Here is a 236,923-nt window from a genome sequence, read left to right as displayed (position 1 = left end):
GAAGAGTTTTCAACCCCTTTTGCTATGACGAGTATGACTGGGAAGATGCGTCAGGTTTCGCGACTGTAGGGGTGTTCCAAAACATTCGAAAATAAGCGTAAGAAAACTAGGACATTCAAACTACGAGAATCAAACTTGATTTGTTTAAAAAGCAGCGAAGAAGACTGGATTCAGTGTTGCAGCTGTGAAAAATGGGATAACTATGTTTACGATCGTTGTAAATTACATTGAAACTGTTTCGAGTTACTATATTCATTTTTCTTATTGCAATATCGCAAAATTGTCTTGGATTATCATTTTTCAAAGAATTCTACGTCGATTTGCTTCTTCAAAATAGAAGATTACCGAGAAACTATCAAGTACAAGGATTTCAAATATACTTATATACTTTTCTGATAATCGAGTACCTATAGGCAAGCATAGACTACTAACCTCAAGAATACAATTATACAATAGAATATTTTCTAAGAACAAAGAACACATAACATAAAATTATTCCACCAATAGAAGACACATCCTCCCAACCTTTCTTTCATATTGAATAACAATGAAACTCCATAAACAAAAACAATAGAAATCCTACAACCTCATGCATGATCCAGATTCTCAAGAATCGTAACTGCTTTCAACCCCATCGAGATTTTCCAAGATCTCTCAGACTTTGAATTCGATTTCTCTGGCATTTTATAGATTGTAAGTCCTCTCAATGACTGGTTGTTCTGATATAAAAAATGTATTCAACGCGTTAGTTTCTACGTGGTCTGTCATCGGACGCAAAGCTCGCGAGGCGGAGGAACCGCCTCCGATTACGTGGCACGGAATGAGAGTGCACGTCGACACCCCACGCGAATCGACCGAACCCGTAGACGCAAGCTCGTTCTGACGTAACACTTGTTGAGTCGATTCGACCCCCTTCCAACCCACCCTCTCGCGGCCGACCGTGTCCCTCGGTGGACATTTCGCAAACGACCAAGGGATGCGCGAAGGAATTTCTGTTATCAGCTTCGTACGGGTTCATACGCGGGCCAACTTTCCAACCGCGTACGATTCTTGTCCATCTTATCGTGTTTCTTGACGCCCGGGATCTACCCTGGATATCGGGTGTCCAGAAGACGCCATAACACTGAGAAATTCGACGTACGCTACGATCTATACGTGTGGACATTGGCCTGTGCAATGTTAAACCCTCGCACTATTATTTAAATCACAATTATTATCGGTAACATACAAAATCTGTAAGATTTGCTTAGTCCAATATAGTTACGTGCATTGATTTCAACAATAATTTTGCAAGCATTTTTACACAATTATTTTGTAAACATTTTTGATATGTAATCTAACACAATCATACAACGATCATTGCAAACTTACTACTTCAAACCAATTCTGATTAGGATCTGATTGACCCAGTATGGTTACGTGTACAGTTTCACATAATAATTTTGTAAGCATTTTTGAGACTTAATCAAACACAATAACCATTACAAATTTACTAGTTCAAACTAAATATTATGAATGAGACACGATATTTTAACTACCCCACAAGATGAAAATCAAAGAATAAAATAACTTCAACCCGAACAGAATGGACTTCCACGTATAATACGTATGAAGCACGTATAACTACAAATCCGATTTGAGTATCTCTAAAACACAGGTGCTTTCTGTTCGAAACTTCTCGCTTGCCCGACAGCCAAGAAGCGATTTCTCCTGAAAATTATCGCGTTTCGTGCGTTCATATTTTACGAGCCAGTTCTCTGCAAGTCCCAACGCTCGTGTCTCTGTTTTTCACGACCGTTTCCGCGATAGGGATTCGCGGGAGGCCGAATTATTACTTCTAATCAGAGATTCAGGTACGCGAATGGAAAATAAAAACGTAGGCCTGGCGGGAGGGTTAAATCACCCCCGCGCCTGGTTGTAACCGGGCTGCTACAATAAAAAATTTAATCAAAATGCCCTCTTGGTAATTTACAGCTCGCCCGGTCTCAACCCTTTTGGGTGGTCGAGGGTGCGAAAGGAGGAAGACAGAGGATGACGTGGGGGGGTGGTTTCAGGCGATCCTGCTTACTTAAACGGAGGGTCTGCGGGACGATAGAGAGGAAAAGAACCCCGTAGGAGTCATAGAGGAGCGGCGACACAGGCCATTTGCTCGCTCGGGGGGGTCGTCCCCCGTAAAAAATAATACTTCTTGTCTTCGCTCATTTGCCGCTGTTAAGCCAGCGTCCCTGGCGGTCTTGTCACTCGAGCTCCTACCTTCTTCCTCTTCTCCTCGTAAATTACAAATTAGAGCCGTCCACTTGACTGTTTAACTGTTTCAGGAGGGTTGGGGTTTCAGCACGCTGCAGCCAAAATATATTCTGAATTATTTAATTATGTCTTCGAACGGAGATGCGACTGTGTGAAACTTACTCGACGACTAAACTGCAATTTCTCTCTATTCCTGTTTTAAACAAAATCTGATAATATTAGTCCCTGAAAAGTTATAGTAGTCACAATTATTCTATGTATTTCGTCAGAGAATTTCAATTGAAAATCACTCGAAGGCAATTGAATAAACATATTACTGTTTTTCTACAAAATAAGATCGATACCCATATCAAATTTTGTAAGAATCTATAACAAAATATACCAGACTGCAAATTCATGTTTTTATTAATAGAATTAATGAAGTAGGACTCAATCCCTAATGTATTTCTTATATTTTTGCATATTAAGTGCATTTTGTAGCTGCATCCGTAGTCTAGTTATTGCAATAATTGGTCGTGCATTTTCGCGTCGTTTATAGAATTGTGTCGCAGACTTCTACACACATCTAATACAAAATTTCGTATTCGTACGTACAACAGAGTTGATATAGTTCTAAAATAGAATTATCAATAAAAGACACAATTATAAACGACAAATAGATCCTAGATAGAAAGATGGCTAATAAACAGATTCTTCTCAACGCTCGTTCAGCGAAAAGAAGCTCTCTGTCAGAACCGTAATAACTAAAATCTAATCTTTGTACTCAAATCTCATATGCTCGAAAATACCCGCGATTCGTCCGTGCAGGAACGTTGCACGAAACGTAATCGAATCGTTCAAACGGTAAATTGCCAGAGGCGCCAATTATGGGCAACGGTGTTCCCTCCAGATGGCAATTAAGAAAAAAGTAACCCGCCTGAAAAGTATCATTCGCGACGATTACGCGAGAATCTATGCAATCGGTTGGCGCGCGAAACTATATTAGAATCTTCACGGGTGAACGTAATATGCTGGAACGTACGTACGTAATCCCGTTTCGAAATTGCAACGTGTTACACGTCGCATGATTAAAGGGCAAATCTATGCACGAGAGCGGATTAAAGACCGCAGTCGCAGTAATAATTTATTTACAGCTCCGACTTACGATATCCTGGAACCATTAAAGTAGACTTCTCGGAGAAAAGTTTTGGCCGCGTCTGATCTACCTGTGGTACAGGTGTGAGTCGTAATAACATGGCGGTTGCGCCCTTTAACCTCTAATATCCTCTACCTCGGCGCTGACTTCACTAAGGCCGCCACAATCGGGCTCAGGTACACCGCAATCATCCTACCTCTGTATCAATCGCCCCGGACGATTATTATTGCGGATACGCTTAGCATTGCGCGCGTTCTCCACCCCCTCTCCGCGACTTTTGGGCAACGTGAACTATATAATACGAGACAGATGCTAGTAAATTCGATTCCACGAACCCATTTCCATCGTTTACTACGAATTATTAAATTAATTTCATATAACGGGCTCCCAGGTCTATTTAGACCCACAGAACGTATTTATTCCGGAGCCGTATAGCTTTGATCTTTTATAAGTAATACTAAAACTTTTACAAAAGCATATGAACCACATAATGTGTTTGCTTATTTTGAATTACTGAACTGAATCGAGAATCACTTTATTAAATTAAGTCCATCGGACTCTCGGGTTCATTTAGACCCACAGAAACTATTTATTTCAGAGTCGTATCTCTGGAGTCAGAGTTTTGGTATTTTTGTAAGTAATAGTGATACTTTTTTACAAAAGCATACGAACTATACAGGGTGTTCGACCAACCCTGGGAAAAACTTTAATAGGAGATTCTAGAGGCTTGATTGAAGCTTTGTTAAAAAGTTATAGACATTTCCGGCCACACACTATATTTTCAGTAATGAATTTTTTTCTCGAAACTGCGTAGGATTTCGGGGATATGTGTATTGACCAAAAATGATTGTAATTGACCCTTGCAACCAGAAATAATTTTTTTAGGCCGATTTGAAATGTTTTAATTTTGTCGAAAAATTTATCCACTTATTGAATTTGTTTCTCCAAACTGGTTGGGATTTCGAGGGTATGTCCATTAACCAAAAATGTTTGTAATTGAGCCCTGCAACTAACAATAATTTTTTCAGAACGATTTGAAAATTTTTTTTTTCAGGGTAACCAGACAGTTATGGTCAGACATTATATTTTCAGTAATGAATTTTTTTCTCGAGAATGGGTAGGATTTCGGGGGTATGTCTGTTGACCAAAAATGATTGTAATGGACCCCCGGAACTAAAAATAATTTTTCTAGAACGATTTGAAATTTTTTAATTTTGTCGAAAAATTTCACACATTTTCGAATGTTTTTCTCGAAAGTGGGTAGGATTTCGGGGGTATGTCTAATGACCAAAAATGATTGTAATTGACCCCTGCAACCGAAAATAATTTTTCCGTGGATGATTTTTAATAACTTTTTATCGAAGCTTCAATCAACAAATTGATGTTCTTGATTTTCGTCTTATTATGGCCTCTAGAATTTCCTATTAAAATTTTTTCCAGCACGGGCCAAGCATCCTATATATTTAATTAATTGAAACGACCAGCTGGGTAAAAATTTATAATCTCTAATTATTGTCAAATATTAGAGTTTTCTTACGAACAGCAGGTGTCGAAATCGGCGCAGAGTCTGTGAAACGAAGAAAATTGGGATCACGGTCGAATGATAGCAGACAGAGCGTTGTCCAAAACTGTAATTTATTTTTCCATAGTGCCAAAATACACTAGAATACTCCGTAATCGTAGAAAATATTATCGGTACTGTTCGGATATAAGTATACAATATTATAGACGCAATGATACGTGAATGGATGATTCGATGACATGAAATTTTATGCGAATGGGAGCGTAAATCCGAAATGGGGCGCATCGTGAAATGGCAAAATCGCACGAGTCTGAGCAAATAAAATTAACGATAAGTATATTAAAAGGGATGAAAAGCTGAACCGTATGGAAACACGTTCGAAATTAAACTAAACGTAATAGTGATCTTTTTAAAAAATCGTTAAAAATATTATAAGAAACTAAAAAAAAAAAAAAACTAATGGAACTTAAACGAACGCGTTTCTTCGCGGTAAAACAATCCATTCGGCGCGGTAATTGACGCAAAATTTACAAAATTAAACGGCAGAACAAACCACTGGGAAAATCCATCAGTTTTAAAAGTAATATTGAACAAAAAAAAAAAAAAAAAAATTAATACGAGTTGGATCAATCGTCATGCAATAAAATTTACGTCCTATATTACGGCGCCTAATTGTAAAATAAAACGTAAAGCATACTCGCTACTCAAACCTCAATCGCGTCTTCAAGGAGTTCGAACAAAAACCTTACCGATACAATCAAGTTCAAACCTCTGCGAACCGACTCGTTTTCTCGCGATAATAATACGAAACTCACGAAAAATCGTGAAGCAACAAAAAAAAAAGAAATACTTGGATCGATGTAAACAGAAAAAGAAAAAATATATACTGATTTGTAATACTAAAAGTGGCTCGCAGAGGGTTAATTTCGCTTGCACTTTTTAAGCATACTAATACAAACAGGCATCGTACTCTCGAGGAAATACGTTCCGATAGCTTTGTCGCAAAATGGCCCACGATTTCTTTAAAAAGTCTGCACACCAACGTGCAGAAGAACCGACCATCCATAATCGCGTACGAATTACGCGAGATCCATCGTGAAATTCACTGGAAACCGTGGGCCTGCCGTAAAAATATCTGCAAACCTAAATGTACCTTTCTTTTTCTTTTTTTCTTTTTTCCCCCAATACATAGCAAATACGTTTACATACCGCCTTACATGATAATTTTCGTTAAAAATAAAAACCGCATGCAACGTATATCTAAGTAGCTGCTAAATAGCAACGCACGTGAATACATTTCGCGACAAATCAAAAGCTTGGTACAAGCACGACACGATCGTTACGATTACAGGGCGTGATCAAACGCTACGGATTAAAACACGGGCGGAACGGAGACAAAAGAATCCTTCTCGTTACTGTATATAAGTAATATTTTGATTTCTCAGGTACTTTATACACATTATCATAGGTAAATGAAGCAGGCGAGGCAAAGGCCTCGTGTTCGTCGATTCCAAGTTTTCCCATTCAAACGTTTCTCACCGCCCAACGGGATGAGCTACGGTCATACCGATTGCAAAACGTAAACTCGATGAACCGAGGACTTAAAACCGTGGAACGTGACGCGCAACGTCCTATCGAAACGATTCTTTCGCATAACGCGTTGCGCGACAGATCCTGCAAGGTGCATGATAATGCTCTAGCACTATGACGGCGAAAACGGAGCGCTTTTTCTCAACCAACTATTGCAATAACTTTACTCCGAATCTAGAATCTCGTGCAAGCAATTCTTAGTGTCTCGAGATTTTTAGATTTAAAATTATTTTATTCAAGATAATTTCAGAAACGTCAGATACATAATATCGTTAACTTTCGTAGGTAATTTTGTGAGAAATTAATTCAGGAACTAAATTAAAGGAATGCTAGACGCACGTGGTTTAAGGCAAATGATACAAAATTCAAACTGATATTTTAAAACCCATTCTATTGATAGGAAAGTTGTGAAATTAATTCAAGAACTAAACTGAAAAAATACCAGAGGCACACAGTGGTCAAAAGACATGTCTTTTTTTTTTAAACAGGCCCAGAGTCTAGAATATTCAACATTTCGAAACAGAGAAAGAATTAAAAAATTCTATTTCACACGTGGTTCATTTTCCACCAAAAAAAAGCGCTCCCTTTCGCCCTTTTTAAGTTCTCTCTTTAACGCGATCGACTCTGAAACTGAGTCATCGTTTTGTAGATCTCAATGAAGTCCGTTCGATCCTATCGATCTGTGTGATAAAAAAAACCATTATGCAGGCAATATAGTCGATTCTTAAGTTTTATAATCTGTCAGTTGCATGTGTGTGTCTGTGTGTGTGTGCATGTGTACGTGTAATGTATCGTCACCACTTGTCGCGATCAAAAACACGTAAGTACAGTGTCGAAGGGTCAACAGGAAGCCAACCCTTTACGATTCGTATCGATCCGCGGATCGACGCGATCTCTCCTTCACCCCACATTCATATCTTTTTTTTTCAATCGCCTTTTTCCTTTTTCTCTCACAAAGATATCGGTTCGACGTCGATATCGCGAACACTCTTCGAATTCGATTCGCTCGATGTTTGTTCGAAGCGCCTCGAAACACGTACAGTGTCTCCGGGAATATAAAACGCAACTCTGCGAGACGCGTTGTGCATTCTACGAGTGGCGTGAGGCGTCTCGACGCGTGGTTTGTCGACGCTAAGCACAATAACACGCTCCTAAAACGCGTACGCTTACACAGTAAGCATCGTGCAAATGTCTAAGCCCTCTAAACTCCGGCGAAACGTTCGTCCGTTTCTCCAAATAAAGTTTTGTCGACGCGTCGGGATCGACTGGCCGCTCGAGGCCGTCTCCCCCCCCCCACTATTAACAACGACACCACAGACAGCGTGGGTGGGAGGATTTACTGGGTGACCTTCGACGGCCAATCGAATTCGACGCAACCGACTGTGACGTCGCTTGTTCCCCGATAAGCAAAGAAGATCGAAACTTTCATCGAAATATTTCCGTCCTATCGAAAAATCCAGCGGCCATCGCGTTTCACAAAATGATTGTGTTAGCTCTATGATTAAAATTGAACGAATATGCTTCCTATCGCCTACGATCCCCTTCCCTTACAAAATACCTCACAAAATAGACTTCTTTAATTTCGTTCGTCCACTACGAAAATTAACAAAGTTCTGTTTCTCTTTTTTTTTCCTTTTTTTACTTAGAAAAAATACTATTCGAACTTACAGTGCGATTCGCTAACTTTCTCAAACGCGTTTATTTACATTTCTGATCATCGCCTCGCGTTTACTCTAGTTCTTTTCAAGTATAGAGACACGCAGTTAAACTTTTACAAATATTAAATAACGTATCGCTGTGCATTCTGTAAAAACTGTTGAATCGTTAAAAACGTGATAGAAAAAGATAAAATCGTTTTGAATTCGATGTAGATTCTCGGTTATTCTCGTCGTTGTAAACGCTTCTTTAACAACTATAATACAAAGCAATAAATCTATATTCGTACAAATCTTTTTTCTAGATTTCTTTTTTTTTTCTTTACTATTCCTATCTTATAGGCAGTGAAACGAAATACTATTAATATGCAAAAATAATGTTCTCTACGATATAGAAAAATAAACTTCGATACCCAGTATTCGTTCTCCTTATCACCGATAACTGTTCACTGCCCGAATCTTTAAATCAAGCAAACATTAATTCACTCAATAAACGAATTGGAAGTCTATGAAAACTGTATAATCGAACACGTGCACAACCTTACTATTATCGATGATTCCTCGTTTGGAAAACCACCATCGTGGTCGTCACCGTGTCTAAAATTTACCTAGCATCGTCGATAATCGTACAAAAATCCTCAGTGTGTTTTATACAAGCCTATACACGTTACACAACACGTGGGTGTTTGCAGGTATTTGACACTTTTTATTATAAAATTTCTGAAGCTCGATCAAACGTTCACACAGGACTGTAACAGTAAATATGATCACACAAAGTTGTTTCTTCAAAATATAGATTAAATCTAAACTAGTAATATGTCGAAAAAAGATTTTCAAGATTGCAAATTGTTGTTGAAATTGTCAAATATCCGCGCACCCCCGACTAAACGATATTAAGCAACGCTGAAAAAGTGATTCGAGAAAAATACGAAATTCACAATTATTCACAACTCTGATAGAAATATTGCATTATACTATTGGATCTTACGTCTCACAAAAACGACTATACAAGTAAAAATTCTTCAAGCACTAACTAGAAGCAATATGTATAAAAATCATTCCTTAGCGTTTCGTTGTTTCGTTAGGACACGATTTATCAAATTCTAACTGTTCCGGTTGCTCGAATGGCAGGTACCAGAGAACATTTTTTCGTTCGTATCGTTCAGCTTCGAACGTTCGTTATAAAACCACCCTCTAAGCGAAGATCATTCGCTTCACGTGCAATGTACATTTTTACTTTCATTTTCTCTTTCATTCTGAGCAGTACACTTTGCTCGCACGATCTCTTCGTACTGTTCATCGAACTTCCGATTCTTTCGTCGACGTTGTCAAATAGAATGGGATAAATTGAATGTTCGTAGTTTCCATCAAGCTCATGAGGAATAAATATTATGCACGCTCGACGCTCGAGTCGTTCGACGCGTTAGTAAAACGGATGAAGTTGTGAAATTCGATAGGAACTTCAAACAGATATCGCGGTACTTCGCGTATGTGTCGTTTCGAACACCATTTTCTGGCATTTCGACGAAACGATTCTACAAATTCGTATTCGTCGGATGGAATTCAAGTTTCCTTTTGATTTTCCCTCGTGCAAAATCAAAGCAAGGGCCAAAAAGAAAACTCGAAGATCTTTCTCACGACGGAACTCCATTTTCCGCGTGAGACTTTAATTGAGCATCAAGTACTATTTTTATTTTTTCGAGCTTACAGGTACGAGGCTGTAAGTACCTTGTCGAAGTATGAGACCAACTGTATTATTTAATAATAATAAGCTCGTTGCAGAATTTTATCAAATAAAGTTCCATCGTACTTGACGCAACTCAACCATTGCAAACTGCAATCTTTAAAAAAAAAAAAAACAAACAAAATCACTGAAAACAACAAAATGATGGTATTAAAATGTCATTTGACATCGCATGCATATATATATATATATATAGTTTTTCGAACGAAAAAACTTTGAAGTTATCTATCTGGTCCGTTTCTCTTGGAGAGAAAATATAAATGTCTCCTCTCGACGTTAAATTACGAACAATAATACAGATATGTATATAATATTTAACTTGCAACATATATAAATAAATATTTATACTATATAACAAAAAGTGCCGTCGCGTTCGCTGCTTCGAACACCGGTATACCTCGTGAACATCGCGAAAATAAATTATATTCGTAGTCGTGCGTCTCGTTTGAAAAAATTCACGGTGAAAAATAAAAGATAAAGTTTCCTCTTTATAAATACTTTGTTAACCTTATCTCTTGATATTCTCCTATTGTTCCTAGCGAGGAACGGAGTTTCCAAGTTAAATCGAGGTACCCGGTATCGTTTCGTTCGAAGATCGAATTATATTCGCGCGTGGCTTCGTCTTCGTTCGCTCGTTCGCGAACACACGTGATACAGCAGGTAATGCAAGTACGAACTATACTTACCGCTCGTCGCTTCTACGATTCTGCGCTCATAAATATTATCTCGTAAAAACGTATATATATATAAAAAAGAAACAACGCATTTTTGCGTTTACTTCTGCGTCGTTTACACGTTTTTCTTTTTTTCTTTTTTGACGTAGTGCTCATTGTCCTCAGTCACTGGGGCGATTTCTCACTTTCAATTTTTGTTTTTTTTTTGCTACTTTTACAAGCGAGCGCACGTTCAACATTTTGGCAGGAAAAAAGAAAACCCGGAAATTTCGTCGCTACTTTTGAGCATGTGCGATCGACGAATTCTCGAAAATTCTACTGGCAGTGTACCACCGGGTTACGATCGCGCCAACGGTGCTATAAAAGTTCAAAGGAAAGTCACGGAAATGTAGTGTAAAAATATAGGAGTAAATGTAACGAAATGTATAGAAATAGTTTGTGCTTTGAAACGCGAAGAAACACATGTGAGAAATATTAATATTTTAAATGTTCTTCGGAAACGTGGTCAGAATTATGTTAATTCCGTTGTGTAGAATTATGCAGACAGTGGACGCCTTACGAAACCCTGAAATACGAGAACAGAGTGTCAGATATTATGAGAATAATAGAACAAAGTGAATAGAAGTGTTAGTTCTGGAGTGCTGCATCTATTTTTGATATTATGATCCCCGGTTCCAAATAGTTCAAGATTATTATTTTTCCTTGGAAAATAGCAAAACCAACACGACTGTTACAATACACTGTCGATGTATATGTCGTGGTACTGTACGATTAATTCAATTTCAAGCTTAACCCTTTGCCTTCTTGATGTCAAGTTTCACAATCACGAGGCAACTCGCTCGTTACCAAAGTTTTATTAAAATCAACACATTTTTATATTCACGAGGTATTCGTAAAATAAATTCCTTTTCGTGGCCATGTACGAACAAATTTAAACAAAATTAAACAGTATAAGTTTGAAAAATTATCTGAAATTAAATCGTACGTCAAGGGGTTAATAGTTCGTCGAGAATTTCAGTCATACGTATAAAAATATAAAATTAAAAATTCTAGTTTTCGTAATATAATTCTGTGCAATGTACCAAACTTGAATAAAAAAAAAATTGACCGACGAAAGTCTCACTTATAAACGAGAGAACCTGAAATTTGATCTTTACTAGTAGCTCAAACCGAAACTATGAGACCAAATAAGAAAAATTCTTTTCTTTTCAGCTATTAGCTAGTCAGAGACACGAAAGAGAAATGTTGGGATAAGGGTATAATTTACGCGCCACTCGTGGACGATTTCCTATATATTTTGCTACCCCCAAACGTTGCAAAACCACTCCATCGATCGTTTCGCGCTAAATCGCGTATCAGCGGTTCGTAAGGCGTTCGAAGCGAGAAATCGGTACGAAAAATACAACAAAACTCTGTCGTTCGAGTACTGAATAAAACGATCGTGCTTTCGTTGGCGATTGCGAGCACGTTGGCGGCGTTTCGTGGCTCCATTCGGCAATTTTTTCTTTTTTTTTTGAAAATCGTGCACTCTCCTCGTGGCCTACGAGCGTTCGGTGACTGAGGGATCGATCTGTTCACTTGAACGTTCGCTCCTCTCGTGTTTCGGCGCGCAGGATGCTGCCCGCCAAAGATTTACCAAATTTCGCGACGCGTCGCGACGTTTTCACACCGGCGGCGGTCCCCTAACGTAGCGCAGCTGAGGGGTGAGAGACAGATTCAGAGTGTTGGTGGCCTCGCAGCAATGAGGCTCGAGGAGATAGGCGGCATAGAGCAGGGCGACCAGGGCCAGCTGAAAGGACAATGCTGTCCTCAGGATGCGCCAGACCCAACTGTGAGACAACCCTGGCTCGTTGTCCGGGTCCCCGCCGTCGGTCGCGCCGCCCTTCGTCGCGATCGCCACGATCTGCTCCGACCCCTCTTTCCCCATCTCCGTGGAACTGGCCTTTTTGCGCTTGCTGCACACACGGGCAAAGAAAAATCCTGGTTAATAATCCAACGACTGATTTCTAGAAGGGATATCTAACTTATGCTTTCGAGAATATCGAGATCTCGACGTTTGAGACGCGACGAGTCCTCGATGGTATCTTGTTAATCGAGAATTTCGAAAATTTTCGGATTCTCGAAGGAAAGAATCTCAAACGTATCGAAAATCTCGAAAATTCGAAGAGTTTAAATGAATGATAACTGCATTTTGTAAGAAATAAATATCATATGTAATTTATTTAGAATTTACCATGAAAAGTGCTAATTTTTCTGTATTGAACATAAATCTTCCAATATTATACTGTATAACTTGGAAGAAACAAACCCTTCGACCTCTTCTTCGTAAACGAGTCATATGGATCTCGATTTTATAAAAGCTATTCTGGATACCATTAAGCCAACGTCTCGTCTCGATCTCGATACTTTCAAGATCTCGTACACCCCTAATTACCACATGACGAGAACCAACAGCTAAAATTGTCCACGAAATCGAAACTTTGTTCCTCGACAATTGAAAACCAGTGCACACATTGTCATTGAAATTATTTGTACAGTCTTGGTAAATTTCAGGGTTCTAGATTAATTCTGAGATTAAATTAATCCTGAAACAGACTAATCACAAAACTTCCCGTTGTTCTAAAACTTGAAGGCGTGTCTCCGTAACGAAGCAAATTAATTTATGGTATCCCACGGGTGAAGGACCAGGAAACGAGTAAAACGTAAGTTTTGTGGATAATCAAGGTTCGTCTTAGAACTTTCTGTTTACTATCTGTTGACATTTGTAACTATATTAATTTTAAGAAAAACCTAGTTCTACAAATTTCTGTCAACCCTTTGCACTCGGTTACCCCTTCGAAGGAACATCCAGCAAAGAATTTCGATGTACCCTCTGAGGAAACAACGATATTAGTGTTTTAAAGCAATTATATAATATTAATTTGTGTAAAAAGATTGTGTGCTCAGTGTGTTTTAAATTCGTTTGTATAATTATATTGTTCGTATATTTGTTTCAAGTACAATATTTACTATCTATTTCGTAAGAAAGTGTGCTTGAGTTAGTAGTAGGTGGTCGAAGAAAAGTCTCCGAGTGCAAAGGGTTAACTTACCCCGAGACACAAACGTATCTTTATTCGTTCGAATATGATGGATGTTCATTTCGAACGAAGCTAGATACGTTTCTAGGAGTGAAACGGAAGAGAAGAGAAATACACGGCACCGTGGGACGCGAAGAAAAAGGGTCGACGAGTTTTTACAGCTTCTTTTATGACGCAATATGGCTGACGGCGGTTCTATGCCCGCGAAAACTAAACCTATTACCGTCGACGACGAGCAGTGATTAAACGCGACTATAAAAAACATCCTTCAAACAAAGTTAAATAAGGTGGCCCCGGTGATAATGGGAATTCGGGAGCAATTGCGATTGAAAGAGCAGGTCACGAAACGAATCCGCTAGGGGAAGAAAGTAAAACAGGGAACGCACGTTTTAAGACCACATTCTGGCTTCTGATCTCAATTTTCTGCTCCTGTAAATATTAATCCGGCTACGAACGAATCTGATAGCTTGAATTAAAGTATTTCGAAGAGAAACGTAAATTCGCTAGGTCGGGAAAGGATTAATTTCGAACATTTAACGGGGAAGCTGCAGTACGGAGATCTTAACGCGGTTTTTTTCGGTGGATAGACACGACAGCGTCAAGGAGCATTCATTCACAAGCCAACTTCTTATATTCAAATGAGTGGACGCGTTATGGGAGTAGAACTATGAACGAACGAGCTCTTGTCCCCGCGTCTAAATAGACGCCTTCATTCTTTGCTTCTCATTTCGACGTTATGCAAATGGAATGCGAGCCGAGAAGGTCGTTCTTTATTCCCTCTCAAGTCCTGGCGTCTTCAGACGCCTGAATAAATTAAAAACTGCGCTTCCGTACGTTTACCCCGAAAGTATTTCTGCGCGCGTTACACGGTTTGCAATGCTTTTATTGGAAACGATCGAAAAATACCTAATTTTAACTGCGATAACTACGCCTTGATACGTTCACTGTCAAATCAAAACCATGTGATATTCTACAGGACTGAAATTTTGCTTTTGAAACATTGTAAAATTCACAAATCCTATCCAAATTTATTTTAATTAATATCTCGACTTGAGAATTAATTTTAAATGACAGTCAAAGTATTAAAGGGGTATTTTGTTTCCAAAACCCTTAAAAAAAATTAAATCTTTTCTTTCACATTTTCTCGAAGAAAAATTATATCCTCTACCTAAACTTATTTTTTTTAATTTAAAAAAGTCTTTGAATCTTCTTTTCTAATCAATCAAAACATTAAAATTTACGATAGTCGTTATAGTTCGTACCAAAATCAAGGTAACACATTTTTGACGAAACGTTGGAACGACTCAGCAAGAACACTCACAAATTCGAGTTTCTATTACTACTTTTTAAGACTAGAAAATACTCACTCGGCGAAATGGTGGACCTGGCTGCTCGTCCGTTTGGCAGCCCTCGCCTCGACGCTGGCGGCGGTGCGCACAATTAACTCTCGACACTGTTTCTGCAGATCGCGTAGCTCCGTTTCGGCGTCGTCGACTCTCTTCCAAAGTTCCGTGAGGGCCTCGCTTCCTGGGGCCAATTGGCTCTCCAAACTACGCGTCAGCCGTCGAAGGGCGGCCAGTCGTCGCTCCCGTGCGCTCAGTTCCTGCTCGCTTCCGCTGTCGGAGATCCCGCTGTCGGACAACGAACCACCTTCCTGCGTCAGACTGGTCGCCGAGGCGTCCACGAATTTCGTCGTCGCGACGCCGCTCACCTCCTCCGTGGTCGCGTCTTTCAGCACCGTCCCGTTCTGAAACAAGAACACCGAGTCTCGTGACTTTGACTGCTCCTCGATGGTGGGAGAACACTTTTTTGCTCTTCCCTTTTGGATACTTTCAGAAAGGTTATTCTACAACGTGTCCATCGGACTTTCTGCTCCAAGGTTCACGATATTAGTTTCGATCAACGCTAGAACTATCGAAATGGTCAAAATGATTTCTAATAAAAATTGTAAGAAATTTAGTTGATTGGATTTTTGAAAATTTACTGTACTTTACAGTACAATATACCATAAGTGTTATTAGTTCTAGTGTTAAATAGTCAGGAAGAAATTTTCTTCGGTTGTAATATAGTTATATGTCGATTATAAATATATAGAAAGATTATGTGAATCCCTGTTGTATAATATAGGAGATTTGTACTCTATATTTGTGCTACGATGTAACTTTATTTAATGTTAATTTATGTGCAAAAAGGGCGAATGTATATAACTGGATAACTGGAGACAGCAAAACAATTTTTATTGTCGATAAAAAATAAGTAATATTAACAATTTGTATCCAGTGTGATTTAAACTGTTCATTCTTGCAATTATATTATTTGTCCCAAATATAATTCTCTTCGTTAATCCTACAATAATATATTAATTACAAGATTGAATCAGAATAAAATTTTATATGACAAGCAATAAATGTTGCAGAATTATTCGTTTATTAATAAGAGAAAATCTCCTTTAATAAAAGCACCCATTAGTGTAAAAGAGAAAATATAACTTCTTATTATACATAAACATAATATAATATAGAAATATTCATAGAAAAAAATAAAATTGATACCGAGACTTAATATAATTTTCGTAAATATTGAAGCATGGTGAAGGAACCAATAGAATGGATTCGCGCGAAAAACAAAATGGTTCGGTTTAGAGCGCCTAAGATCTCGCGATCGATTATGTAGGAAATGAAAGGATGTACTTAAGCCGCGCTCCTGATTAGATCACGGGATGCTGATAGGTATAAATACATCCCGAGAGAATACGATATCGAATATTGCGTAATCCAGTGTTGGTTACTGCCGCCGGGCAACAGGAAGGCATATAAGACGATTATAGGGAGGAAGAAGGGGTGGATGGAGGAAAGTGAAAGAAAGGAGCATGATCCAGAAGCGTTCAGTGTCAAATAGTAGACATATACCATTTTATATCAGCCTATTTAAATGTTTTAGATAATCAATAAGACATTCGTTCATTTGATCGAATAGTTAAGTTTTCAATTTCATTTGACGTATACTTGTTTATCTTTTATTCGTCGTTAGAAATTTTCTTTGGACGAAAGTTTATCAGGGTCGAAATATATCATTTCTTTCCGCTCTAGAAACGATAAATCTTGGGAAGGATACAGGTCACGCTCCTTCTTTCAACGATTACTTTTAACCCTAGGACTGATAGGGCGAAGAAGCAACTCGCGTTCCGGAAGGACATAAATCGTTCGCGTTGCTTCGAAACGTAAAATACCCGTGTTCCGAAAATTAAAATGTTTATCTTGCTTCCTGGTGTCTTCGACGAAAAGAATATTGTTTTCGAAAAGAAATTCACAATTAACTTTTAGCTAAATTCTCGGGGATTAATTTCAACCCCTAATAAATTTGTGCACTCTAACAAGAAAATTGCATGTTATATTTACTTTGTATATTGATTCTGTAGAAAACGAACAAATTTGGTATAAAATCACCCCATTTTTAATTCCGTGACTTCCACAAAACACCAGTCGTCTACGACGTGTTCCCAAAAACAATCCCCGATGGCCAGCGTCACGTAACAGTTTCGGGGCTCGATATGAACTTTTGCCCCCCCTGTTAACAAAAGAAAGAAACGTGGAGACGACGGAAAAAGGGACACGAGGCCGCGACACGAAACGCTGATACCAGACAGCAGTGGTAATAGTAAAAAAGTGGTAGCAGGGTGCGGAGTATTGCGAGAAGAGGACGAAACCAGGAGGCGAGGGGTGGTAAGGAGGGGCAGAGGGTAGAAGGCGAACGAGAAACGGGGCGAGGAAGAAGGAGAGGGTTGGTTTAGGCTGTTGCAGCGGCGGAGACGGAGGGGGATGGAGAGCCTCCGGTAATGAAAAGCGCGATCCGCATACCAAGTAGCAACCTTCAACCTAACCTATATATATAAGTCGGTATACTCTTGTATAACGGATAGTAGGTACGAAGTGAGTCGAGTCAGAATCCACATTGCCCGAAGGACCAATCACGTAGAAGAAAACTGCGAGAATTCCTTATTTCCGGCCTGGCCGCCCTGTAACGCGAGATCCGGGGTAACCTTGAGAACGCAATAGTAATCGTGGCCACGCGGGGGACGATTTCGCGTATCAAAAATAAATCCAAATCGCACGGAATAGTCTTTCTCGCCTTGATCTTGGAGGAAATCAATTTTTGGAGGTCCACTAGGATTGACATTTTAATTTCCGTTCGTCTGGGACGGACAATTTTTAAGGAAAGAGGGTTACGAAGATTAACATTACTAACAGGTTGGAACATTCGAATTTTTGTGTTTGTTCTTTCAAGAAATGTCAAGTATTTTTTTTCTGTTTCCAGTCAAGTTCATTTCTGTGTCATCTTATACTAAAAATTGTAATTTTCATTATTGTTAGTATACTGTATTACTCTGGCAGAGATTTTATTTTATTTTCGAATATCACAATTATTAATAGTACTGCTATTTTTCTAATTTATTTCAATTTTAAGGTTAATGGACTTGCACTGATTGGTTTCTGAAACCCCCAATATAATGAACTGTCTCTTCCCTAAATTTCATCGAAATCAGAGGGTTCATTGAAATCGTATAAAAAAAATTATTAGTACAAAATTAGAAGCTTGGCACACAAATGGGATATTGAAAAATATCTGAGTATATTTTCAAGGGGTGTAAACTACCCTGGAGCTTCTAGACGAAATTTGAACCTATTGAAAATTCTCTCAAATTAAACGTAGCCACTGTAGTCAACTCAAATCGTGTTCTAAAATAAATATTTGATTGTTCCGTCTGTGCGTCAAGTTTTATAGAATTCTGTAACGATCTCGATGCGCAAAGGGGTAGCATCGATTCGCGAAAAATAAATGCGCGATCTGTATGTCAGCGGTGTGACAGTCTATCTACCTACGAATTATTTCTATCCTACCTTATACTTAGACAAGTCTAATTCGATCGCGACGTATAATTAGGACTTGGCGACGGGAATGAAACTAATGCAATAGCCTAAAGGGCAAGCAGATAGAGAACACGCGAACTGTGATACGATAACAGGTCAAGAATGAAATTGTATAATTTGTAACAAATATTACGAAACGACGGACAAAGGAGGAGCATAGGTATTTTGAAATTGAAATTCTCTATTTTGTATTTCAAAATACTAATTTGAACCTCGTAATTTCAACAGTGTTTTGAAAAGACTTGAGGGGGTCTTCTACTATAAACAGCCAAAAAATTCAATTTTTGTTTTGTATTTTCTTAAAGGATATAATCTTAGAAATATATTTCAACTTCAGAATGCTTTCAACTTTTTTATATCCTTTTAATACTAATTAAGAATCTTTTTCATTTTTCTGACTTGAACAAACAGAATAGCTGGAATCATGGACGCCATTAGAACACTTTTTCGAAACTCTGTATTGCCACTGATTTTGATTATTTTTCGTTGGAAAAATTTATGAATATTACCGAAAGAGTAACAAATATATACACGAAACATCGATGCAAGAAATTGCATAGTTTCTCCATAAAAAAAAATGCTAAAGAGAACATAAACAAAACGCATTTTACAGTAGAAGATCAGAGACTCATGTAAAATGTTAAAACGAGGTGATATTTGACAATTTTTTTATAACAGAAGACCTTGATGAACCTTTTCGCCACTTTCCACATATATTCTCTAACATTTCAAGACACAAATATATTTTTTTCATTACGTTTTATCGACCTTGGATGAAATAATAAATATGATAAATAGTACAACTCTCTCTCTCAAAAAAAAAAAAAAAAAAGAAAAATAATAAACACTTACTGTTTACTACAGGCAAATCAGTCGAATCCAATTAGAGTTCGATGGTACCGGAAACCATGACTAAGAGACCACGCAAAACACTGACAATTCGAGATTTCTCGAGCGATTCCTGCCCCGTATAAACAGAGGTGTCGCGGGCGAGCGATAACGAGCGAATGGTCCCGGACAACGTACGAGCAAACATCACGACGGACACGTCCGACTTTTTACGCGACTACCGGAAGCGCTAATCAACGGGGGCGACCGCAAGGCCGTGTCCCTTAAGCTTCTGGTCCACGTAGAAAGTTCGGCTCGTCGACAACGGTGTATCCTGAGGCCACGACTGGATCGCTCCACGGACGGTGATATTAAATTTGTATTTTTACGCTGATTCCACGGGCCATTCCCGTACGTGAGCCGAAAGGGAATCGTTCGGGCGATTAACGATCCATGCTCCCCAGGGAGTTGCTGGCCTCCGTGGTAGCCAACCCCTCCGCCCCCGCGACGGCGACTTTGACCCGTACGCGATCCTAAAACTCGTCTCTCGCCCTCCACGGTTCCTCCAGCCCGGACTGCTAATATTTTATTTAACGCCTATCAAAATTTATGGATTTCTCGCGGCCACGATCGCGGCTCGGAATTTAATGTTCGCCGGCGAAGAGGTTACTCTCGATCGCGTTCGCGGAACAATGCTGTCGATTAAATATGCAGACTGAACGTCGTTTGCCGCGAAACGAATGGCCATTCCGTGCTGGTATTGCTCGTTCGTTTAAAACGACCTACGAGGACGCGTCGAACCTTTCTACATTTCCAGCTAGTTATTAAAAATAAATGGGTCTAAACGCTCGTGAAATCAGATATTCGATGCACATCAAACTGGGCAATTTTATGTAACGATTCTGGAACTATGTATATGATTCCTAACATGAATTGGTGATTTGTAAGTTGAACATTTCTATTCCTCCCAAATTGGGGGGTTTCCCTTTGTAGTCAGTGAGACGTGAAAGACTATGTTTTGACCATTTGAAGATCACAGTTTATTAAGTCTAGAAAAATATTCTCGAAAATGTGGTTATAATTTGAATACGTGCATAAATAATAAATTACAAAAAATATAACACAACGTTGAAATTCTCTATTTCATATTTGAAAATATTAATTCGAAGCTCGTAATTTCAACAATGTTTCTATGCTTTGAGCATTTAAAGATCACAGCACATCTCTAGAGAGATATTCTTAAAAATATGGTCCTCACCACGTTGAATTATTTAACAATTTAATAATATAATAGCATACGATGAATGTGTATGTACCATCAGATGTATTAAATTCAAATTAAATTAAAATAAATAATTACAATGAAGTTGATTCGACATCTGTTGGTATCGCATTTCAAAATGTTCATTTTAAGAATCATTGCACAACAACTAAAATTTGCGAAAAATGTAATAATCCAAAGTTACGAGCCTTTAACCCTCTCCTTTTATACGTCGAACCAAACACAAAATGTCGACGGTGACTATTACCGTTCCATATCACCGCGAGCCACCCCCTACGCTGGTTTTATCGCTCCCAATCGGAATTCCTCCTCCCATTATCTATTTCTCTCGGTTTCGAGTCACGAAGGAGCAGAGCACGGAGAAAAAGGGAAGGTGGAAAGGTCGTAATGTCGAGCACTTTGTCGAAACGAAGAGGAGCCAGTTCCTTCGTTCGCTGCTCGGTTAAAGGGTCGCGGTATCGTAGGAGAGGAGAAAGAAAGATGTAATGCCGAGTGCATGAAATTATCCCCCCGAGTGTTGTAGATCGACGAAACCGAGAGCACCGCGGGATTGTTCCTTCTTGACGGGACTTTGAATACGGTTCGAGCCGAGTCGCGAAAGAAACTCGCGAGGAAACGCCTGGGCTGGGCTGAGGAAACGAACGGAGGGGTTGGTTCGCTGCTCCAGGCGCCGCTCTTACCTTTTGTTAGGGTAAAAATATCGTGTCGCGAGCCATACGTCTTCCCGACAGGCGAAATAAGCGCGGCTACAATTGGAAGTTGCGACGACGACGACTGTTTGCCTCGCGACAACGTTCTCCTCTTCCTCTCGCGAACGGTACCCGCGCTGCGTCGCAATCATCCGCTCGTTACACGCCAACTTAATCTTCCACGACTACCGAATTAATCCCTCAAGCGAGCCGGAGTATTTTTCCGAGTCGTTTTCACCGTTACTACCCCCTTTCGACGACGATTATCCGACACATGGGCATTTTTAATTTATTGAAAGTTGGGTTTGATGAATTTTATTTTATTTTTATTTGGAGACACTCGTCGTTGTTTTAAAACGATACTATGCAGAAGTGAGTCCTCTTTTATATGGGGAGAAAAATTATTAATTATAATAGTGACGTCAAATGTCATTTCAGTGTTTCGATCATTTCTACGATTACTATTTAGTCTTATTGATTTAAAAATTTATTAGAAATTAGGTTCAGTGAGTTTTATTTTATTTTTAGTTAATTTGAAGAACTTCAATTTAAAGCGGGGGAAAAAATTATTAATTATAATATTGACGTCAAATGTCATTTCAGTGTTTCGATAATTTCTACGATTACTATATACTCTTATCGATTTAAGAATTTTGTTTGGAATGTGATTGTGTAATTTTAAAATGGTATTTTAATCGATCTTGTTCATTGTTTCTGTAAAAATATCACCCTACAATTTTCCAAACCAAACTGATAGGTTCTGAATTTTTTTTTTAAATATTTACATTTATATAACGATGTATTTTCTTTAATTTCTAGTGGCTTTCAATAGAACAAATAATCATATTCATTAGTATGTCTAGGTTCGAACAATGTTTTCAATAATCTGCAATGTATTCTCGTTTTAATAAAATAAAATGAAATCGATTCAAAGAATAGTTATTCCCAAAAACCTTTTCCATTCGTCTAATATTGACACTTTCGAAGAGTTTGAAAATAAAAAAAACACGACGTTGGCGCGTAATCAGTGGTTATTCTAATCGCGTGGGAGGAAAAACGAGCAACGTCGACGTGAAAATATCGCGTCACGGGCGGGACACGTTTCCTTGACAAGCGGAATACGGGGCCAGACCAATCGGAAGTCCCGATAACAAACCTACCACCTGCTTCACCTCGAGCTACTTTTCTCCTTAAGTCCATAAAGCGGCGAGCCGACGCAAAGCAACCTTGCCAGGAGATTTACTTTATATGCAAATGCAAGACGGATATGCTGGAAATAGGGGGATGCGATGGCGTTTAACCGAAACACGATATCGACAAGTGTCATCTGTCAAACGTACCCTCTAATCTGACCCCTTCTTTCCCCTTCTGGCAGCTCCTTCCGGCGAGCTGTAGCACATTACTCGCGTACGACTTTATAAATTTTACTTGCCATTATAATCGACGAACGATTCTAAACAATTCAACCCTTTGCACTCGACTGACCCCTTTCAGGAAACATCGTAAATCTTGCAAACTCTATTCACAGAGACTCCTTCGTAACATCTATTAAATATGAATTTTTATTGTCAATTTTTCTGGAGGATCTTGTTTCTAATTTAGTCGAATTTATGTAATCTTTTCAAATAATTTCTAGCAGCTTTTATAAAGTAACGATATAATACAGTAACTCACGAGTTACTATTAGAAATTATTATGCAAAAGAAACATGGATGCCTTTCTTTTAAATTACACCTCTGGGCTAGAAAATATTTATATATTTTATTTTCTACTAAAAAATAATTCTTTTCCTATACTTTATCATTTCTCACATACAATTCTGACAAAATAACGATTTATTATCGTCGTTGAAGTCGCCTTAGAGGCCCAAGAATTGACAAACTAACACACATTTAATTAACGATTGATAAATAAGGATGCAATTTTGGACGTACGTTTCTCAAAATGTGGATTCGTTATGCGAGTCACAAAACGTGCTTGGTTCGATCCCTCTGGGAGGAATCCCTTGCCGTCAAGATGGCTCTTCGAACAAAACCGGGGCTCAGAAAAAAAAGTTTCTTTCGCGAAGCAGAAGACGAACCAATAAACATGATTCGCCTTATAATCTCGCCTTCCTTAGAACAGCTATATCCCCGGGAGTCCTTCCACTCGCCCAATCTAAGCGGGGAAATGGTTTTATGCACACAAGCGATACCCTCGGGGACCGTTATCCCATCCAAGGACGTTGAATAATTGCTGCCAGCTATCTAACCGATTGAAAATCAAGGATGTCGTGGGAATATCGGTTAAACAATTTAGCCAGTCGACACGATTAGTGTTACAATCTTCATTATACGATCAGCGTTCAAACGTTCTATCTGAGAAGTACAGCGTATAATCAACGAAATAAAAATTGCATGAAAGAGAATACATTTAAATATACATTTATTAATTAAATTGTGAATATACAGAGGAGGCGCGAATTAGTCCCCAAAAAATGTTTCCCATCGAAGTTAATCAGTATTTAATTGAAAAGAAATTGCAGTTGCTTAAATTTAAAAGCAAATTTACTTTCGATAAAAAGTTAATTGTCAAAAGTAGATATCAGTTTTGACATTGTTTGAACGTGTTTACGAAAACAATCGGTTATCGAAGCAGTTATTTAACATCTTTGCTGAAATATTTGATCCAATCTGGCACGGGGAAACGCAGAAACGATCGTTCCTTTGGCACATCTAACTACCAAATGGCTTTCGTGCGCGAGGAAGGTCCGAAGCAATCTCGTTCGTGGCTCGTGAAACGGAAGAAGAGCGAGAGCGAGAGTTCCGTGGACGGAGTAATAGGTATTATAGCAGCGAAATAAAGGAGAAAAGGCTCGATCGAAGCATGAAAGGGATGAAAAGGACCGACCGTGGAGTCGAGGATACCCATTATCCGCGCTGGGACGTGGATCTCGATGCAAAACACTTTGCAGACACGCGTTTAGCGACCCTTGATTCTCTCTAGCCATTTCTATACACCTAATCGCGCCATACAACAGTTGACAATTCACAGTGAACTGTATATCAATTTATTACTGAATTATTTTTAGGCGTGCATCATTTTTTTAATTCTCAGTTGCACCAAGAATCTTGGTACACTCAAATATTTACGTACAGGATAATAAAAAATTGTACCGAAATTTTTGGATCGTATTTTACTGTCAGAAATGTCCAAGTTTATTTTGTAGGAAGAAAATGGTCTTACCTGACAACTGATGTCTTGTTTCTCGGACAGTAGCCTGGCGACGTGACGAACGGACGAAGCTACTTCCGACGTAGCTCCTGCTTGAAGGGCTACGTCTAAAACTGCAAGAGTATCCTTGTCCCTTCGTAAGGCACACTGTAGCTCCGTCAAACGAATACTAAACTGCTGGACGGCTTGTAGAGCGCACAATTGTTGGCTGCCCCTGAAAAATAAACCACCATGGTTCAGTATTATGTCCCACGAAACTTACGAAAACGTTCAATTTTAATTCTGGGAAAATATCTTATTTTCAATCTTCTATGTAATTTATTGAACATTCAATTCTAATTCTGGGCAAATATCTTATTTTCTTCTATATAATTTAGAGTCAGAGAAATACTGATGAGGCTATTTTATACAATATTTAGTTCTAACAGTTTATTGTTAAGGTCGAAGGCTTAGAAATTTCACTTTTTCTCGAATCCTAATATAGTGCACCACTGGAAATGAAACACATAAATGTTTGGCGATTCGATGGATTCAGGACGCTCGATAAACATCGGTTCTTCCCGATTCTGGGAATCAGTGGACCAAATTGAATGGAAAAATCGCAGCAGGGTCAACGTAATAAAAAGTGGAAACGAAGGCAAAGCCTGTAGGCAAACAGCCAGGCGTCGAATTATTAGTGGATCTCCCCGATGGCGCTATCGGCAAATAAAAACAGTTTATCCGAGCTCGTTTCGAACGTCCCCAAGGCTCACACGCGGACTGATCATTGGCGTCCCACCGAAGAATCACTTTCATTCTACAATAACAAAATAAGCTAACTAAATAACACCAAATCATTATACAAATAATTTGTTTCGATAGACTCTCGAATATCTATTTCTTTCAATCTTTTTCAACGAGAAGAAAACATTATTCAGTCTCTTGGAACGCGGTTAATTAAATGAAAATCGAAATTGACGATTCTGTTCGATCCCTGGTTGCTTTCCCAAGGTCCAGAATGTCCAATCGAAGATGGAATCTGCGATACGTTCCTACAAGAAATGAAGTGTCTCGTGTCATCGGACGATTTGTACGTTATACGGAACAATCGCGCGCGCTCGTGCAAAGAATAGAAATATCTGGGTAACGCTGGAGAAGTTGACCCGACCTTTGCAAAAGCCCAGTGGGTCAATGGTAAACCCCTTTTGCATGGGACAAACCCCTATCAGACAAGGGGAATCAAGTGCTCATACAGCAATTAAAATGCGACCGCACCCGCACGCGACGTGCTTTTTGCTCGAAGCACGTATCAATTTCAAGCTACGCGATTTTCTTGACCCTTACACAGTCTTCTACACGCCTGCACTTTTTCCTTCCGAGTATTATTAAAGACGAACGTCTCATTAATCCTACAACTCGTGTAAAAATAAAACAAACTACTGTTACTGCAGATCGTTCAACAAGTATGCTATCAATTTCTTATTGCATTAGTTATTCGATGAATTTAAAAAATTTTAAACATTGTAATTATTTGCATTATCAATTCTATGAGAAAACAATTTTGAACAAATTTAGTTAAACTAGTCTCGGTTGCAGAATAATATAATCCACTTATTTGCAAGTTATTTACTGTCGAGACACGCTGACACTTTGGATTGAAATAGTCGTAAATTTCCTATGAGTAATTTGTTAAATTTAAAAATCATCGATGTAAATAAATGAACGTTCACCGTAGTAGGTAGTAAAGTTTCATACGGTAAGGATGGTGTAAAATCGTCCAAATGGACGTTTCTTTGGCGCAACGGACACTTTCGAAATATCCGAGATTAAACTTGCGATCCCAGCTAAAACTAGTAATCCCGTGACACGGGTCCAAATCCTGAAGATCTGAGCCCTCGCTGCCGGTACCTATGGTGTCCACGGGTTCCCGGTGTTTGCTTTGGAGGCTTCATTGCCTCTCATAATATTTGCCGAACGTCACACGCCGGCCAGCCAACGGTCAGTCAATGATCCTAAACCAGCTATTCCACGCGGCCCGAAACTCGATAACCCTCCACGGGAAAAGGAAACTCTCTCGACGTGGAGGACGAAGAATCGCCAACGTCATTAATCCCTAATCGCACGCTTCGCTCGTTGGCCATTCCGAAACCGTTACGTTTCTATTAGGTCACCGAGGGTAAGAAATTTATCAACTCGGATAACGCCAGATATTTTTAACGCGTTCACTTAACGCCAGAATAAAATTAAAACTACCTTGAACATATAGTGACAAAATAAATTGCAAAATAAACCTGGAAGGTAGCATAAATTATAGTAGTTGGTATAGTCATCGGATAGAGGATGAAAAGCCCTTTAAAATGAGCGTTTGTACGAGTCGATAGCGTAACTAGTTCCGGAGATATGATAATTTTTGTTTCAAGTCGAGCGTCAAAATAAATGTCAAAATAAACATAGAAGATAGCATAAATTATAGTAGTTGGTATAGTCATCGGATAGAGGATGAAAAGCCCTTTAAAATGAGCGTTTGTACGAGTCGATAGCGTAATTAGTTCCGGAGATATAGCATTTTTAGTTTCGCATCGATGCGGTGGCTAGTTTCGAAGATAGAGTTTGTTTACGTTTTGTTGCGCGCGCGCGAGTTCATTCATCTCGCGCGCGTAGATAGTAAAGAGTGCGTAGTAAATTCTTGGAAATACTACGCCGAACTAGGTCACGAGAGTCACGTACGCGGGGTAGGTCAGCACCACGCACGTGCGACAAGGAGGTCCGACTCCGCTAGACGAAGACAGAGATAGTCGAATTAGAAAAATTAACATTTACATAAATTGCGATATCTCCGAAACGGAAAGTCCGATCGACAAAATTCAAAAACCACTTTAAAGGGGAAGGTTTGCCGCCGCTAACAATGGCTTAATAATTAATAAAATACTAGTAGTTTCGGAACTGCACGCGTCTAAAGTTTTTAGTATTTTTAATGCGTGTGAATAGGCTTTCGTAAGGCGGAGAGTCAGACGTAGCGGAATTTTAAAAATTACGATTGTCTTTACACGATGATATCTCCAAAACGGAAAGTCGGATCGACATAAATAAAAAATCATTTTAAAGGGGAAGTCTTGCCGCTTCTAACAGTGGCTCAATTACGCATAAAAGTCTAGTATCTTCAAAATTGCACGTGTCTAAAGTTTTTAATACTTTTAATAGAATTTTTATTAAAATACTGCAATTAGTAAATAAATTATTCGAATAATTTCATTACTAATAATTCTATTATAATGTTTTTAATTCTGCTGGTAATGATTATGAAATTTCGTTTGTTATGGTTGCACATTAGCCTCTATTTATACAAGACTAACACAATTTTAATTAACCTGATTAATAAGCTGTAAAAATTTAAATACACAGTCCAATCTACTTCGTGGTAAAATACGATCAACAGAAAATCGAACACTGATTTTACATAACAACTTTCCCGAGCAACAATAAGTTACTTCTTCTTTTGATTACAGTGATTTCTATACTTTCTTATCGGTTTCTCTTAATTTTACATTTATTTCTTGTACTCCAAAGGGCATTTCTACGGACGAATATCGAATAAACAAATACTTACTTTTGGAAAGTCTCGTCCCAGACGCGGTACAAGTCCGTGACGCCGTCTTTCAGTTCTGTGAAGTTCAACGACGCGGCGTTACCGAGATCGGTGATCAGTCTGTGCGTGGAGACGTTCAGTGCCAGCATCGCCGCCTTGCGATCCCTCAACGCAGTCAGTTCGGCCTAGAACATTAAATATACATCTTTAGTGGTTGCCGTCTTCGGCTAACTCAAACAAATTGCTTCGTTCTTGCGGCAACGCCGGTGGAACCCGCTTTGGGGTGCGCCCAGTGATGTATAAACTGGTCACAGTGGTAGACCAAAGAAACCGAACTATGCGTCTTGCAACAGGGAATAAAAACATTTTATCTTTCGAGCGAACGATCGCGAGCAATCCATCCGCTTTACGAACGAACGCAATAAAACGATAATTACATGACCGTTCGTGCGAGGGAGAAATTGATTACGTTCGTCAGCGTTTGAAGGACTGCAGAGACGTTTCTCTTTCTTATCGAGAATTTTGCTGAGCAAGCTTCCCAATTTCTTTGCACAACTCGTGATGGCGACTTCTGGACACACATTTATTTTAGTCCAGAAACTCCCAGCAAAATCCTTCCTTGCAAATTAGCAAAAATTTTCGCAATGCCTATGTATCAACCCGTTAAATTAAAATAAAATTTACATAGTGAATGTCATTTTCAGGTACGCATTATTTTACTATCTATGTTTCAGGTTAATTTTACCCTTGAGTGGATTAATGGGTCCACAAGTTTAAACTAATAATTGTTTAATACGTGTCATTCGAAAATTTTTTTTAAAGGAAAGTTGATTTCCATTTACCAATTTGGTAAAAATCAACGTTAAGTAAAATAATTCAATTCAGATGAAGAGTGCACTTGAACTCTGCAAAATAATCTCGAAAGAAATAAAAAAGAAAAAATGAGACTCGATAATTTAAGTACATATCAGGCACGCTTAATTTTACCGTTCGTGGATCAATTTAAAAAAAAAAATACTGATTTTAATTTTCAGCTCTGTTTTAATCGACCATTTCGAAACTCGATCCGTGCCCCAAACTGACATACGGTAAAAAAGATTGAGGATTATTTTTCTGAAATTTTTAGGGGGTAAGTGTCCCATCAGTTTGAATGAAAAGAAAGAGCTAACGACTGTTAGCAGAGGAGTAACAGTTCCTCCAGCATCCACGTTCGGGGCAAACCGGAGTTCCGGTCTTGCGACCTACCGCGACATCGAGCATGTAAAGCCAGACAATCCGGGGGTCTCCAAGACCGAAACAAGCGTGCGTTTATCAGAAAAAGCATAACCGAACTATAAGGGTTGTAAGAGCGCGAGTCAGACGATGGAGTAACCACGTCACGTTGTCACGTCCCCGTCGTCCTACTACAGAAGGCAGCCGACGAGGGCCGCATAAATAAACCCGGGTTTACGACGACGACGCAGGGCGTAAGAGAACGAAAACGAGAGCCCCCCTTTGCTTCTGTTCCTCTCTTTCTATTCCCCGTTGCTTCGTACGCCCCCGCGTCATTTCTCTCGCTCGTCGCGTGACGAGAAGAAGAGTTCGAGCTGGAGCTCGTAAAGCTCGTCCTTGCGGTCATCGCGTCTCCCGACGTCTTTCGTGTGCTTCCAGGAGTAATTCCTCCAAACGAAACGACGGAATTTACTACTGTTTCCTTCTTGCATTTATATTGTACGCCGATCTCCTTCGAGTTCCCCGTCGACCATCGCGCGAATTGAAAGTTTCTGAAATCGAACATCGACTCGGTTCAGCGTTACGACAGATGGACTTGTACCTCGAGAATAGTTACTGGTTAAGTAGTCGAGCGAGATGTAAGTCAGACGGAGTCGTCACCGAGCGCCTGACTATGTTAGGGTTTGTACTACTTGTGTTTTTCGTGATGCTGGTTTTATGTAATACAGAATGGAGAATTATTAATTAAGGTAGGAGATTACAAACTCATAACAATATTTATAAATCTCTATACCGTTGACTCGATACGATTAGAATGAGAAAATTGATAATTGTATACAAATTATATTTTCGGTAATGAATTTTTTCCTCGAAAGGGCGTAGGATTTCGAGGGTATGTATATTCACCAAAAGTGATTGTAATTAACCCCTGTAATCAAAAATAATTTTTTCAGACAGATTTGAAACTTTTCAATTTCGTCGAAAAATTTAGACACCTACTCCCTATCGATTTTTCTTGAAAATATGTTTTTGATTTTTAATAATTTTGTATGATGTCCTACAGAAATGTTGTCTAATACTTTTTTGTAGGTACCCATGAGCTCTACTTCAGAAAAAAGTTTCATTGAAATATATTCACTATTGGAGGAGTTATGGTTGTTTGAAAATTGGACCATTTTTATGGGGTTTTTCTCATTTTGCGGGGTCAAGGGCCAATTTTTCGAATATTTTTGCGATTTGTACATATTCTCCATCAAAATACGCGTAGTTTACTTTTTTAAACGTTAAAATCGTCCAATCCGTTCAGGAGTTACAACGTTTTAAAGATTCGCATGAAATTTCAGTGGAATCAATCAACGGTATGGCCAGACATTGTATTTTCGGTAAAGAATTTTTTTCTCGAAACTGCGTAGGAATTCGGGGGTATGTCTATTCACCAAAAATAATTGTAATTGACCCCTGCAGCTAGAAATAATTTTTCCAGAATGATTTGAAATGTTTTAATTTCGTCGAAAAATTTCTCATTGCTGAAAAGCTCAATTACTCTATTATAAGTGCAATTCTAATTCTAGCGTCTGACTATATTTTGTTTGTACTACTTATGTTTCTCGTGATGCTGGTTTGATGTGATACAGTATGATTAATTATTACTTAAAGTGGGAGATTAAGAACTCCCAATAATATTTACAAATCTCTATACCGTTGATTCGATACAATTAGATGGAGAAAATTAATAATTATCGTTACTCGAGGTAGCATCAGATTCCATTATTAACCCTCTATAGGCTTGTGTAACTAATATATAGACATAACACCAAATAATTTTGATTTTTTCACAAGATGACGTCTTAATTATGTAATGTTTCTGAGATAACCAATAACAATATCAATAACAGTTAACAGCATCAACCTGAAATATCGAAGTAAATGCAAGTTTACATCTAAGAAAAAAATTATGCCCATAGAGGGTTAAATATGCAGAACGCGTAAATATTATTTGTCAGCATTCCAAGTTGAATTTGATTGATGCACTATCTAATTAAAAGAGAAACAGAATTTTGTATGTAACTGTCAACATACAAGGCAATTTTTAGATCTCCAAAACCTAGAATATCCAAGGTGCGATCTAACGAAACGAAGAGGCTAGCCTAACGCCTGAAGCTCCGATCCTGGTGTACCAGAGTGAGTTCTCGCCCGGGCAGCCTCCGTTCGCGCGTCACTCGCGAAGCCCCGAATCGATATTCTTCACGGTAGCCAATAATTTATGCAAATCCGAGCACGAGTAAACGACGGATACAGGCGTGATACCGGGCACGGTATCAAAGAGGTCAGACGCGTGAAAAGCGTCGGCGGGGAACGCACGCGGCCACGATGTGTGTACAGCGTACAGAGAAAAGAGCCCTCCTGACGCGGAGAAAGAACGACGCCGGTTTGCGCCGTTGTCCGACAGCGGTCGCAACGAAAAGTGGTTGGCATTGATATTCCAGGCACATTGCGGAGGCAGAAGCAGCCGCTCCGTGCCCGTTCCCCTCTTCCAACCACCCACCACATCGCCTCCTTCCCTTTGGGACCCCCCCGTCCATGCCTCCACAGCTCTAGAGCAAACCCTCTTTCTCTCTCTGGTTCTCTCCCTTCGATATCGGGCTGTCCCTCTTTCCCTGTTACGCCCCCTCGCGGCGGCAGACACGCACATTCCGATCTAATTCAATTTCCAATCAACAGCCAATCAATTGATTCGAATTCGGTATACAGAGCGAACCGTTCGGCCGCTGCATGACTACGAGGGTACCAGAACCGACATGGCCGCGCCGGATGCCTCCACTAGCCCAAAATCCATCCAAAAGATCGACTTCTCTATTGGGACTGACGAGAAGTTTCTACAGATTTTATTCGGAATATACTCCATCGAGTTTTTTGACACGTTCACTGTCTCGTATATGTAGAGGGGCTAAAAAAATTAATTATGAAGATAAATCTAAATGGGGGTTGAATTTTAACGAGACTGAAAATATAAATTCTATGGAGAACTCTGGGTATGCTAGTTTTCGATTGTTTTAGAACGAAGCTAAGAAACTTAATTCTGAAGATAAATCTAAATAGGGGTTGAATTTTAACGAGACTGTGAATATAAGTTTTATAAGAAATTGTGAATATGGTATTGTTTTCGTGGACAATTTCAATCAAAGTTTAAAAATAAGAAGAAATACACAACGCTGTTGAACTAAAAACATTTGGTGCAAAATAATAAACAGACCCCTGGTGAACACGTTAAAAAACGTAACATTACAAATCAGCTTCCTCCATTTCAAACTTGAGTTAACAATAAGAGCATCAAAACTTCTCAAACAATTTTAAACCCTGTATTAACAATTCTCTCTATTCTATATATTTTCAGAGTTTCTCACAAATATAATTGACCTCCCTCGATAACGTTCGCGTAGTGGCCCCCCTGTAGCGAACGTTAACGAGTGCTCCTAGCGACACGACGTATCGAACGGTTTTTCGTGACCAGTAAAAAAGTTATGCAAAAATGTTGCTGAAATCTCAGATCCTCGTCTCGCGCGATGCCTCTTTCGAACTGGGGGGAATTAGTTTTTTGCTCGCGGTGATTCTGAGGTTGCTTGCGTGCGGATCCCGCCGCTAGTATTTTAATTGCTCGGCCGTATCGCGAGCGCGGGCTTTTTAAAGGCCGCCGCGGGAGGCAAGAAAAACGGCGTAATGTCCGAACGATCGCACCGAATAAAGGCACGCGCGGCCACTCGAAATAGCTGGCCACCGGTGTACCGGATCGGCTAACGAGCTTCCGAGTCCGAAAGCCTTTCGCGATTAACCTCGCCGCGTGTTACAAGGTCCCTGCGCTTCGCGACGACCACCGGACGTCGTCGAATCTGTCTACGTGGATCGTTTACGATCTTAACACATCGACGACCGATCACGGAGATCTCTACCTTTTGTGACAATGCCGCGCTCTACCCTCACTAACACACCCAACAATCGTCTTTGCGTCAGCTCGACACATACACTCCTGTCAGTTTAGAATTTTATCGAATCATTTTTTTAAAACTTCGGTATTGATTTGAGTACTTTTTTTGCATATTGGGTAACTATATAATGAAGAACAATATATTTGTTTTTCTATGAGCAATTTTTGCTTACACATATACCTTGATATAATAGCTAAAAATCCACCAAAGCTTTTCAAAATCTCAGTGTTTCGAACTGGTACACCCCTGGGAAAAATTTTAATGGGAGATTCTAGAGGCCAAAATAAGACGAAAATCAAGGATACTAATTTGTTGATCGAGGCTTTGTTAAGAAGTTATAGAAACATTTCTGGCCGCACAGTATATTTTCGGTAAAGAATTTTTTTCTGGAAAGTACGTAGGGGTATGTATAATGACCAAAAATTATTGTAATTGATCCCCGTGACTGAAAATAATTTTTTTAGAACAATTTGAAACTTTTCATTTTCGTCGAAAAATTTAGGCACCTACCCCCTGTCGATTTTTCTTAAAAATTCCTTTTTCATTTTTAGTAATTTTGTTTGACGTCCTACAGAAAAGTTGTCTAATACTTTTTTGTAGGTACCCATGAGCTCTACTTCAGAAAAAAGTTTCATTGAAATATATTCACTATTGTAGGAGTTATGGCGGTTTGAAAATTATACCATTTTTATGGGGTTTTTCTCATTTTGCGGGGTCAAGGACCAACTTTTCGAATATTTTTGCGATTTGTACATATTCTCCATCAAAATACGCGTAGTTTGCTTTTTTAAACGTTAAAATCGTCCAATCTGTTCAGAAGTTATGACGTTTTAAAGAATTGGATGAAAATTCGGGCAGACATTTCTGGCCAGAAATTAGATTTTCGGTAAGGAATTTTTTTCTCGAAACTGCGTAGGATTTCGGGGGTATGTGTAATGACCAAAAATGATTGTAATTGATCCCTGCAACCAAAAATAATTTTTTTAGAATGATTTGAAATTTTTTTATTTTGCCGAAAAATTTCACACCTCGAATTTTTGTCTCGAAAGTGAGTAGGATTTCGAGGGTATGTCTAATGACAAAAAATGATTGTAATTGACCCCCGTAACCGAAAATAATTTTTCAGTGGATGATTTAAAATTTTAAAAATTAATTTTTTAATAACTTTTTATCGAAGCCTCAGTCAAGAAATTGATATTCTTAATTTTCGTCTTAAATTCTGGAATATTCTCACTAAACTAATATAAATATTTAATAATTTTGATAATTCAGACCTGTGTTATAAATTAAAATTCTGGTATATTCCCATAGTAGACCAACCCAATTTTTAAGAATTTTTAATTCCTCTCGAAATGTCAATTTTCTTTTGAAGAATATGATCCAGAATGTTATCTTAGTATCAATAGCAGTCATACAAAATTTTTAATTCAATCCTCCATAATACCAGTGGTAACGTGATTCTACGTCCACGCAGAAAATAGCACTTTTCGACGCCTAGAGGCCTAGAATGCGATCCTAGAAGGTCGACGCGTAAAAAATTTGAAAACCGCGTCGGCCTACCGCGTCGGATGCCAATGTCGCGCAAGCTCCTAGACGAAAATAGTTTTCTCACGGTTCTGCTCTGGTCACGCTTAATCCCGTAGTCGAATCACGCGACGTTTAAGTGCGAACGATCGCTAATGAGCGGAATATCAAAACGCGAGTCACCCGACGCGTTTCGTTTGGAATTACGCAATAACGTAATCGGCGGCGGGCGACGCGACGCGCCCCGTCGAGTCGCGACATGCGCCAGCCGTCGCACGGTAGTCCGCAACGGTGTGCAACTGGGCTCGATTGAAGCCTGTTTACGAATGCATAATACACGCGGAGCATTCCATTCTGATTCGCGCGCCGCGCTCTGCACTCGCTCATTCCGTCGCGCTTTTCGACCCGCGTCGTGCATCCCAAATACGCGACGTCGACGCCTCCAAACACGCCGGACACGGATCGTTCGACGAAATTTTACTCGTACAATTTTCCCTCTAATTTAACCCTTCGCGCGTGTCACCCTAATCTTGGCAAACATCGTTTCTTTTACGATAGAGGGCAAATGTCGATCAGACATTCCCTACGATTCTTTTTAAATTAATTATGGTCCATTTTTGTTGCAAGTTCTAAGTTACATATTCCAAATTTCTTTTATGATTGAGGGCAAATGACAATGACAGAATATCCCTACGATTCTTTTTGAAATAAATTAATAATGGTCCACCTTTGTTGCAAATTTTAAATTACATATTCCAAGTCTCTTCACATGGATTTTAAGTGACAGAGAAGTGGTTCTCTATTAATTTAGAAATCTAAAATAATTATAAATATTATTTACAAGGGATGAACCAGTACCAATAAGCAACCTCGACCATTTTATTTGCCTCATCTTTCTCGTTTAAGGAATATTGCTGCAATATAGGAGGAAAGCTCGTAAAGTTCTTGGTCGTATTATCCACGACTCGCGTCATTTCAGAAACACATCCACTATCAACTACTATATAACGGCCTAGTTTGCACCTTGATTACTCTTCAATTATCCAGTGTCCTCGCTTTGCTAGCATCTTCACTATAATTCAACGTGTCGAGCATAAATTCCATAGCCTTATCTCGTATAAACTGGGTGTTCTTACCGGTCTGTGATAGTTACGACTATAATCCTTTACTCGAACAGTTATTACACGTTTATGGAAGCAAATGCTGTCTTCAAAAATTTATTAAAGAAAAGGTACTCCACCAATACACGCAAAATTATTTATAAGTGAATATGCACGAGATGGACAAAATTTATCTTGTACAGGAAACATTTTTAAATTTTTATATTCGGTGAACAAATCCCTGTGTACCAAAGAACCAAATTTCAATTTCCTGAATTACCATTTTAATCCCGCGCCAGACACCTGCGATCTGCCAAAAAAAAGCACTCTTAATCCTCCCATTCGCGTGCTTGATTCGTAAAGCGAGTCCATAACACCCTCTCTCCGGTGTTCGACGCAACAATCCAAACTTAATAATCCCCTACACGCGTGCTACCGACACTCTCTGCGGAGCTTAGATCAACGAAACATCAACCCTTGCTTTTTAAATTTTCCACGTATTCAACCTCAGTACGATCCCTCGAGTCTTCAACATCGTCTCAACTTAAGACCAATTTAACATCAACTTAACGTCCATGAAATACCGAGCCTTCAACCTGACATTCGATGTAAATGTTTCAATGGAAAACAGAAAAATTCAGTATTAATGGACAACACTAGGACTTGCATTCAACCACAGCACCTGCAGGAAAATTACTCGTACCACCTAACATCCCCTGTATCTAACTATAGTGAAGATATTTTTGCTAATAATTTGCATGCCTCAGTTAATATGTAGCATCTTAAAATAAATTGATGAGAAGTTAAGTGTTTCCATATATTTATTTTTCAGATTTTACTAGAGACGCCTACACCTGTTCCAAACAACTTTTACAAAGACACTTTTATTAATAACTCTAATGCCTCAGTTTACATTAATCCTGGCTTAAAATAAATTGACAAAAAGCTAACTGTTTCCACATATCAATCTTCCATTTTTCAGATTCCATTACAACCACCTACGCCAATGTGTTAATCGCCAAACCTCAGCCCAACTTTGACGAGACATCAATCCTTGCTCCCTAACCCTACCAGCTACCTCCTGAGCCGCTGACGAACTTTCTGAAGTCTCCATCCAGGCCCGGAAAGTTCACCCTTGGTTCCCGAACTATCCAATGGCGGTCCCTTAACCGAGTCTTCGTTTCGAACGCATTCTGACGCATACGAGCCCCAAAAATCCGGCTTTGCGTACGTTTCTCGACCCGCTGCGCATTTCCTCGCGAGAGGTGCCGGTCTAAGGCACGCGAAAACATGTAAAACAAGAAGGCGGTGCTCCTCCATCGCGTATTGGGATGGGTTTCGGTGGCTAGACGGGCTCGCGCGCGCCTCCTGCATAATGCAGCACAGCGACGAGTTCACCCGGCAAATGTTGGACGCTAATACATCTTGATGATAGATAGGGAGCATGTGTTTGGTCTTCGCAATGAGGCCGAGAGGGATGTCGGGGATACTGCGGGGAACGAGAGACAGGGGAGAAGAAAAGCACGGAGGAAATGGGAGAGCGATAGCGAGCGATCGAGGAGGAAAAGAAGAGCGCGCCAGAAAAAGACGACCAAACGGATGCCGGAAGACGGTGGGCAGGGGGGGTGTACAGACGGGAGAAGACGGTCTAAAGGCGAAAATGAGAAGGAAAGCGTCCGTGGACGAAGAGAATCGGAGAAAATGACTGATAGACGAAGAGGCGACTAGGAAGTGCCCGGGGGGGATGGAGAACGCGGAGGAAGAGAAACAGGAAGGAGACTGAGGGTGTTCCAGAGGTTTCCAGGGAGAGGGTTGAGAGAGGGTCGGCAGGGGATGACTCTCGGGGGGTGGAAACTCGGAGGGGTTGGCTAGGTTGGCTAGGTTCGCCGGCGTTCGGTCGCGAGTTGCGATGCCAGGCACGTCGCCGTCAGACGAGCGTACGTGCGACACGACTACGCTTTTACGCCACTCTCTGCCTCTATCCTTGCCTCCTGACTGCCCCTCTCGCTCTCTTTATACTCCTCTTCCTCCGCGTCTTTCGCCGCCTCCACCTCTTCCGAGCTTCGACGCTCCCCTGCGCTGCCCCCGCGGCTCGGGGTTCCTTCTATTTCGCCTACTTTCCTCTCGCCCCTCCTTGGGCTCGATCTTCCCGCGACTTTCCAACTTTTACGTTGCCCCAGCTAGCAGTTAGGGGTGCTTTTCGACCGACCAGGCTGGGTCGACTATGACCCGTACTATTTCATGTCAGAAACCGTCGCTTTCGAACGCGTTCTTTTAACAAATGCTCGTACAAGTTGAAAACTTTACGCGTGATGTCTCATAAATAAAGAACTATCTAACACGGAAGACACAATTTTGGATTATTTCCAGAAAAGTAGGAACCCTGTGCAAACTCGAAAACAGGGTGCATGAATTTCTCTATCAATACCTCACGTTCTGGTAGGTCAAGTACAGTGAAAAATGATCAAATAAAGATTCTGAAATATTTAAAATATCTAAATCGAGTGTTGAAAACTGTTTGTATAAATTAGACTATATATCCTTCACCACAAGACTATAACAGCTGAACTTCTATATAAACGATACTAGTTGCACTATTTGTTAAAACAAAATTATTCTTCAGTTTTCTAAGAATTTATTCCAGAGAATGAAAATTAAAAGCAATAGTTAAACGATTTAATTGTTTATTTGCATCGCTCGTGTTCCGACACAAGCAATAGGATAACATCGTCGCCATCTACAGTGAAGGGGATCAGGAAAGCGATGCGCGGCGGCGATCGATGTAGTTAGAATTCGTATCGTCGAGGGATTCACTGTCTACAGTATCGACTGAGAACACGTTACCGACGCGATCGAGACTACACAACAGCTCAGACGAGATATACGAGTAGATCTTACATAAAAGATATTTTTTCGGTCCATTTTTCTGGGGCTCTTTGGATATGTGTATTCACCAAAAATAATTGTAATTGACACCCAAACCCAAAAATAATTTTTTCATAATGATTTGAAATTTTTTACTTTCCCTGAAAAATTTCAGCACTTACCTCTTATCGATTTTTCTTAATAATTCGTTTTCGATTTTTAGTAATTTTGTTTAACGCTCTACAGAAAAGTTGTCTAATACTTTTTTGTAGGTACCCATGAGCTCTACTTCAGAAAAAAGTTTCATTGAAATATATTCACTATTGTAGAAGTTATGGTTGTTTGAAAATTGGACCACTTTTATGGGGTTTTTCTAACTTTACGGGGTCAAGGGCCAACTTTTCGAATATTTTTGTGATTTGTACATATTCTCCCCCAAAATACGCATAGTTTGCTTTTTTAAACGTTAAAATCGTCCAATCCGTTCAGGAGTTACAACGTTTTAAAGATTCGCATGAAATTTCAGTGGAATCAATCAACGGTATGGTCAGACATTGTATTTTCGGTAAAGATTTTTTTTCTCGAAACTGCGTAGGAATTCGGGGGTATGTCTATTCACCAAAAATAATTGTAATTGACCCCTGCAACTAGAAATAATTTTTCCAGAATGATTTGAAATTTTTTAATTTCGTCGAAAAATTTCTCATTGCTGAAAAACTCAATTGCTCTATTATAAGTGAAATTCTGAACACTTTAAGATTCCTGGGAAGATTTAAAGTGAAGCAGCTTGTGGAGATCAACTTGCACGAATAAAGACCTCGATTATATTCGCGCTAAAGATACTGTAACAAAAGTTAGAGTGTCTTTTCAGTTATAAAATAATGAGTGTAAAGGTCGTAGCACTTTGTGTAGTCTATAACGCAGCCATAGAAATATGAGATTCTTACCGTAATTCGGTTAATCCGCTCGTCCAACACGTGAGGCTGCTCCAGAACGATCTCGTACGAAAAGAGTCTGTCGTGGGCCGCTTTAAATTCTGTACGCAGAGCGGTTAATTCGCGATGAAGCGCGTTGGCCATTTGAGTCTCCTCGACTCTAGCCGTCAGGGACTCCCATTTCTCCATCGTACCTGAAACACAGAAACGCTCAACGTCAGTGTTGATCGGACAAAACACGCGTCACGAGTCGTCCACTAGAAATTTCGAAACTACAAACTACTCTTCCCCATTAATTTCAGGGAAAGAAAACAGAAGCGCGCATAGAAAGTTAGACATTACGTTAAAAGCATACAAAGTGATTCCAATATCAAACTGCAGCTATGTTCTAGCAGATAATAACAAAGATTTTTGAAAGTATACAACATTTTTCTCTTCGTTTTTCTACTTTCACGAGAGAACTATAAGCCCAACTCGGTTACTAGAGTCACCATTTGTACTGGTTTAGATCATCGCTTTCGAATAAAGAACGCAGAATTCTGAGAAAGTAAAAGAAAATTAGAGCGTTAGACGTAACGGGGCAGTTTAATAAAAATAAATAACTCAACGTGCGTAGACACATTTAATTAAAGAGAAAAGATAGCAAACATGATAAGACAGAACAAAACGTTTTCAACCATATCTATGGTTTCTCTATGGTATAATTTTTTTAAACATCAGCAAGAAAATTTATAGTTTCAAATCCTCTTATTGTTTAGTTTGAGTACCAATTGATTCACGAACGTGTAAATAATCGAAGAATAATTTCTTTTTTAAAGAATGAAATAACGTTCGTGTAAAAGAGGGTTAACATCGAAGAATCGAAACATTTCACGAAGATTTTAATAATTTTCCGATTACATCTCTCTTTGTGCAATACAGCAGCGTCACAGGCGGAAGCGTTATGTGCAATTACACGAGTTTGCTTTAGCTCACGTATACTGATATCACTATTATTGCACATCGTTTGCGACGCTGGGTTTCCAGACAACTTGCACACGACAGTCATTATGTCAGCGAGAATAAGTGGTCAGACATTTAAGGTCAAGCAGCTTATATCTGTACGCATATATGCGCTTCGCATGGCTTCAATGACCTGCTTCTTGTTTCATACTTTCCTTCGGAACTTTCTTCTTCGAAACTATGTTGCCCTTAAAAAACACGCGCGTGTAATCCTGTCGAGCGATTTAAAAAGCAGACTGACACCGTTTCCAACTGTCAGTTCCAATTGAAAAGACTCTCGTTTCGTGAAATTTAATTTCATATTCGCGTGCAACGAGGTACGAAATTGAATTTCATTAGTATAATTTTAAACGTCGCGAACAAAACGTGGCAACAATTTTTGCTTGGACGATTTTATGTGAAATTGAAATCTTATATAAAGCTGTTGGGTTTAAACGATCCTACTTCAGTTGAAATATTTATTAATTAACGTGACCACTTTTGGTGTAACACGAAATCATTTTGATATGGAACACCATTAATATGCGATTTAATAAGTACGTGAAATGTGTAATATTGGTCAGATTGAAATGAAAATTATACGATGCAATGATAATTAATATTTAGAGAGTTAATATATATTTAATCGATATTTATTATCGTGATTTATAATTTGATCGAACAAATTGTACAACACGTGCGTACAAATTAATTTGGTAGAATTAAAAATAGAGAGATAAATCGATCAATGGATATACGAGTTCCAACGAATAGAAGTTTATCGATAATTCTACGCTAATTTTCTGCAGAAAGAGTTTGCCAGACCGGACGTAAAAATGTCACGGTATTTATGCTTTCCCCGGGATACCAGTTATTGCAATTTTTACACTCTCCACGGCATCCGGTGTGTTTTTCATACACGACACGAACGTTCTTAATGATTTTGAATTGAACGAGCATTAATGTCGATTATAGCAACGTTGATGTATTTTCTTACTCCCGATAGTAGTTAATATCGCCTAGCAATCAGGCGAAATTGGAGGAAACAATTTAATTTTGCATTTTTATTTTCGTTATTTTTAAAGAATAGCTTCTATTAAAATATGCAACTCGAAAAGATCGATACACTTAAATTATTTTGTAAAATGTCACCTAGTTAACGAAGAGTAAATAATTATTGTAGCTTTGTGGTTAAGAAATGTTTCAATGTATTTCTTTTTAATTCTTCACGAATAATTTGATATTTTCTCTAGGTGTATTAGATATTTCACAATTTTATAATTATTTGCATTTATTTCATGACCCCTTGGAAGAGATATTCAAGGGTTAATTAGTGTTATAAATTCTTTATTGAACTCTAAAGGTAGGTAAAAATGTACAGAATTTTATCGATTTAAAACACCTGAGCGTCGATGACCAGTTCAATAAATTATCTAGAAATTTCAGCTTTCGTTCAATTAAACGCGAGTACGTGCAATTCGTAAGACGTCTTCGCGCGAGCGAGATAAGTTAGTCGGTGAAAGCCGATCGAATTCTCCTTTCTGTCCTGCATGGTAGCCGTGACCAACGCGAGTACCGAGTAATTACTGTCCCGTAAACAGAAACAAGAATTCAAAGAAAGTGAATAGATACGGAGAAAGGAGTACCGGGGTCAGGATCGCGATTAATTAACTACACCGCGGACAGTAATTAATAACGACTGATCGCTCAATAACGACCGTAACGACCAACGATCATTGAATTCGTAACGATCTACGAAACGAGACAACAATAAGCGTTTCCAGCGATAAGAACTTTCAGTTAGTCGAGCAGATTTACGCGTGTTGCGTTCAACAGTAGATCGAGATTTAACCGGCTAGTGGAATTTACCGAAAAACGAGCAAAAAGCAGACGGAACATAGGTCGACGATGTAATAGGCTTTCTAGATAGTATATGACTTTCATTTTCTAAGCTTCTTTGTACTTCTTTTTGTTCCACGTCTTTATTGCACAACGTTTGTTATATTGCACGTGTAAAGTAAACATTCGTTTGAGAAATGTAATAGAAGCAGATAAAGCGTATGGATGAAAACAAAGTGCAGTTTCTAAATCTAATCTCAATTACACAATTCGATTTACAATGACTATTTGGACGCGTATTGCTCTTGTTTACCTTTTTAGTAATATCTTATATTCAGGTAAATAATAAAGTATATTTTACCGAGTATTAACGAGAGAAATTACATATATAATCGATTTGTTTAAAAAAGAAAATTTGATATTAAAATTTGTATATATTATACACTTTTATTTTACATTTTACATTTAACTGATTTTTCGGAATTTCCATTGGTCAGTCAGGGCTTTGTCTATAGTTCTGATGTATCAGAGATGCTAGAATTTTATTCGAAATTCGTCTTTGAAGTGAAATATAATTTTCTATAATTCAGACTACAATTTTCACTGAAATTCATCTGAGAAGGTTGACCATCTCAGGCACTCTAATAGTGCAACGAGACAAGAAATAATAAGACAAGCTTGGAGGAAATTGCGCTCGGTTCAAAGAATGTGGAAGTAACGGTTGAGAAGAGATAAAAAAGAAAAGGACAAAATGAGTAGCAAGTTGAACGAATCCAAAGTCAAACGTTTAAAGAAAGTAGGATAAGCCGTTTAATAGCAAGAAAGAATAAAGCAAGGATTTAATCCTATACGAAATGGAGGACACAAGTCCATTTTGTAGTTAGAAATTAAAAATTGAGAATCATTATCCACCTTCGAAATAAAGTTACTTTAATCTTCTCGTCTTTAAAAGAAGAACCTACTCTACGAATTCAAATGTTATAACGCAGTTACTGTCGCGTGAAGGTAACGAAGTCATGGCTCGGAGAATACTAACGCACTCATCGGCAAAGATCCAAAGAGAATCATCTAATCTCATTCGTTAACATCCGTGACGATAGCAACAAAAATAACTCGAAGGCCATCTGCGCTTTTCCATCCACGTTCGACATTGAAGTTTCGTCTGCGTTTTCTCTACCAGATCCCTCAATGTTTACCATGACATCTACCATACTTAAAAAATCGTTTATTTACTATATCGAATGCTGGAGGAAAACAAGACACTCTGTTCAAGTGGCATTCGATCGAAATGATCGTTCCGCGAATCGTTCGGCCATAAAATAGAAGCGTGAAAAGAATTTCTAGGTTGAAGAAAGAAACGGTACTTCGACTTTTTCACGGTTTTCTCAGAAAACAAAACTTTCACTTTGCAATGGGTGGGTCGTAAAAACCGCTGCGTGGCGAACTATAGTCGATGAGTGAAATCTTCAAGGGGGGGCAGAAAAATGGGTCGTGGTCTACCGTTCGACGGAAACAAAGAAACCTTCGTGAGCCTACTCGCCATTTTATGTGACCAAATATCTAATATAAAAAAATCCTCGCGTGTTTAAATAAATGGAAACTAAATTTTTAAATCGAGTAAAAAATTACTGTGCTTTTATTATTCTTTTCAACCATAATTTAATCCCTGAATTCTGGTATAACAAATTGACATGGACGTGCCTTCAAAATATTTTTAATTTGTTGTTTCTTCGAGTATATCACTTTTCACTGGATCGAAATAGTATTTAAATTTCCCATCGACCGTGATCGTCTGAATCATGCGTTCAGCAATGGATCGTAACAGCTACACGATCATCGACGGATGCTTCAAAGGAGAGGAACACGTTTTACACGAGCATAAAAGAAACGACGAGTCTCGAAAACCAGCATCGACGGAAAGCAATAAATTTCACGCTAATCCACAGGAAATTATGTTACTAACTTGCATACAGAAGATACGAATTAAACTAGTCATAGTAAGACTTTAGCTTTTCCATTTGTACGACAGCAATTACGCGTAAGGTTACACAAGACGTTGCACGCAATTGAAGCTGGTTGTCATATTCAGTTTCACCGGTGATCGTAGAAACAAATAACCCAATGGAATATTCATTTTTCGAACAACTTCTCCTAACACTTTTATCGTGACAAGCGCAACATACTCCGAGTAAATAGAAATCGAGATAATTTCATTTAAAATTTGCATACAGGATGTGAACAAAATATAGATTTATCACTGTTACTTAATAGAATTTACGGAAGAAATTAAAGATGTTTCGTTGGTTACGAGTATCTGAACTTGTTTTATCGATTCTGTTGTCGTTGGACAATTCGTCTGGTTAAAAATATAGCTCTCGTAAGCTTCTTGCGAACCGTGATCGCCTGAATTATACGTCTACCTAACGGATCATTACGACAGCATGGTCATTAATGGACGTTTCAAAGGACAGGAACACGAACATGGTTTACACGTGCACAAAAGAAACGAGACACGCTGGAAAACAGTGTCGACGGAAAGCAATGAATTTCACACTGACCTACAGGAAATGATGGAGAATGTGCAAAATAATTGCCACGGCTACGGCAAGACGTATCATGTATTATATGTAATATACGTTCTGCGTTATCACGGTCGAACGATTGCGTTCAGTAGAGCAGAAATTGGTAGCCAGTGCTGGCTCTTCCTGCAGCTATCCTTTTGTCTTCCCCGAGGACTACCGGGCAAACCTAACCGCCGTATCCTCGACAAAGCAACGACTGTTGAATACAGAATCCGTAATATAATTTTAAAGTAGAATTACATCGCACGAACGAGCGACTCCGTTACCGTATTATTTTATTGGGAACAGAAACTGAAACTGACCGTAGTTTTGTTACTTGAGAGTTTGATTACGAATTCAAGTATAAACATATTCAAAATAGCTTGGAAACTAAAACATCGTTCAAGTTGCAACCGACAGTCGATTCTGGGTTATCTACGCCTATTTTTATTCGAGTATCGATGATATATATAACGCAGAGGTCGTGTTATAGATCATCTTGATCTCAGCTATAAAGTGACGATAAAAATATTTCTATTTAAAAAGGCATCGACTATTCTGAAATTTCGAAAAACATGAGATCGCGAAAAGTGTCGAACCTAATAATAAAAATAATTTTTAAATAATAGAGATAATATTTCAGACGTGGAAATTTCTCGAGTTTGAGTAATAAAATTGAAATCAGTGTCCTGTGTATTTCATTGTTAGAAAATTGAACGTAAAACGAAGAAAGTCTCGCGACATATAATGCTCGCGAACGGTTCATAGTAATCGGTGCCAGGGGATACCGAGCTGGCCGTTAACGGAAACTGTAACTGAATTTATTGCCCTCTTCTCATCGATAGAATCACGATCGTTCGCACCAATATATTATTACTACTTTCTCCGAGCGTGTCTGTCATTTATCACGTTAGAAAATAAGTAACGAGAAACGAGGTATCGCGTTCCGTAGCATAGATACGCCGTCGTCTTAATGATTAATTAACGCCCACCTGAAAAACATTTCGAAATTCGTGTACGATACAACGGAGCACGTCTCAATCCCTGCACCGATACCACGAGTTCTCGTCAGAAAGTAATTTATTCGTTACCTTGTTATCCACCAACGTGTCAAATCTATCCTCCGTACTTTCGTTCCGATCTACGACGCGTTAGTGCCATAATTTACATAACTCGCGTGCTCATATACAGAACGTTCCGTTATTCGTTGTACAACCTAGCAAGAGGGTGATTCCTCGCAGTAAAATAAAAGTTTCTCTTCCGACACTTCGTTTCGAATAAAATTTATCGTAATTTTCACTCGAAAGATTAAGATTAATTTTTTATAAATTTTTTCAAGTAGTTTGATTTTATTTTCTGGCGAATAATCTTTTTATTCTAGTGTATAATTTTGTGTATTTTGTATAATATTCGTTTAAATCCTATTTCGAAGCTTTCTTCCTTAGCAATTTTCTTTTCATGTTTCTTGATAAAAGATTGCTGTTTACTACTATCTTCTTTCACCCTGAGACAAACAAATCGATTAATTTAGTCGCGTGAGAGATTAATAATGCAATTGAGTGCATGAATTTCAAAGACCTTCCTATTTTACAAGCGTTATGAGCGTCTAAACAGGTCAACGTTAACGCGAGAACGAATGCATGCCCATTAATCAATCGCATACCAAAGTTTCTATCGTACCAATCGCACAGACAACAGTGTAACAGTTTTCTTGGGATTTCTACTGAATTCTGCATTCGTAACGGAGCTCTGTTGCTTTTCCATCGGGTGAAAAAATGTAAATTTAACGGGACATTTATCCTGATATACCGTGACACGGAAGAAACAAAGAACATTAATAACAAGAAGAAACTTCTCAATCACCTTGTAATATTTGCAGAGAAATCGTTAACCTCTTCAGGAATGAATTATTTTACTTCGAGTAAACTATACTTAAAACAATTTTTAAAAAACTTACACCAACGTGTATCCACATTCCTGAAGAGATTAATGCATCGAGAAAATGTTTACGATTTTATTGCTTCTGTTCTTCCAATAGAGTGTATTGGCAGGTGCGTTACTATTAATAAATCTTGGCACGTTGATGAGTTTGAACTAGAAAGAAATTACTCGACCCACTTTACTTTTCATCAATTCTGTAGCCGTTAGCGGTTCTTTACTTTCATATTTTCCGGTTACAAGCAAGAAGTTGATAGTTTTGAAAACATATAGCACGATAAAAATACAAACTGACAGATTTTTATAATAAAATTGGAATACGCCAGAACGATACCAGCAACAAAATTAACCTCGAATTTATGCTCCACTGGCACACAATTCTGGCAGTTATAAACAGAAAATAAAGCGTACGGTGCCTCGAGAAATTGATATTCGCATCAACTGCATAAATTTCTCGATTAATAATTTGCATGAAATCAACGAAGTCGTAATATATAGACCGTCTATTAGCAAGCATAAATAACTATTTGAATCGTGATCATACGTTTCATTCGAAATGATAATATTCTTATCTGAATCTATAAATATTTATGCGTCTTATCGAGTTTTCTTTATTGTGCAACTTCAGCGAAAGGAAAGACAAAATAAACGCAAAATGCTCCCGGTACAGTGAACTATAGCTACGTTAATCTTGCTCGATTTTACTTGTTAAAGAAATATATGAATTACTGAAAATATTTGCAACTATTATTACTTCATTAATACTCGTAAGGTATTCGAATACACTGTTTGGTAATAGCAACAAACACTTTTGTTTTTAAAGATTCCAATCAGGTTTCAATACTTGACTAGTAAATACAGACGTGGATCATCGATACATGTTATTCGAAGTGATCGCGTCATGCAATTCTCATTCTGCGTGGTTTTAGTTTCGCCAACGCTCCACCTGCTTTTGTCACGTCCCTTGAAATATTTAACAGTTTCTTCAAACGTGCAAAAAGTCACAAAAATACTTTTGTAAATTAAATACCATAATAATTCTAAAACAGCTAATCAGATTTCTACCTTGATTTTGTCGAATTAAAGAAATGATTATACAAATTTGTGCGTCACGAATACTTCAAGATGAATATATTTACAAACGATTAAAACGTTTTGTCGAACACCTGTGAAATTGACGGATAAAATCAGGTATTTATCTAATTGTTTATTTTAGTATTAAATAACGAGGAAAAGTTTTCGTTTCAAAGGGAGTGGTCGCATTTGAAGCGATCCTATTATGGATGAAATGATCATTGATTTGACAGGTAACGGAACACAGTCGCAGAAGAATACCGGGTTATATCTTCCGGGATGATGTCAGACTCTGAGCAAACATTGCCGCTCCGAAACGCAAAATAGCGTTCCGTGCCAGTAAAAACAAAACTGCGCGAAATTGAACGATAAAAATCTGAACGAAAAATTCGCCAACGTAACTTCATAGAAATTGGTACACGGCGATTTACACGAATTACGAAAATATTGCAAACTATTCGTTGCCTCGTTCATTAATAGCTGTGATATTTTCGTGTTGATAATTTTTCGTATGAAAATTGGTCGATTAAAACGACTTCTGCCGCGCTGTAATAGGCAAGCTTGGCGATTTATACGCATTGCATAATTCAACACGATTCTAAAAGCATAACAATTACATAATATCACGGCCCACTGATGCAATTACCAAATATAGACACACTTATGCACGAGTTCCTAAAACCTGAGCGGAAATTCGTGACGCAAAAGTAACAAAACAACGGTCGAACAGGTAATTGTAAATAACAGAATTATTTCGATTCAGGTGTGGGTTAGGTCAACGATTTTAATTTAGGTCGAGCAATGCTAAGAACATTTCTATGAGAAACATATTCCAGAGAAACAATCGCCAGCATACTTTTAAATTCTCGAGTAATAAGCTGTGCTCGATTTCACGAGTACACGCCGTTTAATTACAAACTTCAAACTCTATATTTGAGTGTTTATTATATAGAACAAAATATTTTACAAACATAAATTTAACTATTCGACCAAATAAACGCTACCTTTGTTACACAATTTTTGATAATTCGCTAACTCAAAGCACGCGTAAAATAAAATACAATTATTTAAAATACAGTCAAGAGATAATTTTCTTAAATAAAAATTTTGAACAACGAATAAAATATAAGCAACTGTTCGTCCTGTTACTCGTAAGACAAAAATTGGAATCTGAACCGTGGAATAAAATAGGATAAAAATAAAACTGCTCGAATAAACGCGACGAATAAATTGCTGTAATTGGATTTATTCGTTGTCTTGACGTTCGAACAAAACGTTCTCCATTTCAGCGAAGGATTTACGGGCGGAGAGTTCAACGCATACGGAAGCTTACGTACAGGCATCATCCGGCAGATTCTTCGCGATAATCTCCTGGTACACGTAACAGGTATCCGGTGCGTCTTTCCCGACAGTGCTGTCCGGTTTTGCAAACATCATCGCGAACCACGATCAACAGTTCCTTAACTTCTTAATTTCCTCTCGAACCCGATAGTCCCGCTAACTGGCGATTCGATTTGCGTTCATACGAGCGCACGATCGTCTCAAACACGAAAAACAGTCACAGGACACTTCCAACTTCGAGTTGCAACAATCCTCCACGTTAAACTTGACCGACTGTTACCACGTTTATCGAAAGTCTGGCTTCGTTAGTCTGCTTTGGAATTAATTCAGATTTACTGAACAATTTTCGACGGGCAAGATTTCATTTCAGAAATGCACTTTATGGGCAAAGCAAACTTTATAGCTCCTGTGGATCTTAGAATTCGGGATCCAGTGATCAGAATTCTTGGAAAGGAACATACACAAGTTATGCATATATTTCATGGACAATACGAAGGAGTTCGTTTCACATTGTGAAGACACTCGAGGACAATCTCTACTGGTTTGTGCAATACATGCACTTGAAAGACGGATATAAAAGTGCTCAAAAAGGGATGATAGAAAGTAAGGGATCTATTTCGAGACACTTTCGTACAAACTATTGCTACCTATATCAACTAACGTTGGAACAATTGGAGGGGTCTGGGAGCTCTGGTAGTCTTTTCCTTTTGTATTGCTGATCACCGACGGTACACAAACACTTGGACCACTGAGCCCGTACGGTTTAACACGGTTAATCTCACTTTACTGACGTGTTGTTCGAACGTGGGCTCGTCTAAACGTCAACTGGCACGCGTGGCGGCTCGTGGGATCAGCTGTTGGGGGATTCGAACGTCGTCGGCTAGGCTCGCCGGGAGGGAAACTGGCTACTGAGCGAGAACACGCGTTCGTAGCGGACGATTCTGGTGCAAATCACGACGACGGAGACGGGAACGACCGAGTATCGGTTCGTGCGGCTCCGTCGACCGATGCTTCATATAAGGTGAGACTCCAAGGTGCACCTCGATGCACTCGCGAGGAGCGTGTCCACCCACGTGCGAGGCACCCACACAGCACGCGTTCGAGCAACGTCCGGATTACCGATCGCGATCGATGCGTTCGAAGAAACTGGGAGACCGTTCCCCGTGTTTCTCCACAAGAAGCGTTTGATTCACGCTGCGATAATGGTTCGTTGACTTCGACGGAAGTCCACGGAACATTTACCGGACGTTCGACGAATGGTCAAGCAAGAGAGCTCGAAAGCAGAAAAATTTCCAAAATATCACAGAAAACTATCACGTTTGCTTTTTTATATTTGCATCTTTTAATTTCATCAATTTTTCGATTATTTTTGTTCCGTTACGGTCTCCAATTATTGGTGTTAGATTTATGGAGAGGGCACGTATTTTTAACAGAGTCCTCTTTGTTGTTGAATGCATTAAAATTCGATTTTTCTATCAGTCTCAACGTGAATTGATTACAAACAGTATTTAGGAGTCTTAAAAATTTTCTAAGCAAACTTTCGTGCTTCAGAAATAATTATTTTTCGTGCTTATGATGCAGTATTTAGGTACGCGGTGCAAAAATGAAGAAAATAGCTAGCTTTAAAACAAATTTCATGCTGCAGGCAGATAAATGCTGTAAAAGAAAAAAGGCAACTATAGTTGTAATAGTATTCAAGCGTCTTATATTTAATATAACGATGCGCTCGATGCGGTTAAACTAATTGAACGCAGTCGACAGAGATTTCTGCGATGATTTTATTCGAAATTATTCGCAAATAATTAGCACCGATAATTACGTTCGCGACGAAAAGGATTATTGTACGATTTTAAATCAATTTTAAAAGAGGACAAATATAATAATCGAATAATGATACTACGCGAATATTTAAATACTACGGTTCGTCGACAAAATTATATTCTCTACGGGTGAAAAAATAAACACGAGAATAATTAATAAAAAGCCACAACACAGTAGTATTTATTACATAATAATTACAATGAACGTGTACAAAGGTAAACTAAAAATGAAAATACTCTAAAGGTTCGTTGCAATCGCGTTGCAACAAAATAAAGATAATAAGAAAGGCATTAATTAAAATACTGTAAACGTGTGATATTAAAAAAAATTGAATATCAAACTCGAACAAAGCGTATCGCGTCGAGATCGCGTTCCCCTTGCATTAATTAATATAATAATAGAATTAGCGCAAAGGCAACACATGAAATAATAAATTTCTTAAGAAAATCCGTTACTTAACATTTTATCGAACGGTTCCTTCTTCGATAAATAATTTAACGTTACGAAGTAAAATTGTCCTTTTAATTGATTCAAAAATAATGTTATATCACATACGATAAATGCATTTAAATTTTCATTGCTCGTCAAGGACATAATATTCGACGAAAATAGACATCGATGTGCAAAATTAATTAATTACCGAGCATGCAAATAATCAGTTCACGATTCAGGCAAATTTATACATGCACTTAATATTATATTTAATCTCTAAAAAGTATTGTATAATACACGTTCCTCTTGTGCTTAAGCCATTACTTTCGAATTTCTAATTGTCGAATTTGTAACATTCGATGTATGCATTAGAATTTGAACGTGCATACACTTGCAACTGCAAATGTGGCACGAATATATAAATCTTAATCAGAAAATTTTATTCACTTAACATTTACAATTTACATATTAAAGAACGATAGAAGATTTACTATACATTGTAAACGATTTCAAATGCATACATTTCTCAAGAGTACGGCTTATGAAGTACGTTGAAAGCAAAAATGCATATTCCATATGCTAATACTTGCATATCAGTCTTTATAAGTAACTTACACAAGTATTTACACGTCGGTGTCTGAAACGTCGTTTAACTTTATCGGGCTTAGAAATCTAAATACTAAACGAATAGGATTTTTGTTACCACTCTTAAGGTTACTATAAAGTGTCGCATAAGTTAACGGGGAAATACGATTTAATTAACATTCCTCAAATATCTTTCGTAGTTTCGAAAACTGACGCCACTTTTGATCGAATATTAATACTTTTCATTCGCAATTATCTACTGCAACGTCTCCTCGATATTTAAATAAAAAAAAAGAACCCAAACGACGTTTGCATCAGCGTAAAAGTAACGTTCGAAAACAAAGCTGGTTTTAGTGTTTAGATGAAAGCATCGTGAATTTGTTCGGTAAGGATTTCAACGAAAGCGTTGAAAAAATAATCGAAACATCGCACGATCGGGATGATAGAATACTTTCCCGCTCCGATTGCCTCCCTTTATGGGATATTAAATACGGAGTCGAAGAGTTTTGATTCCAAAAAAAATTAGGAGAGAAGCAGAAAGACAAGTCCGCTAAGAGCAGTAACTAATACGGCGGTTATGTACGACAGCGATATAGAAAGTGTTCGACGTTGTATTTGTTTGTTGTACTCACCACGAACTTGTTTCACATATTTTTCGCTTCGGAATGAATTGCTCACGGACTCCAATAGCGCGTGAAGACACCTCAGATTCTCTCTACACGCACACTCGACTTCGGTCTACAACAGAAAAAAGTAAGTCAGAGATGGGGAGTAGAACACACCAAGCTACATACGTGTTTTTTTCAGCAAGCATGCGGTACCAACAAAGCCCATAGAAATCTTTTTGTGTACAATCGAACAAGAAATTATTCAATTTCTATATTATCAAAGTAACTTTTCATATTTGAAATATCCAAATATCTCAAATGATAATTTCTTATTCTCAATTTAGAATACAATTTTTTCCAAAACATGCTACATTTACAAACCTGCTAAGTTATAGAAAATATGGGAATTTTGTTTCTTATTTATCGAAGTTAAAAGTATTCTTGGAAAATCATATTTATTAAGCTAGTTTACAAAGAATATACCTATCTTTACATTAATAATTTGTTGTTTTTAGACTGAAAATATAAATCACTCTATAACAGCATGTATTCATACTCTTAGTTTTTCATTGCATGCACATGCACACTTCTAAAAATAGACTGTATAGCAATATCCTTACCAAGTGTTAACGTTATATACAGCGTTATAAATTCAATTTTGATGTTTAAATATATTTCATGCAGTCTATTACTTCGAGAATTTAGGCCATCAAAAATTAATCATTCGCCAACTTCTCACTTTTTGAACTTTCATTTTTCACCATGCATTGAAAACGATAAAAATTATATTCATTTAGTACAAACCTGATTTCTATTATTTCAACACTCAAAACCAATGAAAATAAGAAAACATTTCAATTCACTGAACAAGATTCACAGCCTGGAGTACCATTATTGTATTTTATACATCGACTTCAACGTTGTTTCTGAGTCAACGTGCCAAGTCAGAGACATAAATACTAACTCCAATCAGTATTTATCTCGGTGATACGTTGATACAATCTGTGAAAGCGAGATTCAGACAAAGCAACGATAAACATGCAAGCAAACGTCATTGGGCACTAATTTATTATTTTCAATTAACCTACGCAATGTATATGTACAGCTATAGTAATATATCAGCAGTGTACGGGATCCCGAAGATATTCGGGAACCCCTAGAATGCTTGAAAATAATTATTATAAATTTTAAAAATTGTAAAAGGTGAAAATGGAGAAAAATTCCAGTTGTTTATATGAAATTTAGTTTAGTTTTCATTACGTACGCGTCAAAAAGAAGTTTCTCAGGAAACAATTTATAAATTACATAGACGATAAAATAATATGATTAGGCAATTACGTATTAACGTATAGTTATGCTAATCACAGGTACCAAATGATTGCACGACGATTCTGGTAAGGATGAATCAGGTGAACGAACACAAACACATAAAAAAAAAGCAACGTTTTACTCGTATTAAAATAAATGTGTTTAATATAAATAATTTTATTAATGTTCACTGTTTAAAACGTTCGAATATCGTTCATTAACACTAAACCTACTACGACTGGTCACAACGCGTATTAAAAATAGTTAAACTTTAGACGCGTGCAGTTTCGAAACTACTAGTATTTTATTAATTATTAAGCCATTGTTAGCGGTGGCAAACCTTCCCCTTTAAAGTGGTTTTTAAATTTTGTCGATCCGACTATCCGTTTTGGAGATATCATCGTGTAAAGACAATCGTAATTTTTAAAATTTCGCTACGCCTGACTCTCCCGCCTTACGAAAGCCTATTAAAAATACTAAAAACTTTAGATGCTTGCAGTTCCGAAACTACTAGTATTTTATTAATTATTAAGCCATTGTTAGCGGCGGCAAACCTTCCCCTTTAAAGTGGTTTTTGAATTTTGTCGATCGGACTTTCCGTTTCGGAGATATCGTAATTTATGTAAATGTTAATTTTTCTAATTCGACTATCTCTGTCTTCGTCTAGCGGAGTCGGACCTCCTTGTCGCACGTGCGTGGTGCTGACCTACCCCGCGTACGTGACTCTCGTGACCTAGTTCGGCGTAGTATTTCCAAGAATTTACTACGCACTCTTTACTATCTACGCGCGCGAGATGAATGAACTCGCGCGCGCGCAACAAAACGTAAACAAACTCTATCTCCGAAACTAGCCACCGCATCGATGCGAAACTAAAAATGCTATATCTCCGGAACTAATTACGCTATCGACTCGTACAAACGCTCATTTTAAAGGGCTTTTCATCCTCTAACCGATGACTATACCAACTACTATAATTTATGCTATCTTCTATGTTTATTTTGACATTTATTTTGACGCTCGACTTGAAACAAAAATTATCATATCTCCGGAACTAGTTACGCTATCGACTCGTACAAACGCTCATTTTAAAGGGCTTTTCATCCTCTATCCGATGACTATACCAACTACTATAATTTATGCTACCTTCTATGTTTATTTTGAAATATTTCGACTCTGTGCATCCAAATGGTACACAAATGAGTATACACGAAGTATCGATAGGTTTAGTGTTAAATAGAACAATATATCAGTATCCTATACACACTATACATAAACATAAATTCTGTTATAAAATATACATAAATTAAATATATTACAAAATAAAAGTAAAAGTCAACGTCAGTATCGTCAATGATAACGGTAAAAGAAAAGGAAACTAATATATTATTTTAATATACAAAATGATCGTCCAAGCTCGTAAAAACCTTGTAAAAATCGCTTTGAAGTTGACTTTATAATGGAAAGAAACGCAAAAGGATGCAAGTCTAATTAAACTTCCCGTAGTTGCGCGACATGAGTGCTGTCAAGTCCAGCAAAAAGGACTTCATGCGTTTCCACACACGCACGGCATTAGCAGCAGTGCAAACAGTTATGCGATAGAAATTAAAAGCAAACTTGGTAATATTTTTCAAGAAAGTCTGAAGCAACCTGTACAGCTTTTTCGCTATTAAGTACAGAAGCAGTAACTTTTTGGGGGAAATACGTACGCAATCCTCGGGCATTGTCCCGTCGTTCGACCTTAAAAACAGATTTTCAGCGAACACTAACTGCGACTGTGACTTTTCTACGACATTCCGAATGTCCTCCACGTCACTGTCGCTGTCTTCCGTGGTATCTGTGATTTCCTGTAACATATGGAAAACACACGATCGTAAAATCCGTTCGACGCTTTAATACGTTACTCGCTAAACGTTAAAAAACATTCTAGACACGATTATAAATACATGATTCGTTAAAAGTATTCATTGCATGCAACCTAAAGGAATTTATCACCACTATTTAGATATTCAGACGCAATTGTTCGTTAAAGTTAGACTCACTGTTGGCTCGATTGTTTAATTTTATTCAGAGTGGATACCGAAATTTCGACGTAGAATTAGAATTTTTGTTAAAGAACTTAAATTGAAATGAACTGGTATATTTCTGTCGAACAGTTGCGTACCACTGATCAAAAGATATTAAAACGAAGCAGAGAATTTAACGATGCTTTCGTTGCGCTGGTACCAGTGGCGCTCAGAACGTGTCTCGACCAAGGACGAAAATTTCTAAATCTAGTTATCATAGTTATCTGAAGCGTAGTTAAATCAAGATAACGAATTGATCGTTTTGCATACAGACTCGGTGTTGATGCACACGCAACGATAAGCGTTACACTGAATATCGTTTAGTATCACGATAAAATAAAATAATTCTAATTATGCTCGACACACTATAATTAGTAACGATATTATTCTCAATGTCTTATTATGATGCAAAGTTATCTATAAGAGTAGAATTCTAATTTAAAATGTTTTAAATAATAGGACGTGTATACTTTTTATTAAGCTTTAATATTTTATATTTTGGACATATATTATTGGTATGAATATGAAGTAAAAAAAAATTTGTCCAGCAAATTTTTCAATATGTAAACATTGTGTAAAATGAAAGAAGTTTATAGTAATTTCTGATTTGTATCTGCCGTGAAATCATACTTTGTCCACTCGACTGCAAAAGAGCTTTCGCAGCGTCTATGGCCGTAATTACACTCGTTTACCCTCGTTAAGATATCATCATTGCAGAGACGCATTCGTCTCAGAGGATCCTTGATAAGAGACTGAGAGATTCGACCAAGAAATATATTACGCGAGAAATTGAAGAATAACACTATGTCCAAATAAATGTCATTATTTAACGTGAAATTGCAGCGTTAATAAAAAATAGATAAATAATTTACGTTGTACTGAAAAAAAAGACACGTTCGAGCATCACTGGTACAAGTTAATAATTCGATGTAAGGTTGCAAGGTACAAGGTTAAAAAGGAAGTCTTTATAAAAGTTCAGATTTAATTCACTATTTAATTAAATTACGTCGAACAAAGTGAATCAATTGACGTATGGACTTTCGTTCTAACCTTCTAAAAATGAATTTATTATAATTATTAAAAATTGGTAATCCTTCGAGACCTTTATTTTCATAACTGAAATATACCATAACGTAAACAGAATATTAAGGCTAACGTAACTACAATACATCAACTTCGCTATAGTCATTATTCAAAATACCTCGACACATTAAATCCACAATGCATCGAGATTATAATATTGTAACGTATAACGAAATTTACATGAACACTCGTGGGGATAATATACACTACTGGTTTATTTCTAATATAATGCTATTTAAAATTTTTGCAATAATACTTTTAAGGAACCATCGAAACGATACAATGGAAATAAATATGTAACAATTCGGTGGTGTGTACGAAATGTTGAGAAATCGCATGCAAAAATATAATCTGTGGCGTTACAGAAAAAATACGGACATCTGATCGAAAAAGAAGAATAGAATGGAACGTACATGGTGCATACGACTTCTAGGCAGTGGAGAACTAGTGGGAACCGCGCTCATACTGGAGGCACAATCGGACTGACTATCGAGGAAGTTTCTGTAATCGTCTCCAAAGTCCAATAATCTTCGAGCCGTTTCTACGTCGGGCGCTTCGCTGTACGGCTCGCTCATATATTTTTCCTTGGGAAAACAGACCATTAAATAATCATAAATACAAAATAAAGGATAACAGCAGTGTTAATTCAAGCACTCAATCAAATATAAAACAAAGTGATTAAGGTGGTGCAGTTAATGTTAATAAACAAAGTAACGATATCCTTGATTTTGCAATTTTATAATTTAGAAAACCCAAATGGTAGTTTTTATTACTTCGATTACATTTATATTTCTTATTCTAGATTTTTTGTCTAGATGGAAAAAAAATTCACATTACTATTTGGGTTTTTTAATTTGAACGAGGTTTATCTCGTTTCAAAAATATTAGTAATTTATTGAAATAAAATAGTTTGATTAATGCAATTTTATTAAACTTTAGGTCGCGGGAAAGATACCAGAAGGAAAGGAATAAACAAAAATAATAAACTTCTTTTGAATGGTTTACTGGTAATGTTTTTTCACTTTCTCGTAGAAAAAAGAATAAAACGTCTCATTAGGCTCAGTCAAATAAACTATACGCTTCTCTCAACAAAAACAAATCGATCATCTCATACATTCTACAAAGTTTCTTCATCCTATCAGAGAAAGGTATTAACGCTCGCGTTAGTCTTATTCTCAATTATTCCAGTACTTTGCATAAAATGCATATTCAACGAACGAAACGAAAGCTTTGCTTCGTAAAATCGTTGAGATACAGTAGAACCTCCCGTTACCCAAACGTTCCACCATCGGAACACTCTGATATTCGAACGCTCTATTATACGAACATGTCCTATTTAAACGCGTATGTACTCCTATAACGGTTCAAACTAATTCCGATCGTCATAATTTACCCTCATCAATATAGAGCCAATAACAAACCATAAAATTAACGATGCAATAATTACTGATACCAGGAACATCTATATCATGATTTTTAAAAAAATGTTAACTCCCTTAAAAAAAAATCAAGTTCAAATTGCAGTGTAGTATTCTCGACTCTAAAATATTCAATTCTATTATTGATATTCGCCCGAAATATAAAACGATCGATCTTTAAGGAGATTCTATTAAGAAAATAAAAATATTTGGATCCTATTATATTTTCTCAGTAGAAGAGATGAAAAATGTGTTATATTAAGATATTTAGGTCCCATTATATTTTCTCAAATATTTCCTCGGTAGGAGTAATCGAGGTTCCACGTCGCCAATAGACGGAGAAAGTAACCAAAACGAGAAGGGATGAAAAATGTGTTAATCATACGTTCGTAACGCCTAGCGCGAGTCGGATGTCAAAGGCTAAACGTCGTTACCTGATAATTATCCCAGGCTTGCTCGGAGAACGAGTTGTTCCCGAGACTGTTCATCTCCACGTCGCTGTCGACGTTCAGCTGCTGATTGGAAAGCTCCTTGATGCTCAGTACGTTGTCCAGGAGGTTGTCGTCGTACGCGAAGCAGCCGCGCGTGCAGTTATTGCGTTGTTCCTCGCCCTCGGTTTCGGACGTGGAAGCCACCGATGTGCAACAGGGTAACCTGAACGGCGGTGTCGGGTCGCTGACTATCGTCCTCTCCGAAGAGAGCTGCTGGTGGGCTGTGCACCCCGAGAACGAGCCCGATTTCACCAACGTCGTCAAACGGCCGTGGCAATCCCTCGAGATCGTACGTATCGAACGACTTCCGCTCATCTTCCGCGTCGAACGTTGCTGATTCGACGAGCTACCGTCGCTTCCGGCGGACTGATTGGCGTTCACACCCTCCGAGCTCGATTCGCTCTTACGACCCTAAATTCCCAGAGAAGGGTTCCAATTATCCAAACATACTCGAGCAATTTTAAAATTTTATATTCGAAACGATCCTCGATGCAGTATAAAAGAAAGAGATTTTTAGTACTCATACTGATTTTAAATAGTCCAATATCCCTTTCGAGCAATTTTAGAATTTTAAAAAATTTTTAGCAGTCGTACTGATTTAGTCTATTTTCTTTTTTTTAAATTCTGATTTAAATTTTACTATTATTACCTACGAACTTTCTATTTATTTTTATTTTTATTTCAAGGCATTTCGAAGCTTCTTCCTCGCTATGTACTACGCGTTTTACTTTTGTAATTTAGATGGTTTTCTTTTGGTGGTGTTCGGAACGATCGCGAACCGGTGGTTGGAAACTAAACGGAAACGATAAATGTCATTTACGACTGCAACAAACGTTACCGATTCGATTACAAGATTTATTCCTAATAACTTCTTTCCGTTTGGTGGTTTTTTAGCACGGGAACGCGAACTTACCAGAGTCTTCTTGCGAAGTCTGCTCTTCTTTCTGCGCAACGAGCTGTTTCGAACCACGCGGCCGTCGTGACAGATGATCGACTCCTCCAACAGCGTAGACGTCGAGTTGTTGAACGATTTGCGTGATCCTCTGCAACACGGAATCGGAGAAATCGAAACGCGTTCGAGTCAATAATTCAACACGAGAGTTTGCGTTCACTGCATACATCGTGAACAGTTATTCGTGAACTAAAAATCTATTTTGAATATGCAGAAACACGTTCTACCGTAAATAGTCATCAGATTGAATGGATAAATGATTACAATAGACAGTAAAATACACATTAATGAAATTACTTTACAAGTTGCAACACGATAATAAATTTGCTTCACTTTCAATGAAGCAGATTGTTATTTATATTGTGAAATTGAGACATGTAACTTTATAAAATACACGTCAAGTTGCCAACAGAGTCAATGCCGTATTAAATATTGAGAACTCGCAGAATAATTTACTATTAACTATTGAGTTTCACTTAAGCAACCTTTTGCAATTCCATTTAATACCAGAGTGTATTGATCCTGTAAGTTATATTGATATTACGACACGCGTTGCTTTGATATGTAGAAATTAATGAATTATCGCTTTCTTGCTTGGAACGTAACTTTTAATTTCCACGAGATGAGTGCATAATAAGCGAACGATTCGTGCTCCTGGCTAGGGCAACGTAATAAATCATGCAAATATTGGCACACTCAAATTTCGACCTACACCAGAATTGGATAAATAACTTCGTCTATAAATTAGAATGTAATTTTGTTAACCCTTAATTGATACCATGGGTGAAAATTCACCCAAAGAGAAATTCTGATGTATCCTCTTACTAGCTAAATTTTAATTTAATTCTTCTACAAATAAGTGTTTTAAATAAAATATACAGTCTATGGGTGAAAGTTGACAGTAAAGTATGGTACCAGTTGAACCAATATTCACATGAATAAACCCTATACCAAAAACTAAACGAATCTGCGATTATTAGCGAATGAAATATGGTCGATTCTGTCCTGTTAAGAGTCTGTAAACGTTTTCTCTCAACACCCTGTACGTTAAAGGAGAAAAGCAAAAGATCGTGAACGTTTATGTATATATATACTCACGTAGCATCTAGGGACACGGACTTGGTCGGCGGTGTAGCAATTAGCTGATGGAGCGCCGTCTCGGAGATGGAGAACTGCGAAATCGGGTCGTTCGTTTGATTTAAACTGGAGTTGTTTCCGATCTGCGAGATACACGAGACGCTCCACGGTCTGGGACCGTTCGTTTTCTGCTTGGAGCGCATCACGACTTTCGGCGTGCTCGAGTCCAGCATCGGATGCGCCTCGTTGATCGGCGTCTTGTCGGCGTCATCGAATATTTCTTGCGACATCGACTGGGACGTGCAGCCAAGTGCACCTTCGAATCGACGGTAAGTTGCAACGCTGCTCTGCAGATCCTCCGATGAGACCGACTGTCTCTCCCCGTCGGATTCTTCTGTCGTGTACTCGCCGCTGGCATCGCAGCTATCCAACGGCTGTAATTCACGCTGATTACAATTGTTACGAAACGTTGTAATTCCCCTTAGCCCTCGTTAGAGCTGACGCGCGTCACGCCACCGAACATTTGCAAACCGTAAACGCCTGAACCCTTCTCTCATTCGCGTCTTTCAATTTTACTCGTTTCGGGAACATTTACTTTTCGTGAAAAAAGAATTACTTGATCGTCGATTTTCAAATATTGAAAACACTAAAGGAACAGTGGTATCGATGTTCGAATCGTTACTGATTAATTTTTTAAGAAAATAGACAATATTATTCTAAAATTTAATCTCTTGGTTGTTTCATTATATCAAATTTTATAAAAACCGTATAATTCTTCATTTTTAATTTTGCAAGATTAAAATTTGTTTCAATACTTAATTTTGTAAGCTTGTTAAAACTCACTGAAATCCTATCCAAATTTATTTCCTTCGACATCTCAACTTGAAAATCAATTTCTCTAGTTCCACAGTAGAAAATCTTGTGCAAAAAAAACACCGGCAGTCGAAGCTTCAGTAAACTTCAGCAATGATACAACAATGATAGCCAAACTATGACTCTCGTGGATTCGTACAAAAATGATTAAATCTAAGTATCGTTTAAAATTAAGCCCACAAGCAAGGAAATTAAATACACCACAAAATGTTACAAGAAAAATTACAAACATGAATTCACATAAAAATAAAAATTTCTTTGGAGAACCCTGCTGAACAAAAATTGACTACCAACGATATTTACTATATTTTAGCTTTTCAATCGTGACAAAGTTTGGCCACCACTGCGACCGAACAAAAGGCTGAAGGGGAAAATAGCATTCCTCCTGTGGCGAAATTATTCACAATCGAAACCGAAAGGCAATCGTATATCTCGGCGCAAGATCTAACGATTTATTAACACGTTAAATTCCATTCGCAGAAGGACGTCGGCTAAAGTTTCCCTCGATTCGAACGTTCGATATCGAACGAGCCATCGTCGCGTCGTATCCGTGCGCCTCGAAAGGCAATCGTCGGGTCAGCGGGTAAGCAACAATAGCGATAATTACAACTTACCTGTGACGTAGATCGTCCTTCGTGGCCGCGCGCGGAGTTCAACTTCAACCACTCCTTTATTCGAGCATACTTGGCTCGATGATTGTTCGTTATACCCTTATCGTCGAGAATGAGCTGGGGGAACGTCTTGGGCACTCCCGCGCGCCTCTCCTCGCTGACCAATTTCTCTACCTCCTTAATAAGCCTCTGGATGCTCGTCTTGTCGTTTCTCGTTTCGTCGTCACTGTCTTTCTCGTGCTGAGAAGACGCGTCGGTTTCGTTTGAAGTCTCGTCGACGCACTCCATCCCGACGCCTTTGACGGGCTCCACTTCGGTCGTTTTCGCGGTTCCCTCGCCGAGATGCCCGTTTCGCGGCGTCTCGCCGAAGTCGAGCCGCACCAGGACGTTCGTTTTACGATGCTCCTGGACGCTGTTCACGTTCGACGACGTGTACGTCCACTCCTCCTCCGACGAGTCGTCCGCGGCGATGGCCGCCTCCTCGTTCTGCTCGGAGTCGGTGTCCAGGTGTCTGAAGTAGAACGTCGCGCAGTTCTTCGACTTACGGTCAGACCTGCAGCAAAACCTCGAATCGATTAACCTTCAACGGTATAGAAGATACTTTTTGACTCATTTTTGCTTTTATAGCGATAAAAGTAGTCGAAAAATAAAATTTAATGCTTTTGAAGACCAACGATGAAGTGCATAAAAATAAATTTAAATACAATTTACTATTTCTCGAATAAAAAATATTCATATGAAACATTACATATAGTCATTATTATTATATTTTTTTACTATTGCAGAATTGATACAGTAATGAACTTCAGACTTGTTCATCTTACGAATCATTACTGTACAGCGTCAAACGATCGACAAATACTGAGTATATTAACGAATCTCAGATACAAATTTATCGAATAAGAGTCTAACAATTTTACGAATAATGTAATTGCAAAAATAAATTAAAAACGTGGAATAAATTTATTTCGTACAAGAGAAAATCGACTGGAAATTCGACGATTACGCATGGAATAAAGCATGACTTAGACGATGCTTTTCGAATTTTTGTTTGCATTCGCGATTACACGGCGTCGAACTCTGAAGAATTTCAATTCTCGCGCGCGGAACAAGCAACGCACGTCGAATCGCCTCGAGATAAAAGACTGATAAGGGATCTTACGTGTTGAAGGAGGCGACCTCCTCAGTCGTTCTACGACGTTTCACTGGCTCGTTGGTAGCAAGATTGCTATTCGATTGTTCGACGTTTCCGGGTTGTCCGTCGATTTGATCGCAAGATTCCTCCTCGATGGCCGTCGAATTTGTCAACGGCACGGTGTCGGGCGTTGGTGGCATTTCGTCCTCTTCGTAATCACTTACAGCGTTCTCTTCTATATCGCCCTCTTCGCCCTGATCTCCCGAAATGGATGCAATACGATTAACAGTTTCGTGCGAGTCCTCCACTCCCGCGGACTTTGCATCCATCACACACAACTGACATAGTTCATCCTGCAATCAAATGTTATAAAACGTTTAACAAGAATTAAAATCGCGAAGATACCCGGAAACGCTGCTTGAAACTCATCGATTCGAAGCAACTCACCAGTCCAAGTGCTATTTTTAGCAAATTCTTGGTCGCCGTTTTCGATAACGAAGCAAAACATCGAACCTCGCGTTTAGATCTATTCGTTACGACTGGCGACCTCGACGATCGAAACAGATCGCTACGATAATTTTCCACGATAAGAAGTTAATTATCGATCAAGCCGCTAACTGGAGCGCTAACTCAAACGCTGCTAGGATTCCGTCAAAATAGTAACAGCAGAATATTCCTCTCGATGGACGCGTAACATCGACGAACTCAAAAATATGCTTTTCTCCGTATAATTTTTAGAAGTAAATTATTTCATTTCATAAAATAATCGTCGAGGATCGAGGCGATAAGAAAACAAATCTAATCTCGATCTTTTTTCCATGTGAAAAAAGGAAAAAAACATATCGAACTTCGACCACAGTACTAAATTGTTGACGAGAAGTTAAAAGCGCTATCTCTTCCAACAAAAAAGCTTGTCCTCGAGAGCTATAATACACAAGTATTATAGCGTATTCGCGACGTGCGTGTCCGATTCGTTTTACGCGTGCTGCTGGATCTGGCTACGTGCTGTACGAGTTCGTTTCGCGGCAGATTTCTTTCCACTTAACACTTAAACGTCCGCTTGTTTTAGTCAACGTTTAATAGACGCGTTCGAACGCGTACGATCCAGCGCTGGGAGCAAAGAAATCCGACGTTAGAAATCGGTTGAGTGCCTGGCGATCTTAACTTTTCGACGAATGCTTAATGCGACTTAAATGAGGCGCGACGAATCCAATACGATTACAAAATTATAATATTCATATGAGATCTTGGCGGTCACATTTCTAATAACCATATTTCTAGTGTAAAAATTCCTCTGAACGTAAACTAACATACTTCAGCTACGACGTTTCTTAACGTCAAATTATTTGCTGATTACTATTTTTAGAAATGTAATTATTTCATTTTCTTTTTAATTTTGTTTGAAGATAAATAGAACCAATATATTACGATTTACCGTTTCTTAATGTTAAATTATTTTCTAATGTTTGTTATTTTTGTTTGATGTTAAATAGAACCAGTATATTACGATTTACCGTTTCTTAATGTCCAATTATTTGCTTTGTTATTTTTGTTTGAAGTTAAACAGAACCAATATATTACAATTTACCATTATGAAATGTTTTATTCCGTAACGCAAATTTTAATTGGTATTGTATAGATGTTTATGCTTAATTGTAAGAGATATTTTTGAGATAAGAATTTTGCCTTTCTCTGGAAGTTCCCGTACAGCGCGTAATACAAGAGGCCTGAAGAGGTTAACGGTTCCCAGGTTTTGGGAACGAAAAGACACGGGTGTAGTAGGACATCCGGTAGTAAAATATTAATGGTCTCGGTGGTAGCCTGCGAACGAACGCTGTTCGACCAGCATATTATTTGTTGCTCGACAAAACGGAGCTTCGTCGCCTATGAAATTGCTGGTGACGCAACCGTGACCGGCTTAAAATTTCACATTCTTTCATCGGGTGCGCATTCGAAGCACGGTTTCCCGGAGAATGCTTACGTTCGATGCATTCGCACAGGGGGAACGACGAAAACATTCTAATCGCTGCAAAGCAAGAAAGACTTCCACGATTTTCACTTTTGCGAATTTCTCGAGTTCGAGATAATCCAAAAGAAATTATCGTTCGTTCGCCATTACTCAAAGAAATTGGACAACCATCTTATCAAATATAATATACAATTTAAAAATTTTAATCAGAAGTTCTAGAGGCCAAAATAAGACGAAAATCAAGAATATTAATTTGTTGATTGAAACTTCGTTAAAAAGTTATTAACAAAATTGCTAAAAATTTGTCCACCTAGGTGAATTTTTTTCTCGAAAGGACGTAGGATTTTGGGGGTTTGTGTATTGACCAAAAATGATTGTAACTGACCCCTGCAACTGAAAATAATTTTTTTAGAACGATTTGAAATTTTTTTTTTCACCGAAAAATATTCTGGTCACTATGAAACGTTAAACGTTAATAACTTCTTGATTTTCGTTTTATTTTGGCTTCTAGAATCTCCTACTCAAATTTTCTTGAAAGGTGGCCGAACACCCTGTATAATAAAACTAACAATTTCACCAGTATTAAATCCACGCATCTACCAAAATAAAAATTGATCTCATCGAATACGATACATTCAATAGAAAATTACTCGAAGAATACCATTCGAAGATTTTATAAAAATCTCACCGATATTAAATTCAATTACGTATCATTGACGAGATTCTTTCTAGGCGCTATAGAATGGCAAGGTTAACGAAGCACATTTTCCAAGCATTCCGGCCGCAAAACTCGATTTCTGTCGGCATATCGGAGCGAGAGAAAATCATTTCTTGCGCGCGTGGTTTTCACTTTTACAAATTTGAAACTATCTGACCGTAATAAAAGGTGGAACCGGTTTCTTCCGCCAAACGGTGCGAGGCGATCCTCGAAATATTGCGCGCGCGTACTTAGAATCGATTTCTTTCGCGAAAATAACGAAACGTAATAACTTTCCGCGTCGCGTAAGAAACTGGTTTCCGAGCGTAGGGGATAAAACACTGGAAAAAATGACGCTTCCATCGTAAAGGAAGGGTCGCTGTGCGATGCAAAACCGCGTTTCTCAACGTCACGTACGCGTAATTACGCGTCAATTTCAATTTTTATTTTATTTCGTGCCCGGTGAGTATTTCAGAAGGTAAAAGGCCCCGCGGTACTTTCACCCGCGGAGTTCTCATTCCGCTCGAGCAGAGCAACGCGCGCGAACAAGAAAGATTTTCGAGCTTCCTCCGCGGTGGAAAAAAAAAAGTTGAAAAAAAATTACTCGAAGGAAGAAGTACCGGTTCGATCGCGCCATTCACGATTCGCCTCTTCCTGCGTATCATTCTTCCCGCCGTTTTAATAATTACTAAGCCGATCCCGTATCGGCGAGATTCTCTTTCCAAGCATTTAATACTCGCCAACGAGAAGCGCGTAAATACCGATTCGATGGCCTGGATTCGCGTCAGAAATTATTACCGTCTGGCTCGTACGTTGACTCAATATTCTCTCGCTGTTCGATAATAATGAAACAATTTTCTGCCACAAAGGAATTCCACTGGACGGTCAAACTGCGTTGCACGTGAAGCTCGTAAATACCAATTTGGTGTCCCCGTTTCGTCTTTAAATGATACAGGGTGCGGCGGGAGAATTATTTCGACGGATTATGAAATTCGATAACCTTGAACTTATGCACGCGTTCTCCCATAAACTGCAACGGTTCGTAAATTTTGGAAATTCTGTGTCGAAGAAATAAACTTGGAAATTTATAGATTATTGCGTTTATACTCGGAGAATAAAAAAGGGAATTCGATGATTTTAAGGTGTGCAATTGTTGAGGAATTAATGTAATTTTAACATCCGTATTTTCACACATTTTATGCAACAGATGTAAACATTTGTTTTTGATAAATATTAACAACAGAGTTATAGAGTTTGCAAAGATTTTCTTAACTTCGTACGCATTCTCGAGAAATATCCGATTTCTCATTTTTCAAGGAATAAGAATTACCGAGAAAACTTGGACGTTAATTCGAACATAATTTAAGGGGAATAAGAGTTGGCTGTTTTTTACGATCCCTGGATGAAACGAATCTACATCCTCGTAAATCAATTTCACCTGGCGGATAAAGAGTCGGAACGAAAGGAACGCTGTCGAACACGCGCGTTCTCCGTAATAAGATTGTCATTGCTCGCGAACGATAGATCATTCGCACGGGTAACGTGTGACGAGCAGCGTTACACAATGAGTGGTCGATCCACGCGCTCGATCGACGCGATAGACGTTCAAAAGAATTCATCCGCAACGGTTCACCGTTTCGTTACTTTCTCAGGCGAGAGACGAGAGAAAACGAAGATGCATTAAAAGCAGAAGCTGGCAATATTCTTATGCAGTTAACGATTTCGATTTACCCACAGAATACAAACAACTTTCATTATTCATTCAATGAAAAATACAATCTGAATTATAGTATCGGATTATGTTCCACGTTCGATGAATGAGAAACTGATCCAGGTGTAATTAGTTAATCAAGTAAATGTCTCTAAGGAAAAGTGGACAATTGCAGAAAATTAAAACTGAAAATTGTTGGAATAATCGAGGTAACAAAATTAATAAGAAGTCTTCGATCTTACTTGTCGATATAGCTTGTTATCGTACAATGAATAAGATTCTCATGCAATAATCGAGGTACTACTGTATGTACCACTAATATGAAAAGAAAATTGTCGTCCAAGTATTATTGGTGGAATTGTTAGTAAGGCAGTATTTTCAAGATAACAATTATCTGCTTTTATGCAACGGTGCAAGTGGAATATACTTGCGTTAGTTTTTTCTTTTATGAAACCATGCATTTCTTAACAGATATTTATTTTTCTCATCACATGCAGTACAATTCATGCATTTATGACACTTTTCAATTATACCCTATGCTCCATTCTTACGACACGTGATTCGCGCTTACGACATGTCAAACGAGAAATCAACCGAACTAGATATTACGAACGAATGAAAATGAAAAAAGAAAATACGATAATAAAGATCAGACACGATTTATTTACTATTTCGTAAATGTTCTTCTATGTTCTTTCATTTTTAAATGATACTTGGAATTATTCTATCCATCCACAACAAATAAGGAACGATGTGTCCATTGCTCGTTGAATAAAAATTAGAATTTGAAATACAGAATACTAATCGAATAAATGTCACGATAAATCACGATGTATTCTACTTTCATGAAACTGAAATATATTGTTTTCTACGTGAAATTAGAGGAAGTTATCCAGTATCCATTGCTTGTTGAATACAAATTAGAATTTGAAATACAGAATACTAATCGAATAAATGTCACAATAAATCACGATGTATTCTACTTTCATGAAACTGAAATATATTGTTTTCCACGTGAAATTAGAAAAAGTTATTTTCGAATTTCGATATATTTTCAATTTCAAAACGTTTGACCATGAAGTTAACTAGTTTAAAGTTTAAAGACCAAGGGATCCAAATTGAATGATCGAAAGCTATAAAAGAAATACAAAGAACTTTCTCATTACGATTGCAAATATATTAATCGAACACTTTGGCTATTTACTAATGTTCGTTGAACGTAGAAATGTTCGATCGAGCGGCTAAGTTCTATCGAAACGTACCACGAAAGTTACAAAGTGCTATTCGAGGCAGCCAGGTCGACGGATCAACGCGATCACTCTTATTCTTGGAACGAAACAATGGACCCTAATAAGGATCAAGCTCATTTCCATATCCAGGTATCCTTGGGTTCGGGGTCCATACCGTTAGTCCGTTTTGGCAGTGTTCTACACCTCCGAGAGAACGAATCGTGTACCACGCAGAAACGAAAACTGCACAGGAAAGGTGGATATTTTACACTCGCGAATGGCGAAAAGCTGTCGGGCATTTCGCGCCAATAAGAACGCTAATTGCACGTTCCGAGAAGCGACTACAGTTATTTCAATTTGGATTCTGAAATCACCCGGCGAGGGAGTTCAAATGGAAATTAAAATGTAAGCTGCGGTTTTCTCCTTTGAAATGCATTTCGCCTCTTCCGCGAAGCAAGTTCTTTCGAATCGATTAGTAAACTGAAGATAAGCGAACACTCGAACCTTGTTCGCGAATTATCGGTGCAACGCTTCCTATATGATAGATTTCAAACACTGGTAAAAGGAAACAGATTTTGAAGATGTAATTTTGATTGGTTATAATATTTCAATATTACGATAAATAAAACAGAATAGTTTGATGCAAGTTTCGTGCGAATCTGATAATAAATGGGAAGATAAATTGTGTCCGTTAATGTTAAAAATTATCTCCAGTTTACTAAGGACTGATAAAAATTGAGTTGCATCTTTCTTGCTACGAGTTCTTCGTTTCAACTTTCGATCGATGGCGGTACACGTGGGCACAACGCGTATACAAAGTATGCAAGAGGCTTCCTTCGCGCTCAAAATGAAACAATGGCTACATAATAAGGATCAACTTCATTGCCATGCTCAGATATCCATCCTCGTATTCGAACCGCCTCGCAACCGTCTCCCAAACTGATTTGGTAACAAAGTATTATTCACCCGACACGAAATTGTAGCGATTACGTTCCGTTGCACAAGAACTATCCAAGCCTTCGCTCCTTAAGTAGTCCCTGGTACGATCACTATAGAAATAAATCATTTTAAAATATTCGCATATCTCGACATCGTTTTAACACTGATCTATCGAATTTTGCAAGCCTCTTTGTTACTTTTTCTCATATTCCCAGTTAATATCATTCGTACATGGGCACGGAGATATTTCACAGAGATCTTTGACGCGTTCACTGACACGGTGGTCATCGGTGACCGGTGCTTCGAGCTTACAACTCTACTTTCGAACCAAACCTCACTCACTGCTTATACATTTTTAAATACCGAATATTCCTATTTTTCACACTAAAATTTCATATAAATGTCGAGGACGTGAACAGTCAAAACGTTAGATACGTAAAAACCATCGTAAATTAGACTCACATTCCAATTTTAAAACGAATCAAACATTTTTGTTCGTCGATAAAATTTATCCAACTTCGATCATTGCCATCATCGCGTACTTGGACGCACCAGCGAGAACTGATCGTCGAAAGCGATGGATTCGACGCGAAATTCCGTCGTCACCGGAAGGATTCGATGGGAAACCGTGGAAAGAAACCGGAAACGGTAAGCCAAACATCCAGCAAAGTTCACCAACCGACACTGGGAACGAAGCGAGCAAGGCACACCAAGAGCGTCGACCGAACCAGTCACTTTCAATTAACCGAAGTTCCTCCTCGTCGCAACGCGTGCTCGCACAAGAACACCATTGTTCCGCAGGGACAGAGTTCGAGACGCGTTGCCATACCGGTTTCACGGTTGTACCACGCTCGTTCCAGACACCCTCTCCCGCGGTTCTCGTCCACGGAGAAAATCGGTTCCAGCAACGGTGTTATATATGTATGTGTACGATACGCACCTCGAAGTAGGATCCATCGCTGATCGATCGATTCTCGGAAGACGCGTCGGTGTCGGAGAGATCCGCTCTGACCGTGGCTGGATCCTCGTAGTATCGCGATCTCGCGGCTCTGTGGTGTTTCGAGCGGCTCGAGCGCGTCGAACGTACCGACTGACTCGGGGATTCCCTTCCAGAACCCCGTGAGTGTCTGCGGCTGAGTCGAGGCTGCTTCGTGACTGGCTCCTCGTCGCTGTCGCTACTGCAGCGGTAAGGCACAACGTTCTGAAACACGAAATCGCCGAATCACTTTATCTGATAATCCTCTCCGTGCCTGCCAGCGGCGTAGACCCCATAGCTCGAGGGGGGAACCCACTGTTATGCTTTGAAAAGAAGTACAGACCTTTTTTGTACCTCTTTTTAACGTTTGGAGGCCTTACGAATGAATCTATAAAATATTCACGCGAGATTCGCGAAGGTGACAAAGTTATGAAAGTTTTGGTACACTGGGAATGATAGAATTTTAGTTTGATCTCTGGAAAAGAAATAGAAATTTTTTTTTTTAACTCTTTTTAAGGTTTAAAGACGTTCATCATGATAAAACTCTTGAGAGTTTTCAATGTGATATTTCGAGAATTAATTATGAAAATCTGATAAACCTACCAAGCTTTCACACAAAATTGAACGACTTACAAATGAACACCCAGAACGTGTCCAATTGGACGAATTAATTGTCGTCGTCCTAGTCATCCGAATTAAACGAACAATATTTCATTTTATTCTTTAGGAATATACTTATTGTCTGAATCACAATAATGTAAACAACGATTGGTAAAATGACTCTTCAAAGAAACTGCTGTAATCTTTTCTACTAAATTGCAAGTGGCTCAAGTTCAAAATTATTAACCGTTTGAGCGCCAGACGCGTTCATTCTATTCACTGCTTAAAAGTGCCAATTAGTCGGGCCTCTTAGCTATACTGAATCGAAATCATAAGCTCGGGAGTTGTTATTAAAAAAAATTTATCATCTTCCAGATGTATGAGCAAAAACCCTCTTGATTGATTATATTTTATTTGCAGCAATGGCAATTATTTTAACAAAATAATACAAATGATTAATTTTAAAAAGTTCCATTTTAAATTTTCATTTAATTTTTCTAAGAAGATTGACCCCCTGTTTTGTACTGGTTCTTGGTCTCGCATATTTTCTGCTATTTTAAGAACCTAAGTACAGTGTTACGTATATCAGAAATTTACATGAAGGTACGATGTATGGGAATAATGGAAAATGTGTACAAAGTTGTGGTGCACCTGTGCCAACATCTCTTCTAATTGGAAAATAAGCTTATAAATTTCAGTTTGTTTATTAGTCTTTACTCACTACTAACTTAACGTTTCGGACCTATAGATTTAAAAAAATAGAAAGTTTATCTAGAGTAACATGAAGGTTAAGAATATTATAAATGCAGTTATAAGGAATTATGGGATTTAGAAGCCTTTCAAGAGGGCTCCATATACAGGGCCGAAACGTCGTAATCAATAAAAAACGTTTGGATAATTACTCAGAAATATCAATGAACAAAACCTCATTCCTCACTTATGCAATTAAAGTAATCACTAAATTTCAATAGCAAACTTTATCACAGTACATACAATTTAAAAATTTTACTATTTTTCTTTGAAGTGTCTTTACAACAATTTTTAATATTTTTCTCCTATAATAATATTTTCTTGATGAAAATATTCCTTGAGATATCTACAAATAACTACACAAATTCGAGAAAGGTATTATCGATAATGTCATTTTTTAGAGTTCTTGAATAGAGGATCCCTTAAACCGATCCGGTTATACGCGCACGTGCTTTTCGAGTCTCTTTGTTTGAACCGGAGCAGGAGAATTCTTTGAGGAGGCCTTGAGGTATTGAATGGAGGGTTACCACCCCAACATCATAAGAAAATTATCACAAAAGACGTGCTATAAAACAGTGGTGCACAACCTTTTGGCTATCATGTCAAAGAAAATAAAATAAAATATACTGCGGACCAAGTTACAAGAATTTCTAAAAATATATATTCCTCTGATCATCGATCGTTAATTTCCTACAAATCCTACTTGTTTTCCGCCAACCTTCGTAAAACGAAACTGTACTGTAAGAAACTAGCTTCAGAGGAAAAAATTAGTGGAGCAACGCGTGTCCACAAAGAGCGAAACGATTTTTACGCGGCATCGTTCTTATTCTCGATTCAACTAATTTTACTCTGGCCTCGGTCCAACTAACATTTTTAGTGAATTCGTATAAAACCCGGCTTCCTTCTTCGCTCGAAACGCGCTGTCCACGGTTCAAAAATTCACGCAGCGTCCCCGACTCTCGCTCGAACGAACAAAAAAACTTCTGTCGGTCGCGCGTGTCAAATTAAGAAACGAAAGTGACGAACGAGAAAGCGAAATTCAATGTTTAAAGATACTTTGTACTCGAAATTAACACGGATTTCTACTTCGTCTTCGTTCTTTCCTTCGCATTTTCTGCAAACATATACATCTAAAAATATACAGTTTAAATTTTATTAGAAAATTCGTGAAATTGAAGTATTGACTTCAGCAGAAGAATAAATTATTTTTTCAACGTACACAGATTTATTGAAGAATTTAGATGTGCATAACGGCTGTTTGGGAGCTCTAAAATTAGTATCCAGTATTTCTTATTTTATGTGTACTTAACAAGAAATTACTGGACGAAACTTACGCAACAACCTAATACACTAAAAACGAAATACAATTCTATGCGTCACGATGCGCGTTTTTCCTTGCGTGTAAAATTAATTAAGAACTACGGTATTAATATTAGAATAGACAATAATAATTGCAACATTGAACGTTACGTAAATGCTTCATCAAAGTCTTTCACATCCGATAAACTTACACAACGCATATTATTTCAGGAAAAAGGAACTGCGCCCGATCATCAAAAGCAATCATTTATATTTTTTATAGTTCTTGTATTTCTTCATCCTTTATTACTGGATAAATAAAATTTATACAACAGAGTTACAGTTACGTCCGAAGTACGTTAAGCTACGATGGATTTAAGTAATGATAAATGGAAAAATGTTTTTCTTTGATATATATTTTCTTAATAATTTTCACCGGTTGCACTTTTAAATTAATTAAACAGGAAGATAGCAAGTATAACGAAGTTAAATTCATTGAAGTTTCTGCTTGTGTATATAAAAAATGAACGTGGCGAAAAAATCAGATAAAAATATCGTACGAATAATATTGGGAAACATCAGATAGCGTGCTCACGTGCCATGAAAGGAAATCCAACGAATAAGATAAATCAAGAGAAAAGGAAAGAATTTGTAACAAAAGATTTTAAATTATGGGAAAACGTATTGTTTTCTAATGAATGTAAATTTCAAATATTCAAATTACACGGTGGGACACTGATCTGGTGAAAACTTTACACCGACATGGATGCTCGTAACTTACGAAGTAAAGCGCACGATGGAATAATAATTTGGGCTTGTATGGTTGCTTCTGGATTCAGAGAACTCGCGCTTATCGGCGATAAAATCCATAAACATATGTATTTGAATATCCCAGAAGGAAATTTTAGAAAAGTTCGAAAAAACTAAACTTTATAAGATTTGTATTCATAAACAGAGTCCCAAAGCATGTAGCGTTTGTTAATGAACTGAGGTATAATACTGTTCATACTTTGTAAAACTTTGCCATAAACAATAATCAAAGTATTCTTAAAGAAAATATTATTAGACACTTGAATGTACCGATAACGTTTGTTTATTATTCTTTTATAAACCATTCCCGAAGCGTAAAGCAAACTAGGGATTATACAAACATAAATACACAAATCTATAGATATAGAATTTATAAAAAAAGAAAAGATATTAATGGCTACTACGTTCTATAATACTTTACGAAGTTACTATACTGAATTTTAGTATTTTTCTGAGAAATAAAGCAAACCAGAGAGCAGGTACAAACATGAACACACAAATCCACACATACGAAATTTATAAAAAAAAATGGATATCATCGACGTTCTATAATACTTTACGAAGTTACTATACCGAATTTCAGGATTTTCCTGAGAAATGAAGCAAACCAGATACCAACAAACATATATACACACACTCAACATGCATAAAAAATGTTTTAATTTGAATAAATTCCAATGGTGAGTAATATTTCCCCTTGTTTAATGACAATCAGAAAAGAAAGTCGATTCGGTATCGATGGTTTGGTTCGTCGGCGTAGAAGAGTAATCTTTGTACGGTTCTAAGTTGGCAATTAAATCTAAGTAAAAGCGAGTATCGTGAAGCACGGCGAGTCAATTTCCACGTGAGCGTACAAAGATTGAAGACAATTGCGAGCGCATGGAGTACGTTTAATTGAAGCTCGGTTCATCAGGCCCACGTTTAAATTGTCGATAAAACGGTACGACCGTCTGGTCGGAGATAACGTTAAGAGAGGCTACGCCATTGGACGCAGCGTGGGCAAACGACACAACGTGACTAACGAAAGATGTTCGATGGACGGGACTGATACAGTACAGAATACGCGAGTATATCGGGCGACGAATAAATGCAAGATTAATGGTCGATTTCACCGAGCGTCGACTAAATTTAGAAACCGCGATTTATAGGATTAACCGTATACTTTGAATAGGGAAATTATTGCCGCATCAATGAGACGCGTACGTTAATTAGATACACGCTTCCATGTCAATTTTCTGTTCCAACGTTCGCGAGGCCATTTAACTGCTCGAAATAATTACGATTTCCTTTCAAATTACCGTATCCGCAGATCATACGATGGATAATGCCAACATTCGCCGACGTCTTTCTTTTTTTTGCCCAGAAACCGTGCGTGCGAATTCGTTAAACAGCGAATCTAGCAAAAGGTCTTACGCGTAGGGTGTTTCGTTTATTATTAGAATCTGCTTTAATGACTATGAATTAGAATAAAAAAAAAGAAAAGAAAAGGCGTTTGTATGAGTCGTGTGACCTACTTTAATCTGGTCTTCTGAGTTATAGCTGCTTTTCTGGTCTAATGATTACCGTGATAAACTAACTGCATAGATTAATTGATTCCAGTAATGTATTCAAGGAAACGATACCACGAAGACACATCGTGTATTACGTATTTTAAAATGTCGACGGAAGAGCATTTATGTCGAACGATAAATTAGATACGTTATTTGTTTTTATCGTACGGACACGTATATTTGCAAATTATTTATTTTCATTGATTATACTCGATGCACGCGTAGTAAATCTTTGATGAAAACTCTATTTACATATTCGAGGAATATGGTTTCGAAAAATGTGTGTATAAAATCGATAATAAATAATTTTAAAATGCATGAGTTACAATACGGGACTGGAAGAAATATTTGTACGTCGATTTATGATCCGCAAACGTCAGGTTTATGGCGAAGCAAACCACATCGACCATCTTTTACAAACATTAAAATAAACTTTATCTCAAGCGTTTTCTACTGCGAAGCTTTATGCTCATAATTCATTTTCCATATGTCGTTGTTTGGAAACTTTATTTCCTACTTGCTCTGAAAATTGTGCAGCTGCTGCTATTTATCAACAGTTCACCATTGTGAATTAACGTTTAAAATCAAGTGTTTGTAAATCTCTAAATCCTTGGAATCGTATGCTCCATATGCAAGTAATAAATGTAAAACCGAACCGCTTAGAAGTATGTTAATGCTTGGCAGGTAATAGATAAGCCAAGCCATAAGATTGATAAAAGAAGACTGAACGCAGAAGCACGTCCAACACAATTAACGATAAGTTTCAACATAAGGATAATTGATTCGTGAACTTTGCTCGGGGTAGCTGGCATTCGAGAAATTTTCACGGAGCGTTAAAATTATCGTCGACCATTACGAACGAATTACTGGTTATTTTCCGTCCCCGAAGACATTAATTTTATAAACTAATTGACGCGAAGGTCTCTATTAAGACGCGTACACGCGATGCAACTTTATGTTCGTAAACGTGTTTAGAAGCGGCAAGACTTTGCAACACGCAAATGATCACGTTTTACGAGTTGATCTTCTTAAGGGGGTTAACTTAATTGCTGGTCAAAGCCGGGTGAAAGGCGTAACAGTGAAACATTCAGATAACAATCGCCCCGCGTACACTTAAGTCACTAAACCGACTGTTCTATCGCCTACAAAAGATCACAATCTGTATATAATTTATAAACTTTCTACGACATACAAATTCAGAAAATGTACACTTTGCCGCGCAACGAACTAGTCCGATTTATTTATCGCTGCATGCAATGTCTCGAAACAGAACCAGTTTGGGATAAAAACTGACTCGTTGTCAGTAAACATTATTACTCTTGACAGATATTAGCGAGAATTCTGAAAATAATTATACAAAATTTTAAATATTCTGGTGCATGGAATTATTAAATTTAATTTGTAAAAACAGACTGCATGGGAGTATCGATCCCTTCAGAGGAAATAATTAGAAGAAACATCGACATGGTGATTACCGAAAGACAATATGTTAGTTGTGAAACTGTATCGTTAATTGTAAATTAGATCAGATTTAAATTTCGAAATGTCGAAAGTAGACATTTTGTTTAAATTTCACGGTTAGGAAAGTGTCGATTCAACCCTGTTTGTTCCAACTTTAGGTCATCTCGCGGAACGAACAATCAACGAACGAGGAAACGTACTCACTCGCAACGAACGTAATGGAGTTCCTCGGTGGAATAATTACGAGTTTCGTCCTCGATTCCTTGAATTAAGCAATAACCTTAAAGCGAAATGTTGTACATCGTAGGAGAGCGTGGATACGCGCGAGGTTCACCGCAGATCCCGACGATTGCGGAAAACAAAACAGGAACGGCGAACAAAGAGCCGCGCGTTTTGTAATCGAAAACAAACGAGCTGATCGACACGTGGTAAAAACCCAAGGGGAATGCAAATTAACTTGGATATTTAACTGAGAAAGTCGCGCAGAGAAACCTCGTTGTTTTCTGTAAAATAAATAACAGCAGCACGTGTTTACTTTTTGTTATGTTTACGTTTTTCTATGCTACCGAATTCTTGAAACGCTTGGACGTACTATTATTATTCAAATTATGCTTGTAACGACCATTGTCTCGTTTTATCAACTTTCGATATTATAAGCAGTTCTTGCACGAATTCTAGCATTAATTGGAACCTAAATCTTTGAAGGAGAAAGCTAAAAGTGTCTCAGGTTCTGCGACGAAGATTAAAACTATTTACAATTCAAATCGAAACTTTTCACTGTTCGTGCTTTGTCAAAAGAAACAAGTCACAGAGAATTGACAGATATTAGTTAATGGCAGACAATTTTATAGGATAGCAAACAATGTTCACAAAATATTTTAAGAAAAAGATACGTGAAAACAAACAAAATGTATAACTGGACTTAAGATCCACGACCTTCCCTATTGAAAGTTCGTGTTGTCATGTACGATCTATTGAAAAGAAACAAAGTTGGGAAGAAGGTGGCAAAGAATGCGCGAAAAACGCACGATCAACGAAAGGACCCGCCTAGAAACCGATTCAATCAACGCACTTATGCAATAATCGCCTTCGAGTTTCTTAGAATCATTTCCAGGCCGATAGCTCGCTACGCCCGTAAATAAAGTTCAGGCCGATCAACGGGGTAGAACGGCCGGATTCGAAGGTGTTGTTCAAAAGGAAAAGTAAATCACTCACTTGCATGTCTCGGCTAGAAAGGTTGCAATAACATCGACGACCAGAACCGACTGTTTAACGCGAATCGTTCGACGACTATCGGTTTAAATCGCCGGGAACACCTCACTGTTCGACGATCGGAAGCAGACTGACAACGATCCGGAATCGACGCTTCGCCAACCTGTCGGTTAGGGTATTTAAACGCGACCCGAGCTGGATTACCTGGCCGTGGCCTCGCGTCACAGAAGCTTTTGTCTCGACAGGTACGAAATATATAAGGGCAAGACGAAAAACTAACGCCAGATTAACTGGGAACTTGCACGAGACTATGACACTCGTGCTTTCAGGTAGAGATTGGAATTCGAGTCGTTAAACGCAGTTTTTACTGCTCGCGCTGTTAGGATCGTTAAAAAGGACGAGGAAATGTGAATAGGTGCACACATTCGGTGAATTATTTTACGATGCACGGTGGAAATTTTATGGTGCGTGTCGATGGGGAAACTAGACTGAGTTTGGGAATTTTCAGACGTCGAAACGTGTGAATTTTTTTAACTGATTGTTCATTGTTTTGGTACAATAACGTATACAAAAACCATAAATTTTATTTATATACTACACTACTTTAGTAATATTGTATTTATTTTCAAAATATAGAACGTGTAAAATTTTGTTAACTGATCATTTATATTTTTGATGAAATAATATAAATAAAATTGAGTGGTTTCATTTATGCACTATGTAGTTTTATATAAAGGATCGATTGGCAAAATTGACACATTTTGTAGTCCAAAAACGAATAAATAGGATATTAAAATTGCTAGCATCACCTATGCATCAATTAATCTTCTTACAAATGAAATGTTAAGACAAGCTGGTCTTATTAAATGCTCGAACATATACTCGATCACGTTCATTACAAAATCCAAGTCACGACTGTTTAACAAAGTATCGCTCGGCCCGTGAAACGCGTCATTGCTTGAATAAACATCCACCGAATGCCTACGAAGGCTCGTCCATGAACTACACCTTGTTCATCGCTATTTAGAACCTCCACTTTCGCCGTCGCGAGCGAGCGTTTTCTCGAGAAACGGACGTGTCAAGAGATCAACGAACAGAGATAAACAACGACCCGTTCGAGCACTTTGCACATTTGGAAAAATATACCGACGAAAGATCAACTTTTTATAACCGACACGAGGGATAATCGATGGTTAGAAAACAAACGAAATCGAAAAGAAATCACTATAAATCCCCTATTCCTATTATCGCTCCTAAATACGAATGAAAATTTTGTGAAAATACTTGACTAATTATATAACTGATCGCTCGACGTTTCGACCAGTAAGAACCCAGTGATTGATTGATTAGTGGGTATTGAAAATAGCGAATGTTGCAACGCGTATGACTGTTAAAAATGAAAACAGTTTCAAGAAAGGTTTCATTACGTTCGAAGAATGTCAGTTTTTAGTTTGCCTTCGATCAGTTAACAACCAAAGTCGGCTTTGTTTTATTACAATGAGCTACCTGCCGCAAACCACGGCGAACCTTTCAACCTTCTAGGAACCGATGGCTCAGGTATGATTATAGAGCCGTGTACTTTTCGCAATGACCGTGGCACAGTGAATTGTGAAACTTCCTATGACGGACAATCATTTTTCAATGGCTTGGTGCCCATTGCGACACGCGCCATCATGCAAGATTGAAAATTCAAGATGAAATTGTTCGTCCCTTCGATCGACTCTATCCATTTAATTTACTCCATGAAATCCGTTTATCTGGTAATTATGCTACTCAATAAAAATGAATTGAACGAAACACAGAGTACCCACAGATTGGGGGGTGAAAATTTAAACTTTCGATCTTTTGGTAATCATCTTAAACGATAATAAAAAGTTCTGAGTTTTCCATTGCAATCGTAATACAAGTAGAGAATTTTAGGTAGCACAAACCTTTACTTTTCTTATATTTTATTTACTGAAATTAAAATAATTTTTTATACGACTACATTTATTTCACGCCTGGACTTTTCAAATTCGAAGTACCTAATTTACCAAAAATAAAGAACAATGCTGTTGATTGCCAAGGCCTTCGAAAATACCTGCAAGGGTTTATAATGCCGCCCCTATGAACGTCTGCTAGCAATATTCATACCTGGAGAAAGTAATTAAGCAAGAAACGAAGACTATGTAAGTTATTGTCTCGAATGTGCATTGTTTCTGTCGAACACCTGCATGTTCAGTGTTAATATCTTTTCCTGAATAGCGACGACTGTGCCATAAACCTATAACACAGTGTTTAGGATCTCAATGTACGCAGAATGTTCTGTTACTCGAGGTACAATCGAGGAGAGGGAACGAAATTTTTTCATACGAAGCTTCGTTTTCAAGAAAATCAAGTTAATAAAACGTCGATGCAATAAGTAGAAACAGTGAGTAATGAACAGACGCGTCAGCCAAATAGTATTCGATCTTATCTTAATTGCAATGTTTTTCTTCGAGACCAGAACTTTGATTTTAAACAATTGTAAACTATATAATTTAAAATTTGTCTTAATACTTATTTTCGTAACTTCGCTAAGTCTTGTCACTCATATATGAATAACATAGTAATTAAAGTGTTTAGAAGATATTTGTATTGTTGGAAACCTTACATAATGAGAAAACGATACACAGAGTGTCGACTGCTAAGCACCAATCTCTCGTAATAACAAAAATGTATATAGAATCGGGAGATAAGATTAACCGATACGGATAAAGAACTGATTGATTACAAATAAAAAGGACGTAACAGATACGTCTCACGGTTGGAAGAACGCTGATTTTCAGGATGTAAACAATATTTTTGTGACTCGACGATTGCTAAATATTATTATTATGATAATTATTTCACGAGAATACGATAAATCGTGTAAACGATTGGCAAAGAAATAAACGTTTGAGGCAAAAGGGTCAGGAGAGCTCTTTGGAAAGCGTGGTGACATTTTATCGTCTCTGCTTTCTGGAAGTGAAACATGATCACAGAGAATTTGAAATCATGAAAAACGCTGATATTCGTTGCATAATGTACCGCGGAAATTGTGAAACTTCTTAGGTGTTTCTGGTCGAGCCAAAGGATTCGACAAAAATAGCACAAAATTCTTTAAAATCAAGTTAAAGTTTCTATAGAAAAAAAATACACCGATAATATATTACAGGATTTAAATAGATAAAACTATTGTAGGAATTGTCATGCAATAACATAGAATCCTCCGTGGTAGCGATCGTTGGACTTGCAAATAAGCAACCACGCGAGAGTTAAACGCTGCAATTTAATATCTCCGTGTTTCCCTTTGACAGGAAGGTTAAGTATGTAGACACATACGAATAAATACGTGGAATTATGGGACCCTATACGCGGAGTTTCTATTTGATCGAAGAAAAACTACAATTTTCAAATCCCAATACGAGCATGCGTGAGCTGACTTTTATCGTGTCGCATCCTTTACTCGCGAACAACGACGAAACGAGAATCTCGCCAACGGAACACATCCTGTTACAATAACGCGGTAAACATTGTCCTGCCTTTAAATTATATCGAATTCGATCTAAACTTTCGTTACAAAAACTCTTTTTTAATACTCTATCGCGAGAAGTTCTCATTAATACTTTCACGAAATAATAAACGGGGTTTGTAATCTTTTAAAAAATCTTATATGTACGAACGATTCAAATTTACAATATTTTTATATTGCACATCGCGGATCACTAACCAATAATTAACAGTTCGAATCATTGATACCGTACATCGTAAATCGATAATTATTTAGGACATGACGCCGGTGAATTTCTCGACGCATTAAATCGTTCGTACTTTCTATAAAGTTATCTTTCTTTTAAATAAATTTCGAATAACGTTCGAAAGGTGGGGTAAATTGTAACATTTACTGTTCGAGCAGATTTACGATACAGCGCGAGGCCTCTCAATTTCTTCGCAAATCACTCACAAACACAAAAACACGTTTATCCGAATCGCCAGAGGCTTGAATTATTGCTACTAATCCAGTTGGTTCGGTATATCAGTACTGGTCACGCGACAAATAGTCAAAGCGCATAAAACAAATACAACGAAAACGAAACCGAGTCCCGTATTACGAGATATGGTCTGTTTGTCGTAAATACGTGGTGGTAACTTTCACGAAACAAAGTTACACTTTCGAGAATTATTAATGCAACGCGTGAAGAAAAAAGGAGGGGAAAAAAGCGCGTCTCAGAAATGAGTTCCCCGTTAGCGTTGATCATCACTCGCTCTTAATAACACGCGTATCCTCGATCTGTTCGCGAGAAAATAAGATTTACGAGCGTTTCGTGCGTGGAAAGTCGAGAAAAATCATTTTCTTACTGATAGTCGATGACGTTCTGTTCTTTCAAGCGCGTCAAAAAACCTTTAAGTAAGTTGTTCTTTGTGAACTTTTGTTTTGATATGAAATGATATATTAAGGGATACGTACGAGATTTCAGAGAAATTAATGAAAGACATGATGCAATTGTGATATCATTCTTAAGTAGATCGTAAGTTGCAGATATTGATAAAGATTTTTGTTGGAAGGAGCATAATCTTTTGTATGAACATCAGTTTTCTATTTTTTGCAATCTAAAGGAAAATATTTTTGTTATGCCCTTATCAGAATTAATTGGCAAGAAGTTAATAAAATATTAATCCCAGAGTAAAAGTACTGAAAAAGCTATTTCACATAGCGAATGGAAACTTAAAAAGTAGAACAATGTTTTATTCATAAATATACTAAAAACTAATGTAAACTAACAATTTGAGAAAACTTTCCTTTAACTTTGAAGTATATTTAACGCACTATTTGCATGTGCCTATTTCAAACATGATCGTGGTTCTACCTTCGCTGAAACGAAGATTAAAATAGAATAGTACACTCGAATACTATTTCAGAGCCCTGATGGGAAATCACGTTAAACGAATGTGGTACCAAAATGAAATAACCTACTTACTAAAGTGTTCTTTTCGAATCTGCTTGTTGAAAGAATCATCGATCGTTGATGAAAAATTCTCTGTTTACATCCACGAAACGATATCCAGAATTAAAGTTTACAAAGTATTTCGAACCCTTGGACTATCAACGCGAACAATTTTCTATCGTTCCCACAGAATTTCGAGTTTTTCGTAGACTCTATCCGCGTGCAAATACATATCTTCGAACCATCTCGTTTTCTGCAGTGAAACTCGCGCTAAATATTCCACTTTCATGTATACCATAAACATCACGAGCCGTTAAGCATCGTATGAAATGAGATAATTTTCTACGCGATCACCGGCAGCTACAGAACAAACGATGACCCCGTGATACAGAAAAAAAAATAACGCTCGACTAGGACGCGTACAAATCGCTCGATTAAAAAGCAATTAACAGATCGCGTAGTAACTTCATCGCTCCTCGATCTGGTACCGCCAACGCATTGGTCGCGTAATTGCTCGACTAAACCTGTATCAATTAGCGAAACGATCGTCGGTATCGAAAACAAGTTTCCACCGTGCGTACTGTTTATATCACCGACGCGATAAATGTCTGTTTTCGGGCACTTTTGTCGCTCCATTTTCGAGAAAGAAAGTCGGGACAAATTTCAAAAATTATGAGATCACAGCAAAAGATTAGGAAAGAAAGTTATTGGGCAAATCGGAAATAGTTTTCTAACACGTAACAGCGTTTTACGCAAGCTTTATATGTCTGGAATTTATTTTAATAGTTTGTATTGAAATATACTCAATTCTTTTTTTAATACTGTAGGCGTCTTATTTTATATGTGCAAAGAAATTTTTCTGAGGTTCGACCAGCTTATTAGGGATCGTTGGTACAAGCAAACTATTTTATAAATAAAATTGTAAATATTTCGATTCATTTTGATGTAGTTTCTTTTTACATACTAATTTTTAAATATGTGTTTACTGCGAGCAATATAACAGGAAAAACCAATTACCTAAAACTGTATAAAAAATGTAAATGTATGACTGAAACATGATTAAATAAACTACAAAAAAGAATCACAACGTTGGGCGTAGCATTCGCCCTAAAAAAATTCATGAAAATTGCAAAATTTTGCAACTTCCACTCCTTAAGGGGAAATTTTTTTAAACGGCAACGAAAGGTTTCAACGGAGACCTCCGCGTTTTTGGGGCAACGAAAGATCTCTGGCGGGCATTTTAAAAAGTTTCACAGTCGAACAGGTTCGAGCTGGGTCGAGGAAGCTGTGAAAAGTCCAAATTCAGGACACGCCGAACGTATCGCGTGAAAGTTTTAGGCGACTCCTCCGGTGTACATCTAGCACGCTCCGCGAAGTGAAACCGCGCGGAGAGCTTTGTACGCGCCCGGTTGCTTATTACTCACGTTTAATCGAAGTTTATGCGCGGGATCGTTTTACCGTGCAAACACGGTCAACCGATATGAATGGCCGTTGCTCGAAGCCCGGGAGAATCGAGAAAAAGGCCACCATTCGTGGACAGTTTGCTCGTGGCCGATATCGTCTCTGTGCACAAGCCTCCGTTGCCCGGATGCAATTCGTCCTAATAATTAACGATTTCCCTCGCTAAGCTGACACTTTTTCTTCGATTATAAATTCAGTGCATCTCGCCGGAACGGAGCAGCCTCAACGCAGAGACGATAAAAACGAGGAACAACGTTCTCGTGCTTGCTACCCGCGCGATACGGTCTCGCCGACATTCGATGCTGATTCTTACCGATACAGTTTGTTCGATAATCCTTTCTCGTGACCCAGATCGAGACAATATTTTCAAAAATCGCTACAACGGTTCAATTTGTCCAAGAAAACCGCCAACATTCAGGTCTGCCTTCAGACCAGTACGAACGATCATTAAAATGAAAAACGATTTTGTGAAATAAGACCTCTGTCCCAGACATATTTTTTAAAATTATGCCTGGCGAATTTCTCGACAAAATGTAGCTGGTTAATGTGGAGATTAAAACGAAATTGGATACAAGAGTGTTAAATTTTAAGTAGAGTATTTAAGACCTTCGTATGTGTAAATATGTTTCAGAATATAAACCTTAAAAAGTAATTTCTCGAGAAAATGTAGTTAAAGTGGAGATTGATCGTTCAATCGTTTGAAAATAAAAATCAATGAACAGGATCGAGACGACTGACCGTAGAATTCTCTCACGAGTACGAACTCTCGTTTTCCATAGCAAATACTGTAAACTTTCCCGAACGAAACTGGCTACGATGGAGTCTTCGCTTCTTCGCGTATGTAGATTAATAAAATAGAGATTTATGAACGGGATTATTAAACCGGTCGAGACGACTAATTGTAGAACGCGACTCGTTAGCAAAAGTACGCGAACTTACGGGGAATGAAATTTATGGAGACGTGGCCAATCGGTTTTCATTCAATCCTCGTATTTCCGTATAATAAAATAAAGATTTATGAACAGGAACAGTGAATCGGTTGAAACGATTAATCACGGTAATTCTTTCCGCCTCGAGTCGTTCGTAAAAGCGTAAACTTACGTGGACCAAAGTTACGGAGACGAGGAAATATCGCTTTTCGTTGGATATTGGTGTGCGTATGTCCGTGTTTTCACCGATGAAATCTCACTGATGGCACTAAAATTAACGGACTCGCTGCAACACGCGATCCTCCGCATAGTTGTCCACCTGAATGCGTGTCACGCGTTCGACGAGAGTCGCTACGCGTTTCCCGGTATCTAATCGGTGAAACCCGCTATCGATGATCATCGACGTGTCATACGAATGCGCCACGATAAAAGGAACGCCTGTGCGATGAGAATCGGCACGCACGGGCCGTGGCGTCGAACCCAGCCGCGACCAGGTGCGTACAGACATTCAAATGGAAAACGCAACGGGGAAATAAAATACCGGCGATTTGCGTGCCGTGCTCGTTAAATTAATAAATTTTTACGGCCATACGAATGAACTTTCACGCGAAGACGAACGCATTTGCCTCGCGATCTCTCTAAATCAGCGACGTCCACTCGAGGACGCGTTCAACTTAAAACGCAATTTATCAGAACGATTTTTCGGAATTTTTTTAGGGGAAAACCGATGAAATATTTTTGTATTAAGTTTCAATACATATATTTAGATCTATCTTTAAAGAATATCCTCAATTTTTTGTGTGGAAAAATATTCAATACTTTAGAAGTTATGGTAATCTTAGCGAAGGTCCAATAATACCAAAAAGCTAGACATTAGGCAAAGCTTTAAATTCAAAGAATCTATTTTCTGTGTATTTTGTTTTTAACGTGCTAAAAAAGATAGTAAAAGGAAGATTTTTTTAAGGTTCTAGAGTAGAATACTCCTTTAAGTTAAGATTTTGAAAAAATATTCTAACTTAAATGTACTGCTTTTAACCCACTGACTTTATCTCGAGAAACTCTCTAACAAGTTGAATCTGTTGATTGTATCAGAGATATACAAATTTATTATTTGATGTATCCACTTCTTGGGTTCTCTTTGTTCTTTTTTTTCAAATATCTAATGGGGATAAATTGTACGAAATGAAAGTAAAACATTTAACGAGGACACCGGTCTGGGTAAAACGTTTAATCGCGTGCACGCGAGTACAAAAGACAGCGAGAATAACAGCGCGAAAGGCGGATTTGCGGGAAGAAGGAGAAACGTTTTGATACACCTAATGACCAGTATTATGCATACACCCACGGCTATCAAGCCATTATGGACAAAGCACGAGCAAAAGCCAGCGGTTCGTACGAAACATGGAAATAAATGGATGCTATTACAATTAATGTAAAGTAACCGTCGAGCGTTTCTTAGTTTCTAATTTCAAGCTTGCTCTCCCAGCGATTTATTTCGCTCGAATCTTTCCTATTACGAACACCGTAACCGTGAACGCGAGAAAATTTATTCGTACCGAATGATATTTACTTTTACCATTCAGAAAAATCAGATCGACTCCTTAAGTAAACAGTCGTGAATAATCGTTCCGAAAGAAAATTTAATATCTCTCGTTAAGTGGACGCCTGTACAATGCTTCGACAAATGTTGGTACTCGAATAAACCAGAGCAAAATCACGGAGAGAAAGCGAACGAATGCACTTGCCGAAAAAATCACATCGAGAAATGGCCTCCTGCGAAACATTGAATTTTTCATTATATTTGCTCAAAAAAAACATACAAGTCCTCTCGGTTTTATTGCAACACGAGATTATATTTTATCAACTAGTAAGTTGCTTTTCCTGAATAATCACAGTTACTCCCACTTGTATTCGTACACTGTAATGGTGATTCACTATAAGTGGAAAAAAACTTGTTGTTTATATTATTATACTTCTCTATCGGTTTTATAATTGGACATTACTACCAATTAATATTAACAATTAATATTAACATTTGGTAAAGAGAAGTGGACAAAGAAATTCATGAGAAATAAAACTATAAAAATAAAGAGAGAATTCATAAGTTTTTTTCCATTTATAGTAAGACGCCATTATGATGTACGAATACGAGTGAGGGGGAGTAACTGGTATAGTTGTGTTCTAAATATTAATTCTGTTCTGGGGTCTCTTTGAAAGGTTCCAGAGGCTTTTGCAGCTGCCGATGGAGGAGGGTGCGCAGATGCAGAACAGGAATCATAATTGCAAACAAAAGAAGCGGATATTCGGACTCACCTTGCTGCTTATGCGAGATACGAGTGTCTCGATGTGGCATTGCCATTCCAACGCACGTAGAAATAGCAGATGCCACCGACGTTCCAGAGATCTTGCGATTCGCAAAGCTTGTGGCGGTTCTCGTTGTTCTTGTTGCTTCTCTTGTTCCTGTTGTTGCTCCTGTTGTTGCTCCTGTTGTTGCTGTTCCTGCTGTTGCGTGCAAACTTTGTCGCCCAATTTTACAACCGAGCTGACGATACGACCGTGCGCCTCTATGTCTCGTTGGAGTACCTGAAAGCAAAAACAAAACAAGTTATTTTGGCTCGATACAAAATTGTAAAAAAGTGAAATTTACAATTAATAAAAATGGTATTCGATTCAACAGACGTTACGAGACCAGAAACACAAGGCAATGTGTATTAAATAATAATATATTTGTAATTTTAATGATTAGATACCGAATCTGAGAAGTTGCAAACGTGGATTTATTGTTAGAATTTCTGAGAATTCTTGAGAATCTGAAATCACCGTTAAATATTTTATAAAAGTTCCGAAAGTGTTCGCGATTACTTTAATGCGGGGACAACGAGAATTCTGTAGCGTTACCTAACAGTACTAAATTTACCGTGAATACAACTTTTCGCACTAGTTACCACAGACTTCATTTGCATGAAACTGGTGCGTTATTTTGTATACCGATGAATGGTAACAACGTAATAAATAACAAAGCTTCTCTGGTGCAGCATTGTTTCCCGTTGGCTTAATGCATAATTAACGTTTCGATCAAATCTTTGCACAATACTAGGCTATTAAAAGATCGAGGTCGTTTAACGTCGCGTCTCTTTTGCGAAGAGTTTTCGACAAAAAACGAACATCAAACAAAAACGTTGATCCTCCACTTAAAAATTGTTTGATATACGAAAATCCACTAGCTTGGATATCATTTTGAGGCATTGAAGGTCCCGAAAGAATTGTAAAATTTTGCTGTGCACGTTGCAGTGTCCATAAATTAAAGTTTAATTATAAAATACAGCAAATATATTCTCGTGCTTGCATTACCAAAATAATTTAGGCGATATCATTATATTTCAGACTCGAGTTTCGTGCACATTAGATGAATGTGCCATTCCAGGGGACATCGAGTGCCAAATTACTATCATTTTATCAATTCGAAAGCGTGTAAAATGAAGAAACTGGCTCACGGTTATTAAGTACACACAAGAATATTCGAAAGCGCCCGGAAGTCTAAATAAAGTTCAATTGATGGGCCTTAAATCACGTTTTGAGTAAGTACCGTTATCGGTGGGTGATCTTCGAAAGTCTTCTTTCACGCTGAGCCACAGAAGATTAAGTTATGCCTTTAAAAGCAATCACCGCAAGAAACACGATTAAAGCGTGCATTAAACTTCGTGGCTTGCATAGTAAATCAGACTGCGTCCCAAGTCGCTCAATTTTCACGCGAAACGACTTCGCACAATTTACTTCTAAACTAACATTCCGCGTACTTCGTATACAGTTTCAACGGGTTATTGATTTATTTAGTACGCCTGTAAATGACGGTATTTATTACACATTGCCCTGTACCGACATCTTTACGACTATTCCAATTTCTTGATGACTTTACGAACTAGAATCGTGTCTAAACTAAACTTTCGAGCGTCGTAAAACCCGGAACTACAATCTTCTGGAGTCGTAAAAATCTTTTCGTTCGTCGATATTAATGAAAAAATTAAAAGTTTTGGTTCTTTTATTACTTGAATAATTGAGTATTGATAATACATTTTGTTTCGAAGCGATCGATGTCTTTTAACCCTTTGCATTTATGATGTTTTTTTTATAGAAAATCAAGTCAAATTAAATGGTGCAATACTGGAACCAATTACTTTACACGATTGATATTTGTCTTGTAATCTTATAAAACTTATTTATTAAAAAAGGATTGAGCTTCTACATCTTATACTTTTTTAGATCGTACTGAAGAAGATCGTGTTTTCTGTCGCGAGTGTCTATTTGAAATATATTCCAATTCTGACGATGAATTAACGAAGGTTTCTCTGACGAGAGTGTCGACAAGGGGTCTCGTTAGAAATTTACTTCGACCAAAGAAAGAGTTTTCTGTCCACAAAGAACTAATGTTCTCTTCAGTCTTCGAAGAGCTAATGAAGTTATCGAACATCAAGAAAACCTGAACAACCATTTACATCCACGGTTTAACGATCTCGTTGAGCGATTGAACGTGACATTGCTGCAGTATTTAGCAATGTTTACTGCAGCCCATCCAACAGATTAGGATGACTGGATAATTGCTCCTTTCAGCTTGTCGTTACTCTTGTCATCAGACGGTACAACTTTCGCCATCGATGATTCTAACGTCTATATTGGAAAGCTGGAAAGAAAAGTGTTGAAACAGGGTTGTTTTATTACTAGTTGAGATATCGTATCGCATAACGACTAGCATCACGATAGTGAAGATACAATTTGTGGGAATTTCTTTCGTATCGTAAACATCGATCTGAATTCTTTAGAGCTTCTCACGATATCTTTAGGGATGTAATCCTCCAAAGGAAACTAAGAAATATGTCGCATACGAGCAGCAGATATTCCTAGCTTTGTTTTAATTCAAAGTTCTAACTCTATCTAAACAATTGTGAGGATCATTCTGGAGTATCTGATACCCAAATGAGTATAGAGTATCGACAGGTTCGATAATACCAAATATCTGGCGTATCGAATTCCATGTCGCCTGAGGTTTGCAGCAACATGCCCTACATTCCCGGGGATCAATTGTTTTAGGTCATGCAACACCGGGACCGTATGAAATCGGGTTCAACAACACGAAGTGTGTGCGGTATCGGGACCTACGACCCGGGAAACTTGGCATCAGGTTTCGCAACCCTGAAGGTCTGCCGTATTGGATTTCACCATTCTGCGAGTTTGCTGTAAACATGCCCTAAGACAGCCTCAGAGTATCGGAGCTCTCGAACCCGGAAGACCGTAACATCAGACGCAACCTCGAAGACTATTGACATTGAGGATGTACGCTGTTGAGTCTCAGAGAAATTTATTATACCGTTCTTCGCGCCTGAAACTATTCGCATCGAGTCCTAATATTCCTATTCCATAACTCTGAGTGTACAAAAGAAACAGAGATCAGTGATAATAATATTCGTAGCGATTTCGGTGCCTTTTATCTATCCCATTTTTTAAGAATTGTACTCTCGTTTTAATCCTCGTGTTGGATTCCTGAATCGTACGATTCGATGCCAAGAAAACAACACGCAAATGCGCTCGAGTTGTTACAAAAAAACAAGCAAACAGCATTTCTCAGCTGAGTAAGATCCTGTCGAACATATCGATCTCGACCGTTATGAGAGTCGATATTAATGGCACCAAAGTCGTGAAACCCAATACCAATCGGCCGCACTTTTACTCATTTTTCACTGCTGTCTTTTGCTTCCTCCTTTCGACGCACCGCCAGGTGAAATTCATCAATTCGAGGCGATTAATGAGCGGCAAATAAAAAACGAATCCGTCTCGGAGGAAGCCTGTGGCGAACGACGAAGGAAAGCGACTCTAAGCTCGCAGAAACTCACGCAGGCCTTCTTATGCGGCGTGAAGAACACCGTCAGACATGATTCCCAGTAAGAAGGAAGTATAAAGTAGGATTATGATTTTCCTGCCCACGGCGGGATTGAAACGAGCGATAAGAAACCACCGCACACCGTGCAGCCGCGTTCCTTTTTGCTCGCATTCTACTTTCCTATCCCGTGCATAATCATCGTTTGCACATAATCAACCGGCGTTTTTTTTTCTTCAACGAAATTAACGACGCGTATTCCGTGCGTCCGATTCGCCATTAAGGCGGGTATCCGCGTTCGAAACGTCATTTTTCGTACGAGTTTCAAGATTTATCGCGATATCAAAACTTTTTATACCAACAGAGGGGGAGGACGCTTTATAACAAATAAAAACAATCTGACAACAAAACCCCTATGCTTCCAAACACCACCAAACAAAATTCAAAACATCTTCGTTGAATAGTTTTTAATATATCCAAAATAAACCAACAGTTCTCTGTCAGTTTCACTTTGACAATCTTTATATTTTTAACCATTTTATTCAGCAAATTAAACGTATTATTAAATAAAAAGAATATCAAAAAGTTAATAGGTTTTATCGATCTCCATCTATAATTCGTGTGTCAGGTAAGAAAACATTAATTTATCAATCTATTAGTAGAACTTCAAATTTCAAAGAATTTTTCAATACGACACATACATTTGTGTTTCAAAAAAGTACACCAAAAAATTTGTGCAATTATCCCAAATATTATAAAATTCTTTATAAGATATTGGTAGCATTTTTCTAATAATTTACATCGTTTCTTCGGCAGATTAAACGATCTTTTTTAATTGATCTTAAAATAGTATTACTAAGAAATTTGGATGGTTGTTCGATCTGTACTTACATCTCTTGGCACGGTGTACGATTGCTTTTTTAACTGGTTCTATTTCTAGATTTTTCCTGAGATCATTTCTAATGCAATTCTCTTAATGTGGTCGGTTGCCACGACCCAGAGTTCAATCCCATACGTTCTGATTGACTTTATTGCCTGTACAGCTATTAAATATTTCCCATAAGGTGTATTAATGACATTTATCACAGCGTACGCGAACTGTCGAAGAAAATTTCTTTTCCACTTCTCGGGCACAAATTAATTAATTAAATGCCCATTAATTTCTCATATGTGTACATTTGAGAATCTTTTAAACGTTTTTTAAAAACAAACATCTGTTAAAGTTTTACTACCTGAATTTTCTAGTGAACTATTCGATACAACTTTCGTTGGAAACATTTTCTCATACGATAAATAGTTTACAAGAGAATTGAAGCGCTATAGTTGCCTGAATCGTCCTGGATATTGTAATATATTTGAGAGCTCAAGAATCCCACGCGCTCCGATTGTTATCGGTGTTTTTAGCGTAATATAACCATATTGTTTTCTAATTGCAATTTAATATTTCCGGATTTTCGAGACAAGAAAACTTAAAAAAGAAATCAACTTTTTTAAACCATCCAATAAGAATACCATCATATAACAAATTAAACAAGATCCTCGTCATTCTTTCGTGGTTTTATTTATTTTAATATTTTTTTAATATGCTAACAGACGAAAGCGAAAACTGAATTTAACACTAGATTGATTGCATATATTTTTTATATTGACTGTTACATTAAAATATAATTTTAAATGATACATACCATTGTATCAATCAAATTCAATATAAATTGATAACAAATAATATTTATGAGAATCTGAAATTCGTCAAATTGACGAGTTCTGTAATTAATCTGTTCAAATTAATAGAGTTATGTGTCAGAATGCGAAGATTTAAATCACAACCTAATAAATTTATCTAGAACACTAATATGCTTCCAGAAATGAAAAATCTGATGTATTACACGCGTTAACAAGGTGTTAAGTTGCGGTCAGCGATTTTTAATATGTTCACCACGGCGATCGAAGTTTCGCGTTGATTTCAGACGCGATTGCCGGACGATCGAGCGCCGATTAGAAATTCATTTTCGACGCTAGGCGTACGAAACGCGTCTCGGAAAAGCGTGTAATTTCGATCGATCGTTCGATAGCCACGAAGAAGAAACAGCACAGAAATTTATCATTGGGCGGCGATCGGGGCTCTGGCTCGATCCCATCGGGGTCCGATGATTTACGCGGCGGGGTTTTCCTTTTTCCACGGCGCAGATTAGATCGTTATCCCTTGAGGTTCCTTCGGTTGGGAATAAATCACGGTTCAGGGCATCGCGAAACACTGAAAGCGGACGCTGTGTACGCTCCGGTGCAAAGGTTAAGTACACGCGTACAAAAGAAACGTTAAAAGCCTTTATTGCTTCCGCGAAGCAAGTCAAGCATTTCGACTCTGTGCTCATTACGCTTCGATGTGGTTAGTGTCATACCATATGCTCGCTAAATTATTTCTCTGCTCTGTCTCGCTGTCTTTTCTTGCCTACGTCTCGCGAGACTCGCTGTATTTCACAGATAATTAATAAATGGATCTCCTTCGATCGTGTCGCGAAAGTGGTACGCAGAAGACCAGGACAAAAACGAAGTAATATTTTTAAAAAGGTATCTCCTTGTTTCGTAGGTCGAAAGAAATACTTTTTTATATTTCGAAGCATCAAAACTATGTTTCATATCTCTGTAAATGAATTTAAATACGAATGTGTATTTTGGTATTCGATCAAATGAAATATATCACTGTAAATGAATTTATGAAATACGATTCCCGATTCAATGAAATTTTAATAGTTTACGAAACAGAAGCTTACGAAGTTGTTCTTTTCTTCCGTTTTATCGCTAGTCTTTGATTCAATTTCGACGCTTCCTTTCCTAGCTACTAGGCAACTGCTATTAAGATGTTCTTCGTGGCTGAGTCTAATCTAGAGACTCCATATATAGGAAACTGTTTCTAGTTAATGGACGCATTTAAGGCAGGTTTTCCTGTCCGCATCCTTGCTGAAATGTCCACTCGGAAATCCAGGACGAAGCGCAATTACTTTTGACATTACGACAGAATAAATTATATGCAAATATTAAGGATCAATTAAGATAACTGTACAATAAAACCTCGATTCAACGAATATAATTCTACGGTTCTGTGTCAGTGTATTCTGAAATTATATGTCGTTCACCCCGTGTTATTTTAATATTGGATAATTCCTTGATGATTAACACGCATTAAATGATTCCTGAATAGCATAAGCAGTATTGATATTAATTTTTATTTCGCAATTTTTCTGATGCTGTTTTAGACGTTTAGATTTAACCGTTATTCTCCCTTCCTTAATTAGTTCAGTATACAGTTGTTCGAGTGTGCGAATTTATGACCATAATTGAAGGAAAAAGTGCTTCGTATGGTGGATGCAGCGAATTCACTCAGACAAGTATTTTAATCCATCAAGAGTCTGTGAGACCATACGAGCAGTTAGGCCCCTCGGATATGCTAGCGATATCATCATCGTTTCTTATTTCAGTCTCGTTGTTAAGAAATGTCGGCTCGTATTACGTGTCATTCCGCATATAACAAATCGACTGTGCGTATAATCGATCGTTTCTGTTGAAAATAAATCGGTATAATTCACAATATGCCACGCGGATCTGTGATTCGAGACGCTATGAATTTAAGAGCGCAGAATTTGGTGCGAAACTTGCGTTTATGAAGACCTTCAGTCGATCCTAAAGTTAAATCAGTTAAAACGCGAACCATTATTGTAAACACATGAACCTCGAACACGTTTCATACGCGTAATAACTTACTCCCGACAGTAAATTACTTTCAGAATAAAAAGGGTGTAAAGAGGATGAAAGGCACAAGCACCAAAATGGCCACTTTATGGGAGCTTTATTGGACGCACTTTTTGTTCGAGATTCGTCAACCGATGAAAATATTGAAGAATGTAATTATATAAATAACTTGGTACACAGACTTAGAAATATAGTATTTAAATATTTCTAAATCGTCTTTAAGATTGTAAATCCACTTTTAGATTGCGAAGTAGGAAAGAAATAGTGTTTGCTCGTTCTCACGACGAGAACGCTCAGCCAGAGAGACGATCGCTTAATTCGAATAATGAATAAATGATTTCGAAGCCGCGTAACTGTTTTTCCGGATGGAGAAGTCGAGTAGCTAAAATCTCCTAGGAACAAAAGGTGTTGTGCTTTGTCTCCGTGGCTCGCATTAGCCCACTTTCTCCGATAGATTGCGTACGATTGCGTGCGATTGTTCTACTTATCTCTTAGCGCCGAGCAATTGCTACTCGCGGTCTGCACCGCGTTACTTTCGACCACTTCGTTTCGCCGGAACGGGTTTTTTCTCCCCCCACCTCCAGTGACGTTTCATCCGCAAGAACAATGGGACAGCCAAGTATCGAAAGAAACTCGGGTTTATCTGATATTAAAGATTGACATTAAGATAAACGTAATTGGTGTTTCACGGTTAGGATGCTGGGGGACTTCGAAGATCGAGAAAATCCGATACGACGCCAAATATCTCAAGTATCGCAAAGTGGAACAACCCATTAAAAAAAGAAAACTTTTTCTCTTCTCACCTTTGGATCACAGATCTTTAAATAACTTGAATTTACTTGAATATCTTTTCCTGCCATTTTTAAATTTTTATTTGAGATTATGAATTCAAGAAAATGATTATTTTCTTTCTCATGTGGCTAGTTTAAAGAGCCTATATGGAGTTTCTCTGGTTGATTTCTGATATTTTTTATTTCCGGAACTCGATATTTAAGAGTTAAATTGACCTCGATCGATGGTGAATTCTAATTTCCTAGTCAACCCTAGGTAATGTCAATCTTTCAGTGTGTGTCTAACAAAGGAAGGAGCAAGAGGTCAGAACAATGGAGTCGTTGAGTTCAATCGCTCAAATAAAATGAAACCAATCTCGTAAATGATTACACGAAGTATTTTTCTTGTGAATATTTTCAAGATACACCAAGGTCTGAAATTGCCTCGATCAGCAGTCGTTCGGAAGTTAAAATTTTGAAACGTCTAAGAGCTCGAAAAATAAATTTAAAAAATCGATATAAATATTAAAAATAAATCTACGTAGATAACTGTTATTTTATTCGAGCGATAAGCGATTGCAAACGATAAACATCGATAAATTCGTATCACTGCCAAGGTTAGACGATCGTACGTGACATTTTCAACATCAACGATCTAAAACCGAAATTCTAACGAAACACGGTAAACCAGGCGTGTGCTTTGAAATCTGCAAACATTTACGGAGAAAAGTTTAGTTTCCGTCCACGACCGGATACCGAAGACGTTTACATCCGCGTTTCTACGCAAACTAAAATTCTTGGCATCTCGATTAGCTCGATAAGTCGAGAAGATCCACACGACCCAGAATACTTAAACGTTCCTCGTAGATTATTCTTCGTATCGTTGCAATTATCGGGAGACGAGACTAAAAAATTCCAGGTGAAACGAGAGATTGTAAAGCAAATAACGTTAAAGAGAGGCCACGGTGTGACGAAGGTCGACGGAGCGTATTCATTTTCAGTGCTACGTTACAAAGTGCACGTTGTGCGCTGTCCGTTTGCGCTTCAATCACGCTTAAGACTTGTCCATGACCGTGCACATTATCTGCCGTGGCTAGTCGTGTATGAAAACGTCCGACATTATTTCAACGTTATACTACGATTAGAAATGTATTACGAATATTAATTGACCGTCATAAATCAGTACTTTGCACCGAGACATTACAAAGGATTCTTCGAAATTATAAAATAGTTCTCGACAGAATAGTTTCACTTCCTTTTTGTTTCTTATTAAAACCTCCTACGATAAATGGACTGTTGAAAAATAGTAAACCATTAAGATCCCTTTTATTATTCTTTCGATAAATTTGAAAATAACGTTGCTTCAGAATCGAACTGGTAAAAATTATGATCCGAATAGAAATTTCACAAGACGAACAAAATAAAAGTTTCGTTCGAACGGTACTAGCAACGCGATTCGTTGAAACAAGGTGTTATTTTTTTGGAACGAAGTCTCGCTGATAACTATGCTCACTCTCATTTATGCACGAAGGTGTCATTAATCGTGATGCAACAAGTAACAGTACCATTTCGACGCTCGTTGAAGAGTTATGACGAAGCAAAAAGCTAAGTCATCAGCGTGTACTACTTTTGTACTTTCAAAAGGAGTCGTAACGCTCAGCCAGCGATGCTACTCGTCTAAATCGGTTCTTTACGACTATTTTTTATTTCCTACGATGCAAGAGAAACGATTCGACGCGGTATCGAACGTTCAGAAGGTTTCGAACGTTTTTACGAAATTTCAAAATATACTTCGATACACAAAAACCGACCGTCCATGCCCGTAAATAAAACTACTTAAACTGTGCAAGATAGCGACGTAAATAAATAACGAATCGATCGAGAGTGATGAAAAGATCGAAATATCTAAATTTAAACATGGAAAGGCAACCGATACGTTCTTTTATTTAATCAGAAAGCTATATCTGTTCTCTAACAACTCTCCCATAGGTAATAAAATAAATAATAATCGAAAAAGGTAGCTAAGTTGCTACCGTCCCTGTAAAATTTCTACACGAAATCCAAGTGACTCGAATCGCTAAGTTATGCAAAGCGTAAATCAAGACTGTGACAACTCGAACGCATCGATTCCTATAAGTCGATCGGTTATATCTGTCGTGCGTTGAAAATTGCATCGTGACACGTGGATATCTTAATGGATATCGTGAATAATTACCGTAGGAAAGTAACGAGAGAATTTCCTCGCGGTTGCACGGCGCGACAGAAGGCAATAATAAAATCCGAAAGCGGTTAGGGCGTAAACTTCGCGACTATTTATGGACCGCAGGTAGGTAAAAGTCGAAAATCTACGAGGACATACGAGCGCTATAGGAACCAGCCAGCGTAGAAAACGTAACAGTGTTGGGTTTCCAATCTAGTAAATTATCGGAACACGCATCGAAAAGTTTTCGAGACGACGTTCGATCGCTCCATCTCGCGTTACGCTGCTTTTATAGTAGAAAGTTCCAACACGTACCGATACATCATAGAACAATGCGCCGCGCTGTTCCTCGTTCCGACTTTGCATCAAGTAGTCGAGCAGTTATTTCCTGCTGTTATCGCGATTCGATTTTGCCCGTGGAGCTTGTCTCGAGTCAGGGGAAATCTTGCACAAAGTTACCAGATTCCTGTCTTCGATCGAGGCTGCGCGAACGCTCGTACGACCCTAATATCAACATCGACGAGTTTACGATTCCAACCGCATCAAACGTGCAACGTTTGACGTTAATGTCTTCCTTTCACGACTCGTGCGTCGCGATCCTATCTCTGGCGGATTAAAATTCGCGTGGAATTAATCCGTGAGACTTTGTACGTTTACGTAAATTTGTTCCGCGCGAGAAAGCGGAGTGCAAACGCGAAAAAGAAGTCAACAAAGTTTAGAGACGATTGTCGTTAATCGGGAAAATTTGCTCGATCGACCAGCGTAACTTCGACTTTCTCGAAGCACGTACACTGTTATTATTGAAGTTTATGTCAAATAAACTGTACACGTTGTCGAATGCGATGAGCAACGCGTACGTATCTTTTTTTAATACGTTTGCTCGGAGTATTTTTATTTTAAGTGTTTAATATTCCGCAAAAATCTTGTAGAAAATTTAAAGATTCTCGGTTCCCGACGAAGATCCTTCGATTTTCGCAATTAGCAAACGATCGTTACAGCGAACAACACGAATGTTCGACTGCAGTGGCGAACGATAAACGCATAACTGCAAAAGCGTGCTTGGGTCCGAGGCTGGAGCAATAGTTTCGCGTGGAATTTATAAAGAACCGAGTATCTCGTAAATGAAGCTCCCGACGCTGTGTATACCGAGAATTGACGACCAAGAGGTATTGCAAAGTAGGAAACAAATTGCGTGCACGAAACATTTTCTGATTATGCATCCGCTAATGTGTCAAGGAAATTTTCCAGCGGTACTCTGTAATCGATTGGGGAAATAATCATACGATTATACGTATTACGAGGAAATATGTTATCCCGTTGCACGAACAACTCGTCGATCACACACGTTACATAAATAAACTTCAAACTTGAGGGAAAATATTATTTTTGTATTTGAAAACCTATATCAGAGCTAGTTTAGCAAAAACAATAATAATAACACACTGTAAAATTTGAAATAAAGACGTTCTTTCGTATAAACAATTTTACAATAGTGGAAGAATTGATTCAGAGATCGAAAGACAATACTATTAATTCCTCGACCAGCATCGATACAAAATTGTTCAGATTCCTACGAGATGCATTAGACTAGCAATATCGCGTTGTTCCCGGAATAATTTCTGTTCGCGGCTCGCTAATGCTAAGTGCAGAGTTGGCATAGGTCGTGAAAGCACAGCAGACAAATGCGATTCGAACAAGTCGAACAACATAACGTTTGAATTTACCAGCAACGAGACTCGTGCGTTGCATCTGTAAGTATCCAATGATAATCTTGTCCTAGTGTTCAATGGCTCTCAAGTAGGCCACGATCACCATAAAACTTGAATCGCGCTATCGGTCATTGCGATCATTTGCGTCGAGTAAAAGTGATTGATATACCTGACTGATGACGAACGTAGTTCAGACCTCGTTTAATTTACATGACGTTTCACGAGCCTCGACTTATGATACGCGACAGTGGATCGAATGTCGCATTATGCAAAGCACGCTATTTAGCATCGACTCCTATCTGAGAGAAACTGGAGACACTGTTTCTCTGATTGCTACTCGTTCCTTTCTGCAACGTTACAATTTGTACACTAAGGTCAACGCCTTTTTAAGAAGAAGAAAATTACTCGTAGGAATTGCTGAAACTTCATTGGGTATATAATGTCAAAGTAAATTGCAAAATAAACATAAAAGACAAAATAAATTATAAAAGTACTACGTTCATTGGATAGAGGATGAAATGCCCTTTAAAATGAGCGTTTGTACAAGTCGATAGCGTAATTAGTTCCGGAGATATGATGATTTTCGTTTCAAGTCGATGCGGTGGCTAGTTACGGAGATGTAAGGGTTCGAAGTTTCTTTACGTCGCGAGGTCAATGAACTTCCACTACGGCCTTGCAAGGTCGTTGACTGCACGTGCTCGTAGTAAACAGTAGATACTACGTCACTCACGTGCCAGACAAAGAGGTCGGCGCGACGCGCTAGACGGAGACAAAGATAGTCGAATTAGAAAAATTACCCCTTTACATAAATTACGATATCTCGAAAACGGAAAGTCAGATCGACAAAAACCAAAAACCATTTTAAAGAGAAAGCCTTGCCGCTTCTAATAGTGAGTCGATTATGGCAAAAACATTAGTAGCTTCAGAACTATATGAGGGTGAAGTTTAACTATTTTTCGTCATTGTTAAACGTCTTCCTAAATTTTCATATAACATCATTGATCGAGAATATAAGAAAAGACCATACTAAGATAATATAATTTAGTGTAAACGTGTGGTTTTTATATCCTTGCGATAAAATCACGAATAGGGAGTTTAATGTTTCATAAATATATTTATAAGAACTGCATGAAATTTGCACTTGTCGCTGGTTTCCTTTGATCGATTTATTGCTAAGACGAATTGCAAACGACAAGGTAATAAAACGTTTTCAAGCAAATATAACTTTTTTGTCGCGAATGCAAATGCCCATAAAGTTGGCTACTTAAATGACTACCTTTCAGTGATCCGATACTTCGAAAGCGTGAAGTTGTGTTAGTTAAACGATCTGTTAAAATATTCTACATTAAATACATTGCAGTTCCTTCGAAGACAATATCTGTTACGATCAAAAAATATGTAAGAATAAAAAGATTCTTTGAAAATTGTATTTCAAAGTGAAATTGTAACTTTCGACTCTGGTCTACGGTTCGTGGAAACTAAAAACATTTCATGCTATTTCGAAACTTCCATGCCTATTTACCATTGGAAATTAAATCAAACGAATAACGCAATTCCATCCAATCAGATATTATTTACGATCTTGACGTCACATAATCAACGCGTAATAAAATTTCCACGCGGACGATAAGTCTCGCGGCAATTACACAATTGGCAAAGGAGAAAAAGAAACAAGAAAATGGAATTGTAAAGAGTGCTTTTACACTGTTCGTAACTGCCTAACGTCACGACACACGTCGCTACCCACTTACAAGATTAAACCCGACCGTCCATAATTTTTCATCAATTTAACCGATAAAACGATACCGCCGGTCGATACTTAATCAGGGACTTTCGCGGCCGCGTGCACGCGAGCATGGAGAAAAATCGACGATTGACAAGCTGGATACTCGTGATAAAACGACACACGGTTAAATAGGTCGTGCAAAACTAAAAGTTGCTAACACGCTCCGAATAAGCTGACCATCCATGGGAAAGTTAGCGATCAAGGTAAGAATGATGCTAGAAGGATTAATGCGCCCGTGGAAATTTCTAAAAACACTACAAGAGTTTGAAAACACTTCGCCTCCAGTTAGCAACTCTGCACAAACAGGGTGCCTCGAAGGTGGCAAACAAACCACTCTGCGTTCAAAAATAACACACAAAAACATAGAATACAATTTTTGAGGAGAAATATTTTATTCTACGTTTCATTCAAGACTGTATAAAAGATATAAACTCACAGCCAAAATGTAGTTAAATAATCTGCAAAAAAAATCACAATATTGGACTTAACAGTCGCTCTAAAAAAATTGCTAAAATTGCAGACGAGAACAGTAGCGAAAAAGAACCTTGTCTCTACCCCAGAAGTTGGCCATCGGATCTCGAGGACTCGGGGACAGATTTAGCCTTGGAGTAAGGCTAAAAGCTGTCGACAAGCTGCACCAAAACTCGGCAACGAGAACGCTGATCATCCATGGGAAAGTTGGGCGATAGATGTGTTATGGTGTCGCGTAGCGAGCGAGCATGTGCTCTGACCGAGGACACGAGCGTTCTTATCCGTGGTACGAAGCAAAGTAGTACATAATTCACGGTTGAATCCACTCCGAGATTACGGTTACGCTGAAACCGCTGGCGGATCGCTACTCTGGTAGCTGGCTGCAGATATCGACCGACAGTTATTGACTTTCATGCAGCTCGCGGATTCCGGTGCATTTTCAGCGAAATCGAAACGCGCGCGATATCGGGACAATGTCGAGTACATTGAGAGCAATCCTCGCTGTGAATGGAGTTATTGCTCGCCCCGGTAACGCCACGCGTGCGTTTCTTCTCCACGAGATTAAAGCCACGAACCGCGCGAAAATGCGATTATCGGAAATTTGCACCGCGGTTGGCTACCGTGCAATTTTCTACAGATGATTACCCCCTGCCCGATAAACTCGAATACTTTGCGCGTAACCGGCGCCTAAGTGGACTAATTATGCTAATCTAAAGTGGGGGATCTGAGGACCAATAAGACCCTTCGCTAGACAATTTCTCGTGGACACACAGTATGTACAGAGTGATTCGATGAGAAAGAGCAACGAGAAAAATGTTCAATACTTTTTTGTAGGTATCCATGAGCTCTACTTCGCCACTAAGTTTCAATTAAATCCACTGATTATTGTCAGAGTTATGGCTGTTTGAAAATTGGACCACTTTGATGGGGTTTTTCTAACTTTACGGTGTTAAGGAACAATTTTTCTAATATTATTAGAATTTTCACATATTCTTGATTAAAATACGCGTTGTTTGCATTTTGAAACACTGAAATCGTCCGATCTGTTCAGAAGTTATGACTTTCTAAACATAAGGGGATTAGGCACAGAATTTCATTTATGATCAGACATTGTATTTTCGGTAAAGAATTTTTTTTCTCGAAAGTGCGTAGGATTTCGGGGGTATGTCTATTCACCAAAAATGATTCTAATGGACCCCCAGACCTGAAAATAATTTTTTTAGAACGATTTAACATTTTTTTTTTTCGTCAAAAAATTTCACACCTATTCGAATTTTTTTCTCGAAAATGAATAGGATTTTGGGGGTACGTCTATTGACCAAAAATTATTGTAATTGACCCCCGCAACCGAAAATAATTTTTTTAGAAAGATTTGAAATTTTTTTTTTTCGCTGAAAAATTAGGCACCTACCCCCTGTCGATTTTTCTTAAAAATTCCTTTTTCATTTTTAGTAATTTTGTTTGACGCCCTACAGAAAAGTTTCCTAATACTTTTTTGTAGGTACCCATGAGCTCTTCTTCAGAAAAAAGTTTCATTGAAATATATTCACTATTGTAGGAGTTATGGCTGTTTGAAAATTGGACCATTTTTATGGAGTTTTTCTCATTTTGCGGGGTCAAGGACCAACTTTTCGAATATTTTTGCGATTTGTACATATTCTCCATCAAAATACGCGTAGTTTGCTTTTTTAAACGTTAAAATCGTCCAATCCGTTCAGGAGTTATGACGTTTTAAAGATTCGCATTAAATTTTGGGGAACTTCTGGCCTCAAATTAGATTTTCGGTAAGGAATTTTTTTCTCGAAAGTGCGTAGGAATTCGGGGGTACGTCTATTGACCAAAAATTATTGTAATTGACCCCCGCAACCGAAAATAATTTTTTTAGAAAGATTTGAAATTTTTTTTTTTCGCCGAAAAATTTTCCGGTCTGTATGTAACTTTAAACGTTAATAACTTTTTAATGAAGTCTCAATCAACAAATTGGTATTCTTGATTTTTGTCTTATTGTGGCCTCTAGAATCTCCTGTTAAAATTTTCCTCAGAGTTGGCCGAACACCCTGTATATTTAACTTCAAATATTATTCTTTAAAGGGTTCGATGAACTGCAAGCTTAGAAGTTCGATTTTTAAGATTTTTACATGTTTCAATAGATACATATTTTATGCATTCGAATTCCGACATATCGACAAATTACTTTAAAAGTTGATGAATGAAATGTCCGTTTCTCTCGCTTGAATCAAAACAAGCTTCTACTATGACCGCAATAATATTATTAATCACAGCATGAATCGAGGCACTTTCGCTATCGAGTTACGATATTTGGAACGCCAGTTAGCTAAGAAGGTCTTTTTTGTGGTTCGATTAAACGAATTATGTATACTCTTAAATAACGTGATACAATAATAAATAATTCGATTCTTCCATACGCTTCTATTTGATAAAATAGTCTCCTACATTTATTATACGAGCGTTGAGAAATTCATCTAATGAAATTTATATCGAGAGGGATCTTAAATGACCCCAGAAATAATAATCTACCTTGAAAAAATCACAAATTTTTCACGAACGCAAAACTGAAGGAAGTCATAATGTGTGTGTGTTGCAATCAAGCCTAGACAAGGTGTAGATTAAGTATAGGATACAAAGTATAGATTACGTTGGGCGTTGCTTTGGCGTAGGTTAGGGTCAAGTTAGATCCGAGTTGCAGTTTTAAATCTGGGTTAGGTCTATATTAGGTCTCGGTTAAGAAAGGTTGATTCCACGATAGATCGTTCTAATTTCATCACTTCCTCTACGAAACGTTTATAATAAACTACCTCGATACAAACTTTACACAGAATAAAATATTTCTTCTTCGAAACAGAGTACAGAAGAGGATTCGAGAAAGATTCCTAGATTCGAACAACGATGCTTGAGAAGACATCACGAATGATCGATTCGTCTTGGGTGTGTGAAATTACTATCGCCATTACGAACTATGAGAATCGGGAGACGTTGATCTTTGACGGTATATTTACAACGCAACCTCGACGGGTTCGCTGCGTGGGCGTGCAACACGTCCACGCACGGCCAAGCTATAATCGTGGCCAAAGCTATTTGAATGGGGAGTTAGGGCGATTACCTTGGAAGTGTGTTTCAACATGTTATCAAGAAACTTGGCTGTACCTTAAAACCAAACCAGCGCCGTACTTGCCAGGCGCATTAGCCTCTGGATAAACAGAAATTACGATACAATTACGTTTCTTGGCTCGCGTTGCGATATGATTCCTACGAGATTCTTAACCGCTACTTTGCTGATTCATTCGTGATTGTTTGCTACACCGGCTCGCGTACGCGTTCTATCGGTTGCTTGCACGTTCAACAATTTAACCCATAATCGCCGGTTGTGGTTAATCTTTACGAGTTCGGCGAACAAGTTGGAAAAATTCGTATTAATCGCTTCTGAGGAGCAACTCGTTGTTTGAAATGTGTATACAGACTAAATTAATGCAACGACTGCCGTGGCTATATAATATCTGAAAAATCAAGTAAATGAAATTGATCATCTTCAGTCACATACCATAAATTTCATTCAAAAGGATACAAACTGAAAATACTTTAATTATGCGTGATGTGAGGCTTATTTCAATATCAAAACATTTCTAGCGCATCCTCCTGAATTGTTTTCTTTTTAAATGAAATCAGCAGGAAGTTGAGTGATAAATTTTTGAAGAAAGAAATAATATCTGCTGCATCTAATAATAGGCATAAAGAAGTACAGTGTATTTCAAACAAGATCAAACGTAAAAATAAAAGTTTGAAAATAATTTCTGTACGATAGACTCGAAAATATTTAATTTGACAAAAGTTCGAACGCATTCGTTCAAGTAAAACCCTTCAAATGTCTAAAAAGGAATACAAAAGTGACACCCTAAACCGCAGAACGTAGGTTCTCGGAACTGTGTTTACAGCGGGAACATACTACAACGTTCACAGACACGGCTAATGAAGTTACTAACCCCATGTGCTAATATTAAAGAAGCGCTTCCGCTGTTTGGAAGCGGTTCCCCGTTAAACGTCTATAGCGCGGAAATTAAACAATTTTCTACCTAACGGTAAAATTCACGATTCTCGAATCTCTTAAAAACTTCTAATAACTTCACGAAGTTTACTGGATTTTTGTCTAGAAATTACTGTAAAACAAAGACTGAATTCGTTTCGACCACGTGTCCTAATATTTATGAGCGGCAGTGTGCATGTCAAAACCGGAACTTGGTTGACCATAAACGTTGAACGCCAGGTGCATCGTGGCTCTGTATAAGTACTTTGTGTTACACCCCACTGAATCGACGACATTTATTAGTAATACTTTTTACTTCAGGGCATCGACCGACCGTTAAACCATACCTGTTTCATTGATTTATCGATCCTCCGCGAGGGTGAGGTTCGTTTAGTGGCGCCAGAGAGAAGGGTGGCTCGGAAAATCGATGAAAATGGGACGATTTATGATGGACACGTAAGAAAAAAAAAGAAATGTAACTTAGGGAACGATGTTTATCTAAATGTTTATTAGGATGAATTTAATTGATTTCTAACGACTTATTGATGTAATATATATATAAAATTATTCAGAATTCAAAATAATATTGAAATCGTAAGATATAATATAATAATGTTTAAAATCATTTAAACTGACATTCACCAAAACAAACCCGATAAACCGAACAAAAATAATACAGTATCAAGAAGTATTCTTGTAAATAGTACGTTACAATTTTTTGTCTCTAGGAAGGCGGATAATTAGACGATTTCAACGACCCAAAACAATTAATCATTCGACGTAATGTAAAACGACTTTTACGTCATAAGGTGCTCCAAGTCGTATCCGTTTGCTCCAACGTAACATTGCAATTATCCAAGCCTGATCATTTATTTTCATGCTGCTGAGCACGTACCGCCGTCTGAGGTCGTTTCGAATGCTTAAATTAGAATTCAAAATATTTTAAGAAATACCTGTGAATTCTTTTCTGCTTCGAAAGTATTCTCGTAACGAGTTATTTTTTCAAATTCTTGGGCGCGAAATTGCAGAGATTTGAAAATTAAAATCCAAGAATAACATAATGGTTCCTTGTCCAAGTGGAACAATATTATCCTCATTAAAAAATCAAATTATAAATCTCGATAAAAATTATATTTCTTATTTATATTTTCTCCTGTACACTAACGAGTTTTTACGCATATAATAACTAAGAGCGTACGAATATTTGGCTAGAAAAAAATCGACGGCCGTAATAAAAATTCCCTGTTTGGTATCCATGGAGTCTAGGAACAGCTGACCGATTTCTCGATCGCCGAAACCAGGATGTCGACGGCTGAACGACGCCGATGAAGCTAATTTCTACTCCGACCGCTTTTCATTTCCGTGAAAAACGTGACGACGGACGAGCCAGCCGGCCCCGTGGCTGTTCCATCAAAACAGGCCGTGACGATTTTGATTAAGTTTCATCCATTCGCGCAATTGCAGTATCCAGCCGGCGGACCGTGACTATGATTTATCCGAGAACTCGTTCGCTTTCTAAGTTTATCGATACGACGACGGTCGTTGGTCGTGACTGGGCGAACGAATCTCGTCCTGATCCGCAGAAAATCGCCAAGGATCTTGAAACGGTAGGCCGATGTAACCGTAGGCGTGGCGGTTTTGCCTTCCAGGCGTTTCGAATCCGTCGAAGGAATCGTAGAAATTGTTTCGAGGAACCGAGAGACTCGCGAACGTCGGAAACTACGTCCGTGTGGGTTCGGCCAATTTACTCCGTTCCTTCTGCCTGGGTTTCGACGATTCATCACGAGATTCCTTCCATCCTATCCCTGTCACTTCGTGGCTTCGTTTCGAGCACCGGTGGTATCAACTTCCGAGCTATCGAACAATTGATCGCTACGCTCGTAAAGTCTGTTCGGTTTTAACCCCTCGCGGCTCGACGTGTTCCTCGCATAATAAATGGCACTGGACGACGTATACTTTGTCCGACGACGATCGATCCTTCCGATCTACGATCCCAGAGAAAGACTATCCCGTGTGCCAGTTTTCGAACGCGCTTTTCAAACCTTTTCCTTCGAGCGATTCGAACTATTCTAATCGACGGATCGTGAAAATTCCGAGTTTCTTTTCATCTCGTGGCTAGAGCAATTCTAACATAAGTCTTTGGTGACAGAAAATAGATTCAAAGAATGATAGAAACATCGTTACACGTATTAATCAACGTTATAAAAGTTGCAAAGTAACATTTTAATGATAATGCACGCATCGAAGTTATGAGAAGAAAATTGTTAAATATGTAACAAAAATTAATAGTTAGATATTGAATGTATCAACTGTTGGAATTTTTCAATTATTTTTATACAACTATGAATAGTACTTGTAGTTTGGAATAATTAAAAAAAAATTAATACAATCAATGGAATGGAATATACTGAATGGAAAGTATTAATGAAAACTATTCATTAATACTTGTAAATTTAAATTGTATAAGGCTTGAGATTGGCTCGAGAATTCCATCGGCTGTATCTGGATTCGCCATACAAGAGGTCCCGTTAGACTTTTCCTTAAATTATAGAAATTGGACGCGATTTCGAATTTCTCATTTTCTCCACCGAGGAACGTCCCATTTAATGTTTAGAATTTTAGCTCCGTTCAGCGTGGTCTTCGTACTCCTCCGTAATTAAATTCGCCACACCGAATTGCCAGTTTCCATAAAATATGCCTCTTAACGCTAATCAGATCGATAAACGCGAGATAACAGTACACAATTCTTGGTTTCTCGTAAACTATAATCTTATTCACCTCGGAGTACTTCGTCCGTTTTTTACTTCGTTGAAAACACCATCAAGACTCTTTCGAGAATATATTGGAGTAAAACGATGGTACATGCGAGTATAATTTAACTAATATTATATTCGAACCTTTCTATCTCTTGGTAACGAATAAAATTCCTGACACTCGAAGCGACGAAACGATTTATGTCGTAGTTGTGACTAAATCGAGCAGAAACTTGTAGAATGCAGAATAAGAACAGAGCACATTTATTACGAGAACTTACTACGAATGATAAAAACATCAATGTCACGACAGGAGAATAATAACAGACACGAATGTCTTTAAAAGCTATAAGTCGGGTATGAAATAATGGATAGTCGCGTCTCTATTAGTTTGTAAAAAACGTAGCCTCAAACGTTATGAGCGATTTAAAAAGCCGTAAATTTGAACATATCGAGCCGCGCGGCAGATCGTATCCCTACATCGGAGGCTGTAGAGACGCATAAATCCGAGCGGTTCCATCATAAAGCGTCAAGAAGTAGCAGAGATCGTTTATTGTAAAATATAGCAAGAGAAGACCCGACGAGCCTCGTCTCTTTATCTCACCACGGGGTTCTATGGTAGTAAATTCCATCTCGCGGAACGATATCGGAGCGGCGGCATCGACCGCGATATGCAGCGATTTATGCATTGCGATTAATAGCAAGTTAATTCCGCGAGAGATATCGAGAACGTCTAGGTATTTTCCGAGACTTTAAAACCCACTTTGTGAATCCATTCGCGTAAATCGGCGCTGCTTGCCCGCATCGTTCCTTTCTTTCTATCCTTTTATTTGGTCGGTTCTTTGCCACGAGCGTCGTAAATAATCCAAAATCTATCGTTGGATTAAATTTATGGGAAATTGTGAAAGTGCTGCGAGATAGGTGGTGTTTTTTTTTTTTTTTACAAGGAGAAGCCCCCGTCCGTTTCCCCTACAATTTTTCTCGCTAACTTGTTCCGTTCGAATTTAATACTTCCTAGAGATCATATCGACCAATACTTTACCGTTCTACTTTCGATAACATCTGAAACACAATACGTTCTAATTCCTGGCCACGACGTTCGTTTATGGGCTGTAAAACTGGCCACGTTCTTCTAGGGGCACTATTAACGGCACAGTTTTTGCGCCACAGCTGGACAGAGTCACGAAACTCGCGTAGCGGTTCCGATCCGTATTTGGACGATTGAAAAGAAGCTCTTTCGACGTCCTCCGAACCTGGTTGAACGTATTTTAAAAAGAGGACGACACGTTGACCGCGACGAGATACTCCAAAGATAACGTTTCTTTCCTTAAATTAGGGAGTTATTTCTTTTTTAATATGTTGGGAAAATATGCTCTCTGTGTATAATAATATTTAAATTGCCTCGCACTCAATGTGTATTTTTTTCTTTCAACTGTTTATTGCACTGAAATAAACGTTAAAAATGCTCAAAGTAACGCGTTATCGTGCAATAATCAGTAAAAATAAATTCTGAGAATGGCTGAAACCTGATCTCTGATCGGTCGAGAAAAGAATCACCCCGGTACTTATCGAATTGTAAAACGTTGATGTTTCTATAAACTGCAGAAATTCGTACCGTCAGCGATCAATGCAATCGATGAAAGTGCAATGAAGTGGCAATAAAAGGTAAGACGGAAAAATAACGTGGAATGTTTTCTCCGGTTAGCACAAAGAGGCAGCCTCGAGAGAGCATTACCCGAACTGCGTATAGATCTCTCGAGAATGTAAAACCATTATCGATCGTTGTATCGCAGGTATTCGATTTGCAATTAAAATTACATAATTTCCTATATTCTCTTGGGATTCGGGAGAGGTCAAAATCCGCGGTTGGCAATAATTTGTAGCATCGTTTCTCGGATATTAAAACGTCATTCACAAGCTACAAATTTGTTAACGCATCGATAGATCCGTAATTTTTAACACGATACTATTTATATTCTGTTACGAAAAGCAGAAGTCGTTCTAAGGTTATAAATTACTAATCGTGCCCTTTCACTTTCGTCGTAGAATTCATCGTACCAAGAATTATTGTATCAAATATTGCTGTCATCTGTATTTTTAAATCCGTGATCATATATCAGTTCCTTTCACTTTTGTGCACACGAGTGGTAGCATATATTTTGACACGTATTTATCAATTTCACGCCACAATATATTACTCATGAAATATTCCGGATAGATTTACGAACCAACGTCAAGAGAAAGGTACAATGATTTTTCTTATGCAAATTATCATACGTACAAACGAATCTATAAGATTGATTCTATAAGATCTATTTTAATTTCCTATACGCATTGGAAACCTTAAAACTCATGGAAATTGATAAAAAAATTTACGAAAAAAAATCCTTGACGGTCTTATAACGTGAAATTATTTTGATAAATCGATCGTACGTCGTCTAATATGGGTAAATATCTTTTCCCCTGTAGCTTTTCAATCGTCTGGAAATGAAAGGGTCGAGGAAACGCGCGTTCGCCTACGCGAGCAATGCAATCACTCATAAATACGCGAATGATGCCTTTGCATGACTCATTGACTCGTTTTCTAAGCAGTTCTCGCATTGACACGTGAACGAGCAGAGACTGAAAGTCCTAAAATCACTTTCCATCGCTTTTATTCGGTACGATTTAGCCACGACGGATACGCATCGTACCGGCAACCAGAGATTTCTCGAGGATTAATCCGCGATAATAAACGAGTTCCGGATAAGCGTGTATCGCTCGTAAATCACCGATCTCTACGCGTATATCTTCGATCGTTGCGGCTTGTTTTCGTACGCATTCGCATACAGTCAGTCACGCAATTCCACGTACGCCCGACCAACGTGCTACGAAAACTCCAAGTATGCACGACGTTATAAAACTGTTTGCGTTTACCGGATTGAAAACGTATTAATACCGATCGTTTCGTAAGTCCGTGAGATTTTCTTCCGGTAAATTACAATGCAGAGATATATTTTCCCTGTCAGACTTCGTTCAAATTGAAATATGTCTCAGTTCATAAATTTTTGAAATTGAAAATTACGAATCATTGAAAGCTATCGATTTTCACAGTTTTTTTATTTTTTACCAACGTGTGTCTCTTTCAGTCCGATCTAATCACAGTTTCAAAGCTTCGAGAAACGAGCTGGCAATTATAAAAATAACCGAATCATGAAACACAAAACAGTTGAAATTTTTATTCGGTATTACGTACGTCGTTGTTTTGCCAAGTTACCGTGATGCAAGCAAAATGACTGAATAGAACAGAGATTTAGTTAAAAAGATCGAAAATAAAAATTCTTTTACGAAAGCAGATGTACTATATTTTTATTTAAAAACACTATTTACCAAACAAATACCGGAAAATGTATATACAAGAACTGCACTGTATTATATAGGGTGAAAGGACGAGGTTCGACGAGTTCTGTTTTACAACCTGCCTCAACCTAAATATGTCGTTAAAAGATTTTAATTTGTAGAAAGTTGCTCCGATTTCGGAACGAATGCTACTATAAATTTTATGCATTCTCACCGCAGAATGGTTTTCCTTTATCAACTTTAAAAAGCATCGGATGTTTAATGCATCATTTCATTACGTTTATTTTTAACCGAGAAATATTAATTTTCTTGCGCAAACTAGCTTCAACGACTGACGGGAGAAATAATTATAAAATATGCACGGTACGTCTTCCGGTTCGATCTGGTAGGATTATGTTTATGTATGTTCGTATTAAGTCAGAAGTCATAGTTAAATACGCAAAGACTATTAAAATGATTTATAACGAAGAGGGACAATTTTTCTACTCTTTAAACCGTCGTCATCAATAGTCGTGCGAAAGACTCGGCGGTTAGGTCCATTCGTTAATAGTCGTCTCTCGGACGGTCGCAGAAACAGGCATGCATAATTCATCACTTTCGCTGAACATAAATTAGTATAATTCATAATGCGTTTAGGTGTTAACACCGTGTGTATTGGCCGATATACGACAAAACTTTCGTATCTTAATCAACATTGGAACGTTGACACTAGATTACTTACATAAACAGTGACCCATCGATAATAACCTTCAATTTTAAATGGCCAGTTTTGGATATTTTAAAAAAATTTTTCCCACAGAGAGGGTTCGCGAGAAGGTTAATATTTAAAAATCACTGGACTATAATATCGCAATTTATGCTTTCTACGCGAGGTTTCTGCGATCGATTGTACTTGAATCTAAGAGGGTTGAAAGACGCTGCGTGACTTATTAACCCCTCGAAAACGTATTTCGTACATGGTACGGACTTCCTTTGCCTCGTATGGATAATTATAAAGAGAGCTAACTGTATTAAACTACACCACTCTAAGCTGAATTAAATTGTAGAATTATTAGCACTTTCGCCATGACGCGGTACTAAGTTTTTTCCGCTTCGGAAGTTGAAGCCTGATGACGAGGTACTTCAAGAGGTACTCTGTCTTTTCTTTATGGCTTAACCTAATTTTCGTAACGGTTCTATGCCACGTTATTCCCAGTGTCATAACACACTATATACTCTTTATTCATTAATCTTCTCCTCTCTTCGATAATGAGGGTAATAACTAATATCGCACAGTCACCTCGTTCAGACCGCAAGACACACCTCTTCGAGCTCAAAACTCGAGTATCCGTGAGATAAGTCCTAGCCAAACTTGTTTAAACACTATATTTAAAAAATATACAACGCTAAAAAATAACAGAAATTAATAATAATTCTTTTCGTAAAGTGCAAAACACTTTTCTTTGAAGATGTACCCACAGAATAATTTGTTTTCTATGCCATCGTCGAATTCGTATAGTGTTATATGAACTATTAAGTAATAAAAATTGTAGAATTCTAAAGCTATCGAGGAACATGGCACGATACTCGCGTTACGTTTCACGAAACTCGTTCCAGCCCTGTCGAGCGTTTCGCAATCAATGTTATTTGAACTATGCGTATTGATTTCGTACGCGTTCTAGCTGTTTCAGGGTTACGATCAGGAGTGTATTCCCCTGCAGTTCGCGCATTTCGACGCTTTCAAGCGTTCGTTTCCTGTCAGCGACAAAAACCAACGCGAACTTCCAGGGGGTCTTCGAAACGCACTCTTAAGGAAGCGATTCGAACAGGTTTTCAATTCTATACGCGACAAGTTCACATTTTTCAACCGTAATTTGTTCGTTCCGCGCTTCCTCGAACCGTCTTTTCGCGTTTTCCAGTATTGATTTCATTGGAAGGGCAATATTCGTTCAACTATAAAGAAAGGGATGGGAATACTTCGCTTCTGAGAAGCCATAATCATATGGCGTTTCGAAGACGTGCTAACGCGTCGCCTAAGGTTTCGTGCACACGCAAAATCTTCGCTGTTCTGCGTACATAGTTCACACCCATTGAGCGTAAAATGATTTCTTAACGAATGCTCATAATCCGTGAACGGAATTTCGAGCATGCAAATTTCGCGCGAGCGTAATAACGACGCGAATGTACTGGCACATGGGAAGCCTTCCTCGATCGCACGATGATACATAAATCCTTAATCGAGCACGATTAAATCTGAAGACTGTGTTACTCGAGACGTGAATTTTTTTAGACACATTTATCATTAACATTCCTTGCATCAAAATTCACGTTTTATATTCTGCTCAGACGTGCAAGTTTGGACTCCCCAATTTAATAATAAATTTTTTGGAAAAAATCTAGCTTTGTTTCTAGTATTTTCCTAACAAAATAGACACTTTGCAATTTAAATAGTATTTAATTACTACACTTGCAATTCTAATTTCTACACTCAATATATATCTTCTTCCAAAGAAGTAAACGTCTCAACTCGAGTACTAAACATTTCCATTGTCCCGTCAATTCCGAAGTCTAGTTTATAATGTATTAACGCAACCGCAAAAACTACTCCGAAGAAACGAGACAAGGCACCCGTTGAATCTTTCATGAACGGATGCGTTTAACCCGCGAGCCACGAAGATTCTGCGAATCCAGTATGCATAGAGCACGTCGAAGAAGAGTTTAAATCTGCGTAAACATCGACGAACGATCTGCATAAAACTGGGGACAATCGACTCGAAACAACTGGTCTCTACTTCCTAGGCGCGAAGCAAGCGAAAGTTCATCATTCGTTAGATAAAACGAGCCTCCGTTGAGGTAACTGTTATATTTAGACGGTTAAATGCATATTACGGAATAATGAAGTAATCGCGGAAGCCCTAAAGCCTGAGGGGCTTGTCGTCGCGAGCCTCCTGGAAGGTTTAACATCAAGCGCCTGGCTTCGAAGGCTTCCCTTCACTTTAAAAGGATGAACTATGTGACATTGAATCGCTCTTTTTGCGAACCTATAACAGCGAACACGGTGATACGCCCGTGGGAAACGAGCAAACGTATAAAAGCGAGCAATCCCGGATCGTATGCACTTCGTCCCTGCATCGTATTAAGTCCCGATAGAACAAGACCGAAGAAATCATCTCCAGTCGTCTCGCAAAAACTGGCAGAACACAGTCCGCGCGCAGAAACGTAATATCGAATCGTCCTTTCCTTTGTACGCTGGAAACGAAACTTCTTTATCGCTCGTGGAACTCTTCGTTTCCGCAGGAAAGATATCTTTTCGAGTATTTTTAGATTGGATGAGTCGATTCTCGCAGTTCCTTGGACGGAAATTTCCATCCATTGGGAATTATTTAGCGTTAGAAATGTGAAACATTGGCGAGACTTTTAATAAATCCACCATTATCCGTATATAGCCACATTTACTATTGTTCCTACTCGGTAGCCACCTGCAGTGCAGAGAGACTCCTTTCTCTTTTGCACCCTGTATAATTATTCGCAGAAAGGGTGGAAAATTTCTTGTTTCCATTTTTTACCCAGTATTACTATTTACTATTTCCAATTTATGCACTACAGACAATCGTTAAATTATATTTGATAACTAAACGGTAAATATAAAACGAAGAAATCAATGTTAGGGTAGTACTGTGAAAATTGGACTGTGTATCTGTAATACCAAAGAGACCCATTATTACTGTCACATATAAAAATGGATTCCTGTTTTTTTGAAAGAAATATTTAAAATTGAACACCATTCTAAATTACATCTGAAGTAAAGATATTACTTTGATCGTATTTGAATTTCTATTTGGGGTACTTTTAACAATACCAAAACCAGAAGACACTTTTTCAGAATGTACATAACTCGAAAACGACTCAAAGTATTTCCGTAAAATTTTGTACGCGCGCAGGCACCTTTCCAACTTTGTTTTGAACTGAATTTATTTCTTTCTACCGGATAAAAGACCCAAGTGTAACGATAAACTTAAAAATAAACGTGTTTGGTGCTCGTTCGCTCCAATTCTTTCAAATCGAACATAGTCGTGGGCGAAAGCCAGAATAAAAATTTTAGATTCGTGCGTAAACTAGTTTCCGACCGTGGCCTCGATCACGAGAAAAGCCCATTAATCCTAATTTACGAACGAAACGCGTAAACGGAAATTAGTTCGCGAAATAAATCTGAAATTATGCACTGTTCCAAGATTCCGGTTGCCCAACCCCGATAATGCGAGTTCACCTTCGCGAATACCTTTCCCGCACGATACGCAGAAGCGAATACATCATTATTATTTCAACAAATCCGTGACTCACAGATGGAAGCTGGGATAAGAAATAACTTGAGGCGCATTACGAGCTCGTTGGAATTCTATCAGCGCCAAACGAATTGCAAACAGTTTCGCCGAGGGACCTTGCACTCTGCGGTATTCGCGATATATCGAAAGAAATGGAGATTTAAAGAAGAAGAAAAAATATGCATCGGGAAAAATTTTCTATTCCCTTTCACTTACGGCCGCGGTTGGAACGGAATTACGCAACGGCCACAATATATCGACGGGTCTCCATTATGTATCCTCGCGATCATGCATCGCGCATAATGCTCATTTCAGGAAAGACTGGCGGCCTTCTCCGGTTAATATCCTCTGTACTCGATCGTAATCGCGATACACGCGACTCGATTCTCACAGGTTTTACCTTCGTACAGTCCCGTGGCTGTAAACGTACGCGATTTCTAGCAAATGACGTATTTATTAACGTACCAATAACTGGACCGGAACAAATAATGTCCCAATACTTGGCTATCGACGCAAACAATCCTTTGCACTCCACTGGCGCCGCTGTGGCGACAAACGTAACACCACAGCTCGATTCCAGTTGCATTTATGATAACACAAACTGAATTTAGAAAAGATACGAATAAAATTTAAATTGTAATTATTTTTTTTATTTTTAAAAGTCATATCATAAAATTGCAATTGGTACTGCTAGTTCGTATTAATACTTCCGGAGTGCAAAGGGTTAATTATTACCGAGCATACACAGGAACAATATTTGAACTTATATTATTAACGATGCATTGAAAATTATATCGTTTTTCATTTTTCAAAGAGGCCAACCCCCGGTAAATTACGCACAGTCGATCCTCTATTTCTACCTCTGATCGTGAATCGAACGAGAATACGAGGAACAAAAAGTAGAAGTAAATTTTGATTACGGTGCAATTACCCTGACAGAAAATTACTACTTTTACGCGATTTCCTTGAACACAATCTCTAGCATTAAGCGCATCGACTGCGTAGCTTAAAGTAAAAAGGGAGCGTGGAAATGGAAAATAGGAAAAAAGTCATCGCCTAGAAACGGGAGCAACTTTTTCTCGGACTTTATAATCTTCGTGACGAAGTGCATCAAGGATAGCGCGAAACTAAACGAGCGTCGAACTAAATAATAATTTTTGCCTGTAGTTTGCGTAATCGCAGCCTCGCGTTTCACAAATTGCGAAAGTCAAATAATATATATCTCGAGCCTCGATTAACTTTATTACATGGATTTTAAAATAGTTTTATGACCTTTCGCTTAAAATTACAGTTATCGTACAAATTACTATCGATTCCAGTAATTTCAATGATGATATATCATCGCGCGAAATTTGTAAAATTCGTTGGGATCGGTGCGTCGAACGATAGATAATGAAGTTACATTTGAAAACGACGCGAGTACGAGACGCACACGAACTTCCGCGCGAAACGTTTCGATGGCTTCCTACGAAAACAATCTTCCACGGTGGCTTAACGTTAAAAACAGTAGGCCAAGTTTAATCTCTACCTCCGCGTTTCATCGCGGAAGAGAGCAGCATTACACGCATAAATACGCGTAAGTGGTTGAAATTATTGCTCGCCGCTCGTACTCGTATTATTAGAAACTCCATCAAATGATACACTTCATCGAGTTCGTCGGAACCCCTTAGCTTCTTTCGCACTTCGAGCAGTAAATCATCGGTTCCGTTACAAAATTTGCCGCGTCCGTGTTCCTATTGAATCGCTACGCGAACTTTCCACGGTTAAAGTTCCCTCAAATTCGTTTGACTACGGAGAAACGCGCATCTCTGGATAACCGTTTAGGATTCTACACTTTGGGATGCTTACGAATAAACAAAATTGTAATTTTTAGAACTTATATGCGTTGGACAAATATTTACGATAAGTTTCTGTTTATATATCTTATTTACTATGCACATGATTTTATTCTTCGATTGATTTTTTGACATAATTGAACACAGTTTGCTCTAATTAACATCTAATTTGTTTTCGTTTTCACTCCCACTAGTATTCATACATTGTGCATTCTTGGTACACTGTAAATGAGAGAAATTTCTCATAAATTCTTTCTTCATTTATATTTTTAACAAATATTGTTTATTACTAATATTGTTTTTTAATATTAATGAGCATGTAATGAGAAGTATTAATGATAGAAACAGTAAAGGAATGCAATAATACACGTGTTTTTTTTTTCCTAAACGGTAACCCATCCTGTACTGGGCGTGGATGCTGGACGGTGATCAGATAAGGACCAGTATGTCCAATGTGGCACAACCCTTAATTAGTTTCACTTCTAATTTATTTAAACATAAACCCTCAAATATCTCAATGTATGAAAAAATGAACACCAATTCACGAGAAATAAATTTTTGTTCATTTAGTGAAATAAATCACAATTATAGAGAGTAACTGTATATAAAAAGACACTAAAGTTCCCGGTGCTATAAACCTGACAGCCTATTCTTCGACCAAAAATGGGCAAGTTAAACGATAGCCGTCGACCAGAAATAAAAATAAAATGCAAGTTGTGTTCAGTCCTCTAAATTTACGCGAACGAGTCCGCGATCCATCGCGACTTAGCGAGGAAACAACGCAGCTGTTCCATCGGGCGCTTAATCAAGATTAACCGGTTAAATTGCATAAAATCGAGTAACTCGGTTACCCAACGAACAACTGAAACCCTTTCCCATCCCGCGATACGGTTATAACGAGCCCCCGGTTGGCGAAAAGCGACGAGTAAACGTTATCGAAGGATCTAGCGCAAGAATCTAGTACAGAGCCGGGGGAGCGTGCGATCCGGCGCAAAAGGCGTAGCTCTTGCTTTCTGTACGCGAACTTAATGACCAATGATTACCGCCGGGAGAAGAGTAATATTCGCAAGGGATTGGAAATGAAACCGCGTTTAATGCATAGATTAACGGTATCCGAGACGCGGAGGCAGGTGTTTCAGAAAGTTCCCCGACACGAACGAAAAAAAAGAACTCGGACGCCCACTGTAATCAGATGCCATTAGGTCCGTTCTACTCGCTCACTTTCTGTGCCCGGTGTGTTTGTTATTCCCCGTTATTTCCCCCCCCCCCCCTCGAGAAATTCGACAAAAAAGAACAGATGAAAACGAAAGACGAGGGGAAAGCCTACCCGATCGCAAGAAGAAGCGATTTCCAATGTTCCGTGACAGTCGAGAGGCAGAAAATCATCTGCTTGACTTTTTCTTTCCGTCGTCTTTTCGGTTTAACGGACGTTGAATTAATTGGATTATTAGTTGTCGACGTGGTCGGCTAATTGATCGATCGACGATCGACCGCGATTCCACGCGTAACTTGGAGGAATGAGGTAGTTTGCGTGGACTCATCCGTACTCTGAAGATCGTCCCGCTCGAATGAGCTCGCGTGTGATGTCATTGCTAGAGAGACACACATTTCTAATTCGAGAAACTTGCAGACCAGTGACGGGGACCCTCTACTACCGTCTGCATTCGTTCCGGCACGCGTGACTGAGTTTGTCATTTTGTTCCTGAAAGCAGACGCATGTCCACGGCCAATCGTGTCCAACTGCCGCCGTTGAAAACTGGTAAAGTCGTTAGGGGCTGTTTTACATGTATCTCTCCGTCCTGTGTCGGAGATATCCAGGTGGTGGGAAATAAATGGTCGATCGAAACGTGCTCGGATTTGCCACGTTACTATGGCATCGGTTCTTGTATTCCATCGATTCGAAGTCTTATCGCCCAGACATCTAGTCTTTTCAGAACAGAGTGTCTTTCCTATATCGAGCTATTGTTTACACGAATTTTTATTCTCATTCGTCGACACCATGAACCGAGACAAATTCTGTCGATAGAATCTTGGAAACAATCAAGACCATATATTGTAAATTGAAAATGAATAATAAATTTGATCGACATTTGTTGTATACAATTATTTATGGTTGCAGAGGTCAATTACAATCATTTTTGGTGAACAGACATATCCTCGAAATCCTACTCACTTTCGAGAAAAAAATTCTTTAGCGAAAATACAATGTCTGACTATGAATGAATGATTCCCCTGAAATTGTTTGCGTATGTTTAAAAAATCATAACTCCTAAACGGATTGGAGGATTTTAATGTTTCAAGATGCAAACAACACGTAGTTTGGTGGAGAATATGTAGAAATTCCAAGAATGTTTGGAATGTAGTTCCTTAACCCCGTGAAGTGAGAGAAACGCCATAAAAAATGGTACAATTTTCAAACGACCATGACTCCTACAATAGTCAATGGATTTCATTGAAATTTAGTTTGGAAGTAGAGCTCATAGATACCTACAAAAAAGTATTAGACAATATTTCCGTAAAATTATTCAAACGTGTGTTCGTAAATATTTAGCGTGTTCCAACGCATTAAAAACCGAAACTATTTACACGGTACGAGTATAATAGAAAGTTCCTTCGTGTTTATGGTTTTTAATAACTCGGCAATTAAGTGCCCTCGACTCCGGAAGTACTTTCAACTAACGTCGACCAAAAAATTGAAGGAAAAGCAACGACTGGATTGCATTACAGACAGGAAAAAGCAAATTGCACAGGCCAGAAGTAAGGGAAAACAAGCTAAACTGAACTAATCCAGCAAAATGCAGGAAGCTTTATTATCTAAACCGTTGTGTGTCTCACGCCTATTTTCAGAACCCGAGAGTTCAATCGATTACATCGACATGTCGTACGTGTCCGTAAATGAGCATCGATTCCGAGTAAATATTTAATTCCATCCGTTTCGAATCAACGTATGAAATTAGAGAGCAACGAGACAACAGAATGGCCGAGATAGTGGAAGATTAAATCGGTTTGAGTGACAAGAAACGAGATCGCGGAACAGATGGTTGTGTTTGAAGATTAGAAACATGATCGTCAAACTTCTCCGTCTAATAAGGAGTGAATTGCTCATCCCCTAATATCAATATTATATCTATGACATGCATTATCGATGCGTATGAATTTCTTTTATCGTACCTGATACCTGATACGTTATCTGAAAATACACACGAACTGTTTAGGTAAGCTTTTCTCGCTGCGTGACGTGTTTGTAACTATTAATAATATGTTACTGACAGGAATCAAGATTAAATCTTCTGTTAACTTTATGACGTGTGTTACATGTTCTGAGCATTAAAATATCTAAACGTTAGAAAGTGTGTTTTCTGAGAGAAATGTTCATACACGCTCAAACCTGGAAGAAAATAACTTCGTTAATAAATTATTAAATTCATTATGGATTTCCCAAGTTACGAAAAAAGAAATTTAAGTAATTACGCGTTCAAGTTATGCTGAATGAACCGAGAACGAAAGAGTTGCTGATGGTTTGGCGTTGTTTGGCGACAAAGACGTCCGAAAGTCTGCAGGGGCGAGTTTCGCGTAAGCGGGATTGGCCGTCTCGGGCAAGGGGAGCAAAAAGTTTGGCAAACGTACGGATGATCAAGGTTTCCCGCCGTTTTAACCAACATGTGAAACGACGGTTCCGCCACACGGAAGAACGGCTGAGCCGCGTGTGGGATACACGCGTGGTCGGCCACCAGACGTTCAACTCACCGACCATAGAAAAGTATTTTTGGAATCGCACGGTCGCTCGTCACTCCACGGAACTCCATCCCTCTCCTACGTCAGAATTATTGACCCCTTTCCTTCGTAACAAAACGATCTCCCACTACGAAACATACGCTCCAACACTCGAGGTTCGAACCACAACGAAATAGTTTCCCTCATTTTTTAACTCGTGAAATACTTCGACTGAACCATATCTTTGCTTCCTAGAATAATAATAACCTTTTTCTTTTCAACGACTGGTCATAAAGAAGCAATTTGTAATGTCATTTCGGTATGAATTTAATATTTGTACAAAAGAAAAATAACAAAATATGTATAATGTAATTTAAACATGGGTAAAAAATATTTCACCCTCATATTGCAGGAGTTAAAAGTGTCAAGCAATTGTAAATTAATACTTAACGATATTTTCAATAAAACATTTATGCATTAACGAGAAAAATTTCATTTATCTTGAAGCTCTGAACTTCGGAGGAGTCCTTCGCGTTCAGTTGTATGTTGATGTACGAAAGTACAACGTACACACAGAAATGTGTGTAAAAAGGTTTGACGAAGCAAGAAGACCGGATAAGGTTCAGCCGGTAGCTGTTTTAAAAGTAGACCGTAACAACCGACAAAACCCGAAGGGGGAAGAAAATAAATATTGTCATGGCAGAGGCTAACATCAATTCGAAAATAGCAGATGTCGTTAATTCTGGATCGCCGCGCAATATTCGGACCAGCGAACTGTTAAGTCACGTAACTTAATATGCGTACGTGGCCCAAGTATCCCGTACACCTCGGATTCCCGAGTTGGCTCCACTTTTTGGCACCTGCCGATGACAGGAGTTTTGATTCGCCCAAAACGCGCCCATTACGCAACTCTACGGGAATTTCGCGGAAAAACCGTCGTGTCGTTGACTTCGACCAGCAATCCCATTCGAAATCCACCATTTTGTCGCACAAATTCTTTCCCAAAGCGAAATTTTGACGAATTATAATATAAACGAGCTTTCTTTTTATTCGATGTTTCGAATCATCTTTGAGTAATCGTCAAAATAAATTACAAATACGAGAAAATGCTGAGTTAAAAGATACAATAAGAGTTAAGAGACGAGCTAGAACAACAGTAAATATAATGCATTTTGCGAAAGTGTATTTTTCTGTATGAAATATCGAGCAATAAAAGAATGAAGAATCAGAACAATTTTCTATCTCTGCTTCGTATTTTGGATCGTTGGAAAAATTTAAAAAACACACCAAATTTCACACACGAAAGAAATACATTTTACTGTCAAGCTTCTGGAGCATGACCGAGCTTTAAAAATATTCAATAATAACAAGATAAAGTCAGCCGAGTAGGTTAACATGTAATTATATTGTGCAGCCGTATTATTTTCTTGTTCTGATTTCTATCCGCCACAGACAATTTGCATGAAAATCCCATTTTTTATCCAAACCTCTTTGTTAACGGAGATCGTTAACCTCGTAGCATGCACTTGCACTATTTACCGTCTTGAATTCCTAGTAAACGTTGTCCCTTTTACGATTGAAAATATCTCGAGCAATTTGTCTTATCTGATTTCGTCATAATTTCTCCAGCCTGTTGTACTATTACGTACGATTTCCAGGAAAAAGGATCCAGGACACGTAACTCGTATCGCGAAAGAACCAGAGTCAACAACATAGTGAAATTTACTGTCCGATCTAAACATTCTTGAGATTAACGAGATAAAGTACACCCTTTGACATTCGAGAGCTAATCATTCATACGTCCAACGATATTCGCATACTATCATCAATCATGCATCTTTCTGCTACAGACACGGTTTCGTAAGTAACATGTTCAACGTCGCGTGGATTACTCGCTATAATTATAGAAAGGTTAAAGCCTTATTTAAGAAACTATATACTTCGATAAAATATTTAAATAAAATAAATACTCTAAAGTAATTCAGTTGTTATCAAATTATCATTGAGAATCGAAAATTTTTAATTGTTCCAAAATATCTCTCTATATAATAGCTTTTTAAATATGTTTAGTTGGAACAAAAGTATGGCGTGAAAATAAAATAGGAAAAATGCGAAACTAAATAGGACACGTACGTACGCACAGAACGCATGCAAGAAGTCCCCCCAGTAGGAGATAAGGACAGGCAAAAGAGGAAATAGCTAGGACGATAACAGCATTCTTCCGTAATCCTAAACGCGACCGGCTTAATTACGTGGCTCGACGGAACGTCATGCTACTACCATTATCGTCTGCCTGGCGAGCCAATTCCATAAAAATTCGCTAAGATCTACTTTCTCTTTATATGGACAATTCCACGTGAACTCGTTCGACCTCAAACGACCGACTTCAACGACCGCGAATGTCGTTCGTCCGACCGGAGTCTCCACGTGGTTACACAAGGTGTCAGTTGATCGTGCGTGCCACGCAGCGTCCATGTATCTCAAACATTCGAACTCCTGCCATAGAACCTCTAATAACACGAATCTCAAACTGATCTACACGGTACAACCAGAACGTAACGAGACCCCAAAGAATATAAAGAAACCATGCATGAGATAACATCTGTGTTTACATATTTCCTTCAAAATATACACATACCGGAGAGCCCCGTAAGAATGCTTTCGAACAAATAGCTATCAGAATGAAGAAAAAAAAAATTATTTCCCTACTGGTCAGCGCTACGATCCCAGGGACATTTTGTACTCGAGAATTATTTTGATCTTCTTTAAATTCTGTCTACGATTTCTTTTGTTACGATAGAAGTTCGATAGAGATTGCAAAACTTTTATTAGAGTTCCGTGATATACATGAAACTATCTTTATAGTACATTTATAATACAGAGAAATATTGATAAGAAAAGAAGACTTTCAAAATGTAGGAATGTAGAAACGATCGAGAATTTGTTAGTGAAATATCTATTCTTATTACAGAAGAACTTTTATTTTTATTATAAGTTACTGAAAAATTCCCACAATTCTATCAACCCCTGTTTCTTTTTATAGTTCTTCAAACTCAATATGTTCAATATCGAAACGTTCCTGAGTAATTCAAAAAGACCCAATAAATATGAAAGATGAAAGAAATACTGCAGATTTAATGCAGCCATATTTTCAGTGAAGGTGTAACTTATACTGGAGTTGCACGAAACAAATATGTCAAAAAGTATGCTTTCAATTATCCAGTATTATTTTACATAATAAAATAGCACGAATTTAAAACATATTTGCAAAGAGTTAGTGGTTTAATGTAATATTTCAATGCCCCGAGCAGTTAACAGAGTTTCTCCGTAGCAATCTTCCAAATGCAAACTTTGATCCTCCACCTTCTATTCCTGTCTCGACAAAAGAAGGAAGTCGATGGGAGCCAGATAGATGAAATATAGGAGACTAACCTTTCTAACTATTTAAACCCCTGTAGCTGCTAATGATAACCAGTTTAAGTTCAACGACTATGAAATAACAATCGTACATGGGACAGAAACTATCAAGCCTTTTTTACACATTTTACAGAGGAAATATGCAACATCAACATCTTCAGCGATTAAATCTGATTTTTATCGTACAATAATTTTTTAAATATGAGATCAATCCAGTTTTTTGAGACTATAAATCTTTACTCGATAATCTTTCTTCCCGATTAATCGTGACATTTTACATGGTTCTTGTCTTTCTTCTCGCCTTGCATTCTGTGTACAACACATCCAAAATTCCTGTTTCCGATTCACATACAACAGCCATAAATTTGATCGCATCTCTCCCATGTTTTAAAAGTCTGACTCGATACGAAAGACAGGTAGATCCTCTACATTTAGTACTGGTTCCCATCCGTACCACTCTTTCGCACCACTCCGCTAATTCTTATCCCACTCGTGTACAGTCATCTATTTCTACTCTATTATGCTTCTAAATTCCAGGCCTGGCTCTCCTAACTGCATTTAAACGCGTCAACAAATCTTTTTTTTATCCGTTCTTTCACTCGTCCACAATAATATTTTACTACTCTGCTTCACTCGAAAATTCAAAACTCGAGACTCAAAAGAAATTATTATAACTCCTTTTTGCTACCAAACACGCCAATAAATCTTTATTTCATCTGTTCTTTCACCCGTTCACAATAATATTTTATTACTCTGCTCCACCATGCTCCATAAAATTCAAGACTCAAGAGATTATTATAGCTCCTTTTTAATTTAAAATACAACATTGGGATGTTTTATCTACCAACGCTGTACTACTCTTCCTTTCTAGTTTGATCTATTTCCTCAATTATAAGACCATTGCACAAATTATTCTACGTACGATAATAAATTTTCTTATCGATCTCCAAAATTCAAAAAAATTTGATAGTACAACATTATAATGTCCAAAGACAACGCCTTGGAAGCAATTGGCAAGAAACACGAGACTCTCGACTCCCGATCGCCGATAGGATGATCTACATCCATCGTTCCGCGACCTTCCGCGAGTCTGAGTTCGCATTAATCATTGATACTCCAATTCAGTCACGTTGCTCTCCCAGCCACATCCTGTAGAACCGTTTTATCCGCATTCGCGTCGAAGGATAGATCGATCATGCCAGACGAACAACCGACGTCTGGCTGCATAATCGCGGATTAGTTAGCCACAGCCCTTTCAACCCGGACCGGGGACGATCGACGGAATATAAAACGCCCAAGGAAACTGCTTGGCTGCCATTTGCCCGTAGAAATCGATACATCCGCGTCGTAACGAACACGAGAGCCTATCCGATCCTATCCAATCCTATCCGCTGACGACGATCCAGCGAAACGCGTCGCATCCTGCGCGCGAAACACGATACAGGCCGTGGATCGTGGATCGCGGACGCGTACACGAAGCTTGTACGAGCCAACGAATCGCGAAAACGCGTCGACCGGCGTGGAACGGAAATCGCTGGACTGGGGAAAACAGGAAACGCTCGGAGGGACGCTCTACGCGCGAGGTCTTTCTTTCCAACGATTTTTAACTCCTTTGTACGCGAACAGAGAGATACGTTACCAAAATGTATATCCACTCCAGCGTCGATTCGGTGACAGGTCCCAGGGGCACGTGGCCGATCGATTAATCACAGAAACAGCTCCGAAGGACGCGTCTATCGAACAGAATGCATCGAAACCACCAACGCACTGGAGCACCGGGTGCTCACCGAACACTGGAACATCGAACTTCGCCGGCACAAAACGCGCGGGTCCGCGGCGTGCTTCTGATGGTGCTGGTCGGTTGCTCGCGCGTCGCGCCGATCGGACCAAGTGTCCTCTTCGTTGGCACGCCGATGCATCGAACGGACGACGGAGAGACGGATTCTCTCTGTTCTCGATGTCTCCGGGGCTCTCGCGGTGGGGAAACCGCGTCGAATGGATGGAGCAGGCGACTAGAGATAGTCAGACGGACAGGCTCAGGTAGGTAGAGGCTGTTGAACGCCGGAGTAGGGGGGGTTTCGAGGAGACGGAAAGAGAAGGAGGGGGAGGCGAATAAAGAAACGGTCGGAACGGTTGGACCGACCGTGGCCGGAGGATGGCACGAGCGTGCCACAAGGGGAGAGAAGACCAAGAAGAGAAGTCGCCCGGCTGACCCACAGCTCTAGACCGGTGTGGATGAGAGAACCAAGGGCCCCTTTCTTTTCCTTTTTTTTTTAGAGAGCAAAGGGGAGAAGGTAGCAAAAAGAGAAAGAAAAAAGATGGCTGAAAGTGCAGAGAAGAACGGGAGGATGGGAGAATCTTGGAACAAGGTGCGCGCCACTGCGTCCGTCCACCGACGACGACCGTGGAACGGCGAACTCTGTTGGTTCATGCAGCCGGCAGCCAGCTGGTGCGCTCCAACACGCTACGAAGCCTGTCCGTTCGCGGCCGAACGCTCGCCTTCGGCAAACGTCGGCTACAAACAAAACTACAAACTTTAAGCGTTACCCCTTGCTCCAACCTTCCCCTCACGCGGCGGCGATCCAGCGCCTCCTGTTGCTTGGCCCCGCGTGCACGCCACGCAGAGACCGAGGCTACACGACGCGTTGGTACACCACTGTATCAGAGAACACGACGACGTTTCTCTCCCTCTTGCTTTGCCCGTTTCTAGCCCTCGCCAGGACAAGACCAGACGGACGCTTCTTCTCTTGCCCACGCTTTTTTTTACTCTATCTGGTTATTTTGCCCGACTAGAACTCTCCTACGTATCTGGGTTAGGTCTCCGGTTATTCGTTCGAATCCTCAATTATCCGGGTGGTATCCGGACACACTCCATTTTTTTGCATGTATCGTATAAAAATTCTGATGTTCTTGGTGAGTATTTGGGTTAAGTCTCGGTTATTCGTTCGAATCCTTATGTCAATTATCCGGGTGGTATCCGGACACTCGATTTTTTTGCATATATCGTATAAAAATTCTGATGTTCTTGGTGAGTATCTGAGTTAGGTCTCGGTTATTCGTTCGAATCCTTGTGTCAATTATCAGGATGGTGTCCGAACATTCGATTTTTTTGCATGTATCGTATAAAAATTCTTGGTGAGTATCTGGGATAGGTCTCGGTTATTTGTTTGAATCCTAGTGTCAGTTATCCGGGTGGTCTCCGAACACTCGCTCTTTTTGCGTAAATCATATAAAAATTCTGATATTCTTGGTGAAGTGTAGCAATAGCGCTCCAGGCAATTTGTAACTGCAAGAATTTCTAATTTACTTCTCGTGTACACCGAAGTACATACGTGACGTATAAAGCACACGTGTACCCGTGAAGCATTTCACGTATATTTAAACGTACGTGCAGTATTTCTCTTCTATTAATTCGCGTGTACTTCGTATACGTGTCATATGAAGTACGCGATGTACTCGTGAAGCGATTCGCGTATGTTTGAATGCACGTGCAGTAATTCAAATTACAGTGACACCCCTATTTTTAGTTAAACATTTTGTAACTTGATATAAGAACGTTGATATTAATTTACAAGTGGAGACTATAATTTTTCACATAATAGTAGTCAAAATTATAAGGAAAGGTTGTCTATGACCAACAATAAAAAATTAGACATGTTGATCTGAATATGAGATAAAGGTTATATGAAAAAGAGTAAAATAGTCGCAAGATAAAAAGTTAATTAACTTCTGAGAATATCGATCGACGATGAAAAACCCGTTAACGAAGAACAAAATAAAAATAATTACAGCGTTGTGTATCAGGATCATGATGTATCATAGATACGTTCACTCGGTCAATCAATTTATACACAAACCATTAATAATGAAAAGTGACGACTAAAATATTGCATATACACATATTTATATGTTTGATAGCTGGATAAAGAAAGCTGCTATTATGTGAATTTTAAGTAAAAAGTAATATTTCTTTTATTGAAATCGATTATTTCGTTGTAACGAGGGGTAATTTTTATATATTTAACATATCTTCGATTGCTAATTTGGGAGGGAAATCTCACATTATTTGTACGCTCGAAAAAAGTTTCTCAATAGTTGGAAACATACTTCTTCCCCCAATTGTCCTAAAAATAATTTTCCCTCTTCACCGTATTACTATTACCGATATACAGGGTGGTCTAAGCATCTATTTCAGGTCACAGCTTCATTAACAGTACACTTAGAAAATAATATCAAAGAAATAAGAGGAATAGTTCGAGGAGTACAACATTTGTAGTTCTGTTATAAAATTGAATAATTTCTGAAGCATTGTAGTGGTTAGTCTGATGCAAAAATATCGATGAGGAACACTTCACCACCCACGATATAACCTTCCTAATTACGACCTGATCTCAAAACTCAAGGAACCCGTGCGGAGTAATCGTTATCCTGACTCCGGAGACGCTAAGTACAGCCATGAGCCGACATACTGGACAGCTCAACTTCAGAAAAGATTTAAACTGACGTTTAAGACCCTCTCAAACGCTGGCATACGGTCAAAGATCATCGAGATCGTATCGAAGGACCATAAAAATATTTTTTAAATTAGAAAAATTCTCTTTTATTTATTCGTAATCGTGAATTACTTTTGGAACGACTCAATAACAATCAAACAACTGTCTAATCGAATGAACGTTATTTGTATGGCGTTTATAAAGTTTACCTGAATTTTATTTATTTTTTTTGTCAAGTGAAAAAAAATTTGTACCTATAGGTATCCTGTGCTACGCGTAACCAGTATAAGATTTATTTTCTATACCATCGCTTGGGTTCTATAACTGTTTGATTCCTTGCCGTACTCGACTAAACTAGTCAGGATGTGTATAATTCCGTGATAATATGCCTACGCTAAGATTGACGCTCAAATTGCTACGGCTATTATCCCTTCGAGTACTGTGGGCGCATATATGCACTCTGAGAAGACTGTCGTTGTGGTGTACGGACACATATATTGGATGTTTCATAACATGCAGTCAGTAACAATCCTTGAAGAGCTTAAAGGGGTAGAAGACTAACAGACAATCGTAAAAAATTCGAGAATTCGAATATTACAGGAAACCATAAAAATAAAAATATCAGCCAACGAATAAAGAATACCTCACTCCCTTGCATCCACCATTGAATGTAATACCTGCTTCAGAAATCGATCGATGGTATAAGAACAATAAAAGAAGTCCATATAAACATGACAATTTTTAATCACAAACCGAGTATAATTTGATTTTACTAAATTATCTATATGAATGTTTGCAAAAATAGGATAGAAAAATGTAATGAGAGAACAACTCGATCTAAACACTTATTTTTGAAACGTACGTTTGATTCGCGAGAATGTTTTCAAGCCTGTTACTCGAAGATCCCACCCCTTAGCCATCCAGCATCTATCTGGATCCGCGTTTCCAGACGTCCAACGTCGCGGGCGCAGTTTGTAAACTCGCTTGCTCCGCAACTATAAATGCGTTCGCATCGTGGCGAGCTGTTATGTAAGATTTCTTAGAAGCTTCGTCGGGTCGTAAAGCGGAGCGTAGGTTGAAGAGCGTGACTTCCAGCGTGGTACTCTACTCCATAGAACGATAACGAACGTATTCTTACGCGAAGAGGCGATAATGGGGTAAACGCTCGTTCGGGAAATTGCGATCCGTCGCGGAATAAAGCGGCTTTGGCAAAAGCCTGTTTGTATCAATACTAATGGAACCGTTGAACGCGATACAGCACGTGGTATCCGTTGGAAAACAAGATACAAGTTAAAAGTCTTCGATAAAACCGTCGATGTGCTTTTTTTCTATCCCTTTTTTACCGTTTAATGGCCTCATATCGCCAGCGTTATATCTCGAGCTCCGACGTAATAAGGTGTACGTTTATGTGGGCTAATTGCAATTAAAACGTTCGCGTTAACGACCAATCGCGACGACAACGCTGTTTATTACAAACCTTGGCGCTTGTAACTACTGTTTTTGCGATATATGTAGCGGGTACCTGTAACTCCTATCCGGAACGGATTAATCAAGAGTCGTAATCAACTTCGAACCCATTCAGAAACAGAAACTTGAAGCGCATCAGTTTGAACTGTCAAATGCATCTAGACCTGATCACGTGTTCAAGGAATTTTGTTTACGTTGTGCAAGACGATCTCAGAGAGTTTCGAGAATTTACACGCCGAGAAAATGCTCAGAAAATGTTTGCACAGGCGCATAACTGATAAAGGGAGATAAAGACGGATCTTTATTACAGCTTTCTAGAAAAGATATTCTACACCGCTACCTTTCGTATCAATGTAAACTTTAGATTAAACGGCTCTCGAAACGCGTAGAATTCTACTTCATAATACAAAAATTTCAAATAAAAATTGTCTTTGAACTATTTTGACATTACGAATTCGACTGTTCCCTTTACGTTTATAGGCTCTTTAATTTACGGAGGCGACGAGTTCGGGTTCCGAGAAGCTGGCGATACTTATTATGCCAAGTTCGCGACGAGATCTGTCGCGGGGAAACAAATTTGTCGACACGCCTCAATTTTACAATGGCGCATTAATCCCGAAGCAATAATCTATTTGTCAGGCGCGACGAAGAAGTGAATGCGCCAAAGACACCTCTGCACTCCGCGAAATGCATCGAACGGAACGGAGGAGCACGGTAAAATCATAAGAGCCGAATGACAAATTGAACGCACCGTTGTCCATTCAATGAAGACCAGCGTCGCAACGACTTCTGACATTTCATTTCTTAACAATGAGGAAGCTTCTGATTTCACGCGATTGTTGCCGATCCGTTCGCTCCAAGAACTAGCATTCATAATCTTCGCGTATGATACGATCGAAGACGCGTTTCACCGTTCCAATTACGTGGAAAAATTCGTATCGTCGTCGATCACTTTCTACACAATGCTATTTAGAATTTGATATATATCAGGTCGTCCCCATAAGCAGTGTCTCTTATCTTTAAATAAAATTTGCATTTCTTATTTTCTTAATTTTTACATGTTTTTGAGAAAGTTGAAATAAAATAAAGAGAATCGTCTAGCAACATGTGAGGTCAGACCTCAGGGGTCCTTCCAGGGTTAAGAGAGCTAATCAAACTTGCAGCTGCTGGGGTCTATGCCACCATAGAAGCCATCGCTGAGGGGTTAAACTACAATGGGCATGTTTAATGTCCAGAAGGGTGACCACGTAGGAGTCTCCATATGCTGAAACCTGTGAAACCTGTTATTTAGGCCTAATGATCGATATTCACCGATGCAATTTGAAAGAAAAAATGTCTTTTCAAGCTGTCACGAAGTATTTTATATCTCAAAACTGGTAAATAGGTCGTAATAAACGTGAGTCCTCGTACCGTTTGTTTCTGGAGTACAGTTACTTCAAATTACCACGTGCATTATGCACCGCAGTTTTGGAGCAAATATAAGAATTATTAGAATGACGAGAATTTCAGGAATCTGTGCAATACAATTATAAATTATAGAGAAACATTTTGTAGCACGATGTTAGAAAACATGTATCTAAAACTTACTCTGTGCAATGTATAAATTATATTGTAATTCGGTCAATTGTTACATTATGCATAAAGGAAATTTTTTAAATAAAGCTAGTCTAATGTACACATACTATCTAAAAGGGGGCAATTGCTCTGCAGTGATAACTTAAGTATCTTGGAAATACTTCAAAATTTGAGTAGCTTATCAAGACACTTTTTCTTAGCTTTGAGTCATAAAGTACACCTGTAAATTTTGTCAAACCCCTTTCGAACTACTTCGTTTTTTAAGAGATAACGAAGTGACCATAGGAAGAGTATGAGGAGACTCGCGAACTGATATCATCGCGGTGGATCTTGAATACTGCTTAATTAAGGAAGTAGACACGCTATGTTGAATGTAGCACGTCGCGACGGTAAAGGATAGCGGTGCGTAAATACCGGGCCTAATTACTCAAAAAAGTTCATTGTTATGGACTGGATTAACTGCACTAGGTCGTAAGTCTGTCTGTAAAGCGGCAATATGTACAGTGCTCTTTGATCGACTTAGCTAATTACAGTTACTCGAGCGGCGTCTAAGACTCGTTATGACACCGAGATTCCTACATTACAGCACACGAGAAATATTAATGAACCACGAGTGCAAACTTTACGCGCCGACAGAAGACGTTGGAAAGGAGCTAATCGTCGTTCACGTATAAAACTAAAATTTCATTCGATTTTCTTTTTGTTTTATTAAAGAAGAGCGATATTTTACTATCCAATGCTAAATTAAAATTTGTTTCATTCATTCTGGATTTGTATATTTTCTCCTACTTTGAAATAAGTACAGCTCTTGGTTCGAAAGAAAAGATCGTATCTCACAATTTTAGTACAAAATTATTTGCAAATAGGGGAAGCTCGCTTCCGGTCTTCGTGAAAGATATTACTTGTCTAGGGATAAAACTCGTTTCATGCGAAAATTCGACACAATACAATCGGCTGTCGTAAGTCGGAAATAAAATCCCGTAATGCAGCTAGACGCAATATCGATGTAAGTGACTTGTATAAAAGTACCCACAAGAACGAACGTGGGAAGCGGTACCCGGAAATGATTAAGGAACAATAATGTGACGCAGCAAATGTGACGACACCAGCCGCACGTCCGACGATAAAATTTGTATTTCGTTAATATTATTTAACAGGCATAATTCTTCGCTAAACAAGTTTCTCCTTTCTTGTTAACTAATTCTTAAAATAATGAAAAAATTTGACTATGCTCTAGTCCAACGATAACTAAAAAATAATGTAATTAGTTTTACATATTTGTAAACTAGTATATGTACTATTACAGACTACAAATTTCGACAAAACTATTCCAAATAAATATAATAGGGCAACAATTTCGAATATTAAATCGAATAACTGTATCTACTGAGTTTGTATCGACTTGAAAATCGAAGGATAAATAAAAATTAATGAACCAAGTCTGTTTCTGGACAGAGAGGTTGAAATAAAGATTTAAATATCCGGAAAAACGCGTTCGAACAATAATCGATTGAATTTCGAACGCCTGGCGAGTCATTGGTACGAGCAACTCGCGCAATTCTTCGTTCTACCGGTACTATTTCTAGCCGCGAAAGAAAGTAAAACGTGCACGGAAGATCAACAATCTCACGGCCGGGGAATATCGATAAACAAACTGTTAGGGGCGGAGAACAATGAGCAATCTACGGTTCCGTCGGCGCATCCGTTGCAAAAGCGACTATCGAGGCCCGTGAATTAACGATAACGTAGACGAAATCAATTTCAATCAATCTAACGAGCCATGTGTAAAATTGCGAGCACACCGATCCTCTGGGGCCGTTGGATTCTGACGTGTCTCTACTAGGAGCAAAAGGAAAATGATATGAAAACAGGTTGTGCATTCAATACGCAGCCTTGTTGTACACCGTAGTAAGATCCCTGGTCTTGTCGTTAACCTGCCCGCTGCAATAAATCAACTCGCAATAGGAAGCCAAAGACGTTCAACAGTCAAATAGTCGCGTGTTAACATAATCGTACATTCGAGAGCGTAATAACGACCGAGGCTGGCCACGTTCTATGGAGCACAGAACGAAACCGACACGGCAGAATGCACAATTAATTATCCAAGTCTGGTCAAATTACGTCGACTATGATTCAAAGATAACGGCCGAGGATGGTAATTCGCTGTCGATGATAATTTCGTTCCTTTTCAACCGCCTTGAAGGATAGCGAACGGACAGTAATGCGAGAACCGGGTCGTTCTGTACTACGGAGACCTTTACGATGACGGAAATTTCTCGTGTAATTCAGTCACGACTACCACTCATCATGTTTTGATCCGTATTATTGTTCCGTCGAGTCGCCAGTGATTTTTATTCGAACCGTGTACGAACGATTTTATGCTCGATACAGCAACGATTCGTAAAATGAACGTTCGGGGTTGGCGACGTTCATCTTTCGTACAGTGGTGACATTCGACACCAGCAAATATGTATAAACAGTTCGTATCATTTTTTAAACGTCTCATGTTTCACTGGGTTGTAAGGGGAATTCCACAGTTCGAAGAGTGTGAGGTTCATTTTAAGAATCATTACCGTGGAAGCAAAAATTGAATCAAAAATACAGGATAGAATGTTCCTGATGGATCTTGAATTAAAAAAGAGAAGAAAAAAGTAATTAAATTATAGGAACGATCATCCGTCGAGAGAATGAATTTCTTTTGAAAAGCAGAAGTCCCGTAGGTTCAGGCGAATTTGCCTCGTAATTGGAAATTAACGAAGAGAAAAGAATCGATGCTTGAAATCTATCAGCGTAGCATATCTCCTCGACACGCATACGCTGTTTTGCTTCCTCCGAGCACACCTGGAGGCTTCCCTTATCAAATAGAGCATCCTGCATAAATCAGGAGCGAGGTGTCTCGGGCGCGTTTAGATACAGTTAATTGAAGGATCGAGTTTAAAAATTTGAAAATGTATCTTCATTTATCCGCGTCGATGTGGCCTCGAATAATATACTGTCTTCGCGATTCCTTTATCCGAGCAAGCGTGCTAGTGATCGATCGACGCAGGTTGCTCGTTACGATGCTCGCGACCAATGACAAGGAAGAGGGAACCGATCCAAAACCCGTTTGCGTAATACCAGTGCGTCGAGTCGAAAAATGAATCTCTACCTGTTATCTTCGGTCACGGAACGAACGTGAGAGAGTTATACCGATAACGCGTCAGTATCTGCCGTCTCGTACCCTTTTACGCCGCTCGATACCACAATATATAACGGGTCAATGACAACTTGTCAGGCCGCTTATCACGCTGGACGACGATAGCGAGCGGTTCCAGGTACGATCTTCGCTCGCCTATGAAAGATCGTAAATGTCAATGCTCTTTCATTGTTCGTTTAGCTTAATTGCGGCGGGCTTATAGTTTCTGGACACGCGTATCAATGACGGAATAGTCTCTTGTTTATTTTGAGCGATATTCTATGTCTATTATAGCAACAGGAAAAGTTCTAGTCAATTTGGAGTCCTATTTTTTTATCCGACAACAAAACATTATATCCCTTTGGTAAAATCGAGTAATATTTTTCTTACTAATTATAATTTATTACAATACTCGAAATAAAATGGACCAAACTCGATTTAAGTAGACTAATCAGCCAACTTAGAAACAACATAATTATTGCAGTACTCCAAAAAGAATAAACCAAGAATTTTATAATCAATTTTAGCTTTTTATGAAGTCTCAAAACGTAGATCGATATATTAAAATATTTTAACTTGCGAAAATTTAATTTCTTTACAAAATTTTCAAGGTTCCAATACTTTGGAGCGTTCGATCGTACGTTTCGTGAAAAGAGTGTATTCTGAACCTCAATCAGGTTAAACTCAAGTACATATTTTTTTGTTCTGTCTTTCAAAGCAGAAGACACGTTTCTATAGAGATTTTTTCGGGCATAAAAAATGGTCTGATTATGTAGCACAGTTATAACTACACAGAGGTGAGAAGCAAGGTGTATCCGGCCTTGAACGTGTTAAGAAATAATTACTGATATTACAGAAACGTTGCTGTAATACCGTCTTTTTATACCGTTCACTCGATCCTCTATTTGTAGCTGGATAATATCAATGCATACATAAATAATAAATTCTGGTTTATTACGTAACAATGCGGTGAGAACGAAGCCGACTAAAACTGATGATTAGGTCAGTATAAAAATTTTTTAAAAACTATTTCGCAATGCCTTGTCCTCAAGATACACAATAAAAATAAATAAAAATCATATAACAAGTCATGCAAGGCGAAACTATTTTAAAAATTCGATATATATCGATTTCAATATAAACTACTGATTTTCACGAATTTATCATAATTAATAAAACCCTCGATTCCCACTCGATGATCTCAATAATGATAATTATCAGTTACCCAAAGAATAAAGTTAAAAAATTCCGTTATGCTATAACAATTTTAAGAATTTCATTCTCCCGCTGTTACCAAGTTTTTTCTATGAATCTTTGATACAGCACCGTAATCACGTCTCGTCACGATAAATTTTAACGACCCGCGATTTACACGAATCGGCACAATGAACGTTTCAGAGCCGAAGAAAGTGAACGCTACGATCGCAGGGAGAATGTACGCGGAGACAGAATCGAAACATGCACGGCGAAAAGCTCATTTATGTAATATTACTCCTTCGCGTAAAGCTACGTGATCCGAGTGGTCAATTACAATAATCTTCGTCCTTTCCCTCGCTTGGACTGCAAAATACCTTTCTCTTCCGTGTCTCGAAACGGCAAAAATCAGTTTACAAAGCCAGGTGTCACGGTTACGCGTGACCGGCCGATAAAAGTCTCGAAACAATTTTCCGAATTTCATCAAAGCGACGCCGACGCGCGCAAAAAGGTCCACGCTGTCCAGTTATTCAACGCTTTCCCGTCTGAAACTTTCATCGGTGGCCACCGTGGTCAGCTGGCCAGTTAACATTTAGCGACAAAGTAATAACAAAACGCGGAAGAGACATTTCAATGCTGACTTCCACGCGACCGTCGCGTCGTCCGCCAACGGGAAGGAAGGCCAAGATCGATCGAGAAGGAATCTCTATGGTAAATCAGGATGATTGATCGATCGTGGACTGGACTTCCATGTAAACGGTGCATAACGATGTTTGCATCGGAACTCGGCTCTATCCTGTGTCTAGTCGCTTTCACGGGAGCCACCAATCTGATTTAACTAGAAATTCTCCAATTCCAAAGTCCTTAAATTATTTACGTAATAATTCTATTTACTTTACTTTCGATTTGGATCATCTGAAAGTACCGTAGATTTTTATTACGGAAGTGCAACATGTACGGAGCCCTTATTTAATTTGCAGGAAATAAGAGAGACGAATTATTATAATTTTGAAATCTCTGATTCGATCTGCAGAGTAAAGAGACAATCGTTGCAATCTTTTTAAATTGGAGCACTCTGTTTCTCCAAAGAAGAAACAAGTAGAGAAATTGTTCACTCGATTCTGGCAATTAATTCACAATGAAATACGACTCTACATCTTCAGAAATAAACTTCAAGTTCTGTTGTCATAATCGACGATGACTTAAAAAACTGAACCATCAGATTACACGAGATTATTACACCACGGAAGGATAGTAAATTACAAGTTATTATTGTTATATCATAATCCAGACTGCAGAACAAGCTGCAGAAAATACTCGATGGAAATAAAGACAGACTATACGGCGCCCAACCATAAAGCTCGACTCCCACTGGCATCAAAACGACGCAGTGCTCTATTATTATACTCAGGTATAATCCTCTAACTACTGGGATTACAAAACATCGTAAAATGTTTTACTAATAAACGGATAGTATTGCCTTTACAAGGAATTCATTTATAAAAATTAATCTCTCTTTGTCAGAGCTAGTTCTCAGAACTCAGGTTTCAGGATCCATAATGAGACACAATTCTTTCACCATAATCTAAGAATCCCTCAGTTTTGACGATTTCTGAGTTAAAAAATGCCAAAATAGTCTATTGTAAACATATGTGTGTTGGCCTCTGTTTTATTATCTTTAAAATTTAATATTGTAACTATATAACTTTGCTATCATTATTTGACAATTTTGGAAATGGGTACAGTTGGTCGAGAAAATATAATATTATGTTTTAAGTATAATTTTTAGCGTCGAGGGCGGTGTTGGTTGCGCGCCAGTGGAAGTCGACCATAATTCCCCCGCTGTTTCCTGCTCGACCGGTGAACACGTTTTGAAAAATCATCGTTCGTGTGGTGTATGTGTGTGTGTGTGTGTGTATCTGTCTCCGGTTGGTAGTCACGCGGGTGGCGCAGCGACGTCGAGCGTCCTTTCGGCGGCGCTTTGTTTCGTTTCGGCCGAGGTCGACCGGAGTTGCGAGAGAGCGATTTTACTTGGTTCTCGAATGAACCGGAGAAATATTAAGTTACTGCAAAAATTCTATCCTGACCGGTAAACGCGAGAACGGAATTGAGCCTCTTTTTTAAACGCTTTGACTACCACGTAATACACGTACGACTGACGCTAATATTTTTTTAAGGCATTTTAATTCGAATAATTTAATTACACTGGAATCCAACGAGTGTAATTTCTGCGAAAAATATTTGTCGAATTGGTCGAAATATAAATACTAATCAAATCCAGTGTTTATCGTAAAATTACGATTATCGAAAGCTTAGATGAACGAATAAGAACTTTCAATCTACTTCGATACACTGAAATGTTCCTGTGTTTACCCATGCTGTTTGTTTTTTAATAAAATCGTGAAATAAAATTAAAGTAAAGTAAATTATTTGCAGAGTAATCTAATTTGATTCCACGTTTTTAATGGTGGCAACGCTTCCTACGTGAGAATGAAATTTGCAATTCATAATTGGGAACTTCTTCCTCGTGAACAGGGAACTAATTAAACGGTAGATAATTATCTTGGTACTTTTTACGCCAATTTCTGATCTACGACTAGCTGTAATTTTATTCGACCAATAAAACGGATAATTCGATCATTATTCGAAGTTGACGAACTTATTTAACCCTAATTCGTCTACCATAAATTATACCTTTCTGCATATCAAATTTGCCATTCGCTACAAAGTATCAAGCGGATATAGTGAAAGGTGGACATAAGCATACAAGAACATTCCAATAAACAAGTTTCCGTTAAAACGATAACGAGCTGAACTTGATTATGCCACGAAATAGGCGTGGAAACAATACTTGAACGGTTCGGGCGCTTCCTCTAACGCGAAACTAATTTGAAGCGTGCAATTAATGCTCTGTCGTTGATTAATTAGCAAGCACTGAGAAACGAGATCGCGATCACGAAACTCTTCTCACACAACGAGCAATAATCGCGGTTACAACGATACAAAGTTAGAAAATAAATCGGTTAAAATTCTACAAAAGTTGACACGCAAGGAAGATATACAAAAAAGCAATTTTTCTAAACAATCTAACGAGTGTTAATAATCTACCGACCGTCCAAAATATCGATTGCTCGATTCGCGAAAGTTTCGTTCAATTCGAGATTAACAGAAAGCACAATATCGAGTAGAAAGTGTTCTCTCTCCACATCCCACATTTCATTTTTTAAAGAAGCTCCTATTCTTTCTGCTGCAACGTAACTCTCTATGACCTACTGTTGTAACATTCAAATAACATTTCACATTTGTCCGTGAACACGCTATAACTTTGATCTTTCCTATTTTTTCGGGGATACGCATACACAATTGCGACGATGTTTCCGCGAGCGTCGTGCTATTTACTTGTCGCGTTGTTTTATTTTCTCGCCCACGACTCCGCTACCGCGTTTAGTATCGACATCTTACTATAATAAATTTCATTTTCCTATATTAAGTAGAAAATTACACCCGTAATCGCGAGAACGATGCAGAAAAAATTATTTTTTTAAATTTTGTTCGTAGGCGTTCGTACGTTTATATAGAGCATATAATAGTAATTTCCATCTTTGCCTAATTGCATTAGCAAATTATTTGTATTGTTTCATTTCTGTTATTTGTATTGTAATTAACGCTCTACTGTGTTTTTTTATTGACTGCCATCACGTGTTTCTGATACATTGATTTTTCGATAAGGAACTAATAAAATTATTTCTCAAGATTAGATAGGGCTCCTGAATTTTAACGGGGCTGTAAAAATAAGTTCTATGCCAAATCGTAGGTGTGATAATTTCCGAATTCTCTAAAAACTAAGTTTCGTTCCCGTGAACAATTTGAGAGGTTTGTTCAAGCAATCAACGCGTTAAATGAGTACTGTCTCCCTATTAATACAGATAATAGAGATTCTACTGTACCACGTCCATATAACGGTGAATGCACAATATTGGAAATCAATTTACATATTCGTTTAGAATCTAGAGAAGTTATTGTCGCGTATAGCACCAAACAAAAGGTCTGTATCACGAGTTAACACTGCATTATAATAATGTAACTCGTACAGGAAGCCAGCAGTGTCTCCGAACAGCAGCCGGTACACTGTTCGCAGTACAGTTTATTATAGCTCAAATTGTTTCAATTGGTCTTACATGCGGGACTGGGCTCTTCAACAAATTCCTCTCCACAGCCATTGTTCCCTTCATGAGTCACACTTATCTTTTAACTGCCTCCGTCGAGAAGTACCTGACTTAACTTTCACTCTGCCGTAAGACAAGGGGATAATATCTTTTCATAACGTTGATAATTTCACAGTGCCGCGTGTGCACATATCGGGAACTCTTTGTCGGTGCATCAGTTTAAACGGTATTGTTTAGATCGAGATCCGATTCACGCGCTGCGAAAACAACCGATCGTTAAAACGGGGATTCTTTCAGCCACGCGAGGAGAAACGTGTCTTACGAGGGAAACGTACACTCGGTATATCGTGGATCGAGATCGAAATTCGCTGGATCGCTCGAAACCGGCAAAAAGATGTCGAAAAAGCAAGTAAATTTTACCGATGTACATGGCCACGTGAAAGTAATACTTTTTATGGCATGGACATTTTTTTAGCTTCTGCTTGAACACTACTTTCGAAAGAATTATTTCAAAGACATTTATACGAACGCAAACTGAATATTTATGATAATCTAAACAAATAAGGATTCTAATTTTTTTAACTATGTTCCACCACTTTGAAAAAATAACATAGCAATAACCATGAGACTCAAAAACTGTAAAAATATAAACGTGGTGGTTGCTTGATAACTTCGACATAAACGAGAGTCTTTATTAATATGAACAACTAGCAATACTAAATGGAATTTTGTAATGTAACTTCTAAAAAGAAAGAAATCTTCTTTCCCCTGCAAAAATAAATACCTATAATTTAAATTTTATTCGTACGTTTCCTAAATTCAATTTCTGTTATCATAAGTGAAATTTGGTTTATTGCCAACTATTTTAATTGTTTGAAATTCCGTTTCGAGGCCAAAAATTCTGAAAAAATTCAGGAACGTGTATGCCTTCGGGTAGAATATTCACACAACGAAAGAAGCTCAAACTGTAAATTATGTTTCTGCAACTACCCTAATAATAGGGGAGCAAAGTTTGAAGAGTTTGAGAAGGCTACGGTCGAGTGTTAAAAAAAATTAACAAAAATTGACAAAGAGCTGTTTTTGGCGTTCTAAGGTATAAGTCACCCTCAAATTGGTTTGGAGATCAGATAGCAGTTAGACAACGTAAAAGGAAAGACGGGATATCAAGTTGCCCGAAGCGACGTGTTAACAAGCGTCGCCTATGCAGCACCTTTACGTAAACATTAACCTGCGCACCGCGCATAGTACGCGCATCAGCTGCCGATTATGGCAATGACCGAACCAGCCGCGTATAATTTAGACGGGTAGAAGCATCCCCCTTCGCGTCGCGTCCCCGTGCACGGAACCGTCGCCACGTGGGCGTAGTTTGCATCGATACAATGCACGTAAAAGTGTGGTCACCGGCGAGCATTATGCTTCATTAGATACCAGTTTCGTCACGCTTTCACTCGAACTTGTCTAACAATGAAATGCTGAATTCAAAATGCATCTCGCATTGGTAGCCAGACACACGAATACAGGGGGGAAAGTTGCGAGTCGTGACTGGTGACTTTCCACGATCTACATTGTCATTCGCTGTTCGCCGAGATAGTAACTGGGTGCTCCTCGCCGGCGACCTGTCGGATTAGCAACATGGATGTAACGATTCTGTCGTGCACCCTCCTGGGACATCGATTCGAGACGCTGGGAATAAGTGATATCGCGCCCCAGGTGGAACGGATTTAAATTTAGAAAATTCATCCTCGAGTAAATTATCGTCTCGTTCCTAGTGTCGATGTTATCCGAATCAACGTTTATTGAATTCTCAGCCAAGAGAAGCGAAGAAGCAACTATACGAGGTGTCTGACTACAGGTGGGCAATATTTTAGGGTCCTATTCTGCATGTGAAGTTTGGGATCTGAATCGTTAGTTGCTGAAAATACGCGAGAAGACTAAAATTTCATTTTTTCTTTATCGGAGAAAATGGAGATTTGTATTCAGGGCGTTCGACCACCCCTGGGAAAAATTTTAATGGGGGATTCTAGGGGCCAAAATAAGACGAAAATCAAGAATATCAATTTGTTAATGGAGGCTTCGTTAAAAAATTATTAAAAAATTAAATTAAAAAATTTAAAATCATTCTGGAAAAATTATTTTCGGTTGCGGGAGTCAATTACAATCATTTTTGGTCAATAGATATACCCTCGAAATCCTACCCACTTCCGAGAAAAAAATTCGAGTAAGCGTGAAATTTTTCGACAAAATTAAAAAATTTCAAATCATTTAAAAAAAATTATTTTCAATTGCAGGGGTCAATTACAATCATTTTTGGTCATTACATATACCCTCGAAATCCTACGCAGTTTCGAGAAAAAAATTCCTTACCGAAAATCTAATTTGAGGCCAGAAATGATTCCCCAAAATTTCATGCGAATCTTTAAAACGTCATAACTCCTGAACGGATTGGACGATTTTAACGTTTAAAAAAGCAAACTACGCGTATTTTGATGGAGAATATGTACAAATCGCAAAAATATTCGAAAAGTTGGTCCTTGACCCCGCAAAATGAGAAAAACTCCATAAAAATGGTCCAATTTTCAAACAGCCATAACTCCTACAATTGTGAATATATTTCAATGAAACTTTTTTCTGAAGTAGAGCTCATGGGTACCTACAAAAAAGTATTAGACAACTTTTCTGTAGGGCGTCAAATAAAATTACTAAAAATGAAAAAGGAATTCTTAAGAAAAATCGACAAGGGGGTAGGTGCCTTAATTTTTCGGTGAAAAAAAAAAATTTCAAATCGTTCTGAAAAAATTATTTTCGGTTGGGGGGGTCAATTACAATCATTTTTGGTCAATACACATATCCCCGAAATCCTACGTACTTTTGAGAAAAAAATTCTTTACCGAAAATATACTGTGTGGTCGGATATGTTTTTATAACTTTTTAACGAAGCCTCCATCAACAAATTAGTATCCTTGATTTTCGTCTTATTTTGGTCTTTAGAATATCCCATTATAATTTTTTCCAGGGTTGGATGAACACTCTGTATAATCGCGAATAAACTCGTTGATCTTGGAACCAAACATTTTCTCTAGAGTCTAGGATTGCTGTCCAAGATCACTGGTTGAAAAATATTGATCTAACTAATATTAAAGAACGATATTCGAAGGAACATTATACAGAAAAATTCCAAGAGTTCCATTAGACAAGGGTCCATGGGGGAAAAAAATGAAAAACCGCTAGAATAGACAGTTAATTCGCTAAAATAATGAATTGTTCCAGTATTGCAACGCGTTATGTCCCGTTTGAATCGCTGTTAATTAAACGGTGCCCAGAGTCTGCGTGCAGCTAACGATCTGTGCAACCTGCCGCACGTCGACTCGAATCGTTCGAATCCCCGCTAACATTTGAGTAAGGCGGGGTGCGTTTAAAATCGAAAAGGTCGATTGGTTTTGCAACTTTTTCGCGTTGCGACACAATGGATTATCGCAACGAACAATGCACAGACAACACGCGACCGAGTCTCGCGTCGATCGAGGAAGGAAACAACGAACGAGCAGCCCCCGACTACCGTTATTATCGACTCTCGACGATTATTTTAATGCGATATTATATAACGTGTCCGTGATTCCTGTGCAGGTTCGCGCGCACGGGGACGATCGACGATGATATCGTGACGAATGCAATTAAACTCTGACCCAACGCGACGGTCCCTCAGATTGATGACAAACTTCGCGCGAAGATGAGTAAGCGTCTGAATCCGCGGAAGCAAATAGTCATGGACGTGAAACTAATTCCACTTTCTATCCGTCGATGCGTTTAATCGCTAGTTAAATCGTAATTGTCCGAGAATACTGTTCAGCCACGATTCAACCATGTTCATTGGTACATTAAGATGGTTATGCATTTATGAGAAATTTTAATTCTAAAAAATCTATTGAATGCACTTAGTACTCTACAAAGCTTTCATTTCTATTAATAAAACTATGAATTTGTCTATTCATTAGACATCGTTCGATCAGTTTGCTCGTTCAACAGTATTCATACAGATCGAACATTCGTTTATACGAGTCGAAAGTATAGGTGGCACGGATCACGGAAAAGTGAATTAAAAATACCATCGAGATCTAGTTTGTCCGTGAGAAGTAAATGAAGATCGTAAAAACAAACAATTGATTCCCACGTGGTAAAAAAACAGGAAGTGCAGAGGCATCAGTAGTATTGGATACAAAATCCCATAAACGTACATCATTGCCCCGCAAGGAAAGAGAAAAGAAATGTCAGAATTCGAAAAAAAAATCACACGTTCAAATTTCGTTATGGACATCAATGCCTGAAAGGGACAATTAAAATGTTTTTAATATTTGTCTCGTGGATGTTGAACGAACAAACACTCACGTGTTGATATTTAATATAAAAACTGTTACTCACATTTGTATTTGTACACTGGTGATCCACTAAATGGTGATTCACTAAAAATGGAAGGAAACTTTCTTATGAATTCTTTCCATTTATTTTTACCAAATGTGTATTATACTGTGTTACTTCTCTATTTATGTAGTTTTGTTTTTTATGAATTTTTTCCATATATTTTTACCAAACATTGTTTATTATACTGTGTTACTTCTCTATTTATGTAGTTTTGTTTTTTATGAATTTTTTCCATATATTTTTACCAAACATTGTTTATTATACTATGGTACTTCTATTTATGAAACAGTTTTGTCTTTTTTTAAATATTAACAGGCTGTGTCCAATTATAAAACTGATAAAGAAGTATAATAAAAACAGTATAATACAACAATAATGCCAACAATACGTGGTGTTCCCAAGTGGTTGCCCATCTTAGTACTAACCGCGCCCAACGTTGCTTAACTTCGGTGATCTGACGAGAACCGGTGCTTTCAACGTGGCAGGATCGTTGGCAAATTTTGTATTTAATTTATTCAAACCCTTAAATACCTCAATTTATGAGACAATGGACTCATACCAGTTTAAAAACGATTCGTAAGAAACAAGTTTCTTATATCACCATTGTAATGTACGAATACGAGTGGGAGCAACTGCATTTTCAAACTCGATTTTCTCGTAAGCCTCTCCAATTTTTTTGCAATAACAATACTGTGAATATTTTTCTGGAAACAAGTTTTTTCGAGAGATTTTACCGCTGCTCGTCGGCCCGGTTGGCCTTAAAACATCTGAAACGATCGCGATAAGAAGCGAGATTCAACGGCGGGACATTCAAAGTCGATGTAGATTAGCCGCGCTCGCGGTGCAAGGAGGATAAATTGAACCGCGAAGGGTTAATTAAACGCGTACGTGCGTGACGCGCGTTAAAACAGGTTAAATCGGTGAGCGTGTCGCGTTTCGGTGATAGTGACCCAGTAGCTGGAAGCCACGTAACAATTTTGCTTCCAAGGTAGCGGTACCCTGCGCCGAGACGCTTCACCCTGCGGACACTTCACCGCTTCTCGGTAAACAATTAGACGAGACTTGCTCCAGATGTAGCGAATACCGTTGCTCGTGACGGCGTCCCGATCATCTCATAGCGCGAGGAAATTGGAGTAATGCGTGCCACGATGCCGTACCGTTGGATATGTGCGTAACCGACTCCAATTTTTCTCCATTCTCAGACCCGTGTACGGAATTCGTCGTAACAGTTTTAACAACAAGACTACTTGTGCGACCATTGCACGAAAAAACAACCACCATCGATTGAAACCACGTCCGATTTCTTAACACCTTGATTGTCACGTCACGTGTGGACGAAACGATTCTTCACTGAAGAGCTAGAGAAATTAATTCTCAAGATTAGATGTTAAATTCCAATTGTTTAAAACCGAAGTTCTCTTTTCGTGGACAATTTGAGAGGTTCGGGCTGGTACCCAACAGGTGAAAACGTATGGAACGAGTAAGCAAATTTAAAAGAAAAGCTGAAATGTACTGTGTACTTGACCACCAGTTCTTAAAGTAATGTTGAAGATCGATTGATCGTACAAAGTTTGAAATTTCTTAATTCTATTTCCAAACTCAGAGGTGCACTGGAACTGATTCCAATGACGCAATGTATTTTTTAGTATCGATTTCAGGGTGTAGGAAATAGAAATAACTCGAAGACAAGTATCACGATTGCATATCGTGGAATAAGTATCGTATGGGGGAAACTCAATCCTTTGGATTGCAGAACGACTTTGGTGATGCATCGATGCTTCTTAACATTCTACTTGCATAGCGAGGTAAATAATCCCATTGATTCGTAACGTGTGAATAACCACGTCCGATAGTGGGTAAAAGTGACCAAGTTTCTGCGAAAATTGTTTATCTATTTTTTAAATTGCCAACAATCTCCAAAGTTACGTTTTTATCTCTTTTCATACATCACTTTCTAAAATATAAAAACATTTCCTGCTAAAAGCATTCGAATAAAATGCACAGAACACTAACTACGCTATCAACAAACTTTATCGATTAGAAGACTTATAAATTACTAAATCTTATCAGAATACTTGATTTATACTCACGCAAACGGAGATAGATAAATAAAACTGATCATGTTTCGTTTCACACTTTTCTTCAAGAACAAATATCCTGCATATAACGATTTATGATACACCGATGGCTATCTGTAATAACACCTCCTTCGCATCGTTTAAATGCAAACGAACGTACAATTTAGAATTTAATGAAACGAGAATCCTCAATGGTCGTTGCATAAACCTTTCAACGACGCGTGTAAATAATAATGTAATATTGGTTCTTCGGCCCGACAAGTACTGTATAATTTATGATACGCGTGGAAAGGTTAAAAGATCATTGGCGAGATCACAGTAATCGATTCTATTGGACCGTAGAAAGTAAAAGTTTTTCCCATTCTGCGTGCAAATAAAAAAAAAACAATGATATTTTGAATGGGGGAAGAAAAGCATTATGAGGATCGTAAGATTTTACTTTCACGTTTCATTGTAAACTTACTTTCAAATAGCACTAAAAAGAATAATAAATTTACCGTTAAAAATAGATTTCGTAAAAAATTCATCGGTTCAATGCATCTCTAAATTAATAAAGTGCGGAAGTAAAATGTTTGCTTAATGGGCTCTAATCATTAAGGAAGTGAAACTAAAGCGGTAATTATGATTCGGACAAACTTATTCGCATGAAAATTTATGCGAAGAATGTTCAACGATGTATGCACATACAAGCAATAATATTTAATAACCGTGCGAACGGTTCGTGATGCGGGCAAGAAATTAACGTATAAATAATTAACCGGATATTTTGAAAGCTATTTGACCCATTAATAAATTAAAAATTCGTAGTTTTTCAAATCTCAATTGATCTAGTTAACTGTAATAAACTAGATAACTTTTCCGTCGTAAACATTCATGTGAGTGTAAATAAAGATAAATAAAGATACTTCGCCATTTCAAGTTAATAGGTTAAGCAACGAGAATATGATTTTCAAAATAGTTATACGACTGACTACAACTTGCGAGTTGAAAGATACTAATCTATTCAATAATAAGAATTTAATACTATTAATTATGAATATTTTTATCACAAACTATCATTAAATGCTTCGTATCTTCTACAGTTTTTGACGTATTTTTCCTCTCTAATTCCTACACTAATTTACATATAAAATATATCTGGTGTCTTATAAAAATGTCAAAATATTGCAGACATATTCTACAATCTTATATTAAAGTCTTTTCTTACAAAAAATTTGCAAAAAGCACCTTTTCTTCCGCTTCCAACCTCCCTAAGAGACGAAGAGCGTATGTAGGTTTGCGCCAAAAGACTAAAGGTAAATGTATTGACACTGAATGATGAATTAATTTTGTTTCAACTATCATATCAGTATACTGCTAACTGATTCTAATATTAATATACCACTAGTAACATAGTTAGTATTATTGTACTTCTCTGCGTAACTACAGCATTTGTTCGAACGATCGCAAATTCGAATGATCGTTTTCGATGAAGTTTGCATAACATACGAGCATCGATGAGTGCTTGGTAACACGTGTCCTCTCGAGAACATTCGTCTTCCACCGAAGAAGGGTCAAATGCTACGTATTTTCATTGAGCAATGCGAGCATCGCTATCAATCTTCATTAGCCGACAGAAATTCTGTAGATCGAACAACGGTAATACAACTGACATAACGTGCAACGATATACGACACGAAATAAATTACACGTACTCGTACATAGATCATTATTGTACTCCTGTCGCTACTTTCCTTTTCTATCGGTGCTATCAGCGTTCTGCTTGCGCGGCCTTAACACCGACTTTCGTCTTATTCTCTATTTAATCAGGGAACCGTGCGTAGAGGAAATTAATCACTTTACCTCGAGATTAAATATCCGAGTATTGTAGAGCAGTGATAGATGTAATGATAAATGTAAACACGCGAGTACGGAACTATTAAGTTTGACATCCGTGCAACGATAACGTTTGAAAAATCTTTCACTTGCAGTGCTGCGCCAAGAACAATACATTTTTCGAAGTATAACAAGTACATACGTGTCTAGAGATAACTGGAATTGTTACGATGATAAACTTTCTACTCGCTAATTAATAAATGAAATAACTTCTTTCCGACTTCGATAACATAGGCAACGAGGCGAATATTATTCTTTTGTTAATATACAATGCCACGAGGTGAAGATAACATCTTGCTTTATAAATTACTGCTAATTATATTAATACACTAAAACGAAAACAATTGAAAAATCCTATTATTACTCCAATTTTACAGGATCATTCACAGGTTATCAGTTATTTAAACTTCTTATTTAACGAAAATTCACATTCTCATTTCGGTTTATTTTGAGAAAAATTTGAAACGAACTCAAAATATGCCTAAACCAAAGATCGAACAGTTTTATGATATTCACTATAGTAGCATGTGGAGATTGCACAACTAAGAGCTTCGTCCACATTACATTATAATCTTTACTATTTTTTATAGACCAAGTGTTGAGACCAGTTTGTAAAATAACCATAAAGCACATAAGATTTGAAACGATAATGTAGCCGAGTTTTAAGATTCTTCACTTATGGCACAGGAATTCGTTTAAAACAAACACGCCTACCATATGGTTTTGTTAGAGAGCAACGAACTAGACGTAAACAAATTTATTCGCAGCAGCTTAGTGAGCTAAAAATAAATTATTCGAGCATCGCTTCTGCTCGTTTTTATCGATCGTCGGACTCGAAAGATATCGAAACTAAAAAAATTCAAATATGAAACTAATACTAATTAACAAATTACAGTTAATATTCGACTATTTTTTTAATGTACCTATATTAAAAAATAAACAAAACAGATCGTGAAATACTTTTTTTTTATTTTATTTCGCGAAACTATTCTTAAAAAGTTCTACTACGCGTTTCAATGTTTTTTCAAACGTTTATCACAATATTTGAATACTTATCAAATCAAACGACTAACGCTGATAAGAAATAATACAAAGTTCAAAGAAAAAAAAGAACGCTATTAATCATTATCGTCATTATCGCAACTATTGAACGCCAGCTATTTTCAAGCTAGTGGAAATGGAGTAAAATTTAATTTACCTCTTTATGGAAGAAATTATTAATATAATACAAAAATGGATACAACATTAACATAACATAATAAAATGCCAGGAATACAGCAATATTCTCTCTCTGTAGAATGTATAGTATAAGAAAGTCGAAAACCGATATGCTTAAAATATCGTCACATTATACCACACAATACTATAGTTATGCATATGATTCTGAAGCCCGGTACGTATCATGTTTTGTGTCGAGATGCAATTAAGGAGGGAGAGAAGGAGAGACAGAAGAAGACGGAGAACTTGGTAGAAAGATACGGAACCAACACGAACGAGTCGGGTTCTCGACGCCCACCTGATCATACAAGGAGTAGAAAGACAATCGTGCTGAAACTGAACGTGCGCGGTATCGTCTCGTCTCAACGAAAATATAAACTTACTTCACTACCTACGGTCCGCAACGAAATTGCACGTTTGAAAAAACGGAAAACGCAACGAAAATCACAGGTATTAACAAATAATCAAGTAAAAGTTATACTTACTTTAAAAATGAATTTCATTTGCTTTCTTGAATTGCTTTGATAGATCTGTACCAGTTACGTATATTTCAAGCATGCTAAACGTAATTATTTACTATTACTAGCATTCATCCTGTACGTCTGCTTAAGTGTCAGCTGTCGGCCGTTTCCGTTAACAATAAAGAGGTATATCCGGCTTTGTAAACGGAAAGCACATATTTATGATATCGATTCGTTGTAATTCGATATATCGATTGACGAGGAAAGAAAATACACGGCATTATTTGTACTCCGTTTTTTATATCATTTGACGAGGAAAGAAAATATATGGCATTATTTGTACTCTATTTTTTTGAAACTACGCTTATGATTATGATTTTAAATTTAACGCGATTCTTATCTCATATTTTATTCAATTTCATTTCTAACCTATCTCGTATCAAATACATAAATCTACAGTCGCACAACGTATTGTATAATTAACTAAATATATGAAATAAATAAATTTGACTAACTTAATGATGAAATAGTCCAGAGAATAATCAAAATACAGTCTAAGATCTACATATACTTCTTCGTATTAAATAAATTTCGTAAGTTCTGTAAAAAAAAAAATGTTTTCTTATATGACTCACCATGTGCTCCACTGCTTTTTCCTCAAGTTCTGATAAAGTCCAATCTACATGAAAACTCAAGGGTTGAAGGTGAGACTCCATTTCACGAAGCCATTTTCTCAAGCATTTCACTTCATGATCAAAATCTGTAACACAAGGTTTTCATTTTAAATCATTAGATGTATAAAGTCAATGTATCTAGTAACTGTAATTTATTTACAATACATTAAAATACAAAATAAATTACCTGCTGATATATCCTGTTGATTGGATACAGGCCGCTCAACGGGTGCCATAATTTGTTCCACTAATTCCCATTTTGCATTTAAGTGGTCAACACGCCACGCTACTTCGTCTTTCAAAGTAGGGGCACTTGACACTAATTTTGCAGCTTGTTCGTTAAATAATTTTCTTCTATACGCCCTACGTCGCAGCTCCTCCATGTGAGCCTAAGTATACATTTTGCAACTATTAATCTAATGCTTAATCATTTAATAATAATGCAAGTAATTTTCCGTCCAAAGTAAAGTTCTTAAAATATGATTTTTTATAAATAATACGTACCGCGCGCAGACTTTTGTCTAACAAATTTTCTTCCTTAGAATAAACTAATTCTTGAAGAACTCTTAGCCATGAATATAGCTCTGAAAATTGACTACTAACTTCTTTTAAACTCCATGATTGTGTAGCTACATCAGCCTCATCCCATGTTAATTCGCCATTAGCTTCCTATTCATTAAAAAAATTTATGTACTTGCTCGCATTACATATAGAATAACACACTTACCTTACAACTGTCTATCAAATTAGTGTCCATAATATAATCATAGTTTGATCGTATTGCTGCCCAGAAATCATCTTTATTATCTTCACGATTTGTCCACAAACGCTGATTAGAAAATTGCTTTAAATCTTTCCTATAAATTAAATGAACATTCTATTATTTATTTGTTTGGATGTAATTGCTAATTTACCAATAAGCAACAACAAACCGTTTTTTTGTGAGACTGTTGTATGGTCTTTCTATCGCTATCCCCACTTGGCCATGCTTCTCTAAGCCATGGCCTAGTGGTTGGAGCGAAGTTAAGGAGAAGCTCATCTTCATGGCTTTGCAGTGGTCTATAATGTATGAAATTAAGGTTATAACAATAATTATAAAAATGTATTGCACAACAATAAAAACATATAACACAAATGTATGTTGTAACACTGTTTTACAACAATTGCAAATGCTAGATTGACAAATAATTTTTAGAGTTTAGAAATAGTTTTATGTGTACCACTATGCTAGTAAGGAAAGTTTAATAAGTATGAAATAATATACATACGTATTTTCATTTATTGTTCTTTATTTGTATGAATAAACGAAAATAGCTGGACTTAGTCATACTTATATTTACTAAGGGACAACAAAAGAGAAGAATATAACCTCAAGAGCGTTACTTAGAAAAATGCTTTCTGCTCTTTTAATATTAACAAATATGTCTTTCACATTATTCACCTACCAGACAGAGCATATTATGTCCCGTGTACACATAAAATTTACTAAACTAAATTACACCATTGTTCAAATTCCGAAATTGAAAAAAGCAGTTAGTTCTAATGCACTATACGCAACACAACTTGAAGTTTCCTCAACCTGTATTATCTCAAATACATTGGTCAAACACACGTGTAGATATAACATTTGGAAGTGTAACATGTATACATTGTGTACACATGTAATTCGTGTAGGTAAGTTGACAAGGTGTGCAAGTTTTATCAGAAATATAATAGTCTAGCATAGACTACGGTTTAAGTTACGAGATAAGCACACAAGAAATGACGAAGTCGTTCGAAAACATTCATGTCTCCCACCGGAATACTCACTCATTCTTATCATAAGTAGTCATGAAATAAAGTAAGCATTCTTTCAAACGGTCTCACTTTAAATGCATTATTCAGTACATGAGAAAAAAACGTGATTGAGGAAACCGGAGAACGTTGTAACGAGAACTCAAGTTGGAGGGGCTGCACTCCACTGCATACATCCAAGGCAGCAGCTTCTTGCCTTGCAAGTAGGTATGCAAACAATATATCGATATACCAAAGGATATCGATACACCTGTCCCGAGCCACTTGTCCGAATACCCATCGAACATATTTTATTCGATGTTTATTACACATCGATGCATCGATGTAATATTTTAAGTATTGATATTTGAGCAATGGTTTTTTACATTCTTTCTTGAGGGAAACGTTACAGAAAACTTTAAGTAAATCTGCGTTCACTCACTCATTTTACTTGTTGCAATCTCGAATAGATCGGCAACTCATTTAGACGCACTATTAATTACTTGTCGATAACATTTGCACAATTTTTAAAACAACGAGTCCGCCAATTTTTTTTGTTAACAAAATACCGCCTTACACACCACTGTGCACACCGACATGCACCGACGTGCACTGTCATACTGCGCATGCGTCCTCGCGACAAGTGTAAGGGGCTACGGCTCATGGCGGATTCTCAGTAAGATATCTATTCTTGTTATTAGAGTAAAGAAGAACGAAGTGACGTGTAATAAACTAAGATAGAACAGAATTAGAAAGGATATTCTTACATTTACAATAAGAGAACTCGAATGGCTGCAACAAATTATTAGGCAGGGGCACTTTGTGCTGCGTGCCTATCATATGCGACCACTCTTATTTTTGAAATATATTTCGATCAAGACTATTGAACCGTTCAAGATGATACGTTCAAACTATTCAGTCAGAACGGGATCGGTATGAGTAAAACGAAGAAAAATTCAAGAATGTAACGTTAATAGGCGTTACTTCACGGTGCAAAATAGTACAAAGAAATAAAGAATGCATTACGAAAGTGGCGCGTCTTTCTCGGTACTACTTTTTACATTTATTTCAAAATGTAGATGCCATTCTATTTCTATAAGAAAATTTACAATACCAAAATTTGAATTTGTATTATACATAACTTTATTGTATTTTTACAAATTCAACATAAATTATGTTTAAAATAAACTAACGCGTCGATATAAACTTCATATCGATTTATGTTTGTAACGAGTATTGATAACGCGTACAAAACCACAAATTTCCGCGTTCTTAAGTTTCCATATATATATTTCTTTTCTGATACCTAATAGTCGTGCAATTTTTATGCATATATACATATGAATTGGTATCATTATGCATCATTAGCATATATGACTCTATAATTTGTTTGAAATCACAAGTAACGTGTTTACCGATTTATATTTAAAATGAACAAAATCATCGAAAGAATGACCAACACAAATTGAATATACTTTAAAATGTTCTGTCCACGACCCGTATATGGGTCATAAGATTGTGCTATTTGATAACACCGCTGAAAAGCCGGACAGAGAACAATGTTAATTACTCTGTTGATAAATTTCAGAATTGAGGTGTATATTATCATAATAACCTTTACTGCTCAGCACTAATTATATTCGACTTAATATTGGCCAAAACATTTCAAAATATTAATGTAATTCACCGATCTGTTTTCGTACTTCTATTTGAATCTCAAATTATTTTAAATTCTCAAAGAAACTAAGTGAAAACAACCATCGAATTATTTAATTATTAATGAAAATAGTTAAATTATATGAAGGATGGGTAACATACATAAAACAGCAACATTTGCAAATTCGCTCGTTTATTTCATGTTGTTTCTCGTTGAAAATCTGTGATGAAGATCAGTTTAGTATTCTTCAGCTCCCTCTCCTTCACCCTCGGCGGAATCCATACCAACTTCCTCGTAATCCTTCTCCAAAGCAGCAAGATCTTCACGTGCTTCGGAGAACTCACCTTCTTCCATACCCTCACCAACATACCAGTGTACAAATGCTCTCTTGGCATACATCAAATCGAATTTATGGTCAAGTCGCGCCCAAGCTTCCGCGATAGCAGTAGTGTTGGACAACATGCAGACAGCTCGTTGCACTTTGGCAAGATCACCGCCAGGTACAACAGTAGGCGGCTGATAATTGATACCAACTTTGAATCCAGTTGGACACCAATCGACAAATTGGATCGTGCGCTTTGTCTTGATAGTTGCAATAGCTGCATTAACATCCTTAGGTACAACATCTCCTCTGTACAACATACAGCAAGCCATGTACTTTCCGTGACGTGGATCACATTTGACCATCTGATTAGCTGGCTCGAAACAAGCATTTGTTATTTCCGCAACAGAAAGTTGCTCGTGATAAGCCTTCTCTGCAGAAATTACTGGCGCGTAGGTTACGAGAGGGAAGTGAATTCTTGGGTAAGGTACTAAATTTGTCTGGAATTCAGTCAGATCAACGTTCAAAGCGCCGTCGAAACGAAGCGAGGCAGTGATCGAAGACACGATTTGACCTATCAGTCTGTTCAAATTTGTGTATGTTGGTCTCTCAATATCCAAATTACGCCGACAGATATCGTAAATAGCCTCATTATCGACCATAAATGCACAATCGGAATGTTCAAGAGTAGTATGGGTGGTGAGAATGGAGTTGTAGGGTTCAACCACAGCAGTAGAGACTTGAGGGGCTGGGTAAATAGCAAACTCTAACTTCGACTTCTTTCCGTAATCCACAGAAAGGCGTTCCATCAACAAAGACGTGAAGCCAGAACCGGTGCCACCACCAAAGGAGTGGAAGATTAGAAAACCTTGTAATCCTGTACATTGATCTGCAAGCTTACGAATACGGTCCAACACGAGATCGACGATTTCTTTGCCAATTGTGTAATGACCACGAGCGTAATTATTTGCAGCATCTTCTTTGCCTGTGATGAGTTGTTCAGGGTGGAACAGTTGACGATAAGTGCCTGTGCGAACCTCGTCTGGAAAGAAAAATATTCGCAAAATGAAAAATTTTATAATAAAATTTATATTATTTAAATAAACTATATGAAGTGAAAAAATATGTATTAAATTAATAATAATTACGTACCGACTACTGTAGGCTCTAAGTCAATGAAAACAGCTCTAGGAACATGTTTTCCAGCACCAGTTTCACTGAAAAATGTGTTGAAACTATCGTCACCTCCACCAATGGTTTTGTCTGATGGCATTTGACCATCAGGTTGAATGCCATGTTCTAGGCAATATAATTCCCAACAGGCATTTCCAATCTGGACTCCGGCCTGGCCAACGTGGATTGAGATACATTCACGCTGGAAAGAGAATTAAATGTATGTAAGCCATTGTTAGCAAAATGATGAATATAAGTTTTATTAAAAATATTTTTTATAAATCATAGAAAAATATCACGTAATACATGATATTAAATATATTATAATGCCAATAGCGTTTATGTTTTATAACACATGAACAAGAACGAAAAATATCTGACAAAAACCATTTCTTAGAAACATTGATCGCGTCACCACAAAGCGACGCGCACTTTCCCCCGCCCCTCGACAAACGCGAAACAACGAAATCTTAAATTTTCAGAATTTGACATATGGTATCTATCATTGATTCGTTTTCGAAAGAAACAAATACGAATATTTGACTAGAAATATAAATATCTCATCCATTTTAACGGTATCGTAACAGTAAACGAGATTCAACGGGAAGGGCGGAGCCGGCCGGTGTAAAGCGTCGCGAGCTAACCGACCATTTCAAATGAACACGCATAACTCATCAAATACATAATTTTCGCTGGCGAAACTTTTACGAATTCTTTCCTTACCATTTTGAAGTCTGAAGAAGAGTTTTACGTTCTTGTAGAAATTGGATAGTCGACGGTTAGAGCAAGTAATGGAGCTACTGTTATCAACCACACACAATATCTCAAGGAACACCAAACGATTAATGCGCGAGTGACGCCCGCAACGGGGATCTTATACCCCTGACTATCGACTCTTTTGGCGCATGGTCATTGGCTAACGATGACTTCACTCTCGTTTCTGATTGGCCAACATTCGACCGCAGCACGCCACAGCCTACACGCATGTTCTCTCCTCGCAAAATATAGTACTATGTTTCTGTCATGCGACATTTCTTTTATTGATTTTACAAATTTCGACAAGCATAGAGGAGAAATTGATATGTAATGACCTGTTCGTTGACTCGGTAACGGTTTATTCACAATATCCCCTCGTGATAGGAAAGTACGATAACCGTAATAATGTATTTATGGTGTGGATCGAACTACAATGCGATGCACTAAACCGTAAATTAATGGCCGTTCGTGGCTGAATATTTTAGCAGTTATTCGTGAACATTTTGAAAATCCCGTTTGAATATACTTCAATTACGTTTGATTTCATTATTATAGAGAATGAATAATAATTTTCACTTTGTAAAGTAAATTAGCCTGGAAACACATACCGTTGTTACAAGGCATGTGTGTATTTACTTACGTGTACTTTGTACGTACACGGAACATAATATGTACGATCACGACGTTATAAACAAATTAATATTCAAACTACTGGGAAGAATCATGAAACAATATTAATTTATAATTAATATAAATTCAACAACAGTTATTTCCTTCATTAAATTAAACAATCTTAACAAAATTCGAATTGCAAAACAATATATGTTACCTTTTACAAAATGATTTTCGCACATAGAATTAAAATCGTAGATAATATTCTTCCCGTAATAGACACTTTAATTAAGTGAATTGAAGATAAATTTTTATTAGATATTGTAAACATGAGATAGCTGTAAATTGACTTTCTCGTCATTGTATGTCATGAAATGATTGTCATCAGAGTTTCTCGCCTTAAGTATGTGAAAAGATGCTTGAGAGAAAGTTGCGTGATAGTGTAATGCAGTACCTGAATTTTTCAGATAATGTAGGTCTTGGAAATTATTATCGATTTTATACATATTATTTTGCTAATTCTTTATACGAATTAAAACAAAAATCTATTTAGAAGAAGTTATATGTCAAGCAGATTCTAAATGTATATTACGAAAAAATAATTATTTTGTACATAGAAAAGGTTTCTTAAAACTGTTCTAAACAAAACTCAAAGAGAACATTTTCCTGCATGCTGTTGTAAATATTAAATAATTTTGTGTACTCTCACGAATAACTGAACGAGTCTTTTCCACGTGCATAGAATTTTGTGAGCAAAGTAATGCAAAACAACGTGACATTTATATTTAGTTGCAAAACTACCACGATTGCTTATGGGCGTTGAACTTGCCCATTGGCTAAGAATAGACATTGCTCTGTGCATCTATTCACAAGTTGCATACGTACATATAACGATCGCGGCAAACTATGAATTCATTATTGTACAGCATTTTCAATAATATCTTGCTAGCAAATTCCTACCAATTTGTAATTTATTATAAATTAACATGTTTCGTGATTGTTATGAAAGGGTCTTGCTCTTTGATAAATTTACAAAAAGCTATGTTCATATGTTACTAGTCTAGCGCTATGCTTCAATGTTTCAAAGAGATCAGAATTTTATAATATTTTAATCTTCTCGTAAAGAAAGAGGCTAAGGCTCGATGAAATGGTGCGATTATCCTTTTTCGCCTTGCGAAGTTATTCTGTCGTTCCTTTTCATGGAGGAGTGCCAAGGAAGGATGAGAGTTGTCCATGAGAGCGCATGTGCTACTCGGCCGCTCACTTTTTCTAAAATTGGTCACAGACGGTCAGATCTCCACTAAGGAAAGCGGTAAATTGCGACGATCGTTCCCCAGGAAGACATGCAGGGTGGGGCAAAAACCATTGTCGCTTAAAATAACTCAACTGTGCACCGACATAATTGCGGTAGTCCCGGAATGAACTCTATGATCATTTTATGATATTTCTTTTGCAAAAAGAAAAACATTTTTCACTTATTTCCATTACTCAAAATATCTATTTCAAATGAGGATGAACGGAGTCGTTAACGAATTTGTTTTTGAAATTATTGATGTAAATGAAATACGTTAAACCGTATGATGAATCATTTCGACCGTGGCAAGGACTGATTTTTTGTTTGAATGCTTCAAATACAAAATATACATAGATATAAATAAACAGCTTCATCGTCATAGAAACGTCTGTTTTTTTTTCAAAAGTCACGACCACGTTCGTTTTCCATCTTATATCGATTCCTTTGCACGAGACCAGTTTGCAAGAATATCGGTTTCAAGAATGATATTAACATCAACATCAGTACAACTGTACTCGATGATGTAACAGATCGACCACGCGCTTTATTGTCCTTGCATCCGTGGCGATCTCGTTCACCGAATATAGTTAGCTGAAGTCGCATGATTCCTTGTATCGAAGTTAAATGTTTCTCGTGGATACTGTACCAATAATTCTTGAATATTTAGATTTCTTTCGTCGGTGATTTATCATGTAATGTCACCACTGGCAAAAGATGTGGCCTGGTGTTCTAACGTTCTTACCATAAGCTGTAACATAAATTATTGATAATAATTTAAATCGTTAAACTGAAAAGAGAAAACACATTCGCGGTTGTGTCAATGGTATTCTGAATCAGCATATGTATGAATTCTTCAATGTCATTTACTAGAAATGGTGAAAAGCAAAGGCGAGGTAGACCTTAACATCTTATGGACTTTCGTGGTGGACTTTCAATCAGACTGCCATACCGACCTGAAAATTCGGAGGTGATTTTAGCGTCCTCTTCTCATGGATGGCGGTCAGTTAAGAAACTATTCACTGAATTAATGTTGGTGGACAGCAGTAGTGTGCGTGTAAATACATGTGAGTTGACTATGGGGGGGATTGAAAAAGGTCATCCAGTATTATCAGACGGCAGACAGCTACCCGAAGAAAACTGTAATCAAAAAATAAATTTAAAAGAAAAAATCAACAGCGGGTAGCAGCTGAAATTTTTCGGTGAAAAAAAAAAATTTCAAATCGTTCTAAAAAAATTATTTTTAGTTCCGCGGGTCAATTACAATCATTTTTGGTCAATACACATACTCCCGAAATCCTACGCACTTTCGAGAAAAAAATTCGTGTAGGTGTTCAAATTTTTGGGGGAAAAAAAATTTTTCATATTGTACTAAAAAAATTATTTTTGGTTGGAGGGATCGATTACAATCATTTTTGGTCATTACACATACCTTCGAAATCCTACGCAGTTTCGAGAAAAAAATTCCTTACCGAAAATCTAATTTGAGGCCCGAAATAGTTCCCTGAAATTTCATGCGAATCTTTAAAACGTCATAACTCCTGAACGGATTGGACGATTTTAACGTTTAAAAAAGCAAACTACGCGTATTTTGGTGGAGAATATGTACACATCGCAAAAATATTCGAAAAGTTGGTCCTTAACCCCGCAAAATGGGAAAAACCCCATAAAAATGGTCTAATTTTCAAACAGCCATAAATCCTACAATAGTGAATATATTTTAATGAAACTTTTTTCTGAAGTAGAGCTCATAGGTACCTACAAAAAAATATTAGACAACTTTTCTGTAGGACGTCAAATAAAATTACTAAAAATGGAACAGGAATTTTTAAGAAAAATCGACAGGGGGTAGGTGCCTAAATTTTTCGACGAAAAAAAAAATTTTCAAATCGTTCAAAAAAAATTATTTTCAGTTGCGGGGGTCAATTACAATCATTTTTGGTCATTATATATACCCCCGAAATCCTACCCACTTTCCAGAAAAAAATTCGATTAGGTGCTGAAAGTTTTGGATGAAAAAAAAGACTTTCGAATCGTCTTGGAAAAATTATTTTTAGTTGCAGGGGGCAATTGCAAGCATTTTTGGTCAATAGATATACCCCCGAAATCCTACGCAGTTTCGAGAAAAAAATTCTTATCCGAAGATATGATTCGTGGCCAGAAATTAAGCATAAACAAATATTAATTTCTAACATATTGTTAGAACTGTATGATGTGTGATTACCTTGTATGCACCGCGTTGCTCATGTATACTCTCAGCTCCAATTAACTACGTGCATCGTGTGCTGGAACAAATCATAGTAGGTACAAACGCGGGATTCGATCATAGTTATTTTTATCACGCGTAGGTAGGTTGTTTTCATTATTTTTCTGTACATGTTTTGCTTGTAAGTCGTTAAAGTATTAATTAACAATTGCTTTCGAGTTGCATCAAGAAAGGAAACTGTAACAAAGTTGTATTTTGTAATTCGAAGGAAATTGCACGGATGAGGGAACACTTGGAACGCTATAGAAGAAACGAGTGCGTCGGTTGCATATACTTGCTTAGTAATATATAGAGTGCCTATAACGTGTATTTCTGAGAACAAATAAATCACATATAATTTACAAAAAGGAACTTGACGCGGCGCTTAATGTTGCTCTTATCATTCGTTAATAGATAAGGTATTATTATACGTATGTATTAGATGTACGATTTTTTTTGACAGATCATCTTTATATGCGTGTACTTGTACACGTACACGTGCGCTTGCTGCGAACAGCAGCATACTTGCAAACAAATTGAATCATTGTCGCGCGTCTTTCCACTCGCGTACGGGTACAAACGTGTCCTTTCGATTAGTATAGGCCGTATTTGTCTTACGATGTATAGAATAAAATAAAATCAAATCAAACGTACATCGTTTTCGAGAACAATTTTTGTGTAACGTTGTTAAAAACGTACACGAGGCAGTGCATTACGTACAAAGAATATAGAAAATTTCGAACCGAAGCCCTTATTCAAACGATACTATCACTGATATCTTTGCTTGTAAGTATGGTGTCTCTTACGCGATGCAAGATTACATGCAACTCACGCGATTTACGAATACAATGTACAAAGAACAGCATTATTTTCCTTTCTTTTTTCTTGTATCGAAAGCACGATTATCTCGATGAATTTGGAATGATACGATCCTTGTATCAAATGTAGCACGATTTTCGTTTTCGCAGCTCGTCTCTCGCTGAACGCGATCTGACCAACGTTTCATATAATGACTTTACAAACGTATTCTCTCACTATTCAGCCGCAAGTCGTTACAAAACTTCCAATACTTAAATCATATACCCAGTAAGTGGACAAGCTATGACGAAATCATTGCAACTTTTAGTTACCTTAGCTGCACTTCTTCGGAGTATAATATGCCGATGTTTTCTTTATTAAATCGTTACTCTCTAAATGGTTAACTTAGTCGTACGATCTGATTGGAACAATTTCATTCTGCAACAGTCTCCGATTTCATCCGTGATGCCCTAGTTTAGTCGATCCATGCAAAACAGCGCTCGAATTAGTAATGATATTCGAAAATGATTCGGACAAAACTTGAAAATGTTTTAAATAATATTACGTACTAAAAGTTACTGTTATTGGCGAGAACGTTTCGCAACTAAACTACATCGTTATCCTTTAAAATGGAGTCAAGTACCTTCTTTTATGATCTTTTTAATATCGCGCGTAACACGTCGACGACTTGCGTGGATTGAATAAATTGGGCCATCCTGTACGTCGTCGCTTCGTAATGTTTTACCGAGAATCACGGACGAAAGTACGGAGTCGAGAACTGTCGGAAAATCCACACTCGGACAGCGAAATATTCGATCGTTCGTCGATCCTATGACTACATATAAAACGGCACGACGTCTACATATCTAAATTTTATCTATGTACAATAAACGTTCGACGAGAACCTCGAGTACGCGTACGCGCAGAACAGTTCGATCAAAGACGGTCGTTCGAGGTTCGCCTTAAAATTTCTATCGCTGACTTTAGGATCGGTCAGCGCTATCTCTAAATTTATATCTAGATTACCCAAGTATTTGCACAAGTTGTCGTTTGGAAGGTTTCCGCCGAGAGACGTTCGATTGAAAATACTCTCGTTTCGCTGGATTGTTTATCATTTTATCGTGTTAACGTTAGAACCATTTAATTGCATACGTTTACGCGAAACTCTTAAAAAGTACACCGTATGGCGAAGCACTTTCGTCGAGGAAGAAAGAGCCGGGAATCTGAAAGTATTACGCAGATTGAGAAGAAAGCGATCTTGAAACTTCGTCAAATCATTTGGTACGATCGCGGGGCAGTGTTTGAGAGAACAACGTCGACGGAATTGGGATTCTCTTTTATCGTCGACTTTTCGTGCCTTTCTCGGTCGGTTATCGATCACTTATAATTACTCCATAATCGATGGTGTTCCATGATTGGACACGGAATACCGCTTTGGCAACGTTTGTGACGTCCACATCCTTCTGTCTCCTGAATGGAACGTGCTGTGTCTCACTGGGGTTCAAACTTATAAGAGTTAACAGTATAATGCAATTCTACCTAAACATATAATGGCACGATTGGCCCGAATGGTAGGCCGAATTTTAAGGTCGTACATACTAATCCAAATGGAAAGCCGTTTAACTAACGCGCCTCCTCACCGATGGAATAAATTATCCTTGATCGCGAGAGGCTCGGATTAACTCCAGAAAAATGACGATCTTCCACCGGTTTATCGGGAATCGAAAATTAATAATCGTTCGGTTCGTTTCGGTGTGCTTGCAACGATTGTGCAAGCTTTACGGCCTCGACGATCGAGCAGGATCCACGTCAGGGCTACGACTCCGTCGAACGTTTAACGTTCCGTCCGGACAGTGAGACGTTATTCGTTTTCACTTTGTTCGTTACTTCGCAAAAGCGAACCTATGTAGAATCCGTAACCCAGTCGATTGGCGAGGCCGGCCACGGATCAGAGATTCTCCTCGTCGACGTCCTCGTCCTCTGAACCTCCATAGTTCTCCCCGCTGTCCTTACGATCCACTGCGACGAAACGCGCCACGAAACCCTTGTTCGATATCGTGTCGTCGGTTCTGAATCTCACCAGCAGCGCCTCGTTCATCGAAACGAAATCTGTCGCGTTCTGAAACGCAATTAGTTTCGAGGGTAATAATGTGCTGGACAAAAGTATTCCAAGTCTCAACACCAAAGGACTTAAACGGATCAATACTTTATCTATTTTGTAGTAATCTGAACGAACATCTTAACACTAAACCTACTGACACCTTATGTACACCCATTTGTATCCCTGTATACAAATTTGAATTTATTTTCAATTAAATACACAATTTACAATCCAATTTTATCACGCACCAGTTGTATAATCAATAGGAATTGTTGAAACCTCTTTGGGTACGTAGTGTCAAAGTAAATGTGAAAATAAATATAGAAGACAACATAAATTATAGTAGTGAGTATAGTCATTGGATAGAGGATGAAATTCCCTTTAAAATGAGCGTTCGAACGAGACGATAGCTCAATTGGTTCCGGAGATATGACGATTTTAGTTTCAAGTCGATGCGATGGCTAGTTCCAAAGATATAAGGGTTCGAAGTTTGTTTACGTTTCATTGTTTACGTCGCGAAGCCATTGACGGACGTGATCGTAGTAAGTAGTAAACGTGACGTCACTCATTCGCTCGGTCAGTGGGTCAACGTGCGAGAAGGAGGTCCGACGCGACGCGTCAGACGAAGACAGAGATAGTCAAATTAAAGAAATTACCTTTTACATAAATTGCGATATCTCGAAAACGGAAAGTCTGATCGACAAAAACCCAAAGCCATTTTAAAGAGTAGACTTTGCCGCTGCCAACAGCGGTTCAATTATTAACAAAACACTAGTAGTTTCGGAATTGCACGCGTCTAAAATTTAACTACTTTTAATACGCATTGTTAGACTGTTCTGAGACAGTGGAGACTGAAGATCCTCTTCCCTTTACTATATACATCCTATTTACATCGGAAGTTAATCAGAATTTGATACCATATTTTGTCCAGTTTAAAAAAAAAAAAAATATAAATTGCTCCACCGATTAGACCGGTAGTGGTAGACATAACAGACTAGATATTTTTCTGAGAAAACAAAGAATAATGGAAATGAATATTGAACAATTCGTTGTACGTATACTCTAAGAAAAGTCGTGAAGTTGAATGGCGCTAAAATAACATTGTACGTTAGGAATTGTGAACGAAATTTTAAAAGAAGTCATTGGTAGGTTTAGAGTTAAAATGTTCAAAGAAAATGTTATACTTACGCCGTTTCCACAATATCGTCCGTACAGGGGTCCGGACGTGTCCAAACCAGCGTAAACTTCGACAAAATCGTAATTGCACTCGCTTTCGGACTCGAGTTGGAACATAAGGAAGGTCAAATGCACATTTTTGCCGGGCGGTGCCTCGATTGCCCAATCACAGTCAGTTCTGTGGTCATAATTATGATAACCGTACTTCGCGTGCGAGTACAAATGTTTCACTTCGTTCGTCGCAGTAAGATGGCCACCGCAAGCTGTGGAGCACAATTACGCCATCAGAGTTGGATTAAACGCTGCAGAGGGTCTGATACCAAGTGTTTCTGAGCGATTAACTTCGATCAAATTACTGGCTCTAGTATTTATTACGAATACAGCGTGCGCGATAATTGACATGCGATTTCGATGGTCGAATGCGATTTTGCGAATGTGTGCACGAAAGGGTTCGTGCCTCGAGAGCGATATCAAAATTGTTGGTAACGCAAAGGTCTTTTAAAAGTATAATCTTTAGAATGATACCATAAAAATATACAGGGTAAATTTTACCATTTACAAAAATTAATGATGATTTGAAATTCTAAGTGTTTCGGAATATTTAAAAATCCAGTTGTTTTTTCTTGTGATTTACTTACCAGTGCTATGAGTCGCGAGGAAACCTTTCCTCTGGACCGAGGCGTCGCTCTTAAAGACCATATACATTTGATTTCCGGTCGCCAGAATTGGATGAGGTTCTTTAGTACCGCAGAATTTACCGAGGATATGACTATCCGGCGAATCGCCGTCGTAAATGGCGATATGATCGTAAGCGCACTCTTGATGGGATTCCATCTCAAACACTTTAAAAACCTATAAAACGTCCAAGTTATGTATGATCGTGAATTAGTTTATTTTTCTGTTTTACGATCCAAATAAATTTATGACTTTATAATTGAGAAAAAGCTATGTGTTGCTAACCTAGACAACGAAATTTTACTGTTTTAGAATTTCGTTAAATATTACTTACTAATTTGATACGGTGACCAGGTTTGGTAAGAAAGTGCCAAACGCAATCCTTGAGCCCAGGATAATGATCTGGATAGTTTGGCGACGTAATGGTGCCCATAGGTGCGACGATTTCGTACTTGCAACCACCTTCTTTGCAATCGTGTCCATTCTCATGAAGCGTGAAACCGTTGTGGCACAAACATTGATAAGAACCTATCGTGTTCTTGCATTCGTGTTGGCAGCCACCGTTATTATTCGCACACTCGTCCATGTCCGTAAAGAAAATAGCTGCGAAACCTGTTTTCTGAATACTGTAATAGGAGAAAATAGAAACGCACGATATCAGCGGGTCGAAGGAAGAATCAATTAAAATTTGTATTCATTTTGCATCCACGAACCAATGGTTAAACATATATACGTCGCGCTTGATCTCATCGCTATAGTCTAGACAAAATCAATTGGTCGCTGATGGCCACATCTCTGACAATGAATCAGGCCAGACACAAACCCCACTCTAATGCTCTATTTGAGAGACAGACAGCGAATACCTGCAGGCTTATGCGAGAAAACGAGAGATGGCGTAACAGACTAACCAAATGACATGGTGGGGGTAGCTCATTAATGTCCTTGAGAGGCTAATTGATTTTGTGTCAACTATAGTTACCATCCAGCGGAATAGAAAGAAAATTCCCCTAGTAGAACCTGTGGTTACAGGACACTCGAATAGACTTTTCCTTCGGTCCAATTATAAATAATTTTCCTTTGACAAAAATTACACGCGTAACTTCATCAAAGATGAATTATGTTGTTCGAAATGGACAAAAATTCAAACTGACGTATGTTTATTCATAGTTTCAATGGGTACTTCCATGTTAGAATATTTAAAATGAAAAACATTGTTACCTATTGTCGGATGTGAAAGTCACCCTCATAAAGTTTCCCTCCGACGTGATTAACGATGGTATTCTCGAGCCACAGAAAATCCCATGTTTCCTCAAAATGTCGTCCCCGAGCTTACTGCTCACTTCGACGGAATCGTATTCGCATTCCTGCTGGCGGGCATTTGTGCCCTCCAGATCGAAATGAGTGAAATTTAACGTGATACGGTATTGGGGAGGAGCTATGATTTCCCAGACGCAGTCCTTGTTTCCTGGGTAAGTTACCGGAAACGAAGGGCTCGTGATGGTGCCGTTGCTGTCTTCGAATACGCCGCCGCACGCATCTAACGGTAACCCATGTTTCAATTAATCGAAATAAATTCGAGTTAAGATATCGGTTTTTTAAAATAAAAATATTTTATTAAACGTTGTCTGCGGATAAGAAAAACCAAAGTTACTCCTGGGTGGTAATTTACCTTCGCAGTGTTTCCCATCGGAATGTAACTCGTAACCTGGCTTACAGGAACATTCAAACCCACCCAAAGTATTAATGCAATCGTGTTCGCATCCGTGCTCGATCAGCACGCACTCGTCAAATTCTGAAACATTTATTAAACACGATATAAACAATCCACTTGAATGTTATTTAGTGAGAAGAATGGACTTTAAATTATAAATAAAATGATATGCTCTTGATATAGACATTGTTACACTTATAAGAAGTTTATATTTATTCACAATTCATTTGTTTATACCAACATACTCGTAAAATAAAATACCACCCTTGCCTCGCATATCTGACACATGTGTTGAATCGTCTTCTATACAAAACTGTTGATATTACCAAATCATTACTATTAAAGTATACCAATGTTTCAACTATAGTTTTGGTGTATACTTGGTTCACCCTTCCATTTAACCGTATGTAATGATCAAGAATTTACGAACGATCAAAGTAAAGTACTTCTGTACATTAGGTACTTGTATTAACGTTATGGAACACAAGTAAAACTGCACCTTTCATGAACGTGGCCGAAAATCCAGGCTTCTGCACGGATACGTCGCTAACGAACTTCACCAAAAGTTTGTTCCCGGTGGACTTAATGTCCGGTGGTATTTTGTAGCCGCAGTAAACCCCGATCAATGGCGAGTCCGTGTTATGACCGTCGCGTACCTCCACGTAGTCGTATACACAATTGTCGTGGTTCTCGATCTCGAAGGATTGAAACTTTAGAGCCACTTGGAAATTCTCCGGGACCGACAACTTCCAAATGCACTCCTTGCTGAACTGGTACTCTTCCGGGTAATTGGGTGACTCCAAATGACCGGTGCCATCGAGCTCGACGTCACCGCCGCAAACTGCTTCGTAGCTCGCCGTGAAACCGCGATATCCGCTTTGACGACTGGACGTCACGTACGTTACCAGCATTCGACTTCCGGTGGAGACGACCGGCTCGTGGATCTTTCCGCTTCCGCAGAATCGACCTGCATCGCGATCAAACTGACCATTAATAACACTGTGAATCAAACCTATTAAAAGTTCACAGGTGACACAGTTTTGTTTCTAATATCTTTATTCGCGTTTGACCAAAGCCTTGCGATTAAAGTAATCGTTGAATTTCATTATGGTATTATGTGCAGTTGAATGAAACCGTCGCGTGCATAGATCCCTAACTTCAATGCAGTTTCTAAACTTTTCCTCTGTTGGTGCCTTAAAATGTCTATAATTATATTTTTTCTATAAATTTTACACCTGAGTGATATTCCGAGAAACCCCCGAGATAAGTATAAATTGTAACCCCTGCTTACGGTTTCGTTATCATGCTTTATTCAGCTTACCTAGAACATTGCTCTTGTACCAGTATCCGTCTCTGATCTCCAAGTAGTCGCTGCGACAAAAGTTGCTCTTAAATATGTCCAAGGATGTGATGTTTAAGACTATTCGTTCGCCGTGGGTCGCTGTGATCCTCCATTCGCAGCGTTCACCGTCTATCGGCGGCGAACTGTTCGGATGAGTCGGAGATCCGAAGCTTCCGCTGTTTTCTTGAAACGTTCTGCCGCACTCTGGTACAAATGAAAACACCAGAAGACGCGTGGCCGTAGAAAATTAATCGTAGATACGAAATGAGGAATTTCAAAACTAAGTTTTGTATTTCAATCGTTCGTTTGTTATTGAGAACTCACTGTGACATTTGTAGAGAAGGTTTGTTTGGGCGATGTCACCCTCGCTGAGCCTAAGTCTTTGCCCGATTTCTGGTCGTTTCTTCCCGTCTCTTTCCATTGGAAGAATCGTATCCAAGTAGGTGCCCCTCGAAAACGTATTCTTCGCATAGTGCATGATCGAATCGTAATCGTACGGCAGACCTAGCGAGTTCACTTCCTCTTCCGTCAGTTTGTTGAAATTGTACTCTTGACCTAAAAAAATCAAGTTCCAGGTACGTGATTAATAATCTCTAAAGCTATAAATTTAATTCTAATATCGAAAATTGTAGATTCTTGTACATTAATCGGTATCAATATTTATGTATGCAAGTATAATTTATTTACCTATAATCCTGTGTAACCATAGGCGAACGCGTAAGCCATCAAACATAAATTTAATCGAATCTGCGGACGGTCTAAATTACCTCGTGTCGACAAACATTTGATGTTGAACAAATAACTAACTCTAACTAGCTCGTGACTCAACGTCCCACTACCGAAGGTAAAGAAACAAAGGCGATCGATTCCATTGGCCGTGCGAGTTCTGTTGCCAAAGCGTTCGACAGTGTCAACCGTTTCCGGTACACAACGAGGACATACGTCAGAGAAACGAGTAGCTCTCGATTGTTGTTCCAGCAACTATTCTCCGCCTCGACGTGGTTCGCAAAGTGTTGTTCGATCGCCGTGGACCAGGCGCAGCCGTCCAATTCCCGTTGGATCATTCGAATACCCGAATGGCTGCCTCGACTCTTTGCGACGCAAGAATTTATTCATTTTTTATTCGTGTTAAAATTATTGCAAACGACCTATGTATCATACTTCTGTGAACAACTATCACTGTCTACTTTCTGTCCTTGTGAACAACTTGGGAGACCATGTTCAACTTATTTAGGTGGTCCATTTGTTACATATTATTTATAAATAAAATGTAGCGTGGTCTCCAACGATTTTCCAGTCGAAAACAAAACAAACGCGTTAATTAGCCATCTTAGCAAAGAGTCAACGAAAGTTCACGCACAATATTCGTGACATTTTGTCGTGTACGGCTCAAGGTGTAATTTCAGGGGGCAAACAGATGGTGCTGGATGGAAGCTGTCTCGCTAATTAAACAGCTCGTTACCATTCCCGTTATGAGTATCCATTAATCGAACCGTGATCGCCGTGTCCAGGGACTGTCACCAAGCGTGTAAATATTAGAACACTGGCCCGGTTAGTTGTCGTCGCTAATGATGGGTGAGATTTGCCCGGCACCTTCAGCAAATTGGGTCCATTAATCTAAAACGGAAACCTATTCGCCGCGAAGGCAAACGAGCAAACGGTCGCTGAAATCGCGGACCAGACACGGTACAACTTGCGTTCACCAAACATGGACGAACAGCATCGATGAAGAGCTCGTAAGACGCGGGCTACCATGAACGTTCGACGCGATAGAGGTCTGCTTATAGTACTGCAGTGAGGTATAAAGATACTTTACCACATCCTAAAGCCTAAGTCAATCCTGAAATATCGAGTCTACCAATTCGACAAGTGTTTGTCGAGAGTTAAATCGCTGTGAATTGAAACGATCGTGAAAGAACAATCGAATGAAATCACAAAATTACAGAGCGAGTGTTCTTTTTTTGCGGATTTTCCTGGCTGATAGAGACTGTCCAGCAATAATGCAGTTTAATGTATTTTAAAAATCGGTATTCCCGTCCCCTTTATCTGCTTTACTGTTTTTCGATAGCAGATGCAAGAGAAAGATAATTGGAAATTCAACTCACCGGACATGATATTGTCACGAATAATCTGCACATGACGGTCGCGATCGGGTCTAGTGTGCTCGTGCCAAAAGCCAACGACGTGTCCCAATTCGTGAACGACTATACCAAATTTGTCGCAATTCTTTCCTATGCTTATAGCTTGCGGGCCGTTTCCCCTCTTCCCTACGAACGAACAGCATCTGCGAAATTAGTTCGAAAATAAAGCAAAATACATTCACTCCGTATACATTATACATGCAAATTCAGGTGCATTATACATATGAAAAAATGTGCTCGTCTTTTTGCGCATCGCGATGCTTCGTTTTCGAGGCACGAAAATACAGCTGGAAGCACGAAACGTAACAAAAAATTATTTAAAAAAAGAAATTAAAACACGAGGATCCCATTGATTCTCGAAATAATTATTTTCTAATTACAATTTACTCGCACTCAATGGCAAATGATCGCATTTTATTCATAATTTCATCTAATTTTCTAGATTTTGCAAATCAAACTTGACACTCGGTTCCCTCCAATCATCTAAATTAAACAAGCTTTATTTACTCTTCATCGAGAATATTACACGTTCCATTAAATATCCCCGGTTTGTGGTACATTTTACCGATCGATCATCGCCAATGAAAGCAGGTTTCGATTATTTTTCCCCCGCTAAATCCGATCACGTTTCTGTCCACGCGTTGGCAAACTCACCCGCAGGGTCTCTCCGTGAAAAGTATATAATTAGGATGCTCGACGGGGACCCTCTCGACGAATTTCACGCAAGTAAAGTTCTCCCAGTGTCTCATGGCTTGCTTGAACAACGCTTTGTGGGCGCCAGAAAAGTTCCCGTCGATCTCGTACGGTATCACGCCGTGATCCCATACGCGTTCCTTGCGGGCTGTCGCAGCCCTTCTCGTCCTGCTTGGAAACCCGTGTCTGGTGGTGCCGCGTTTATTCGCCAGATACTTCGGTTTGTGCTCCATGTCGTAAAATTCGATCGAACGAAGCTGACGATCGTGCAACGACACCACCTCGTCGGACGTGTCGTCCGTATCGCGTCTGATCAGAGGTACCTTGCGTCGACGATGCCTTCTTTTTGTCGTCCTGAAAGCAAACGATACCTCTGATTTGTGGAAAACTATTCCTCCAAAACTGTTAGAGATCCAACAAAAATAAGGCAACATCGAACTTTGCTCGAAAAAACTGCATTGCTTTTTTAAATGCAACTATTATCTTGAGTCTCTACCAAAATGTATTGAGGGTGCTACCCTAAATCTAATAGTTTAAAAGTTGTACCATTTTTAAATTTTGATGTTCAAATAGTCGTAGTAATATTTAACGTTGATTATTCTTGTAAAAATCACACATATTAGAAACTTATATGCGGAGTGTAATATTTAAAAACTAGGGAATGTTTCACAAGAATTTTTAAAGGAAATAACATTGAATAAAATATTTTTTAGAACTTCTAAAGAGGAACGAAAGAAAAGAATATATGAAGGGAAAAATATAAACCAGAATTGAATATATGAAAACAGCTCCAACGTTCCAGACAAATATTTCCTAATATTTCAATTACAAAGTCATTCGAACGTAAGCCCGCTGTATCAATTTGTCGTCCATAAACTATTTCGTTGGAATTCAAGTTCGTGATGGGGGTGGGTCGGTCGACCACGCCGTGTTATCGGGCTGTTATTTACTTTGTCAACAATAATGACCAATGTTGATTATTCGTTGAAACATCTGATCATTTTACGACGCGATTCGAGCGGGTCGGAACGCTGGAAATTTCAATTTACAGGACAATGATGGGGCAACGGGACCAGGCAAACCTGAACTTCGATAGTAATATTCAATATTGCGCTAATAGCGCATTACCAACGGAAAGCTGTTGCCTTCGACGAGCCAACATGTTCCGGGAACATTAAACATTTGATGGTTCCTTTGCCCCATAAATTTTCCGGTTTTACAAGTCCTGCTAGTCTTTTAAAACGACCTCGGGGTTGAACGCTTCGATGCTGGCGGCGAGTAAATTTTCCGACGTTTTATACTTTACGGGGGATTTTCTTTTCCAAACGAAACCAACTTTCTCTTTTTTCTTCGGAAGGGGGGAAAAAGAGTAGCGATTCCACCTCTTTCGCATCGCGGTAAATAACGTTACAGATCGTATAAAAAGATTAGGGGTTGAACTAACATCCCTCGAACCGCTATACACTATAATGTACACGGACTTTAAAATTGTATGAATAATTCCTGCGACGTCAAACTTCTTTGAAACATCCAATATGATTTGTTTAACACTTGAAGGATTTCTACTTTATGCAAAATTTAGTGTATACTTTAAACTGCACTGACTTTGGAGAATATTTAACGAGTACATTTGTCAATAACTCTATCTATTTCGAGTAAACATTCGAAAGAACCTGGGTTAAGAATACTTTTAAGCATTGGACGATAAATAGAATACAAATTAGCGAGGTATTCGTCATTCGAATAGTTTGTTGGAGTACATTTTGCCCATCCCTGGATGGAAGGGACGGCGAAATACTCGATCGTTTAGCAGGGATGAAATACAACGGGTATCGGGGGGACGAGGCACCCTCGAAAACAGGTGTTCGCGGTATAAAAATGCACGCGAAACGCTGCAATAAAGCGAGGTGTTACGCGTGAATTGAATGCACCGCGGTACCACGGTTTTTTACGATGTCAGACGAAATTGCTCCGCTCGACAACGCACGCGCTTTTTAAATCGCGCGGGATCGTAGATATCGTCATATTTTTTCTTTTATTTTTGATCGGGAGGGGGGAAAAACGTAATTGTAGGAATATCCCCAGATGTCAAGAGCCAACTTTGATGAAACGTTACGTATTCATGGAATATATAATATGTTTTGGCGAGAGAAGTTCAAACGTTTTGGGCGAGATCCTCTGTTCGTACAAAACCTTTATCGATACGTCGTAAACAGACTCCGGAGTTTATGAATTCGCGGCGTACGCGAATATGAAAACCCTAAGCGGTACGTATGCAAAATGTATGCATGCAAAATGGCGATATACTTTGTCCGCTTTCGCGATACGCGTTCTATATTTTATGTATTTCTAGAATTGTTATATATTGGTGGCGGTCAAGGTGATAAACTTCGTAAGTCGCATTTACGATTTGCGATTCGCAAAGACCGGCATTGAATATTCAAGCAGCAAAAATCGATATTTAATCTACCGAAGAGAAAATAATGTCATTCAATCTCTGTCGTACGACGATAATAATAAATTTCAACGTTTAATCTACCGACGATTCCCGTGATATTTTTACTGACGCTGAAATAACAATTCATAGTTTCATAACAAAATCGTGTCGAACTAAAATTAGTAGAATTTTAAATCAGATGTGATATCAGAGCGAACGTAGGAAACATACTACACCATAAATTCATAAAATTCACACTCTCCCGAAGACTTAGGAGATCTGGAGGGTTTTGGAGAAACTTGGGGATCGTAAGACTTCCTAATGATCCTGAGGTTACAGAGATTCCAAGACGCCTCGAGTCTCTTTTGTGTTTTCGATGGTTTCAAACTTCTGAGAAGCAACGAGTATACGATATCCTAGGACACCCAAGAATCCTGCAATCACCTGACATATCCAGGACTCCTAGAACTCTCCATATTTAGAAATCTCTGGAAATCATAGCCATCAGTGACAAATCCGGGATTGTAGGTACCAAATCTGTTAATTCCAGCGGCATTGCGTTCTACGATTCCAGTGTTCTCTGTGCCAGATTGGCATCTGTAATCGATCAATCGTACTGTATTGACTTCTATAATTCTGGAGATCCCTGGTATTGGTTCTCGGAACCATGAAAATCTAATATTAAATTTCATCGCCTCTGAGATCCTGTTTCAAATAGAGTAACTTTAAATATTCAATTTTTATACCCAATCGAAGAGTCAGAATCACTTTTTCCCACTGTTTATGTTTACTTTGTTTAGTTACAGAACACGTATTCGAAACTAATATTCTCAAATTCAATCAAAGTAAATAAATTGCACCTGAGGATATCAGTCGACTTAATCAATACACAAAGAGTTTTTAATTTTATAAAGAATTCTTTAAAATATATTTAAATACGCATATCAATGAGAATGTTCGTTACACCGTAAATAAATTTTTTTAACGTGCACGTGGAGGGATGCGATTAAAAACATCCCAGACACGTTCTTCCGATAACATTTCCCTCGCAAAATTTGTGTCAATATCGGGGCAAACGCGTAGAATAAAACTACCTGAATCTGACATTTACACATCGTTACACATATCCCGACGGCGTTGCTCTCCCCTCCCACGCAATCGCGACAAAATTTCCATTTCCGTGCTCGCGGGCGTCCATGCCCGCGCAATACCAAAAACGAAATAATACTCATCGGTAAATATCTCACCCTCGTACGCACACCGCCGCGACCCATGCATATTCATGCACGGGGAACGAGGCAAATACGCGAAAATAAAAGGAAGGATTTAAGCCAGCTCCGGAGACTCTGTTCGGGGGGAGGAAAAAACTCACCCCTAAAAAGCCGGAGACACAATTTGTTGCGTTTAAATCCGACTAAACAAGTGATATCGAGTCCGCGACAAGAAACGGTAGTAGAAGGAGGAGAAGGGGAGGGGGAGGTACAACGGAACAGCGGACGAGGGTGGGAAAAACGTAGAGTACGCGCGCCAGCGACCGAGGGGAGTGACACTATGAAAAATAATTTTCCCCCCTTCGCGTAAACATCGGCGTAAGCCGCGGAACGAGCTCGCGCGTGTGCCGGCTCTGCCCCTCGTTTATTAGTACTAATTACCGCGGGGGCGTAATTCTCCTCGGATTCTCCTGCCCCCTTCCCAGCCCTCTCGCCCATCCCAGTCCGCGAGGGGTGAACCACCCTTCCAGCGGCGACTCTAGACCAGGCAGCAGTCAAGCTATGCGCTTCTGAATCGGTGCTGGCATTACAATTAATTAACGGGCCTCTCGCTCGTGAGCTCCATTAAGGGTGCGCTAGCACCGTCAACGAAAGAAAGGCAAAGCCGGGCTTGCACGTGCAAATCGTAGAAATTCTCGACTGGATGGAAAAACCACCCGGCGAAACAGAGGGAGAAAGAACGTTTCTTTAACGACGCCACCCGGTCTCCTGCGGTTTCCCAGTTTTACGATCGTGCCCGGTGTTGAACCGCCACCGGGTCAGCTTACGCTTTACGATTGACCCCCTTGCCTCGTCTTATGAAATAAATATACGCCCTTCTAGCCGCCAATGGCCGATCGAATCGAGACGAGAACGAGGGACATCGATATCGATGTTATTGCTTCGACTTCTAATCGTTGAGCGTTAATTTTTAACCCCTTGGGTCACCTTGATCCGTGTCAGTGTCCTGAGTCTAAACATTTGGGTGCAATCGCTATATTGAAAAACAAGCCAGTGATTTTAAAAGTAGAAACATATTTATGGAACATTTAGAAATTTTTCTAATATCGGATAATACTACTTGGATAATGAGTAAAATGGTTATTTGTGTATAACGAGAGACCTGGTTCGGGTCAAAATGATCCACGCTTGGCGCATGATATCGATAGGGTCGGCTAAGCGAGGATTAAACACCCTGCAAAATTTAGAATATTATATATTCAACAATCTGGTCGTTAACAAGCATGAGGAGATTTTGGCTAATTTTTTTAGCCCTCTTCGATGCGTCCACAAAATTATATTGACGATATGGTCGTTCTACGTGGAAAAGTGAAACGAAAATATGAAATGAAATTTGCTCGTACGATGCTTCGTTTTCGAGAAAATTTATTTTGAAAATTTCTAGAGCACACGTGCGATCGAGTGCGACCTAACGTGTCTGTCCATTATTCGTCATTTCTACTTGCGTCGATTTTCTTGAACAGTACTTTTAGTATACCATTATTTTTCATTGATCTTACCATTTTCTAACTAGTTAGAATAAATTGAAACAAGTAATACAGAGCCAATATCGATACTTTGAAATAGACATCTGACGCAAGTAGAAATAACCAGCAATAGACAGACGCATTAGAGGAATCATACTCGAGCGGCTTCCTGATAAATTTTCAACGATATTTATTATTTATAATTTTATATTTACCTAGGTTTAACACACTAAAAAGCATGCCAACGAACAATTGCTTATTTACGGTATTTTATACATAATTTATTTGTACTACTGATCGGTACTATTCCTATTATTTTCCCTCTTATAGATTTTCTTTTTAAAGATTGCAGTTCTCGTTAGTTAATGTTGGCTATTTCACCGTAAAAAAGCAAGGTTATCTTCATTAAGGCGATTTGTACCTGACGCGTCTCAAGCATGAAAATGAAAAATGAAAGCAGCCTGTCAAGAAAATAAATTGTGTCGGTGGTTGAGTGGTTCAGAAAGCTTCGGAAACAGTTAACTACAGAATAATTACAAAAGAATAACGCGTATTATTCTACTTCTTGTTAAGTGCGGTAATTGACGTATCGAGTGAAACATACTATTTGGAGATCGCAAAATCCAATAATTTTTACAATTAATTTTCAATTCTAACTTATTTACACGTTTCTCTATCACAATACCTAAAAATAACTATATTTTGCGTTGAATTCTCCAGTCGATTAATTCGATTTTTCTTTCGTTGATACGTTATTTATTTTCCAAAATCCAGTCAGTTGTAAAATTAAAAGTATTTGAGAAAATTCTGGAGTTCGCTTCCTTTGAGTTTTGGGTTAAGTGTTACGGTTTGGAAGTATCCCGGTAGCCGCAGCGATACGTCTTGCTTAAGACTGCGTTTAACAATAAGTACTGCGAGCAACAAAACCGTAGTCCATTGTTTTGATTGTAGTGATCGTGTAGGGGTTGCCGCAAATGCAGTCCAGGATATAAAATGTAACGATAATCGTGCAATTCGCTCTAATCTCTGAACCCATTAAATCCCTACGTCGAAACTTTCAACCCTTGCCGGTTCAGAGCTTTAGCTGGATCTTGTTTGTAGCAAAGTCATTGGTGGCTGATACTTTCACCGTAAAATGAAAGTGGTACCGAAAGAAAATTATTTCCCGTGTTGGCTAATTCTATTTCCGCGTACCAGGAACGAAATTCCTTCGGCGTTTAATCCCAATGTACCGCTCATATATGTTTCGTTCATTGATAAAAATCCATTTATGGATTCTAATTTTTATACATTGTCCACGAATAAAGGCGTGTTTGTAAAATTTGCTTCTTATTATTCCTTAATATCTAGAGTAATTAAATTCTATTTTGCTTTTGACGCGCTTGAATAGACCGATTATTACCGGTGAATATATGTCTGACCTGCGCTCGACCAAGAGACTGCAATGAATAGGTTTTGGGTTAATGCCGCATTTTCATTGATGACAAATGCTGTGCACTCGAGATCATTTTATTGGGTCACATATACGCGTACAGCGAATTTCGTCACGAAATATGACCACAGTCGAAATGAATTTCATATATTCCACGCTCGCGTAGACGTAATGACGCGTTGCATATTCTTTAATGAATTTACGAATCCACCATTTCCCAGTTATTCGATGCTGCAACGCGCATCCGCGTATTCCTTTACATCATAATTATTTCGCGTAATGTATTTTTCAAATTAATTTCACGCGTTGGTGAACTACTCGTGTGATTCGACAATCGATACGATGGAAATATTCTGATATTTTTTTTATATTCCAAATATAAAAAAAAAATTGTTTGCAATCAATTTTTAAAAATTCACAAGCAAAGAAATTCTTAAATCTAACACACTACGAAACAACCAAGAGCTTTCTTTCCTTCCTTGGATTATAAGGCACCCCGTTCCACAGGGGTTGCGCCTTGTACTTTAGAAAACGCTGATCCAGACAAATCTCGATCATATAATTTATCGAAACTGTAAATTTTTATGTGTAGCAATATCACGGATTATGTTCGATACCAAATTCGGAAGAATATTTCTCATCGTGAAAACTGTATTGAAAACGAATAATATTACGAGAAACTAATCGTATCGAAAGGATAGAGAAGTAAGAATTTTTGTAAGAATTAATTCGTTGAACGAGTTGGTAAACAATTTTGAATTTAAACCGGGTGAATAGCATTACATTAAACCGCCACTAAATTCATCGCGAAGTCACGCGACTCGGTGTGTGGTTGCACCCTTTTCAAAATGTCATCCTTTTCTCTTCCACGCGGCATTCACAGAACCATTCGGTTCCATTGGGGACCACCATCGTTCGACTCGACGCGGATTTCAATCAAACGATCGCGAGACGCATAGATCATTCTATTAGCTCTGACGTGCGCTAGTTACCACCCCTTCGAATGTCGATCCATCTCTTCCCCACTACGAACCCTCCTATAACCACCAAGCAATAAACCACAATATAATATATCAGTGTCCTCGCCATACCGAAATAATCCACCGATTCCCTGGCATCCTACGATTCACGATTTTTCATCAATCATTGATAATAAAAGGACCCCGAATTCTTTTTTATTGCATCGCTACCATTTCAATCGTTTGCTTTGCGCGTCAAACTGTCGCTGAACAAATCGAAACACCGACCAGACAATGCGCGTATTAACGCCGATTGTAATTTTGTACGATTGCACATTTTATTGCAATCGCTTTGACTTCGATTAATTATTCGTTCGGCCGAAGGTTCCGCACTTAATTAATCATAAAGCAATTAATTAATCGTTGTTTACGCGGGATCTCTGCAGTTCAGTGAATGGTTGCTCGACGTCTCGATAAAAAGAGTTGAAAATTTTAAACAACAATTGATAAGTTTTAAACCGACGACTCGAAAAAATTCAACCAAAGTAAGCGGATTATTGATAAACCATTATCGTAAAAATATTATTCTACGCGAAGTTCGTTTAACTTAAAGTGCACCGTTTCGGTTCACTGATTTACATAAACTACCACAATTTATTCTGTACACATATTCAACAATTACAAGTAATAATGCAACGATGCAAATTGGTTACACGATACCTACTTATTAAAACGATATTATCAAAAGCCCCATTGTATTTAAATACGTATTGTAAAGCACGTTCAATTTATTGCATTATTATTTATAAATTGGGAATGATATACATTTCCGGTTCATTTTCAGAGCAATGTTTAATGTTTTATTTAACACGGCGTTTCGGTCAAGTTTAAAGAACCATTTCAGATAAAATATCTCGTTTAAAAAATTAATTTGCTGTGTATTATAATAAATATTAGCCATGTCAAAGCACTTTTTTCGAATTATTTTTTATCATACGAAATTTTGTCGTTTTAATATCTGCAAAACGGAGCCAAATAATTTTAACGAAATGAAATACTGTTGCTTAAGAAAAAGAATTCCTGTTTAATGTAAAAATTTCTCATCTGTGTATGATTTTTCGCTTTCTCTTCTTTTTATCACGAACGAGCATAATAAGAATCTTGCGAAAGAATTTTCTTTTCACTTTCATTCAAGTATGAATTCAAGTATTAATTCATACGTTCCAAATACACTTTACATTTGTTAATATCTACCCTGCTTTGACTATTAGTGTCTACAATTATAATTTCAATTTCATATTTACAGATTATATAATTATGTTTATTCTGAAGGCGATTCAAAACTGTAAGTCCAAATGTCGTAATAAAAATAGCACATTTAAGACTGATGTACGTCATGATGACATGGTAGGACAATGCAAATTGAGATTGACATGCCACGATCCTAGTCAATTAAAACAATTATGCTTAGGTCGAAGAGCAGCCTCTGGCTATACCTCGCCATTATGCATAATATTATCGAAGTTTCCTGATAATAATTTTGTATTTATCTCGATAATAGGATAATTTTCAATTGAACAAGTAATTGCGAACCATTCAACTATCCAATTTTGATCGATAATTATAATCTTTGACATCGAAACATCGACTGGAAACCCAAAACTAACAGTTGCTAATAATTTTTAATTCATATACCACGAATTAGTGTTACTAAATTATTAATCGTTGCGTTCGTTTACTACGTTGCGTCGACTGAAACGCGCGAAGAAATTAGGCCATCGCGTCTCCGTATTTTACGCGGGAATTGAGTTCACGTTATGGCATCGCGCCGTGACGCGACGCGCGTCCGCGCGTGCTCCGTTCTAATTGAATTTATTGAAACGCGCCTTAAATTCTTCTCCTTTCAGCCGTCCATCTGACTGTCCAGGTGACAGACAACGACCGCGATAACCCCGGTGTCCCTGATAACTCACCGTTGAAAGAGTGGTCCACTGGGAAGCGTGGCAAAGATACGCGCGAGCAAGAACCAAAGTCACGGAGGACAGCGGAAAATGATGAGTTACGGCTACCGATCTGCTATCGATCGAACGACGTATTCGCTGAATACGAAATTTTACCCGGCTGATCTCGATAAATCACTCTTCTTCCATCTTTCTCCGTTCCGAGCGTCGGCTTCTTGCATTTTTCTTGCCTTTTCTAGCCGCGACCCTCGACCCCTCTGTTCATCTTTTTGCCTCTTCATTCCCAAGAAAGTTGAAACGAGAACGGGAAAAAGGGAGAGATAGATCGATAGGGCGAAGTCACCCCCCCGTTGGTACGATCGCTTTCACGAATCCGATGAAAAACGTTTAAGCCGCGATTAGATTGAACCCACCGGCGAAATTAATGCGTTTTGCCCAGACGTTTTTACCCGATGCTTAAAGTCGACTTAAATTTACAACCACAGAGATATCGCCCGCCGACGCGACCGGCAAAACGCGAATTTATCGCTTCGTCTTCAACAAAATTCTCACGTTCAACCCTCGGATGACGCGTTGAGAAAATAAGCTACGTTTCACGACACGAAAGATTCAGAGAAATTGAAAATAGCCAAGTCTAGTTTTGAAAATCATTAACACCAAATTGTAATGTTATAATATTGACACCACGTTAACCCTGGCTTTACGATATTTATTTATTTTCTGTTAATCTTGCTCTTTCCACTATTTTTATTTTCGTGATCCTTGTTACTGGGAATAAACAGTTTCTATCGTATTTTCTATCGTATTATGGCTCCGCCTCGCACAAAAGATCCCGAAATAGAATGTTAACATAAACACGAACGGACTGACTATCCCTTATGCGGAAGTTGTTGGAGCTTATAAGATTTTTCGAAGCGAGGGCGAGGTCGATACGAGACAACGAAATTTCGAAAATTGCCGGGGAAAATCGAGTAATACCGATAGTGCTTACTTCGTAGAATTTAATTGGGTACCTAAACTAGTTTCTTAAATAAGAAGCCTTGCTACGCATTCCACGTAATGAAATTTCAAATTGCGAAGTCGTATCAAATGCATCGATATCGATCGACGATTAAACGAGTATTCGAGAAAACGTTGAATGGCATCAAAGCGCTTTCTAGCTGAATACTTCTGAAACGAAGTAAACGAAATCTTAGGAGGGAATAAATTAAATATTATAAGAATCTTAGATATCGTTCACAACCGTTTCTTTCGATCTTAGTTGAATAGCCACGCGAAAACGTGAATAGGTATTCCTGCACATTCAAGGTTTAACCACGTCAAAGGTATCGGATCCGACTTGATCCTCTCCAAAATTCTCTGGAGCTTCATTGGAGAATCACAGTAGGATCGTGTTTCACGGTGTCGGATACAGGCCATAAACAAACGCTTTCGTAAGCCTGTTTCAACCTGGCAGAGGACGCCCGCTGAAATACTATGCCAGATCCGCTGATTTCCGGGCAGACCGCCAGGAAAATTCGCACAACAAGCGGGAAATTAATTTTTTAACCGAGAGTTACCACAGTATTAAATCGTCGGACACCATTTGCTCGAAATTATAATCTTAAAAGCCAGTGTTACAACGAGCTACGAAATAAACAATATCGTATTGTGGCTTTTTAAAATAATTAATATTTTATTCTAACGAACCACTCTGAATCCTGAGCAAAATAATTCGTGAATCCGTGACCTTTTTTCGCTATGCTCTTTAACTTTTTACGTTCCACCGTTCGTCGTAATTGTAAATCCATACGTTGTAAAATAGTAACGTTAGTATAAAGGAGTAGTTTTATTAAAGTACGGGGGCGAAAAAAGGATTTTTTTCCGATACAGTTTTCCAATACTACGCTCTTTCCCATTCCGGACTTTATACCACCGGTATTTCTACCAGAGATGCACATAATCTATACACAGACACATCTATGACCGGTCAGATACACTAGCGCCGATGTTGACAGGTTATTGGCAGTTCAAGGGCTGAAAATGCCCGACCGGCAGTATCGGTCCCCATTTTCCAGCTTTACGATGACGGCCATTGTTATTGGCATAGCAGCCCCACCATTGGAAAATTGTTAATGATCGGGAGGGAGCGAGTTAAAAGTACCAAGTCTACTATCGAATCCAGCTTAATCACTCTATCCGACCGTATTTCTTGACGAATTCAGATTCAAACTTTTCTAATACCTTTAATCGTTCGTCTGCAAGAAATAAAATCAATCTATCTTAATCATATTTACTATCAATTATAATAGCATTTCACATTCAGTTTGTGTAATCGCGTGCAACGAGAATGAAAAACCCGATGGAGTAGCAGTATATTAATTTGTAAGTTTCCGACGTTCCTATCATCTTTCATACTCTCATCGAATACTAATATTCCGCGGCAATCCTAAGCATCATAAATTTCTATAAGCGTCTAAACCCTTTCGAATCGATCTGACAACTTTCCTTGATAAATGTGTTTTGCTCCGCAGAATTGTTACATGGAATCGAAGCGAAACGAATTTCTCATTTTCTTCGTGGCTGTGCAACCAAGCTACTTTTTCCAAATTGTTTGCATTTTTGCATCGAACCAATTTGATTTGTTATATCCGACTGAAATTATTTGCTACGTTTCTTTAAAACAAATATTTTTCAATACTGGCGTTTAAAATATTTTTTGTATTCGTATTTGCTCAATTGTTGGACACGTGTGTATTCCTTTTTTATGTTTCCTATAGATCACGCTAGTCCATAGAAATATGTGACACTCGTATCTGTCGACATGCTTTTATTCGCAATGCTGTTGCATATCAAAAACTATGTCTAATTTACAGCAATTTTATGCCATAATACTTGTGGATTCGTCTTCGATTATTAAATTTCTTGATCTTAAATATTAAAAATATGCTATAATTGGAGAAATATTGATTATTAGGTTTTCAATGCACTAGATATTCAATTAAATATTCAACTAATTATCTGAATTAACAATTTAAGAGATAAGAAAGGTTCGTTTATACCTTCTACGATGATGACGACGATGACGTCGTTTCGATATGTTTTCCGTGCTGCTTTCCGGTTGAACTGTGAACACTTCCTCGATGCTCTTCATGTTCGCACCTTTCATTTGATTAGTGTTCTCGGTGGTGGTGGGAGACGTATTCGACTCGTGGGATGTTTTCAACAATTTTGTTGCGTTTACATTTGTACGGGAGGATTGACGACTTTGCTTCCGGCCAGAATGTCTCTTCTTCGTCGGTGGAGTCGTTGACTCCAATCTAAGAGTTGCAAAAAATTTCTGACCTCTCTCCACATTTATACCATAACGTTTTCCATATTATACTACTATATAAAATGAAATTTTGAAGTATTTAAGTACTGTATTATGATTCATAATTGCCCTTTTCAGAGTTGACAGATTGCAATTTTAATTTAAAGCCAAACAATTCAGCAAAGTTCTTGCAACATTTGTTTGCAGTCAATAAGACAATATCAAAATGACTATAATCGACTTGCCAGTCAGAAATCGATTAAAAGAATCTTGTAATACGTTTAGATAGAAATTGTAATGACACCGTTGGTGCTGACAGGCAATTTCGATACTACAAACAAGATGTCGCCAACAATATCACGTCTGCCGCATCGGGGCGCCTTTCACTTAAATAACAATTTATAAATAATGCATGAAATTCCTCGAATCCGTTCCAAAAAGATTTCTTTTTTAATCTAATGCTCGGAGCTCCATACTGAAGGGGTTGAAACATCGCAGAACAATTTAAAACCCGGACAAAAGGACGTACGATAAATAATTGCTTGGTAATCGTTCGAAAAGAAAAAAAAAACCATCCGCGAAAGCGACGACCTAGAAGTCGCGGGACGCTTCAGAAAACTTTCCTTCGTTTGCTAGGCGAGAACCAGCGTTATTTTTGCCGTTTTAATTGCTTTCACGGGTGTTTCCTTTTTGAAATTCGTCAGTGGATGCGTCGTCGCGCGGAATATCTCTTCAAGGAGTGAAATCTCTCGGGCTCGCGTCGCTGGTAAAACGCGTGCACGTTAATTTTCGCGCATAAAAGTTTTCGAGTTCGCTTCTACCTGAATTCAACGCCCTCGTCCCTGACGTCTGGTCCGGCGTCGTCGTTTCTCGCGTTAAAACTGAATCCACCACCGAGTTCGCCGTCCATGCTGTATTGATTCCGGTCCACCATAATTGGTTCGGATTTCTCTTGAGAAGCAGCGATCTCCTCGTTCTCCTGATGTGCCTCGTTAGCGTCGTGCTCATTTTTAAATTGAAGGATCTCTGAAACGACACCTGTCGCTAGCACGCCAACGGACACGTTTTTCGCCACCGTTGGAAAAGCTTAACGCGTAAAACCCGGTTGGAAAAGTTTTTACCTGTGAGACCCTCCTCTTCGACCTGGAGACCCTCTTTCAAGACTTCGTCCCGGTACTTCTCCAGCTCCTCGAGGTAACTCTTGTTGAGCTTTTGCTGTCGCCATTCTGTCTCGTACTTGATATTCGGCAGGGCAATGTCGCCGAGAAAACCACCTGAAAGTACACAATATTAAAAAACTTCGGTGAGGTCATTCTTCCGTTCTCGCATTGTTATATTCAGTGCTCTTGCCACTGACTTCTGACAAGTTTTAGTAGCGAGTAAACGCGATGAAAGAGCGTGGAAAACTTTTTAATAGAACGGTGGTTCTGATGGCCATTGTTCCCTGACGGTAACGTGCTCTGTCCTTCGAATTACAGTCTTCATTTTACTTCTAGCTTTTTATATACAGTCCAACTTGGTTGTGACTAGAGGTCCACGGGAGAGATTTAACAAACAAATCGCTTCTCGTTCCATTTCGATGGAAGAATAATGTTCCCGTCTGAAAATAGTAACTTTAATGTTCCCAACAATAAATACCACTGACGAAGAATGGGTTCCCAATACTCGTATTATAAAGAATCTTTATTACGAAAGGATCCCGTTAATTCTTGACCCAAACCTGTGGTCCCGTATATAACAATGACAAGTATATCCATTGGGATGGTATTATACGACCAGGTTTAAAGTATTTTATAAAAACTTGTCAGTAAAGAAGACAAATAGGGATACGGAGGTTTCGTTGCACGTACAATGATTCCTCGTTAATGTTCGTTAGCTCGAACTAGAAATAGAAGGAACTGCTCAACGTTTCTTTATCCTGAATATTCCAAAATCGTTCAGAAATCAAAGTACGTATGTAGCTCTTTTACTAGCTCAACTTAAATAAAAAGAAGGCTGGAAGCAATCATCGTACTCATTTTTAAAACTTCGTTTTTCACGTTTTTCAAGAGGTAATTTTATGCGTGATTTAATGATCAGGCTAGTAACGTTCGCGACGAATATCGAGTGAAAGAGTGGCGAACATTAGCGAGGGACGTACTGTGCGTGCCATTGTGATTCAGACTTTCCTTGATCGGTGTCCAGATGTCTTCTTATTGATACCAACAACCGGATAACGCATTTCCGAGCAACGCGCCGCGTTAACGGACCCACGGCTATCGTAAATCATAAATCACGAGACCGTGTTATCGGGTGAAGGAGAGAGTTTGTTCGGGCCAACAGTTGTTGTGACCGATGTAAACAGCTTGGCTGTTATCGCCTGTCGAACCGGCAACGGAGAGGAGAGACGTGACGTGAAAAGGGAAACGGCGAGAGGAAAAAGATGGAACAAAACGAAGAGAGATAGGGCAGAAAGAGCCGGACAGGACTTTCTCAAAAGTCTGATAATCGGATTAAGGACACGAGCCGTGGCTCTCTGTCGCTTTGACCCGCTTTTCCGGGCGCGTAAAGGGAAAAGATCTCGTTACAGCGGGGACAAAGACCGGCTCGTTAGAGAGAAGCAGCGACAAGGAGCGAGCATCGGAGGAGAAAAAGCGATTATCCAATTCCGTGCCGACCACCCGTTCGATTTCTTAGTGGCAGGGTTAGGTGGAGGAGATAATTAGATCGTCGAAGCGACGGTGAGGCTCGTCGTCGGTGCTCTTCCCGATGTTGATTCATTCGAGACCAACGGATCCGTTTTGCGGAGGGCAGTTCACTTTAACGCGAGACTACAAGTAAATAAGGGAACACGGTAGGCTTTGCATAGGGCGTTTCATAAAACGTGGCCAGAACATTTGAACTTGGCTCCGAAAACGCTTGTTACAGTATAGTTTCGATCATTCGAAGTGCCAGATTAATTGACACGTGTTACGAATTAGATTTCACGCGAACAAAGAGAGCTTTCGTTCATAATTCGATCAGTGAAATTTGATTACATGAATTTTAACGGTGAAAATAAATCAATAAATATAATTGTAATTGTATCAAGTTTCACGTGTTATATTGTAATTAATTAAATTACATTTACGAAACTCCAAACAATTTGAAATAAAAAATATTTTTCATATATGAAGAAAACTATTCAGGACCAAGGTGGTTAAACTAATAATTTCTAATCGATTAGTGATTTAGAAAGTGCAATTGTACTTCGCAATTGCTGAAGTTGATAAATGAGCAATAACGATATCGACGTATAGAGAATCTATGTTGTATTCTCGTCGTTTATCTCTAATAGTTTTGAAGCTATAGTCGCGTGGGAGGGTACTTCGTAGATCTAACTCCGATATGATCATTTCAGAAATTGCAGGACAATGCATGGTCAATCCGTGCTACACGCAAACAGCATTCAATGATATGGTGCATTGATGCATACGTGACTGCTAATGGGATCTATTCGTACATCTACTAGGAAGCAATACAATAACTCAAAGCGTCTGAATTTCAGAAATCATAGGTTTGCAAATTCCCATCGGAACTACTCTTGTTCGATTATGACTATTCATTGGAAAAAATTTTGTACGTAACATTCATCTGTACATTTAAAAAAATCAAGAAATAATTGTTATTTTATCGATAAAAAATTAAGAGCCTGAAATATCATCATGTAATTTTAATTTAATATTAAACAAATATAAATATGTAAGTTTTCGTGTAAATGTTCTCTTAAGTGGTCAATTACTGATACACTTATCTTACCTTTATGACTTTCACTCTCATCTTCCTCGCATAACAGTCTGCTCCTGAAGTAATTATTCAGGTAATAACACGACGAATACGTTTTGTGACATAAAAAATCATGGTGCATCGAGATGTTCAGTACAAAAAAATAAAGGTAATGTAGGTGTAAACATTTCCATCGTTAAACCCAATTGCACCGAAGAAGTATATTACCTTTCGAAGTACCTAAAGCAATCATTTCCCAACATCAAAGACAGACGAGGCACTGTTTCATGCTCCTTTATTACAACTTGATGAATTCTGCATTTTGCTAGATCTTCCACAGACTTTCGAAACGATTTACTAAATAATTACTTCGGAAACAGACCGTCACACGAAGAACACGAAGATGAAACACATTCATTAGGCGAGTCGTACTCATTATAACATTTCGAATTTTAGACGCGTCTGTTATAAATTTTCCATCGTGTAACGATTAAATAACTATTATTTCATACCGCAGACATCTTTCCTCGCTGAATTGCTTAAGAAAATAATGAGAATTTAAATGATATTTAACTGTTTATGAGCATTCGTTGTTGCTACACGTGTTGTAATTATGTCAAAACGTGTATTAAGGATTACAAATACCACTTTGGCTGTTTAATGATGCCTTTCTATTACGAGTATGGTCGCTGAGCCTCTATTTTCATCCCTCTTTTTGTATATAAAATCGTGTGTTGTTCTTCTATGACTAACAACAGATCTTAATTTCTCATTGCTTGTTGACTAAATAACTATTATTTTTAATAAAATAAGCGAAAAGGCTAACTGCTCGATACGTGCGATTTCACGATCGTGTGATATTGCAGCACTCTGTACATCGTGCGATTTTGTCTTTTTTCTAGCCTTTGACCTTTCAGAGATTGAACATTTCGCGTGGTATCGTTAACGAAATACTATCGCGGTCAAGCTTATCGCTATTTTCATAGCGGAAGACCATTGTAAAAATTCAAAGTTAGTTTATGTCGCGCGCTAGCTATATGCGTACTTCTGCGTAATAATTTCATCTCCCAGCGTCGAGGTCACGATCTTCGATCTATTTGCCTTTCTCTCGATCTTTTCTACCAACGCATCCGTAGATCCGTAAGTGCACGAAACTATTTCTTGCGTGGAACGTACCTCCGGACACTCCTCGAAACGTCAAAATAATTTTAAAATTCTTAAAATAATCATAACTGACGATGCAACTAGATATACGTATTTTGTTAGATTAATTCCAGTTTTGACGTTTCCAGAAATGTGTGTTTGTGTTTTGGAAAACATATCGTTTTTATCAAAGAGCAAAACATCGCTGCGTTTTTCTCCCGGTAACTTTAAAGCGACCCAACTGGGTGAGTTCGAAACCAGCGAAATGTTCAGCGATCGTTTCGCGAAATCGCTTGCATATTCAGAAATCCCCTCGCGGAATTGTTCGCGAATTCCTTTTGCTCCGACATCGAACGTTCCGGCATTAGCAGAAGTTCTCGTCACTAGTGTTCGATGACACTCGACGACGATTTGTGTCAATGACGCCGTTATTACTGCGATCCGAGAGACTTCGTTCTCATTCACAAATTCGGTGTGTCGGTGTAACGATCGCGGTGGACAACTTTTATAGCGGACGTCTTTAAACTTGTTCTTTAAACCCCTGCCTACGAGACATTCCTCTTTCCCATTTCTTGTAATTTGTACAAATCTTTTAACGTAATAAAATTTTAGACCGTTAAAATTTTTATAAAGTTTACAAATATCATTTAAAAACAATAGAGTAATTTACTCCCCAAAGCAATGTTTTTTAACGAAAAGTCACGATCCAACCTAAGAAAATGTATTTTAATACGTTGACTGGAGCTAAAAAAATTAATTTTTTAGACTTTAAATTGCCAGTAAGTTTTTTCGTGGACAATTTGAGAGGTTTGTTCTGGCATTCGACGTGTTAAAAACGGATTGTAATTTCCAAGATATCCAAACACATTACTACGCAAACAACTTCTCTTTATACGATAAAGTTTAATCCTTATTACAAGGACATCCCCTGGAAAAGGGTTAAAATATACAGGGACCATGCGTGACACTAATCGTAAACAATATTTACCATACGGTTACCAAAACAAGTATTATGTATCCAAGTCGTAATATATTCAACCTACATCGTGTATCTCAAACAAGTACATTGTTTGAGCAGCTGTAGTTCTCAACGACATATTGTGACACAAAATCACCTGCAGCAAGGATATCGAAATACTGTTCTGAGGATAAAGATCGATATCAACGACTGTTAGACAGTGTAATAAATTACAAGAGGAATATAAAACGCTAAAAGCGTGGTTATTTTTTAAATAAATTTTTACTTTTCGTCTGTTGATGTTGAATTATCAAACTTAAAAACACTTGCTCCTCGTTCCTTGTTTTTAAATTTATTCACGCTTTGTGGTGCTTAAGAGACCTAATATATTACTATAGTATTATTATCACAGACTTTCGAGATAAAATTATATTACTATTACGAGTAGACGGTAATGAACGTGGTCCAAACAACGAATTGGATCACGATCGATCGGGTGTATTGAAAAATCGTCGTTACCCGTGACGTGAAAGAATGAACCGAGGCGTGTGTTCATGAGTCGTTGCTCGATCGCTATAATCAGTATTTATGGGTCATTCCGAATTCATCGTCGCGAATTCAACGATTGCGACCTCGTTAACAGAACGGTGAGATATCGACGTCGAGGCAGGCCGGTGGACAGGATCGTGTTCGGTAATTTCCACATCGACAAATTATTCGACACTGTTAATGGGACACGCGCCAACATTACAACCAGTGTCGGGGACGATCGGATGTGCGGTCCAGAAGTGGATTAATTAAAGGAAATCGATCGAGGTTATCGATAAGATATGGTCCAACCGCGTTGCGGACTTTTCGTTTTACCGGAAGCTTTTTTGCTCGTCAATTCTTGTGCTTGCTTTTTCGAGATTCTGCTTTTTCGACGCAACGATATTAACAGCAATATTTACTACTACGGTAGACAATGCTTGTCTGGTAATATTATTTTATGTACAAAATGTTACTAAAATGTTTCACCGTACCATCTTTTTTTTTGCCAAATGCTTGCGTTGTCTATCAATTATACAAGTAAAAAAGTTTCCATGCAAACATAACTTCATTGAAACGGAACTTTGTTTTTTAATAATTTTTCGACCCAATGTTTAATTCCAGTATTTATCTCGCGTTTTGATGGGAGATCGATTCGTAAATACACGCGTTTTCAATGCTCGGTCCAGGTGTTTTGAATTTCCATCGTATTTTTTTTTATTCTGCGGTGGAATTATTTTTTCACCCGCCTCGTCCCAATGTTGGCTTACGTTCAATTGCACGATGTACGGGATTTTGTATTGACCTAGATATTACCTACGATCAATGTATTTACCGAGCTGCATAAACTTTATATTATGCAACATATCACGTGCCAACTATAGATTCAAATTCTCCTTTTCTCTAAACTTCGTATCTTCTCGTATCGTTCTTCGATCGACACGAAATTTTATATTCAATCAAATCAAATATGCACCATCAGCGTCTCTCACAAATTATTAAATGCACAGTGTCTTTAAATTACATAAATCAAACTTTGTCGTTTAAGAAACGAATATTGATTCCGTTATCCGTATTTTCCCGAATTTCGCTAGCGCTGTACGAGTCAATCGACAATGATAAGGTTGGCGATAAATTACCAGGAATTTTTGCGATCGTTGCAATGAAATGCCCCGGGCATTGTCACATTCAGACGCTCGAAACGGTTAATTAATTAGGCGTGGGCACGCACGGGACAGTGGGTCCGTTGAACGGGGTCGAAATCGGCAAATTCACGACGATATACTCGTAAATACGTCCTCCTGACAACGAGTATTAGGAACGCACGTGTTAGTCAACGGACCGTGGACGCGTTTCCTTTCCCCCCCGTGTCTGCAATTCATTAATTTATGGTGTTTCGCTAAATCTGCGAACGTATCAGCCACTGTACGTCCTACGCCAGGGGTCCCCGCACGCGACGTTATAATTATCATCGCGCGACGCGGGAAAATATAATGCCACGTTACGTTATGATGTTTGTCCGTTGGTTTTCCTGGGTCCGAAACTTTTCTCCCGGTAACATTTAATATTTAAATGAAATTTCTGCGCAGTTCTGTTCCCCGGTCGGAAGTTTGTATTAGATTCTGTGAGTAAGACTTCTTCGCGGTGTTTATCTTCGCGCATTCATTGTCAGAGTTCCCCCTTAATTTCGCCATCAGATTTTCCGTGAACTTTTCTCAAGACATTTCCGAGACTTTTTCTCATATTTATATCTAGAGTCGTCACGCAGGTTGAAATTGCACGATTTATCGCTGCAAGATTAACAAAAAGAAACTGGAAAAACAAGTTTCGAGTGTTCGAAATATTGATGAAATAAGATGAGAATTTAATTTTCGCCAGGACCTTGCCTATGAATTTTACCATAGAGCACGCGATAGTAGTCATTTACAAACCGCATAATGCCAAACCCCTGTTCGCTTCGAATCGGTGATTTCGTACCATTCAGACCGTAGATACGCCGGAATATTCGATGCTCGGCTAAAATCGCATCGATTCTAGACCTCGCTTTAATGAACTGAAACGATTAACTCCACTTACCACAGGCAATTCTCAGTCAACACGATCGTAATTTTCACATTCACCCTTCCACTAATCTTCACTAATTTCTGTAAAAGCGCGTTCGCGCGCTAATAAGCGAGAAAATTTACAGACGAACGAATAATAACCCAAAAAGAAACTTCCTTCCTTAATGAATGAAACTGCCCTCGTCTCTACCTTTCATTTTAATTTATTACTACGGTAGAATCGTCTTTCACGTACCTTCGATTGAGCCTCGAATCGAATACTAAAAATATTACTGACTTTCGCAGGAGGCGGAGTTATAATTACAGTAATTCTCAGATAAGTATGTAACTCTTTTTACACGTAAAAATAGGAATCGCGTAGAAAAAAAGCGTATTTATTTCCAATTGCACAAATATATATTTTATTTGGAATAATTAAAAAAATAATTAGCGTAGAATAAATATTGTTCCAGAGTTTCGACTCTGAGTGTTTTAACGCCCTGTGCAGCCAAACTTGAGGTCAATGCTTCGATGTCGAAACTTCTTTATTAAAGACACTTGGAGGCTTCACCTGCACCGGTCAACAATTTTTCAAACCCTAGCACATCATCTAATAAATTAACTGACACTTTCTTAAGAATTTTCTTACAAATTAGCTCTCAGCGCTTCTCTCATTATTTATGACTAGCAGCCCAACACTTATTTTACCCTCTTTAAGAATATCTACACACACACACAAAAATGTTACTCGATGGAATAAATATCTCTTGTTTACATTATTTGATTCTTGAAGAGAACGATGGGCTATCACGGGTGGCAAAGGAAAATCGGTTAAAAGAGGACGGTACACAGGAAACGAAAGCGGAAAACAGAAAGAGCTATCTTCGTTCGAAACAAAGGTTGGCCGTTACGGATGATTCTTTCAAAGCTCTTATCAGAGACAGCTGCAATTCACTTGATAATACCGAAAGATTATCGTCGGTTCCCATTTCCTCGATGAAAGTTTCCTGGGACAGCACGATTGTGCCTGATACCCGACAAGAGATTTTCATTCTACCATTAACTGCTGACTGCCCTCGAAAGGGAGACAAGATTTTATTAATTTCACTCTTCCACGAACGTGCCCGTGAATTTGTGACGCGAAATGAAAAAAAAACACGCCGGAATATTTTCTTCAACAGGAAAATAAAATTTTATTCAAATTCCTGTATTATAGATAAATTCAACAAAGTCCCAATCGAATTATATATTTTTACTAATTTAAATAAAATAATTTCTTTTATCAGAGGTTTCAATAACAGTTTGTGCACGCGCGAGGGCGCTCAAAATGTTCTTTTCCTCGTGAAAAAACTAATTTTCTACCGTTCTTGCCGCGTCTCCCATCGCCATTCTAAGGTGCACTCTACGCTGAAAGCGTAATCCCTCCCAATTACATTGTGATTAATGCTGAAACGTGTAAGGAGGTTAAATAACATTGAAACTGCGATCGGTGCAACCACAGGATCGTGGCTGACAGCCAAACGGAAGGTCGGAAGTGGTCCAATCTCCGAATCGATCTGAGGAGCCTCCTCTTCCATTTCCAGGACATTTGCAAGAGCATCGACGTTACGAGAAAGAGAGAGACAAACGGAGGAACACTTTGCAGAGCTGGGCAGACAAGAGCTACTTCCGGTTAGCTGGATAGAACGTCCGGGCTTTCCTATTGAAGAGCTTTCGATAGTTCGTCGAGCAATCGTATCTTCGATTCAATCTCCGATAAATTTCGTCCCTCGGATCTGTCTGTATAATCTGCATTGTCCTTTTTTGTCCGAGCTGTGACACGAATTTAGGCAAGCGTACAGGTGTAGTTTATGAAATACTGACACATTTTGCGTTTACGCGAAACTCATGCTCGATAAAAAAAATTCCCCTTACACGGAGAAATTAAAGGACAAATATTTTAAAGCCGAGAGTAATCAATCCGTACGATTACTTAACTCGAGTTTCGATGAACTTTTAAATTTGTCAATAAATTAACAACAAACGAACAAAGTTATATGATAAAGTTTCTTTACCTAAGCGAAAGTTTTGGAGACAAAGAAATTTTTTGTCGCGCAAATTTACAGGTAAACCACAGGAAAACGTGTTTCGCTCATAGACTACCCTACTTGTTTGTATAAACTACCCCTTTTGTCTCTCTGATTCCCTTTGTCTCATTCTCTGCCAGCGTAAAACAAGATGAATATTTGCTACATAAATCACGACTTGAGTTACACCACTGTTCTGTGGAGGACCTCTAGACTCAACAAATTTAATTTAACGTACATTTTACCTTATACACGTAAAAGCAAAAAGACAATTTATAAATTATTAATTTCAGCATTACTCTGATAAATCTAAGTCCATGGTATCTTTTTTATAGGTGATTTAATATTTGAATTTTAATAATTGAAACAGAAAATGATTATTTACTCTGAATGGATTGGTCTGTCCTACGTTGACCAAGCATTCTCTATTAAGTTCAGTAAGTATTACTAACCGTATAACATCGATTTCTCTTCGACAAAAGAATAATTATTATCTTCTTCAGGAAAGAGTTGCTTAAAGTAATTAAATATTATTATTGGCGTGCTACGTCAAATAAAAATTTTGCCCCTGTATTCTCGAAGAAGTTAAGTATTTTTTAATTTTACATGAGTTTCATTACACGTGCGTGGAACGGTTTAAACTTTTTTCGTTAAAAAAAAGGTCAGTGGAGTTTCGTTTCTGGACTGTTGGCACCCCACACTTAAGAGTACCACTATCCTCGTTCCCTGCAGTCTTTACGACCTCGCTATATTTCTTTCGCTAAATATACACCTGAATTAAGAATCGTCTTATGAAACCACATTCATTAGACATCGCGAATTCATTCTGCAGCTTTTACGACCTCACGATATTTCTTGCTGCTAAGTATACGCCTCGGTTGTGAAACGTCTTACGAAGCAGCAATTATTAAACATTTCGAATTGATTCTGACTACAGAAAACGTGTGTGCATTGGCCATTATTTCGTCTCGACGAGAAACTGGACGAAGCGCGCCGCTCGAGGGCCGCGCGCTCGAGGACTTCCGGTTTTCGTTCTTGCCTGACTCGCGGCGGGAAAAGCACGGTACTCTGAAACTTTTCGTAGCCGGTATTCGACGATAATGCGACCTGCCGCGTGTAATACAGATATAGAAGCCCAGTGTGCGTGTGTCGTATCGATTCGAATGGAGAAGCCTCTCCATCGCAGCGAACCTCTATCGCGTCGGATTAAACGCTTGCGTACGCTACTGACGTCAACTTTCCGTTCCTTCCCGAGTCGAAATTCTCGCCTTCCTATTAGCCTTCGCAACCTACATCCCACTGTTCGCCCCTGACGTGTCAAACTCACCTTTGCCCCAAGCATGCAATTGTTTTACCGCGGTCAAAAATATTTTAACGACCGTTTCTCGGTTCCTACGACGTTACATCTCGAGGAAACGTTTGTAAAAGGACGTTTCGTCGAAAGAAAAACGAGCAACTGCGCCTATAGAAGCGTTTCAAAGGAGAACCAAAGAGCAAGTGACATAGTATATAGATTAAAAAATGGGTCACTCCGTCGATGTGTCGCGGAGGCTGAATCTAGGTGCTATCGAGCCTCGCTAGAGTAGGCTGAACAAGCAAACAATAAAGCCTCCTCTCAGCCTAAAAGTGAATGAAACGGAAATAAGATCCACTTCGACGCTGAGAATAGGCTGGCTGACGTATCTATACACGTGTATAAATAAATCTGCGAAGGTAGATTGGTAATTTTGTTTGTCTTCCTAATTTTACATGTCTCGACTAACTGTTGAATCACGAGTCAAACAAACACGCGTTTGCAAATCGAGAATGCGACTGACCAACGTGTATGTAACCGTAATGGCTTGAGGGGTTAACGATAGGGGTGTGCAGTAATCCGTAAATGTCGGGTTGGCTCGGAAATTATGATCGCGATCGGATTGGGATCTCGAACCTTTTGGATGCTCGAAACGCTTTGGGATTCCCGACACACTTCGGAGTCTCGAATCGAGATTCCAAGATGCTTCGGGATTTCCGAGACAACTCCCTGCACGAAGCCATCTTCGAACGATATAATTTTATTTAACGCAATTCCCTAGCTAAAAATAATTTTTTTAGAACGATTTGAAATTTTTTAATTTCGTCCACCTACCCCGTCGTTTTTTCTTAAAAATGTGTTTTTTATTTTTAATAAACACAACCATGAGTAATATAGTAATACATATACGATACTAAACCATAAATCGACAAAGCTACTTTAACTTTTTCTTTTTTTTTGTTATGTTTACGCGGACAAAAGCTTGTTTAAAATATTTCTCGATCCAGCGCCTTCCACCGTGACAGTCTTCTGTCTATTCGAAAATGTAGGCTACCAACGCTAGATTGAGATTTTCGACTCGGGTTTTCCCTCTGTCCGAGTCGCTTTTCTACCGAGCAATCCGCCGAACTTGTCAATACGTTCGAGCGATCTGTTTTTCTTCTCTATTTCGTCGTCTCTTTCTTTTCGCTTTCATCTGTCAGAGTGAAAGGTTCGCAACTCGGAATGATCCCGTCCGTCCCGTATTTAGATAGAAAAGAGCGCCGCAAATCTACGTCGGAAAATACACTTTGCACCCGAGACTTTCGATGAAAAATGTACACGCGACCGTTTCCTTTGCGCTCGAGGGTCCCTTTTGATGTGTGACGCGGCCCTACCAAGTCCTTCCCGCGCAAAGAGGATTAAATTCAAAAGATACAAGTTTTAAACGCGTATTATCATACCACGCTGAACGATTCTAGTTACCATTAATCGAAATGAATGCGAGATAATAAATGTGTATTTAAATTACACGCTAGAGAACGCAAGCACGTTTTGTTTACAAGCATCAAAAAACTGTCTGATGCATAATATACTGACAACGATGTTAATAAAATAATCCAGTTCCCAGGCAGGTATTCCTTTCTTTTTATTTATAGGATAAAGCGTCGTTGAAAACAAACTGCTCGCGCGACAGAATTTATTTTATCTGCATTTTGAACGAAAAACATTCGTTGTTACCGGATACATTGTTGAGTGATTGCTTCAGTTGGAAACGTCAGTTCTAACTTCGTTTATATCTTTGAGGGCTTCGTTCCAAGTTTAACCTGATTCTCAGTAGCGAACGATTGCAGTACAGTTTAGATTTTCTTGGCAATATTTTTCACTCGTTCGTGTGTATGTAAAAATACATCAGGACACGATAAAAAATATTGCATTAAAAATTCGTATAAAAACTTTTTTATGGAAATACAATTCGAAACGACATAATTATTTGTTCTCCTATTTTGTAAACGTTAAAGGGAATCGTTTCGTTAAGACACAACCGTTTCCTGAAACCATTTTCACGAGATTGATTCAATCGCGATCCGCAGATTGAAGGACGATCTCATAAAAAGTGTTTGGCGAAATAGATTTTTCGTAATGGATTTTCCTTCGAGCGATCGGGAGGAATCGAGTGCCGCGCGACAAATGGTTTCCATGATTGCTTTCAAGATAAAAAAAAAAGAAAAAAAGAAAGAAATATTCCCACTGTCAAAGATCATCAGACGTTCCTTTTTACTTCAGTCTTCCTTATTCGCGACTCGACTCTCATCCCAGGTGAGAAGTCGACCTAATCCCGAGGGATAAGTTTTCATCACGTCCGGGTAGCTTCTGCGTAGCGGCGCGCTTCCTGACTTTGATTCTGTTGAATGGTCGTCTTTCACGTTCGCCCGAAATGACCATCGGGAATTTTCTACTCGAATGGAAAATAGAATTGAAAACGAACGACCGTCACTGCCTCATTTCACCAAATGCTCTTTACAAGTCTTCGTTGTACGTTACGAGAACCCAAACGAAGCACAAATTTTCTACTATAATTTATTTCTAAGAATACTGGACATCAAAATTCCAAAATCAATTTTTCTTTGCATTTATTTACGGGTCCTTGAACCTCGTTACGTAATACCATTGTACATTTTCTCCTAGTGTGGAAACTACAGGTATTACTTTTAATAGAAACACATATTCCTAATGAATATTCGTTTTCAAATGATCTATGTACAAACGCAAAATGAAGATCTCCCATAGAAGATGTATATTTTCGATTGGTTTAACAAAAAATATATAGCTTCGTAGCCTTTCAAACGATTTTCTGCGATCTACCAATAACCCAGCGAGTGAAATAAAATTTCTATAACAATAAAACAGAGGTGTCTATCGAATAGAATACAATTAAACGTCGATTCGATGGCGAGCACGTGGATTGAATGCGGAGATACCGAGAGAGAGAGCGTCGAAGAAGCCAAATCGCGGATACATTATTCAACGTCAGGCTCATATTCCGCGACACACGAAAACAGATTCACGCCCGGGAAAGTCCCAGTTCCCTTGCTGTCTCCGAAGCTTCTTCGACAGTTCGCAAACGTACTGGCGAATAAATAGCGAGACGTCGAGCCGCCATTTCCTCGCGAGTGGAGCCGAACGAAATCCATAGGAGTTGTCACAGCCGTGTCAGGGGTCGAGAGGCTATCGGTTGCCATGCTGATCAGAAAATAGAGGAAAAATCCCTAGGTTCGACGCTGCGACGATCAAAACTACGATCGATGGTGATCGATCCCCGATTGCTCGCCGATACCCGATACAACAGTACAGGTTGGATACGCCGTGACAGAGTCAAAATTATCTAATCATCGATACTGAGCTGTCGAGTGTCGACAGGGCATAAGAAATTTCATTCGCTTAACCCGTCTGGTACGATGGTGTATTTGTATTTTTCCCTTCGTTCGTACGATAAATCTTGGTATTGTAAAAATTATTTTAGCCAACACAATAATAAAATAAATATATCAAGGATTAAGAATATTAACAACTTGTCAGTACACAATAAATTCTATGAAAATATCGATACGGTTTTACAAATGATTTGAATTCATGGTTTTGTTAGGCTCTGCCGACAGGGTGGACAGAAATACAACAGATAATATGCATATGTATACACGTACAGTTGAATAAAGCATAGAACATTTCACATAATATGTACCCGCGTCGAAGTTGCGGCTACCAGCTATTTTTCACCAAAGAAAACGAGTGCTCCCTGTATTGTAGTTTAGGTAATAGCATAGTATAGTGGTCCATCAATCTTCGGAGAAATTTATTGCCAGAATTTTTCACTGTATTGGATACGAAGAATACCGCGAGGGTTCCTGGCGATCATCGGTTTAACAACCCTGTGCGTACATACCGCTGCCAAGGGGTAAAAAGCGATTTTCGAGTATTGTGTTCGACTATTAAATTTTTGTCTCGCGAGTCCTAGGAATTAACGATGCACACTATTTATACAAATGATAATTAATGGTCCAAATACAATTTGCATTATTTTCTTAACTCCGCTGGAAACATATTTTTTCCATCCCTCGTTCGAAACTTTTTCTTAATTGTTTCTTTTCTCTCGCATTTTTCTAGTCGTCAACGTAAAAATAATTTTCTAATTGCCATTCTCTCAAGCATGCCACTTTGATCTTTCAACTTGGTTGCACGTTGAATAACGTTAACAGGCGTCGGCGCGTCGTTTGTTTAAATTCCAATGCGGAAGCAGGCCGCCGGAACAGCGAAATAATTTTCGGTAGATTGTCCAGCGCGAATCGCGTTACCCAAGAACATCCGGGACGTTCATCGTAACATGACCAGACCCGCGCTTTGTTCGCTGAAAAAGAGCGAAGGAGCGTGGGTCACGAGGAACAGAGTCAACCTCGTTTCATTTAGTCTTGTCCTCGGCCCGTTTCCTTTGCGTAGGGTTTTGTTCTCCTCGACTTTTCTATCCTCCCCCGTCCCTCTTCCGCTATTCTCTCGTTTTCTCTTGCTCGTCCGCGGCCTGTTTCTGGGCTTCAACTGTCGCCACGTACCACTATGTGGGTCAGAAACACCACCTCTGCCCTCCCCGTGACCCCACGCCCACTCGATCGTGCATTGGACAGGCTCAAATTTGACTTGGAATTCACGAGGAATGCATTCGGAGATGCATGCATCGAGAAGAGAATGGGGAACACGATATCGGTCACAGACGTTTGATTCCATTGACCCTTCCATATCAGGCTTCTTCGTATAGACAAGTCTGGGTTAGGTCTACGTTAGGTTGTTCTAAATCAGGAACGGGGAATCCATGGCCTAAAGCCTCGTGTATGGCCTTTCGAGGTCTTCGATGCGCATATTTTGTTAATTACGACGAACATATATGTACTTACGAACACTTCTTAGAGAAAGGGTACGAGTAAATAAGTTTTAAATAAAAATATCATACCCTTTCCTGAGTAGAGAGAAAAGGAAATATGGATTTTATATATCGTACGTGAATCGAAATTTAATTTATAATATCCATATATCGAATAAAGTCGCATAGAGTTTAATTACTGTAATGACAGGTTAATAGTGAGCTATTAGGACGCATAGAAAGCACTTTCGTACATAGGCTGACCCTCCTAATTTCATATCGAGGATGAAAAAAATTAAAGCTACACTTTTTCACGACGTTAATGAAGCGAGAGCAAATTATATTTTCTTTGATCTCGTCTCAAAGCACGTGTACCGGTAGAGATAACCTCACAGCGAAACGAGAATCAGCTATTCTTGTTAATTATTATCAATGTACGTACACGTTTTAACGCATTCACATTTATGTTAACAATAGTGCTGCAAGATTCAATTGATTCTGATTAAATAAATTGCATTGTCAGGCTACTATAATTATGGTATAAATAACATCATATAAGGTAAAGAAAATCGATTGTTTTTTTTAATTTTTCTCCCTTGAAAAACAGTTTTCAAGAATTATTGTCATCTAGTTTTGTGCGGAAGTTCGAAAAAAATAACGGGTATATGAATTTGTTCGACCATACAGAGGATATGTCACAAATAACCGAACCGACGATGTAAAAAAAAAATAAAACAATAGTCATATTGGTATCAATATTCCGTTGTTATTCGAAATGTGTTCGTTCGGCGCCAAAATAGCGTTGGAAGCGATCAAATACGGAGCAGAACGATTTTTGGAGTCACCATTTGGTGCAACTTTGATTGCTTCCTTTTAAAGCATCCAAACCACTACGATACATGTAAATATAACAATGCCTATGGTGCATCAAAAATCTTTGCATCGAGTGGTAGATGACAACCTATCTTTTAATTACAACAGAAATTTGCATCGCTCATTTTCCGTCTAATCCTTTACGATTGAATTATCAGTCATTTAAATAAGTAAATTGGTTAATATTGTTAGTAGTACTGACTGATGATTCAGTTATAGGGTATAATTTTCTTTGAGAAAAATCATAGTTTGTCTTTCGACGACGTCTATAATAACGTTACGACCCCTTAAAAGGAGCTTACGTGGAAACCGAGTTCCGTGTCACCGGAAGACTTTTCTTTCGCCGCGCGGCTTTTTTGCCGTACGATTTAAAAAGTCACGGCACGGTCACGAATCCAAGAGGCGCGGGTAAGCCAACGACTTGGAAAAATGAGGATAAAGGCGTTATCACGCGACCGGAAAAGGACCGAACGATCGTGGAACGTTGTTAAGTAGAATGGAATAATTAAAGCGGTATTCGCAGTCCGATTATTTCAGCGGCGGGCGGAAACGCCGGCGTAAAAACGACAGGGAAAGAGAAAAATCGTTGGAAAGTGAAGGGGAAACGAGAAAGAAGGAGAAATGACTGGACGACTGCCAAGTGCAGCGGGGAAAATGCCATCCGCAGAGATCGCCGATGAAGGGCGGACCAGCCCTTAATTTCTATTTATTTCATAATGCCCTCCGCAGTTCAACAGAAAGGGAGATGGTTTTCCCAACGCGTACATCGTTTACCAGATTCCTGTCTGAATATGTTTACGTAACCGTTCCTTACGATCGAATTAATATATCCAATTGTCCCCCGCGCCATTCTTCTTTGAACAAATGAATTTTCATGCTGAGAAAATTATCAAAATACTTCGAGGCGACTTGTTCGTTCTTTCCAAAAAAAAAAGAACATTTACGAGTCTCTGTGGAACCGTTTATCGTGAAAATTATGTAAATCCTTCCTTTCGAACGAAGCTTAAGAAATATGTTGCTTTTGTCTCCGAAGAATTTTCAATGTCAACGAGATAAAATATTTTTTCGACCGTGTTATACTTAAGTTCAAGTGTTAAACAGATTAAGAAAAGCATTCATCATGAAAGTGGTGCAAGGATGACTTGTCATGCGACGCAGAAACTGTTGATCTATCTACTGCGAGTAAAAACAATAATAGATTAGACAATGGAAGTATCGTGCAATCGTTTGTAAAAATTAATAGTGCTTCTGGTATGTAATTTACTCTAAATATGTTATACACTTATTGCACTGTTTACTGAGTATTAAGCTTGCAGATATCAAAATGCTTTTTATAATTTGTTTCCATACCTCACAAAATAGTAGGGCTATTGGACTAGATGCCCTAATTGTTTTAAATAACGTATATTACAAAGTGTACTGTTTATGACAGTACTATGTGTTTAAAGAGATTATCCGTGCCTCGCTTAAAAATTTCACTATTCTCCTACCTAATTTTTATATTCGATTGGCAGACCACTTTGATCGCTTTGAACTTGCTATTAAATCGCACGAAATGGATCTAATTTTGATACTTGCTCGCCCTGAAACCTTTTGTAAAATGATCAATTTAATTTTTTATTAACGCTCTTTTATATAATTTAACGAAAAGTAAAATATCCTACGTCTGTATTTCACTATCCTCCTAGCTAATTATTATATTGGATGAAATTGTCGACCAAACGAATTCAACTAGAATCATTAAAAATTCATTAACAGATAATAAAATATTAATAAACGCCCCGTAGTTCAATAATATTTTTGTTTAATGCATTTCAAAGTAGCTAAATAATTGAATATGCCAGAAATTTCCAATTACACGCGTATTAAATTCTTTAACGAATAATGAAGTATTGTCATTAATATTAATATTATTATAATATTATTCATTGATCGCGACTCCACCTCCGAGGGCAGATTAATTAACCGAATCGATCGAGTCCACCTCAAACAAATGAAAACAACGCGATCTGTATGTATTTTCTCCTTGAGGAAGGCCTTCATTAAAGTTCATTAAATTCTTCGTCACTTAATTATGTCCTTAAGAACTTCAAGAACAGTGACCTTAGCCGTTACCCCGTTGTTGCAACCCTCGACATTCTGTTGCTATTGTTAACAGTAGCGCATAAGTGTATCTTGCCATAACAAGGCGACTGAAGAGTTATGAGAAAATGAAGGAACGCGAAGAGAAAAAAAAAAAATGGTAACGAGTGCCGGGTGGAAGGAGAACGAGGTAAAAGGGTGAAAATCGGGGCGAGGGGTGCGTGTTGCGCCTCTTCGAAATTAAAGCGGCGGAAAGTAATTCGAGATGCCAGCAACGGAGGGTAAAGTTTCGTATTCCGAAAGTTACCTGCGGTGGCAAATCTAAAGAAAGAACAACTTTCGTTTATATTAGCATTTTTGCACGATTCATCGATACTGAAAACAAACCACTTTAATATCTTTCGTTTGATCTACATTGGAAAGAAATACGTATGGGCAAAAAAATAGGTACAGTAAAAAAATTTTGATCAAAGTCTACAAATTACGAGAATAAAAATGATTATGAATCTGTACGCGTTTCAAAAACATGCCGGAGGACTTCAATAACGCAGAAATATTTTATTAATCATTCTGTTGAGAAAAAAATTTATATTAAACGTTGGAATCCTACAGTTCCTATTCGACGGGCAAAATTAGTATTCGAGAAACTGTTTAATGCCGTTTGATAGGAACAAATGCCGTGCATTTCAGCGTCAAAGAATTGAAAACAACGCGAGCTTTTGAAGTCTCGTGTATTTGGTTAAATCGCGATAATAATAGCGTGTACTACAGCCGGTCGGCTATTTCCGTGAAGGGTCGCGTTTATCGTTAGTAAAACGTCTTGCATTCCATCGAGAAATGCATTTTACCGGTGGTATTCCCGAACAATAGCTCCCTGCACTCGTTACTATAATAAATGCAAAAGCTCTTCCTGTCTACCTTGCTACGATTTCGTGAAACTTTCTTCATTTATTGGCGAATATCTCAATTTGTAGAAAACAAAAATACTAAACTACAAATTATTGCAAGTTTGTTTAATCACAAAGCAGTAATTTAGTTCCAGAACTTTATAATTGAATGCACAATACCTAATTCGCGAAATTTTTTACGAAATTAGTATAAGCTTGTATAATTATTTGTGTAGACAATGTTGTCTAGTTACCATTTACTGTTAAAACGCACTGCATTAAAGTAAAACATATAGCGGTAATTGGTATACCAAGTATTATCATTTTTACATAATTAAAGAGCAGCATTAATGACTAGCAAAAGTTCTGAAAATTCTGCAATAAACCGTAAAGCCCGTGAGCTAAAATTATCCACTGCGTTCATAATTAACAAAATTATAATAATTCAGTAACCGTAGACGTTTTACGAATATATTTAGCATGCGTTGTAAATTACGCAAAATATATTTCTTGTTAAGATAATTTGTTCGCAAAATGCGCGTTCGTCGAAACAATACATAAGATTAAACTTCATTTTCCGTAAACTTACGTAATTATTTATGTAAACATTATTATCGACAGTTTCAAAATGTATCGTGAAATATGTGCCATAATCCCGATACTTATAAACAGATAATGACAGATATTTCATACGAGTATCTGTAAATTGAAAAGCTGATTACTTTCCAAGGAAAAAAAGTTATTTCAACGGGTAAAATTAACCAGTAACGTGTTCGACAAATATTTGTTGCGCGCGGGACGTATCGATTGACAAACTCGCAGAGGAAGCGTTCGTTTCTGGAAATCGTGGAGTTTAGAAGAAAAACATTCAGGAACTAGACGACAGCGTTAATCGAATTACTTGATTACACTCCCGCGGGCGCGGCTTCGTTTATGCCAATTAGCGCGCTCGTTAGCGGTAAACGCCACATCGTGTCACGAGAGAATCGTCCTCGTTGTTATTTCTCTCTATATCTCGTTAACCCGTTTCGTCTGTGCCGCACACGCCAGAAACGTTTGATCTGCCTCTTTCGACCGATGCACTCACTCGCGTACTCGTTTAACAGAGTTAATTAAGAGATACATCGGAAATAAACAAAAGAAAAAAAAAAGAAAAAAAAGGAAGCAGCGTTTCTATCCGGTGAATTTCAATTAATTGTTTAAACGGTGCCGTTGTACCCTCGTGCCCGTTTATCTGCCTCTCTTTACTCTTTATTACGACTTTTTAAAACCACCATTGTTTACAGAGAAACACTGACTATTTATCGAGAATATCCTGGCGTGGAGAAGAGCGTCAAAATGGACCGGAAAGAACTGAAACTGCAAACCTTCAGAAAGTTCAAGATTTCTATTCACCACGCATTTTTTTTTCACGCTTTCTAGCACTGTTACCGTAATTGTGTGAATAATTACAATGAGGGGGGCTATAAGAAGGAGATTGCTATTGTGCGAGGTACTTAGCCATTTTCTCGTTTTTCGTGCGCGACTAAGGAAACAGAATTTTCCAATTTCCATTCTGAAACGGTACTAGGGATAATTGCGAATCCTTGCAGGCACTTGTAAGAAAGTATTCAGGAGCTAAAGGCTGATTGCTTGAGGTGTGCAATTACTTCGTTGATTTATCACTGTTAAACGAACGAAAACTTTGTCTACTACTAACAGTGTTTGGATTTTATCTGCTCCGAAGGATTGAAATTCTTAAAATGTCATTTAAACTCTACGCGAATATAACATAGCTAGGACAGTACTAATTAATACAATACCTTAATTAATTATGTCAAGCTCTTTATTCATCTCCATAAGCTACTAATTTTCCCTAGACCAAGCCTTCGCCGACTCTAAAGAACTTAATTACATCATGAGCCATCCAATTGCGCTTGCATCGAGATTATTATCTAATAACATGTACGCGCTAGAATAGAATAGATTCCTAAAGTGTAGGTTAATTATTAATATTAATTCAAAAATAGTAATGTGACTTTTATTTACCCCCTTTCCTTGTAATACTAAATTTACAGTTTTTATTTTAATTAAACTACATTCATACCATTTACTAAATGCAACACAAATAATATTATTATGTTTGGGATCTCAGACAAACAAACGTTGAATCGATGCAGTTTCCAATTATTTAAAAGCAAAATGGCCGCGTAGAATTTCATCCCCCCCCTTTCCTTGTAATACTAAATTTACAGTTTTTATTTTAATTAAACTACATTCATACCATTTACTAAATGCAACACAAATAATATTATTATGTTTGGGATCTCAGACAAACAAACGTTGAATCGATGCAGTTTCCAATTATTTAAAAGCAAAATGGCCGCGTAGAATTTCATGGATTTGGGGGGATGAACGTATCGAAGTCACGATTGCAAGCTTCTAAAACGCAGAAGCTCGATGCAGGAACGCGCATAAAGAATTATCCGAAAGTTGCAACGATCCCTAAGGAATTGAATATAACAACGTTCGTATCGCGATCGCGATCGTACCGCGATACCGATGTATGTAAATCGAGACAAACGATGCTGTATTCCCAAGACCGGTCGCTCTTCTCTCGCGAAACGAAAGGTGTTGTCACGCGACACGTGGAATTCCTTTGCAACCGTAATACAGTTTGCGAATCTGTTCCAGGAGCAAAGGTGTTCCCAGTGCGTAACCGCGTGATTGCACGGAGGTATCGAAATACTATGTAATACGTAACTGCTACAAGGTGTGATATTACATCTGCATTATACAGATGCACATCATTCAGTCCAGAGGGAGTCTTCTAAAAAGCTGAACACCGGGGATTAAGGTCGCACAGGCACGTAAGTGCGTGTACATACTGCGTACAGCTTGGTAAATTTTTTATTTATACGAGTACGATCATTCGAATATCTAAATTTAACTATTTTTTAAACGTTGACCGCCAAACTAAAACCTTACAATTTTTAGGAGACTTTCATTTTAGACAATTGTAAACTACGTAAGTTAAAATTTATCTTAGAACTTATTTTCGTAACAAAATTCCTGAATTAATTAATTATTTTAGTTCCATAGTGAAAAGTTGAGGTGGCGATCAAAGTGTCAAATCCATTTAAATATCTAAACTTCTAACGTGTAATAATATTGACACACAGAAATATACACTACGTCCGATTATTGACGATCGTTTTCGTACGTTGCTCATATTTATCAGTTATTAACAAGAAACGATATCTATTAATGGAACGATGACTACTACTTTACGGAACATGTGCCTCAAAGATTGTACATAGACGTCTCTTATTTTAGATTCTGTCTTGTTTTGTTCGCTGTTTTGAAGTTCTTTCGACACAAGGATCAACACGTGCACGTATTGACTAATGGAACTATTAATCGATTGAAAATATGTATAGTAATATGCAAGTAGTGATTAAATTAGATATCTTAGATCAGAAAAGTTTACGATAACAAGGTTTCCAAAAATATTTAGTTTTTACTAATAATATTGAGACTGTCAAACTATTGCTCGACTTCTTACTTTGGGCCATCTTTAGAATTTTATAACGAAGATAGATATAATTTTGGCAGTTAATCTAGTTTACGTCTCAATCCTGAGAATGGTTTATACATAGAAAAGAAAAATATTTTAACTTTTATCTTTGTACTCGTAATTTTTATCTGTTAAATCACTATAAATATTTGTACAGTCGTCAATGGCCTCAGCAGGTTGATGCAACTTTAAAAAAAAAAGAGAAATGATCGGATGCTGCAGATCTCACTGACGGATAAACGTGAACTTCGACATTATTGATTGGAAAACTAATGTTGTGAAACGTATTCTTGCTCGTTGTACGTTGTGTATCGACGTTTCGCTCTTCAACTTGTACGTAATATTAGAAACGTTATCGCTGACTGTACGATCTTCTCTAATCACGCGCTATCGAAGTACGAACAAAGTGCATAAGTACGAAAGAACGAGCATTATCTTGGGTTTCCGTAGTATTTCTATTGATATTGCGGCGCTATCGTCGGAAACTTTGGAACATTTCTTGCGAGAATGACGGGAATCGTTGTCTTCCATTCCCTTAGCTCGTTTCGCGCGCTATTTCGTCAAGTCGACAATGCATATCGGAATGTGCCATCATTTACTTCATTGCTACCATTCCTTGAATCGCGAATCAGAGCACCGAACAATTTCGAGGGAATCCTCGAAAAATATTCGAGTTATTCGGCTGTTTGAGAAGGAATAAGAATATATCGAACGACCTTGTTTCCCGCTATCGGTTATCTAATATCACAAAAATTCCAACACGATGTATAGCAAGATTGAGTATAATAATTGAATATAAAAAGAAATAAATATAATAAGATTTATATATAAACACGTGTCCCATTTATTCCCAAATAATAGAAATTTCGCAGCTAGTACAACCGATTCTACTAAACTGTTTGTATACAACGCTCGATAACTCTTTCTTATCTCTCGACCTTGTTGACTATTCCATTCTACGAGTTTAGTTTAATAGTTAGTCCAGTAGACCAATTGGTATCAGAACTTGAAATAAAAAATGTCATCAGAACCCTAGGAATAACAGAGAATTTTGCAAGATCAAATGTTATTATAATTTCATAAATATTTTATGCTTATATAGGGTGTTCAGCCACCTCTGGGAAAAATTTTAAATAAGACGAAAATCAAGAATACCAATTTGTTGATGGAGGCCTCGTTAAGAAGTTATTAACGTTTAAAGTTCCGATTGTACAGAATTTTTTTCTCGAAACTGTGTAGGATTTTGGGGGTATGTCTATTCACCAAAAATTATTGTAATTGACCCCCGGAACCAAAAATAATTTTTTCAGAATGATTTAAAATTTTTTTTTTCGCCGAAAAATTTAGGCACCTACCCCCTGTCGATTTTTCTTAAAAATTCGTTTTCCATTTTTAGTAATTTTGTTTGACGCCCTACAGAAAAGTTGTCTAATACTTTCTTGTAGGCACCCATGAGCACTACTTCAGAAAAAAGTTTCATTGAAATATATTCACTATTGTAGGAGTTATGGCTGTTTGAAAATTAGACCATTTTTATGGGGTTTTTCTCATTTTGCGGGGTCATGGACCAACATTTCGAATATTTTTGCGATGTGTACATATTCTCCATCAAAATACGCGTAGTTTGCTTTTTTAAACGTTAAAATCGTCCAATCCGTTCAGGAGTTATGACGTTTTAAAGATTCGCATGAAAAGGGGAACTATTTCTGGCCTCAAATTAGATTTTCGGTAAGGAATTTTTTTCTCGAATCTGCGTAGGATTTCGAGGGTATGTGTAATGACCAAAAATGATTGTAATTGATCCCTGCAACTGAAAATAATTTTTTTAGAACGATTTGAAATTTTTTAATTTTGCCGGAAAATTTCACACCTATTCGAATTTTTTTCTCGAAAGTGGGTAGGATTCCGGGGGTATGTGTATTCACCAAAAATGATAGTAATTGATCTCCGCAACCAAAAATAATTTTTTCAGAATGGTTTGAAATTTTTAGAGAAATGATATTCTTGATTTTCGTCTTATTTTGGCCTCTAGAATCTCCCATTAAAATTATTCCCAGGGGTGGCCGAACACCCTGTATAGTGACTGAAGCATAATAAAATTCTTTAAATAGAGAAAAGCTGGTAAACGTTCAACGCGATTTTCGAAGTTTGTTGCGGCATTATTTGCGGATCGGCTAGTTAGCGGTAAACCGAACAGTATGAAAACGAAAACGTCATTTCGCTGTTGTTTTTTCGCGCACACAGCGATGCGAATTATGCACTAGTCAGTCAATTTACGGGAAAACAATAAAGCAGAAGCGTAAGAGCGAAACGGTGGGAAACGAGAAGGCTTGGAAAACCTGACCGCATGTTTCGCGGAGATAAAAGTTTAACGAAAAACAAAGTGAGGCGACTGAATGGAACGCGAGAATAGGGACAAAAAAATATCCGTCCATCCCGTCAGGGACAGTTCGCGAAACATTCGACTCGCCGTTGGAAATGTTGAGAATTCGAAAATACATTAAAATTCATATGCGTAATGACTATCGTAAACGGCTTAACTCCGTTGAAAAAAGCTCTCTTTCGAAGGAAGAATTCTTTAAAACAAGCTTGGCAGAAAATCTGAGGAGAATTCGTATTTTAAACAACGCAACGATCGCAAAAAAACTGAATATGTGCTGTCTAGACAAAACTACCCCCATAGCGTGGAAAATTAAATCGAGGGAAATTTGTAAACGATGGGAATTAATTGTTTTTACGAGCAAATGGAGCTTGCAGAAAGATCGAAGAGGAATTCGCGTATCAAACGTTCGAATAATTGCAAGCTAACATTTAATAGGCGCTTCGCGTGACTTTAACATGGAAATTCCGTTTGAAAATTGTACGATTATAAAATATTTGCATCCTGTTTAGCATTCAAAATCTCCCCAAAGATTAAACAGTATAAGTACAAGACAGTATAAAAAAACTAGCGTAAAAATAAATTTCAGCAATTTCTACGACAGACTAGCTGAAAAGTATTAAATATTTTTCACGTTCGAATCTATCAGCATGAAATCGTATTGTTCTATAAATGAAATTGATAAACGCCGAGAGAGAGGAACGGAATTTTGATTCCACCGAAACGTTGCCGCAAACAATTTCATTCCAGGTATTTTTTCAGGATGCTGTTCATTCATTCGAATTTTGTTAAGACCATTATTCAAATAAAGATAAAGTTTTATCTCTCGTCCGAAAATTTGAAAAATCTGACGATACAAACAGCCCGAATTTTTTGGACCTCCACTGTGGCCAGAGAAAATTCATGTTACACGTTGTTATATTTTTAGTTGTACGGGTATTCCATCTGCTCGAAATATTTGACCACTTAAAATTGAATCGAACATTTGAGCCGAGCTTACAATTTGTCAGCTTAGCTATGCTCTTTCTACCGAGAAGTCGGCCAGCTTTGCAAGGTAGACACTCTTGGTCACGCGAGCACTTGAAGAACCGAAGCGCGAATCGTCTCCCGGAAACCAGTGACCCATTAAACCCTACACATCTTGACCTCTACTATACATTAAACACGATAGTGCCTCGGGTTTAACAAACTTTTAACGAACAATCAAGCGGTTACTTATAATAAAAGTTCAACCACATCTTACGAAGAAGTAATGAATCTATAAAGCACGTAATTTTAATTACTCAACCCTTTGACTGCCAAGTCAATCAATTCTTGAGTTGAAATAATAAAGGAAATATATCTTTAGTCAAATTACAAATTTGAAGCTATGTAGTTTACAATTGTCTAAAATGAAAATTTTCGTCTCGTGAAAAATTCTACAGTTTTGATCTGACAGTCAACGCGTTGAGTATTTTATGAAAACGTTATTTAAGCCAAAGTTCGATTTCTGGTGAGATTGATCCAAACGGTGTACGAGGATTTAAAGAATATAAACTAATCAAACCAAATCGATCGGACGCCAATTGCGTTCGAAAATGGGAGAAAGACGTTAGAGGATGGGAATGAAAAATCTTCAAGAGCAAACCGTCGAGGTCTAGTCGCAATTGGGACAAGAAAAGCAGGTTCCTCGAGCGTGCATCAATCGCGTGCACCGTGATGCATTATAGCACGCAAGTCCGACGATACTCGAGCAGTCAGTCTTTTCATCGGGCCGAGTCCAAAGCACGCAGAACGGTACCTCGTGCTTTTTGCTCGTTAGCTGGACGATCTTCACCGACGCGCTGGATCTCGCATGAACGAGATTTTCCAGATAAATCCCGCGTTTCTTTCCGCGGATCTTACTGATCGTCGATAAGAATTCATCGAAGACGATCGCTACCGAAAGTTTCCTCGAAACGGGGCCCTTCGATGCAAACCAGCATTCGTTATACAAACCTCGTGCAAGAAATAGAGAAATACCGATAAATCATAGTTCCCCTGTCACTGTCGAATGTTCAAAATATTTGATATTAACATCTTATGCTATTTAAAAATTTCTCATACTTTTCCCTTCTACAATCCAAGCTAATAATATTCATGTTATTAAGCAGCATTTTTTTAAAAATCGAGGTATTATCGTACAGACTTCTGAGTCAATCAGTGAACGATCAGTGCGTCAGTCATTCTTATGAACACTGTGTCATCCGTGCCCTACGAACCCTACGCCATCTTATCATTTTCAAACATTGCCCTACCCTATCGCCTTCTCTGCTAATTCCTAAATCCAACAAACTTATCATACAAGGTCTTTCGAAACGATGGTTTAAGCTAAAACGAACAAATCCCTCTTCGAAAAGAAATCGAAGGCTCGTTTTATAATTTTGCAATCAAAAAGTCTGAAATTCTGAAAGAAAAAAAAATATATAAAGATTGTCTTATTTTAAACTGAGTTGTCGCAGTGTACCTATATTCTCGAATATATATAATTCGAAATGGGGAAAAATATAAACAATGGTGGAGGACGATTTCTCACTATTTCAGATATCCGGGGCATTACTGTACACAAATATCGATCTCGAGCAAAAGGAACCGGCTTCTCTGCGCGGAAAGAGGTAGAATTGAAAGCAGTACTTCAAGGGTTTCGGGTGTTTTAGAGGATTTTACGACACGTCAGGCTATTGGCTGTTTATTGTGGATTACACGCGATTCCAACAGTGCGACGTTTCAGTTGCGCACAGAAAAGTTTCATTTGTTAAATCAAAATTATTTTTTATTTTCAGTTCGAATTTTAAAGAAATTGTTAATATGAATCATCTTTAATACTAAATTTGCGCACTATGCTCTTTTATTATCCTTGATTTTCAAGACCTGTTGATCGAAAGCAAAATCTGACATAGTTTCGTGTTTAGTATGACTACTAATTCCGCTTGCTTTCTAAAACGCAGCATCATCCGTCTCATTAAATTTAGGTTCGCACAATGGTTTTTATAATTGTACCGGCAAACATTTTTAACTTTCATCGCTTTTCATTCTGTCTGTATAAAAAGTAACAGAAAATAATAAATTGTAATGGATTCCTCGTGTGGCATGAAACGATTTCGCCTGGAAATCAAGTAATAAATATTTCTTTAATATCGCTCAATTAAGAACATGTATTATTCTATCGTTTTAAATATATTCTAAGACACATATAACTTTGCCAATTTTACTTTGTAATATAAAACATTTGCATACAAATCTGTACGTTTTATATTTGCCATTTAAAAATCCATAGTACATTTTATAATTGCTCCTGGAAGTCATTTACTTTACACACGCAGAACTGCATTTGTATTTTTTCGGTCAACGAGTCCTGAGAAAGTCGTTTGAATTTGAATAAAACAATTTCTTCGCACGCACTCGTAATGCATACTTTGTAGCGAGAGTATGGTTCGTAAACAGCAAATGGAGATTTTAATTGTAAAGCAACGCGAAGAAATATTGCACAAAATGTTCTCTACAATGGTTGTATCTATACTTAAGTACTTATCACGATTGAAAATTCCACTCCAATTAGTTTTATACATGCATGATTTCCACGATTACTAAATAAGAAACGTCGTACGAATTTTGTCCGAAAGAATACCACGAGTTTCCTTTCTTTCAAGCAATAGAAACTTCGCAGACTAATTTCTCCTAATAAGTGGAACAAGTTATTCGTAACAATTTTCCTATAGACTCAAAACGTCTATTAAAATCATAACGCATGTAAATTATTTCGTTTCACGTTTTTTAATAGAGCGAAAAGGAGTAATAACGTACCAGCGCTAATAAGCAATAATACACTAGGCGTTTTAAAGCTTTCTAAGGATTCTTTTTCTTTTTTTTGTGTGCACAGTATATATGTATAAAATTAATTGTAAAGAAATCGGGCGGAAAATCGAGAAAAATGCCGCGGAAACGTATTCAATGGTCGGTAAAGGATAAAAAAAAAAATACCTCCAGGGAGATCGATATGGGAAATAAAATCTTCCATCTCTCGTCAGACTGGTAATTTCATGGACTTTCCAGCAAATCGAGATAGGAAAAAGTCAGTCGTACCGATAATTGCGCCCGTAATGGCCCGCGAAGTTTGATGAGAAGAAAAAACTTACCCTGCTGGCGAAAAACCCTACGCGGAAAAGTCATCTGCGCGAAAGCACGCTCGTGAAATTTTAGATTCCATTAATGAAAGTTTCGTGCTCCGAACGAAGTGTCGATTGTTTCATCCAAACGTTTATTACGTTAATTCCCCGACGGCCATGAAACGGATAATACGTATTTTTCTTCGATCATTAACGTCCGTCCGAAAAAAGAAAAATATAAATCGCGAAATGTCTTCCGCGATTGTCGCGAAATCAACACCGAGAGACAAACGCGATACAGAATCGACGGATTATTGCGAGAGTTGGGTAGCAAAAAGCGATCAAACAGGGATAAATTACTTACGGAATATTCATTAGCAAGTTCTCGCAGTTCCTGACTTAATAGATTCTCTTATAACTCCGTTAACGTGGCTGATAGTACGCGTTACCATTCTACCGAATTACATTAAGACTACTTAAAGTTATAATATTGAAGATCGAGAATTATTATTTTCTGGCATACACAATAATTTTTACTTATTCTTCTCTATTTATAGAAATAGAAAAGACAGTAATTCTTCGTTATTAAATTGTAAAGCCCACCTATCGTCCCAGCTATTCTTGCGTTGAGATAATAAGACGTGTTTTAACATCTTGAACGAACAAGAACCTACCGGATAAACTATTCTAACATCAACTTTAATACGAAGAAACAACATTTTTAACGAGACAAATTTCATAAAAATCTGAGAAAGCTATAAACTTTTGAGCAGTGGCATAAAAGACGTATTTTAAAAGAAGAGGCGATAGACAGGTGAACGACCGACAAACAGCAAATTTCTTTGGGAGCAGAAAACTTTTGAATCATCGTAAAACGCGACGTACGGTTCATGGTTCCATCTCGAAAAATCCGTAGAGTCAAATCGAGAGTCTGTTTCCCCGTGGCGCTTAAGAAGGCAAGTGTAAGCTACTTAGATATAACAAGTTGTTCGCAACAGTCTCATCGCCGTTAGGTATTCGAGACATTATCCGACGGCTTTTGATCTTAATCTAAATTGCTGAAACTTACCATGAAAGAGGATAATTCAAAGCTCCCTCTCTCTTTCGTAATCCGCGGTCCGTCGAGTAAATTTGCAAACGATGGAACGGAAAGTCGATCGTTTATTCCTCGACGAGCCGCAATTAGCAATAGCGACGGACATAATCGATGCCGATTCGCCTAGCACTGTATCGCGAGACAGTCATTGTCCTTAGATGCAAACATTACGACGAATTTTTTTCTCGAAAGTGCGTAAGATTTCGGGGGTGTGTTTAATCACAAAAAATGATTGTAATTGATCCCTGCAACCAAAAATAATTTTTTCAGAATGATTTAAAATTTTTTTTTTTTCGCCGAAAAATTTAGGCACCTACCCCCTGTCGATTTTTCTTAAAAATTACTTTTTCATTTTTAGTAATTTTGTTTAACGCCCTACAGAAAAGTTGTCTAATACTTTTTTGTAGGTACCCATGAGCACTACTTCAGAAAAAAGTTTCATTGAAATATATTCACTATTGTAGGAGTTATGGCTGTTTGAAAATTAGACCATTTTTATGGGATTTTTCTCATTTTTCGGGGTCAAGGACCAACTTTTCGAATATTTTTGCGATTTGTACATATCCTCCACCAAAATACGCGTAGTTTGCTTTTTTAAACGTTAAAATCGTCCAATCCGTTCAGGAGTTATAACGTTTTAAAGATTCGCATGAAAATTTGGGGAACCATTTCTGGCCTCAAATTGGATTTTCGGTGAGGAATTTTTTTCTCGAAACTGCGTAGGATTTCGAGGATATGTGTAATGACCAAAAATGTTTGTAATCGACCCCTGCAATCGAAAATAATTTTTTTAGAACGATTTGAAAAATTTTTTTTCCCCGAAAAATTTCAACACCTACACGGATTTTTTTCTCGAAAGTGGGTAGGATTCCGGAGGTATGTGTGTTCACCAAAAATGATTGTAATTGGTCTCCACAACCAAAAATAATTTTTTGTGTGTTTAGTTTATACGTGTGTTAAATTTCACGAAGATCTGTTCAATTTAGTATCGAAGATTGGGAGACCTGAGAGAAGTAATTTCGATAAAAACAACATTAAAGTTGGACACTTCGACAAACGATGGTTCACTGTAATCAAGTTCGCTATTGGAATTCTGCGATTACTGTAATCACATCACGTCCTTCGTTTAATTATGAATAAGGATACCACTACATAAACTGTGTCACTTTTGTATTGAATCTTTAAGCGTTCAATTCCGATTCGATTTTCAATTCCCACAACTACACCAATTTTTTGAATTTTAAAGATTAAAGAAAATGTAAGGAACGTCGATTTTCTTGAAACTTTAAAGCAGAAGATCCCCTGGGAGGCTTTCATCTTCGGACTAGAGAGAAATTTAAAACTTTGCAGGACTGCCAACTTTCGAGGTTTTTACTGAATATTTTTAAGATATTACATCAACATAAAAGCTCTCTTAGCTTCAACCTAACGTTTCCTGATCGATCGTTAGTCTTTCGAGGGTTTAACACCATTCGTCTTCTTTTATAATAATTGCTAAATATATTTGTATCCCGACGATTCTCGATTCGTTAAGATTGTTTATCCACGTTGCGTAGAGTCTGCCAAGTGCAAGATAGAAGATGACCTCTCTGTACGCTATCGCGTTGGTGCAACTTACATGGTTTGCAATTAAATTCCTCCAAATGCTTCGTGTCGATTGTCTGTTCTTCCTCTCTACTGGCCAACTTATCTTCCTTTAGTATCTCGCTCGATTCAATACTCCTTACATTGCGAACTTTACTCGAGAATCTTGGTGTAACACTTGACCCATCTTATGGTTTCGACCATGTTGCTGTGTTTTAGCGTTCTACTATTTCACGTTTACGACTTCTACATCTATCTCGTCACGTTTTATCGAACTCTAAACTCGTACTTTCCCAATCCTTAGTGCTCTCTTCGCTTAATTATTGCCACATTGCCCTTCGTTGCTCTTCTTTTTCATTTTTATTTTCTTTTGTTACGTCGCATTGCGCCTCTACATTTGTATAGAATAAAGTTATCGAATGAAACAAAACTAAAATAAATATCCAACGATTCCGCGAATAATCTTCTATCGGGACACGGAGACCGGGGGAAACTGCACGGAACCAGAAAATTAATGTTTTCCCGAAGATTCCCATCGACTCTGCCCGCAAGAAAGTTTGGCCGAGTTCGGCAAAGTTTGCGTATTTTTGCAAACGTGGACACGGAACCGCGAAACTCCACGGACGTTCGCCGTTTCGTTTTCCAAAGCAACTTCGAACGATGTTTATTCGTGTTTACGAATCCTCGAAGCGCGACAAACTTATATTAACATCCCTCGCTTTGTACTTAATTCGTGCTTCGAAGCACCAGTATACATTTTGCCTTCTAATTATAAAACATTGTCAACTTGATTCTATTCGACGGTGAAATATCGAACAGTAATAAGAGAAAATTGCTCGATTTAGATCGCTTTCATGCCTAATCAATAGTACGTGGAAAGTTAAATATTTGGATCGTTTCACACATTTCCAATAGCACGTAGAAAATTAAATATTTGGATCGTCTCGTGCATTCTCGATAGCACGTGAAAAGTTAAATATTTTTCAAGAATATATAGCGGAATGATCGCGTGGGCTTTTGGTCTGTTATTTAAATATTTGACTGTTAACTAGCACAATGCTATCGCTTTCAAATACGAACAAACGTGGTCGCAATCGATAACAATTTTCTGATATTAAGAAGAAAACGAAAATCAGGGATTGAAATGTAAAAAAAGAATTTAAAGCTCGTAAATATTTATCCACAATATTATTTCTATAAAACAATACCAGATAGAAAACAAATTCCAACACTGTAATCGGGGATGTTGTATCACTGAGAATTGTCTCGATAAATCTCGTCTCCTTATCGACACGGATACAGGCGGTTGCAGCGTACTTTACTTCAATAAATGATTTAATAATAACAGGAAGCGAACGTTTGGGAACAACAATTTCTCAAAATCCAAAACACGACAGAAAATCTAGCTTTCCAGAAGGTTCGACGGAACGTTCACCGATAACAAAGTGTTTTCGATTTCAACCGACCATAAATACACTGCAGATTGAGCCAAACCGCGTTCCTCGTATTCATGAATAAATTGTTCGGCTATCGAATGATTCTCGCGGCCAATCTACCAGCACGCGTCTCACGAAAATACATACGGTCGACGAAACGATAACCACGGGCTTGACAAACGCGTCTGACAATAAGATAATGCCGGGAAGCAGTAGCATCTTTCCTCTCCCGTTTCGCCGCGAATGAAGATTAGATATACGCTTTTAAAACAGTGCTCGATGGATCGTTCTGACGCGTCTTGGAGCGTTTCAGTTCGCGTTTCTTTGGGTACGCGAAGCCTACAACAACCCTGCTGCGCCCTGAGGATCGCGTCGCGTCGTTTTTCATTCTCTTCTCCATCGTCAGTTGGTCTAGCCTCTCCTACGGTTCTCTCGAGGCACGCCCAAGATAATCACTCCAAGAGGATAAAAGGATCTTTTTGGCCTTCCCTAAAGCAATGCCGGACCCTCGCGAGGGGACCGCAAGACGCGTTACGCACAGATTTTATTGGGGCTTCGCAGATAGATAGGGAACCGAAAAATATTTGACCCCCATTCGTTTGCTCAGATACTCGATACTTTGCGAGATATTAGGTTTAGAAATAGTACATCGACCCACGTCTGGCCTTTTTGCGCGCTTTACTTTCTTCGACGAATGTTTATCTTGCATCTATATAACGAGACTTTGTTCGACGAAGACGCTAAACAAGAAAAAAAAATATATCTAATACAAATTATAATTAGAATATTATATACCTCAAAGTTTTTATTTTCCAGATACTATCAAGCGTTTCTTGGGGACTTCCTCTAACATAAAGTAAGATACGTCGGCTAAAAACCCCGGGTACAACGAGTCAATAACCAGCCTTAGGGGAAGCTTTTACATCGAGTCGTTAAGGGTGTAACAAACTCATTTTCTGTTTATTGCAAGTTACCTAAAGCGCAAGCTTCGTACACAGCTACCGACAAAGGTTTCAGCCGTGACAAGACTTTTTTTCCTACATTTTCTTTGAAATCGACGCAGGAAATACTGCGATAAACTATAATTCTTTTTGCCTAATATTTCTTAAGCTATCGTTCGAGCAAACGGGGGACGAATATTTTTCTACGATGCCTCGACAGAAACGGTTCATATCGCGTCCCGTTCTCAAGCACAATGAGCATCTCGGGTCCTCAGAGAGAAGATCATACGCCACGAGACCCCGAACTCATTCATCGATGGTCTTTGCCTCTTTCTGAACCCCGGTCCTCCTCGTTTGGGCAATCCTTAGCCTCTACCTCTGTTTCCACAGCTTTGTCCTGTTAATTCGAAAGCATAATCCCCGGAATCGCGCGAGATGCTGGATCGGCCAGCCTAGCATCGGCTTTTGATTCGATTCCGTACACGCTTTACGGCACGCCGGGGAAATGGAATCAATTCGCAGCGATAAACGGCCCCTTGTCCTTTGATTTGTTCGACCAATCCGATCGGACCTGGCTTTCAGCGACCGACGAACAAAGAGACTTTTCGTGCCTGCTCTTATTTCTTGCTTAAAAAATTAAGGAGTGCAAGTGTTTCAACCAATTCTCCGTCCTAATTAACTGTTCCATTCATTCGAAATATTGTTTACAAATTTAAGAATTCACGTGACTCGGTTGCTTTAATCGATTCGATTTTATTCGACGAAATTCGAGGAATTGTCGCGAATAAAGAATTTATCGCTACGTTCTAAATTATTATGGTAATAAATTAGAAATCGAACGTAATGTATGTATATTTGTACTGGATATTTAAAGTGTGATACCGTGCAACGTTTCGTACGAATTTTCAGAAGAATATATAAATTGATAACTTGCATTAGCATGCAAATTTTATATCAACCACGATTCCTGGTAATTAATCGCTTCTCGATAGTTCTTTCGCAACGCGCGTTGCACAACTAACGGAAAAGAGGGAAAATTTATTTATTGTATGTATATATTATTCTACCGATAAGGTTCTTATATTTATCGTTTTCATAGCAAAATCTGTACTTTATTGGCATTATTGTCAATTTAAATTTAAGGTTAATTTATTCCATTGATAAATAATCCTGGACCAAAACGTCGACAGAAAAATTATATTAACTATTGCGTTTAACAAACTACACCTAAGGTTGTTCCCTCATAAATTTTACTTTATTTTATCCTGTAACTAACAGCGACAAAAGCAGTGTGTACACACTTTCGTACAGAATAAGTTGTTTTTATAATCTCCTTCTAATACACTAAAAGTTTTCTGTTTCCTTCTTGCACGAGCAATTTCGTATCTAATTCTTTCCTCTGTTTTCAACTGAAGTTTCACATACGACGCTGTTAAAAAGTTTGAAACGCTCTTCTTGTTCGTTCATACGCGAATTCAAGTATAATTATAGACAAAAATTATAATTACATTCGGATCCAGACATTTTATCGCTATGAATTCGTAAAAATATCTCGAAGACTGATGTTACTTACCTACGAAACAATATCTAAGTCAAAACAACCAGATAATTAATCACTAGTAGATGCGTGTTTAGCGAAACGATAAAATTCAACGCTTCGTGTAAACTCTTTAACATTTCTAAAGAATATATTTACGACATGCATCTTTTTATCTTACATCGTACAGAACTAATGTTCGTTCGATATAAAATAATAATATTTGCAATAAAACGAGTACGCGTGTATAAAAGAAAGGTTCACTTTTATAAAAATCGAAGGGTGGTTCAAACTTTTGAGTACCAGTTACATATTTAACGCGTTGATCGCCAGACCGAATCCGTGAAATTTTTTACGTGTACAACACTTTGCTCTCAGACAATTGGAAAATGCTTATTTATTTTGCACCCTCGTCGAAATTCACTATCGTACATTTTATCCAAGTCGATCATTTTAATCTCGAAATCGTGACAAATACGCGATAATATTATTCGAAAGTCACGTTTCGATGATTGACGCATCGAAACCGTTCGAAGGGAATCGCCGGTCGAAAAAGAAAACTTCCCTCGTTTCACCTGTCGCGAACTCGTGAAATACAAGCATCGGATTTCAAGCTACGTAGACGTCGATATTCCCTGTTCTCTATCTCGTCGGCGTACTCCTTAAGAAAAAGTTTCTCCGCTTACCCGCCTTGCAAACGTCCAGGTCTAGATCATCGCTGATTGCGTGCGGAAACTTGTTATTGAGAAGCTCCTCCGCGGTGAACCTGCGTCTATGCCTCCCGAAGTCCCTCTCCCTGAAATCGCCGTCGACCGCCCGGCAGTCGGTGTACCGGGTCGCCAAACAGAGGATCGAAATCACCTCGAGCAGCCTCATCTCGATAACGTCGATCGTACCAACGGACTAACGATCGCCTGCCGCGTATCGGCTAGGCCATAAGGGACCAATCGTACTACCGTCTACACCGATGCATTTGCCACTTCTCTTTCACCCTCTTCGTTCACCCGCGTCGAACCTTCGGTCCTCCACTGACAAGAAACCGAACCACCACACGCAAACGCGGGAAAAACTTTCTCGACGTGGCGAAACCACCGATCACATCTCCGTACTTTGGGAAGAGATATCCTTCGAGAGAGCAACCCTTGCCAGAACGAATGGATCGGCGTGTCCTTCGGTCGGGCAAAAAAATTGATTGCTACGTCGCGAAAGGGACGATTCGCTCGTAGTTCTCGACGACGCGTAACAAAGAACGGTATCGCGGAGTCGCGTGAACTACGAAACGATCTACGAATAGGGAATAGATCGACCGCGGCGTGCGCGTAATCGTTTACTGAGGTTCGGGCCGCGCGGTCCGATCGGACAGCTCTTCACCAGACGTTCGTCATCGACGGCGATAAGGAAAGATCGCGAGCGAAGGCGGCAGGGGAGCCGCGGTCAAAGTTCGCGTCACAGATTAGAGGACGGATTGCCGGCGGGCGAGATCGTCCTTGCGTGGAGAACGTGGAGAACAGACTGATCGTCCCTCGCGGCCGACACGACGCGTCGTTCGAAAGCGCGCGCTCGTACTGGCATTAAGTCGAGAGAGGGACAGAGAGGAGGAGTGAGGGGGAGGGGGAATGTGTATGTATATCTAGAGGGGATGCCGGGAACAACCAGTCTCCTCCCTCGCAAACCTGCACGGCACGAGGGTGGCCGAGACACTGACCGAGCTTCCGCGGCTCGGGCACCAGCCAACTCCTAAAGTGTGTATCCTCGCCACCCGAAAACTCACGCCGCTTCTCTGTACGCTACCAACCCCTGGCAGAACGCATTAACGCTATTACTACCGACAATTATGGTGTATTTAGTCGTGCCACAGAAATTAAAACGACAGATGCTCGAAGAAACGTACGATGCAATGGAAGATTAACGTTTATTCACTGTCTCGTGAGAAAACTAGGGTGGATTTTCAAAAATCTAGCCTAGTAAATTCCTTACAATTTTTATTAGAAATTATGAATGAATCATTTTGACCACTTCGGTGATTCTAGCGTTGAGGGGGTCTTCTACTGTGAAATGCGTTTTTTTTTGTTTTCTTTGGTATCTTTTTTATAAAGAAACTATGCGACTTCTTGCATCGGTGTTTTTTTTATGTATTTGTCACTTTTTCGATAATGTTTACTAATTTTTACGACGAGAAATAGTCAAAATTAGTGCTAGTACAGAGCCTCGTACGCGATCGCGTATCGAAAAAGTGTTCTCATGATTACCACAATTCCCAGCTATTCTATTTGAAAAAAAAAAGACGGAAAAGACTCTTAATCAGGATACATTATTCTACCACAGGACAGGAAAAAATTGATAATTAAAAAGATAGCAACATTTTGAAGTTGAAATATCGATTTTTTGTGTTGTTTTTAACTTCAGCGGGCTAAAAAAAAATAGAAAAAATAATAATTTTGACTTCATCGTGCTGCGGGTTATAGCAACACATGTACTGAAGGTACGCGCCAAATTTGAACAAAATCGATCAAATGGATATTCAGATATCATGGAAGCTAGTTCAGAAAAGATAATATTTCTAAGAATATTCTTTAAGAAAATGCAAAAAAGAATCGAACTTTTTACCGGTTTACAGTAGAAGATCCCCTTAACTCTGGGTCTTTCTAGACCCATATCTCCCTACCTATAGTGATGTAGAATATTTCTTTTTTCCCACTTGTTAGAAGGTGATCCTAATGTTGTCCTAAACGTATACTTTGGAGGAACGCCTGCCTCTAAATGGAACGATTTGCTCATAGTTCCTGCATTGCTGATATAAACGACGCTACTTAATAAGCATAGTCGGAAGAAGAACGACGCATCGGCGTCGCTTTCGGGTACATATTGATAAATATTCCAAAAGTGGCGGGGTCCGTCGCCCACGGAAACACGTGTTTCATATCCCACGCAACGACCTGTATCGGTCAAGTATCGGATTACTGTCATGGGATCACCCTTTAGGAACCCTGCCTGTCTATCCGAGGGTAAGTGCATGTCGACGCTGCACAGAAACCCTCCACGAGAATAATCTCTGAAGGTACGGGGGGGAAAAACCGAATTCTCCGTTAACATCACGCACGAACGAACAAGTCCGCGTTACACGACGAACCGATGAAAAACAAATGATTCGAGGCGCCGAAACGAATCGAGTCCATTTGAATTTCAACCCCCCCGACTGTGACTAATGCAGAACGTTGCCAAACTGTTTGGCAATGGCAATGTATTCTATTAACACGGTGTTACAAAAAAGTGTTGAGAGATATGACCATGTAAATTCTTTCTTACAGACATCTTCTATGTTGTTTGGAATTCTTTTTAAGAAACATTCTTGGAGAAATAATAATTGGAGGATTGGAGCAATTTATACAATTTGAAAACGTGAATTTACGAGCTAATACTGCACTCGTTTTTACGATTATTCGGTATCTATGCTTGTTTACATTCGACCATCGTGTACGAGCAATATACCCGACAATTTATTCGACTGCTGGTATCTTTTCGTTGAAGTACGACTATCAATTTCTGTATTTGGAAAGTAAACATTCACAAACTTTCGTTCGTAGAATTGTTTTTTTGTTAGTATGATTAATAAAATGCGGGAATAATAGGAAGAATGAATGTTCCTTAATTTCAACGTTTCGACCACAAGGTTCTCTTAGTAAAATACTTTGTAAGCATTATCGTAGGAAAGCAGTTTAAAAAAAGTATAATTATGAACTCAACAGAACGCCAGGTAAAAGACAAAGCACAGGGAAAACCCCCAAAGTTGACAAACTTGTGGAAAAACCAAACACCTTCGCATCCCCTACACCGGATTTCTACTATAAAATAGTTAAAATTTAAATAATATTTCTTTCGTAATTAATGTTGGTCGAAACAGACTGCAATGTACATTTATGTCTCACGGTACCAAGTAACCTTAATTTATCAAGAATAGCTGCGAACAAGACAATAGGGTTGAATAAACTATTAGACCCCCGAGAGTTGTTTAATTAAAATCATTAAGGCAAAGGATATATGGAGTAATAAGTAAGGTGTTCGTGGTCAGAGCAGCGCGTGAAATTGCATACTAAATTTTACCGAAAGATAAAATCGGACTTCTCTTGATTTTCATCGAAAATTTGCATCTCGATATCGAACGTTTAATTCGAAACGACCCAATTCGTAATTTTCCAAAAATAATGAACCGATCCTAACGTTACACGCGTGCACCCGACAGTCGCGACTCTCGAACGGAAACAACAATAAAATATCGACGCAAGCGAACAAGGGGGTCGCGCTTGCGATACAATTTTAAATATTTAATTTAATCGTGCTCGAGCACACAATGCAACGAAACGCGAAACATTGCGCCAAACTTACTGGCGAATCGTAAGGATTCGAAATAAACGGTTTTGCCCGCGGGATTCCATGACTATCCGGGCCGTAACGAGCCACTGCACGAGCGCAAACTTCGCTACAATTAGCGTGAAATATTTTAAACGTCCGCCCTGTACCTCCACGATTCTGTTAGATCCAACCCTCTGGCGAGGGAGAGACCGAAAACGCCCGTTACAATTAAGGGGGCAGTCTGTTCAATGCAACAGCAATTTAAACTGATCTTCGTGGATTAATTTTTTAAAAATTATACAAATTGTTCGATTCATTTTCGAAGCTATTCGAACGAACAGTACACAAGAGTTTGACTCGATCAGCTAGGTCAATTTTACGAATTTTGAAGAAAATGAAAAAGAAAAATTCTCATTCGAAATGTATAAATTGCAATAGTTTTGATGCATTTTATTTTCCATCCATATACAAATTTTTCGATTCATTCACTTCCGTCAGAAACTATTCGAACGAACAGTATACAAGTTTGACTTGATCAAATACATCGATTTTGTGAATTTTAAAGAAACTGTAAAAGAAAGATCTTCCCATTCTCTTCAAAATTCTAGACGGACTGCCTCTTCCTGACAAATCTTTCCGCGGAAACTTTTCAGAAAATTCAAACCACGAAACGGGACCGCGAAGAAGCCGGTCGGAAAGTTATCTGGCTACGCGATCTTCTTTCGCGTTCGGTTTCTAATTTTCCTGCGCTCGATGCAAACGCAGAAAACTCGAAAGCCTTCCCACCCCTAGCAGCCCCCTCTGGTCGCGACGATCCGCGCCCTTGCAGGAGCTTCCACGGCGAAATAATTAACGTGAAAAGTTTCCACGCGATTGAAAGATCCTGCGTTACGATATAGGGGTGCCGTTGTAAAGTGGATCCGTCGACGGAGCTAGCGACATTAATTAAAATCGCCAAGTTTAACCCCCCCTAAATCCTTCCCATCTCCACCCTTGTCACTCTTCTTTCATAGTTTATCGAATTCTCCTGGTCAGAATAATCGAATCGACGTTTCCCAATTTTAAAAAGGTCGTCAGAAACTGTAAACCTGTCTTTTTTATTAGAATAGTTTACGAAAAAAAAGTAGCAATAGCGTGAGAACCTTTCGAATGGCGTGCGAAATGCTTACGTGAGAGATTCATTTTCGAGCGATCCTCGTCGTAAAAATACTTTCCCAGATAAGCAGCAGTCTCATCGCCGAAGAAATTGTTCCATTGTGATTTCAATTCGCTCGCAGGCGTGTATAATGCGTTACAACGAGTAATATAGTGGAATTTATCGCGGGACCGACGAAGAAAAATGGACGAACCGCGAAGAAAAACCGTGAAGCGAGGTTGGCGCGGGTAAAGAGAGACGCATGAGGGTGGAACGGAAGCGGAGAAATCGACGGAGAACGAAAAACCAGCGCGTTGTGCTCGTTTAAACGAGCTGCCAACGAGTAATTAATCAGCGTTAACACGCACTCTTTGCTGCGCGCATAATGAAGCCGATTAGATGCGCGTCGAAGAGCTTTCGTCTCTCCAGACTTCGTCTCCCGTTAGGCGATCTCGTCTCGACGATACCGCGGAAGATAGAAATCCAAGGATTTCGAACGGGGGCTAAACATCATTTGCAAAGTCTAACGATATCGTCGTCGAAAGAAACTCGATATACTCGACGTCTGCTGGCTCCGGTCGACGCCGAGATTCAACGTGACAGTGTCCTTCAATTCTTGTTTCGAACGAGTAACATCGACGTCCATCCAAATCCAGAGACGAATCGAAAGGAACGCGATACTTTTTTATTCGTCAAATTTTTTACGAATTTAATGTGAAATTTATTCCTTCGCAGCGTGGCTAAAAGTGACTCAATGTTTCGTTCGATGGACGCGTATAGTCGCGAATGGTTTCCTCGCGCGATATCGAGGTTGAAGAACACTGACACGGAGGGCAGATTATCTTACCGTCGATGCGGAAGTATACCTGCGATATCACCGGTAGCTTCGCGAAGTTACGAGAGGATATTCAGATCGATCATTCCGGTTGAATATTTTCTGGTAATGGAACATGAAGCTGCGTAACGATGTGCTCGAGTGAAACGAATACCGTGAATGACGACCGCTCTTTCGATACGAGCATGAAGAAATAACTTTATCGTTTTCGATGACTGTGCGAAAGATTTAATTGTAAAGGGTGCTTCGCGACGCGCGGCCGTAATTTCGAGCGTGAATTTCTCGTGCGGGAACAATGAAAACTGGTAACAAACGAATCACGAAAAAATAAGTATTTAAATTGAAAAGCGTAAAGGAAGGAAAAGTAAGCCTCTCCGATACGTAAATTTGTAAAAATTGAGATCATCGAAAAAGCGATGCATACGGGGTAAATGTAATTTTGTACTGCGCAAAGAATATATCGATAGAGTTTTAATCGTATTTCGGAAAATTCGTACGTTCGATTCAATCATGTGAAATTGTTCGATCAATAGCTCGATGTGTGAAACGTTCAATAATGAAATGCTTTCTTTTATGTACTGGTTTGCGAATAGTGGGCCCTTGTACGCCTTTTATAACTTAAACAGTGGTGAACATTTAAAAAAAAACCTAATTTTTTGCGCTGAAATTCCGACAGCGGACGCACCTTGTCTGATTTCGCAGAAGCACTATGCTCTGCGTGTAAAAAGGGAAAAGAAATCACGCGTCATGCACACACAGCCCTATTCATTGGCCTAACGTATTTTGCTCGTCACAGCGATCATCGCGCGTCGAGTGAAGGATATACATACACGTTTGTACAACTTCGATTGCTTGTAAATTCAAAATCGAGTACAAAGGACCCTAGTGTTCCATTTCGACTCTTTGTGATTTGATTACGTATTAAACAAACTCGGTACGAAAAAGATTGTTCGTTAACGAATTAATTGAATAATCATTTTCTGTCTTAAATGGATAATACATATAAATTTTGTTATTAAATACGTACATTTAAATGCAATCTGTATTCGTCATTTCGTTATTTATCTACCTTTTGCTGACAATTGTTGCCATGAAATAATAAATGCGATATGCAGTGTGTCGTTCGTGTTCTACTAATTTTCTAATTAACAAACATCGAGTTATTCCTTCGAGCAACTGCCTTAATTACTTATGTAGAATACGTTGTTCATTAGTGGAAATCACATTATGGAGACGCTAGAAGTTATTAATAAATCGAACAAATTCGGCAATTAGCTGATTAATCCATTACGAAACAGTTAAATTAACTCGATCCTTAATGCATATTCTAATACTGGTTATTACCTGTGGCTTTGCTCGCGTTGAAGTCGTTTCTACTAAGAGTTTCTTTTGTATTTTTCTCTTGTATTTATCTATCGAAAATTTGTATACCACAAAATATTAATTAAATTTAATTCCTAGCAAATTACATTATAAAAATTGTTGCTGTGAAAGCAAGTACCTGCAGTACGAAGAATTGCATCGCCATCTACGACAAACCGTCCAAGTTTGTCGAGAAATAGTCCGTTTTCTTCGATGCTAGTTGGCGCCTCAAGCATGTGCGATCGAAAAATATTTTCAATAATTATTATAGTATCGAGACCATTTGTAATATCATAAGAAATGCACTTTATTGATAGTTCGTACATTCGATACATGTACGTGTAACTATAAATCTACTAATTAATAATAAGTGCACTTGTATACTTCGTCTGTGGTATACAAATAAAAATCAGAAAACCAAAAACTAAAAGAAATTTGAGAAACACTACTTTAAGCTCTTGTTACTATTTCCGTGTCAAATCCAATTATTGATTCAGAATGTAATTAAAGTATGACGCTATCAACTATGAGAATTGAAACTAAATATGGCGAGAGTTACGATTTGAACGATCGAAGATATTGATCGATTTGGAAATGATGAAGAAGCTATATTTATACGAAACTACACGAGGAAGATCGCAGCCATTAGCTCATATTATTTGGCATGTAATTAATTATTAAATAATTGTATTATACAGTAACAAGCAATGAAATTAGTTATATGCCAAATAATAATCCCCAGGTCTCACCACTAGGAGGTTGCTGCGAATGGAGACCCACCCGAGCCTCGCCCCAACCACCCTCCTTTGGCGAGGAATTTCTACGAAAAACGATGAACGTGATTAGATCAATCGTTCGAAAAACTAACAAACCAACAAGAAAGGAGTTTACAGAAGAATTTGCCTGTGAAAAGATACTAAGACGACAAAAAACTCGATCGAAAATTAAATCAATCATTCCAACTTAAATCAACGACGTTTCTCATAAACAACTTCCACCTAAATCTCAATTTGTGTATAACCTAAATTTGTGTACACATTGTGTATCCTAAACTTGTGTATATATTGTGTATATTCTACCTATAAATATAGCTAAACAATATGTTGCTTCTTGTTGTTTCCACTTTCTGAAACATAAACTGACAAGTATGGAACACAATTCAATAAAGTGATTTTTCAAAATTATTCATGCCTCATATTGTAATAATTCTTATCATTCTATATTTACATTATGTACATTCCACCTATAAACATAACGAAACAAGTATACATATTAATATATGTTGCTCCTTGTGTTTTTCACGAACATTTCCTGAAACATAACTGACATGCCTCATATTGTAATAATTCTTATCATTCTATATTTACATTATGTACATTCTACCTATAAATATAATTAAACAAGTATATAATAATATGTTGCTCCTTGTTTCTTTCACGAAGATGTCCTGAAACACAAACAGACCATTATGAAACACAATTCAATAAAATGATTTTCCAGAACTATTTAAGGTGATTGATATTGACTATATATGACTGCATTGATTGTTTAAAAAAATATTATAAAAGAGTTTCACTATCTCTCGCGAAGAAAAATGAATTTTCCTATCAATTAAATAACTGAATTCATTAACAAGATATGCATTAATTATAAATCGATAAAAATAAAATTTAAATTATACCTTTATTAGGTACTAAAAAATTAAAATTATAAAATTCAATTCAGTATTAAGATAAAAAAAGAATAGTTTAACAAATGTAATACTTCATAATCGATAGAAAACGTATTAAAAACAACCGATTTGTTAAAGCAAAATTTAGCATATGATTCCATAAATTGAAAATATTTTCAGTTAATCATATTGGAATAACCATATTTTACTGTATCGACATTTAAATTACTGTCATAGAAAAAGATGTAATAACGAGCACGCGTTAATATAACATACATCGATATAAAACATCGAATTGCATCATTTTCGTACCTTTTTACTACAAGCTTTTAATTTATCAAAATATAAACAATAATCGCGAGCAAACTTTATTAATTGCAAAAAAATCAAAATATTTATAAAAATATACACTACTGATTTGCAAAAAATTTCTTGCAAGATAAATGCGATTGAACAAAATAATATATCCCGTAATAATTCTAACAACAAATAGCCACAATTATAGAAATCTCAATATTTAATTGTATTTATCCTCGTCATTATCATCACCATTAACATAATAATAATATTTAACTATATCAAATGCACAATAAAATTGTATAATTCATAAAAATTGCTTGAATTAACTTCAACAAATGAAAAATGAAATGTATCTTTTCACAGATATGAAATGTTTTTCTCAACAGTATTTCCAATGATAACACCTAATTTACAACATGAAAAATAGGAGAAAAAACAGATATCGTCCACTTGTAATAAATTCAAAACAAACCGTACGTGGACCATGTTTCATATCGCAACACTAATTTAATAAATATAAAATGAAAAATCTCCCGAGAGCAGCCACGTAGGGCGCTTTGTTATTCGCAACTTTATTGAATATTAGTTAAAAAATTGTCACAAACAATCGCGGGATGCGTCAATATTCGTAAAAATGAAGGATTTCACGAGAGCAGCCACTTAGGGCGTTTGATTATTCGCAATACTAACAAAATCACGTGCATCCATGATAAATAGTACGCAACGCTAACTTTAATAATGAGCTACAACTGTTTCAGGCTTGTTCTTAGCCTTTTTCTTCTCACAGGATACCGTTGGCACTGAAACAAAAATGTTTATGTTAGTATCAATTTATGAAATACAGAAAATATAAAAAAAAAAATATCGTCGTGATGATCCCTGACCAGCGTCAAATTTTAGGCATTGAATCGCAACTCTATTTAATAAAAAACGCGATAGATCAAGACCGCAACTCTAATTTATAATATAAAAATTACAAACGCGTTTCATAACAATAAAAGCAACTGCGAATGGTGATTATTCGCAACACTACCCTGAAAAGGAAACGCGAAAAATAGTAATTCGCAACGCTAAGAGCAAACCGATCAGTGTATTCGCAACACTATTATTAAATAACAATTAAAGCAATCGCGTATGGAATTCGCGACACTACCCTGAAAAGGAGACGCGAAAAGTAGGAATTCGCAACGCTATGAGCAAACGCGATTATTGTATATTCGAAACTCTATCTTTAATAGATATTTATATTTCGCAACGCTAATGCAAATCGCGTTATGCCCAAAACTGCTGGATCAGGAACTGGCGTCTTCAGTGGCAGACACAAATACATATGCATGAAATAAACTATCTACTGCAAACTACAATTAACTACAGTGGCACTGGTTAGGATGAAGCTAGACGTTTTAAATAACGCAACACTACGGGGAAAACAACGCGACGAATCAGAATCGCAACGCTAATTTATAATAGAAAAATTCCAAACGCGATTTGCAACAATAAAAGCAACCGCGAATAGTAATTATTCGCAACACTACCCTGAAAAGCAAACGCGAAAACTAGTGATTCGCAACTCTAAATCAATCGCGTTTATCAATAATTCGCGACGCTATTTTTAAAGCAAACGCCCGGTTCCTGAGTTTGCAAAAATACAATCGCGGATCGTGTTTATTCGCAACACTGACATATCAACGCGATACATATTTATTCGCAACTCTACGAGCAAACGCGAACATTGTATATTATTCGCAACTCTAACTTTAATCTGGGGAATCATGGTACATGTGGATTTACATGTACTGGCCACAAAATGAACTAACTACTTTTAATACTACAGTTTGGGTAGAATTTGGGCATCAAAAATGTCGCAACGCTAAATAAAAAATCGCACGATGAATCAGAATCGCAACGCTAATTTATGATATGAAAATTGCAAACGCGGTTGATATCCATTATATGTATACAAGAGTGAAAAAGCAATCGCGAATCGTGATTGTTCGCAACACTACCCTGAAAAGGAAACGCAAAAAATAGTGATTCGCAACTCTACAAGCAATCGCGTTTATCAATTATTCGCAACGCTATATTTAAAGCAAACTCCCAGTACCTAAGTTTGCATAAAAACAATCACGAGATTGTAATTATTCGCAACACTACCCTGAAAAGGAGACGCGAAAAATAGTGATTCGCAACTCTACAAGCAAACGCGATTATTGCATATTCGCAACACTATGTATATCATAACCGCGAGTTGTCCTGATGACTGGCATATATGGTGCAATCATGTACGAAGTACATGCATATGTGAGCCAGCCAAAAGGACACAGGGGAGGGATGGCTGGCATATATGGTGCAATCACGTACAAAGTACATGCATATATGAGCCAGCCAAAAAACAAACTACAACTATAGACGAGTTAAGTGACAAAGTAGTGACAGAATGACTTTCCATTCTCATCCGAAGATGAAGATGAAAAGCCATTTGTTGTAGCCCACTCTTGAATCAATTTGTTAGGGCCTCTTCAGCTCGTATAGAGCCTTTTCTTTCTTCGGCGGTCCTGCCAAAGCCTGAAACTTACTTTAGACTGGGCTCGAGATTATGTGCAATACGTAGTCTTCCAACAATATACGAATTGTTGGTCGAGCATACGTGGTGAATCTCGAGCGGGACGAGCGTTTCGTAAGGGACCTAATCACGACCGCGAGCGCGAGAGAGCGACTTTAAGAGTCGCGCGATTCGAGAAGTCGAAAATAAAGCTAAAACAAACAGCATACACTGTTTGAATCAACAAGATTTCTACCCTCGAAATCGTAACTACAGGAATAGAACTGCCACGCGAAAACGCGCCTACCCGATTAACTAATGTGGCAGCCCTGCCCTGACCCTACCTACTTAGATTTAACACACATACCAGAGAGAAAGTTACCTACCTACCTAACCCTATAATTAAAAAATTGCAAAACTCATTCTCGCAAACAAACACTCCACGGTTCTCATTCTTAATGTCCGGGCGCGACCTAAACTAGAGAGGACTCCCCGGGGTTCCTCCGACACCCAGACATTGCAAACATTCACACTCTAACGTTTACGTACCAATGCCTGAAATCAACTGACAAAGGCAAGCGACCATTGCGTATCCTTATTATATATATTACGTTATTTTAATGTAATAAAATCTTCGATAAAGTATATTATTGTATAAATGAAATAAATTATTGTATTATGGTATAAATGATGATAGTCGAATTTCTTCAGTTTATTGGTGTTTATATTTTATTAAATATTCTGTACTATAATCTACGCGTATGCAAAAAATATGTGCAAGACGAAATAGAATTTTATTTACAAATTATAATAAACTTTTAAAACGACGCAACTCCACAGCCTAACCACACACACACACATGTGGAAATTACGTCGCGCACGATACGCTAGCGCAATGTCAGTCGCTGATAAATATTATTAGGAATTTTTATAATTTTTCGTCGTGCCCCGTTGCACTCGCTCATGCAAATCGCACCTGGGCATGTGCATGAGCTCAGGCAACGAGCACGGAAAGATTATTCTGAAAATCCTGACTAAAAAAG

General features: G+C 38.2%; 3 protein-coding genes and 1 non-coding gene across 8 annotated transcripts; all 4 read right to left on the bottom strand.

The window, feature by feature from the left end:
• Positions 1-6,057: 6,057 nt before the first annotated feature.
• LOC143340232 (uncharacterized) lies at positions 6,058-156,703 on the bottom strand. Of its 4 annotated transcripts, none has more exons than XM_076761939.1 (21): positions 154,687-156,703; positions 154,174-154,300; positions 153,969-154,098; positions 153,746-153,910; positions 153,429-153,630; positions 153,203-153,327; positions 88,813-89,082; positions 71,446-71,706; positions 63,988-64,313; positions 62,829-63,378; positions 61,363-61,787; positions 60,226-60,355; positions 59,256-59,723; positions 57,817-57,987; positions 55,964-56,101; positions 52,973-53,078; positions 39,781-39,962; positions 28,171-28,334; positions 24,597-24,798; positions 15,012-15,391; positions 6,058-12,522 (listed from the first exon to the last, which is right to left on the bottom strand). In XM_076761939.1, the coding sequence occupies exons 2-21, from the start codon at positions 154,284-154,286 to the stop codon at positions 12,231-12,233; spliced, it is 4,800 nt and encodes a 1,599-aa protein (XP_076618054.1). In that variant the 5' UTR covers positions 154,287-154,300; positions 154,687-156,703; the 3' UTR covers positions 6,058-12,230. The 4 variants fall into 4 exon arrangements, with proteins under 4 accessions (XP_076618054.1, XP_076618051.1, XP_076618053.1 ...); XM_076761936.1 differs by having other exon boundaries at positions 155,051-156,703; XM_076761938.1 differs by having other exon boundaries at positions 61,363-61,775; positions 155,051-156,703.
• LOC143340769 (5S ribosomal RNA) lies at positions 147,312-147,430 on the bottom strand. Its single transcript, XR_013079503.1, has one exon. It is a non-coding gene; the product is annotated as a 5S ribosomal RNA (ribosomal RNA).
• Positions 156,704-156,846: 143 nt separating the features above from the next.
• On the bottom strand, positions 156,847-159,039 carry LOC143340243 (tubulin alpha-1 chain). Its single transcript, XM_076761964.1, has 3 exons — positions 158,890-159,039; positions 158,146-158,368; positions 156,847-158,035 (listed from the first exon to the last, which is right to left on the bottom strand). The coding sequence occupies exons 1-3, from the start codon at positions 158,890-158,892 to the stop codon at positions 156,909-156,911; spliced, it is 1,353 nt and encodes a 450-aa protein (XP_076618079.1). The 5' UTR covers positions 158,893-159,039; the 3' UTR covers positions 156,847-156,908.
• Positions 159,040-163,362: 4,323 nt separating this feature from the next.
• Positions 163,363-232,123, bottom strand: Tok (tolloid-like protein 1 tolkin). Of its 2 annotated transcripts, none has more exons than XM_076761942.1 (15): positions 231,506-232,123; positions 187,647-187,799; positions 187,347-187,551; positions 186,275-186,532; positions 173,669-174,061; positions 172,979-173,157; positions 171,198-171,428; positions 170,853-171,077; positions 170,031-170,498; positions 169,490-169,612; positions 169,039-169,357; positions 168,155-168,446; positions 167,784-167,997; positions 167,158-167,408; positions 163,363-165,987 (listed from the first exon to the last, which is right to left on the bottom strand). In XM_076761942.1, exons 1-15 carry the CDS (start codon positions 231,699-231,701, stop codon positions 165,817-165,819), a joined length of 3,678 nt encoding a protein of 1,225 aa, XP_076618057.1. In that variant the 5' UTR covers positions 231,702-232,123; the 3' UTR covers positions 163,363-165,816. The 2 variants fall into 2 exon arrangements, with proteins under 2 accessions (XP_076618057.1, XP_076618058.1); XM_076761943.1 differs by lacking the exon at positions 231,506-232,123 and adding an exon at positions 224,371-225,781.
• Positions 232,124-236,923: the final 4,800 nt, after the last annotated feature.

Source organism: Colletes latitarsis, chromosome 3 (assembly GCF_051014445.1).
Source record: "Colletes latitarsis isolate SP2378_abdomen chromosome 3, iyColLati1, whole genome shotgun sequence".
Lineage (NCBI taxonomy): Eukaryota > Metazoa > Arthropoda > Insecta > Hymenoptera > Colletidae > Colletes > Colletes latitarsis.
This window is presented reverse-complemented; position numbering and strand designations above follow the sequence as displayed.

Bases quoted from the DNA above. Each gene is read 5' to 3' on its own strand.
- LOC143340232 (XM_076761936.1), bottom strand. The intron at 60,356-61,362 runs GTGAGTATATAT...TCCGTGTTGCAG, and splicing joins TCCGTGTCCCTAGATGCTAC to AGGATCACGCAAATCGTTCA. The intron at 39,963-52,972 runs GTGAGTACAACA...TCTGTGTTTCAG, and splicing joins ATATGTGAAACAAGTTCGTG to GTACGATGGAGAAATGGGAG.
- LOC143340243 (XM_076761964.1), bottom strand. The intron at 158,036-158,145 runs GTACGTAATTAT...TTTTCTTTCCAG, and splicing joins CTTAGAGCCTACAGTAGTCG to ACGAGGTTCGCACAGGCACT.
- Tok (XM_076761942.1), bottom strand. From the start codon at position 231,701: ATGTATCGAATGTACGAACTATCAATAAAGTGCATTTCTTATGATATT. The intron at 171,429-172,978 runs GTGAGTTGAATT...TGATTTTTTTAG, and splicing joins TCGTGACAATATCATGTCCG to GTCAAGAGTACAATTTCAAC. The intron at 170,499-170,852 runs GTAAGCTGAATA...ATCGCGATGCAG, and splicing joins GTACAAGAGCAATGTTCTAG to GTCGATTCTGCGGAAGCGGA.